The sequence below is a fragment of the Hippocampus bargibanti genome, linkage group LG18 (assembly GCF_051943395.1).
Source record: "Hippocampus bargibanti isolate YZ-2025 linkage group LG18, ASM5194339v1, whole genome shotgun sequence".
Classification (NCBI taxonomy): Eukaryota; Metazoa; Chordata; class Actinopteri; order Syngnathiformes; family Syngnathidae; genus Hippocampus; species Hippocampus bargibanti.
The window spans coordinates 10,706,196-10,953,334 of NC_142751.1; the positions used below are offsets into that span (position 1 = coordinate 10,706,196).

Below are 247,139 nucleotides of genomic sequence, written 5' to 3' on the forward strand. Positions count from 1 at the left end.
CTCGGTGGTCACAGCGTGTATTTATTGGCATGATGAGAAATTGATCGCTCGCTGTATTGATCACCGAGCCATTAAAACTGTTAACCCTGGTTAATCAGGGTGACTAAATAGATTGAGAATAAGTAGTGTCACTCTTGCATTTTGTGTCATTAGATTACGCTAGTAGCTTTAATCTTCAAAAAGTATACATTTTGTGTTTAACACACAGTAATTCCACAATTTTATTTGCAAAACAATACATATTGATTTATATAGCGCTTTAACAACAGTTGAAGCTGTAATAAAGCGCTTAACATGGACAGCTATCATATACAGGAAATAAAGCAGTCACAAAGATAGTAGAGAGCACCAGGGAGTGAACCTAAGATCAAGTCTGAATCACGGTGAGTTAAATTCTCTGAGCGTCTGTTTACTTTTCAGCACATCTAATTTTATTTATATTATATTTGCACTCGTGTCATGTCACATTTCCAGAAACTTCCAAAAATGTACATTTTGTGTTTGCCACACAGTTATTCCATGATTTTATTTGCAATACAATACAATACAATACAATACAATACAGTACAATACATATTGATTTATATAGCGCTTTAACAACAGCTGAAGCTGTAATAAATCGCTTAACATGGATAGCTATCATATACAAGAAATAAAGCAGTCACACAGATAGTAGAAAGCACCAGGGAGTAAAACTAAGATCAAGTCTGAATCATGTTGAGTCAAATTCTCTGAGCCTCTGTTTAATTTTCGGCACATCTAATTTTATTTATATTATATTTGCACTATAATGTCATTTTAATGACCGTTATTGTGGTGTACATACGACAATCTGTAATTTTGATTCGGACTTTAGCAAGCATCATGGAATTTCACAAGTTTGATTTTCTTTTGAGGGCCGAATAAAATGATGTGGAGGGCCAGATTTGGCCCCCGGGCCTTGACTTTGACACCCGAGTTCTAAAATAGCAATTCTCTTACTTGAATAAAATATTGTGTAACTAACCCAAGCACACTGCGTCTAACAAGTTTAGGCCCATAACGAAAGCCTCGCAGATCCTGACCAGCAAAGCGAAGGCGTAGTTGGTGACATAGACGTGTAATGTCAATCTAACTTCTCCTTCTCCTCCTTTTTTCCCCTTTGCCGCAGGGTTCCAAGTACAGTCCGACATCCTTGAGATCTTCCAGACAGAGTTTCAGATGCGTTTACTATGGGGCTGCCGCGGTTCCGAAGGCGGCCAGCTGGAGCGCTATGAGAAATTCGACAAGGTCCTCACCGCCCTTTCGCACAAGCTCGAGCCTCCGGTGCGCCAAAGTGAGCTATAGCGGTGATTTACGTTTTTTTTAAAAAGACACCTCGCATCTGCACTTACCACTCCAAAGTGGTTTTTGTCTTGCATGGCAAAAAAAGGGGAGACATTGAAGACCACCGCGAGTGGAGAGGCAGCTAAAAGTACAGCGAGATGTCACTTTCAACACACTCACGGCAAACTGTGGCAATGTGGACGTCCTCGCGTCCAGAAGAGGAGACAAACGGTGGTCCCCGCCCCCAAGGGTCAATCTGCAGACTTTAGCTTTGCTACGCACACGCCGATGCTTCCTTGCCGTCTCACGCTGTCACAGAAATGAGTGGTGATATTTAAATGATATCATAATGTGTAAGTCATGTGAACATTCCTTGATTTATTTATCTTTTTTTTTAGGGGCGCTCGATCCATTCAGGATATTCGGCTATGGGGAAAGAGCAGAAAAAGCTCAGTCTCATCAAATATTAATCGGACAGGTGTCAAAGTCAAGGCCCGCGGGCCAAATCTGGCCCATTATATCATTATATTTGGCCAGCGAAAGCAAATCAAACTTTTGAAATTCCATGACGCTTGCTGAAATCCGAACCAAAATTTTAAATTGTCCCATATAAACCACAATAACAATCATTATTTTTGACTTTTAATTTGAAAACTAGTTACAGTGATACCTCGGTTTAATGAACCCCTTGGCTTACGAACTTTTCGGTTTGCGAATGTGAAATTTATGAAAATTTTACCTTGGCATACAAACTTTTTTCGGGATACACACGGAGCTGCCTCAATGAGTGATGTGTCATTCGCGAACGAGCCCGTTCTCCGAACCACAAAATGGCAGCCAGCTCTTCGCTTAAAGCCTCGTGATTGGTCAAGAACGCAGCAGTGAGGGGGGATAGTTGAAGCATTAAAGAGACAGGCAGACGACAGGGAGAGAGTGATAAAATGGATAGAAAACAGTGACATTTGGACTCGTTTCAACTTTGATAGTTCAAAAGCAGAGTGTAGACTGCAAGGTTAAAATATCCCATCAATCAGGCTCCACAAATAACCCGCACAAGCCATCTGTACACTTGATGCAAAAAGCTATCAACCCAGCTAAAAAGAACACAATTGATGAGGAACTAGATAAAATTATCACAGAGAAAGCACCCACAAGGGATCATTCCTCAAGATGGTGAAAGAAGAAGGTTACGTTCCTCATTAAGTGTTAAATGCTGATGAAACCGGCCACTCTCTTCCATCAAGCCATTAACCATCATAAAGGTAAATAAAACGACTTTCTTATACAGTAAAGTTTATTTCTTTAATTATAATACCACAGCACATTTACTATACATAAAATAAGGTATATTTTGTCTAGTTGTAAGGCTTAGAAAATTAGAAAGTAGAAAATTATGTTTTATGGGGACCTGGGAACGGATTATTCTCATTTTAATGGTTTCCTAAGGGAAATTAAACTTTGGGATACACACTTTTCGTCTTACACACTCTGTCTGAGAACCAATTAAGTTCGTAAGCCAAGTTATAACTGTATTCATTAATTTGTTGTTTTATATGTGGAGGGGATTCAACATTCTAATGGGTTCCCCAAATTCATAATGGCCCCCGAGAGGAAACCGTAAGTACATGTTGCCCGCGGCAAAAAAAAAAAAAAATGAGTTTGACACCCCCTTGGATTAAAAAGTGAAAGCTTTGAAAGTTGTTCAAAACAATCGGGGTACGTTTGCTCGAGTGTGCATGTTGAATGTCGCTGAACGCAGCGTGAGGTGTGTTGCCAAAAGTGAGGCGAGGTGAGTGTATTTTTCACTGATTTCATACACATTTTGTGGAAACACGCAATGAGCGTTCGGACAGATTTGCGATCAATTAATTTATGACTTGAATGTTTTTGGTTTTTTTTTTATGTGTGAATGAGAAAAAAATCAACACTGCCAACAGGAATTTCCTCCATTTGGTGTCACTTATGCAACTAACTTGTAATCAATTGCGAATACAAAAAAAACATTTTCTCATCCTCTTAACGTAAGTAAAAGGTGTGCGAGAGCCTATCTCAGCTGTCTTCGGGCAGTAGTCGGGGTACACCCTGAACCAGTTGCCAGCGAATCACAGGGAACAGAGAGGTGAACAGCCAATGGCATTTAGAAACAATTTGTAGTGTTCAATTAACCTGCCACGCATGTTTTTTTTTTTTTTTTAATGTGGGAGCCAACTGAAGAACATGGAGAAAAATAAACCATGAGAAGGATCAAAATTAAAATTTTATAGTGTCATTTAAATACTAAATGATTTGCAAATGTTAAAGTTGAACAGGTTAAAAGGGGAAACACATTAACAATATATTTTTATTGACAACAAATTAGTAGAAAATGAATTTCCAAGTCTTTAAGATTCGTGGGGTGTCGCTGGGTGATTACGTCACCACAAAGCGTCGAGAATCAGACGACACTTTGACTGGGCGTAATGGATACACATTCATCAACAATCACTTACGCGTTTTTGACAGGATTGTCAACGTTCGCTTTAGGTCCATCCCCAACACCAGCACACGTGCGTCATACGGTAACTCATAATTTCAAGTATACAAAGAAATCCGCACAGATATCAGCGTATTCAAAAATGTACCACATGCTGTAATTTAACGACTTATAATATCCAAATGGTTTTTGTTTGACTGCTAATGTTGGATGTCACTTTTCAAGCCTGAGAGGTTTGCAGATGACTCTCAGAGCTATGCAATCAAACCCGTTTCAAAAATAGACAATTCTCCTTGTTATCTAGCTCCAAATCAAATTGAAGCATTCTATAATATACTCCAATGTACGTGTCAGGTATGGAGCAAGGGGAAATAATTCTGACATTTAATCTGATCTGTTTTATGTGGGGTGAAACACTTGAGTGGAACGTACTCAAGTGGCAATGCAAAAAAAAATAATAATAATAGTCATTTCCCATTTTGTCCCAGCAGGGGGCAACCTTAATTCAAACAAGCTCCAAAGTGTGTACAGCGTTTGCGTGTGTTCTGAAGCCGACTGATTTATTTCGGTTTGTCATCTGCTCACACTGATGATGGTAGAATGATTGTATGTGTTTTTTAATCGATTCTTGCTTTGGATAATAAGCAGTGAAAGGACAGTTTTTTTTGTCGTTTGCTTAGTTTTTTTTCTACATACATGTATTGTAAATAGTGATTCACTCTTTTTCAAATAAAATGATTGCTTGTGTCACACACATGCCTTTAATTTGAAGTCAATTGAGAATCAGGGATGCCTTTCAACATTGATGGTATTGAACATTTTGGCAGAGAAAAGCTCACACGGCCAGAAAGAAGAGCGTACAATAGCTTTTATAGAGGTTCGTTATGAAAGAAGATTTAAAGGCAAAGTTTGATCGATCAATTCAAATCTGTCGCTGTTGTCTCTTTAGAACCTTTGATATAAGTGGGACTCACGGTCTTATAATTGTCTTCCAGGAATCTAATCAGACAAACTGATGGCATTTGTCATGTAAAAAAAAAAAAAGAAACCTCAGAAACCAGCACAATGGAATGAAATGGCCCGTCGCGCCATCTGCCACAATAGGGAAAATCATCATCGGATCCGCTCTTTGTCTCCGCCGTCCATACAGTTCCGTAGGCGGAACATGTTATGGATGTCATCTCTAAGAGGATTCTCTCTGCTTGATATCTTGGAACGTGTTCATTTCAGCTCTTTTATGTTCCCTTATTGAAACAGACACGAGATCTTATACACCCGCCTGGCAGCAAGTCAGTCGGACCGCCATCCCCCAATCTCATATATGCTAACCCCGCTACGTCGACCCTCACCGGTGTTTTCTGGAACATACCCCAAAGGTAATTGACTAATATTTGTCATTTGTGTCCAGTATTCATAAACTTCATGGCAGCTTAGCAAACATGAGGTGACACCTCATGACGGGCCGCGGGGGGTCATCCTTCCTGGATAATTCAACCCCTAACCGTGAAGTCGAGTTGAATATAACACAAAATTCACCAGCATAGATACTTATAATGTCTTCATTAATACCAAAACCAACACGCCATCATCAGGCTGCTCTCAATTTCCCGCACATGTCCTTCCCCCCGGGAACCCCCCTTGGCCCCTGCCAGGCCCCTGGTCGATCTGTCTATGTGGCCCTGTGCTGACTCCTGATTAACACATGAATACAGGGGAGGAAAGAGCCTGCGAAGGCTTGGACGCCAACAGAAGGCAAGACGATTTGCAATTCAAACCTCTGACCGACCCCTTCGCGTACACACGCCCACACCAACTTTGTACCCCACTATCCCCTATAGTGGGATCAGAACTGTCACCAGTATGACTGAGCATCGATATAAAGAAGGAGAGTCAGGGAGGGACAGATGTAGATTCACACAGCCATGTCATACTTTGCTCCTGAAAAGGTTTTGACAACTTTCAACAGGATTCATAGGATTCATTTTGCATATTACAGTATGTGGCATTTTGTTTGGAAGTATAGTGTTACGTCATATTTTTTTACATTATTTGATAACAGAATTAAGATACTTTTTTTTGACTTACGATAATAGTGGAAAACGTTAGAAATTAATTTGAGAATTGTGAGATTGTATTTGCAATAAATAAACTAATAAAGAGATAAATGGCTCGATAGACATTTTGCGCATCTTATTTGAATGTTATTAATGGTGCGTGTGTTACTTCCGGTTGAGTGAACGCTGGCGTCTCTGAATGCAGCTGCTCATCCGCAGTAAAAAAAAAATTCTTCTGTGACTGTAAAGTGTCCTTGAGATTTTTGAAAAGTGCTTATTAATACAATTTATTATTTATTATCTTTTTATTTTCAATTTTAAAATGTTCATTTTCCAAAATCGCTTCTTCTAGCGGGAGCCATTCATACGTCGCTTCCGGTTACCCCACATACACCACTTCCTGCATGTGCCGACAAGATGGCTGCACCCATAGCTGTTCATTTGGAGTTTGGGTAGGTGATTTAAAACCCGTCGCAACAACTAGCTGGGTCGTTGAACGTTCATTCAGTCGGACTATGCGTCGCCACGCTACCGGTCGAGTGTTTTTGTTCACTTTATACCGTGTAATTTAAGAAGACGTAAACTCGTGGAGCAGCTAAAATTTAGCCGTGTTTGTAGCATTGTGCTCCGCCTGTCAGAACTTAATGTTAAGACATCGAATGTATGCTTAGCAGATTTTGTTTTTAGTTCCGTTTAAATATTCTCTGTTGGAATTTCGAATGCTGGCTTAAATTGACTCTTACCTGTGTTCCGGTTTTCAGTGGAGGAGCTGAGCTGCTTTTTGATGGTGTGAAGGATCATCATGTCACTCTTCCAAGCAATGCAGAACCTTGTGAGTATATAATGACACAATGAAAATATTTATTGTGTGTTGTCTTTGTGAGACAAGTCAGGGTTCTTATTGCAATTACATACAGCGCATTTTTTACATAGTGTCTGTTATTCGATGACATTTTATGTGCTCTTACTAAAGGTGGCAAGGAACGAAGACAGTGAAGTGAAGCAGGCTTACCTAATGCAAAAGTCGTGCTTTGCCACCATTTTCTTGCATGTATAGGCAGGGATTAACCCTTTTAGTGGGTTGTCAATTATTTGAGCAACTAAAAAGCATCACGGCTATATTATCTATCTTCCTTTTACGTGGCTCTCAGGCTCTTCCTCCTGTTGTCCCACAAGTGTGGTGAACGGAGGCAGTAAAAGAGACAGTAAAGGAGGCTCAAAGGGCTTACAAGAGTGCAATTAAGGTTCATCTTCCAAGTCCTTTTATTTTATAGAAATTTTCATTTCTCTGTGCTCATATCCCGAGGAAAACAAAACATGGGGAAAAAAAATCACAAGCAGGATTTTCCTCACACTAAAGAAAGTCAGGAACTCGTTCATTAGCAAGCAAGGTTAAAAAGTAGTTTCCGCAGAGGTTGAAATGAATGAGGGAGAAATAAGTGTCGTATTGGTTTTGGACCAAACAAAAGACGAGCGGCCGTGACGCTTTAGTTACCTCGGTGACGACGACACAAAAGTTGACCAGAGAAGGGAATGTTAAAGGACATATGACCTGATTGCACCACAGCACACCACATATAAGCAAGTAAGATTGATTTATATAACACTTTTCACAGGTTAAACCACAAAATGCTTACCATACTTTAAAGGTCATAATAAAAACAATACACAAAAAAAGCATGAAAAGTACTGAAAATAACACCCAATGATAAAACCTTCATAACTTTCATTGTACACGTGAACGAGAATGTACGGGAAATATCAACTACAGTGAGACCTCAACTTACGAACTTAATTGGTTGCCAGACAGAGTGTGTAAGGCCAAAAGTGTGTATCTCAAAATAAATTTACCATAGGAAACCATTAAAATGGGAATAATCCGTTCCAGAGTTTCCATAAAATATACTTTTCAACTAAATAAGCCTTAAAACTACACACAACATACCTTATTCTATGTATAATAAATGTGCTATTGTATTGTAATGAAACAAATACACTGCATTGTATCATAAAGTCACTTTATTTACATTTGTGATGGTCATTTATGGCTTGATGGAATGGGGTTGGAGGTCGAAGGTCAAAGGGAATTGCTGTTTGGAAAGAGAGGCGCATTACATGAGGACTGTAATTAAAGAAATAAACTGTGCTGTAAAATAAAGTTTTATTGACCTTTTTGATGGTCGTTGATGGCTTATGGAAGGAGAGTCACCTTCCATAAGGACTGTTGGTAACTTAACCTCTGGTGCTGTTCGGCCGTGTGCTTCCGCCAAAGATCACTCCGCCAGCCGTGGTGGGTTTGTATTATGAAAATAGTGCTTATTATAAGGTTTAATTTTCATAAATTTGACGTTTGTAAGACGAAAAGTTTGTAAGATAAGGTGTTTGTAAGTTGAGGTCTCACTGTATAACATTTGTTAGCCGCGAATGCTAAGCTACGAGGCTACAGGCGGAGCTCACTGTCGGGGAAGCAGCAGCGTACTTATGCTATCCAGATCACATCTATAAAAGTTAATAGGTTAGCGACAGTTCAGTTAAAAATCATCCTTCAGCCCCCAAAATAAAAATCTCAAAAAAATTGAATATTTGCATTATGATGTGTTGAATGAATAGGGATATGAATTTCACTTTTGAACCCATTGACTGAAATAAATTCACTTCTTGTCGAAGAAGTAATCAGGTTAGCTTCAAGTTAGCCACTGCTCCCCCCAACCTTAGAGCAGGGACATATCAGAGCAGACGTCTGGCACCGCTACCTCTGTACATTGGGGATACATATAGGGCCAGAGTTACCAGCACAACTTTAATTCGCTGACGAAGCTGTTCGGATGAGGAGCGAAACGTCCAATACCTTTAAAGAAGTACAGATGACGGCTGAAGAAACCTTTTCATTTATAATAAAAAACATTCTGAATGAACACCATTGTGACTTTGCTCATCAAAACAGGATTTCAAGACAGATTTGATGCAACGCTTGTGTTGTCTCATTGCGCAGATGCTCTTTTTCACGGCCCGTTTCCACCACATATGCATCGTTTACGCTAAATAACCATACGGCGCCGGCGTAATTTTCATAATTATCTGGTGTGTGTTTGTCAGGGGGGGGGTGGATATGTTTGGGTGTGAGGTGGCGGGGCCTCGCATGGGCCGATATAATTGCTTCTGAATCCTTCTTATTTCTCTGTGACCCCAGCTGGTGATTGATGACCCTCGACTTAAAGACCCCACCCCCGCTCTTGTCTCTCTCTACACACACACACACTAGTAAAAACCCCCAATGATTTAGGGGTATCACCAGCCAAAAGATGGATCACCCCCCACTCTGTAGTCATCAGAATCAGTCAAAGAAAGTCACCCCCCCCCCCCCCCCCCCCACCGAAAAAAAAAGGGCGGCAAAAGGGCACCCACAAAAGAAGAAGAAAAAAAACCAGAATTGGCGGTTTTGAATTACTGTCAAAATGGCGCCTTTTCCCTCCCCTCAGACAGTCACATCTTCTTTCCCGGCAGCCACGCGACGACGGCGAAATCCCAAGGTGCACCGCGAGGGCGTGACGCACGTTTCACCCTTTACTCGCCGTCGCTCCTATTCCATTTTGTTTCATCAGTAACTCATTCCCGACGACAATGACCACATCCTTGGTCTTCCCCACTGTGCTCACCTTTACTTTGTAGTACGTATGTGGTGTACATACGTACTGTATGTTATTAACTCTACATCCAGCTTCTTTTTCTTGTTCAATCTGAACTCGCAGCCTTTAGCGTGACGCCATTAAAAGACACCCCCCCCCACCATCTTCCATTGTGGACTGTTTCTATTTTCGGCCACAGTTTGAATGATGGCAGCGTCTTCCTGTTTGCTGGAGGAGGAGAGCGGCTTTTATTGGGGAGAAGGGGGGTTAAATGAAAAGCAAAATTGCGAACGGGGGCAAGGGGTAATGATGGAGAAAAGCACATACATACAGTCGATAGCGGAGGAAGCAATAGGGGGAAAAGGAGAAAGGTGGTCAGCACTGGAAAGGAGTTATGACTTTTTTGCTGATTACGTCTGTTTTTAACCCTGCAGATGTGTGTGCGTGTGTGTGTGTGCGCGTGTGTGTGTGTGTGCGCGTGTGTCGTGTTAGCAACACCTTCAATCTAGTCGCCTGTCAAAAATTTCATCTTGAAAAATAATTTCAAAAAAAAAAATGAAATACAATTTTTTGTTCGTTTGTGTGTGTGTACGTTTGTATAGTTATTCTCATGAGGACCACTTATTTTATACCAGCCCCAGTGAGAACATTTTTTGACAAGTGAGGACCTTTAGGCCGGTTCCTCACAAGTTTGTGTGTGTGTCACGAAATAATAATAATAATAAATTTCATTTGTAAGCGCCTTTCAAAGCACACCTTCAATCTAGTCGGCTGTATCAAAAAGTCCATCTTTAAAAATAATTTCCAAAAAAGAACAACATAAAATTAAATTAGTTTTTTTATTGCAGAGACAAATTATTTATTGATATATATATTTTTACATTAGTAAAAAATTGACGGCTTTGTCGTGCATCATACAGTTCTCAGGGCTGTCTCGAATATTTTGGCTATGTTGTGGTGCATCAATACAGTTGCAAAAAATATTGTGTGTATGTGCGTTTGTATGGCTATCCATGTGAGGACCACTACTATTTTATACCATACCTTGTGAGGACATTTTTGACAAGTGAGGACCTTTAGCCCGGTCCTCACAAGTTTGTGAGGCTCTATCAAAAATTCCATCTTTAAAAATAATGTAAAAAAAACGAATGAAATAAAATGAAATTGTTTTTGTTTTTTTGCAGACAAATTAGTATTTATTTTATATATATTTTTATTTTTTATATATTTGAAATTATTTTTGTAAAATTGACAGCTTTGTCGTGCATCATACGATGCTCAGGGTTGTCTTGAATATTTTGGCGATGTTGCGGCGCATCGATACAGTTGGGAAAATTGTGTGTGTGTGTGTGTGTGTGTGTGTGTGTGTGTGTGTGTGTGTGTGTGTGTGTGTGTGTGTGTGTGTGTGTGTGTGTGTGTGTGTGTGTGTGTGTGTGTGTGTGTGTGTGTGTGTGTGTGTGTGTGTGTGTGTGTGTGTGTGTGTGTGTGTGTGTGTGTGTGTGCCTGTGTGTGTGTGTATACACTTACATTTGTATGGCTATTATTCTATACCATACCTAGTGAGGACATTTTTTTTTTTTTTACAAGTGCGGACCTTTAGGCCGGTCCTCACGAGTGTATGTGTGTGTATGTGTTTCTGAGGTTTTACAGATGTCCAGACACACACATAGAATGAACCTCTGAATGATTGTCACTCTCGTGCCATACAGTAGAAGTATCACAATGTGAGTGTTGATACACGTTATAGCTCATACGCGGCACGCATGTATGTAATTTTTTTCTTGACATGTATCGCTGCAAATTACATTTCTTCCATTTTTTTGCTTCACATTTTATTTGTTTTCGGGTACCGCATATGCAATTTTTAATGGTATCATTTTTTCACCTCAAAAGGAATATTTATTGATGGTTAACTGTCACAAGAAAAAGAAGAATAAAATGTACAATGGTGGAGTTTATAGAATAATTTTTCCGTTTATTATTAATCATTTGGAATCGTTTTCCGGAGCCGTGATAGTTGCCTTTCATTGCTGCTGCGTCACAGCTTCATTCGACGTCACAGCTTCACCTCATGGTACCTTTACATCCCATCTTCTCCGCTCCTTTTCTCCCTTATTTTATTTCTTCCTCTCTGCTGTTTTTCGTGGGATGACGGTGGTGTGCATCATATGGCTCGTGGGCCACATTCCGTCTGCGAGAATGTTCAATCCGACCCATCATGCAATTCTAAACAAATATTTGCTGATGATCAACGTATTTTTTTCAATTAATCAGATTTTTTTTTCATAATGGTCGATCGACGTAATACCACTTATAGAACAAAAAAAAAGTTTTTTTTATGTGACTTTACAAATCATGCAATCACCCGTGATTTTGAGAAAAAAAAATACACACATATAACATCAGGCTAATATATTCATTGTGCGATGGTGTTTAGCGGGGAGTGGATGCACGGGGGGTCAGAGGGGTTTTATTTATCCTAAAACTGCTCATTGTCGCCCAGTCTGAGCGCGGCTTAGCCCTTTTGTCGTCGAAGGTCAACGTCGCCGCAGACGAGGTCACACTCATTTACCGCCAGGCACGGTAACGGTCAAGCTCGGACGCTTTTGACTTTTTCAGCCTATGGAAGCAATCAAGCTTTACATCGGCATCTGTAAGCTGATATGATGTGTACATCTCTGCACAGCCGTGCATAAAACTGTTGTTTTTTTCGTCATTGTATTTCGAATCGCTTGTAGTCATTGTACCGCTGTTGTTTATTTGTTCTTGTGTGATTGTAAGAAAATACTATTTATCTCATTCACTCCCAGACGATGTGCAATAATGTGTCCATTCCATTGCCAGGGTTTTGATCATTTTCATTCAAATTGCAGGACCCACAGAATCTTGAGTTTTCGGTCTACATAAAAATTCAATTCAGTGTAAGAAACCTGAAGAAAAAACCTTAAGTCAGAAAAAAAATAGTTAATTCCTAAATTATATGGGTCTGGAGTTATCTGAGCTTGAAATGCGGGGGCAGCTGTCCAAAATACAATGGAATACACACATCCCGAATTTTGTAAATATTTCAATAATATTTTAACTCATTCACTGCCAGGCGTGCCGAAAATGTGTCCGCTCCAGTGCCAGGGTTTTTGTCATTGCCACTCGAATTCCAGGACCCAAAGAATATTGACTTTTAGGACTACATAAACATTCAATGCATCGTAAGAAACCTTAAACTCTCTTCTTTCATCAGAAAAAAAGAGGTAATTCCTAAATTATACGGTTCTGGGGTTTTCTGAGCTTGAAAGGGGGGCGGCTGTACAAAATACAATATATACATATTGATTGATGTCACGCCTTAACAACAGCTGAAGCTGTAACAAAGCGCTAACATGGACAAAAGGCAAACGCTGTCCCTTTGTGGAAGGGGAAAAAAAATAGCCAGAGGTCTGACCAGCGCTTTATCAGCAAGAAAAACCAAAACCCGAACGAATTCGGGAATGGCTCTCCACGTCACAACTTTTCAATTACTGAATAAATGCGTGGATGGCAGCGAATCAGTTGAATGCCAATTGTTAATCTGTGCAGGTGTGTTCGTTTTAGAATTGCCATTCACATCTTGCATTGACCAAGTACTGTGTATGAGCAACTAAAACGGTGGAGACAGGGTGCAGAATTGCAGTTGGTGGGGGTACATAGAATGAGATGTATGGCCCTAAAAAAATCAATGTAAATCTTATTAGTACTTTTTAAAATCATTTTGGGCATTTGTTAATAAATGAATACATCATTATTTTTCTCCATCCTATGTTCTGATATCATTTCATAGAACGCAGGTGACTATTCCTGCCTCTGTTCATGTTGTGAATAGAAATTTGATAACTATTAGCTATCTATAAGCTACTCAAATATATAGAAAGCTAGCTGGCTATTATTTACAGCTTACCTTTATTATGTTGTGGGTCATCTTTACCTGTATATAAAAATCCACACAAAACAGTCAAATAATAGGTGACATCAGCAGCTAGCTAGCTAGCTAGCTATATATTAACTATCTGGCTATATAGGTACTTGTTAGCTGTCTGGCTAGCTAGCTAGCTATCTGGCTATCTAGGTAGCTGTTATCTAGCTAGCTAGCTTTCTATTTATTTGAGTTATTCCGGGTTGAGTGAACGCTGGCGCGTGTGGCTGCCGCTGCTCACCCACAGAAAATCTTATTCTGTGACTGTAAAGTGACCTTGAGAGTTTTGAAAGGCGCTTTTAAATGAAATGTATTATTATTATTGTTGTTGTTGTTGTTGTTATTATATTTGTGAATAGTCGTCCATTCACTGCGGATGGTTCATATCAATGTATTACAGTATATGTACGTATTTATACAGCTTTGTCTAGGTACGGCTACATTTACTATTGCCCTTGTTTATTTCATTTTTTTTTAAATTCCATTTGCCACGTACAATGCTTCTGACTCTCCTTTGCACTGTTCGCATTCAGTCGTATGTCTTCATCAAGTCCACTTGTTCACATACACAGCTGCTCTTCGTCCCCTTGGTCTCACCGATGCCGTAAATACGTACATTGATATTATCGTCTGCGTCATTCTTTATTATTCCTACGCGCCGCCGCTGTCCACTTAGTTACCCTCCAACAGAAATCTCCCTATTGTGGGACTCCTAAAGCCTCATCTATTCCATTCTCGTACCCCCCCCCCCCCCCAGCAAGATGATCAATGTCGCCCTTGGCCATTGACATTAGCCTCCCCCCAAAGCTCCTCAACGCCAACGCATGAACTCATACATATACATGCAGCCGCGTCCCGCCTGTCGCGTCACATCGACCAAGGGGGGCTTGGAAAGCACGCACCTTGACCTCTCACCTCTGACCTGCGTTGTCTGCCTTTTTTTTTCCAGGGGACATGAAGCAGCTGCTTATGTGGATCCGACACAACCTGCTCAACGAACGGCCCGAGCTCTTTGTCCAGGGCGATTCTGTGTGAGTGTCCATTTTGTCGCTATATTGTTTCTCGGAAGCTGGTAAGGAAAAAAAAATGCATTATTCGACGTCGCCGGCTGACTTTTACGGCTCGCCTTTGCGCATCGCTATTTATAGCATCACCTGACACCACGGAATAGCACCGCCCAACTATAAACCTTCTTCATTAGTGTGTATTGTCTCCTTTTTACGGCCACTACGACAATCCTTTTACGCTCTTTGTCGTTCTTGTTTATTTTAATAGCCAATCGAAACACAACACACACACACACACACACACATCTGATTCTATGTACCCCCACTGACCCTCATGTGTCCATCATGACCGCTCATCTCCCCCCTCCTTTTTCCTATACACTTGTTTGAAAGCCTCATGAGGAGGTGCGTGGCCGCTCCTGCCTCTCCATTAATTTCGAATGATATTTTGATTTCCTTCATCATCTCCGTATTTACTCGCCTCCATTAAATTTCATGGAAGAGAAAAAACTGAAAGTGACAGAAATTCTTAGCCAGAAAATCCACACGATTGAGAAAAAATTGAATAGTTGACCTTTAAATTCGATATAAAATGTACGGTATATAGATACAGTGATACCTCGGTTTATGAACCCCTTGGCTTACGAACTTTTCGGTTTACGAACATTACATTTATGACAATTTTACCTTGGCAGACAAACTATTTTTCGGGATACACACGGAGCTGCCACAATGAGTGGTGTGTCGTTCACGAACGAGCCCGTTCTCCACACAAGAAAATGGCAGCCGGCTTGTTTTGGTCCTCCATTCCCCGCCCCCAGTCGTCGGTTAAAGCCACGTGATTGGTCAAGAACGCAGGAGTGAGGGGAGGTGGTTTAAACATTAAAGAGGCAGGCAGATTACAGAGAGAGTGTCAAAATGGGTAGAAAACAGTGAAATTTGGACTCGTTTCAACTTTGAAAGTCTAAAGGCAGAGTGTAGACTGCAAGGTTAAAATTCCCATAAATCATACTCCACAAATAACCCGCACAAGCTATCTGTACACTTAATGCAAAAAGCTATCAACCCAGCTAAACCAAACACAATTGATGAGGAACTAGATAAAATGATCGCAGAGAAAGCACCTACAAGGGATCATTCCTCAAGATGGTGAAAGAAGACGGTTACGTTCCTCATCAAGTGTTTCATGACGATGAAACCGGCCACTCCATTCCATCAAGCCATCAACGACTATCACAAAGGTAAATTAAATTAATTAAATAAAATAAAATGACTTTATTATACATTACAGTTTATTTCTTTAATTATAATACAACAGAGCATTCATTAATACATGAATAAGAAATATTTTTTGTAGTTTTAAGGCTTAGAAAATTAGGTTTTATGGGGACCTGGGTACGGATTATTCTCATTTTAATGGTTTGCTATTGGAAATGAATGTTTGTGATACACACTTTCATTTTTTTTATGCATGTCCAGCATTTTTCCCCTCCATCTTGTATTTCACTTTCTCCTTTGCATTTTTTACAGTACAATTCTGTATGGCTTTTGCACACAATTATGTATATTATGATCCCCTTTACCTGTCTTTTTTTATGACTCCCTCTCCCCCCACCACCATGGCCATCATCTTTTTATAGGAGACCTGGGATCTTGGTGCTGATCAATGACGCTGACTGGGAGCTAATGGTGAGCACGACCATATTAGTAGCCTGGTTGTTTTCCATGGCCTTTAGCGACAATTGTCCTGCCCGCCTGCGTGCTATATTTGGTCCTACCAGAACGCTTGGCTTGTGGTGACCCTGTGTGTAAGGCAAAACCCAAATACAACTTCAAAAGAACTTAAAAAACATACTTGCCAACTACTCCGGTTTTACCGTAATGAGTACGGTTTTTATTATCCCATTCAGGCTTACGGTTTATTCATGAAAATTATGATTTCCAATCAAAACAATAAGTCAAAAGTCATCAAAATAGTAAATACCCAAAATTCATTCAAAACACGAGATCGCTATGTATCGTCTGTGTAAGCTCTCAGTAGTACAGGAGTGGTCCATCGATGAGGAGGGGAGTAAAAGAAGCTATTTTCATAAAACAGCAAAACCCTTCACTAAATCGCCATGGGGGGTGAGGTTCAATTTGGATCATTCCTACAACCGTATTCTCAGGCAACATAGGCTTAGTTATGCTGATGAGGTCATGCCAGATCAAATGGGGCAATCAGGCCAGTCGTAGACCCCATACTCAGGCAGGATAATAGAAGTAATCAGTCAGGACAATAGAAATAATCATTGTAGCCGCAGGGAGTTGTCCGCTGCTCCCCCCTGAGAGCAGAGACCAATCATAGCAGAGTCTTGGCAGTGCCACGTCTGGACAATAGGGGTATATATATATAGGGTCGAAACTACCAGCAAAAGATTTTAGTTCGCTGACGAAGTTTCTTGGATAAGAAACGAAACGTCCAATGCGTTCAAAGAAGTACAGATGACGGCTGAAGAAACGTCATCGATATGTATCGTGTCTAAATTTAGAAAAGGCGATCTTCACTTCTTATCCCTTCCACAAGAAGGGCAGCATTTCCCTTTTTTCGTGTTCGCGCTTTGTCCAGCTTCAGCTGTTGCTAAAGCGCGATGTCAAACAATATGTATGTATTGCATTGTATGTTTGACAGCCGCCCTCATTTCTAGCTCAGATAACTCCAGACCCATATCATTTAAGAATTAACTCTTTTTTTCTGATGAAAGAAGAAAATTTAAGGTTGCTTACGCTGCATTGAATGTTTATGTAGTCCTAAAACTCAACATTCTGTCGGTCCAGGAATTTGAGTGAAAATGACAAAAACCCTGGCACCGGAGTCGGCATATTTTTGCACATCTGGCAGTGATTGGGTTAACAAAAGTCATATAAGAAACATTTTTGTTTTTTTGACTATGTTACTCCCGGTTTGAGTGAACTCTGGCGCGTGTGGCTGCCGCTGCTCACCCGCAGAAAAAGTAACCTGTGACTGTAAAGTGCCTTTGAGAGTTTTGAAAAGTGCTTATGAATGAAATTTATTATTATTATTATTATTATTATTATTATTATTATTATTATTATTATTATTATAGAGTCTATTACACTTTTCCTTTGGCTTTTGCATGACACTTTAAATCAATCAATAAATATATATGACCGACCAGGGCCTGCTAGGCTTTTCTGGTTTCAAAAGTTGGCAGGTATGAAAAAAAAAATCTCAAAACACTTCAACACCAAAAATATTCTAAATACATATTTAATATGCCTGTTATTGCGGAAAGCAGGGGAGGGGTCAATAGTGTCCATTTTGTGCATGGCACGTCTCCTCACAGTATGCTCGCTTGTCACAATTAGAAGATGAGCGCAAAGGCTAATCTGTACACTGGCGGAAGGCTTTCATTGTGATCCCTGTAGGTTGACCACATTTGATGCCTGACCTTGTATGCGCGCACACACACACACACACACACACACACACACACACACACACACACACACACACACACACACACTCCTCGGATCGGCTTCAGTGTGCACAAATCCCATTGACGGAGAGTATGTTTGTATTGACACAAGGATGTTTCCTGTGTTGTGTTGTGGGGCCTCCAGGGCCAGTTGGACTACCGCCTGCAAGAGCGAGACAACGTTGTATTTATTTCCACTTTGCACGGAGGATAGAATACACACACACACACACACACACACACACACACACACACACACACAAACTCAATTAGACCTCATTCACATCCCAACAAAGCTAAACCCCATTGGATGACACGTCAGTCGGCCGAGGTGATGGATGGTCCAGCAGGAGTCAGAGGGGGTTCTCGTCGACACTTTAGCGAGCTACTCGAGAAGAATTTTCTCCAATTGAAATACTTTTTTTCCTACTCTTTTTTTGTTTTTAACCCTCATATTATGTTAAGGGGTCAATTTTGCCCGTTTCCATTTTTGTGTTGACGAAAGCACTGGATATCCTTTACTTTTTCCTTGCTTCAAAACAGTTCTAAAATATCCTAATGGGATAGAAAATATGTCATCTCACAAACAGTTATTGCTGATCTCACCGATTATTTGACTGTTTTGTGTGGGTTTTTTTTACCGATGGGAAAAAATGACCCACAGCATAATCAACGTGATATTTTTTTGCAACATAAAATGAGGGTTAAACATACATGAAGTGGACAGAAATCATGGCAATGTCAATAAGAAAATACACACACACACACACCACTATTATTAATACGTGTATTTCCCATCTTTTTATTAAGTGTGTTTATATTTCTCAAGTATACTGTACAATGTAAATTATTTTGTTGTTATTGTTTTAAAATAAAGCTTTACCAACAGGAAGAATGTTGTTTGTTTTACACTCGTCTGCCATTTATCTATTAACCCCCACCTCATTTTAAAAAAACTGACAATCGTGATATTGTGATCAATTTTCTTGTTTTGTTTTTATTTAAAAAATGTATATATTGGTCACATAATTACAGCACTTTCCATTTTAAACAATAATGCTGCAATAATAATAATAATAATAATGCTTTTGCTATTCTCACAAGGGTGCTTTCATTAATGAATTAATGGAAATCCACCTCTTTACAAAGTCATCTACATCAGATTTAAATTATTTTAGGTATGTTTTGCCCCAAACATTTGTAAAATATTGCCACATATGCAATAAAATGATACTTTTGGGAGGGCAAATCTAATTTTTATCATTTGTAGAATGCCAAAACATATTACATAAAGCATCTATATCATTACAATGTTGGGATACTCCTTTTTTTGGGGTCCCGACAGCGTCTACAATATTTTTTCTTGATTTATTGTTTATGTAAGTTTCTTTTTTAAATTGTTTTTATTTCACACTAGCCTGATCTACCAGTGAAAGGAATGCTGTGTCATGCTATTTGTTATATGTGCCATTATATTAAACTAAATGAACACAAAAGCAAAACAAACAATACATCCGCATAACAATGCTCACTTTGCTTCTTGTTTTGTTTTTATTTTCTTGAAATCAAATTTGAACTTCAACATACAACAAGGCAGCATGTGTTTATCATCCCAAGCATGTCATTTCTCACACATATGTACAGTCTCCACACAATGTGATTACACCATGATTGTAACATAGATTTGCTCTTTGACTGATTTATTTTTTACATTCTTTTTATTTCAAATTCTGTACCTTGCTTCATTGCTATTTTATTTACTGTAATCTGAATAACCACAATTTTTGTATTATTAAGACCATGAATGCCATATTAAAATCAAGGTTGCCCCTTTTTTCCATTATGTTAAAACCGTATATAATTCTTGTATTATGAAATTAAAACTCTATAAAAAATATCCCCTTACTGATTGGTCTATTAATACATTCTCTGAAGGTCTAACAAATGCTGCCTTCTAATGAGATCATGTAATTATATATATATATATATATATATATATATTTGACTGTTAATATTTTTTAAATCTTATCCACACATTATTTCTTAGAATTTTACATGCTGATGTTTTAATATCCAATTTTATGATCACCTAAGGGACATTTTAAGACTGGCAAAGGCCTGCTGCTGAGCCACCCAAGGTGTGTGTGTGTGTGTGCGCGCGTGCCTGCGTGCGTGTGTTTTCCAGGATCACTGCGGGAGGTCGAGGTGTCGCCTAAGGCTTGCCCTCTCCTACGAGCGCCCCTGGCGATCTAAAAGCACCCCCCCCCCCTCCGACGTCCCCCACCCGCATCTCGCCTGCAAAGTCCCATTTTGCAACGGGTAAGCGTCCGTGAATAAACTGGAAAGGGAATGCTAATGAGTATGCGAGGGGGCCCCCCACTGGAGACTAAAAAGAGACTTTTTTTAAAACGAGACCTTCACAAAGATGATTTGTTTGATTTTCCAAAAAGGGAGGGAGTTAATTTCCTTTTTCACTGTCGCCGCCTCGATTCTTTTAACAGTTTGGCATTGTTCAATTCGATATTTGTTTATTGGATAGCATTCAAACATGATTGGCAGGCATCACTAGTCGATCGGTCAGAAAATGCATATATATATATATATATATATACATATATGTATATATATATATATATATATATATATATATATATATATATATATATATATGTATATACAGTATATATATGTGTGTGTGTGTATATGTATATACAGTATGTATATATACATGTATGTATATATATGTGTGTGTGTATATATATGTATATATACATGTATGTATATATATATATATGTCTAGATAATTTTAATTAAGGTTGAAAAAAATCTCATGTACCTGATTTCTGAAACACACCACGCGTGCACGCGAAAAAAAGACATTTGAACTCACGTGCAGAGGTTTTACAATTATACATATAAAATTAATAAGAGTAGCCTATTTATGAGCCTTTTTTTGCAAGTGCATGGGAAAAAACCATAGGCCAGATGACAACACGTCAAAATCGTATTTGTGTGTGTGTGTGTGTGTGTGTGTGTTTGCGTGTGAACTCCATTTTAAATATGCAAAAGAAATCTTACAGGGTAACACCTTTTTATTTTTTTTTTACCCAATTGTCATGTTTTGGAATAACAAGAGTGCAATTGTAACTGTGGAGGACAAAAATGTAATCCCAGGATTTAAAAAAAAAAGGTGGAAACAACGAAAAATACTGCTAAAATCATGTCTCGTCAGGATAGACTAATAAATCTAAATACATAGTTTGTTTCAAGCAGCTTTAATAAAAATCACAATGAATTATTGTCGATAGTGTTTTAACGGCAAATATTGCATATACTTTGCTTTGTGTGTGTTTGTTTATTTTATTTGCTATGTCGTCTTTTTTGTGTGTTTTTTTTTTTGTTTTTGTAATTATGACATTGCATGATAGTCCTGATATTTGTAGGCGTCTTCATTTGGTTCTGAATGTGCGTCACTGTTGCTCGCAGGGCGGCCTGTCAGCACTCAACTTACTGCTTTTCGACTATTTGCCAAACCAAAGTCGATACATCGGCCTCACCCTCCCTCCTTGTTCGATATTTGCCATTTAAAGCAAACATCCTTTGATTAGATATTCGACAAAGTGTAAATACCAATCCGGGTGGGGAGGGGGACGACACTAACCACTCCCTCTCCTGTACATTTCACGAGATCTATGTCCTTGCAGTAAAATGTCTCCAAACTAAAAAATAAATAAATAAATAAATAAATAAACGCCCCCCCCCCCCCCCCCAATCGCCACTTCTTTTTTTCCTCTTCCTTACCTGCAGTGACACTAATGGAAAAGAGAGGCCTCGACGTGACGTGACATGATGAATATCGAGTCTCCAGCAACAGATGTCCATACACAATTCTTGGTGGTCGTACTGGAGTGGACGCAAGAATTGCGTTTGGACAATCAGCCGCTAAAAGACCCAACTTGTCCTCACAGGAAGGTAACGAAAAAAAAAACAGAAGTGCTTAAAATATCAGAATCAGCTGTTGTGTTTTGAGAAGGGTTTGCTCTCCTGCGTATCTTTTCACGAACTCCTTCTCACCCCACTGACAGGTGAGAGACATTTTTTTTGCTGTCATGATAAACGTAAAACCTTAATGACATAAAAAGCGAACAGCCCTTTTTATAATTAGTTTTTAAGTTAAGCTCAAGTCAGTCCATATTTCCTTAATCACATTTTCCCGCTTCAAAATGAAAATTCTAAAAATAAAACACATCGTTTGACGAAAAAAAAACTAAGCTAGCATTGACATAAAAATATACACATTTGACCCAAAACGGTTTCTAAAGTCCATTAAGGGGACGCCATTTGTGCACCTGTCATTGGTTCACTTCCAAACGCACAAAGGCTTTCCCATTGGAAGAGAGAGAGAGAGAGAGAGAGAGAGAGAGGGGGAAAAAATCCTTTCCCGGTTTTAAAGGAGAATACGCACTTCAGGTATCTTCGGGATCGTAACCCCAAAACGTCATGAAAAAAAAAGAAATATCACACTCTGAGCTTCCTCTTTTTAAACGGGTCCTTGCTTCACTTGCCGGATGTCTTCAGGTGCCCCGTCGTGAGTCGATACGTTCGAACGTCGACCACAAAAAGCAAAAAAAAAAAGGTCCTGCTTCGTCCTTGCAGATACCCCCCCCCCCCCCTCTTTTTGCACCATCCTTCCCTCGTGGGTGTCGAGCTGTGACTGGTGCGTGTCCGTGTGCCCCGCTGCCTTTTTCTTGCTTCGACAATGAGAGAGGGAGGGGGAGAGAGAGAGGCGGGAGAGGAGAGTGGGGGAGAGAGAAAGAGACGGGGGGAAGGAAGAGAGAGGGGAAAAAGAGATTGAGAAGTATATATATATATAGATATAGGGAGAAATAGAGAGAGAAAGAGACAGAGAGGGGAGAGTGAGGAGGAAGAGATGAGGGAAAGAGAGAGAGAGGATAAGAAAGGGAGAGAGAGTGAGAAATAGAGTAAGACAAGGAGAGAGAAAGAGAGAGAGAGGGCGAAAAAAAAGAGAAAGAAAGATGGGGAGGGAGGAGAGAGAGAGAGAGTGAAAGAGAGTGTGAGAGAGGAGGGAGAGAGAGAGAGGGAAGGAAGGAAGGAGAGAGTGAGAAATAGAGAGAGAAAGAAAAAGGGAGAGAGAAAGAGAGAGATGGCGAAAAAGAGAGAGAGAAAGAGGGAGAGAGAGGAAGAGAGAGAGAGCAAAAATGTGAGAGAGGAGGGAGAGGAAGAGAGAGAAATAGAGAGAGAGAGTGATAGAGAGAGGGAGAAAGAGAGAAAGAGAGGGAGAAAAAGACAGAAAGAAAGAGGGAGGGAGAGAGAGAGAGAGAGATGGCGAAAAAGAGAAAGAGGGAGAGAGAGGAAGAGAGAGAGAGAGCAAAAAAGTGAGAGAGGAGGGAGAGGAAGAGAGAGAAATAGAGAGAGTGAGTGATAGAGAGAGGGAGAAATAGAGAAAGAGAGGGAGAAAAAGAGACAGAAAGAAAGAGGGAATGAGGGAGAGAGGGAGAAATAGAGAGAGAGAGAAATAGAGACATACGTATCTAGAGAAAGCGTGAGAGAGGGAGCAGGAATAGAGAGAGAGGGAGAAAGAGAGGAGGGAGAGGAAGTGAGAGAGAGTGAGAAAGACAAAAAGAGAGAGGGAGACAGAGAGAGAGAAAGAGAAAGATAGGGAGAGAGAGAGAAAGAGAGAGCGAAAGAGAGGGAAAAATAGAGAGCGAGAGAGAGAGACAGAGAGAAATAGAGAGAGCGAAAGAAAGAGGGAGACGGAAAGAGAGAGAGAGAAATAGAGAGAGCGTAAAAAAAAAAAGACGCAAGTCAACCGGGAGGAGCTCGGAGAGCCTTCCTCGCTTGGTACCGAATTTGAATAACACCACGGGGTGATAAATGTCCATTGTACTGCCCAAGTCATGAATCTCTGCTGTCCTCTGTGACACGCGCGCGAGCGCATGCGCGCGCACACGCCATCCCAACAGCTGCGATGAGAAATCAGCAGCTCCTCTTAAAGACACAACCGTTTTCTCTTTTCTCTTTTGCTCATCACTTTTCTATTTATTTATTTATTTATTTTTAGTGGTGGGGGGGGGGGGGGGGGGGGCTAGGGGAGGGGTTACAATTCTGACACTGTTTACCCCCTGGCCCCTCACCGCATGACGTGTCAGCGTGTGCCTCTTGCAGCCAGGCACTTGCCACATAAAGTGGTGCCTTAGTAAGCGCCATGCGCAGCTATTCTGGAGAGAAGAGAGGAGATTTGTGTACTATTATAAGCGGGGCTCCTTGTTGCCGATGGAACAAGTGCATTATGGGAGGTGACACAAGACGTGTTGGCACAACTCTGTCTATGTGGATGATTGCGCCACGTGTGCGACTGGCAGAGAATTGGACAATGTGTTGATTATTGGGGAGTATTAATAATAATAATACATTTCATTTGTGCCTTTCAAAACTCCCAAGGTCACTTTACAGTCACATGATCAGTTTTTCAGTGGGTGAGCAGCGGCAGCCACGTGCGCCAGCGTTCACTCAACCCGGAATAACTCAAATAGATAGAAAATTAGCTACCTAGCTAATAGCTAGCTAGCTAGCTAGTTAGATAGCAAATAGATAGCAAATAGATAGCTAGCAAGGTAGCCAACTAGCTAGTTAGATAGCAAATAGATAGCAAATAACTGGCTACCTAGCTAGTTAGATAGCAAGTACACAGCTAGCTTGGTAGCCAGCTAGCTAGTTAGATAGTGAATAGATAGCAAATAGATAGCTCGCTAGGTAATCAGATGACTAGTTAGATAGTTCATAGCTAGCTAGCTTGGTAGCCATTGTGTTGTGCGTACTGTGAGGTGTTCATCATATTGTGGATTTGGCGACAAAAAAAAAGTTTGACTTGGGCTGTTGAACATTTCATTTCAGACTGGCACAATGCGAGTATTCAATTTTACACGCTAACCGATATTTCAGTTAACTCTTCCACTTCAAAAGCTGCCCATGCGCTATATAATCCAGCGCGCCTCATAAAGTGATACCTCGCTTTAGCGAACGATCTTTTCGCCTTACGCACATTAAATTCGTGAGAACATAAATTTGGCATACAAACTAGTTTTCGGGAAACACACGGAGCGCCGCAATGGCAGGCAGACTAGTTTTCGGCGGAAGAACACTAAACCACACGGTCGAACAGCGCCACAGTGGCTGGCGGACGAGTTTTCCACACCCATTTTCTTTCAGTGCAGACGTGGTTTGTTATCGAGTGGATACTTTTGCATTTTTGGGATCGAAAAAGACCCCACCACAGGCTAGTGTTAAGACGAAGACGGCACAAAACAAAATTACAATCGAGCAGAAGAAGGAGATCATCGAAAAAGACGAACAAGGTGTGCGTTTTTGTGACTTAGCATCCCAGCATCAGTACGCTAAGTCGACCATTGCTACGTGTGGCTAAGGGTGTTTCTGTGTTGTCTAAGCAACGGTGTCACATAGAAGAGGTTGAAAAACTGTTGATTTAGATTAATGAAAAGCAGCTAGCAAGGGACATTGTGAGTGAAGGTATTATTGAAGAAAAAGTACGGCAACGTCACTCAGATATGATCAAGAGGCAACTACATAAACGACAGTCACAAAGGTAAATAAAATGACTTTATTATACTGTACATTTTGTTTCTTTAATTACAATACAATAGCACATTTATTATACATAAAATAAGGTATATTTTTTGTCGTTTTAAGGCTTTTTTAGGAGAATATTATGTTTTATGCGGACCTGGGAACGGATTATTCTTATTTTAATAGTTTCCAATGGGAAATGAATGTTTGGAATACACACTTTTCACCTTACGCTTTCTGGGAACCAATTATGTTCGTGAGCTGAGGTATCACTGTACTTTACTTGGAGTAACTTGGCATGATGATATTTGCAAAGGCACTTTTTGCACTTGAATGTGGAGGTGTACTTAATAACGTGTCTCAGCATTTTTTTGCACGCTGCACTATTTGTTTGAGTACTAACCCCCCCCCCCCCCCCTCTGATTCGCTCCCCTGCATCTAACCCCTTTTTTCTTCTTCTTCTTCTTCTCTCTTGTGTCTCTAATAAATCATCCTGAGTGATCCCGCCCTGGGCGCAGGGGGTCCTCCTCTTTAAAGCTCAATCCAACCCCTCTTCCTCCTCCACTCCCACCCCCCTTTTCATCTGTGTGAAGGAACCGAGTTAACCTCTGCTGATCCACGGGGCCCGAGCCCCTCTTCAGTCTCAGCCCACCTCTTATTCATCCGCCCCCGTCGCTCATTCATTGCTCTTTTCTTGCAGGTTGCAAAAAGTGGTGAAAAGCAAAAAAAAACCTCGGGGTCCTCGCCTTCCTCGCTTTTCATGCGCCGACTCGTCGCCGACGCGGGAAAATTCAGTAAGTCAAGAGGTTTCCACTTTCACTCTCAACTCGACGCCCTCTTTGCCGAAGAGCTTTCGCCTCGTCGTTACGATAAATGTTGGCTTTTTACACACACGGTGATTCCACAGCATTTCAAGTCTTATGTTTACGCATGATTTTAAAGGACAACCGACACCATTTTTTTGTTTCCTAACTGACATCAGAAAAACGTTTTTTGGCATCCAAAATACCCAAAACACGCAGGCTAATATTTTTAGTCAAATGCAAAACACTAATAAAACTGAGTTAGTGTCCCAAAACTACTTCAAAATGACCTCGGAAATGGCGAGTGAAAGGGCTGAATTCCGTTGGGAAGAAAGTATCAGATGAAGTGCTGAAAATGCTATTCCAGGTGTCCAGAATCGCCTTTACCAAGTTTACATCGCACTGAGATACTGTCAGCCTACTAGCCGTTTAAACTAACCCGGATCTCCATTTTAAGGTCCACTTGCTTGTAGGCACATCATCTATTAGCTAGCTAGCTCGCTAGCTTTCTATCTGTTTGAGTTACTGCTCACCCAAAGATAACTTATCTAACAGTGACCTTGAGAGTTTTGAAAGGTGCTTATAGCAATCCATTCGCTAGCTATTAGCTATCTATTCGCTGGCTAGTGGCTATCTATTCGCTAGCTATTAGCTATCTATTTGCTAGCAAATAGCTAGCTAGATATTTGCTAGCAAATAGCTAGCTATTGGCCAGCTATTAGCTATCTATTCGCTTGCTAATATCTATCTATTCGCTAGCTATTAGATATCTATTCGCTAGCTATTAGCTAGCTATTCGCTAGCTAGCTAGCTTGCTATCTATTTGAGTTACTTCCGGGTTGAGTGAACGCTACCGCGTGTGGCTGCCGCCGCTGCTCACTCACAGAAATAAAAACGTATCCTGTGACTGTAAAGTGACCTTGAGGCGCTTAGAAATGAAATGGATTTTTCTTCTTCTTCTTCTTCTTCTTCTTCTTCTTCTTCTTCTTCTTTTTCTTCTTCTTCTTCTTCTTCTTCTTTGTTGTCAAAGGAAATGAACATAATAAAACTGCTCTACACTTATAAGCAAAATTGATAATGCGGTATCTTTATACAGGTGAAATTATTTCCCCTTCATGTAAAATGATGGTATTTCCCCTGCATCGCTAACAATGCTATGCTAATAACTCCTCATCTCATAGAATTGTGACTTTAATCCCTTTTAAATCTTTTTTTTTTCCTAACATTATTCTTATACAATCAACACCTTTTCCGCATAGTGTCACAACAACGGAAATGAAAAGAAAGATGTCGTTTTCATATGCAGATTTATATGATTGATATCATATTGAAAGGAGTCCGGATTTTAACGCGTCTTCGGGGCTCTTTATGGGCTCCGCTTCTGTGTAGCTGTTTTGGTTCGCAACAGAGCTCAAATGGGCTCAGCAATTAAACTATTTAAGGCCCACGTGTGAACAATCCTGTCAATGAATTGAGATGGTTACAGCTACAGAGAGGCATGTTTATTTATTTATTTATTTATTTATTTAAATAGCTGAAATACTGGGTGAGCACTTGGGTTCTATTCAAGGACAACCGACACCATTTTTTTTTTGTTTCCTAACCGACATCAGAATAAAGTTTTATAGCATCTAAAATGCCCAACACACGCAGGCTGATATTTTTAGTCAAATGAAAAAAAAAATGACTTAAAGTATCCCAACACTACTTCAAAATGATCTGAGAAAGTTTCATTTTCAGAAGGTCCCGCCCCCTTGTTCGTGACGTCACGCCAAGACGTCTTGCCTTGCTCGAGAATCAAATCAATGGCTTCAAATTTGAAGAAATTGCTTTCTTTTTACTCATCCAGTTATGAATATGATTCAAATAGTTCTGAAGAGGAAAGCATAAATGTTTGCAATCTATTAAAGGAGTCCTCCCATATCAATTCCAGCCGTCAATGACAGCAATGTAGCACCCAGAACACGCAGAAAATGGCGCCATAGCTGCGTTGGAAATGGGCTGATTTGTCTGCTGGGAATTTGTGTCAGCGAACATCAAATAGTTTTCTTGGTGCAACATACAACAATTCAGCGTCGCGTTATTGATGTTTTTCTTCTAATTTTCACCTGCACACAAAAAAATATCCCGTGACTGTAAAGTGTCCTTGAGAGTTTTGAAAGGCGCTTAGAAAGGAAATGGATTATTATTATTATTTAATTTCGCCATCAACACGAAATTTTCAGACCAAACAAAGTACCCAAAATGCATTGTGTGTCGCTTTCTCGATCAGGGGCGTTCCTTCCGTGACGTGACGCCAGGAATCGTCACCAACTCAAAAAAAAGACTTCCTGAATATTCAGCGCAAGTCTTAAAAGGTAAAATATAGCTATATGCCGTGGAATCTTTGTAAAATACGCTCAGTAGAAGTCACTTAAAGCGATTTTACAAATTATGGACACTCGGTTGTCCTTTAAATGAGTCTGCATGAAATAAAATAAAATACTGGAAAGCAAGACAGAGGCACCTGGTGTCTGCCAAATAAATCCAGGAAGAATCAGATCATGGCATAATCTTTCACATTAAAGGATTAAAAGTGACTCTTTCTCCCCCCCCCCCCCCTTCTGCAAACCCGCCCTGCCCTCTTCACGCCTCCAATCATCCACACCGCGCACAAAAACACACCTTCCTTCCCCCTCCCCATTCACATGCCATGACATTGGATGCACTGTTGCTTAGTAACCAGGGCGGATGGACAGCGTCATGAGTGGGCGTAACAGGGGTAATGTAAAACTGTTCCCTATACATCAAGTTTATATATTCATCTGCGTTTATTTATTTATGGTAATCTGTACTAGATTAATCATTTCAGGCCTTTTCGTCATGAATCATAGTCTGACTAGCTCGCTTTTGAGTATTTTCGATGCATTTTTAATTCAAAGTGACATCGCCCAGTATATGAAAAAAAAAAATTGTAGAGTACACAAAATAATGTTTCCAAACGTCTGAAAAATCAAGTTTAAAATTGGTTGTTTGTACGCGCTTTCTGTCTGAAACCCATGAAAGATGGATTTTACTTGATGAGACATTTTAGATTAGATTATATGAGCCTTTATTTGTCTAACAGTGGAGAAATGTCCATTTCACGGCTGCAAAAACAAACTACAGGAGCTGCTGTAAAGGCAGCCACTCTCGTGGCGCCATCTTGAATTTCTCCTGTCTACGCACCTCTCCGTGTTTCAACTCAAAAAGATACACGATTAAAGCCTGCGGGGACTAAAATAGTATATCCAACCGTTTGTCAGGTGGCTTTCAGAGAGATAAATCACCAGCTAGCTTCGTTACAGTTCAATTCAATCAACACATTTCACAACAAATGTCTTAATTCACTTTTACAGTGACTTTGACATGAAACATTTAATCAGTGAATGATATTTTTTTTCTGTTTACACTTTTCACTTGCTCAAATGTCTTTTGGCTTGGCGCATGGGCGCCACACTGTGACGCTCATGACAAAATTGAACCCAAAAACATGACAAAATTGGAACCGAATTTCCAACACTCATACAGTGTGTGTGTGTGTGACTTTGAATTGTTCAAACGTGACACTACCAAGATGCACCATATCCGCGATCCGTTGGGGAGTGGGTGTAGCCGTAGTAAAACAGAACAAACGCTCCGTAGCTGCTGAGTAAGAGGGTACGTGACTCGGTTCAGACACAGAGTGACAGCTATTGACCCGCCCCGGCCAAAAAGACGTCTCTGTGGGAGCGTTATTGATTATTGCCACAGCAATAAAGGTCCCGGAAGCTTGGGAGAATGTCATGGATCTCAGACACCCATACGCCGCTGATTTGAACACACACATATCAAGCAGGTGTATAGATTGCAACTGTATGGTAAGATGGTAAGGTCAGCCAAAACATACCATGAATATTACCAGTTGCGTGGAAAAGGGGAGGGGCCATTGGCCATTTTTAAATTCAATTATAGCCCAAATGTTGAAAGATCATAACTGTCAAACTTGGCTATTAGCGGACCATATAAATGATTACAATTCCCGTATAAGAGTTGTTGTACACCGTACGTTATTTGAAATAATGTAAAAAAAAAAAAAAAACACATGCGGAAATGCATACAGCTTACCGCGCATATGCACGTTTGTTGTTGTTTATTATTGATGGATTTATTAATATGTTCATGTATTCATGTATTGTTTTTTCATGTATTCATTTATTCGTGTATTTATTCATGTGCAGTATTTATCTATTTATATATTTAGTTACAGTAAAGTCTCATTATATCAATATCGGTTATATCGATAGTACTGCTTATTACGATACTATTTCTATGAACGCAAGGAGAAAATTTACATGCCCGCAGGATTGGCTATGAAGTGAGACCTCAACTTACGAACTTAATTGGTTCCCAGACAGAGTGTGTAAGGCAAAAAGAGTGTATCTCAAAAAATATTTCCCATAGGAAACCATTAAAATTTGAATAATCCGTTCCCGGGTTTCCATAAAATATACTTTTCAACTAAATAAGCCTTACAACTACACACAACATACCTTATTCTATGTATAATAAATGTGCTATTGTAATGAATGAAATACACTGCATGGTATCATAAAGTTACTTTATTTGCATTTGTGATGGTCATTGACGGCTTGATGGAATGGCATTGGAGGTCGAGGTCAAAGGGAATTGCTGTTTGGAAAGAGAGGCACATTACATGAGGACTGTAATTAAAGATATAAACTGTGCTGTAAAATCAAGTTTTATTGACCTTTTTGATGGTCGTTGATGGCTTATGGAAGGAGAGTCACCTTCCATAAGGACTGTTGGTAACTTAACCTCTGGTGCTGTTCGCTCGTGTGCTTCCGCCGAAGATCACTTCGCCAGCCGTGGTGGGTGTGTATTATGAAAATAGTGCTTATTATAAGGTTTAATTTTCAGAAATTTGAAGTTTGTAAGACGAAAAGTTTGTAAGATAAGGTGTTTGTAAGTTGAGGTCTCACTGTATCGATAGTCCGGTTATATCGATATTTTTTGCGACTCCCGAGAATATCGATATAACAAGACTTTACTGTATAAATAAATTGATAGATACATAAATCAATACACAAAAGGAATTTTGTTTTAATATATGAATATAATTATAACAAATTTGTCATATTATGAGAAAGCTTTGGGTTTCCTGGTTTCCTGGCTTCTCATTTTGTTGAAACCATCCCAAATCTGCAAATGGTGCGTTGTAATGTGTGTAATTTACCCCTTTAAACATGTCAGGTGAGGTCAAGTGAGCCTGTATACGTTTTTTCTTGCCAAACAATGACGAAAATCTTTTTGTCTTGGATCCTCTCTCAAACACTCCCCTTTTTCCTTATGCCCCGAATTCACAGACCCCCCGCGCATAAACGCCAGCGCCACCCTTGACCTCGCTGTGAAAAGTTAGTGCACCCGATGTTGAACTCTCCCAGCTCATTCGCAGTCGCCGAACGCTGGGAAAGTGGCCCCCTGACATACGTCTGTCTATGTGTGTGAGCGTGGCGACACTCACGGTGTCATGAAAGGGACAATTTTGACCCTCAACCCCTGACCTGTCCACACAAACGACCCTTTCAATGCCCAACGCTGCTATTGTCGGCCCGCCAAATCTTGTGCTTGGAGCCCGCCAAATCCAAATTCATTCAGTTTTATGAAAAAATTGTCAAGTTACAAGAATACTCAGGCTTTGATATAGGATCACTGTCATTCCCCATCTTAATGTGTATTTTATTTTATTTTTTGGGAAAATATGTAAACATGTTTTTTAAATCCCATTTGAGGTACAGTGATACCTTGGCTTACAAACTTAATCGGTTCCCAGACAGTAATTAAGGTGAAAAGTGTGTATCCCAAAAAATAATTCCCATTGGAAACCATTAAAATGAGAATAATCCGTTCCCAGGTCCCCATAAAATATAATTTTCTACTTTCTACTTCGTTCTTGTCCAATCACATGGCTTTAACCGACGACTAGGGGCGGGAAATAGAGGACCAAAACAAGCCGGCTGCCATTTTCTTTTAGGAGAACGGGCTAGTTCGCAAACGATACATCACTCATTGTGGCAGCTCTGTGTGTATCCTGAAAAATACTTCGTAGCCCAAGTTAAAATTTTCATAAATGTAACGTTCGTAAACCAAAAATTTCAGGCAAGGTATCACTATTATGACATGAGTCCACATTTTAGAGCATGAGTATTCAGTGGTGTGAATTTTGTCATGATTTGTAAGGTAGTTGTGCTAGTGGACGCCACAAATGCAGGCAGGAGGGAGCAGCAGGGTGTATTTGACAAATTGTATTAAATAAAGTCAGCAGTAACACAATCTCAAACAACAAAGTCAGCACAACAGAAAGGTCCAAAGTAGCAAACAAATCCATGAGTAAAACATGACGAGACAAAACAAACCTAACAGGGTGAAACAAACAATGACCTGACACTGAATGGTCATGCCAGGAGTCCTTTTGACTGCCACTGATTAAAACGCCCAACATCTCTTCAGCTGCAGGCGGGGCCCTACAGTGCCACCCGTTGGTCACACACTGAAATGTGACAATTTCGCTTGGAACTTCTGTTGATTAGTTGTCGTTCACCCCCCGACAGGAAGAACAAATTAGCCTCTGCGCCGTTTTCACTAATCTCACAAAATTAGGTGGGCATGCTGATTACAGTATAACAAGATACCCAATCAGATTTGTGTCTCAATATGCTGCCCTGCCAAAATGATTTTCCCAAAGAAATTTAAAAGACCAATATCTCTTGCATTATATTTTAAATAGGATTGAAAAAGTACAAGGCAATTTACATTTCTCCACTGCGAGACTAATAAAGGCAAATCCAATCCAAATCCAATTTAGAATACTCAACCATTCAAGCAAACATAGAAATAAAGATGCTAAAAATTGTATTTCCTAAATGTATGAGCATTGAAAACCGTTTACATTCAACTGGAAAAGCCTGTTGTTTTCATTCGCTGTAGGTGAAAACAATTCTTTTCCTTTCGGCTTTTCCCTTCAGGGGTCGCCACAGCGAATCAGTGTCCTCCATCTAACCCGGTTTTGTGCATCCTCTTCTCTCACACTAGCTACCTTCATGTCCTCTTTGACAACATCCATAAAACCTCCTCTTTGGTCTTCCTCTCGGTCTCCTGCCTGGCAGTTCAAGGCATCAATGCGAATAAAGCCTCTCTCTATAGTTAAAAACACTGAGTGCCGTTATTCCGTCTGCGTGACGTCACCCCCAATAGACGTGTCAGGATTGATTTAGTCGTAAATTGATTATTATGTATCTCCCTGTAATAATAATAATAATATTAATAATAATAATAATAATAATAATAATAATAATAATAATAATAATAATAATAATAAATAATAATAATAATAATAATAATAATACATTTCATTTATAGGCGCCTTTCAAAACTCTCAAGGACCATCCCGTCTACTCTCGTGTTGTCTTAAAAAATATTTTTCTAAATTTCAACGTTTTTTTAATCGAATAAATTTAATTATCGTAATAATCGTAATTAGATTCCATGTGGTTGAATACAAATATATTTGACTACAGTACAGTTTTATATTTATTACATTTGTCACACAGACCACTGCAGTCATCTGGACTTTTTCTATTGGTCAAATAGCGCCCCTTAGTGGCCAATCCCTGCAACTGCTGCCACGATTACGAACGTCACTTTAATGTACTGCAGCTTTCCGCCCCAAAGAGTCGGATTTTGTTTCCACGTTGCAACATTTCTCTTTTTTTTCAAAAACAAAACTTGGTTGACGCTAACGTTGACTTTATATGATACGACTTGTCTTTTTATATTGTCACAAGAAAACGCTTTTATAACGTGTCATTTTTTAAAAAACAAATCCCATCCATTTGTGCCCGAATCTTGTGACATGTTACATAGCCGGAAGTTGTAAAAAGAGTAGAGGGGAAATGTTCAAACTTGTACTCTGGAAAAGGCAAAGGGGGCTTGGAAACTTGGGAATGCCCTTTTTTTGTAACTTGGACTGCTGACGCGTCCGGCAGCTGCCCGTACTCCTCCTTCCTCCTTTCTTTCCAGAAGAAGACGAAGGGAGAAGCAGCATGTTCGGACTTGGTTTCGCCATGTTGCTTCGCTACCCGATATATTATGTTTTTGTGGTTATACTGTCCCCGGTCCAATGCTATTTCTCCGAAGAGAGATCTCCAGAAGAGTCGAGAATGCAGCATCCGACGGTGGTGGTGGCGATCATAGCCAGGAACGCCGCTCACTCGTTGCCTTACTACCTTGGAGCCTTGGAGAGGCTCGACTACCCAAAAGATCGAATCTCGGTGTGGTGGGTGAATCTGTTTTAGTGTTTACATGTGTGCATAAAAGACAACAAATCGCTTTCTCAGAGCAGCTACTTCTGTTCGCTCCATTTTGTCCAAATTCGGTTCTACGCCTAATGTGGGTATTTTTTTTAGGGGAGGGGGGTGCTGTTCAATCCCCCTTTTTTGTTTGTTTGTCTAAATGCCTTTCGGATTTATGTCTGTTGCAAGAACAGTGAGGTGTGGGATTTTGTGGATATAAATGAAATATAAAGAAACCGCTTCCATCATACAAAACATGACAAATGAAAGTGACTCTCTGGAACTTTTGATGTGTCACGAAATTGATTGCTTTTATTTTTCTAACCTGCCTTTTGGGTGCTTCTCAGGGCAGCCACAGATCACAATGCAGATAACACCACAGCTGTGTTGAAAGAGTGGCTCACAGTCATGCAGAAGTTCTATCACTATGTTGAGTGGAGACCTATGGAGCAACCTGTGTAAGCCTTCATTCTTAGTGCGGGTTCAATGATCTCAAACTAACTTTCTACCGCCACTTCAATTTTTGTCTGTATTTGTGTATGATTTTTTTTTGTCAACAGAAAAGTAACTCTATCTATACAATGTTGCATTGCAGGTCCTACGTAGGAGAATTTGGTCCAAAACACTGGCCGAACAGCAGATACGAGTATGTGATGAAGCTCAAGCAGGCGGCGCTCAACTTTGCAAGGAAGCGCTGGGCTGACTACATCCTGGTATGGAATACAAATACACCTTTCAAGGGGGAATACACCTCTGCCAAGAAACATGAAGACCACATTGAGGTGGTGGGGGTTGTGTTAAAGATGCAAATAAATTCATCTAAATTAATTCTTTATCGCCGCTCTCACAATTGTGGTCGACCCAAAAAAAAGAGATTTTTTTTTTTGCCTTTGTCAACATCAGCGGAGGTTTGCATTGTACCAGTTTTTAAACTTTATTTTAGTTTAGTTTACTGCAAATGTCCCCATGGTGGGACGAATAAAGGCTTTCTGATTCTGATTATATTTTATTTTATTTTGTTTTAGTTTATTTTATTCATGTATTTATTTGTTTATTTTAGTTTATTTTTATTTTACTTTATTTTAGTACAGTTTAGTTTATTGTATTTTATTATATCTTATTGTATTTTATTTTAATTTTGTTCAGTTTATTCCATTTTATTTTATTTTACTTTACTTTATTTTATTTTATTTTATTCATGTATTTATTTATTTTAGTTCATTTCAGTTTATTTTACTTTAGTTTAGTTTATTGTATCTTATTCGATTGTGTTTTATTTTACTTTATTTTAGTTTAGTCAATTGTATTTTATTTTACTTTATTTTAGTTAATTTTATTCATGTATATATTTTTGTATTTTAGTTTAGTTTATTGCATTTTATTTTATTTTACTTTATTTTATTCATGTATTTATTTATTTTAGTTCATTTCAGTTTATTTTGCTTCAGTTTAGTTTATTGTATCTTATTCTATTGTGTTTTATTTTACTTTATATTAGTTAGTTAATTTTATTCATGTATATATTTATGTATTTTAGTTTATTTTATTGTATTGTATTGTCTTTTATTTGACTTTATTATCGATTTTTATTCATTTATGTATTTATTTTAGTTGAGTTCATTTTGGTTTCTTAAAATTTATTTATTTTTATTTGTATATTTATTTATTTATTTATATTCCCAAACACAAGTTGGAATCAAACATCATTTTTGTTTTAGTATGCTGACACTGACAACATCCTCACCAACCCCGACACCCTCAAGCTGCTGATCGCTGAGAACAAATCAGTCATAGCCCCCATGTTGGATTCTCAAGGAGCGTACTCTAACTACTGGTGTGGAATTACGCCACAGGTGAAGGCGCAACGTTACGCTCATCGGAAAAAAAAAGTTTGCTTTTGTTTGATTTTGTTGTTGTTGTTTGTTTTTAGGGGTATTATAGAAGGACAGCTGAGTATTTCCCCACCCGCAACCGCCACCGCGTGGGCTGCTTCCCCGTCCCAATGGTGCACTCCACCATGTTGCTGGACCTACGAAAAGCGGGAATGAAGAAACTGGCTTTCTACCCTCCTCACAAGGAGTACTCCTGGCCCTATGATGACATCATCGTCTTTGCCTTCTCTTGCCGAGCCGCAGGTTTGCTCACGCTTTGTGAAATTCCCCAATATTTTATACCTGCTTTTATCACCGTCTCACAACGCAGGTAAATAACCGAACAATAAAAGCGACAGAGTGCAGTATTTCTTTTATGCACTGGATTCAATTCCAAGCAGTAATTACCGCTTGTGTAGCAGTTTCTTTTCCATTCTGTGATCTCACCGGGCTCGTAATGGAGAGCAATACTGCCATAGAGTAGCATCTTATTGATATTGATGGAAGTGATAACCTTGCATTTAATTAAATGTTGCTTATATTCTGAGCACCCAGACAGTGCCGCGTATCAAAATTAATTCCGTTTCCGCTTCTGTGGAAAGCACATGACATCGCATTAACTCATTTACTGCCATTCACAAATTTATTCGGGAATTGAAAATATGATGTAGAGCGCTATTCCCGAATTGATTCGGGTTTTGTTTTTTTAATGCTTGGGTGCTGATAAATCGCTGGCAATGGCCTCTGGCAATGTTTTGTCTTTTCGACAAAGGGGTTGCGTTTCCCTTTTTTCTGTGTTAGCGCTTTGTTCCAGCTTCAGCTATTTTTAAAGCGCTATATAAACCAATATGTATGTATTGCATTGCATTTTGGACAGCCGCCCTCATTTCAAGCTCTTATCACTCAAGACGCATATAATTTAGGAATTAACTATTTTTTCTGATGAAAGAAGAGAGTCTAAGGTTTCTAACGCTGTATTGCATGTTTATGTAGTCCTAAAACTCAATATTCTGTGGGTCCTGGAATTACAGTGACAATGACAAAAACCCTGGCACTGAAGTGCACATATTTTTGCATGTCTGGCAGTGAATGAGTTAAAAATCAAATAACATTGAGAAATGCCAAACATTTAACAGATTTGTTGCTGTGTGGCATGACACAATATGATGGTTCAACCTTCTCCACTATCAAAGCCGTTGACCGAAGTTCATCACACTGACTAAAAATATCATTTTTGTCAATTGATTGCAGAAATTCAGATGTACTTATGCAACAAGAAACGCTATGGCTATTTGAATATCCCGGCCAAACCTCACCATACACTGGAGGACGATCGCCTCAACTTTGTCCACGTCCACCTGGAGTCCATGAGTAAGCTCAAAAATCCAAATTCTCGCGTGCCTTTTTCTTTCTTTTTTTCGTACCGTGCGAAAACACAGAGATGTGTATTCTGTGGTGTCTTTTTTTAACAGTTGACGGACCTCCTATGAAACCTTCCCGATTCGTCCACATGTTCACCAAGCAGAGAGACCTCATGGGCTTCGATGAGGTCAATCTTCCCTCCCACACTCTAAGCTTCAAAAGTGGATAATACTTTTCAAATACTTTTCAAATACTCTTCATTTGTTAAGTTGTGTTCTATCTTAAATAAATAAACAAATAAATAAATAAATAAATAAATAAATAAATAAGCACATAAATAAACACATAAATAATACATGACTAAATAGATGGATGAAAAATAAATATAAATACATAAATACGAATAAATAAATACATAAATAAACAAACATGCATTATGTTGGAAAATAAAAACAATAAATTAAAAAAATCAATCAATAAATGGATTGATGAATAAATAAATATAAATGCGTATATACATGAATGAATAAATAAATAGACGAATAAATACATAGATAAATAAATGAACAAATAAATACATGAATAAACAAACGAATATGTAAATAAATACATAAATAAATTCATAGATAGTCAAAATAAATAAATAAGTAAATAGATACATAGGTAGATAGCTAAATAAATAAAAAATAACTAACCTAATAAATAAATACATGGATGGATGAATAAAATATAAATGCTCCATAAATGAATTAACAAACACATAAACAAATACATAAAAAATGAATAAATAAATGGACTGATGAATAAATAAATAAAAATAAATACATATGAATACATATATAAATAGATAAATAGATGAATAAATAAATAAATGAATGACGAAACAAATAAACAAACGGAGACGTAAATAAATAAATACACAAATAAATATATAGGTAGAAAGATAAATACATAATATACAAGTAAATAAATACATACGTAGATAGCTAAATAAATGAATAAATAAATACATGGATGAATAAATAAAGAATACATAAATATATTAACAAACACATAAACAAATACATACAAAAATGAATAAATAAATAGACTGATGAATAAATAAATAAATATGAATACATATATAAATAGATGAATGCATAAATAAACAAATAAACGAAGAAACAAAAAAAACAGATAAGTAAATAAATAAATACACAAATAAGTATACAGGTCGAAAGCTAAATAAATACATACTATATAAGTAGATAAATACATAGGTAGATAGCTAAATAACTAAAAACCAATGTTGAAGAAAATAAAAGGTCATTTTTGGAGGTGTGAGAGGAATAAACTTTCTTCCTGTCTTCCTTAGATTTACTTGATTAATCTTCGCCGGCGGACCGACCGAAGAGACCGGATGTTGTTCTCCCTCAATGAGCTGGAGATCGACGTCAAGGTGGTCGACGCCGTGGATGGGAAGTGAGTACGCTCTTGAAAGAAATCCACCACAGTCCCCACGATAACACATCTCGTGCCATTTGCAACGATGAAATCTTATCATCAGGAAAATATAACGTTGACATAACGTGCTCCATTTGTGTGCGCAGTGCACTGAACAGCAGCGACATCAAGATTTTGGGGGTAGACTTGCTACCAGGTTACTACGACCCTTTCTCTGGACGTACCCTCACCAAAGGGGAGGTTGGCTGCTTCCTCAGCCACTTCTACATCTGGAAGGAGGTCGGTAACATGAGAAATAACAACATTTCCACCGTCATGTAAAGATTTTAGGTCGTGTACCGGAATATGAGTGTGCTCACGTTGTTCCCGCCAGATGGTGGACATGCAGTTGGACAAGGCCCTGGTGCTGGAAGACGACGTCCGCTTCCAGGCAAACTTTAAACGGCGTGTTTTGAGGCTGATGGAGGAGGTGGAGCAAGTGGAGCTGGACTGGGACTTTATGTAAGACATCTTTTATTACCTACCTCCAAGGTGTCCGGTTTTGTTTAGCTTTGCTGTGCAGTTTTCTTAATTCAGAGGATGATGGATGACAAACATTCCCTTGTGCTAAGCATGTCTGCTTCCCAGCTGTGAGGCTTGCTCTTCCAATCTCTGCTTCGGTTTACATATCCGCACTGTGCTTTGATGTTCCGCAAACATCCGTTCGAACGGATGTTTGCGGACGGAAAGAGGAAAGGAAGAAGTAGAAAAACAAAATACAGGAGCTGCGCGAAAGGCAGCCACTCTCCCGGCGCCATTTTGAAGTCAAAAGAACAAAATAATATGACAACACAGTCATTCAATCTTAACCAATTTACGTGTATGAACAGAGATAAATTAATTAAAAAAATCTAAATATTATCAAAACAGTATTAAATAGGTTCAAACTGACTATATAATTAACAATAATATATTTATATATAATTAGCAATAATTAATGTGGCAAGAAACAACATTAATGCATTTGAAAATGAATTTATCTGTGTTCATATGAAAACGCTCGGCATAAATGGGTTAAATTAAGCACTTTTCTGCACCCTCTTTGTTTCATGAAGCAGTTCTAGATGGTGAGGATCAAAGCATCCTTTTCACCAGCGGATCAAGGATGTCATAGTGAAATGTGCACATCTGCTAGAAGCTTAATGTTGAAAGGAAACACAAAGCTGTAGTATCCATTGACGAAAGAGATCTCACATCCCCTGTCCAACGTAAATCCGCTTCAATTCCAAGCTGCGGCAATTCCACATACGCATCGTGGGCTTCTCAAGCCATGCATCCATCCAGCCGCAGACTGTCCAACAGCACCGACCTTTCCGCACAACAAAGCGGCGCTGTGAAAATGCTGCCCAATACAGGCGCAAACAAGCACAATCGCCCTAGAGCTGTCCAGTTAAATGACAGTCAAATGGCACTGACATTCCTCCCAATCAAAAACAATGCTGGCATATCCGTGCTGCCAAAAAGGCGCAACCGCTCAGCGGTCTCCTCCTTGATGAATGTTGTGGCCAAAAATTATGAAAAGCAATCCGCATCCGTTCCACATGACCCACAACGACACAAAGTGACAAAAGAAAAGACAAAAACAACATGTGAGAGACTTTCTGACAGCTGCCTACTCAGGCGCCATCTTGGACTTTAGCATGAGCATGCAAACTGCACGCAGGAAGCCCGATGTAAACCCCAAATCTTCGCAAGTGCTCGTCCAAGTGTTCATTTTTCCTTCTCGTTACTTCTCTGTACCGCAGATACTTCGGGAGGAAGCAAGTGAACCCCACAAAAGAGGAAGCGGTGGACGACGTCCAGAACCTGGTGGTGGCCGACTATTCCTACTGGACCCTTTCGTATGCAATCTCCCAACAGGGGGCCCAGAAATTGGTCAACGCAGAGCCGCTTTCCAAGATGCTACCCGTCGACGAATTCCTCCCCATCATGTATGACAAACATCCCAAGTAAGTCTTTTATTTTCTCATTATACAGACACTATCCAACTTACGAACAAGATACGACCGAATGGTCGTTCGTAAGGTGAATTAATTCGTAAGTTGCTACAGTGCTATATTTTGTATAGAATGAATGTTTCAGGCTGATATAACTATGTTTAAGGTTGATATAAGTATATGTTTAATGCTTGTATTTGTAACCTGTATTGTTTTGTACTGAAAAATCAACATTTAATAAAATATATGCTATATAAAGATATTTACATGTACAACTGGAGGGAATACTATACATGTTACTACAAAAATGTTCATATCTACCAAATATTGGTCAATAAGGAAGCGTCTCTAAGCATAAACATATGTGTGCATGGCATGTGTTTTGCATAAACTGTTGATCGTGGAACGCTGAATTCTTTTTCAATTATTTTGAGGGCAATTTGTGGCCGCACATCATCAAACAGGAATTCACCAAGAATCTGAAATGAATCATAGAGGTCAGATGATATTCACTCATATGCACATTTCAGCCTTTTTCCCATTGAGATCTGCTTTCTTTTCCTACTCTACGCTTTGTTTTCATGACCCAGTGCAAAATGTTTGCACATGTTGTCATTGTGTTCTTTATCACTCTTTTTTTTTCCTTTTCTGTATTTGCCTGCGATCCCAACACCGTTGTCGATCCCAGAAAAGCCTCTCTGACGCATAGTTGGCCTTACCGCCGCAGCGAGTGCGATACAAAAAAAACACATGGGATGCAATAGTTGAGAGGCCTGCACACCAGAAGGCTTGGCCGTGTCTCGTGTTCTCCAACATGTGTGGAAAAAATGGATTGTGGCCAGCATGACTGGGATTCTCATTCAATGCGTTTCACTTACAATGACTACACAAGACTTTGTGGTACCAAACAAAAAACTGAACCGCGACTGCCTTTAAAAAATGCAACTGGTCTCCTCCCAGACGTGCTATCATATGACAACTTTATGTTATGATTAATCGATGAAAAAGTTTCTTCAGCCATCATCTGTACTTCTTTGAAGGTGTTGGACGTTTCGCTTATCATCCGAAAAGCTTCGTCAGTTAACAAATTTTTTGCCGGAAGCTCTGGCCATTATGCCGGAGCTACCATATATATACAGGTAACATTCGAGTTACAACCGGGTTCCTTTCCGACAAAATGGTCGTAAGTTGAAATCCATTCAAAATGGCCGACATGACGTTTACATGACAGGAAAGAATACGATGTCAATCTGTTGTTTTTAAGCAATATTTTCCATTGAGTACTATTAATAATAGTAATAATACATTTCATTTATAAGTGCCTTTAAAAACCCTGAAGGTCACTTTACAGTCACATGATTTTTTTCTGTGAGCGAGCAGTGGCAGCCACACGCGCCAGAATTCATTCAAACTAGATTAAAAGCTAGCTAATAGATAGAAAGCTATTATATACCAAACTGTTTACAGTTCATTTATAAATTTTCTAACTTTTAGTGTCATTTTTATCATTTTATATTTCGTATTATTGATTTTTATTACTATATAACTGTACCTGTTATGTATACAAAACTGTTTACTGTACAGTTCATTTATAGGTGTTAGACGTACCTTTTCGTGTCGTTTTTATCATTTTATATTTCATATTATCGATTTTTATTACTGTTGAACGGCCAGAAGAGGTCGCCCAACACAAACGCTCGGACTCAGTCTCTGCACTGTACAACTACTGTATTGAGTGTAGTCATGCAGTATTTTGCTGTGCGCGTGTGTGACATGCTGGCTGGCCAAAATTGTAGTACGCGTTGTCGGCTGCTTGCGCATTGCGGTGCTAGGCGTAGTAGAATAAAAGAAAAGGTCTGGCGGTCATTGTCGTAAGTACGGGTGGTCCCTAATATTACAATTAATATTTCCATCTTTTGTCCGTCCCTCCCCTCAAGTGAGGACTACAAGTCCCACTTCCCCAACAGGAATTTACAAACCTTCAGCACACGCCCGCTCCTGGTGCAACCCTGCCACTACGCCGGAGACCCCCAATGGGTAAGCGACACTGAGACGTCGACGCTGTGGGACGACGACGCCGTGCGCACCGACTGGAGGGGCTCCCACAAGACACTGAAAGGGGGCGTCCCCCCGCCTGAGATGCTGTCGGCTTCCTACAGGGATGAGCTTTAAAAGCGAGCGAGAGAGAGAGGTGAATGCCGTCGGGGCGGTAGCGTTCTCATATTCCCAACCGGTGACAAGCGGACCAATCAAAGGTGGGCTTTCCTGCGATGTCATGTGATGTCATGGCACAGCAAGATGGTAGGTGGGGGTACGATGTTTTTGTGTTTATCAGGGACTGTTTTTATTATGACTTGCACAACAACAAAAATACATTTTATACCGAGAAAGGACATTTTTTTTAACATTCTGAATGTGCGATTGTGACAATCTATTCATTTGTTTGCTCATGAGCAAATGTACCTCATCAACTCATTTTTTTTGCCGCGGGTCACAGTGTAGTTAACGCATTCACTGCCAGACGGTGTGTGTAAAAAATGTGTCCACTCCAGTGCCAGGGTTTTTGTCATTTTCACTCAAATTGAAGGACACACAGAATATTGATTTTTAGGACTACATAAAGTCTAAGTCAGCTTTATTGTCAAATATGCTAATATGCATGACATACAGCACAGATGAAATTACTGTCCTCTCGGACCCAGCGTGCAAGGCCCTTATAATGACTTTAACAAACATAATAAACACGAAAACGGCAATTTGCCGGGAGAGAGAGGGGAGCCGCTGCGTGTTCATGCGCCGCCATCAAAAAAAAAAAAATAACAATTAATATAACAACACAAAGACACAGAGAGTCATTCATTCTTCAGGACTTGCTGTACCCTCTCTTTTGACATGAAGCAGTTCTAGATGAAAAAGGAGAGGATCAAAGCATCTCTTTCACCAGTGCATCAGGGACGTCATAATCTTCAATGCAGTGTAAGAAACCTCACACTCTCTTCTTCCAACACAATAAGAGTTAATTCCTAAATTATATGGGTCTGGAGTTATCTGAGCTTGAAATGGCTGTACAAAAGACAAATGCTGCCCCCGTCGTGGGAGAGAAAAACATTGCCAGAGGTCTGACCAGCGTTTTATTTGCACCCCACCATAAGAAAAATCAAAACGCGAACACATTTGGGAATGGTGCTCCACATTATGCTTTTCAATTCTTGAATACATTCGGGAATGTCAGTGAATGAGTTTGCTCTCGGCGGGGGGGCATTATGAATTTGGGGAAGCCGTTAGAATGTTTAATCTCTTCCACATGTTACACATAAAGAGCACAACAAATTTATAAATAACTAGTATTCAAATTTGAAGTAAAAAATAATGACTGTTATCATGGATTATTGGGAAAATTGGAATTTTTGGTTCGGACTTCAGCAAGCACTAGGGGCCGAATAAAATAATGTGGCGGGCCAGATTTGGCCCGCGGGCCTTGACTTTGACACCGGTGTCATAAGCAAACTCAGTAGACATTTCATTAGATACACCAACAAGATCTAAGCGGCAATGACAAAAAAAAAATAGATTTACCATTTTTTTTTATAGTGACAGTGCTGCGGGTGTCAAACTGGTTTCCATGACAGGCCATGTCATAGTTTGCCAAGAATCACGTTTTACTACATACATTGGGGGGCGACGTTTAGTTCATAGCCAGTTTTGTAATTCTTAAAAAATGTGCTTATCTGTCGTATATGCAGATTCAAAGACATTTTCAAAATGAATGGTCATCCGTTTATTTTTTCTTTTCAACATCACTAAATTGTGTTCTTCTCTGGACATTTTCAGATGCACATGAGAGTAACGGTGTGAATTGTTATGCCATGAAAACACATGATATGGTGCAAAACGGGCTCTCCAAATGCTTTTTTATTTTATTTTTTGCTGAGTGACTTTTTTTGTCATAGTTTATATATTCAGTATATAAACATAAATAGCCAGAAGCTGAACTGCACTGTGTTTGTTTACAGACCAAACATGTGGCTCGCGTGCACGACGGTTGCACTTCCTGTCTCTTATGTAATACGTTCCGTGTTGGAATCTCCACATGTTGCAGAATAGCACCTATATTTTGATTTTATGATTTTTAATGACGCATAAATTGGTTGCAACTGAAGTCGAGGGGAAAACTTGGGCACTCTTCTTTGTATGGTGCCATATCTTGCCCACGGGTTTCAAGTTTAATATCAGCAGCCAACCACAATTAGACATGTTTTCTGTTGTTACCCCTCTTAGCGAACTAAATACAGTGATACCTTGGCTTACGAACTTAATTGCTTCCCAGACAGAGTGTGTCAGGCGAAAAGTGTGTATCCCAAAAATTAATTTCACATAAGAAACCATTAAGATGAGAATAATCCGTTCCCCGGTCCCCATAAAACATAATATTCTACTTTCTTATTTTCGAAGCCTTAAAACTACACAAAATATACCTTATTTTATGTACGTATAATACATGTAGTATGGTATTATAATTAAAGAAATAAAATGTACTATATAATAAAGTCGTTTTATTTACCTTTATGATGGCCGTAGATGGCTTGATGGAATGGAGTGGCCGGTTTCCTCAGCATTAAACACTTGATGAGGAACGTAACCTTCTTTCACCATCTTGAGGAATGATCCCTTGTAGATGCTTTCTCTGTGATAATTTTATCTAGTTCCTCATCAATTGTGTTCTGTTTAGCTGTGTTGATAGCTTTTTGCATCAAGTGTACAGATGGCTTGTGCAGGTTGTTTGTGGAGCCTGATTGATGGCATATTTTAACCTTGCAGTCTACACTCTGTAACGTTCATAAACCGAAAAGTTGGTAAACCAAGTTGTTCGTAAACCGAGTTATCACTGTACCCCAACTCAGAACATGAGTTTTAATTTACTTCCTGTTGCACGGCTGCCTTGCTTTTCAAGTTCATCTCGACAAAGTTACGATTGAAGTAACCAATTTAATGCTCTAACAGGGATTTTAAAGACAATCACGGCAATCGCATCTCAATGCAACCGGTAGTTGCATCACTGATTCGTTTATCTCAAAATGCTCTATTAATTTATTGTCTCATGCCTTTTTTTTCACTCCAACTTGTCAGTGTTTTCTGCGCCTCATGCATTTTTTTTTTTGCAAATCCATGCTCTCAAGAAAACAACAACTGTATCATACATCATTAAAACATTCTCATTGTATAACTGCATCTTGATATTGGAGATGATGTTGTGGAACAGTAGTTTTATCAGATCATGAAAAAAGGTCATTCAAATATGAGTGAGGATGTGAGCCTGGCCTTTTTGTGGCCATTTGAGATTCTAAGTGAATCGCCAATGTCTTGTACAATGTCATGTCAGAGATCGTACCGACACAATATGACCACACGGGGGAGCGCGTGCCTCATGCTGGAATAAGTACCGTAACTGGATGAAATCAGCTGCTCTGCCATTAGCAACATTTTAATGTAATAACAGCGTGTGACTAAAAGCAACACAAATCATCTGATTTCTATTATTCAATCGTATTTATTTTGTGTTATAAGCTTACGCTATTTTTATCAAGCTACATCTCATCTATTAGCTCCGTTAAGACCTAATAGTGATTAAATGTATGGATATTACACATACTGTATTAGGAAATAAGAGTATTTTAATTTTAGATCATGATTTAATAGAATAAATATCACACCATGTTTAAAATGCCCAAAATTCTAGCTAGCTAAATTTATTTTTATTGTTTTTTTTATTGTGTGTGTTTTTTAGCTCGCTATCATTTATTTTTTGTGATTTTTTTTTTTTTTTTTTTGTATTCACAATTTGCCATTATTACTCATCCAAGTGTGCGTATTATGATATACCGGTAAAACTAACTTTTTTTATGAATAACAATACAGTGGGTTTTATTTATTCCACATTTTAGGTTACATGAAAAAAAATATTACTAAATTAGCGCAGCTTCCTTCCAAATTCCACAATGAATTGTACACTGTTATTTAAAGTGAAAAATGTTTAAGCTAGTCTTGTGTGGGTTCACATGTTGTTGACCAGTAAATTTAAAGCGTTGAAAATGTCCCGTTCTCTTTTAATGACCTAAGCTTAATGATTGAACCAACGTGCCATTTTTGGGTTCGGAAGTTTGTGATTGCATCTGATGCTATAGCTTGAGTATTTCAAGTTGGCCGCAATAACACATATATGCACTAGATGGCGCTTCCCTCCTTTTAAACTTTTTTTCACATTTGTATGGTTTTATGAACCAAATTGCATGTTGCATAATTCTAAAGGGTGTAAGCAATACAAGACATATTAATTTATATAGCAGTTAAGCAAGAGCTGAAGCTGTAACAAAGCGCTTACCATGCACAACTATCATATGAAATAAAGCAGTCCTAAAGATAGCAAGCACCATGGAGTAGAACTAAGATCAAAACGTGTATTTTTCAGTCGTCTTAAATGTAGAATTGAAGGTTACATGCTGAATCATGTCAACATTTTTTTGGGTGGGGGCTGCTTGGTTGACTGATATTTTCCTTCAACCTTGTGTAGGTTATATCCATCTGTGCCATTCTCCCCCGAGCAGCCCCCCAGCTGCACATACAGCAGCTGTTTTGTGATTTTTTTTTAATGACCTAGATTCATTTGGTACATGGTGACCGCAAACAGTTTGAACGACATACCGACGAAAATTAAACGAAATTAAATATATACATATTTTGTTTAGTAGTTTTCTGTTACAGTATTTGTAACAATGGTTCACTTCAGGGAGTGCGGATGAGTTTGTGGTCTTCTTTGAATACCTTACATTGCCACAAGGTGGCACCAAAGCTAATTAAATTACATGTAGGCGTAAATTTTACGCCTGGTATCATTTTTACACCGTAAAATGATACATTTCTACAAGAGACAGACCGTTTGTGGAAGGACCTAAATTTAGCCCTGAGTTGTTAGCAGAATAATTTACGTGAGATTCTTCGTAGTGTCTGTAAACACACACATACACACTTGTGTAACACTGTAAGTAATTTATTTTTAGAGCAATGGTGTAAGATAGCTCAGTGAATGAAAATGAAAATTTTCCATTGGAGCATTACAATCGCTAATATACCAAACTCAAATGTCCAAACTTTTTAGTTTCTTGTTGCTCATTCTGTGCACAGCTGAGATACAATAGTCCAGATTAGATACTGTTATCCAAAACCACGGCTCAGATTTGAAGAAGGTGCCGTTCAAAGGTTCCCCAGGTTAATTTTCACACGGTTCACGCGTAAACGCAAATGTAAGGAAATATTGTAACATTCCGCTGCTTCTGTCCCGTTGCCTTGCGCAAGGCTGCGTGAACGGGAAAGAGTCAATTTCTGCAGGAGGTTTCCAAAAGTAGGCTCTCAATTGGTTGCTGGGCTGGAGGTGGTGTTTCATAACGTATAAACCCTGGAGCTTTAAAGGACAACCGACATCCCCGGACAAATTGTGTCCATAATTTGTAAAATCACTTCAAATGACTTCTACTGAGCGTATTTTACAAAGATTCCACCGCATATAGCTATATTTTACATTTAAAGACTCGTGCTGAATATTCAGGAAGTCTTGTTTTTGAGTTGGTGACGAGTCCGTACGTGACGTCACGAAAGGACCACCCACTGACCGTGAAAAGAACGCATTGTCGCATTGTTCTTCCATCACGTCTATGTATTGTGCTGTACTGTTTTTTTTAAACCTTGTGTTACACCCAAAAGCCGCCAGAGGGGGTCCAAGCGCCATTTAAGAATTTGTCAGCCTGTGGAAACGGAGGTGGCCAAAATGTAATGTATTATTATTATTATTATTATTATTATTATTATTATTTATTATTATTCAAATTACCGGACTCCACAGAAAAGTAACTGCAACATTGACATTGCAAAGTTAAGGTTTGTTTAGCCTTTTCAGTTATTCTTTTATCAGGCGTGTAACATACTAAGTAGCCACTGGTCTACACATTTTATCTGGCATTTTTACGGAATACTGCAATTGGCTGGCAACTGGGACAAACTGCAGAACGCCCGTGACCATTGTAAGGCTCAGAAGATTAGAAAATGGCTGGCTATTTATTGCCTGGGGGACACTTTTCCAGCATATCAAGTGTAGTGAATTCATAAATAAATATTTTGCCAGTCAACTGCAGAGAGAAAGAGAAAGCGAGAGAGTGATATGTTTGCCGCACAACTTTTTTACTTATGAATTATTTTTTGCACATTTTCTGGGTATAGTTGAAAGTTTTTAGGATCAACTATTTATGCACTACCATTTTTATTGTACTTTATTGTTAACTAGTTTCTTTATTGTGGAAATAGAAACAATGACCATAATAGAATTTTTGGAGAGCAATTTTTTTTTTTAAAGTTTCTATTTAGGTTATTTCTTGAACAATAATGACGGAAAGCATGTTCACATAAAATTGAAAATCAACTAACCAGGAATGAGTCTTCAATACAAACTAAAGTGTGAACTATTTGAAAAGAGAACACTTATCTTATGCACCTGTTGTGGAAGTTAATGAAAAAAAATGTCCACTGAAACTTTTGAACTGAAGCTGTTGACATTGTATTTTGCATTATTCAATAGCGAAAACCATCTCTCAATAAGTATTTATTTTCGCAAAGCATGTTCTCTCTAACTATTTTAAAATAAGGGGCCGAATTTCACTCCACGTCGGGTAGGTTTTGGCACGGGGACCACACCTTTGCCACCCACAGCTCGTTTGACGAGCAGCAAAGGGGAGTGGCTAACGAGGAGCCAACTCCCCGTTGTGGACTGCTGTCCAAGTGACTTCTTCGTAAGTCTCCCAACGTTTTCTTTCTAATTTATCCACTCTGGATATTTAACTCCAAGCCTTCTCGGGACCCCCTCTTTTCCTCCTTTTTTAATTTTTTAAATCTTTCCATAATTACGGTAAGTGTTTACGAGTGTCATGGCTGCTGCAACTGTGTGCCACGTAAGACAATAGCTAACTTCAAGTGTTGCTGAATAATGATTTAAGCATGTTTCTTCTCCTCGACCGCATTTGTATGTTCGCAATGAAGAGAAATGTGACAGCCATACGCAAATTTCTTTCAAATGGGTTGTTTGTCCTGTTAAAACAGTCAGACTGTCTACTGTCATCTGAATAATGTCAAGTGATTTGCAAGGTATTGTTCGATTTTAGACATTTAGACACTGCTTGTGTTGCCCCCGTTGATCTGTGCATTGAAATTTCAAGTAAATGTCACTGCCAAATGATTATGGTGAAGCCACAAAGTGGTCTCAAAACTCTTTGAAAAGTTGAATCCCCAAACCATGATAGTACCTCTCAATTTTAGTCGAATGAAGTTGTCAAGTCACAGAATGGTGTTTCTTTTTTAACATTGGAAAAGTACAGCACGGTTTCAAATTAATTCGACTCCACCTTTCCTCACTGAAATTATCTAGCGACGGTTAGATTTTACCTGCAAATGCGTTTGGTAAATAACATGAAATTAATACATTAAAAATTAACATATTCTACCCATATCAACCGTTTCTTATATAAGAGCATTAGGAAAATACAGTCTGTGTGGGTGAATCATAATTAACTTACATGCTTCCATACTTATATTTGTGTCTGTGTCTACAGTATCTTGTCAAATAATAGCTTGCCGGGTTTTGTTTGGTTATGCAAAATGGGTTGTTTTATTAATATTGTCTTTAAGCAAATGCGAGTGCATAATACCAACCGTGGCGCCATATTTTTGGGCAGCGTTTTTCTGTACAATTATCGACATTGTCATATTTAGTGAGAGGTTTCTGTCTCTTTATTCTCCCCAGTGGCCATGACCTTTCTTGGGTGTGCGGTTCGGCGATTGGTGTCGTCAGCACGCCCCCCGCTCACCACTCCTCTGTGCCGCACGAGTTGTCGGACCTACAGCTCTGAGCCTACAAAAGAGAAGAGCGTCCCCTATGAGAAGACACTCAAACAAGATGACACAGCCGCATCTGGGCCGACTAAACCTTTACCAAGGTTAGCATAACATCGGATGAAATGGAGTGTGTTGCACTGTGACTTGACTAGTATAAGCAACCCAGTCTACAAGACAGATCTGGGTTCACTGAACTATGATGTCATACATTGAAGCGCTTGGTACAAACTACTGATTTAATCCCTCAGACATCATAATAGCTCATCGTAACGTTAGCTTCCTGACTACCTTTTGTTTTCCGGCCTCCTGCTACAGATCAGCAGATGTGGTGGTGATCGGCGGAGGCAGTCTGGGCTGTCAGACCGTCTACCACCTCGCTAAAATGGGCATGACTAATGTGGTTCTTCTGGAGAGGGACCGATTGACTGCTGGAACCACCTGGCATACAGCAGGTAAATTCAACATTGGGTGAGTTTGTGTGTGTTTTTTTTAATAGTTCTACATTCTTAATTTGTATACATGGTTAGCTGAGGTTCCAAATCTGCTGAAACCATGCGAGGTTGTCAGTCATGTTCCACTTTCGTCACAAGTGTGACAAAAGTGACTTTAACTGCCATTTATTTTTATTTTATTTTATTCTATCTTATTTTTTTTACTGTTGATTTAATGATCAGCATGTTTTCCAAAGTTTGGCCACTGGTGCATCCATGCCTAAAAATGTGTGTGTCATTTTTTTAATTCTTTTCTTCCTCAAGGCCTCCTGTGGCAGCTGCGCCCGAGTGACGTTGAAGTGGAGCTCCTGGCCCACACGCGGAACGTGATCAGCAAAGACCTAGAAGAAGAGACGGGCCTACACACCGGCTGGATCCAGAACGGAGGACTCTTCATTGCCTCCAATAAGCAGCGGCTGGACGAGTACAAGCGCCTCATGTCGGTGAGAAATAAGATGCCACCATTTTTTTTTTTGACTGCAATGAAAGCAATGGCGGCCATTATTGCCCGAAGATTAAATTGCTCAAATTTGTTGGATATTGGTGCTTTATTGCTCTCTATGTTTGGGCAGAATGTATTTGCAACGTTATGACTGTTCCTAAAGTAAAGAATTTATTTATTAATGTAATTGTTTGTTTATTTATCTATTAATCTATTTATTTATTTACTTTTCTTTTTTTCTATTTATTTATTTTATGGTTGACCATTTTCTATTTGTAATTGTTCCGAAAGTAAATAATTTATATTTATTTATATGAATGTATTTTTTTTTTTAATATGAAAAATCCCATTGCAGAAGTGCTAATTCTGGCAGGTTACTTATCGGAAGCCTTAAAATATCTCCTGTCGTTGGTGTTTGGCTCTGTACTTCACTCACACTTGTTGGTAGTCACCCGCTTTGTTTGCTTTGATTATATCATTGCTAAGAGTCTGAAGTTCATTTTCCTGGAATGTGGGATTTCCTACCATGGAGACCCTTCTTGCTTATTCGTTTCTGTGGTGCAAATGTTTTGTTTGTGTGTGCAAAATCACATTTAGAAAAAAACCTAACAGCTTCTTTTGCATTCCAGCTTGGTAAAGTGTACGGTATAGAGTCTCACGTGCTATCACCTGCTGAGACGAAGGACCTCTATCCTCTAATGAACGTTGACGACCTCTACGGGACACTTTACGTCCCCAAAGATGGGACCATGGATCCCGCGGGGACCTGCACCACCTTGAGCAGAGCGGCTTCTGCTCGGGGAACGACGGTAACATGGACTTATCACATAGGTATCAAAGTCAAGGCCCGGGGGCCAAATGTAGCCCGCCACATCATTGTATTCGGCCCGTGATGCTTGCTAAATTCCGAACCAAATTTTGAATTGTCCCATGCAAACCACAAAAACAGTCATTATTTTTAATGTCAATTTTTGAAAAGTAGTTATTCATTAATTTGTTGTGCGCTCTATTATGTAATATGTTAAGGGGATGAAACATTCTAATGGCTTCCCCAAATTCGTAACGGCCCTCGAGTGGAAACTGTAACTACAATGTGGCCCGCGGCAAAAACTGAGTTTGACATCCTCGACTTATCAGTTTATTGTCAACAATTTACAAGGATTTTAGTATTTCCACCCAAATTTATCAGACGACAGTATTTTCCGGTGTATAAGTCGCACACAGAAGCCCTCGTTTTCTTCAAACGATGGCCTTCGCCTTATACCCAGTTGCGCCAATTGGCGCAGACTCCATTGTCCTACATAGAAGTAGTGCGTAACCCCAGCCTCTACTGTAGCGCCTTATGATGTGGTGTGTATTATATTTGGAAAACTTTTATATATTTATTATATTATATATTTTTTTCATTCATTGAAGGTGCGCCTTATTGTCAGTTGGGTGTTATATATGGAAAAAACATTGAAAATACACCATTCATTGGGGGTGTGCCTTATACTCCAGTGCGCCTTATACACCAGAATATACGGTTGATAATCTGCAATATCCAATAATTTTAGACATTGTATAGGATTCCGATATCCCAGAATAATTCAAAATCCATGCCACTTTCCCTAATCAGGTGATTGAGAACTGCCCTGTCACTGGGATCAAAGTGAGGGAGGACGACCTCGCGGTAAAACGGGTGAAGGCAGTGGAGACCCCGCACGGCACCATTGAGACTCCATGCGTGGTCAACTGTGCAGGTCAGAAAATATGTTTATTTGTGTGTGTGTGTGTGTGTGTGGGGGGGGGGGGGGGGGGGGCGAGTGAGGAGTGATAAATATATAATATATATAATAATATGCGTCAAAGTAAAACTTTAGCCTTTCTTGACTTGATTTTTTTCTTCTCGAATGTGTTTTGAATAACCGTTATATTTTCCACATGTCAATCCCAGTTTGTTAACTAATTCCCTGCTACACAATGTGCAAAATGTGTCCACTCCAGTGCCAGGGTTTTTGGCATTTTCCCACAAGTTGCAAGAGTCACAGAACATTGAGTTTTCGGCCGACATCAACATTCACTGCAGCGTAGAAAACCTGAAACTCTTCTTTAATCTGAAAAAAAAAAATCCTAAGTAATATGTGTCTAGAGTTATTTGAGCTTGAAATCGGGGCAGCTGTATAAAATGCAATACAATACATACATATTGTTTTATATAGCGCTTTAGCAACAGCTGAAGCTGTAACAAAGTGCTAACATGGACAAAAGGCAAATGCTCCCCCTCGTGGAAGGGGAAAAAACATTGCCAGAGGTCTGACCAGCGCTTTATTGACCCCCTCCGCAAGAATAACCAAAACCTGAACAAATTCGGGAATGGCGCTCCACGTCACACTTTTCAATTCCTGAATAAATTCTAGAATGGCAGTAAATGAGTTAAGGTTTTCTCTCGGGGAGCTATTGTAAATTTGGGGAAGCTATTAGAATGTTTAATCCCCTTCACATATTACATATAAAGTGCACAACACATTCATGATGAACTAATTTTCAAATTTGAAGTTAGAAATAATGACTGTTATCGTGGTTTACATGGGACAATTTAAAATTTTGGTTCAGACTTTAGCAAGCGTCATGGGCCGAACAAAATGATGTGGCGGGCCAGATTTTGCCCCCGGGCCTTGACTTTGACACAGTGTTTTAAGCGAACTCAGTAGACATTTCATTAGGTACACCAACAAGATATTAGAGGCAATGAAAAAAAATGCATTTTACAAAAAAACAAAATTATGGTGAGGGAAAAACATTGACGTAAGTTTGAACTAGTAACTCCAAACCTTGCTCGCTGTATGTATTTATCTTCATACAGGTACAATAGAAAGTGATTATCTAACACTCCGCTCTTGTTCTCATGGAACAGGAGTGTGGGCCACCAAGTTGGGGGACATGGCTGGAGTCAAGGTGCCCCTCATTGCCATGCATCACGCCTACGTGGTGACTGAGAGGATTGAGGGCATTCAGGTGAATAACCCGCTTTGCAGCACAACCAACCAACCATCCATTCTACTGGTATAAAATCTGTCAATATTAATATTACCAGCAGGGGGCACTGTGGCCATTGTTATTCAACGTAAAAAGCTCAGGTGGTTTTGTGTTGGTGTGTACGTGTGTGTGTGTGTGTGTGTGTGTGTGTGTGTGTGTGTGTGTGTGTGTGTGTGTGTGTACACGTATTTTTAATGTAATTAAGTTGGCTGTGTATACACAAGTCCTATCAGAAGTGGCAGAATTTAACGCCGTCATGTGAATGGAATTAGTGAACCCGCACTGAGCCAGTGGGCACGTGTTAACAGTGCTCATCCTCCAGAGGCTGTCTTTTTTTTAAAGCCAGAATTCGTCCCTCTTATATAGTTTGAGAGGAGCTTAAGAGTATTAGAGCTCCATCATGCGCACACACGCCTGCTTCCCTGAACTGGATTTTCATCCAGTCGCTGTAAACTGGCTTCGTTCTTATAGCCTGCCAGGGGCGACTCAATCTATGACTCAGTCGCCAAAGAATAATTTGCTTCTGTCTCCCACTTGATTTATGAGGACAGGAAACGTTTTGCTCGGGAGTTGATAGTGTGAATCACAGCACATTTTTTTCACGGAATCTTGTCTTGAGCACGCCCATGATATGCTTTTGTCAAACTTCACCAAGTATCACAGATTATTTGGATTTGGATTTACCTTTATTAGTCTCGCAGTGGAGAAATGTTCATTTCACAGCAGCAAAGCTATTAAAGGAAGATGAAAGGAAAGAAAGAAGTAGAAAAACAAAATACAGGAGCTGCTGGAAAGGCAGCCAGCCACTCTTGCGGCGCCATCTTGAAGTGAAAAGAAAAAAAAACAACAACTAAATAACAAATAATATAACAAACTTCCCGGACCCGAGCTGTTGTCTTGTTGAAATTGTGACTCAAATTCTTCCACTGCCTTGAAATTAGCCTTCGCCACCGCAGTTTTTCAGTAAATAAATTTTTCAGCAGCTAATGCAGTCAGTGTATTTGACAAAATTTGATACGTCTATGCATAGTAATAATAATAATAATAATACATTTCATTTATAAGCGCTTTTCAAAACTCTCAAGGTCACTTTACGGTCACAGGATATGTTTTTCTGTGGGTGAGCAGCGGTAGCCATATGCACCAGCGTTCCCTCAACCCGGAAGTAACTCAAATAGATAGAAAGCTAGCTAGCTAATAGATAACTAATAGATGGCTAGCTAGCTAGTTAGATAGCAAATAGATAGCAAATACATAGTTAGCAAGGTAGCCAACTAGCTAGTTAGATAGCAAATAGATAGCTAGGATACCTAGTTGTGTTAACAATACGGCTGTGTAAGCTCTCAGTCGTACAGGAGTGGTCCATCGATGAGAAGGTTTCTTCAGCCGTCATCTGTACAAATTTGAAGGTTTCGGACGTTTCGCCTTCTATCCAAGAGGCTTCGTCAGCGAACTAAAGTCTGACTGGTCATATCGGTCCTATTTATATATCCCTAATGTCCAGCCATGGCGGCGCCGGACACAGCTATGTTAGGTCCCTACTCTTAGGTTGGGGGGGAGCAGAGGACCACTCCCTGTGGCCCCACTGATTGTTCGTACATTCCCGACTAACGACTGGCCCATTTGCCCCACTCCCACCGGTATCACCTCATCAGCATTATGAATCTTGCCTAACCTGTTTTTCCTAAGCAGGCTATTGTATGAACGATCCAAATTGAACCTCACCCCACCAGACCGGTTTAATGAAGGATTTTGTTGTTGTATAAGTTGTGTTAAGTTCATTCTGTCTCATTATCTGTTACAAATTAGCTATTTTAGCTAGTTGTGTTAAGTTCATTCTGTCTCATTATCTGTTACAAATTAGCTAGATAGCTACGGTATATAGCGAATAGCTAGCTAGTAGTGTAAACAAGCGCCTATGCGGAGTCCAACTGTCACTTAAAAGAAAAAACGACACTCAACAACCCGTAGAGAGCATTTTCAAAATCTACGCTCCTCTATCCCTTCAATAAATAGGAAACCCAAAAGACAGAAAGTAGTGCATTTCTTCTGTGTACATATTTCCATCCCGCCTACGCCACACTACATTCTCAACAAAACAAGTTGTAATGAAAAGAAAATGCACCTCACAAAGCAAGTTGAGATGGCACAACAGTCTTAGAATCAAACTATTCATTCTGTCTTTTGTCATCATGCTCCTTTGAGGACATAACCAGGAAACATTCACACTGTTATAGTGAAAGACTTTTACAGCCATACCCAAAGCATGCTGTGAAATGTAAATTTCTCCACTGCGAGACTAATAAAGGCAAATCCAATGTAATCCAATGTCCGGTCACTGGAGATGTCCCAACATACTGTTTTTGATCCATCTGTATAGAATATGCCAAACGTAAGGGACCATGATGCATCGGTGTATTTGCGGCTACAAGGGGACGCCCTGTCTGTGGGTGGCTACGAGGCAAACCCGATCTTTTGGGAAGAGGTAAACTGGTCACATACATCACCCTTGTCATGTCAATAAAAAAGACTACAGTAATGCAACAAAAAATCTATTTTGGGGGGGAATGTCAATGGGTCATCAAAATCTAATCTAAATTAATAAGGGAACTGTGACCCGCTTTGTCTACCAAAGTAATTACGAACCCGTGCGCCGTGGGAAATAACACATCCATCCAATTTTGCTAACAGGCCATAAAATTATTAATGTCTTTACAAGAAATCATTTTTCTTTCTTCAGCTAGCCGCTGAATGCTAGCAATTTAACGTAAAAAGATTAAACGCGCTTCCACCAGATGACAAGCGGTACATAATTAACCTGTGCATTCACTTTTTGTGACAAGTTGTGACATTTATTTTGTCTCATGTAAAATATGTACCTTGTGTCAATAAATCCATAATTTGTAAAATGGCTTCAAATGACTTCTACTGAGCGTATTTTAAAAATATTCCACCGCATATAGCTATATGTTACGTTTTAAGACTTGTGCTGAATATTCCGGAAGTCTTGTTTTTGAGCTGGTGACGAGTCCGTATGTGACGTCACTGAAGGAATGCCCCTGACTGAAAAAAAGGACACATTGTAGCAGTCCTTCCATCACGTCAATGCTTGTTTGGTCTGAAAACCTCATGTTGCACCAGAAAGAGCCAGAAGAGGGCGTCCAAGCTCCATGTAAAGAATTTATCAGCCTGTGGAAACAGGCTGATTAATTCCTCACAGGAGCTCGGTGGCCATTTTCTGCCTCTTTTTGGGTGAGACATATTATTATTATTATTATTATTATTATTATTATTATTATTATTATTATTATTATTCTAAATTAAGTTTGGTTGCAGTTTTTGTTGTCTTCTGTTATGAACATCTGATGAAAAAAACACTAACATTGTTATTCAATGTCCTTGTCAAAGCAAAGTCATGGTCTCCCTTTTTTTAAAAAACAATTTATGACTTGATCAGAACAGAATCATTTCACGACTCTGTGACTTTGTGTTTTCATGCTGGCCTTTGCGGCGACATGATTCATGCTTGCAAGTGAGCCACTTCTTGATCTTTTCTCCTCGCTCCGAGAGTCGACTGCACAGCTTTGATCGCTTTGGAGGAGAAAGAAGGAGATGGGAATTAGTGAGAGAACGAGAGTAGAATAGAGGGCGAAGTAAGAAGGATTGATGTCTTGGGAAGGATGTGGAGGACTACGCTGAATTGGACAAAAAGCAATCTTTGCTCTTGAATGACACAAAACTCCTTGGCAACATCAAAATGGTGACCGTCACCTTGGACCTTTCATTATTATTCAATTGGTATTAAAACCAAACCGCTACTTAGACAGTCTGCTGTTATTTTAATGCATTTTGACACTCAGGAACTATGAGGAAGTCAGTTGAGGAGCTTCGTGTGGTGATTTGACGATTCTATGGTGTTTATAGGCAAATCTCAGTCTGTTTTTTGTGCTTATTAGAGTACAATAAAGAGCAAAAATGTATTTTGGGAAAAAAGAAAAAAAAACTGATGGATGTTGATACCAGTGGAAAATGATTTTTTGCACCACAAAATTGATTTTGGACATTTGAGTCCCAACAAGCAAATCGATGTTGGCATGTTCATGATGATGTGTTTTTTTGTTTTGCAGGTTTCTGACAAGTTTGCCTTCAGCCTTTTTGACTTGGACTGGGATGTATTCATGCAACATATTGAGGGCGCCATCAACAGAGTGCCCGTTTTAGAGCAGACGGGAATTAAATCCACCGTTTGTGGCCCAGGTACATGCAAGCACCCCCACATGCTTAGGCGAAAATCGTAAACCCATTTTCCATATAACAGGATATCCCACGTTCAAATTTAGAGAGGAATAGTATCTGTCTGTGTTCTGATTTCTCCCTGACACCTCCATACTTACAAAGGTTGAAAAATCATATTCAATGCAAATTCGTCTCTTTTTTTTCCTGTTTAAATATCTGTCTGTTGTGTTTTCTCGCTGGTCCACAGAATCCTTCACAGCAGATCATAAACCGCTCATGGGAGAGGCTCCGGAGGTCAGAGGTTTCTTTTTGGGTTGCGGTTTCAACAGCGCCGGTACGTTTTTATGGTTTTTTTTTTGTTACATTTGACACAGTTGAGTGGTTTAAAAATGAGGAATTTGTAGTCCAATGCATCACAATGCAAGTCACGAGGGAACGGAGAAAACCAAGATGTATTACATAAGCAAATGATTGCCTTGAACTTAGTCGTGAACTTCGACCTTCCTCACTATTATATCGGGACAAAATAGTACAAATGTGCCTCGGGCATCACATGTCATTCCATTAAGTGACTTGACAGCTTTCACCCCTGACTTTTGACCACGAACAAATGTCGGGTGTCTAAGTGGCGACATACACAGTGTGGAGGTGGACTGTAAATGTCAAAAGCTATAGTATAATTTTTATTTTATTTCATTTTTCTCGGTCAGGAGTACACTGCAATGCACTACTGTCTTGAGAAATTCTTCCAAACCAAGTCGGTGACCCTTAGATATGGGTAAATAAGTGAATGTGTAAATATGTAAATAACACAAATAAATAAATGAATAAACAAATAAATAAATAAATAAATGCGGTTTTATCATTAAAATATATTTTTTCCCTGTTGTCTTGTCCCTTTCTATTAATGGTAATCTTTTAAACTGCTGCTCCGCATTGATATTATTCTTCTATTTATTTGTTCATTCATTTTTAGTGTTGCGAGCAAATGTCTGACCAACTAAACAGTCGACTGTAAATCTCATCTCATGCTAAAGTCCTGTTCTGAAATTCTTGCCCCCTTCCTTTTCCCTCTTTGAAGCGCACGACGCTAACCCCCCACTCGCCCCCTCCAATCCTCTGCCCCTTCCAACCCCCCCTTTCCCACTACGCCGCCGTCTCATCTCTCATCTCTTATCGCACAAAACACACTCACGTCACACAGCAGCTTATTCGGCTCAGTGTTTGGTTATGGGAGAAACCACAGGGCGAAAGTTCTTCGCCGGCTTCGAGTGCTGACTTTGGATAATTGGAAGTGTTGCCAGGCAACATTGAATTACCTTCCCCAATGTCACAGCATCGGTCCGAACTCTTAAAGTGTGTTCATTTGCTCTGATGATTATGGGTATGTAATTGCTTTTCATGACTGTATGGCTGATGCTGTGTCACCCTTGATTTTTTTAAATGTTCCTCTTCGTGGTAATCATTAGCACCTTCATTTCAGTGATATTCGGCCACATGACTAAAAATCAGCTTTACTTGAAGGCAGTCTACACAATAATGTTTTAAAAGTAAGTTATTATCCTCTTTGAACACTATTTCTGAACGATTCTAAACACAGCATGTGGAAAAGGGGTTGGAGAGACCCACAAAGACATGTTTGCACAGCCTGAGCTAACAATACAAAAGCGGTATGCAGATAGCGCAGTAGGGAAACAGGAAGTGGCGACGAGGAGTCCCGGCGAGATCAGATATGGAATGGATTCAAAGCAGACAGTTGCAATTTATGAGGTTGCGCTATCATTCAAAATTCCTTCAATGATCCGTTTATGTGATATCACATGCATAATGCCTTCCAGGGATGATGCTGGGAGGCGGATGTGGTCGCGAACTCGCCCATTGGATTATCCACGGCCGCCCTGAGAAGGACATGTACGGATACGACATCAGGTACAATAAAAAGAAAAGAAAATGTGGCCAATTTGATATTCCATTGTCAATTTTTTAAATGTACCACATCGGACATTGATTGCAAATGTAGTTCCACCGGTATTAGATTTAGCATAGCTACGACATATTTGACTCCTCAAATGGAATTTTTGTGACACTTTAATGCTAATAAGGTGGTTTACACTTTAATGCTGATAAGATTTAGCAAAAGAATTGCTAAATCACGAATATGATCAGATCGAATATGAATGATCATTGGAATGGATTAGCCTTTATTAGTCCACAAGTGGAGAAATTTACACCTCACAGCAGCAAAGTGATGGAGTAAGAGAAAAGGAAAGGAGGAAGTAGAAAAAAAATACAGGAGCTGTTGTAAAGGCAGCCATCTTGAAGTCAAAAGAACCAAATAAAACGAAATGGAAAATATTTATGACAACACAAAGACATTCATTCTTAAGCACTTTCTGCACCCTCTTTGTTACATGAAGCAGTTCTAGATGAAAGAGAGGATGAAAGCGTCCTTTTCACTACTGGATCTGGGACGTCATGGTGGAATGTGCACGTCTACTACAAGCTAAACTGATTGCAAAACGACGTCATATATGCGTCTCAAATTGGATTATTGTGACACTTAAAAAGAATTGCCAATAAAATGGGATTGAATGTTGAATGATCATCACAAATAGTACAACTTTCAAGCCAATAAAATGCAGCAAAAACATATTGCAACAATCTAACATCATAAATCAAGAGCAAGCAGAAATAAACCACCACTATTTTTCTTTCCTGTTTGGCTCGTTTAAGCAACTGGAGCGACATCTAAACGAGTTTACACCATCCCATCGATCCTTGGCAATAGAGAAGTCATAAAGTTTTATAGATATCATAGTTGATGAGGCGCTACTTGTAAAGATGCAAAGTAGTGTCGAGGTAAATGCGGGCCCGTTATTTCAGGACCATGTGCTCATGACAGTTCTTATTAACTCATTCACTGCCAGACGATGTGCAAAAATCCACTATAGTGCCAGGGTTTTTGTCATTTTCACTCAAATTCCAGGGCCCACAGAATATTGTGTTTTAGGACTATATGAACATTCAATGCACTGTAAGAAACATTAGACACTCTTCTTTCATCAGAAAAAAAGAGGTAATTCCTAAATTATATGGGTCTGGAGTTATCTGAGCATGAAATGAGGGCGGATGTACAAAAGGCAAATACTGCCCCCTTGTGGAAGGGAAAACATTGCCAGAGGTATGACCAGGACTTTATTGGCACCCAATAGAAACAAATTTGGGAATGTTGCTCCACATCATGCTTTTTAATTCCAGAATTAATTCGAGAATGACAGTGAATGAGTTAAATTTCTCAGAAGAAATATTCATATTATAAAAATGGGATGGTACCTGATTTTTTTTTCTGTTTTATTTGTATTTTTTGTGTAACATGAATTATCGGGCTTTCCATTAAAACAAATATGCACACAAAAAAAACAAAAAAATCTCATGGTGCAGAGTAGCATTTTTCAGTGTTCCATATAGTGCTTGATTTTGCTTATTCGTACCTAGTTGTCGGACGGTCCTTAGAATAGCATTAGAACAAAAACACGCCCAAAGAAATCCCATGGTGCAGTCATATTTTCCGATATTCCATTCATTACCTGTAAAATATTGCAGGCAAGCCAAAGATCGTTTTCAGCCATCTGTCCGATTGCGATATTTTAACAAGCGACGCTTGTTTGAATGGCTAATCCTTTCCCCTTCTCAGGCGTTTCCATAGCTCGCTGACGGACAACCAACGCTGGATCAGAGAACGCAGCCACGAGTCTTACGCCAAGAATTACTCGGTGGTGTTCCCCTTTGATGAGCCGCTGGCCAGCAGAAACATGAGGAAGGATCCATTTCATCAGGTAAATGGCGACCTTTGACCTCCGCCTCACATCTGCTTGCGTAAAGCTCAAACAATCCAAAGTGGATCTTTGTTAACTCATTCACTGCCATTCACAAATGTATTTAACAATTGAAAATATGCTTCCTATTCCCGAATTTGTTCAGGTTTTAGTTTATCTTGCTGGGGTGGCCATAAAGTGCTGGCCAGACCTCTGGCAATGTTTTCCCCTTCCATAAGGGGGCAGCATTTCCTTTTTTTCCTCATTCGTGCTTTGTTCCAGCTTCAGCTGTTGTTACAGCGCTATATAAACCAACATGTATGTATTGCATTGTATTTTGGCCAGCTACCCTCATTTCAAGCTCATATAACTCCAGAGCCATATACTTTAAGAATTAACGTTTTTTTTTTCTGATGAAAGAAGGGAGTGTAATGTTTCTAACACTGGATTGAATGTTTATGTAGTCCTAAAACTCAATATTCAGTGTGTCCTGGAATTTGAGTGAAAATGACAAAAACCCTGGCACTGGAGTGGTCACTTTTGCACATCGTCTGGCAATGAATGAGTTAAACCCGCTTTACTCATTCACGGCCATTCCCGAATTTATTCGGGAATTGAAAAGCATGAAGTGGACCGCCTTTCCGAATTTCTTTGGATTTTTTTTTTCTTGCAAAGGGGTCAAGCGCTGGTCAGATCTCTGGCAATGTTTCCCCTTTCACGTAGAGGCAGCATTTGCCTTTTGTACAGCCGCCCCTATTTCAAGCTCAGATAACTCCAGACCCATATAATTTAGGATTAACTTTTCTTCTAATGAAATCAGACTCTAAGGTTTCTTACGCTGCACTGAATGTTTATTTAGTCCTAAAACTCCTGCAATTTGAGTGAAAATGACAAAACCTTGGCACTGGAGTAGACACATTTTTGCACATCGTCTGTCAGTGAAGGTGTTAATAGTTTGTCTCGATTTTTTTTCATGGCAACTGACTGAAACTCACTGTTCCCCACCCCACCTCACCCCACCCCCTCTGCTGCCGCTTTCACGCGGTCAAAAAAACGATTGAGGCAGAGGCAGATGGCACTTTAGCTGCGTCATTTTTCTACCGGCGGCTCCATTTATTAATGTCGCCCGTGACTATAAACGATACACTTAATCTCCAGTCACTCGGTCTCGCATGTCTTTCAATTTTTCCCTGACGCTCGACACAAATTCCTAATGGACCCCTTTGCCACCATATTTAAACATTAATGATCCCACTTAGTCTTCTTTTTCCCTTTGCTGACTTTATTTAACTGCCATGGAGTGTGGCAGGGTCCGTCCTTGTAGTTGCTACACGGCGTTTTGCTGCACAATAGATTATGTGAACACTTGTGTTCAACATGGATGAGAAGGTTTCTTCAGCCGTCATCTGTACAAAAGTGAAGGTTTCGGACGTTTCGCCTCCTATCCAAGAGACTTCGTCAGCGAACTAAAGTCTGACTGGTCGTATCGGCCCCATTTATATATCCCTAATGTCCAGACCTAGTGGCGCCGGACACAGCTATGATAGGTCCCTACTCTCAGGTTGGGGGGGGGCGCGGGACCCCCCCCTGTGGCCCCACTGATTGTTCCTACATTCCTGACTAACGATTGGCCTATTACCCCCACTCCCCCCGGTATCACCTCATCAGCATAACGACCCTCATCAGCATTGCGAAAGTTGCCTAACCTGTTTTGCCTGAGCAGGCTATTGTATGAACGATCCAAATTGAACCTCACACCACCCGACCGGTTTAATGAAGGATTTTGTTGTTTTATAAGAATCGCCTCTTTTACCCCCCTTTCAAACCATCTATGTTCTTTCGCTAAGATTTTAACCTCATTGTCGTCAAATGAGTGGTTAGTAGCTTTTAGGTTTTTAGCGCTCTGTTAGAGCGCTAAAAACAGAAGTCTTTAGGAAGGCTACGCACACTGACCAATACTTACTTTTTGACTCTAACCACCCTTTACAACATAAACTAGGAGTTATCAGAACCCTCCAGCATAGGGCTAAACTAATACCAACTAGCACTGAAGGTAGAGAAAAGGAGTCAAAACATATCAGGAGAGCACTCACTAACTGTGGGTACCCTCAGTGGTCATTCAACAAATGTCAGAAAGAAAGAATAGCGAACGAAACCAATAATTCTCAAGATTCTAAAAGGAGAGGAGTAGCAGTACCGTACATTGCAGGAGTTTCTGAAAAATTACAAAGAGTCCTTTGGCAACATAAAATTCCTACTTATTTCAAACCGATAAACACGTTAAGGCAAAAATTAGTGCATCCAAAAGATAGGCTACCAAATGAAAAACAAAGTAATGTAGTTTATTCCATACATTGTAAGAATGAAAATTGTAAAGAGCAGTACATTGGGGAGACTCAACAAATTCTCAAAAAAAGACTTTATCAACATCGCAGGGATAATACTAGTGGGCCTCAATCGGCAGTACATTTGCACCTAAAAGCTACTAACCACTCATTTGACGACAATGAGGTTAAAATCTTAGCGAAAGAACATAGATGGTTTGAAAGGGGGGTAAAAGAGGCGATTCTTATAAAACAACAAAATCCTTCATTAAACCGGTCGGGTGGTGTGAGGTTCAATTTGGATCGTTCATACAATAGCCTGCTCAGGCAAAACAGGTTAGGCAACTTTCGCAATGCTGAGGAGGGTCGTTATGCTGATGAGGTGATACCGGGGGGAGTGGGGGTAATAGGCCAATCGTTAGTCAGGAATGTAGGAACAATCAGTGGGGCCACAGGGGGGGGTCCCGCGCCCCCCCCCAACCTGAGAGTAGGGACCTATCATAGCTGTGTCCGGCGCCACTAGGTCTGGACATTAGGGATATATAAATGGGGCCGATACGACCAGTCAGACTTTAGTTCGCTGACGAAGTCTCTTGGATAGGAGGCGAAACGTCCGAAACCTTCACTTTTGTACAGATGACGGCTGAAGAAACCTTCTCATCGATGGACCACTCCTGTACGACTGAGAGCTTACACAGACGTTGTGTTCAACATGGTTAAAAAATGAGCAACAGTGTCCAGAACAGCAAATTTGAATCAAAGATGGCTTCATGTGGACCAGAAGGTTATTCATTTTTCTGAGCATGTTGGGTTTAACCTTGAAAAGCTTTTTCAGCGATTGGAATTTTTACGTATGTTGTATTTTATAGTTATGACCGATGACCACCACCAGGACTTTGGGGGGGATGGAGAAATCCACCTGTTTCTGAACCTCACATTTAATTCATGACTATTATACTCAATATATTACCTTACTACATTTTATATTATTTTTACATTTTGTTTTAAATGATCATTTCAACAATAACCTTGTTAACTCATTCACTGCCAGACGTGCAAAAATGTGTCCACTCCAGTGCCAGGGTTTTTGTCATTGTCACTTAAATTGTAGGACCCACAGAATATTGAGGTTTAGGACTACATTCAATGCAACATTAGAAACCTTAGACTTTTATTTCATCAGAGCAAAAAAAGTTATTTCCTAAATTATATGGGTCTGGAGTTGCAAGAGTGAGTGAGTGAAAATGAGGGCAGCTGTCCAAAATACAATGCAATATTGGTTTCTATAGCGCAGTAGAAGCTGGAACTAACATGGAATAAGGGGAAATGCTGCTCCCTTGTGGAAAGGAAAAAAAACATTGCCAGAGGCCATGGCCAGTGCTTTATCGGCACCCAACGAGAAAAAAAACATCCCAAATTATGAGTCTGGAGTAATCTGAGCTTGAAATCGGGGCAGCTGTACAAAAGGCAAATGCTGCCTTTTTGTGGGAGGGAAAAAACATTGCCAGAGGTCTGAAAAACACTTTATCGCCGCCCCCCCCCCCCCCTCGAACCCCTGCAAGAAAAAACAAAACCCGAACAAATTCAGGAATGTTGCTCTAAGTCATATTTTCAATTCCCAAATACATTCATAACTGGGAGTGAATGAGTTAACAGAGAGTGTTGGGGGTTTATCTAAACCTCTTCCTATTCAAAACCCCCCACACCCCAAAATATGGTGCAATATTTTGATTCCGATGCAGTTGAAGGTCACATAATAAGCATGTTTTTGCATCCCTGAGAGTAACTTTCCGGGGAGACTGGACTTTTGCGACTTTCATCTCCAAACCTTTTAAGGTCCATGCTAATCACTTGCTGAAGGAGCGATCACCTAGCAACCGGCCTTCCTTCAGCTTGCAAAGCAGCGTCGACGCATTTTTAGCACCAACACCGGGATAATAAAAGTCTGTGATTTTCTAACTGATATGTATGTGTCATACCGGTCTCGCCAGGACTGAAGAAGTACTTAGTGTTCGCGTGTCCGTTTTTATTATTTAGCTTATTAGACAGTCATTTTATAAATCTTCCTTTTTTTTTGATACACTAAGTGCGGCCACTCTTGACGCGGCTGCTTACACTTTTGCCGGGTAGCAAGGATGGTAAATATAGCATGGTGTGGGAAGGTTTGGCAGGAGACGGCTAGCACAACATATACCTACGGTAGCAACTGTGGGCGACTGTCAGTTCTAACAACGAGGAGGAGAAGGAGGAGGACGATGGTGAGAGGTGAAGCATCTTATTCTGAAGTGTTCCATTATGTCACAAATAAGAAATAGTTTTCATGTCTTTTGTGTACTCGTTGAATTTTGTTGGGCGTACCAAAGGAGTAAAAATATTCCATTCGATATGGGGGGGGATGTTCTAACTTTTTTATTTTTTTATTTTTTATCCTGAATGCAAAAATCTTGACTGCAATCAGGCATATGAAGACACTATACAGTATGGATATCAACTGTTTCTGTTCAACTAAATTTGCATTCTTTTGGTTGAATTACTGTAATATTACAAAGCATGACATAAAAATCTTGAATCATCATAATGGCTCTTGACGCAGCCTGCCTATGCAAATGTGTGTTTTTACATTGAATTGGCATTAAAAAAAAGATCCAACCATGGTTCAGTTTCCCAAATTCTTATTGTTTTTTAAAAAAAATGGTGGTAATCTGCATACCAATGTTGGCATGTCCTTATGTACTGTATGTAAGTTTCTGATTTTTCAATTTATTTATTTTGTAACTCATTCACTGCCAGACATGCAAAAAATGTGTCCACTCCAGTGCCAGGGTTTTTGTCATTGTCACTCGAATTCCAGGACCCACAGAATATTGAATTTTAGGACTACATAAACATTCAATGTAGCGCAAGAAATCTGAGACTCTCTTCTTTCATCAGAAAAAAAGTGTTAATTCCTAAATTATATGGTCTGGAGTTATATGAGCTTGAAATGAGGGTGGCTGTCCAAAATACAATGCAATACATACATATTGGTTCATGTAGCGCACTAACAACAGCTGAAGCTGGAACAAAGCGCTACCCTGGAAAAAAAGGGGAAATGCTGCCCCCTTGCGGAATGAGAAAACATTGCCACATATCTGGCCAGCGCTTTATAGGCACCCAAGCAAAAAAAAAACAAAAAACAAATTCGGGAATGGCGCTCTAGGTGTACATATTTGTTGTTGTGTTTATTATACCATGCAAAGTCAGAGTTTAATGATATAACGTACACTGTCAAAATTCTAAAACACACAGGTGCAACTACGTGTCCAAAGTCAACACATTAACAATCATATTCAGAGATCTGCATGTTTTTTTTTGTCCATTGACTGACTGTTGCCTTCATTTGGTTTTGTAGGTGCTGACTGAGCAAGGCTGCATTTTCCAGGAGAGGCATGGCTGGGAGAGACCAGGCTGGTTCACGAAGGACGGACAAGCTCCCGTGAGAAACACACGCATTTCAATTTCATCAATATCCAAACTAAGCTCAACACAGAATGTCGTTGTGTACACGCATCACATTTTATTTATTTATTTATTTTATTTTATTTTATTTTTTTGGGGGGGTGACCTCATTTGCGTTGTCCTTTTGTCAGAGATGTTCAGTCGGACACTGTGAACAAAGGTTCGAACACAGGAAGATTGTCTTTTACTGCCGGCAGGGGACGAAACCATTCATGACCAACGCCCAACCTCTGCCAAGCTATTCATTGAAAGTGTATGCAAATTTAAGTGATACATTATTAAAGCATAGTCTTCTTGATTTGAATACCACGCCCCTGGACGTCCCAAGCATCAACAACTATAAAAAAAAACAGAACATAGAAATGTTTTTGGTTGTCCTTTCCATGAACTGATAGATATGTAACCTGTCTCTTCCTGTGAAGAAGTTTACCCAGTCGTAAATTAGTCCAAGGCCAGATCTCCTACATAAAGATGTCAGTTGAACAGGCTCTGTGTGTTCACCTCAGATGGACCCCAGAATTTCTGTGCTTCATTCCATTGTAGGCCTTCTCAGCATGACACTTTTAAATATAATAACTTCTGTTCTGTCTATTCTCTATCACCTTTGTTATTGGAAAGGTTAAAGACTACGATTACTACGGCGCCTATGACATCAAGAGGAATCAGCAGTACAAATACAACGAGCTACTCGGCAAAGAGTACACCTTTGACTTCCCCCCGCATCATGACATGGTAAGAGTTTAGCCTCGCTGCCGTGACATGGCATGAACGTTTTGGCTATTGAATGTTGACGGTCAATTAAAAAAAAAAAACAAATTTCTTTTTTAAAATGCAGATAAAGAGCGAGTGTCTGTCATGCAGGCACGGCGTGGCTGTGTTTGACATGTCTTATTTCGGAAAGTTCTATCTCACCGGTCCAGATGCCAAAAAAGCAGCCGATTGGCTGTTCACCGCCGATGTCAACAAGAAACCAGGTCAGTGGAACATCCGCCGAAGTCAAAAGCCGACAACAAAAACTGCACCCCGTTACTTTCGTTGACTCCCGAATTTCCGCTTTTTTGGGGAGGAGGGGCTTAAAATCACAAAAGGTAAAGAAACATGGACGCCCGTCATTCATCATTCAGAGTGGCATTTTGTTGTCACGCATATACAGAGGATGCTTTCATGTGTATCTTACCCTGTCAATCGTCTATTGCGGTGCGTAGTGGCTGAAGGACGGCCGCCATTTGCAAGTCCTCCAGCCAGGCAGGTTGACGGACGTGTTCTCGAATTACGTCTTCCCGAAATTATACGTGGATGTCATTCGACACAATGTCGTCGGCGGTCTCGCGGTCACTGTTCCTGCCCATAATGCGCTAGGTTGACATTTCCGCTTCAATGGGAGGGGGTTCCCATCCTCGCCACGGCATCTTCTGGGAAAGCAAAAAAAAGGCTTTCACTTTTTATTCGGTACATCTTCTGACAGTCCCGCCAGGCATCACACACGCGGGTTTCAAAAGTATGTCAAACCACAAAGAAGCAAATGAGGGAGATCTGGTGTGTTCCCCTTTGAGATTTGGAATGGGCCTTTGAAGAAATTACCGCCGGTTGACACATTGACGGGGGGAAAACAAAGACGATCTATGACAAGTGTTGATGTTTTGAACAAAACCTTTTCACAATGCACAAACAATCTAATGGTGAAAATGAAATAAACCTGTGTGCTCCAGGTTCCACTGTGTACACATGCATGTTGAATTCAAGAGGAGGGACGGAAGCTGACCTCACAGTAAGCAGACTGGAGTCCGAAACTGCCAACCTCCCACTGGCACCCGAGTCCAATGGTGAGTAACCGTGCCAACGGTGGTATTATTCCACCCCCAATCGCCATTATTCTCCAAAACATACTCTCGAATGTTTCCAATTGGTTCTTGGATTGGATTAGATTAGCCTTTATTAGTCTCACAGTGGAGACATTTACATTTCACAACAACGAAGTGATCAAAGTAAGAGGAAAGGAAAGGAATATGTCAAAAAACAAAATACAGAAGCTGCTGTAAAGGCAGCCACGCTCACGGCACCATCTTGAAGTTAAAACAACAACAAAAAATAAATAACAAATAATGTGACACAACACAGAAGACACAGTCATTCAATCTTCAATCTTTGTTGTATGAAGCAGTTCTTGGTGAAAAAGGAGAGGATCAAAGCCTCCTTTTCACCAGTGGATCAGGGACGTCATGGTGGAATGTGCACGTTTGCTACAAGCTAAATGTTGAAAGTAAACACGAAGCTGTAGCATCCATTGACGAAGAGAGATTGTCTCACATCTCCTGTTCCACGTCAATCCGCTTCAATTCCAAGCCGCGACAATTCCACATACTTGTCTACCCAGTTGTCCAGCAATGACAATCAAATGGAACAGACATTCCTCCCAATCAAAAACAGTGCTGGCATATCCGTGCTGCAGAGAAGGCACAACGGCTCAGCATAGTCTCTGTGGACAAACAGCTGCTTATGTTGTCTTGCACCTTCTGCACATTTTTTCTCTATCCTAGAAAGTTTTCTTTCTGTCATCGGATGTCATTCTGCCCTAATACACTTGTCAGGGCAAATTGCCGGTCACATTTTTTGAAAACTTCTCATCTGGACTTTGACATTTAAATTACAGCTTTTGTATTGTTGCGCCTGCCGTTGGTTCATGCTAGCCAGAAAATGGCAACCAAAAAAAAATGCATTTTTTTACTATTTCCCTCCAGGTGATGCGTACTACTTGGCCATTGGAGGAGGTGTTGCTGAACATAACTGGAACCACATTCGGACGGTGATCCAGGACCAGGCTTTCCGCTGCCAGTTGACTGACCACTCAGAGGACATGGGCATGATCAGTATCCAAGGACCAAAGAGGTAAAATGGGCAGAAAAAGGGATCAAGTTATACTCGGACATTTTCTCACCTGAGAATTTCAAATGTCATCTGTGTGTGGTGCTTATATTGGCATTGTGACAAATGACTAGTGCCCTGACCGACATTCTGTCAAAATATGTCCACTTCAACCTGAGTACTACATAACTAGAAATTTAAAAATCAATGTTTCCAATTTTTTTAATAATTTTGTTTGTTGTGGAGAAGAAAAAAAAAACGGCCAAAATGGTCGTACTGGTCGGCACTGGAGTGGACACCTTTTTGCACATCGTCTGGCATTTCATTTTCTCAACACTGTGCGCCTTATAATCTGATGCGTCTTCTATATGGATCAATATTCAAATTTCTTGAACGTAGTATTTGAAATGTTCTCTAAAGCACTTTGTTACAGCTGCAGCGGTTGTGAATGCTCAATATAAACAAAGCTGTATTGTATTGTATTGTAATCCCTTTGGTTTAGCTCTATCTAGTGGATACATAAGGTAACCGCAGCTACTATTGTCGCGGTTCTACAATGTGGCTTATAATGCGGTGCGCCTTATATACTCAATAATCCGAACACAGTGATTTGTTTGTCCTGTGACTGTAAAGTGTCCTTGAGTTTTGAAAGGCACCTAGAAATTAAATGTATTGTTATTATTATAAAACCGAAACATTTTCCATTAGAATCAATATAACCAATGTCTGCTTATTTTTTTAATCGCGATTGAACTATACAAACACGCCCACTAACAATGGAACGCTACACGAGGATAACGTCCGATTTGCGGAAATATCAGCCACACACATCTGCTTTTTTTTAATAAAAACTTGATTCAATAACACTAAAGCATCGGTCACAATAAGACGTGACACAAGGAAGTGACGTGACATATAAGGAAGCGGAGGGGGGCGGTCGAGTGGTGCATTCAGGTGCGCTCAGTTTGGTCGAGCACCGATTTTCGGTTGTGGACCCATTTTTGGTTGAGGACCGATTTTCCGTTGTGAACCGATTTTCCATTGTGAAACAAGGCATAAAAACACATTTTTTTGGTCGAAAAACGAATTGCTGGAGAACTGAGATGTTCGAAAATCGAGTTTAGACTGTATATGAAAATAGTTTGAAAATAAGCGGTTCATTGAAGGTGTACCCAATACTCCAAATCTCCTTATAGTGCAGAAAATCCAGTACTGTGATGAATCATCACCGACCTCTCTCAAAAATCCTTTTCACGCTACGTCGTTCTTCGCCATATAAGAGACTCCTTGGGAATTCACATTTCAGTCACATTTTGCTCAACACGTGCGTCGCATTGATGTCCTCCCTTTGAGAAGTATTTTCATTTTCTCTCCTCTTGATCTTGTTATCCATCACATTCTCCCCTTACACATCCAGAATGTTCTTTTATCCTCAACCCAGCTCTTACTTTCTACTCCCCCTCCACCCCCTGCCCATCTCTTTCCTCCCTTGCTGTGAACACTTGCGTCAAAGCCATATCGAGTGTGTCACTGGCCCAGGGAGCCCGTCGTGCTAAGTGTGTATCCCAGTTTCACGATAGATTTCTTCAACAGATTGAATGTCGACTCTGGGGATTATTCAGTGGCCCTTGACACGTCTCACCAGACGGAACTAATGAAGGCCGGTTTTAGCCGCTAAGAGCAAAACTGTATTTATGGTCATAAACATGCATGTTTTTTTCCATTGCTGTTTTGAATTAATAGTTCTGCCCTCCGTTTAATGACACCCCTTTTGGAGTTTCCCGTAAAACTTAACACATACAAAACAAATACAAGACATTCTACAAGCTATGCTCATGCTAATGCTAGCAGTCAGTGTAAAAACTGGTTGACAGACTAATAGAGAATTAGCATCGCTTTTCAGTCGTGATATTTCTTCAAATAACAATTATTCAGACCAAATGCTATTTGGTCTGAATAAGTACATACGCACAGGCAAAAAATAAATAAGTAAATAAATAAATAAATAAATAAATAAATAAATAAACGGGCAATTAAATAAATAAATAAATGGCTAATTAAATAAATAAATAATTTTGAAAAGGCTTTACTCAACGGCATATATTCTTCCCAATCCATTTTTTTAATCTTAACTCATTCACTCCCAGATGTGCAAAATGTGTCCACTCCAGTACCAGGGTTTTTGTCATTTTCACTCAAATCCCAGGACCCACAGAATATTGGGTTTTAGGACCACATCAACAATACACTCTTCTTTCATCAGAAAATAGTTAATTCCTAAATTATGTGGGTCTGGAGATATCTGATCTTGAAATGGGGGTGGTTGTAAATTCCAGGACCCACAGAATATTGAGTTTTATGACGACATGAATATTCAGTATAGCGTTAGAAACCTTAGACTCTTTTCTTTTAGCAGAAAAAGAGTTAATTCTTAAATTATATGGGTCTGGAGTTATATGAGCTTGAAATGGGGGTGAACAAAATGCAAATGCTGCCCCCTCGTAGAAGTGAAAAACATTGCCAGCGGCCTGACCAGCACTTGTTCGACACCCCCAGAAAAAAAGTTAATTCCCAAGTTAAATGGTTTTGGAGTTATCTGAGCTTGAAGTGAGGGCGGCTGTCCAAAATACAATACAAAGCAATACTAACATATTGGTTTATCTAGCGCAGGGGTGTCAGTCATTTTTTGCCGCGGGCCAAATTGTAGTTATGGTTTCCTCTCGAGGGCCGTTATGAATTTGGGGAACCCATTAGAATGTTTAAATCCCTTCAAATATTACATATAGAGCACACAGAAAATTAATGAATAACTCGTTTTCAAATCTGAAGTCAAGAATAATGACTTTTATTGTGGTTGACATCCAAAAATATGAAATTTTGGCTCAGATTTTAGCAATCATCATGGAATTTAACAAGTTTGATTTGCTTTCGCGGGCCGAAAAAAATGATGTGGTGGGCCGGATTCGGCCCGCGGGCCTTGACTTTAACAGCTGAAGCTGGAACAAAGCACTAACATGGAAAGAAGGGAAATGCTGCCCCCTTGTGGAAAAGAAAAAATGCCAGAGGCCATGACCAGCGCTTTATCGGCACCCAAGCATTAAAAAAAACAAAGCCTGAAAAAATTCGGGAGTGGCACTCTACGTCATATTTTCAATTCCCGAATAAATTTGTGAATGAGTTCAGGGGATGTGCTAAAAAAAAAGGTCATGTGCGCAAGTCCATGCAACCTCAATTGGGGAAAAAAAAATAATTACCGATAAGGGGTAGAATGAGATTAGCGGTTGCGAAACCCTCACAAACGAGTACACACAACCTTTTCACTGATTATTTCCAGCTAATTGTTCTGCCTTGTGTTCTCTCAAGTTCAGTGAACAAACGCTTTGCTTCGGGCAGGACCCAAATTCGACAACGGTGCCAAATGTACCATTTCACCCCTTTTTGCAAGCACAGAGTTGTGCCTCTTCTTTCAGCTGACAGCTACATTGATTTCTTCACTCATGGCTTCCTTGGCATTTTTTTTTTAGTCCTGTAAAAAATATCCTTCAGAGGCGGCGTTGCGTTCTATCACTGCTACCCTCGCATGTGTACACGAATCAAAGTAAGTTCAACTTAGTCCTTTTTGCCGCTGACTTTTTTTTCTCATTTTTTTATGTAATATTGATCTTGTGCGTGTGTGGGGCAGCGCGTTATCAGAATAGCACCTTTTTTTTAGATTGCTGGTGAGCGATGAGCTTTTTTTTTTTCAATCTCATTGCATGGATCATTGTAGAGCACATAAGGAATTGGCATTTTCCCAATAAACTGCACTGCATAATTATTGTTGAAAGCCTTAAACAAATAAAACATTTTTAACTGCAGAAAGATCCTCTCATACTGAAAAATTGCATTCGAGCTATAACTAAACCTCCTCTCTTGGCCATCTCAGTCCCCAGACCTCAACCCCATTGAGGGACTCAAGAATAGATTTCATGAAAAAATAGAATGTTTAATCTTTGTGTTTGATTCAGGTCCATTTTTTAAAATCATTTAAATAATCAATAGTCTTGTTCAAGTTGCTACATTAATTTTAGTTTATTTTTTCCCAGAACGTGATTGACAAAAAAAAAAATGTCATTAAATTCACTTCATGAGATAATTGGTGAATGACATAAGAAAATAAAAGCATGAGTATGAAACTTTTTTTAACTCATTCACTGCCATTCACAAATTTATTTGGGAATTCAAAATATGAAAGAGCACCATTCCCGAATTTGGTCGGGTTTTGGTTTTCTTCATCCTTGGGTGCCGATAAAGCGCTGGCCATGGCCTCTGGCAATGTTTTTTTTCCTTTCCACAAGAGGGCAGCATTTTCCTTTTTTCAAAGTTAGTGCTATATAAACCAATATGTATTGCAATGTATTTTGGACAGCCACCCTCATTTCAAGCTCATATAACTCCAGACCCATGTAATTTAGGAATTTACTCTTTTTTTCCTGATGAAAGAAGAGAGTATAAGGTTTCTAATGCTGTATTGAATTTTTATGTCACCCTAAAACCCAATATTCTGTGGGTCCTTGAATTCCAGTGACAATGACAAAAACCCTGGCACTGGAGTGGACACATTTTTGCACGTCTGGCAGTGAATGAGTTAAATGACCTTTTGCATGACTTAATTTAGTCTTTTTAATGTCGTTGTCCAGTCGGGAGGTGCTACAAGAGGTGTTGGACACAGACCTCAGCAACGACGCATTCCCTTTTTCAACACACAAAGTTGTCACCGCAGCCGGCCATCAGGTAAGAACGCTCGTGTGGAGCACACAAATACTCATTCGTGACTTTTATTTGCAAGTGATGCGTTTAATGGCTTCGCACACGCACTCACTCGCGCCGCTGCTGTCATGCACCTGCTTTTATCCGTTTTTTTTTTTTTATAACCAAAAATGTAACTTCATTTGTTGAACCGCTACTCAACTTCTACTGTGGCTGGATAATTCCTTGAATAGTTCTGCCTTCCGTTTAATGACACCCCAATAAACACATACAAAACAAATACAAGACGTTTTACGAGCATTGCTAGTGCTAATGCTAGCAGTCAATGCAAAATCCGGTTGACAGGCGAATAGAGAATTAGCATCGCTTTCCAGTCGTGACATTTCTTCAAATCAAAATTATTCAGACCAATATAGTACAGACACACATGCATAAATAAATAAAGAAAGAAATAAAAAAATAAATAAATAAGTGGATAAACAAATACATAAATACATCTTCTTCTTTTCCTTTCGGCTTTTGCCTTCAGGGGTCGCCACAGCGAATCAGTGTCCTCCATCTATCCCGGTTTTGTGCATCCTCTTCTCGCACACCAGCTGCCTTCATGTCCTCTTTGACACATAAATACATAAACTAAATTATTTTGAAAAAAGCTTTACTCAACAGCATGTATTCTTTGTAATCCATTGAGTGTTTTTAATCTTAACTCCTTCACTGCCAGACGTGCAAAAATGTGTTCATTCCAGTGCCAGGGTTTTTGTCATTTTCACTCAAATCCCATGACCCTGAGAATATTGGGTTTTAGGACCACATAAACAATACACTCTTCTTTCATCAGAAAATAGTTAATTCCTAAATTATGTGGGTCTGGAGATATCTGATCTTGAAATGGGGGTGGTTGTACAAAATACAATGCAATAAATAACGCTTTATCAACAGCTGAAGCTGGAACAATGCGCTAACATAGAAAAAAGGCAGATTCTGCCCCCTTGTTGAAGGGAAAAACATTGCCAGAGGTCATGGCCAGCATGCACCCAAGCATGAAAAACCAAAACCCGAACAAATTCGGGAATGGTGCTCTACGTCATATTTTCAATTCCTTGAATAAATTCGGGAATGGCAGTGAATGAGTTAATGATCATGATTTTAATATTTTGTTGTTTGATTCTGTTAGTAGTTAATTTTAGTTGCTGTATTTTTTCCAACTTAGGTTTAAATTAGAATTTTGGCAGTTTAATAAGTCAATAAAAAGGTTTCTTCAGCCGTCATCTGAACTTCTTTGAAAGACGTTTCGCTCCTCATCTGAAGAACTTCGTCAGAAAACTAAAGTTGTGCTGGTAACTGGCGCTATATATATATCCCTAATGGACAGAGGTGGCAGTGCCAAACCTCTGCTCTGATAAGTCTCAGGGATATGTATAGGGCCAGAGTTACCAGCAAAACTTTAGTTCGCTGATGAAGCTCTTCGGATTAGGAGCGAAATGTCTAACACCTTTAAAGAAGTACAGATAATGACTGAAGAAACCTTTTCATCGAAGGACCACTCCTGTAGGACTGAGAGCCTACACAGACGTAGTTGAATAATTATACATTCTTGAAATTGGCAAATAATAATAATACATTGCATTTTATAAGCGCCTTTCAAAACTGTCAAGGTCACTTTTCAGTCACAATCATCATTTTAATTTGTCATTTGTCAAAAATAACAGATTTTTTTTTGTCATCATAATCACTCAACTTGCTCTTTGAAATGGATATCCAGTGTGTATGTATGTGTTTGTGATTTTGTCCGTTTATGTATATGCATGTCTTATGAGAGTGACCAGCACAGTCACTGACCTGCGACCAAAGCAAGCGTGTTGTTCCGGATCACGCTGCGACGAACACATGCCCGAGCTCGCTGTCGTAGTTGCTCTAGCGTGAGTTATTCAGACTACAAGCGACTGCAGACAGCATCGCTCTCTTGACAGTGTTTGCGCCGCATACGCAAGTGTGTCGCTTGTGCAGCGTTGGTGCTGTTTACTGGTCTTTGCCCGGGCGAGAGAACACTGCGCTCTTTTGCCCGCGGTTCTTTTCCCGCGGTACCCCCTTTCCCTCCCATATCACCAGAGGACTAACTGTCGTGTACATGGGTCATTTCAATTAATCTTGATCTATTTGTGTTTATTCATGTGCGGGGTGAGTCCATGTTTGATGCGCCGAGCGTATGCATTTCATCTCTGCGGGTTTGTGAGTTTTCATTTTTTTTTTTCTTCAAACGTGTACATATGAGGCCCGTGGTGAACCTCTGCTGGCCAGATGGCCCGATCGTCACAGCGCCCACTGGGGAAACTGTTGGAGACATTTCTCCCTTGTCACTTCGCACTCCTGTTCTTTTTTTTCTTTCCTCATTTGCTTCACGGGCTGATTTTCAGTCACCAGCGGGCGTTGCTTCCTTGTCAAAGCATTATTCAAATACAGCAGGACCTCAAAGGATTAACACAATCTATTTTTGGGTGGCGGATTGGTTCGTATTTAATTTCCCATAAGGCGAAATGGAAAATTAGCTTCAGCGTCAGTTTTTTTTTTTTGGTTACCCGCACAGTGATATTAATCAATATGTGTGATTGACTATTCATCTTTAAAAAAAAAAGTGATCCAATGCGGATAAACCACATAGCTTTACCGTCTTTTTTGGAGACACAAAAATGATCAAAGAAATACAGTAAGTATTCTCTCATAACGTCTGTGTAAGCTCTCAGTCGTACAGGAGTGGTCCATCGATGAGAAGGTTTCTTCAGCCGTCATCTGTACAAAAGTTTTCACTTTTTTCGATATTCTCTCATAAGGAATTTTGTCAAACGGAAATTCCTTAATCTGCAAAAACATTCTATGTACAGTGATACCTCCGTTTACGAATGCTTTAGCTCACAAACCTTTCGCCATATGAACATTAAATTTGTGAGAATATAATCTTGGCATACAAACTAGTTTTCGGGAAACACACGGAGCGCCACAATGGCTGGTGGACTAGTTTTCAGCGGATGGACATTAAACCACATGCTCGAACAGCACCACGGTGACTGGCGGACTAGTTTTCCACACGCCTTTGACTGCAGACGTGGTTTGCTATCAAGTGGAGTACATTTGCGATTATGGGACCGAAAAAGACCCCATCACAGGCTAGTGTTAAGCCTACGAAGACATTAAAGAAAATTATGGTCGAGCAGAAGAAGATCATGGAAAAACACAAACGAGGTGTGCTTTTGTGTGACTTAGCGTCCCAGTACCAGTATGCTAAGTCGACCATTGCTACGTGTGGCTAACGGTGTTTCTGTGTTTTCTAAGCAACGTCTCAGGCAATAGAAGAGGTTGAAAAACTTCTGTTGATTTGGATTAAAGAAAAGCAGCTAGCAAGGGAGAGGAAGTGAAGGTCTTATCGCCGCGAAAGCTCGGATATCATCAAAAGGCAACGACATCAACGACCATCACAAAGGAAAATAAAACGACTACGACAGTTTATTTCTTTAATTACAATACAATAGCACATTTATTATACATAAAGTAAGGTCTATTTTGTGTAGTTTTAAGGCTTATTTAGTTGAAAATTATCTTTTATGGGGACCTGGGGACGGATTATTCTCATTTTCCATGATTTCTTATAGGAAATAAATGTTTGACAGACGAAATTTTCGCCTTACACACACTTTCTGGGAACCAATTAAGTTCGGAAGCTGAGGTATCACTGTATTCATTTTTTTACCACTAAATGATAGCATGGATTGATTCCCTACAACGGAAATTCTGATATTCGGAACATGGAATTACAATCAATACAAAATTATGTAATTTTGTCCTCGACATAGGAAAAAAAAGTTGTCCGATCCGCCCTTTTTCTTGCCGGTGACGTAGTTGCGTCTACCTGCGCAGAGGATAATTGGAACTCCCCAGGTTATCAAGATTAGCTTGCTTTCGAAATTGCGCGTAGTGTAGTGTCGCAGTCGTATTAGGTAGTTCTCGTCAGCAACTTCTGTAATCATGGCTGTGGATTTAATCATCTGACAGAGAATAGACAGAATAGAAGTTATCATATTTAAAAGTTTCATGCTTAGTTGGCCGAACCTAAGGCCCACAATGGAAACACAGAAAATATGGAGTTCAATCTGAGGTGAACAGACACCGCCTGTTAACCTGTCATTCTCATGTAGGAGATCTAGCCTTGGGCAGAATGTAGGAGTTGGTAAACTCCTTCACAGGAAGAGCTCATTAGCCAGGTTACATATCTATCAGTTCATGGAAAGACAACCCATTAAAATGTTCTTTTGGTTTATGGATGTTGGTGCTTGGGACGTCCAGTGATGTGGTATTCAAATGAAGAATACTGTGTTTTTCTAATTTATCACTGAAATTTGCATATATTCTCAATAAATAGCTTGGCAGAGGGCTGGAGAGGTTGGGCGTCGGTCATGAATGGCTGTGTCCTCTCCCCGGCTCTTTCATCTATTGTAGAGTCAACATTCAAATCCGAGTTGGTGTGAAGCCTCAAAATTAACCGTGCGCATGAGTTGAGGGATGGCGCGTGCATCCTTTTCCAATCCTCATCTTCTCTCTCCTTCCAGGTGCGAGCGATGCGTCTGTCATTTGTGGGGGAGATGGGCTGGGAGCTCCATATTCCCAAAGGTTCCTGCCTTCCCGTTTACCACGCTGTTATGGCTGCCGGCGCCAAGCACGGCATCATCAATTCAGGCTACAGGGCTATAGATTCGCTCAGTATCGAGAAAGGTGAATGGCATCAAAAGAACCTGTGAAGTAGCTATCATAGATTGTCATCCAAAAACCGGCGGATGAGTATAATTGATGGAATTACAGTTTGTGTTGTAACGAACATCCTCCACCTTTTGTTCAGGTTACCGCCACTGGCACGCCGACCTTCGCCCGGATGATACGCCCTTGGAGGCGGGGCTAGGCTTCACCTGCAAGTTGAAGGGTTCCATCCCTTTCCAGGGTCGACATTGGCTGGAGAAGCAGAAGGAGGAAGGCCTCAGGAGACGCATCATCTCCTTCACCATTGACGAGTCAGTCTAGCTCGTGCCGACACTGGCAAAAAAATGAAAGAAACTCAACCTGGATGAGTTGGAGTCACACTGTTTATGTACATACAATACAAAACATTGATTCATATAGCGCTTTAACAATAGCTGAAGCTTTAACACAGCACTTAACATGGACAATTATCATATACAGGAAAAAAAGCAGTCACAAAGATAGTAGAAAGCACCAGAGAGTCAAACTAAGATCAAGTCTGAATCATGCCGAGTCAAATGCCAGATTGTGGGACCAGCAACGAAAAAGGCTTGATCCCCTCTGAGCCTCCGTTTAGTTTTTGGCACATCTAGTAATGAATAATTTGAAAAAGATGCTATTGAAAATAATTTTAAAATGTACAGTGATACCTTGGCTTACAAACTTAATTGGTTCCCAGACAGTGTGTAAGGCGAAAAGTGTGTATCCCCAAAATTAATTTCCCATAGGAAACCATTAAAATGAGAATAATCCGTTTCCAGGTCCCCATAAAACATAATTTTCTACTTTATTTTCTAACCCTTGAAACTACACGTAAATACACTATTTTATGTATAATAAACGTACTATGGTATTATAATTAAAGGAATAAACTGTACTGTATAATAAAGGTGTTTTATTTACCTTTGTGATGGCTGTTGATGGCTTGATGGAATGGAGTGGCCGGTTTCCTCAGCATTAAATACTTGATGAGGAACGTAACCTTCTTCTTTTGCCATCTCGAGGAATGATCTCTTGTAGGTGCTGTCTCTGCGATAATTTTATCGAGTTCCTCATCAATTGTGTTCTGTTGAGCTGAGTTGATAGCTTTTTGCATCAAGTGTACAGATGGCTTGTGCGGGTTCTTTGCGGAGCCTGATCGATGGGATATTTTAACCTTGCAGTCTACACTCTGCCTTTGAACTATCAAAGTTGAAACTCTCTCACTGTCGTCTGCCTCTCTCTTTAATATTTAAACCACCTCCCCTCACTGCTGCGATCTTGACCAATCACGTGGCTTTAACCGAAGACTGCGGGCGGGGAATAGAGGACAAAAAAAAGTCGGCAGCCATTGGCTCATTCGCGAACGACACATCACTCATTGAGGCAGCTCCGTGTGTATCCCGAAAAATAGTTCGTATGCCAAGGTAAAATTTTAATAAATTTAATGTTCGTAAACCGAAACGTTCGTAAGCCAAGGGGTTCGTAAACCGAGGTATCACTGTATAGGGAGCCAGTGAAGGGATGCCAGAGTAGGAGTTTCAGCATATGCTCCCTCTCACAAGTACCAGTCAAGAGGCGAGCAGCAGCAACATTCTGGACCAGCTGGAGACGTTTCATTCAGGATTGGCTGACTCTAATGCAGTATGCGTGTAAATATTCTTGATGATTTGTGTTTTTTTTTTTTTTTAATGCAGGAAAGTACCAATGTTTGGCCTCGAGGCAATCTTCCGTAACGGCGTCCCTGTTGGTCACTTGCGGCGTGCTGACTACGGATTCTACATCGACAAGACAATCGGTTATGGATACATCCGTAATCCAGATGGAGGAGTGGTAATTGTTTTTTTTTAACAACGGCACATTCAGGGAAAAACACCATTGCTTTCAGTTTTTCATTCCTTCCCCCATATGACCTAGTGATTAAATTTCACCTCATTTCAAATTGTCCTCTTCTTCAGGTGAGCGCTGATTTCGTCAAGAGTGGCAAGTTCACCTTGGAAAGGATGGGAGTGACGTACAAGGCTAAGGCGCATCTCAGATCTCCGTTCGACCCCGAGAACAAACGTGTGAAGGGCATCTACGATTGACGTGGACTTACACTCGGAGTGAAAACCTCCCCGCCCCACTCGGGGCTAAGATGAGCTTTGCTTATTTGTTCGGCAATCGTCTCAGGAAAATACAGAACATTTATTCATGCTGTGACCGGATGGGGATTTGGTGGACTTGATTATTCACATATACGAAGAGGTTCTGGTACGAAAATGAATGAGGTATGTGGCCAAAGCTCCTTCCTGCCCTCAACAAATCGTGAGTTGACTCATTCAAGTACTGTATCTCCTGTAATTAATTCTAAATTAATCTGGCTAGAGACTTGATCTGAAAGAATGCAATTAACAGCTCGCAATTGAGATGTTTAGATACTACATAGTTAAAAATTCTGATGAAGCCAATTCATTTTTCTCTTCCTCCTCCTTCTTGTTAGCGCAAGACGTAGCAAAGCTATGCTAATCGTAAGTAGCTCTCTTCATAGCTATATACGTATATAAACTGGTAATTGTTTTTACTCAGGGCATTTGTAAATGTATCTTGACTTTCATGCACTGTGGGAAATGTTATTTTTATATTGTGATTGAATGAGATACTGAGTGCACGTGCTAAACTGTAAAAATATGACAAAAATCTATATATAGATTTGGGGGTGGGGGGTAAAACAGGGGCGTCCGCGACAATCCGCCAAGCGAATCAAATATTCCATGACGATATGTACCCTTCTCCCTATAACAAATGACATCAAAATGGCTTTGAAGCTAAACGTATGACAGCTTGTTGCTTCACATTCTCAATTTGGAGGTCACAAATTATATCTGTTCTCAGTCAAGTGTCCATTTAGGTCCGTGTGACAGGATCCTATAAAAGTACATACAGTAGAACATTGCTAACCTTGTTTCTCGGCTCATTCTATGCACTCTTTACGGTATTAGATTCTCCGGTTAGACAGCACGATCCCCGCAGGCACTTAACAGTCACATTAGAGATGACTGATATCTTTTATTAGTATCATGACCTAAGAAGAAGAAAAATATCCTTGCGCAAGATGAGCTCAATGAGATTGAGCTCAAAGACAAAATCTGATATAAAAACTTTGTTAGTTTCTGCTGACGGTGAAATGTAGTCGAAGGCTGTTTCGTAAACCATTAAAACGTGCAAAGGGAGACGTATTACTTAAAAAGCTACTTAGCAGGATAATTCCCGAATGAATGTTTTAAAAATCGGCTTTTCTAAAAGGGTAAATATTCATGTGGTCTACTTCAAAGTTAAATACAATTGAACTGCAGTCTAATCTAATGTAATGTTTACATTACTCACCCACCCACCCACCCCAACTTCAATGGTGTCTTGCATAATATTTTAGTCGAATTACTAATCATGTGTCCTCTGTATTCATTTTCTAGTTATGAGTTCATTATGCGAAGGCTAAATGTAAACACAACAACAAGACACTGGACAGGTTATTCCCAAATGCTTTATAACGACTTGGAATACATCCGTACTTTGCGCATGCTATGTGAAACACAATTATTTGTCTTCATATAAAAGAAAAAAATCAATGGTACAAGACATACTACTGCATCAAATATATCTGGTCAATAACACAAAATATTCATTTTTTTTCACAGTGTGATTTCCATTCCCCGCATCAAAACAACACTCTGAAACACAATAGTCTCTTTAATTATACAATTAAAACAAGTATTTGTCACTGTCACAGACATTCTTATTTTGTCACAGACATACCGCCACTTCCTGTCTTGGTTCAGACTAAGGTTCCATTAGGGCGACCTCTGACCTCACAGGGGTAAGGAGGATTTTTGAGCGGCGAGGTTACCATGGGTAGAGTCTGTTTCTCCCACTTTCCCTGGAGAAAGAAGCGTAGGATGAGAATATCGTAGAAATTGTATTTTAAAAAGGATTGGCCCATTTTTTTAGAGCCTCTGTACTCATTAGGACCACCATTTGCCGATGATTCACACCCACACATACCAACTGAATGACCCTCACACATATAACCAATTCATCGCATTGGAAAAACGGCACTTTTACCATTCTAACTATTGTCTTGTTTTTTTTTTCAAGATTAGAAAGACCTGCGATTAACAAGGGCTGAAATGAAATAAAGAATGGGTATTCGAGAAGCTCTCGGCAGTGATCGCCCATTCATTGATTGCGCTTTCATTATGTACTGACATTTTTACTACAAAGACTCCACATTTTCATTTTTTTAGCCACAGAAATGAATTGCAATATAAACAAATCTAGTTCAGTGTTATCGTAAAACACTAGGTAACTATGGACTGTGTGCAGACTAATTTGACCCACTGCTTCATGTTATGTAGCTTATCAAGGCCCATAAAATGATAATTTGCCATTGAAATGTTGCAAGCATTTTTGTTACTAATTGTGGTTTTGAAATTCCAAAAGCATAAAACTGTCACCTCCCTGGGGTGCAAAAATATTTATATTTTTTTTCCCTGGTGTGGCCGCTATACACTTTCTTTAAAATAACTTTCAAAAATATATTTTGTTGTGCATATGAGATAGTAGGATGATTAACTCATTCACTGCCATTCACAAATGTATTCAGGAATTGAAAATATGACGTGGAGCGCCACTCCAGAATTAGTTCGGGTTTTGTTTTTTCGTGCTTGCGTGCCAATAAAGCGCTGGTCACAACTCTGGCAATGTTTTTTATCTACCTTCCACAAGGGGGTAGCATTTCTGTTTTTTTTTTTTCCATGTTAGGATTTTGTTCCATCTTCAGCTATTGTTAAAGTGCGATATAAACCAATATGTATGTATTGCATTGTATTTTGGGCCGCCCTCATTTCAAGCTCATATAACTCTAGACCCATATAATTTAGGAGTTAACTATTTTTTTTTCTGATGAAAGAAGAGACTCTAAGGTTTCTTACGCCGCATTGAATGCATATTTTTGCACATTTCTGGCAGCGAATGAGTTAAGAGCCTTGAATAAACCTAACTTGCCTTTTTTTCTAGGAAGTGGATTGAATTCAGAGTACCCGAAAAAGCCCACATAAGCACGGGGAGGACATTAAAATCCCGCACGGGGAGGACATTAAAATCCCACACAGGAGGACATTTGCACATGTTTTTGCGACTCACAGGGAAGAGGCGTGCAGTGGACTGGTTGCAGTGCATAGAGATGGGCGCCGTATTGTAAAGGGAGTCCAGCACTTGGGTGGCGAAACCGTCCCACTGTAGGTTGGAGTACTGCTCTGTCACTCCGTCGCCACCACAAACACATTGCTCCTTTCCCTGGAACCTAACGACACCGGCAAACTTTGATGTCACAGGGAAGTACAAGAACCAGCTGATGATTGGACGCTACCTGTTAATGAAGCTGAAATATTTTTGCAGGTGATCCAGGTCCACGTGGCTCTTGCAGAGCTCCAGCTGAGTGCGAGGGTAGTAGTGGACGTAATTGACGCACATTTCCTCCATGATGCCAAAACCACCCTGAGGAAACAACGACACAAAATCTATCAAGGTTATGACCTCTTTTTTTAGTTATTTGTTTATTTTTTTTTCTTCCTCTGAACTTATCTTATTAATATAATTTCAACACAATCTGCATCAAAAGGTTACAAATCAAATTTTAAATGGATTCCATTGGAATGTGTATTACAACACAATATATATTGACTTATATAGCGATCTAGCAACAGCTGAAGCTGTAACAAAGAGATTAACATGGACACCTTTCATATACAGGAAATAAAGCAGTCACAAAGAGAGTAGTACTAAATAATTGTTAAATGTATTAACTCATTCACTGCGATATGAGTGCAAAACTGTGTCCACTCCAGTGCCAGGGTTTTTGTCATTGTCACTCGAATTCCAGGACCCACTGAATATTGAGTTTTAGGTCTACATAAACATTCAATGCTGCGTAAGAAACCTTAGACTCTCTTCTTTCATCAGAAAAAAAAGTTATGTGGGTCTGGAGTTATATGAGCTTGAAATGAGGGCAGGTGTCCAAAATACAATGTAATGCATACATATTGGTTTATGTAACGTTTAACAACAGCTGAAGCTGGAACAAAGCGTGAACATGGAAAAAAATGAAAATGCTGCCCCTTGTGGAAGAAAAAAAACATTGCCAGAGGCCATGACCAGCGCTTTATCGGCACCCAAACAAGAAAGAACAAAACTCGGGAATGCCGCTCTACGTCATATTTTCAATACCCGAATAAATTCGGGAATGGCAGTGAATGAGTTAATGGTCTTTTTTTTTGAGTGATTGTGTTGTAAATGGCAACTCACCACAGTGGGCTTGTCCCTATCTTCTGTGTTATAAGTACACTTTGTGATGAGGACATCTCCCTATCAGAAGATGCACATCATTTTATTTATTTACTTATTTGTTTATTTATTCATTCTCCAATTGTTAAATACAATGATACCTTGGCTTACGAACTTAATTGGTTCCCAGACAGTGTGTAAGGCGAAAAGTGTGTATGCCAAAAATTAATTTCCCATAGGAAACCATTAAAATTAGAGTAATCCGTTCCCAGGTCCCCTTGAAACATAATTTTCTACTTTATAATTTTCAAAGCCTTAAAACTACACAAAATATATCTTATTTTATGTATAATAAATATGCAATGGTATCAAAGTTGAAACTCTCTCACTGTCGTCTGCATGTCTCTTTAATGTTTAAACCACCTCCCCTCACTGCTGCGTTCTTGACCAATCACGTGGCTTTAACCGAATACTGGGGGCGGGGAATAGAGGACAAAAACAGTTGGCTGCCATTTTGTTGTTAGAAGAACGACACATTACCCATTGAGGCAGCTTTATGTACGAAAAAAAAAATGTATTCCAAAGTAAAGTTCGTATGGCAAGGTAAAATGTTGACAAATGTAACATTCGTAAACCGAGGTATCACTGTACACCAGAAAAGGACATATGAAAAATAAAAATCATACTCACTGGCAAAACGTTGGTCATCTTCCTCAGAACTCGGATAGTCTATAAGAGAAAAAAATCAGGACAAGGAACCTTATTTGGTGATTTTAAACTAGATTCAAAATAGATGCCGCACAATCATGTGACTTTTTTGTAAAAAAAAAAAAACAAAAAAGTCACATTTATAAGCGCCTTTCAAAAGGACATTTTACAGTAACATGATAAGAACAGTTTTTTCCCATACAAAGCTCCAATATCTTCAAAATTACAGAAACAAATTGAAATAGGCAAAAATAAAGTCAGAATCAACTACAATATTAAAATTTAAAATCGCTGTGTATTGAAATGCGGCTACTTGAACTGCTTGAGTCTTTTTTTAAACTTTCTCTTAATGTACATTTTCCTGATTAATTGGCTGAATAATTTATTTGCGTACCTAATGGTGTTCATCCATTCCAAGTGAAATGAGAGAGTACTTAAAAATGAATGAGGATTTTCGATATTTTCCCTCGAGCGTTTGTTTCAAGGCTTCCGCGCCTCTGGAAGAAGCCTTTGTGGCATGCAATATTTCCTACCCACTGACGCCGTGCGTAAGCAGCCTTCATATTTCTCACGCTGACCCGAAGAGATTTATTTTGCGTTGGAGTAGAATTTCATTCGACCATCCATCATCTCAATGAAAAAAAAGACCTTTCTAGTCTTCAAGAAATCGATGAAAAGGTTTCTTCAGCCGTCATCTACACTTTGAAGGTGTCGGACATTTCGCTCCTCATCCGAAAAGCTTCGTCAGCGAACTAAAGTTTTGCTGGTAACTCTGGCCCTATATATATATATATATATATATATATATATATATATATATATATATATATATATATATATACAGTGATACCTCGGTTTACGAACGTTAAATTTATGAAAATTTTACCTTGGCATACAAACTATTTTTCGCGGAGCTGCCGCTATGAGTGATGTGTCGTTCGCGAACGAGCCCGTTCTCCTAAAAGAAAATGGCAGCCGGCTTGTTTTGGTTCTTTATTCCCAGCCCTCAGTCTTCGGCTAAAGCCACGTGATTGGTCAATAACGCAGCAGTGAGGGGAGGTGGTTTAAACATTAAAGAGACAGGCAGACGACAGAGAGTGACAAAATGGATAGAAAACAGTGAAATTTGGACTTGTTTCAACTTTGATAGTTCAAAGGCAGAGTGTAGTCTGCAAGGTTAAAATTCCCATCAATCAGGCTCCACAAATAACCCGCACTAGCCATCAGTTCAATTTGGAATGAAAAGACGAGCAAGGGAACCAGCTATTAATGATGTTTCTAGTGTGTCTGCTTGCATCTGTTGTTGTTGCAATATCACAACTTCCAAGATGTACAACTCAGAGCTCCTTGAGACACTTTATGCAAAAAGCTATCCATTCCATCAAGCCATCAACGACCATCATAAAGGCAAATAAAATGACTTTTTTATACAGTACAGTTGATTTATTTAATTATAATACAATAGAACATTTATTATACATAAAATAAGGTATATTGTGTGTCATTTTAAGGCTTAGAAAATTAGAAAGTAGAAAATTGTTTTATGGGGACCTGGGAACGGATTATTCTCATTGTAATGGTTTCCTATGGGAAATTAAATTTTGGGATACACACTTTTCACCTTACACACTCTGTCTGGGAACCAATTAAGTTCGTAAGCCAAGGTATCACTGTATAACTAATGGACAGAGGTGGCGGTGCCGGACCTCTGCTCTGATTGGTCCCAGGGATATGTATGCAGCCAGAGTTACCAGCACAATTTTAAGTTTCTGACGAAGCTTTTCGGATGAGAAGCGAACACCTTCAAATAAGTACAGATGACGGCTGAAGAAACCTTTTCATCGATGCACCACTCCTAAGTCAAGAAATATTGTAGGATTGGCACGACCACGTGTTGTTGGAGGAGTACCACCCACGCCTTGTGATTGACGTCCTCCTCCAGTAGAGAGGAAGAACAACATTCATTATCTCCCCTGGTTTGACGCCCTCAAACGACACTTGGTAGTTGTTGACAGCCTGCACGGAGGCAACCCAGCTGGAGGTTTTCACCCTCTCATCCATGTCAACCAACATCGCACATTCATTTTCATAATCGGGACCATTTCTAAATTCACAATAAATTATTATTTTTAATACATTAGAAATTCATGCAAAAGAGTCTTCGTCGCCGCTCACCTGGTAGTGTGTGCTGAAGTGTTGGTCCTCCTGGACCACCTCCACTTCTTTACCCCCCCTCACCAAGACAGTCCGCACCCCTCGGCCCGCCAAGTGCGTGTGCAGCTGGGACGCGAAGATGAAGATGCCACCCCGAGGCAAAGCCTATTAAAGATGGCGAAATGATCACTGATTCAGGAATGGATTCTCCTCCAATAACGGTTCTCAAACTTTCACATGTATTTGAAACAATACAGTACAGTATATGGCACAGACCGTGTACATATACAGTGAGACCTCAACTTACGAACTTAATTGGTTCCCAGACAGAGTGTGTAAGGCGAAAAGTGTGTATCTAAAAAAAAAATCCCATAGGAAACCATTAAAATGGGAATAATCCGTTCCCGGGTTTCCATAAAATATACTTTTCAACTAAATAAGCCTTAAAATTACACACAGCATACCTTATTCTATGTATAATAAATGTGCTATTGTATTGTAATGAAAGAAATACACTGCATTGTATCATAATATTTACATTTGTGATGGCTTGATGGAATGGCGTTGGAGGTCGAAGGTCAAAGGGAATTGCTCTTTGGACAGAGAGGCGCATTACATGAGGACTGTAATTAAAGAAATAAACTAGCTGTAAAATAAAGTTTTATTTACCTTTTTGATGGTCGTTGCTGGCTTATGGAAGGAGAGTCACCTTCCATAAGGACTGTTGGTAACTTAACCTCTGGTGCTGTTCGGTCGTGTGCTTCCGCCGAAGATCACTCCACCAGCCGTGGTGGGTGTTTATTATGAAAATAGTGCTTATTATAAGGTTTAATTTTCAGAAATTTGACGTTTGCAAGACGAAAAGTTTGTAAGATAAGGTGTTTGTAAGTTGAGGTCTCACTGTATAAATATTATATTTAGTTGAAAAGAATATATACATGTGAACATTCTTCTATTTCATTCTTTACAAGCTACATTGTCCAATCACTGGTCAGCTATTTTTAGAACAGACCAATGGGTTCGTCATGTTGCCCTTAGGGCTAACTAGCACCCACTGGTACATTTATTTATTTATTACATCAGGTGCAAGTGGGGGCCGCTGCACAAAAGCTGCCCCCTCGTGGAAGGGCAAAACATTACCAGAGGTCTAACCAGCGCTTTATCGGCACCACAGTACGTGTCAAACGTTCTTACAGTGCGTGTACACTCGGAAGTACAATAGCCTGTGAGGTAAAAGCTGCGTTGTTTCGGCGGGACGGCCATGATGGGCGTGTAGACCAGGCCCAGCTCCATGATCCCGGCGTCGTATCGCCTCAGACTGGGCGTATAATGCAAGCGTATTCCCGATGAGTCACGTCTGCCTGCACGCAACAACGTGGCAGATCGTTAATGCGCTTTACGTGCGGTCCATTTACCTCCTGTAACGTATTCACATGCTCGCAGGGCAGAATCATTTCAACAGGATATTCATAAGTATTCATGATTGAGTATTCATGAGTATTCAAAAATGTTCGGACAGAGATGCTGTATATTAGATTTTGTATTGCACGCCTTTTTTCATCTGATCTCGCTTGCGATTGGCTGCGGGGAGGAAATCCATCCTCCCAGTTGACGCTCCAGGATGACACGACGCATAACAAAAAGTAATGTCTGCTGACACGTAACTAAGTAATTACATGCCAGTAGCTTCACTAATGGCTTACTGTAGACCCAAGCATATATGTTGTCGTACTACAGTAGGTGTGAATTGATTTGACACCTGTTAGAGCGTCTGTGTTTTATACTTCCGCATTCAGTGTTTGACTTCAACATACATTCCTTACAAAACATAGCACTGAAACAACTTACGAATTCATCTTACGAACGACCGCTCGGAACGTATCTCGTTCGTAAGGTGGGGAGCATCTGTATGTGTTTATTTGCTAGTCGTCCGGACAGCATTTCAACATGACGCTAACACTGCGACATAAAAATTGTAGATTATGCCAACAAAGGCAAGTTCTCCTGAACATGCCACTGAAGGTCATGCGAGGGGAACACACTGTGAACTCTGCCATGATTAGCGTGGCCAAGATGAAAAGCGTCATATGGAAAATTTGAAACAAATTTGGTCGGTCGGAAATTAGCCCGCAGCTTCTCAGGAACACTTTCCCGGTGTGTGTGTATGTGTGTAAGTACCAGATATAAGGAGAGGGTTGTGGTAATGGACTTCCAAGCGAAGGAACCTTGAGGAACCTGGCCCACCAATTGGGAGGCCAGCATCAGGAGGGTAGTAAAACGCCTAGAAACACACACAGTACTTTTGGTTTGAAAATAAACAAATACTTGAATACAGACGCTCCCAACTTACGAACGAGATACGTTCTGAATGGTTGTTTGTAAGGTGAATTTGTTTGTAAGTTGCTTTAGTGCTATATTTTGTATGGAATGTATGTTTAAGGCTTATATAAGTATCTTTAAGGCTTGCATAGATAACCTGCATTGGGTTGTACTGAAAAATAAACATTTAATCAAGTATATGCTCCATAAAGTTCTATACATGTACAACTGGAGAGAATATTGCATATGTTAGAGAGAAAGAGCTCTCACAGCGCCTCACGCCGGTATTAGCGGCAGAAAGAAAAAGACGCACAACAAAAAAATCTAACTTACAGCATATCTGTCCGAACATTTTTCAACATACCTGCAAAAATGTTCCTATGTACCGTTGTTCGTAACTATAATGTTCGTAAGTAGGGAGCGTTTGTCTAGCAAATATGAAAGCTAAGGGTCTATCATCACATTTTCTTGTACTAGAAGCTAAAGATTCTTTATTGATCATATGAGAGAACCTGTACATTCCCCATGCAGACGCTCCCCTACTTATGAACATTCGACTTACGAACAACGGTAGATATGAACATTTTTGTACATGCACATATCTTTACAGAGCATATATTTTATTAAATGTTTACTTTTAAGTAAAACCAATACAGGTTACTTATAAAGGCCCTAAACATACTTGTATAAAACTTAAACATACTTATATAAGCCTTAAACATACGTTCCATACAAAATATAGCACTGAAGCAACTTATGAACAAATTCAACTTACGAACATATCTCGTTCGTAAATTGGGCAGCGTCTTCATTTGTCTTCATCAACCCAAATATTGCCCAAAACTGCTTTTTAAAGTTTCCCATTTAACACATTAGCTATTTTCTACTTAAGTCCTGCCCCTGGAAATGATAACAATTTTGGGGCAAGTGGAATAGAAAATGCGATTTTTCAAAGGTATGAAACACCGAACCATATTTTGGCAGTGTGCAAGATGGCTCTGTGCAGTTGTTCAATGAAATAACTAAGCCTTTGGGGTATCCGTCTCTCTATCGTCAGGAAATCTTGATTCAATTTTAATTCATCACTTAATCTTGCGCCAGATGCAACCTCGCCGATCCAATTGAGGAGTGTTGTTATTTTTTATATATTTCATGATGTTATTCTCTTTATCGGCCATGCTATAACATCTGAGGGCTCGCCGTCTCCTCTGCATTGAACTATCTATTTATTTATTTTTTTTTTTACTAGGTCGCATTTCTTTGGTCGGTGCTGCCGGGGAGAATTGAACAACATTATTACGAGGTGATGAAAGAGGCCTGAATATTTCCCACCTAATCTCGTCTTTGGCGCTCACACAGGGCAAAGGAGGGCATCCTGCTTGTTGTTGTTTGGCTGACACGTAATCCAATCAGAGAGCACCGTGGTCAGAGAGCATAGAAAATATGGTGACAGGCTTCCCCGTTCCCTTGTCCTCTTGTTTTATGTGACACCACCTTCCCATCGCTTGCTGGCTCCTCCGTAGCTTTGGTTTATTGTGCTCAACTTTAGCATCTATCGATTTCTTAAACTAGTCTCCCGCTGCAGTTTTCAGCTATTTAGATGCCTCACACCGGTTAATGGCGTCTCTGTTAATCTTACAAAGCCTCAGCAAATCTTCACGAAATGTGAAACAAGACCTCGGTAAATCTCATGAGACTTCAACAAAGCTTCTAAGTCTTAAAGGACAACCGACGCCTCCGGACAAGTTGTGTCCATAAATTGTAAAATCACTTCAAATGACTTCTACTGAGCGTATTTTACAAAGATTCCACGGCATATAGCAAGATTTTACGTTTTAAGACTTGTTCAGAATATTCAGGAAGTCTTGTTTTTGAGTTGGTGACGATTCCTGACGTGACGTCACAAATGGAACGGCCCTGACCGAGAAAGCGACACACAATGCATTTTGGGTACTTGGTCGGAAAACTTTGTATTGATCCGGGTTGATGGCGAAATTAGAAGGAATAAACAAAAATAATGCGATGGTGAATTGTTGTGTGTTGTACCAAGACTACTATTTGATACGAGTTCACACAAATTCCCAGCAGACAAATCAAAATATTGTGAAATATTCGTTACTACGCATCTTGTAAGATCTGAGCACCCTTTGCCATAATTGAGTAAATCTTGTGATCTAAACAAGTCTCGCAGTATCTCAGCTTGTCATGTCCTATGTTTGTTTTGGTCCAGCTCTAGCTGGAGTGATGCGCATTTCCCTCCATCAGGCTCACCTGTTCATGGTTCGCAGTCAAAGCTAAATATCCGACTGTCTCAGGTTACCTTGCTCGCTGTACTGCTTCCGATGTGTATTTTCTAGCCTTTCTAGGTCATGTGTTGGGTCACTCTTGTTTAGATTTTCAAAATAAATAGCTCAATAAATTCAAATCCAAAACTATTTTTTTAATCTATTGTACAATTTTTGGTTTATTGAGCCGCAAATCCAATGGAATAGGAATTAAATGTCTTTTTTTTTTTAACAATCTGCTACTGCGCGCGTTACAGTGTGTGTGAGGCTATGCAAGCCATTGTGCGTGTGCGACGTCTTGCATGTGAATTGTCTTCCCACATACTGACTGCCTGCCAACCCTTAATAGACTTTGCGCAGACACTTCTCGGCTTTCACATTATTTGAGTAGGAGTCGGTCTCCAATGAATAGAATCGAGGATTGCACCAAAAATAAACAAGACGCTTCTTATGTAAAGATGGAACTTCTGTTATCGTAAGAATCAGTTATCGATTCTGATTGATCTTCAAGGCCCTGTTTTATCCATATCCACTATGACATAGACATTTTAATTCACCGAATGACTGTATTAATGAGAAAAATATCAACTATACCTCTGCACCCATAGCCCAGGCGGCCAGAACGTGGCGGCAGAAATTGAGATTTGCCGGCACCATCTTATTGTCGCACGAACCGCTGTACTGGGGAACGTCACCGTCATCCGGTGAGCATTCAAACACTTCAATGTGATGCACGATGGCCTCGTTTCCTGGTGTTATCGCTGACTCGTACTGATACAAAAAAAAAGAAAGAAAATGTTATGTAACATAACCTAACATAACATAGTTAGAATGTCATTAACAATCTTGCAAAGTATGTTAGCCATTGGCTATTGTTCCCATCGAAAATTAATCAAATGCATTGTGTTCATCAGTTAGCCAGTAAGAGACAAATTACCAATGTCTTGACTGTCTTACAAGTGTTAAAGGAACGTTAACTAATTTATTGGTAATATGTCAAAACAACCAAAAAATGGCATTCGATTGGAATTGGCTGGAGTACGTCCACAACCGTCATGAGCATGTTTGAATAATGGATGAAAGAGTGGATGTGTGCATGTTGTACAGATAGTTATTTGTTAGCTCGCTAAGGAGTGGCTTCTAAATAGTTATGCGAGTGAATTGTACACACAAGTTAACCTTACCAAAATATATTCATATTATAAGATACTTTTGTCAACAATTGATCATGTGTTCAGGAGCTAGCTCGCGTCAAGCTAGCTTCCAATTTATCTAACCCGCGTATAAGCAGCTAGCTAACCCCAGCTAAATTGTGCTTCTTTTAGCACCCGTAACAGCAGGACAATTGACGGCTTGCTAACTAGTACGAATAAATTACAAAATAAGTAATGATAAAAAAAACACGCCCAGTTAGCAGCTAACCGCTATCCAGCTAGCTTACGTTTCACTGCCTCGCATGTGTAAAAATAATTCAACTCTGGTCACAAAGCCAGTAAAAATATCTTGGTAAGATTGTTAATGACATATTTTCTTGAAATAAGCCATATATTCTTACGTATTTAACGAGTATTTATTACATTGATTTTAGACATTTTTGACTTTTTGAAATGTGGCAGTTTCCTGTACCTAGTTTTCTATTACATCACTGTCAAGTACGAAAAAAATGTACGACTAATAATAATGTAATGGTGTGTAGGTCAGTTGTTTGCTAGCCAGTGATTATTTCACTGTCACACAAATATATTGTTATTTTCATCAGTATTACAAATGACCTGTAACATAGCTACATTAAGATAACACAACGCGGTGCGGTTTTAACGTCTTTCGCTATTATCCAGTTTGCAGCTTGCTTATGGTTTCTATACCGCCATTACAAATTTAGACTATTATTATTCATCTTATTATTTTAAGTTTAAAAATAGGCTAACTACTGACATGACCACTTTTGATAACGTATCATTGAGTATATCTGTTAGCCGGATTGAGGAATGAAATTTGTGGAGTTATATGCATTTGCCTTGATGTATGCTCTGTTCTCCTAAGCATGACAGTCCATCTGTTGTTTGCTTCCTCCAGATGCTCCCCCCCCCCCCCAAAAAAAAAAGAGAAGCCACGGTAATTGCAGCTTCTGCACTATCCCCACCCACGACACCCCCTTTTTTTACCATCACAATGTGATTCTCAGCCATGTTTTCGGGCAGCTTGTGGATCGAGCACCAGTAGGTGGTCTCCTGAGTGGGGATGACGACGTCAGGCGCCACCACGTCCAGCGTTTGCACGTTAGGGGGTAACGCGGGGTCCGGCGTGTCGGGGCGCAGCATCAGGATGCGCTGAAGACCCGTGTGGATGCGGGTGAGGTTGAGCTGCTCCGGTGATGCAAGTGGTTGATCCAAGAGGCCATAAATGATGTGCACTGTTCCCTCCTAAGCAGAACGCATTCATCAGAATCATCTTCATTCGCCAAGTATGTAGAACACAAAATGTGTCTCCGGTAGAACACGCTGCACTAGTATCATCATAAAAAAAAAATAGCAAAGAGGCACTATACAGTTATATTTGGGTTACTGTTTAGATAGTTAATAGCTGTTTGTAAAAGCTGTTTAAAGGACAACCGACACCTCCGGACAAGTTGCGTCCATAATTTGTAAAATCACTTCAAATGACTTCTACTCATACAAAGATTCCACCGCATATAGCTATATTTTACGTTTTAAGACTCGCGTTGAATATTCATGAAGTGTTGTTTTCGAGTTGATGACGATGCCCTAAGGGACGTCACGGAGGGAACGCCCCTGACCATTTTGGGTACTTTTTTTCGCCTGAAAACACAGTGTTGATTGCGAAATTAGAAGAAAAACTACATAAATAACACAATGGTGAATTGTGCGTCGCAGCCAATTGCGGTAACACGCATAAAGAAGACACAAATTCCCAGCGGAAATTTTCAACGGAGCTTGTGTGCCATCATGTGCATTTTCTGGACGCTACATTGGAGTCCAGACGGGTCGAATTGATATGGAAGGACTTCTTTAATCGATTGCAAACATTTATGCTTTCCTCTTCAGAACTATTTGAATTATATTCATAACTGGAGAAGTAACAAGAAAGCATCTTCTCCGAATCTGAACTCTCTGGAGCCATTGTTTTCATTCTGGAGCAAGGCAGTTTGTGAAGAAGTATCCTGACATGACGTCACTAACAAGGGGGCGGGACTTTCTGAATATCCCCAGTTCCGAGCTCATTTTGTGGCAGTTTTGGGACACTTGAAGTTATTTCTATTGGTGTTTTGCATTTGACTAAAAATAGCAGACTGCATGTTTTGGGTATTTTAGATGCTATAAAACGTTTTTCTGATGTCAGTTAGGCAACAACAAAATGGTGTCGGTTGTCCTTTAAATGTCTGCTGGATTTGGTGCGCATGGATCGATTGCGCCTGCCTGAGTGGAATTGCTGGAAAAGGTGGTGCGGAGGGTCCAGTAGGATTTTCCCTCCCTTGTTTTGTTTATTTTCAATGTATATTTTTTATAATAATCCACTATGAATTTTTGTGTTAAAACAATCATAAGTGCCTGCTTCACGATACATATTGCCATTTTTTTTTCGCTCTCTTTAGGGTTGTCTGTTCCATTTGATTTTTTGAAATTATCTAGCTAATAGTCTAATTGTATTTTAACTTGAGTACTTTCACATACAATCTGGTGGAAAATCTTACCTCAATGAGGTAGTCTCTGGGGTCACATGTGCTAAATGGTCTCTTGAAGAGCAAGTAGAAGCCTCCGGACTTCCATTTGGCTTCAATCAGCTCATAGTTTTGCTGGCTGTCAAGCGTCACCTTGCCTTCGCTGTCGCTCCAAGCGTCCTCAAGGTAAAAGTGAGAAATGGCCGACATTTGGAATGAAGTCAAAACGATATCAAGTGAGTAAATTGCTGATGTTGGATTTTTTTTCTTGTATTGTTTTGCCTGGACACAAAGTATAAATGAATGTACTGCATGTGGATTTATTTAGCAGCAAATGGATCAATTCCCTTATTTTTCACACTTTTGTCTCCGCTTTTCAGTCCAGAATTAGCAACCAAGATGTATTTATTTTAAAGGTCTGTGGTCCACTTACATAACTCTTCTCCAACGTAACAGCTTGCACACATCTCACAATCCACCCATGGATTCTTTTGTGTCCACAAAGGTACAGTTGGATGTATTCATACAGTCTATATCGATTGTTCTATTTCATCAAAAAAGACAAGTGTGTATGGGGTGCAGGTCTGACAGATTTAGAAAGTTTGACTTTGGAAACATTTCCGAGTTAGTGTGAACTTTCAAGCCTTATCTGCGCTTTGGGCGCTAGGATAAAACTGTACCAATTGTAGAATCATATTATCTCCTATACACACCACATTGATGGATCAGAAGCCAGTAAATCCCGGTCAAATATAAAATCAACTTTAAAATTCTTCTTTATATATTTAAAGCTTTCCATAACCTATCTGACCGTCTTCAAATTTCTATTCCCTCTCGTTCCCACTTCTGTGTGCCCCCCGCCCGTCTCAGCACGATGGGGGAGAGAGCTTTCAGCTGCTCTGCCCCCAAACTCTGGAAGTCACTTCCTCCCAACATTCGTAACATCGATTCTATTCCCACCTTCAAGTCCCATCTCAAAACCCACCTATTTAAAATTGCATTTTCTGTGTAGCTCTCTCTTGTTTCTATTTATAATGCCAATACAAAAAAAACAATAATGAAAATACCAAATACCAAATGGTATTTGGTACCAAATTTGGTACCAAATACCAATAATGCCAATACAAAAGGTATTTTTCATTTGTTATGGATTTTTAAATATTTTTTTAAAATGTCTTATGATGAAAAAAATGGTCCATGTTTTAGATTTTGACTTTTTTCTGTGTTGGGTTGGATTTTTATGACAGAAAAAATGGCCATCCAAATGTAGTTAATTTGTACTGACTAATGTCATAATTTAAAGGGAATGTAACACATTAATGTCACTCCTCATCCATAAATTCCCATATTAAAATGATTATTTTTTTAATATGATCCATTGACTTACCCCAAAGTAACTTTTGCTTCCAGAGTTCCAAAGCAACACCAGATCAGCATCAGTCAGCTCCCCTCGGTCGGACATCCCCAACACCACGCCATGCTTCAGCTCGGCCACCTTCAGCTCCATGTAGACCTCCTGGCGGGCGTAGCTGACGTTCCACGCCAGCTGGAGTTTCCCGAGTGGGTCCAACAGTACCCGGAATGGCATCGGAAGCGCGGGCGGCGTAACATCGGAGGACTTTGAGTCAGTGCGGGCCAGCTCCACCACTGTGACGCGGGATGGAGCCTGGTAAGAGGCCACCAGGATGACCATAAGGGCGGCTAAGGCGGTCAAGTACATGACGGTGACATCCTGCAGGCGGAATTCTCTGCTTAGGATCCTCATGGCTAACACACGTGTGAGTTTATTTTGTCGAGTTTATTCTAAAGTATATGCAACTTTGAGGAAAAAAAAATCCTCAGAGGTCATGGAAGCTCAACAGCGTCTCCAACTTGCTGCGAGTATCATTCCTTGTGTCGTTTTGTGCGCTCGGACCCTATCTGTGCTTTTTAAGAGACTCCTCCCTTAGCGATTTGTCTGTTTTGTTGCAGGCTAATGCTATTATTTGTTGAGTGCAATTCAATTGTGTCCGAGAAGGCCCTCGGGTCAAACATAATGTTGCATGGCTGCCATACCCTAATTATGTCCAAACCCTATCATGGATATTATCAATGACAATCATCATTATCATTGCTCTGTCCTTTAAAAATAAAAACACATATCACATACTTCCTTTTTTTGTAGAAATCTGACCTTTGACAAAGTTATTTAGTTAGGCAGCAATCATTTGAGGCACCATTAATTCAACTTAATGTATTTGTAGCTTTCCTCAAGACGTCTCCTCGGGCTGTGAACAACCTAATTGCGGTGCCAATTACGGCCGCCACATCCAAGATGGACACTTGAAAAGGTTCCTAAAGAGGTTAGCAGGGCCCCTGAGCGAGTACGTGTGTGCATGCGACAGGTGATTGTGTCCTTTAGCTCACATTGGAGTATCAATTCCAAATCAAAATGGCTGTCAATACATTGATGTAAATTTTTATTTTAACTCTGGAGTTTTTTTTTAACTCTAATGGGACCTAATAGTTTGTGATAATCTTGTGACTGTAAAGTGACCTTGAGAGTTTTGAAAAGTGCTTATAAATGCAATGTATTATTATTATTATTATTATTATTAATATACCCTGTAAACCATGTTGAACTCTAACAGGGAAAATCATATTTATCATTCGGCCATATCATTTGTAGTTAACAAGTGGGAGAAAGTTGGTGAAGAGAACCACAATATCCATTACAGGACAGCATAGTGACAGAGTGGTGATTCAATACAATATGCGTAATATTGTACTTCTGGTTTGTTACTACATTCTGGTCAATTTCCATTGCAATTAGCATTGGTCAAAATATTCATTGTGTATACAGTTGTTGATATGATCAAGTCCAGGTTCATTTTAAATCCAGGTCACATTTTCAAATGTTCTGAATACAGACCTACCTGCACTTTTTTAATTGAATTTTCTACATGATAACATTTGATTGTCTTTTCCAGGACAAATGGGCGGAGTTTCAGTAAACGGCAAACCAAGGGCAGTGGAAATCGGTAGGATCAAGTAATATAATCAAAATGTATCATCCGGGAGGTCTGAGTGCATTTGTTTTTACATGTCCTTTGGCTGTCAGGTGACCGGCTCCATTTGTCACGTATGCATACACGTTGGTCACGTTTGTGCTGATGTGTCAAGCAAATTGGAGACATTTCACTGTCAGTATAGCGATGCCCAGACATTTGGGGTCGGGGTGCATTTGTCCACAACTTTGTTCATATGTGTGCCCATGCTTGTGTTCATATGGCAAGCCTGTCGTTTTTTAAGTTTATCCGATACATGACATCGAAAGGACAACCGACGTCTCCGGACAAGTTGTGTCCATCATTTGTAAAATGGCTTCAAATGACTTCTACTGAACGTATTTTACAAAGATTCCACGGCATATGGCTATATTTTCCGTTTTAAGACTCGCGCTGAATATTCATGAAGTCTTGTTTTTGAGTTGGTGACGAGTCCGTACGTAACGTCACTAAAGGACCGCCCCATGACCGTAAAAAAGACGCATTGTAGCAGTCCTTCCATCACGTCAATGTACTTTGCTTTTTTGTTCTGGGGACCTCGTGTTGCACCAGAAGAGGGCGTCCAAGCTCCATGGAAGGAATTTATCAGCCTGTGGAAACGGGCTGATTCATTCCTCACAACAGCTCGGTGGCCATTTTGTGCCTCTTTTTGGGTGAGACATTTCCCCCCAATGTTGCCTCAAAATGGCACAAATAAATTCTTTAATCGATTGCAAACATGTATTCTTTCCTCTTCAGAACTATTTGAATCATATTCATCACTAGATGTGGAACAAGAAAGCATATTCTCCAAATCTGAAGTCATTGTTTTGATTCACTAGCAATGCAAGACGTCTTGGCGTGATGTCGCGAACTGGGGGCGGGACTTTCTGAAAATGCCCAATTCGCAGCTCAATTTTTTGCACATTTTGGACACTTTAAGTCATTTTTATTGGTGTTTTGCATTTGAATAAAAATATCACATTGCGTGTTTTGGGTATTTTAGATGCTATAAAACGTTTTTCTGATGTCAGTTAAAAAACAAAAAAGTGACATCGGTTGTCCTTTAATGGATACATTTTATGGAACGGGAATTAATTCCCAATTAGTGTGCACCTGTGAGGTGGGGGTAATTATCCACATTTTAGCTGCACAAAAATTATATTTATTGAGTAGAAATAGTTTTTTTTTTAGCTCTTTGTGCAAAGCAACCTATTGTGAAAGGCCGAACAATTAAATATTTTCCCATTATATAACAAGGATCATATTTAACCTTAATATGCATCTATGGTGTTTTTTTTAACTCATTCACTGCCAGACATGTTCAAAACTGTGCACTCCACTGCCAGGGTTTTTGTCATTGTCACTCGAATTCCAGGACCCGCGGAATATTGAGTTTTAGGACTACATAAACATTCAATGCAGCCTAAGAAAACTTAGATTCTCTTCTTTAATCGAAAAAAAAGTTAATTCCTACATGATGTGTGTCTGGAGTTATATGAGCTTGAAATGAGGGCGGCTGTCCACAATACAATGCAATACATATATAGTATTGGTTTATATAGCGCTTTAACAACATCTGAAATTTGGAACAAAACGCTAATATGGAAAAATGGGGAATTGGAAAAGAAAAAACATTGCCAGAGGCCATGGCCAGTGCGTTATCGACACCCAAACATGACAAAAACAAAACCTGAACATATTCGGGAATGGCACTCTTTGTCATATTTTCAATGCCCAAGTAAATTTGTGAATGGCAGTGAATGAGTTAATATGAATGTTTGGTGAGAGGGAGCAGCGACATGTCCACTGAATTGAAGCTTTTCTTTTCCTTTAGTGTATGTTATAATACAAGTACATGATATATTATAGCAGTACTGTACTAATTTAAAGCAGATTAAGTTGCAAACGTTTGTTAAATTGGATGGTTGGAACAGATTGACGATGATTCAATTTATCTCAATGGGCAGAGATGATTTGAGGTACTACATATCAAAGCATACCACAAAAAAATGAGGTAGGAGATAAACGCAATATATTCTACTGGATATGCTTCAATTGTATTAAGTACATGTTCCATTAAAGGAAAGGTCTTACAAAAACATTTGAGTTCTTAATATGAATGTATTGAACTGAAGTGTTGCACTTTGATTGCATTTGCATCTGAAGATGATTACCGCAGTCTTCGTTACGTGTAAATCATTAAAAATAATATTATGCGCAGCTCCTCTGCGGAAGAAAAGGAAATACAAGCCGATTTCAACCAAATTCCACCAATCCAACCGCTATTCTTCTATTCATTCAATGTTGAATAATTCAAAAGCGTACACTCTCCAAATGCTTGAATCTTTACATCTTTGAGTGTGCATAATGGATGCAATAAAAACTCATTCGATGTGGAACACGGCTGGAGAAGGTGGACAGGAGGAAAAGTGGAGGTGGAAGCAAAGTGGCAAGACGGTTGAGTTTCGGGTAGGGCTGACAGCTTGAAGGGAGATGTTTGTCACACCTGCAGCTGAATGCCTGATCGATGTTGTCATGAGGAAGTGAACAACCCCTGGGGCTGGTTAGAATAAAAGTGTAAGGACATGACTAACTTGCATCATCCAAATGGAGTTAAAGGACAACCAACATCTTTTTTTTTTTTTGTTTCCTAACTGACATCAGAAAAACGTTTTATAGCATCTAAAATACCCATAACACGCAGGCTGATATTTTTAGTCAAGTGTAAAATACAAATAAAAATGAGTTAAAGTGTCCCAAAAGTACTTCAAAATGACCTCAGAGATGTCGAGTTTCAGAAGGTCCCGCCCCCTTGTTTGTAACGTCACGCCAAGACGTCTCTCCTTGCTCTAGAATCAAAACAATGGCTTCAGAGTCGGAGAAGATGCTTTCTTGTTACTCATCCAGTTATGAATATGATTCAAATAGTTCTGAAGAGGAAAGCATAAATGATTGCAATTTATTAAAGAAGTCCTCCCGTATCAATTCGAGCCGTCGGAACTCCAATGTAGTGTCCCAGAAAATGCACAAGATGGCGCCCAAGCTCCGTTGGAAATGGGCTGATTTGTCTGCTGGGAATTTGTGTCAACTAGTATCAAATAGTAGTCTTGGTACAACACACAACGATTCACCATCGCGTTATTTATGTTTTTTCCTTCTAATTTCGCCATCAACACGAAGTTTTCACACCAAACAAAGTACCCAAAATGCATTGTGGGTCACTTTCTCTGTCGGGGGCGTTCCTTCAGTGACGTCACGACATGTATTGGATATTGGATATTGGATATGCCTTTATTAGTCTCACAGTGGAGAAATTTACATTTCACAGCAGCAAAGTGATGAAAGTGATGTATCGTCACCAACTCAAAAACAAGACTTCCTGAATAGTCAGCGTGAGTCTTAAATCGTAAAATATAAAATATAGAAAAAAATACAGTGACTGTACAGTGACCGTGAGAGTTTTGAAATACGCTTAGAAATCATTTATTATTATTATTATTTTACTTATTTATTTATTTATTTATTTATTTACTTTCCAGGCACATCCCTCCTCTTTGTCAGCATCCAACCAGCCTGCAGGCTCAAAGACTCTAAATGGTATTGTACCCCATTTTTCTTTCTTACCCCCCACCTTCTTTGTCTCTCTCTCTCTCTCTCTCTCTCTCTCTCTCTCTCTCTCTCTCTCTCTCTCTCTCTCTCTCTCTCTCTCTCTCTCTCTCTCTCTCTCTCTCTCTCTCTCTCTCTCTGTCTCGCTCGCTCACCTCTCATATCCAATGTGAGCCTGTGACTAAAGCGCCATCCCCCAGGCTGCTCGCTCATTGAGCGTGCTCAGTGGCAGCATCGCCTCGTGTTTTCAGTCGGCTCGGCAGGAATCGCCGTGCATTCCTCTATTCTCTTGACATAACCCCCCCACCCCCACGACACAGTTTATTTTTTTCCAAAGGGGCTGCATGGAAGATAAATAGCTCTGATATGCCCGGATGTGGGCGAGCCGGAACCTAAGAAGCAAGCCGGACCTCCTCGGACTGTTTCATTATTTTTTTTTTTAATTAGCATTCAGATGATTCTTTTTTAAACATTTTGGGATGGAGCTGTGGAGTTTTGTCGTGGCGCTGTCTCCTCGTCCATCACATATGCCGCTAAGACTGAAGGGGTTATTTGCGTAGGAGGCTTTTATTTGCTCCATCAGCCTCTCCCCGTGCTCATCTATCGTCAAAAAAAAAACAACACCCGGAGCTGTGAATGGAAGTGTGTGTTGAACACTTTGTGTTTTGTTTTGAGGGTTTTTTTTTGCTCCTTGATTCAAGAGTCTTTGCAACATTCCTTTTTGCCTCATGCCAACTCTTATTTTGACTTAAATCATTCTTTTTTTTCTTTTACATTTTCATCCTATAATTTCACCACTGGGCTCGACCTGAAGTCCTTCCATCAAGATCAGGACCTGGCGTCCAATCAGCCGCCGCTAGCCTCCATGTGACCTCCTTGATTCATCTTATCTCTGAAGGTGAGGCTGAATTCTCAAGTCGTCCTCCTCTCGGGGTTGAATTTATCACAAATACTCCCTCATGGTGATTGTATCGCATAATTTTCAACCTAAAGAAAACTTCACAAGGCGGAGGCGCGTCCAATTTCAAAACCATGGACAGCAACACTGCCTCGTTCGAGCCATAATGGGCGACGTCTGCTTTTCATCTCCCCGTACACTCCTCAATTTAATGCATAATTGGTTATAGCCCATCTAGACAGCATCGGGTGCGGTGCCAGAGGTTGTTATTGCACATGGAGACGAGCACAAAAGCAGCAAAAGATTGACATGAGAGCAGGGGGAAGGCGGGGGTTGAGCGAGAGTTACCACATGCTGACAAAACAGCATGACTTGCGAGTCACAGCTCCTGCAGGCAACTGGTAGCTATAATCCCATATTTATTTTTTATTTTTAGACGTTGAACCAAAAAGAAAAAAGTCCACACTGTTAAAATGGTGGTCGATGCGACCATTTTTTTTAAATGGATGCAGCAGGGTGGCTCTGAGCACAGTTTTTTTTTTATATTGGAAGTGTGAGGGTTTAGTACCCGCTTTGATTAAGTTGGTAAATCACAAAAACTAACAATGTCGAAAAGTAAAATTTAAAAAAATATGTTTTTTTTACATTCATAAAATAAAATCTGATTGAAAATACTTAAACAATATATAATAATAATAATAACAATAATAAATAATAATAATATATAATAAAATAAAATAATATAATGATCCTTCAGAGTTTATTGTAATTTTATTTGTTTTGCTATTGTGCGGTTGTTTAAAGGACAACCGACACCATTTTTTTTGTTTCCTAACTGACATCAGAAAAACATTTTATAGCACATAAAATACCCAAAGCACGCATCTACTCTTGTCGTGGTGAAATGTGTGTCATCAATTTTCACTGCAGTGATGAAATGTAGTTTTTTTTTTGTTTGCTTCAAAGCTTTTGTTCAGTCAATTCAACCAGTACATTAATATTAGTAAATATTTAAATTACTTTGTCATATATCGATTCTACTCCCCAATCACTTTGTCATAGTTTCTTTATGATGACTCATTATAGTAATACAGTGATACCTCAGTTTACGGACGCTTTAGCTTACGAACTTTTCGCCTTACAAACATTAAATTTGCAAGAATATTTGGCATAGGAACTAGTTCTCAGGAAACACACGGAGCGCCACAATGGCTGGCGGACTAGTTTTTGGCGCAAGAACATCAAACCACATGGTCGAACAGCGCAGCGGTGTCTGGCGGACTAATTTTCCACACCCACTTTCTTTGACTGCATTCAGTGCAGACGTGGTTTGTTATCGAGTTGATACTTTTGCTTTTTTGGGACTGAAAAAGACCCCACCACAGGCTAGTGTTAAGCCAAATACGTCGCAAAAGAAAATTACGGTCCCGCAGAAGAAGGAGATCATCGAAAAACACGAACGAGGTGTGTGTTTGTGTGACTTAGCGTCCCAGTACCAGTATGCTAAGTCAGCCATTGCTACGTGTGGCTAACGGTGTTTCTGTGTTGTCTAAGCAACGGTCTCAGACAAAAGAAGAGGTTGAAAAACTTCAATTGATTTGGATTAACGAAAAGCAGCTAGCAGGGGACAGTGCGACTACATCGACCATCACAAATGTAAATAAAACGACTTTATTATAAAGTACTGTTTACAATACAATAGCACATTTATTATACATAAAATGAGGTTTCTTCTGTGTAGTTTTAAGGCTTATTTAGTAGAAAATTATGTTCTATGGGGTCCTGGAAACGGATTATTCTCATTTTAATGGTTTCCTATGGGAAATTATTTTTTGGGATACACACCTTTCACCTTACACACTGTCTGGGAACGAATTATGTTCGTAAGCCAAGGTATCACTGTATATCATTTTCTCAGAAAAGAATTCCCGACAATCTTTTTTTTAAAGCCATTGTGGCTTTTGAGATGGCCTCCGGTAATGGGAGAAAAGGCGGAGCATGGGTTCCCATGGCGACATCATGTACCAGTGACCCTCCGAATAACCTTGGCCCCTTGAGAGCTATGTCAGACACGCACACAAATATAAATCCCTCCACCCCCTTAGACCGTGACTGTGTGTTTTTACTGCTGATGTTTCAGCACGGAGAACCTTGGCCATTAGAGAGCTGGAATGGAAATGTGGAGGTGAAGGTGAAGGAGGAGGATTGGAGATATCAAAAGAGCTGGATGAAAAAAAAATGAGGAAAAGGTGCAGTAGGGGGTGGGGGATTCAACAATGTTCGAAAAGAGCCGAGGTATAAATGCAATTACATGTCCACTTGAGTGCTCATACAGCGGCCTTAATTACCATTAAAATGCACCACATGGAGTGAACATCCTGAGAATGAGAGCTTGTAAAACAGTCGCCATCCGAAACTACCCCCCCCCCCCCCCCCCCCAGGCCAGGAATCGGCTCCACCCTGCCATGTTCCCTGATGGCGAGTCCTTATGTCCTAGCCGCTGGTCAGCTGACCTCATCCCATTGAGTAATCATGGGGGGTTGGTCGGGGGCTAACAGGAAGTGGTAGGAGTGAAGCCACAGCATTTAATTAGAGCTACACTGAATAGAATATGGTTTGCATCATCATCAGCCGCCCAGATGTAGTGCAAACTGTTTTTTTTTTTTTTTTTTTTTTTGCAAACTACCAGTCACATTGAGCGTCAAAGTCAGAGCAGGTCTGGGTTCGGGTACAGGTGGTACCCCGAACCCAGACCTGCTCCGAGTTCACGACCATTTTTACAAAGTATTCCCACGCGTCCAAATGCATGTTGAGATATACAGTGATACCTTGGCTTACGGACTTAATTGGTTCCCAGACAGAGTGTGTAAGGCGAAAAGTGTCTATCCCAAAAAATAATTTCCCATAGGAAACCATGAAAATGAGAATAATCTGTTCCCAAGTCCTCATAAAACATAATTTTCTACTTTCTAATTTTCTAAGCCTTAAAATTACACAAAATATACCTTATTTTATGTATAATAAATGTGCTATGGTATTATAATTAAAGAAATATACTGTACTTTATAATAAAGTCGTTTTATTTACCTTTGTGATGGTCGTTGATGGCTTGATGGAATGGAGTGAAACACTTGATGAGGAAGGTAACCTTCTTCTTTCACCATCTTGAGGAATGATAGCTTGTAGGTGCTTTCTCTCTGATAATTTTATCTAGTTCCTCATCAATTGTGTTCTGTTTAGCTGGGTTGATAGCGTTTTGCAAGTGTACAGATGGCTTGTGCGGATTGTTTGTGGAGCCTGATTGATGGGATATTTTAACCTTACAGTCTACACTCTGCTCCGTGTACGAAAAAAGTTTATGTGCCAAGGTAAATTTTTTATAAGTGTAACGTTCGTAAACCGAAAAGTTTGTAAGCCATGGGGTTCGTAAACCGAGGTATCACTGTATATGTCTTTATTTCATCTTGAATTTTTCATGTTGTGGACAACAGGTGTCACATGTAGGGCCCCGCCGGTAGTTGCAAAAATGTTAGTTGATTTAATCAACTAACAAATTTCCCCATTGTGGGACGAATAAAGGTATTCTGATTCTGAATCAGTGGCAGTTAAAAGGACTCCCGGCACGACCATTCAGGGTCAGGTCGTTGTTTGTTTCACCCTGTCACGTTTGTTTCGTCTTGTCATGATTTATTCATGGTTTTGTTTGTTACTTTGGACCTTTTTCTTCTGATGACTTTGTTTGAGATTTTTTTTTCATACAATTTGTCAAATACACCCTGCTCATCCCTCCTGCCTGGATTTTTGGGGTCCACCACCATCACCACCTTGCACATTGTGACAGAATTCTCCATGTCCTATTTTCCAAACTTGACAAGTTGCTTCGAATATAAATCAGACTCAAACTTTTTAGTGAAAAGCGCCCACTCAAGTAAGGAGGTGATGCTAAGTCTGCCAGTAGCCATAGTAACGCAATCCCTCTTAAGGGTTTTTTTCCCCTACTTTATATTTCACCGAACCATCTATATTTGTCAAGGATGCTTGAATATCCATCCATCATTCCTCCAAAGCTTTCTGCATTTCTGTTTTGGATTGGATTGGGTTTGCCTCTATTAGTCTCGCAGTGGAGAAATGTACATTTCACAGCAGCAAAGTGATGAAAGGAATGAAAGTAGAAAAACAAAATACATGAGCTGCTGGATAGACAGCCACTGATGTGTCGTTCACCAACGAGTCGGTTCTTGGGGCTCCTAACAAGGAGCTGAAAATGGCAGGCAACTTGTTTGTCCTCTATTCCCTGCCCCCAGTCTTCGGTTAAAGCCACACATGATTGGTCAAGATCCGTGATAGAGGACCATCACAAAGGTAAATAAAACAGGTAAATAAAGGTAAATAAAACAACTTTATTATACGGTACAGTTAATTTCTTTAATTACAATACAATATCACATTTATTATACACAAATAAGGTATATTTTGTGTAGTTTTAAGGCTTATTTAGTTGAAAATTATGTTTTGTGGGGACCTGGGAACGGATTATTCTCATTTTAATTGTTTCCTATGGGAAATTAATGTTTGGAATACACACTTGTCGCCTTACACACACTTTCTGGGAACCAATTAGGTTCATAAGGCAAGGTATCACTGTACCTTGATGGTATTTTTATAGCGATATCTCAACTTTAGAGACACGCTTTGTATTTCAAACAGGAGATAAATTTAGCCTGGGTTGTTAGATTAGATTAGACGAGGCTTTATTTGTCTCACAGCAACAAAATTAAAGTACAGGTGGTGCTGTAAAGGCAGCCATTCTCGCGGCGCCATCTTGAAGTCAAAACAACAACAAAAACTAACTAACAAATAATGTGACACAACATAAATAACTTTGAATCCTAAGAACTTTTTGCACCCTATTTATCTTATGAAGCCATTCTAGTTAAAGAGGAGAGGATCAAAGCCTCATTTTCACCAGTGGATCAGGTACGTCATGTTGGAATGTGCATGTCTGCTCCAAGCTAAGTATAGAAAGCAAACACAAAGCTGTAGCATCTATTGACGAAAACAGAATGTCTCACATCTTCTGTCCATCGGAAATCCGCTTCAATTCCAAGCCGCGACAGTTCCACATATGCGTCGATAGAGTGGAACTGGTTATGACAGTCTTTCCGCTGTTTTTAAAAGCACAATTTGGGAGCGTTATTGTATATAAGCCATTTATTGTTGAATTTGAAGTGATACCAAATATTTTGGAATGTATAGTTAGCCTATAGAGTGACCTGAGGTGACTGAAGAGCTGCAATGAGACGGTGTCAAATGGGAAACAGGACACCAGGCTAGGCTAAATCAGGTGATGCCGCAGTCGTGCGGACAGGACGTTGCACCGTGTCACGGCTCAAAGGTATCTGATTTGTCTCGCTGGGCCTTCTGCCAACTCTGCACATTCAAGCACAGCAACCATGCGGATAAGTTCCCTTTTTTGTACCATTATTTACGATATTTAATTCAAATCGCTTTATTCTTTATGTGAAATTCTGCTGATTCACCTGTTTTCCATTGAGTGTGGCGGACATTGAAAATACAAATATTTTCATTAGCCTATATGAGGCTTATGGGGCCATCGAGACCTATGAACTTTGCTTTGCGTTGGTTACCATGACAACTGGCCGCAGTCGGAGCAATGGCCATGCTTGCGAGGTGTAGAGGAAGAAATAAGATAACCTTGTCACTTGAAGGGAGCCATTTTTAAGAGCTGCTCATCTGTAGTTGATGATCATCAGTGCATCCATCAGAACTCGTGGTAGCTTAGCTTTTAGCTTTGACGCCATGTTATGGCTTGATGATCCTTTTGCGTGCTAGTTTCGCTAACCCATCATGTCATGGGCGGAGAATCTCAGTACGTTGGTTTTTATTTTGTAAGGACACGGATTTGTTTAAAATTTCAAAACTTGATGGAGAAGAAAACTTCATTAATAATAATAATAATAATAATAATAATAATAATAATAATCCATTTCATTTCTAAGCCCCTTTCAAAACTCTCTTTACACTTTAATATTGAGTTAATATCAATCTGTGATACAGATATTTTTTAGGCCATCAGAGAAGGCCTCACAGGCCCTGATGGTCCACCACTGGTGTCCTTGAGAGTTTTGAAAGGCGCTTATAAATGAAATGTATTATGGTTATTATTATTATTATTATTATTATTATTATTATTATTATTATTATTATTATTATTATTCATTGCATTTCAAAAGAAAAAAAAATAGCAATAGAGCCGAAAGAATGATACCAAAATTTGGCAGAATTTTTGTCAAGCAAACACTTTTTATGTAATATAATCATTTGACGTTTGCACATGTCTGGCAGTGAATGAGTTAATGCTGTGCAAGAACTCTCGAGAGCCATAACACATCCCCGATAAACTTTCACTCATTTACCTAAGAGCCACTTTGCTATTTTATGATTCATCAAGGACATTGTTGGGATTCTGAACAGGTACTTCATTAGCATCAACTGTTTTTTTTCTGCTATTAAATAAGTAGTACTAGCGTTGAATGTTTCACGGCGCTAATTTACATTTCCCAGCAGCTTCGTTAGTAAAACCGAATGATCACTTGGAGACGAGTGAATAATCACGAACAAAAAACGGTTTTTGATTGACACTTGTCTTGAAAGGAGTCACAGATGGTAATTGCCATAAGCGTCGGACGTTATACACATACACACGCATGTGTGTGTTGACGGCCTAAACTCGTCTCATTGTTCAGCACTTCGGAAGTGTTCCTCTCGCTCTAGCTGAGAGCTTGTCAGCGTCCATTATTTCCAGCAAGACCTCCGCTGTGATCTCTGCCATGTTCCATCAAAGTGTGGCGCTTTATTCCCGTGTTGTTGTCGGAGCGCGTTAGCGGCGGCGCGGGATTGCCGCCAACCTCGTGTCACCATGGTGGACTAAACACCAGCTGAAGCGAAGCTATTACACATTGTGGAGTGAGTGTGAGTTTTGTGTATTGTTTTTGTAAGGCTTAGCAAATTAGAAAGTAGCTTAGCAAATTAGACAGTAGAACATTATTTTTTTATGGGGACCTGGGAACGGATTATTCTCATTTTAATGGTTTCCTATGGGAAATTAATTTTTGGGGTACACACTTTTCGCCTTTCACACTTTCTGGGAACCAATTAAGTTCATAAGCCAAGGTATCACTGTATATATCACAAATAAACAGACATTTATTATATTGATTATAATGGTAAATGTTTCAGTTTTCGACCAAATCGGATTACAAACAGGTTTCTGGAACGGATTATGGTCGAAAACCAACGTTTGACTGTATCTCTGTGTGTGAAGACTAGCACCACTTCCCCAAGAGGGACAGGGCTAACATTGCTACACAATACACGATGAACGTCTGACTGTAGTTGTTGTTAGAGCCTGACATCGTCTAGCTAGTCGCTAATGATGTGTTTTTTTGACTCAAGTTGGCGGAGCAGCTTCCAGCGACATATGAGTGCCTTGAATTAAATTACTCCATCCCATTATTTGATTTGAAATTGTCCCCTGTTTTCTGAATGTGCAGCTTTGGTAAGTTGGGGGAGAATCAGTTCAAAGGAGAGGAAAATACTGCACTGGGAAATTCTTCTTAACTCATTCACTGCCAGACGATGTGATAAGAGGTGTCCTCTCCAGTGCCAGGGTTGTTGTTATTTTAGCTCAAGTTGCAGGACCCGCACAATATAGACGTTTAGGACTACATATACATTCAATACTGTGTAAGAAACCGTGTAAAACAGTGTAAAAAAATAGTTAATTCCTAAATTATATGGGTCTGGAGTTATATGAGTTTGAAATGGGGGCAGCTGTACAAAATACAATACAGTACATACATATTGATTTATATAGTGCTTTCACAACAGCTGAAGCTGTAACAAAGCGCTAACATGGACAAAAGGCAAATGGTGCCCCCTCGTGGAAGGGAGAAACATTGCCAGGTCTGACCAGCGCTTTATCGGCACCCTCCGCAAGAAAAACCGAGACCTGAACACGTCACACTTTTTTTAGCAAGTGAGTTAACCACATACAATCCCATTTTGGATCTGCAACATTGCCTGTTTCTCTCTAAAACTTTCACATTTTTAATTATACATGTGTATATATATATATATATATGTTTTTAAAATTCATATGGAGGCATCCGCCGTCTGGGGTGTGTGTCCATTTCCTATGCAGTCCTGACAGCGCGGAGACTGCAGGTAGTGGCTTTTGCAGCGTTGACTCATGGCTTAGCAACAAGCTCACACTCATCCTTGAAGATCGACTTTTTTCCCCCCAGCAAATATTGATTTTTGGCAGTTCACGTGCACCGACTATGTTGGGGTGTTTTTTGCCGTTCATATTCCGTATGCTTTAGCTTTATCTTAGATAGTTGACACATCATTTTTTTTTATTGTTCCAGTTCATGGCACTGTATTAATTCTGTTTCACTTCCTCCCAGCATCTTCATCCTCGTCTGTCTGTCTGTCTGTCTGTCTGTCTGTCTGTCTGTCTGTCTGTCTGTCGATCTATCTCTCTCTGTCTATCGGCCTCCCTCTCTCTGTCTCCCTCTGTCTGTCTGTCTGTCTGTGTCTGTCTGTCTCTGTCTGTCTGTCTGTTTCTGTCTTTGTCTGTCTGTCTCTGTCTGTCTGTCTCTCTGTGTCTGTCTGTCTGCCTCTGTCTGTCTCTCTGTCTGTCTCTCTGTGTCTGTCTGTCTGTCTAACTAGATGCACTCAACTAGCTACTTAGATACACTCAACTAGCTACCTAGATACACTCACCTAGATAGCTTGCTAGCTAGCTAGGTGAGTGTATCTAGTTAGCTCGCTAGATATACTCCCCCTAGCTTCCTAGCTAGCTATCTAGGTGAGTGTATCTAGTTATCTAGCTAGCTAGATAACTAGATACACTCACCTAGATAGCTAGATAGATAGCTAGATAGCTAGCTAGGAAGCTAGGGGAGTGTATCTAGCGAGCTAGCTAGATAACTAGATACACTCACCTAGCTAGCTAGCGAACTGGATGGATAGATGTATAGCTGGATAGCTAGCGAGCTGTCTCTCTCTGTCTGTCTCTCTCCGTCTGTCTCTCTGTCTCTGTATGTCTCTCTGTCTGTTTCTCTCTCTGTCTCTCGGATTCTCTCATTTTTTTTTTTTTCCTGCATATCATCCTAATTGCTTGCAATCAAACATCCTCAAACAACTTTTATTTTTCCCTCTGCGCCCTGAAACGTTTTCAAGTCTGAACCGACACAACGGGCAGCTCTTTCCAGATGACTCCATTACATTTATTTGTAACAGCTGGATAATTCAATAATCGGTGCCGAGATGACACGCTGGTGTAATCTCCTTGACGCCGCCTCACCATTGTGAGCCTTCCGGGCGCTCGTTATTGTCATCCTGCTCTTCACCTTGCATTTTTTGGTTGTTGTTGATGTTGTTTGTCTTTGCTCCACGCAGGCGGTTGATGGAGAGCCATTCGAATGACAGCCGGGACAGTGGTCATCACCGGTGGAATTCTTGCTACGGTCATATTACTCCTTATCATTGCAGTACTGTGCTACTGCAGACTGCAGGTCAGTGTATGCAAATTATTATTTTATTTTTGGTCTGTTTTGTTAATTGCGGTGGTGAGACGTGCATTTCACCCCAAGGCCTTCTTTAGTGCTATGTCTGAATCAATCCAACAATTAATAACTATTTTATGATCATAAAACCTTGACTGGAGCTACAGCTGTGACCGCGACTCATATAAGAAATTTGGTGTGATTTACCACAAGTCCACTAGAGGGCACCATTAGCCATGAAACAAGGCCTGCGAGAAGGCCTTGGCGTCAAAATCTGATTGGTTAAAACAACAGTTTTATCGACACTTGTTTGATGCGACAGGGCCTGCAGAACTGATTGTGAAGGCGTCCAGGTGGATTTCTGACTGTGGTGACACATGACGGCTGAAATGTGATTGGTTAAATGCTTAAACACGAAAACACACATCTGGAAGCAGCGCAACGGGTGAAAAGCAATGAAAGGAAGCTGAAAGACAATTTGGAATTATTTAATAAAAATTCATGGACAAAATATAATATCAATCTGTGATGAAGATATTTTTAAGCCATCAGAGAAGGCCTTGCAGGCACTATTGGTCCACCTCTGGTTAACTCATTCACTGCCAGATGATGTGCAAAAATGTGTCTGATCCAATGCCAGGGTTTTTGTCATTGTCAGTCAAAATCCAGGACTCACAGAATATTGAGTTTTAGGACTACATAAATATTTAATGCAGCGTGAAAAACCTTAGACTCTCTTCTTTCGACAGAAATAAATAGTTACTTCCTAAATTATATGGGTCTGGAGTTATATGAGCATGAAATGAGGGTGACTGTCCAAAATACAATGCAATACATACATATTGGTTTATATAGCGCTTTAACAACAGCTGATGCTGTAACAAAGCACTAACATGTAAAAAAAATGGAAATGCTGCCCCCTTGTGGGAGGGAAGAACATTGCCAGATGTCTGGCCAGTGCTTTATTGGCACCACAGCAAGAAAAACCAAAACCTGAACAAATTCGGGAATGGCACTCTATGTCATATTTTCAATTCCTGAATACATTCGGGAATGGCATTGAATGAGTTCATTGCATTTTAAAATATATATATATAATTTTTTTAGGGAGCAACATATCTTTTTTTATCCAGAAAACACTTTTTGGACTTATGTAATAACCGCATTTTAAGTTGTATCTCGAGAGAACAGTGAAACATGTTTCCAAATGCCATTTTAGCCCAAAGTCATGACAAACCAACATCACCCAGAAGCACCAACGACATATTCTAACGACATTATAAATAGAGCTCAGATGCGGTGACCTTCCGGAATGGAAAATTAACTTGTACTTGCCAGATTATGAGTGGACCAAAACTCCTATCTGCACTCACCAAAAGTGTGTTTGCATAGTTTTCATTTCACGCTAGCCTCGCAAAGAAAGGAACATACGCCGCTGCGACTTCCATCAGCTATTCTGCCTCAGTGACTCTCCCGTCTGAATCGGCGGTAAATCATTCATGAGATCTTTTTTTTTTCGTCTAAATTCCCCTTCTCCCTCGTCATTGTACATCAGTCTCGTTTTCCAGTGAGTAAGTTTGCTCTTTTGAACAGTGTCTGATTACATATGAAGCAAACCTCAGATTGCTCTACGAGACTGGTGGGGAGGGGGAAAAAAAGTCCCCAAATCACTGTGACAGCAGTTTCCTCATTTCACCTAAATTTGACACGAAATTAGAAAACCACAAGAGCACAATTGAATGAGTGTAAAACAATATTGTCCTCTGTATTCTGGGTATTTTACAGTCGATTTAATTGCCAGAGAAATCCAAACAATTTCTTTTTATTGTGGTTTTATATGAGCTGGCGAAATGCCCGGGATTGTTTTTTTTTTTTTGTGAGTATGAAATAGCAGCTTGAAATGCTTTGCAAAGGTACAACTGCACTGAGCAGCGACTAGGTACAGTGAGACCTCAACTTACGAACTTAATTGGTTCCCAGACAGAGTGTTTAAGGCAAAAAAAAAAATCCCATAGGAAACCATTAAAATGGGAATAATCCGTTCCCGGGTTTCCATAAAATATACTTTTCAACTAAATAAGCCTTAAAACTACACACAACATACCTTATTCTATGTATAATAAATGTGATTTTGTATTGTAATGAAAGAAATACACTGCATTGTATCATAAAGTCACTTTATTTACATTTGTGATGGTCATTGATGGCTTGATGGAATGGCGTTGGAGGTCGAAGGTCAAATGGAATTGCTGTTTGGAAAGAGAGGCGTATTATATGAGGACTGTAATTAAAGAAATAAACTGTGCTGTAAAATAAAGTTTTATTGACCTTTTTGATGGTCGTTGATGGCTTATGGAAGGAGAGTCACCTTCCATAAGGACTGTCGGTAACTTAACCTCTGGTGCTGTTCGGTCGTGTGCTTCCGCCGAAGATCACTCCGCCAGCCGTGGTGGGTGTGTATTATGAAAATAGTGCTTATTATAAGGTTTAATTTTCATAAATTTGACGTTTGTAAGACGAAAAGTTTGTAAGGTGTTTGTAAGTTGAGGTCTCACTGTATATGAATGTTGACAATTGGCGTCTTTGAGATGGATACAAAAGTGTTTTTTTATTGTATATGATTTTAGGCAAAGACAATATGTGTGCTTACTTTGTGAGCGCAAGGGGGCGAGGGGCAAAAAATGGGTTACTTTGCACAGCGAGGTAGTCAATTTGGTTCCTGCAGGACAAAGGAGTCTTATTCAGTCATCTTAAGAGAAATTATATTGGCCAAGTTCACCGGATGAGGGACCAAACAAATTTGGTGAGTCAGGAGAGTAAGAAAACATATTTAATATTGATATATTTAGTCACAAAATATTTGGTCAAGGGGAAGGATACAAAGCTATTTTTGGGTTAATAATTTGCTCAAATTATTTGGAAGTGAATCATCCCCCTTATTTTTGCTTATCCTGTTAGCTTTTCGGTCATTCGATACACTGCTGACCTTTGACCTATTGTCTTATAATTTTTCATTCATTCATTATTATTATTATAATATTGGATTGTATAGGACTGAATTGGATTAGCCTTTATTAGTCTTTCAGTGGGTAAATTTACATACAAAGTGAAGAAAGAAATAGGAAAGGAAAGGAAGAAATAGATACACTAAATACAGGAGCTGCTGTAAAGGCAGCGACTGTCGCGACGCCATCTTGAAGTCAAAACAACAAAAAAAGTACATAACAAATAATGTCACACAACACAAAAGAGACAGACAGTCATTCAAACTGAAGCACTTTCTGCACCCTCTTTGTTGTATGAGGCAGTTCTAGATGAAAGAGGAGAGGATGAAAGCATCCTTTTCACCAGTGGATCAAGGACGTCCTAGTGAAATATGCACGCCCTGTATATTAGGATGAATTATTTGCTTAAATTATTTGGAAGTAAATCATCCCCCTCATTTTTGCTTCTCCTGTTAGCTTTTCGATCATTCGCTACACTGATGACCTTTGACCTATTCTGTTTAATTGGTTTTTATTAGCCTTTATGAGTCTTGCAGTGGAGAAATTTACAATTTTCTCTTCATTATTATTATTATTGTTGTTTTTTTTTAATTTTTTTTTATTTTTTTTTATTATGGTTGTTGTTGTTATTGTTACCGTTATCTGATGACTGTAGGATTACTCAAGGTGACAAAATCCCTCTCTTGTGTTCCTTTATTTCCTTCGCGGCCCCTTTTAACCCCCCTCCCCTCCTTCATACCTGTGCATACCTGCCTAGAATATTTGACGTTTATAATGTGACCTCCATCTTGTCTCTTCCTCCCATCTCCAGTATTACTGCTGTAAGAAGGAGGAGTCCGAATCGGAGGAGGAGGAGCCAGACTTCGCCGTCACCTCCCGCCTGCCGCCCGTCCACTCCAACCACAACATTGTGGCGGCCACGGCCGCCGCCTCCTCCATCCCCAATGGCCCCGCCCTTTTCCCCACGCCGCCACTAGCCCGCAAACTGACGCGCTCTCAAACCTTCTGTCCGTCCTGCACTCACTACGAGCTGCCCTTCTACCTTCAACCACCTGCACCCGCGCCGGTTCACCACCAAGCCGATGGCTTGAGGAACGGCGGTGAGCGGGTCAGCTATCGCAGCATGCCGCCACCCCCGCAGCAGCCGGAGATGGAATTACCCGTGCCGGTCAACATTTCCAACTATCGTAAGCCACACTTGGCCCGCTCGGTCACCATGAGGGAAATGTTCACTCGCAGCTGTAGCATCAGCACTGATGTTTAATTGGGCCTTTGGGTTATACAGTGATACCTCGGTTTACAAACCCCTTGGCTTACGAACTTTTAGGTTTACGAACGTTAAATTTAGGAACATTTTACCTTGGCATACAAACTATTTTTCGGGATACACACGGAGCTGCCACAATGAGTGATGTGTCGTTCGCAAACGAGCCCGTTCTTCTAACAACAAAATGGAAGCCCACTGTTTTTGTCCTCTATTCCCCGCCCCCAGTCTTCGGTTAAAGCCACATGATTGGTCAAGAACGCAGCAGTGAGGGGAGGTGGTTTAAACATTAATGAGACAGGCAGACGACAGTGAGAGCGTTTCATCTTTGATAGTTCAAAGGCAGAGTGTAGACTGCAAGGTTAAAATACACATATCCCATCAATCAGGCTACACAAACAACCCCCACAAGCCATGTGTACACTTGATGCAAAAAGCTAACAACCCAGCTAAACAGAACACAATTGATGAAGAATTAGATAAAATTATCACAGCGAAAGCACCTACAAGGGATCATTCCTCAAGATGGTGAAAGAAGGTTATGTTCTTCATCAAGTGTTTAATGCTGAGGAAACCGGACACTCCATTCCATGAAGCCATCAACAATCATCACAAAGGTAAATAAAACGACCCTATTATACTGTACAGTTGATTTCTTTAATTATAATACCATAGCACATTTATTCTACATAAAATCATGTTTTGTATATTTTGTGTAGTTTTAAGGCTTAGAAAATTAGAAAGTAGAAAATGATGTTTTATGGGGACCTGGGAACAGATTATTCTCATTTTAATGGTTTCCTATGGGAAATTAATTTTTGGGATACACACTTTTCGCCTTACACACTCTGTCTGGGAACCAATTAAATTAATAAGCCAAGGTATCACTGTATTCAATCATGGATGTGTTCAATGTTAATAATGCTCCCTATTGTCCAATTTAGTATCATCTGATGTGGTCTGCTTTGGACATCCAACTGGCTCTCAGGACTCCATTTGCTACGTTATGTTCAGGTTAAGGAACTCACTTCCACACAGCTAACACAACTATGACTTGTGATTTTAAACTGTTTAAATGTACCGGTTGCTATATCATTTCTTGGTTTGATAACACTTTTTTGGAGAATATTTCTTCCCCGGGACGACATCACGGTCAGGGATTTTCTCTCTGCCATCGCTGCTAGACAACAAAGCAAAATATGATTAGGAGCTGTGTTTCCCCTGCTATGGAAGGATCTGTCTGCTCCTCCATGCACAGATTATGGAGATTATGAAACATAATTCAGCGCCGGTAGGACGGGGGGTGCCTTGTTTTTTTTTTCCAGATAGATTTAACTTTGGCTGTGATGTCAAAATGACATAAAGGGCTCGCAGGACATAGAAATCATTCTTGATCCCCCCCCCCCCCCCCCAAAAAAAAAAAAAAACAAAACAACAACAACATATTTTCAGTGTGCTTCGTACTTGTACCTGCACATTCCCAGAAGTAGTGTGACTACATCAGTTATACGCTCATATGACAGTGAATGTCTCTCTATTTAATCCTTCAACTCGTTTTTGCAAGAATTTAGTAGGAAATGTGACAAAAGGCTGCACCCCCAAAAAAAGCTCACTCATTGGAGTATATTTTCATGTATTTTTTTTCCCTTTAAAGGACAAGCGACGCCATTTTTCTGTTCCCTAACTGACATCAGAAAAACGTTTTATAGCATCTAAAATACACAAAACACGCAGGCTGATATTTTATAATACATTTCATTCATAAGCACCTTTCAAAACTCTCAAGGTCACTTTATAGTCATAGGATATGTTTTTCTGTGGGTGAGCAGCGGCAGCAACACGTGCCAGCGTTCACTTAACCCAGAAGTAACTCAAATAGATAAAAAGCTAGCTAGCTGATAGAAAGCTAGCTAGCTAGCTAATAGATAGAAAGCTAGATAGCTATATAGCTAATAGATAGCTGCCAATGTTGCACTGATTCCTTCATTCCGAGAGCCATGTCTGCCACAGTAAAGGTTAAGGAACAATACGTGATGAATCTTGAGGGGCAAGAGACCTTATCTGGTGGCTTTTCAGAATAAAGAGTGTATATTTTTTGGGATAACAAATATTTGGCCATTTTAATTGCCATTGAGTCCTATTTGGTGATTCTGTAGGGCATGGAACTGTAACTTCAAAGAGGTAGGCACCATATTTACGACTATTTTTGGTGAGAAAGAAAAAACATTTGGTCATATATCATAAATAATCAGTTTTAGATATACAAATTAATATTTGCAAAACAAATTGTGATAGGAACCATCCTTGATGACATGCAACTCCATTTAATAACTTGATAGGGAGTGGAAGTATTTATCATACATTTTGAGGCAATATACCATATTGCTATTTTTTTGGTCACTTATGTACTTATCTGCAACAATAACGCTTTAGATGATTTAGCTAAAGCAGGGGTGTCAAAGTCATTCTTTACCGCGGGCCACATTGTAGTTATGGTTTCCTCTCGAGGGCCGTTATGAATTTGGGAAACCCATTAGAATGTTTAAATCCCTTCAAATATTACATATAGAGCACACAGCAAATTAATAAATAACTCGTTTTCAAATATGAAGTCAAGAATAATGACTTTTATTGTGGTTGACATCCAAAAATAGGAAATTTTGGCTCAGATTTTAGCAATCATCATGGAATTTAACAAGTTTGATTTGCTTTGGCGGGCCGAAAAAAATGATGTGGCGGGCCGGATTTGGCCCGCGGGCCTTGACTTTGACACCTGTGATCTAAAGAATGACGTCATGTCCTGCTTTCTGTCAAAATCAAGTACTGATGGTGTGTTTTAATGTCATTATTGATTATTCATTTTGAGAAAAAAAGATTCCATTCTAATCTGACCCTTTGCTGAAGCTTTATGGACATTTTCCGCCGTCTTTCTGTCGTTTTTAATTTGTTCATCCACGCTGAAGATGACTCAAGTTTTGAAGGCACTTGTTTCAATATTCAACAGGACATTTTCTTTCCGCTCCACACAAAAAAAAATATCGGACTAATGAGTATTCATTTCCTAACCACCTGACTGACTTTACTGGAGGATTGCCGCTCGGACTAAGACCCAGCGCCTTTTTGAATTTGGATGCTTTTAATGAATGGAATTTATAACGAAAGAAAGTGAAAACGGATGCGACTGCACTGGACAACCTTCCTTCTCTCTGACTCTCACACACTGTTTATCCTATTACAGACTACGCTCATTTATTTTTCCAGTGGATCAAACATGGAAGTGATTGACGAGCTTTCCCGTAAATGCACAACGCGATGTTTTCCTTGTTAATGATGCGACGGGGCGGTTACGTGGTGGAATTTGGTGCCATAACGAGAGGGAAAAAAAAACTCTATTCTTATTCGTATTATATAGATTATAACAGATCATGTATTCAAATGCGGTGTTGCTTTTCCGTCAAGTATTTGAATGATTTCTGTTTATTTAATGAACCAGCTGTTTTGAACAGACACATTAATGTCCTTGTTTTTAAATGGATAACTGGTTATACAGACACAATGTTGATAATAAAAGTGTTAAAATTGATGCCATGTCTTTGCATATTCCATCAAATTGGAGTTAGCATCCACCTGCTAAATGTCATTTTCTATATTTTCTCCAGATTTGAATCATTGGCCCATTTTTTTATTTTATAAACAGGTTCAATGCATGTTTACAGTGTTCCAATGGGTGATGGACCTAGCCTAAGTTGTTTGACCTTAACGCAAGCTAAAGTACACACATGCTAATAAACGGCGCTAATACGTATGTTTGTTTTCATCCCTTTCTAATCAAAAAACAGTTAAGACCAAGTTTGCTAACGTCCATCCGTTCTTTGTGCCGCTTATTTCAGGGTCGAGAGTGTACTGGAGCCAATCTGAGCTGATATTTGAGTGAGAGGTACCTCTTGGATGTCTCAACCTCAAGTAATGATAAACTGTATGGTTAGTACTCCGTTTACGTTAATCTAATTGGTAACATATCTGTGTCTAAATCATGTGAAATGTTTTTCCACGTCTGAATTTAGCATGTTGCAAAAAACAAGGCATCACAAATAGATTACAGTAATCCCCCGTTTATCGCTGTTAATGGGGCCCAGAACCCCTCGCGTTAGGTGAAAAGCGCTTATAAATTACATGCATTATTAATATTATTGTTATAAACAGTATTTATACTTAATATATTTGACACAAAGACAATAGAAGTACACACAACTGATTAAATGTTGAATTCATTCACTTGCCAGACGGGCAAAAATGTGTCCACTCCAGTGCCAGGGCTTTTGTCATTGTCACTTGAATTCGAAGACTCACAGAATATCGAATTTTAGGACTACATAAACATTCAATACAATGTTAGAAAACTTAGACTCTCATCCTTCATTGGAAAAAAAGTTAGTTCCTAAATGATATGGGTCTGGAGTTATCTGAGCTTGAAATGGGGGTGGCTGTACGAGATACATTGGAAACATACATATTGGTTTATATAGCGATTTAAGTACAGCTGAAGCTGGAACAAAGCGGTAAAATGGAAAAAGACATTATGCTCCCTTCTGGAATAGAAAAAAAAAACATTGCCAGAGGCCATGACCAGCGTTTCATCGGCACCCAAGCATGAAAAAACAAAACCCGGACTAATTTGGGAATGGCTCTCTATGTCATACAGTATTTTCTATTCCCTAATAAATTTGTGAATAGCAGTGAATTTGTTATTTTTAAAAAAGTTATACAGTCACTAATATTCTTCAGCATTGTATTTACAAAACCTCTGAGTCATTTGGCCTTTTTTTCTGAACTTTTTATTTTTACTGAAAAAAAAAAACATCTGCAATGCACTGAACCTGCCATAAGTGTACCGTGATGTAGCGGGGGATTACTGTATTCATTTCCATTCCATTCATTTTTCTCACTGTTCTCCATCTGTCCCGGTTTTCTGTGCAAGCTCTTTTTCATTAGCTATGACTCATTTGTGCTAATACATGCACGATTCCCTCACCTGTATCGTGATTCTTTATAGGCTGTATATAGTTCGGCCGCTTTCCCCTTGATAACTCAGTCACTTCATCGTTGAAATAACTTCCTCCTGCACAGGTTATCAGAATCAGAATCATCTTTATTGGTAATCATTTTCCGCACCTCGCTGTCAGGGTGCTTCATTATTACTCTCATGCATCTTAAGCAAAGTAAGTAAGCGACGGCCATCTACACTTCAAGGCTTGACTTGATCTATATGCAAACGGAAAACTCTGTTCTGTCACTCATGATCTGATCAGAGCTTTGACAGTCCATCCATGTTGAGTTTCTGGGTCTAACATTTCATTATCTGTCGTGTGTGCCGTTTGACTTGCAACACAAAACACTGGCCGGATCACTGGTTCCTTTGTTTAAATATCTCACATGGAACAAACGGCTTGTAGCAGACAGCTGTGAACCAAAGCAAAATATAGTTAGTTTCTTTCGTGAGACAAAGGGAGCAGATGGGGTTTTGTCATCAACAAACAGTGACCAGGAAGCAGAAGAGAACCATAATCAAATACTAGTATACCAAAAACAGCTGCTGGATGCAAGTTTTGGATTTTTACACGACCATATGGTTAGAAACGGTACCGTTTAACTTAAAGGACAACCAACGTCACTTTTTTGTTTCCTAACTGACATCAGAAAAACGTTTTATAGCATCTAAAATACCCAAAACATGCAGTATGATATTTTTAGTCAAATGCAAAACACCAATAAAAATGACTTAAAGTGTCCAAAATCTGCAAAAAATTGAGCTGCGAGTTGGGCATTTTCAGAAAGTCCCGCCATCAGTTCGTGACGTCACGCCAAGACGTCTTGCATTGCTGCCGAATCAAAACAATGGCTTCAGATTCTGAGAATATGCTTTCTTATTACACATCCAGTTATGAATATGATTCAAATAGTTCTGAAGAGGAAAGCATACATGTTTGCAATAGATTAAATAAGTTATTCCGTGCCATTTTGAGGCAACATGGGGGGAAATGGATCACCAAAAAAGAGGCAGAAAATAGCATCCAAACTCCTGTGAGGAGTTAATCAGCCCGTTTCCACAGGCTGATAAATTCCTTCCATGGAGCGTTTTTTTGGTGCAACACGAGGTTTTCAGACCAAACAAGTGCAGCAAAATACATTGACGTGATGGAAGGACTGCTACAATGTGCGTTCCTTCAGTGACGTCACGTACGGACCCGTCACCAACTCAAAAACAACACTTCCTGAATATTCAGCGCGAGTCTTAAAATGTAAAATATATCTATATGTGGTGGAATCTTTGTAAAATACGCTCATTAGAAGTCATTTGAAGCCATTTTACAAATTATGGACACAACTTATCGGCGACGCCGGTTGTCCTTTAATAGATTCACTGTAAATGTAATAAAGGTTTATGTTGGTGACAATTTGACCTTGTTTTACTGATTTAAAGAAGAGCAAACTGATGCACACATGGCTGCACGTGGGCTAGCTTACTCGCGTGCTATCTGTTAGCGCCGTTGTTGTGTAAATCAGCATGAACCATTTAGATGCAAATGTCTCTTTGTCGCTCATGGAAAGCTGTTTAAGAAATGCAGAGCATATAATTTTGTTATTACTTCGTTAACTACGGTTGTAAAATCCATCTTTTGTAGTTTGTCTTCATTGTGGTCACAAAAAGTCTATCCATTCTGGGTTTTTTTTTTGGGGGGGGGGGGGCAAGAGCCACACATTGGACTGGTTCTCCGTCATGAAAAATACTCACATAGAATGCATATCCTACGTTGGAAAAACAAAAACACTAGCAATATTCAGCTAGCATTAGCACACTGTTAGCCATGGCTGTTACATTGGTAGCATGAGTATCATTGTAACGTAGCATTATTAGAATCCATACCAGCAATGTTGTAAATTCCATTGCGCTTCTGAACCCTTTGAGCTCTCTCGGGTTTTGTTGCTCTGAGTTTGTCTTATTACTCAGTTTCCGACAAATGAGCGCTAAATGGGGATTTTGTATTGTGTGTTAGCATTAAGCTAGTAGGTAAAATGGGGGTTGGATAAATACTATACACATGTCGTTATAGTTGTCTTTTTCAATTTTGGAGTACACTTCATCATCAAATGGTGAGTGGTTTTACTTTATTTGAATGTTATTGTGCCGATGCACCTTTTATATTTGAGTTACTTCCGGGTTGAGTGAACGCTGGCGTGTCTGGATACCACTGCTCACCCGCAGGAAAAAAAAAAAAACATCTTATCCTGTGAATGTAAAGTGTCCTTAACAGTTTTGAAAGGCGCTTAGAAATGAAATGTATCACCGACGTGAACCGAAAGTAAACGTGCAGGCGACCCTTACATTTTTCTGTTTGAATATATTAGCATTGTACCCATTGTTAGTTCAGTTCACCATATCTTCAACCATGAAATTTAGATGCTGCAAAGCAGAGTTGCTGGGGATGCCCATGAATTATGGATATGATACTGTAGATATGAGGCTTTTCCAAAACATGCTTCTCACCATCGTCTTATTCCAATGACTGACCTTGTTCAAATGGAGATTTGGCCGAAAATGCTTATTATTGTGATGTTAGCTACTTGTCGTCGGACTGTACAGCAACAGTTGTGTCGAGTTAACATACAGTTGAATGTTAACAAAGACAGCTGCTCCATATTTTTTTTTTTTTTTTTTTTTTTTTTTTTGAATGTTAAGGGGCACAACCCCGGTTCTGGCTCAGTGCTGCTGTATCAGATGGGGGGGGGGGGGGGTGGAATCTCAGTCTTCCATCTCTTTCTCATATACACACACACACCCAAATACACACAAGGCCATGCATGAGCTATTAGCAGCCAGTGTGTGTGATCTTTCTAAAAGGATAGAAAGGCCATTTCTCCTGTCTGAATTTTTCATTCCTACCCTCTCGGTCTTTGTACAAACTGATAAATAAGCAATGAATCCGTAGGACATAAAACTGAACGGACTCGATTTTTATGTCCACCATGTTTTTTCTTGCTATGGAAAGTCTTTCTTTTTTCCATTTAAAAAGCGAAATCATTCAGTGTTCTCCTCTTCCTCCACTTATCCAGTGAACCGTGGTGAACATCACCAGACTCCTGCAATGCGTTGCATCGAGTGCTTGACCTTTTGCTTAATCCACCACCAGTGATTTACTTTATAGATTGAAAGCAATGGTGGCTGTGAATTAGTCTGCGACGCAGCCTACGAGCATGAGATCGCCAGAAAAGGCCTGGATATGTATTAACACGTGGATATGACAAAGTGTCCCTCCCTGACAATGAATGCCACATTCTTTTTATGGAAGACATGGCGATGAAGCAGGCAAGGAGATGGATTCGAGGAACAGGGCGATAAGGGATAAGTGGTGATTTATTGCCACCTGCTGGTTATATAAAAACATTTTCTTTCAACGTTCGTGGCCGGTTCTCTGGTACGTATTGCTTTTTTTCAGTTTTATTCTATTGCCTCATCACATCCATACATTTCCAACACCTCTTTGCAGAACGGCATAGTTATCGCCAATCCCAACTAAGTTCGGGCGAACCCTGAACTGGTCGCCGGTCAGTCGCACGGCAAATAGAGACGAATAATATTCATCTATATCCACAATATCACCAAGTGTGCTCCCAAAAAACCGTTGCTCGCTCACAAGTCAGGTGAGTGTATAAAAAAATACCAGCGACTAATTCTCAATGTCGGTTTAACTTTATTTTTACTGTTATCGGCCGCCGTAGTTTGTCACCAAAGCCCCGCCTATTACTTTTAACAACCAATCACGTGCGATGCGACAACAACTTCCCGGAAGTATCATTTTTATCGTCACCAAACAAACTAACTTAACGTCAGTTCAAATATGAATTTACAGAAACCGACTGAAGATATTCTAGAACAAAATAAAACAGAAAGCCTAAATTCAACACCAGAAGGGAATGAACTAAATAGAGCACCGTTCAAAAGGTCCGTTTTATTGATTTTCGCTCGATGTTTGAATCCCTACATTTCAAATACTGACTTTTTATTTTTTAAACTGAGTCATTGACACGTGTTTATCAGTTGTATTTTATGAGATAATATGTAATAGTCGCTAAAACTTGTTTTCTCCTAAGTTCAGTTCCACATATTTGAGACCCAAAGGCAAGCACTATAGAAAATGAACGAATGCTTGGAAACGCATTTATTATTTTTCCAAGACCATTACTTGTCATTTATTTTCACTGTATTTTAATCACCAGTCATAATTATACCCTCCTTAAAAATCAATGTCCTTTGTAGAACTCCTCTATCAAAGATGAAGAAAGTAAACTCCAATTTCAAATCACCGGTAAGTACCCACTTCAAATACAAACACGTACAGTACTGTATCTCCAATATGATTTTTTTCTTTGCCTCACAGGGTCAAATAAACAAGCCTTCCAAAGTGTGTCCTGAAGAAGATGTGGCGGAGCTGGAGAGGAGGAGAATGCAGCTGGATGCTGAGATTGCACAGCTGGAGTTCCAGTGAGTACAGCTGTTTTTCATTCCTTGAAAAATTGAGTGATCATTCAATGCAGGCAGCTTATGTCAGTATTTATTTAAAAAAAAATAAGCCCATGAAATCCATTTTCAAGTTTACATTATGAATAAAATAAAGCTGTGTTTGTCCAGGGGATACAAAGTAGAAGAACTGGACTGTCATATTGATATGCTTCATGAGTACAATGACATCAAGGACATCGGACAGTCTCTTCTGGGCAGAATAGGTATGAAAAATGATCATGTACAGTCAAGTTTGGATGAATCACAACAAGTGTGTATCATAATGGGAGACTTTTTAGCCACTTTTGCGCATATACACACGTCAAGGTGACTGCTCTGCTTGTTCTATTTGTAATTTCACATGTTTATTTTCTATGTCTATCATGACACATTGCTGGATTTTGTTTTTCAAAAGCTTGCCTCTCCCACAGCACAGTACAATCTAGTCACGTCAATAATGACTCCTTTGTAAACAAAGATATCACTTCCCCTCCGGCACAACAGCCGTCATTTACAACACACGGGCACAATCGCCATCTCTGTCCATCATTTACACACAAACATACAGAAACTTCCTCTTCAATCTGACCTCACTCGCTCATTTTAAACACACACTTTCACAAAGAACCCACGCTTGGCCGCAATGCTCTGTCGTACTCGCCGGAGACAACTGTCACTTTGTCTCATGCCGTGTTCATCTGTCAGCAACTACTTTGTACATCTCTTCGACCCTTAAATCTGCTCCCTGGGATTGAATAAAAAAAACACTGTGCTAGTGAATTAATATCCACAGCAGAAAGAGGTAGTAGCAAAAACGTATACCCGTTTGAGATAGCTACAATTGGATTCTGATTCGTCTCAATTCACAGTTGGGAGTCTGAAGGGACATGGAGGTATTTTGAATTCCGTAGAAGTCATAATCAAATTGTCGACATCTCAAACTGGATTTAGAAATCTATACCAATTCATTTGACTTTTTATTGGAGATTAGCCTAATGATTAATATTGTTCATAATAACAGAAAATCTTGTGGCCCAAATTATGTTCTGTTTGAAATGGATGAATGGAATTGATAATGTGTCCATCACTTTAACCCTCATATTATGTTAAAGGACAACAAACACCATTTTTTCGTTTCCTAACTGACATCAGAGAAACGTTTTACAGCATCTAAAATACCCAAAACACGCAGGCTGATATTTTTAGTCAAATGCAAAACACCAATAAAAATGACTTAAAGTGTCCCAAAAGTACTTCAAAATGACCTCGGAGATGCCGAGTTTCAGAAGGTCCCGCCCCCTTGTTCGTGATGTCACGCCAAGACGTCTTGCCTTGCTCGAGAATCAAAACAATGGCTTCAGATTCGGAGAAGATGCTTTCTTGTTACTAATATGATTCAAATAGTTCTGCAGAGCAAAGCATACATGTTTGCAATCAATTCCAAAGTCCTTCTGTATCATTTTGAGGCGCCTGGACTCGAATGTAGCGTCCCGGAAAATGCACAAGATGGCGCCCAAGCTCCGTTGGAAATGGGCTGATTTGTCTGCTGGGAATTTGTGTCAGCTTGGATCAAATAGTAGTCTTGGTGCAACACGAAACGATTCACCATCGCGTTATTTATGTGTTTTCCTTCTAATTTCGCCATCAACACGGAAGTCTTCAGACCAAACAAAGTACCCAAAATGCATTGTGTGTCGCTTTTTCGCTCAGGGGCGTTCCTGACGTGACGTCACGGTAGGCATCGTCACTAACTCAAAAACAAGACTTCCTGAATATTCAGCGCAAGTCTTAAAAGGTAAAATATAACTATATGTGGTGTAATCTTATTAAAATACGCTCAGTAGAAGTCATTTGAAGCGATTTTACAAATTATGGACACAACTTGTCCGGAGGCGTTGGTTGTCATTTAAGGGATCAATTTTACCCGTTTCCATTTTCGTGTTGACTAAAGCACTGGATATCCTTTGCTTTTCCTTTCTTCAAAACAGTTCTAAAATATCCCAATTGGATAGATAATAATGTATTTTGTCTCTCTTTTTAAGTATAACATCTCAGAAACAGTTGTTGCTGATGTCACCTATTATTTGACTGTTTTGTGTGGATTATATATTTTATATTTGGCTAAAAAATGACCCACAACATAAGCAGTGTGATTGTTTTTACAACATAATATGAGGGTAAATTTGATTGCCTGAATGTAGTCAAATAATCGAGGAATGTGTTGAAAGTGATCTAAATAAAGCATACATGGTGTATGTTGCTTCATTCACTTTCAATTGAAAAAAAATAAATTAGACATGGACAAGTTTTCAGTAGCATTATGGAGCCAAATAGTTGTTCAAAGCCATCGGCCTGCTTCGTGTTTTGTAGTTGGTTTTAAAAAGAAGACAAGATCTCTTGAGGGCAGCCTCAAGAGGTGGGGGGGCAATTTTACACATTTCACAATTCCTCCTTCGCTGTTTCCTGCAGCTGCTCTCCGCGGGACCACCACACAAGACCTCTACAGCCACTTTGGTCTGGAACTGGAGGACTGACAGTAAAAAAAAAAAAACTCTTTTGACAATGTTTGAACAGTTAACTCTCTGACATGTTTATTGTTTGAAAGAAATATCATTTGAAATGTGTTATGGTAGTTGGTCTTTCACGTTTTACTATGACTGACCATTTGTTGGAATATTCAATTAACAGCATCCCACAATTCTGCCGCTTTTGTTTGACGGGACTTCTAAAAAGTAAGAAGGATAAGTGAATTATTTACTTTGTTCCAATTAATTCCTGGCTGTGTGGACAGTAAAATTGTACAAATATCTACTTTGCTTTTCGGTACCAAGAAAATGGAACAACACAGATATTAATTATAGTTTCAATTCAGCATTTTTCACAGTAACAAAAACATGTGTGCGTGGGCGCCAGTCGCCTTTGCGATGCTGTCAATGTCAGCCGGCTGGGATTTTAAATCGAGTGCCATTAGCAACACTTCATTATGCCATATTGAAGTTATGGAAATGTTCTAATAATAAATGTAATTTTAAAGTGCTTTTCGTCACACTCAAGACCTTAAAATGCAAAATAAAATGTACACCTAACGACAAGCATAAATAATTGATGTTAAGAGATATTCAACTGTTTGTTGATAAGTGGCCATAATAATAACGAATTTTGAAATTGTTCCCTTGTTGGTCAATAACCATCAAGAAGAATTTTAAGGACGATAACCGGCTCAGGGAAGGTAATTTTCTTTTAAATTCGCAGTCGACACATGCGCATTGGTGAGCACAAGGATTAGAACGCGCATGCGCCGTGGATAGAACTCGACACATTTCCGCATCGAGACCTTTTTCACTTCCGGGTTCACGAACGTTGTGTGTGGATGAACTGAAGCAGCAGCAACAGCGGGCGGCGACAGGCCGGTCAGGCCGCGCCGCATTTCCCTTCCCGTCAATCTATCCCCCTCCCAGTCCGTGACGTTTATATAAACGCAAAGCCTCGATTGGCCCTCTTCCCTGGCAATCACCGCACATTTCCACTGCGCTGGTGCAAACAGCTAGTGGTGGGCGGGCGCTCGCTAGGAAAAAAACGATAAGGTCATTTGAATTACGGCTTCATCAGTCACAATGAGACTAGAACTCATATCCCGAATCGGCATAATGGACGGATGATGCTTGCCGGTTCAAAATCGAAACGCTACGCCAGACCAGACGCAGTGGTCGTGCTCTGCTATTAACGACAAGAGGGAAAGCGAAAACCCGTTACGCGTATCCGTCTCCGTGCGTATCTTAGCGCCGCGACCAAGCCCGACCGAAACGGTGGAGAGGAGGCGACCAGCAGGCTGGTCCGTAAGCCGATCAAGGATATTCACGTTTGGGATTTCTTCTTTTGCACATTATATCCTGTGAGCGGGCCAGGTGAGATGCGTGTGTGTACGCGTGCGTCTAACAAAAGGCTGACGCTGATGATGAATGCTTGTCCTCATGTCAACCTTGTGAGCGATCGGGTGCGCTAAATCCATCTGACTGTGACGTCATTCGGCCGTTCCACGCAGTTCGGATAACAAACGGCACATCCGCCGTATCTTATCGTGATAAAAAAGCATCCACCCACCGTACCCGTTGCCTTTAAATTGCGCATGGCACCACCTTCAGGCTCGACCTCCCCGTTCACTCGGTCTCCAGAGGCTCCGTGTCACAGCGCACATGGCACAACCGCAATACGATGCTACTCGACTTTGAAATTTCCAGCCAGTCGGAGACTCTACTTCGCCCATCGAACGCTTCATGTGTTTTCATACGTGTCAACCGGCCGTATTTTGCTGTATTCTGTACGATTTTTGCACATTTCAGATGTGTACGGCATACAACAAAGATTGTACGGCAAACGCAAAAATTATTAAATATAATTTTGAGGTATTCTCGATTCCCTTTTCGTCATTAAATATTAGCAGTGATGTTAATTATAACAAATATCGCTACTCATAAAAAGCAAAGTCGACCACCGAGAAAACAAGTCCGTGCGAAAAGTCTCGAGAAGAAACAAAAGTTCTGAGAAGACAAGCTCCGGTCAAGTGGAATTTTATTTTGAAATCAGTTAAATTAAACATGTTACCGTGTTTTTTTCGCCGTGAGACCATTCATATATTTTTAATAAGCATACATCGTCAGATTCAATTCAATTTGTCCACAGCAAAAAAACAACACAGAAAAACATACAAAGAACATACTTGATTATGATGCTAGCAATATGTTGTAACTTGTTAAAAGTATTACTGTTTATATGTGAATGTTGTTAATACAATTGCGCAATGGAATATTACACACGTGTATGGTTATTTCTCAGTAAGTATGGAAACATTGAGCCGTTAGTAAGGTGTCTCGCAGTTTGACATGTCTGTGTTTTATAAGGAAGTGTACTTTTTTGTGCAGTCTCGCACTCTGACTCTGACTAAGATCATAAGAACGCACCCCTTCCACTAAGCACGATAACGCACCGGCTGTTTTTTGCCTATTTTCCATTGTTACATGAATGCATCATGAACTCTTAACTTCATCCTGACGTGTCATTGGACACCTTAGCAGCTGTCACGACACACTTGTGACCTCCAAGAAGGGGCATAGATAGTTTTGCTACCATCCCTACCTAAAAAATGGGGACTCCAGTAGCATGTCTTACAAAACTGGAAGTTGGAACATTTGCAAAGGGGTGTCGACCGATTGGGAAACTTGGGAAAATATGATATCTTATTGATATCTTCTATATGATATCTTATTGTGAAAATGGACCATCCAAAAAGAGGAACTGGTTTTGGAGTTGTGGTCACAGCAACCTTTTCTCTACTCATCTCATGGCAGGGTGGGATTAATTTTTTTTGTTGGTCGGCTATGATCTTTGTCATACTTGTAGCGTGGCCAAGAATGAATTGATGATGACATCATAGCTGGTCATCTGACATAGTGACAGTCATGAACGCGGAAAAAATGGGGAGTTTGACCTTTGGTCAAATTCATCATATGAGAAGAACTGCTCTGTAATATGTCATACTAAAATTTGCGGTGCTATCTTGTCGATATCTCAAATTTTCCCGCTTCTGTAGCAGCTCCACTAATTAACTCATTCACTGCCAAATGTGCAAAAATGTGTCGACTCCAGTGCCAGGGTTTTTGTCATTGTCACCAGACCCGTTACCGGAACTACAGAATATTGATTTTTAGGACTACATAAATATTCAATACAGCGTAAGAAACCTTAGATTCTCTAGTTTCATCAGAAAAAAAGAGTTAATCCCTAAATTACATGCATCTGGAGTTATATGAGCTTGAAATGAGGGCGGCTGTCCAAAATACAATGCACTGCATCCATATTGGTTTATATAGCGCTTTAACAACAGCTAACGCTGTAACAAAGCGCTAACATGGGAAAAAAAAGGAAATGCTGCCAACTTGTGGAAAAGAAAAAACATTGCCAGAGGCCATGGCCACGCTATATCGGCACCCAAGCATGAAAAAAAAAAATCGGCAATGGCGCTTTGTGTCATATTTTCAATTCCCGAATACATTTTTGGCAGTGAATGAGTTAAGGGGTCAAATTTCAAACCAGCCTTTGCTGAGTTTTTTGTTTCCGAATATGTGTGTGTGTATGTGTGTGTTTGCAGAACAATAAAGAGTCTTATCTCTTGTACAACCTTTCTTCTCTCAGGCTGTTTGCTTCCGAGATCCTTGTCATAGAGACTTGACGTGTTGTTGCAGGATGCTGCGTTTGGCGTGCTGCACGGCGCTGCTCTTGGTCTTGAGACCGTTGATGGGCCTGCCCTGGTTCCAGGTCCTGCCAGCCATTTTGATCTTCTACCTGGGTAGCGGCGGATGGCGCTTTGTACGGATTTTCGTCAAAACGATCGGCAGAGATTTGCAGTAAGTATTTGAGAAGTCCCATGATGTGTTTTCATTGAAGTGCATATGATAAATGCAATTCAATATTTTGTAATGTACTTTTACTTATATTTATATTATATACTTACTTATATACTTATACGTCTGTGTAAGCTCTCAGTCGTACAGGAGTGGTCCATCGATGAGAAGGTTTCTTCAGCCGTCATCTGTACAAAAGTGAAGGTTTCGGACGTTTCGCCTCCTATCCAAGAGGCTTCGAAGGATATATAGAACATAAAATTCCTACTTATTTCAAACCGATAAACACGTTAAGGCAAAAATTAGTGCATCCAAAAGATAGGCTACCAAATGAAAAACAAAGTAATGTAGTTTATTCCATACATTGTAAGAATGAAAATTGTAAAGAGCAGTACATTGGGGAGACTCAACAAATTCTCAAAAAAAAGACTTTATCAACATCGCAGGGATAATACTAGTGGGCCTCAATCGGCAGTACATTTGCACCTAAAAGCTAGCAACCACTCATTTGACGACAATGAGGTTAAAATCTTAGCGAAAGAACATAGATGGTTTGAAAGGGGGGTAAAAGAGGCGATTCTTATAAAACAACAAAATCCTTCATTAAACCGGTCTGGTGGTGTGAGGTTCAATTTGGATCGTTCATACAATAGCCTGCTCAGGCAAAACAGGTTAGGCAACTTTCGCAATGCTGATGAGGGTCGTTATGCTGATGAGGTGATACCGGGGGGAGTGGGTGTAATAGGCCAATCGTTAGTCAGGAATGTAGGAACAATCAGTGGGGCCACAGGGGGGGGTCCCGCGCCCCCCCCCCCCCCAACCTGAGAGTAGGGACCTATCATAGCTGTGTCCGGCGCCACCAGGTCTGGACATTAGGGATATATAAATGGGGCCGATATGACCAGTCAGACTTTAGTTCGCTGACGAAGCCTCTTGGATAGGAGGCGAAACGTCCGAAACCTTCACTTTTGTACAGATGACGGCTGAAGAAACCTTCTCATCGTTATATACTTATATTATTTCTAATGTTATAATTTACATTTATAATTTACTAAGAATATGTAAAATAACTCATTTACAAATGTATTCGGGAATTGAAAATATGACATGGAGCGCCATTCCTGAATGTATTATTATTATTATTATTGTTGTTGTTGTTGTTATTATTGTTATTGTTATTATTGTTATTATTCCCGAATGTGTTCGGGTTTTGTTTTTTCATGCTTGGGTGCCGATATAGGACTGGACATAGCCCCTGGCATGGCCTCTGGCATGGCCTCTGGCAATGTTTTTTCCAAAGCTTACATGAAATACATAAATAAAATAAAGTGTTAGCATGAATATAAAATAAAATAATTAAAAAAAACTACAGTACAATACAATAAAGTACAATACACTAAACTAAAATGAACTAAAATAAACTAAAATAAACTAAAATAAATAAATAAATAAATAAACTAAAAAAAGGGAAATAAAATACAATAAACTAAGATAATATAAAGTTTGTAATGTTAGCGCTTTGTTCCAGCTTCAGCTGCTGTCAAAGCGCTATATAAACCAATATGTATGTATTGAATTGTATTTTGTGCATCTGCCCCTATTTCAAGCTGATATATCTCCAGACCCATATAATTCAGGAAATAACCTTTTTTTCTGATGAAAGAAGAGAGTCTAAGGTTTCTTACCCTGCATTGAATGTTTATGTAGTCCTAAAAGTCAATATTCTGTGGGTCCTGCAATTCGAGTGACAATGACAAAAACCCTGGCACTGGAGTTGACACATTTTTGCACGTCTGGCAGTGAATGAGTTAAGTGGAAGCAAATGTACATATTTGTTTTTTTTTAACCCAGCAGTTAATGCAGTGGTCATTTATTTGTCATGTTATCCGATTACAGAAAGGGTTAAAGCCGTTTTCAAATATTACAGAGAATATGTCAGGATCCAAGAAAAAAGTAGTGTCAAAGCCACATCAAGTCTTGACTGATACTGCCCTGGAGGTACTTATCATGGTACTCGCAGAAAGCAAGGGTGTACATAAGATAAGATATGATTATCCTTTATTGATCCACAGAGTCAAATTTCAAGTGTGAAAACTGGGCAGGGTAAAAGACAGTTAAAAAAAAGGCGTTGAGGGTCTCTTATAGCATAAAAATAGAACATTAAAATGACTGGGGGCCATATTGTCACTTTTAGGCAGTGTAAATATGAATACATAGAACTACTCCTTCATGTTAAATAATTATGAATGTATTATTAATTAAAGTAGCAGATATGACACACATAGTACAGCTAACTATTTTTTTTTTTGCGGATGTCACATTAAATAAGCGGCACTCTGTCCATTATCAGACTTTTTGCACCTTTGCTCTGGATGTGAAATATCGAATGTAATTTTGCTCCTCGGACCGCGTCCCCTTATTTTGTTCCTCCGCTGTCGCCTTTTATGGCAGGTGTCATTATCGTCACTATCATTGGAAACGGATGACCTTTACTTTTCTGTTGTCGGGATGATACATCCCCTCCAAAAGTGGTGAAATAACAGCAGTGTGGCGTTAACTCATTCGCTGCCATTCACAAATTTATTCGGGAATTAAAAATATGACGTAGAGCACCATTTCCAATTTTTTTCGGGTTTTGTTTTTTTTTTCATGCCTGAGTGCTGATAAAGCACTGGCCATGCACTTTGGCAATGGTTTTTCCTTTCCACAAGGGGCAGCATTTCCCTTTTTTCCATGTTAGTGCTTTTTTTCCAGCTTCAGCTGCTGTTAAAGCGCTACATAAACAAATATGTAGTATGTATTGCATTGTATTCTGGACAGCCACCCTCATTTCAAGCTCATATAACTCGCTTATAAATCAAATTTATTATTATTATTATTATTATTATTATTATTATTATTATTATTATTATTATTAGTAGTAGTAGTATTAGTATTAGTAGTAGTATTAGTATTTGTATTAGTATTAGTATTAGTATTAGTATTAGTATTAGTATTATTATATCATTATTATATCGATATTTTTTTTCTTGTTAAAGAACAGAGTCAAAGTTTTTTAACACCTTATTGACTATTTATGTAGTCCCAAAACTCAATATTCTGTGGGTTCTGGGATTCAAGTGACAATGACAAAAACCCTGGCACTGGAGTGGATACATTTTACGACACGCCTGGCAAGGAATGACTTAATAAGAAAATGAATAAGAATTTGTCCTGGATTCTTGTTTCAAATATGTTATTAATTTTTATTAATCCTAGTCGGGACTAATGAAATCTTTTTGTCTTTTTTTATTCTATTCAGAAGTACAGTGCCTCGGTGCCCACCCCAATCTCTACTCAGTTGGGTTTGGTTACGATAAAACTAAATACTCAAGCATATATCAAGTCAATCCAAAATAAAAAGGGAACTACGGTGATACCTCAGCTTCCGAATTTAATTGGTTCCCAGAAAGTGTGTGTAAGGCGAAAGGTTCATCTGCCAAACATTTATTTCCCATAAGAAACCATTAAAAATGACAATAATCCATTCCCGGGTCCCCATAAAACATAATTTTCTCCGAAATTAGCCTTAAAACTACACAAAATATACATTATTATGTTTAATAAATGTGCTATTGTGTTGTAATTAAAGAAATAAACTGTACTGTATAATAAAGTCGTTTTATTTACCTTTATGATGGTAGTTGTCAATGGATGACGAACTTCCAGGTTGCCTCTTTATGATAACAGAGTGAAGTCGCCGTGCTATGGCGCTCTATGTCATGATTTCAATTTCCGAATAAATTCGTGAATGGCAGGGAATGGGTTAAAGCAGTACTACCAGATGCCAATGAGTCTTTGCTGTTTATGTTGTTGTTTTTTCAGCGCAGCAGCAGTGCTGTTACGGGTCAAGATGAACGTCAAACGTCACCTACGGGAACGCAACACCATCCCCGCCATCTTTGCCGAGACGGTGCGACGTCACCCGGACAAAACGGCGCTGATCTTCGAAGGCACCGGCGAGACGTTGACTTTCCGGCAGTTGGACGAGTATTCCAACCAAGTGGGCAACTTGCTGCTCCAACGTGGCTTCAAGGTCAGCCAAACGTCAAACCGTCTCGGCATTCTCCCGGCGGGGTTTTGATTCTCGTTCTGCTTTGTGGTGTCATCACCCTACAGGAAGGTGACGTGGTGGCCATTTTTATGGAGAACAGGTCCCAGTATGTGGGACTCTGGCTTGGCATGGCTAAGGTTGGCGTGGAGGCGGCCCTCATCAACTTCAATTTGAGACTGGAGGCCTTGGTGCACTGTGTCAACATTTCCAATGCCAAAGCGGTGGTCTTTGGATCCGAGTTGACTGATGGTAAGAATCAATCGCTGTCTATTATTGAACGCAGGGGGTGAAAAACTGCAGAGCAGCATTGCACTTGCGTGCTCGTGAATTAGTCTTTTACTGCCTCCCGGTGCTTTTTGGGTGACTGCCCAACGTTAAAATGTAGAAGGTGCCGATGTCAGCACGAATCCTCAATGTATTTTTTGAACTCATTCACTGCAGTTCACAAGTTGATTCGGGAATTGAAAATATGACGTAGAGCGCCATTCTTGATTTTGTTCGGGTTTCGTATTTTCATGCTTGGGTGACGATAAAGCGCTGGGAATGCCCAATGGCAATATTTGTTTTTTTCCACTAGGGGGTAGCATTGCCGTTTGTTCCATGTTAGCGCTTTGTTCCAGTTTGAGCTGTCGTTTAAGTATTAATGTACTGCATTGTATTTTGCACTGTTGCCCTCATTTCCAGCTTATATAACTCCAGACCCATATAACTTAGAAATTAACTTTTATTTTCCGATGAAAGAAGAAAGTCTAAGGTTTCTTACGCTGCATTGAATGTTTATGTTGTGCTAAAGCTCAATATTCTGTGGATCCTGGAATTTGAGTGACAATGACAAAAACCCTGTCACACATTTTTGCACATCATCTAGTAGTTGAAGGGAACATTCAAGCCAGTTGAGGGCAACCTGTTTTCAAAATCATAATCAATTATCGATTACTTTTTCGTTCTAAAAAAAAAATCGAATAATTGTGCGTTGTTTCCTCCAGCTGTCTCCGAGGTACACTTTTCAATGGGGAAAACGGTGCAGATGTTTTGCTTGGGAAAATGGGAACCCAAACTGGTACCGCAGGGTACGGAGTGCCTCGAGCCGTTGCTCGCCGCTGCCCCTTCGCATCTGCCCAGTCGACCACAACGCTGCTTCACTGGTAAGAAGGCTACACCGCAGGAAATCTTCTACAACATTTGCAATTCCAAAATGTGAGTGAAAATACAGACGCTCCCCAACTTACGAACAATGTTCATAAGGTGAATTTGTTCGTAAGTTGCTTCAGTGCTATATTTTGTACGTAATGTATGTTTAATGCTTATACAAGTATCTTTAATGCTTATATAATTATGTTTAAGCTTTATATAAGTGTGTTTAAATCTGATATACACGAAGTAACTTGTATTGGTTTGTACTGAAAAATAAACATTTAATAAAATATATGCTCTATAAAGATATGTACATGTACAACTGGAGAGAATACTACATACAGTATGTTAGAGAGAGAGAGAGAGAGAGAGAGAGAGAGAGAGAGAGAGAGAGAGAGAGAGAGAGAGAGAGAGAGAGAGAGAGAGAGAGAGAGAGAGAGAGAGAGAGAGAGAGAGAGAGAGAGAGAGAGAGAGAGAGAGAGAGAGAGAGAGAGAGACAATATGTACATGTACGTAATAAGATAAATAAAATGAAGTTTAACTTCACAAGACAAAATGTAACTTACAGCACCGTTGTTCGTAACTTGAATGTTTGTAAGTAGAGGAGCATCCGTATACACGAGCCTACGTGAAATATACTGTATATTTAACGGGATAAAAAACAGGAGCCGCTACATTGAACAATTAACATAGATGTATCACCAAGTGCAAAAAGATAATAATTCCCAATTTAATAATAATAATAATAATAATAATAATAATAATAATAATAATAATAATGCAATGTCCTTGTTATCTACACTCCGTCTGCTCACGTAATCTTTGCGCGTGCAATCGGTGATGACGACGGTGCAGTTACACCGGCAATAAAACGACTGACCTTCGCTCTTGGTCATACCTGGTAAATAAAAGTTGTTTTAACAGATTTAAAAGCAAGCATCATTTGGATCACATTTTAGTTGCAAAATAATGGAAAATGATTTTTTTTTTATTAATACTTTCAATGGGAAAGGTCAAGACGACAGTAGTACTTTGTTTTCCAGATCGCCTCTTCTACATCTACACATCAGGAACCACCGGGATGCCTAAAGCGGCCATTGTCGTGCACAGCAGGTAGGAAGCTAGCATGCTAGCAAACACAGCTATCTCCAAAGCAATTGATTCGTGTGGCCTGTCATGCATGGGATCATGCGAGAAACACAATTTTTGACTTGATTCTTACATTCTTCTGGGAAAAAAAGGTATTACCGCATGGCCGCTCTGGTGTATTATGGCTTCAGGATGACACCAGATGACGTCTTGTATGACTGCCTTCCACTGTACCACTCTGCAGGTAAACGTGATTCTGAACCTCAACCAACCCTTGCAATCAATCTATGTTGTTTAAAGCAATCAGAGGATGGACAAATGCCAACGTTACTTGTTAGGTGAAATCTGTTTTTCTCCTGGTTCAGTTCTTCATTTGTATAGTCTAAATATTCAATCAGCAGGAAGCAAGGTGATATACAAAAAAGAATGTTTATTTATCAGGCATCTAGAGAATGTTCTTCAGGGGAGAGGGAAGAAAGCCAAAGAGAGAGAGAGAGCAAAAGCGGGAGGGAGAGCGCGTATCAAGCAGATATAGGCAACGGGAGTGATGTCACTTTGAAAAGGACCTATCATCTGCTAGATACAATCATGAATATTTATATTAGACTGAAACATGATAGCTTAAAGGACAACCGATGTCTCCGGTCAAGTTGTGTCCATAATTTGTAAAATGGCTTCAAATGACTTCTACTGGGCGTATTTTAATAAGATTCCACCGCATATAGCTACATTTTACGTTTTAAGACTCGCGCTGAACATTCAGGAAGTCTTGTTTTTGAGTTGGTGACGAGTCCTCACGTGACGTCAGAAAAGGACCGCCTCCTGACCATAAAAAAGACGCATTGTAGCGTCTTTCCATCACATCAATTTATTTTGCTGTACTGTTTTTTTGAAACCCTTGTGTTACATCCAAAAGCCGCCAGCAGAGGGAGTCCAAGCTCCATGCAAGGAATGTATCAGCCTGTGGAAACGGGCTGATTCATTCCTCACTGGAGCTGGTCGCCATTTTTCTGCCTCTTTTGTGGGACGCTACATTGCAGTTCAGATGCCTCAAAATGACACGGAAGGACTTCTTTAATCGATGGCAAACATGTATGCTTTCCTCTTCAGAACTATTTGAATCATATTCATAACTGGATGTGTAACACGAAAGCATATTCTCCGAATCTGAAGCCATTGTTTTTATTCTCCAGCAATGCAAGACGTCTTGGCGTGACGTCACGAACTGGGGGTGGGACTTTCTGAAAATGCCCAATTCGCAGCTCAATTTTTTGCAGATTTTGGACACTTTAAGTCATTTCTATTGGTGTTTTGCATTTGACTAAAATATCATACTGCGTGTTTTGGGTATTTTAGATGCTATAAAACGTTTTTCTGAGGTCAGTTAAAAAACAAAAAAGTGACGTTGGTTGCCCTTTAAGGTTTTAGGCCAATGCAGAGTAAAAAATAGACTGAAGTTGAGCATCAAGTGTGATTCATTTTACTTTTAATTTCAAACACCATCAACATAATTGCCTAATAATGCAACGTTGTTGACAGGTAACATTGTGGGTGTGGGCCAGTGTATCATCCACGGCATGAGTGTCGTCATCAGAAAGAAATTCTCTGCCTCCCGTTTCTGGGATGACTGCGCCAAGTACAACTGCACCGTAAGCAAGCACACAAGTGATTTTTGTCACCGGCACGTTTACGTCATGGCAGTAAATTGTTTTCATCTCCAGATTGTACAGTACATCGGTGAGATATGCCGTTACCTGCTCAACCAGCCCGTTCGGGACATGGAAAAACGACATTGCGTGCGCATGGCGCTCGGTAACGGCCTGCGTCAATCCATATGGGAGGAATTCATGACGCGCTACAACATTCCACAGATCGCCGAATTCTATGGCGCGACTGAATGCAACTGCAGTTTAGGAAACTTTGACAACAAGGTAGCCATCAAATTTATTTAGGTACATTAATCGGTGTAACGACACGCAGCGTAAACCTATTTTTTTGTCCTTGACGGCGCACCGTATTATAGAGAGCCTTGGTGTGTTTTGTTTATTTCATCTACCTAGCTATCTAGCTATCAAGCTACCTAGCTACCTTGCTACCTAGCTACCTACCTATCTATATTTATTGAGCTAGCTATCGAGCGAGCTAGCCTACTATCGCTATCTATCTATCTATCTATCTATCTATCTATCTATCTATCTATCTATCTATCTATCTATCTATCTATCTATCTATCTATCTATCTATCTATCTATCTATCTATCTATCTATCTATCTATCTATCTATCTATCTATCTATCTATCTATCTATCGAGTTAGCTATCTATCTATTGAGATAGCTAGCTATCTATTGAGATATATCTATCGAGCTATCGAGTGAACTATCTATCGAGCTAGCTAGCTATTTAGCTAACTATTTTTTTTTGAGCTAGCTCGCTTTCAAGCAAGCTCAGGATCTATTGCGCCAGCTACCTATTGTGCTAGCTAGCTATCGAGCTAGCAAGCTCTCTATCTCTGTCGTTTTTTGTTTTATCATTTTAATAATAATAATATACTTCTAAGTGCTAGCTAGCTAGCTCTCGCTCTCTCTTTCATTTATTGGTTTATTTAATTATCTGTATATTTAATGCTTTTTTCATTGGTATTCATTGTTATTTGTTCGTTTGGGTATTAATTTGTGTGTTTATTTATTTGTTTTATTTGTTCCGTTTATTTATTTATTTGTTGGTTTGTTTGTGTATTTCTTTGTGTGTTTATTAATTTGTTTTACTTGTTCCATTTATGTATATATGAATGAATGTATTTGTTTGTTTGTTTAATCTTAAGAAGGAGCCACGTTTTTATACCTTTGGCTCAGCCTAAATGTCTTTCCTCACCATTTGGTATTGCAATATCCTCCAGGTGGGAGCATGCGGCTTCAACAGTCAAATTCTACCCTTCATTTACCCCATCCGACTCGTCAGGGTCGACGAAGAGACAATGGAGCTCATCCGAGGGCCCGACGGCGTTTGCATTCCTTGTAAACCCGGTGAGTGGCTTTATTGTTTCTCAATTTTCAAAACCAGACTGGTGTCCACGAGGATCTCACTTTACAATTGTGCATCTGTATAGGAGAGCCTGGTCAGCTCGTGGGCAGAATCATTCAGAATGACCCCCTACGCAGATTTGATGGTTACGTCAATCAATCCGCGACTAGCAAGAAGATTGCGCATAGTGTTTTTAAGAAGGGAGACAGTGCTTATCTATCTGGTAAGTGCGTACTCTAATATACAAAATATTGACGGCATACTCTAACGGACATTTCCTCCTCTCCCCAGGTGATGTGTTGATCATGGATGAGTGCGGCCACATGTACTTCAAAGACAGGACGGGAGACACGTTCCGATGGAAAGGAGAAAACGTCTCCACCACTGAGGTGGAAGGCACCCTCAGCAGGTTACTGGACATGAAGGACGTTGTGGTCTACGGGGTGGAAGTTCCTGGTAAATATGTGAAACTCAAAATGCATTTCGCAGCGGATAAAGTTGTAGCACGTGTCTGGGCATGAAATAAGAGTAATAGTGTAAACAAAATGATGTTGTCTCCATTTTAACCATAATTGATTCCAGTTGATTCCAGTGGTTCTGTGCTTCTCTGTGTGTAGGTGCAGAAGGGAAGGCCGGAATGGCCGCCATCGCCGATCCGAATCACTCCTGTGACCTGGAGAAGTTTGTGAAGGATCTTGATAAGGTTCTTCCTCCATATGCCAGGCCCGTCTTTCTCCGCTTTCTTCCGGAAGTCAACAAGACTGGTAAAAAAAAGAAATTTATCCATTCATTTATTTGCCCATATATAGCATTTATCCATATATTTTTTTATAATAATAACAACAACAATAATAATAATAATAATAATAATAATAATAATAATACATTTAATTTCTAAGCGCCTTTCAAAACTCTCAAGGACACTACAGTCACGGGATTTTTTTGTGTGCGCGTGAGCAGTGGTTGCCATTCGCGCTAGCGTGCACTCTACCCGTGTTAAAGCGCTATATTAACCAATAATTGCATTGTATTTTGGACAGCCGCCCTCATTTGAAGCTCATATAACTCCAGACCCATATAATTTAGGAAATAACTTTTGAGTAGGTTAATCTGCAAATTTGCATGTGAGTGTAATGAAGTGATTTTAACTCATTCACTGCCATTCATGAATTTATTCTGGAATTGAAAATATGACGTAGAGCTCCATTCCCGAATGTATTTGGGTTTTATTTTTCATGCTTGCATGCCGATAAAGTGCTGGCCATTGCCTCTGGCATTGTTTCTTTTTTCCACAAGGGGGCAGAATTTCCCTTTTTTTCCATGTGAGCACTTGGTTCCAGCTTCAAAAGTGCTATATAAACCAATATGTATGTATTGCATTGTATTTTGGACAGCCGCCCTCATTTCAAGCTCATATAACTCCAGACCCATATAATCTAGGAAATAACTTTTTTTCTGATGAAAGAAGAGAGTCAGGTTTCTAACGCTGTATTGAATGTTTATGTAGTCTAAAACTCAATATTGTGTGGGTCCTGGAATTCGAGTGACAATGACAAAAACCCTGGCACTGGAGTGGACACATTTTTGCACATCTGACAATGAATGAGTTAATTAAAATTATTTTAATTTAATGTATTTTTTTTGTTTATTTTTATTGTTAATTTTGTAATTGTTAATGTATTTTTTGTTTTTATTTCTTAAATATTTATTTATAATAATAATAATCAGAATCAGAAAACCTTTATTCGTCCCACAATGGGGAAATTTGCAATAATATATTTCATTTATAAGCACAAATATATTTTTTTAGGTATTTATTCATTTATTTTTTATTTGTTTATTTGTAGCTTCTGATTTGTTTGAATTATTTTTTCACATGTTTTCCCTTCAGGAACGTTTAAGTTCCAGAAGACAGATCTTCGACGAGACGGCTTTGATCCCCGAATGATGTCAGACAAACTGTACTTCCTGGATTCCAGCAGAGGGCGCTACGTTCGACTCGACGAGGAGTTGTACCTCTCCGTACTTTCAGGGAAACATAAATTGTGATCATGGAGCTTCCCTTGACATCAGCACGTGTATGTATTCACACGCTCACACAGTAACAGATACACAAAAAGAGTTGCGTGATTGAGATGGAAAATTGCAAAAAAAAATGAAATGGCCACACACATATTCCCACATCCCCTACAGCCCTTTTTTTTGGATTGCTCCGGAACACACGCAGCAGCACTCCCTTGATCCCAGCTGAAGTCTCCTTGGCACCACCTCAGGCTACCTCAGTTAACACACATCATAAAAACACACACATGCAGCAGCAGCAGCAGAAACCCAGTAACCAGATCTCACTGGTAGCTTGAAACCAACCATCAGAAGCACTGGATCATGAAAACCTGTTTTTGCTGGAAGCTGCTCGGGACCGCCCAAAAAGTACAAAGAACCACACAAGTTTTGAATGATGCTGAGAAGGATTACGACCCAGAGGATTTCGTATTTTTTGTCTTTGGATTTTTGTCTGGCAAAAAGGCTCCGAGGGCACTGTAAGCCAACTGTGGCAAAGCACTCCCTTCTGCAACCTCACCGCCATTGCATTTCAACCTTGGCCGACACGTGGAAACTAATTCATGCGTCGAAGGCCCGCTGGAGCGGGAGCGCAGTTTCTCGGAAAACACCCCTCAGGAGCTGATGTGAATCAAAAGCTTTCTATTCAAAAATATGTTGCACCAAATGTTAAGTTTGTTTACATATTCAAGGGAAATTGAATTTATTTATATTTGCCATAGTTGTGAAATTTGATTATTTTCTTTGACGTCTCTCAAGCTTTAGTTTGACGCAGAATTGAGCTGAAGAAAGTACATTCGCGTGATTTGTTGCGTCACATGGATTTTTATAATTTTTTTTTTCATGAGCACGTTCAAGTGAGCCGAAAAAAGATCCAAAGAAGGCCGGTTCGAGTAAGGAGACCTGTGAAACTTCAAAGGTCCTCTATTGTTTGTTTTAATATTTGTTTTCAAATATCAAAGTTTGTAAAGGCATCAATGAGTAATGTCAAACATTAGCAGGGCACTGTGCCTTACTGTGATTCACAGGCCTTGGACCACTCACCTCCATTACAAAACAGCACATATATGAAGTGTGGTTCTCAAGGTCGCTTTTGTTGTTCAGTTTTCGTCCATTTCTCTTCAAATGTACTTGTGGCACGTGTGCCGGCAGTTAATGTTAAATGAGTTTTCTGCAGACAAAGCTTCTAAAATTTGTTTCAACTTCGTCCCTTATTTGCCTTCAATCAAAATTACAATTTTTGTTTTGAACTCAACAATACCAATCCAATCGGCAAACTGAACAAATCCTCAATTTTATGGCGTCAGCGCTGTACCACTCACTACTCCGTCCAGCTAACCTTCCTTCTGTTTACATTCTTGCAATCGTAAAAAGTGAAGAGAGCAATCTCGTGTTTGGTTGTGGTACATTTTGTGGCGTATCACAAAAGATCCAACTGAGTGAAACACAAAGTTGATTCTTCAGCTGAGTGCAACTAAAAGTTGCAAAAACACCCTTAAAAGGGAAGTCAATCCTACCTTTCTATCGATCAATATGTTTTTTTTTTTCACCTTGACTTTTCTAAACACCGAATTCTGATTAACGTTTTTATTCGTGAGACCAGTTTTTAGCGATATAATGATACTTGCTGTCAACTGAAAATGACATCACCGAACGCTCGGTAACGTAATAGCCAATCACGACGCACCTGTATGAAGAAGCTGAGCAATGATTGGTTGTTACCTGAGGCTATCGTTACTGGCGTGTCATTTTCAGCCGACGGCAAGTGACAAAATGGCTGCCCCCTGAGATGAACGTAAACAAGCTGAGTTTGATTCTTAGTTTATATTCCACACGCATAATATTAATCACAATCATGTATTTAGATGATTGCGACCATAAATAACACATTGGAAATAATTTTGTGGAGAGGTTGACGTGTTTTGGCGAGTTTCACATCCCCCTTGTAAAACCATAACATGAGATCATGACCCGAGCAGCCATTAAGACAGCCAGGGGCAAATTTATCAATGTTCTTTCATTATAGGCTCCAGCACTCCTCATGGTTCTTGTGAGTATAAGCGAATCGGAAAATTAATAAATATTTATCTCATGGGAAACATCTGAGGCCTGTTAATGATGCTTCCAAAAGTCATTTGATCACTGAGGGGGCGAATGACTCAACAGCCTCACACGAGTTGCATCGTAAATGGGTGGTTGCCATTTTCACTTTTTTCTTTTCAATAAATATTAAATTATTTTTTCGGTGCAACTATTAATTATATCTTGATTGTTCCATCCATGTTTATGTATTTTTCATGTTGCGTGTAAAAATGTTGAAATGTCAGATTTTTTTAATTTTATTTTAATGAGTTTAAGGTGGGAGGAGTTAATGCCTGAATGGAAGACAATCCGCTGCAATTTGTTTCTGATTTCTGAAGGAGTATCATGTTAAAATATCCGTAATACACTTTTAAAAGAGTCTACGGCGACCTGATGTGTGTCCATGTTTAAAACTAGCTGATGCCTGTGCTGAAAGGGAATGAGTGTGTTTACATATCGAGACTTACTGGCCAAAAGGGGTGTTGTTTTCACACTAGTAAAATATTGAGAAGAATAATATTATATATAATAATAAGCATTTGAGATGTCAAAATCACGAATTACACTGCAGTTGATCACCACCTGTCACCTTCTGGTTGAAATTGCACTGTTAGGAAGGTGACTGTGGGTGGTTCTGTCTTTCCTCATTCAAATCTTGAATATAGATTTGTTTTGTTCCAATCAATTGACTGTAAAAGGGATTTTTCAGACCTCCAATGCCCAATTCAATCGTATACATGCACAAATAGTATTTCATTTAACATTAGATAGGGGTTGGAAACACTCCAGAGACCAAAATATTTGCACAAAAGCATTGCGTTTTTTTTCCAGAATGTGTTTCATTGTGATGCCATGAGTGAATATGAATACAGCTATCTATCTATCTATCAATAATACTTTATACAAAATATCCCTCCACTGTCTTTCTATCGGCCTCAGACGTTATTGTAATCATCTGTAATATATTCCCCCATTATGTTTTACCTTGTTATCACATTGTGACATATAAATTGACATTTTTCAAACATAATTAATACAATTTGCAAGATTACCAATGAAATTCACAATCTAAATTCTGAAGAACTACTGTACTGTATATCGTAATGTTTTTACGTAGCACCATTATGTCTCCCTGGGCTTTTGTGACTCTAATCAACACGTCCTGACCTGATTCTTGCACTCGCTTTCATTCCCCGATGATATGAACGACGCGAAAAAAATGTACGCGAGTGCTTTAAAGATCAGTTTTGTTTTGTTTTGATTTGTAGTATCACGTCCTGGTGCAGGTGGCATCCCTTGGCTCACGCAGATTTTGCGGAGTATATAAGAGAAAGGGAGGTGTGTGAGGTGTGCTGTGTGTCTGACATACACACTGATATCCTCTGATCCACCATAATGTTGCATATGTGGATTTCAAGCAAACGAGAAAAGCTGTGCTGAAAAATTAATAAACTATTTAAATTGTTGACATGGGTGATAGTTTGTGAATTGTGCCAGATGATGCAGTGATATTCATTTCTCCCATTTCAACAGCATCACGCTTATGTCTATCCCGGCCTTTGATTATTCTTCTTCTTATTATTATATATAAAATGTCTGCACACCCCTGTTCAAATTCTATTCTTTTGTGAGATGCAAAAATGGGCCTTGCGATTGGATGGCAACTAGTTCAGAGCTTCACCCGCCTACTCTTCTGGCATGAAAATCTGCAATTGGCACTGCCCCTGAAAGTTTCTAATTGGCTCCAGATCCCAAATGGCCACTAAGCTCCCGAAGCTCCTCAACTAATTTAAACGTAGCAGCAAAACACCACAAGAAGGAAAGGATACGCCATTCAATCCTGCCATTCACGAATTTATTCAGGAATTGAAAACATGACAGAGCGCCATTGCCGAATATGTTTGGGTTTTGTGTTTTTCATGCTTGAGTGCCGATAAAGTGCTGGCCATGGCCTCTGTCAATGTTTCTTCTTTTCCACAAGGGGGCAGCATTCCCCTTTGTTCTATGTTAGTGCTTTGTTCCAGCTTCAGCTGTTGTGAAAGTGCTACATGAACCAGTATGTATGTATTGCATTGTATTTTGGACAGCTGCCCTCATTTCAAGCTCATATAATTCCAGACCCATATAATTTAGGAATTAACTCTTTTCGGATGAAAGAAGAGAGTCTGAGATTTCTAACGCTGCATTGAATGTTTATCTAGTCCTAAAACTCAATATTCAGTGGGTCCAGGGTTGGAAACGGGTTGATTAATTCCTCACAGGAGCTCGGTCGCCATTTTCTGCCTCTTTTTTGGTGATCCATTTCCCCCCAATGTTGCCTCAAAATGGCACGGAATAAATTATTTAATCGATTGCAAACATGTATGCTTTCCTCTTCAGAACTATTTGAATCATATTCATAACTGGATGTGTAACAAGAAAGCATATTCTCTGAATCTGAAGCCATTGTTTTGATTCTCCACCAATGCAAGACGTCTTGGCGTGACGTCACGAAATGGGGGCGGGACTTTCTGAAAATGCCCAGCTCAATTTTCTTGCAGATTTTGGACACTTTGAGTCATTTTTATTGGTGTTTTGCATTTGAATAAAAATACCATACTGCGTGTTTTGGGTATTTTAGATATATAACCGTTTAGATATAAAACGTTTTTCTGATGTCAGTTAGGAAACAAAAACGTGATGTCGGTTGTCCTTTATGTATAGTGTGAAACATATCTGAAAGTTTTCTTTTTCACTGACATGTTTTAATGGAAGTATTTCCAATAACGCCATTGCTTCATTGTTTGAGTATGAACGAATAGAAACCAACTGGGGAAAAAGAAGTTAGCTGCGTGACCCAAAATCTCATGAAACCGAAGCGTCTGTTCTTGTGAGGTCCCCACATGCACCTCAGCTGATGCTCCAAACCACAAAACTATGATTATACGCCCCCACGCACACACACACACACACACACACACACACACACACACACACACACGCACGCACACACACACACACACACACACACACACACTGAATTTATCAGAGTCAGACGCTTGTTTTGGCTCCTTCAACGCTTGCCACCCCCCACCCCCGTTTCCTGCTTTCTGCAGCTGCTTGGTCGTGATTGGCCGACCCACTCGGTGGGTGGATCGTCTGGAATAAACAAATATCGCTGCAGGCAGTCTTTTAAGTCCACTCGGAGAACAATTCGCTCGTTTGACTCTTTGCACTTCAATTGTTTATGTCGGCCCCAGTCCACGCCGCCATGAGGACTGCCGAGGTGGCTGTTGTCATGGTGATGTTGTGTACGTCGATGGCGCACAGTGATGTGAAGCCGCAGAGGGATTTCAATTTACAGAGGGTACGTTCAGCTGTTTTTTTTTTGTTCGTTTATCTTTCGTCCTTTCACCATTTTATTGCCTGTACACGCGTTACTTCTATTTCCCAAAATCAAACGTTAAGCATTGACGTTAACATTATAATAGTTATTGCTCAACATGGACAAACTAACTTGTACAGAACTATGTTGCTAATGTGCTAATCGAAAACAAATTTAGCAAAAGTGTTTTAAAAGCATTTAAATTTGTGTTTTCTAAAGTTTAAATGTATTTTAAAGTACTGCGTGTTTAACAAGAAAAAATTGAGCATCCAATTGCTAATACAGTCACGAGTAATTACCGGCTTTAACGCGCGATTAGTTTAAGTATTTAATATGTTGATTATTCAATGAACTGCAAAAATTACACGTTTTAATCTCAATCCTTTTTTTTTTTTAAAGAACGGGACATTCTTTCATAATTACAGTGAAGAAAATGTACTCATTTACTTTGGTTACTGGTTTGGTCATGTTGAAAAGCAGCAAAATGTTCATTATTAGTTTCCCAAAATAAAGCAGATTAAGCACGAGGATCAATATTTATTTTGGGAAACGGAAATTCAGGGCATTTGGACACTTATAAATGTACATAATGTTTCCAAACCATTCGATGATTGTCAAACATGTCGATTTTTACATTTCTTTTAATTCAATAATCATCATCCTGCCTAAGGTTTGGACTTGTGCAGGTTAAAATAGCTAATTTATGCGAACTAATTTGAGTAGAGATGGCTTGCAAACCTGATATTTTTAAAATAATTTAAGGCCTTTTTGCATCAAATTATTGCTAGTTACTTATTTAGTTACTTATAAAATAAGTAACTAAATAAAAATCAATACAAAAAAATAAAAATTATACAATAATTTAATACATATTGATTTATATGCCGCTTTAACAACAGCTGAAGCTGGAACAAGATCAAAACTAGAGCTATAAAATGCTTAAACAGTTATAACGTATTCGTACTGTACTGCATGCAATGTTGGGACAGAATAATTTTCCTTTGTTTTTAAAATTTTAATGACATTCTTACTTTTTGCACACTAGCTAAGGGATGGCCACGACAAACTGAGTAAAACGCAGAAAAAAATAAATACATAAAAACTGAGAAATGGAGATAGTTTCTCCTGCTAAGAATAAGTATCAATATACATTTTGGTCAAGACCTTTGGCAAAGAGCCCACTAACTTGGGGAAATGCTAATTAACAAATTAACTCAGCTTCAAAATCGCTAGCTAGCTAGCATGCTAATTAATTTTAGTAGCATATGTTTAGCTTGTTATGTTGTTTGGTTATTTTTGCTTCGCATGTGAATGACATTTAATTATGTTTGTTTAGAAGTTGACTAAAGCCTAAAGCAGTTTGATGATTTTGTCCGGTGTTTTGCCCATGTTTTTATTTTCATGTTAATGCGGTTTGCTGACATTTGTTTAGTGCATTGCTAATTTTAGCTAGTAAATGACGCTGACGAAAACTCTGCTGATACTTTCAATGACCTTGAGTGTTATCTTAAAAGATTTGAGAACTATTTGGTGTCGTCAACAAATGACCTTTTTCGGGACTTTTACTTCACCGTTTGGTGTTCTATTACCAGCAACAAATTACCCCTTGGTGTATGCGTGTGTTTAGTTTGCAGGTCGGTGGTACCGCGTGGGCCTGGCATATGACTCAGCGAGCTTTGTTCAGTACAGAGACAAACTGAGGGTCTCTCTGGGTGTCGTCACGGCGCAGTCAAACGGCAATGTTAACCTGACAATGTGGGATGCCACGTGAGTGTCTGTCGTCTATATTAAAAAAAATGGCGGAAAACATGAGATGCTTTTTTTTTTAGTGGAGATCAATCATTTGACAACATGCTTTTGATACAGTGAATATGTGCGTGTGTACTAGACCTGCAGGGTGTCGCAGTAAAATGTACTACTATGAGAAGACAAACGTTCCTGGGCAATTCACCTACTTCAGCACACGTAAGTCACTTGATTAATCACTTTTATAAGGGCCAATATTTAGCATTTTCTGCACTTATACAGCTCAATAACGTCATTGGTTAGCTTCGTGAGATGCAACATTTCAACTCCAAATACAATGATTCCTCAGCTTACAAACTTAATTGGTTCCCAGAAAGTGTGTGTAAGGCGAAATATGTGTCTTCCAAACATTAATATCCCATAGGAAACCCTTAAAAATGAGAATAATCCGTTTCCAGGTCCCCATAAAACATAATTTTATACTTTAAGCCTTAAAACCCCACAAAATATACTTAATTTAATGTATAATAAATGTGCTATTTTATTGTAATTAAAGAAATAAACTGTACTGTACCGTCTCTCTTGATAACTTCCTCCCAACATCGATTCTCTTCCCATCCCATCTTGAAACCCACCTCTTTAAAATGGCATTTTCTGTGTAGCTCTCTCTCTTGTTTCTATTTATAATTGTATTTTATTTATTGTATTCTGTTTGTGATTGTATTTATTTATTATAGTACCTATGCTTGTATGTGACTGTAAAGTGTCCTTGAGAGCTTTGAAAGGCGCTTAAAATGAAATTTATTATTATTATTATTATTATTATTATTATTATTATTATTATTATACCGGCTTATACACAGGTGCTCTTTATGTATGTACATTTTTTCTTTTAAAAATGTACTGCGTGAGGTTTATAATCAGGCGCACTCTAGCCTGGAAATTACGGTGCATACAAAATAATAAATAATAATAATAATAATAATACATTACATTTTAAGCGCCTTTCAAAGCTCTCAAGGACACTTTACAGTCACAGACAAGCATAGGTGAAATGACTGAAGTCAATCTTAGTCGTATCTCTTGGTGCGCAGACCTTGTGTTGCACTTTTTTTTCCCTGATTATTTTCCGGTCCGCCTCCCTACGCTCAGGTCACAACATGGTGAAGGACATCACCGTCGTCGAAACAAACTACAATGAATATGCATTGGTGCTCAAACACAAAGTGTTTCACAGAGAATACACCCAAGTGGCCTTATATGGTAAGGCTGACCGACGCACACGTGGACAAGCAAAAAAATAAAAAAAATAATAAGCACACGTTGTGAGGACATTTTGTCCCTTTACATCGCAATGAGATGTGCGTTTGCCTACAGGTCGCAGTCCGAGGGTGAGGGCGGAAGTCATTCAGAAGTTCAAAGCCTTTGCTTTGTCTCGAGGGTTTCCAAGAGAAGCTATTCTCACACCACCGCCAGCAGGTACCAAACGAAATTAGTCATGCCGTAGATTCTTCAAATAGAATAGTTTATTGTTATTTTATTTTTTCCTCTCTTCACTTCTTTTTATTTATCCGGCTATGCAGCTGTCTATCTATCTAGCTAGCTATCTGGCTAGTTAGCTAGCTACCTATCTGACTATATAGCTAGCTATTTGCTATCTAGCTAGCTATCGAGCTAGCTATCTGGCTAGTTAGCCAGCTATCTAGCTAGGTAGCTAGCTATGTAGCTAACTATCTGGCTATCTAGCTAGCTATTTGGTATCTAGCTTGCTACCTAGATAGATAGCTATTTGCTATCTCTTAGCTGTCTACCTGGCTTTCTAGCTGGCTATATGTTAGCTATCTAGCTAGCTATTAGCTGTCTATCTGGCTATGAAGCTGGCTAGCTATTAGCTATATATTAGCTTGCTTTCTAGCTATTTGAGTTACTTCCGGGTTGAGTGAACGCTGGCGCGTGTGGCTGCCGCTGCTCACCCACAGAAAAACTTATCCTGTGACTGTAAAGTGACCTTGAGAGTTTTGAAAGGCGCATATAAATGAAATGTATTATTATTATATAATTGGTTTTTTCTGTGCCTTTGATGCATTTTTGGAATAGGCAAACATGGATTACAGTTATTGCATTTATCATTGTGTTCGTTTCTACCTAGCTAGCTAGCTATCTCGCTAGCTATTTGCTATCTCTTAGCTGTCCAGGTGGCTATCTCGCTGGCTATATGTTAGCAGCTATCTAGCTGCTAGCTATCTAGCTGGCTAGCTATTAGCTATATATTAGCTAGTTTTCTATCTATTTGAGTTACTTCCGGGCTGGCGCGTGTGGCTACCGATGTTCACCCACAGAAAAACGTATCCTGTCACTGTAAAGTGACCTTGAGAGTTTTGAAAGGCGCTTATAAATGAAATGTATGATTATGATGATGATGATGATGATTATTATTATTGGCTTTTTCTTTGGCTTTGATGCATTTTTTGGAACATGCAAACATGGATTACGGTTATTGCATTTATCATTGCGTTCTTTTCTGACCAACAGAAAACTGCCCGCCGTCGCCATCTGGTTAAGTGAGTTCAATCATAAAATCAAATACAGTAATCCCCCGTTTATCACGGTTAACGGAGACCAGCACCCTCCATGATATGTGAAAATCAGCGAAGTGGGGATGCAACCCCACAAGACAAGCACTTGATTAGACAAATCAAACGTCAGCGCTTGGAACCAATCAAGCTACAGCATTGTACAAAACCTTTGAGTTATTTGGCATTTTTTTCCTGAAAAAAAATCTGTGATAAAAAGTGAACCGCGGGGATCACTGTATTTAAACCCGTGATGATCAATAGTGTATCCAGCACCTCTTCACTCTCTTGTTTTTTATTCTGCAGGTCCCCCCTGTCGCTTCTTCAACGTATTCGTTGGTATAAGTTGGTCTTTTTTACATCCCATCATTAATTCCCATTTCTCCCGTTTCTCATTACTACAAATAAATAATTTACAAGTAACAATATCCTCCAAACCGTGTGTCATCCTTGTTTTCCTGTTTTTTTGAAGGACCACTTTGTTTTTTTAAACCTCACCAAAATTCACTTTTTGAACAGATTTACAGTCAATAAGTATAATGATCAGCATTTTTTTTCACAACAAAATAATAAGTCAAACAGAAGATGCTGTCCTGTGACCCTCACACCAAGTAAGTAGAAGAAAATTGATGTTTTGTTTTGTGTTTAACTCATTCACTGCCAGACGTTCACTCCAGTGCCAGGGTTTTTGTCATTGTCACTTGAATTCCCACAGAATATAGAGTTTTAGGACTACATAAATATTCAATAAACCGTTAAAATACGTAGACTCACTTCTTTCATCGTTAATTCCTAAATTATATGGATCTGGAGTTATATGAGCTTGAAATGAGGGCGGCTGTCCAAAATACAATGCAATATTGCTTTATATAGCGCTTTAACAGCTGAAGATGGAGCAAAGCGCTAACATGGTAAAAAGGGAAATGCTGCACCATTGGGGAAATAAAAAAAAAAAACATTGCCAGAGGCCATGGCCAGCGCTATTATTATCTATTAGCTAGCTAGCCAGCTTTCTATCTATTTGAGTTATTCCAAGTTTAGCTGGCGCGTGTGGCTGCCGCTGCTCACCCGCAAAAAATCTTATCCTGTGACTGTAAAGTGATCTTGAGAGTTTTGAAAGGTGCTTATAAATGAAATGTATTAATTATTATGATTATTATGATTATTATTATATTAGCTTTTTATGGTTATTCTAGCATTCTAATGTTTTTGTAGAACAGGTGTCTATTTTTTATGTGCTTTGATTTAGGATCAAACACTGTTTCACTTTTGCGGTGATACTCGTCAAAGGTTTGACAAGTTAGACATTAATCTGTCAACTACTCAAGTATTGATTTAGCATCTTTGCCAAAATTCCGAAGTCCATCAGAAGATGGGTGATAGAACTTTGCTCCTTTCACTTGTTTGTTTAGGTCTCTCGAGGTACACATATAAGGCGGGTTGATGCCCTGCTGGTTTTTATGCTGAGCATCGGTCCTCACAGACGACGAACGCGTGGAAAGATTGCGAGCATGCGGAAAGTTGTGTTTCTAGTTTCTGTGCTTATCCTGGCACTCACCTGGATCAGCCAGGCTCTTGTTCTCCCAGAACCTTCATACCCTACGCAGGAGAATTTTGACCTAAGCAGGGTGAGTGTTACTTCTTTCCCCAGGGTTCTTAATTTTACTCAAAAGTGAATAATTCCAACAATCAATGTGGGTGGGCTTTTTTAGTGTTATTGTTCAGAAGGATCCAGCTACTTTCGAGACTATTTATCTCCTTATTTACAATACAATAAAGTCTCGTTATATCGATATGGGTTATATCGATAGTACTGCTTATTACGATACTATTTCTATGAACGCAAGGAGAACATTTACATGCCGCAGGATCGGATATATCGATAGTCCGGTTATATCGATATTTTTTCAGACTCCCGAGAATATTGATATAACGAGACTTTACTGTATTAGGATCACATTTTGCTGTAAAAAAGGGTGATGATTACCCTTCTTTAAGTACCCGTATTTAAAGGACAACCGACACCATTTTTTTGTTTCCTAACTGACATCAGAAAAACGTTTTATAGCATCTAAAATACCCAAAACATGCAAGCTGATATTTTTAGCACCAATAAAAATGAGTTAAAGTTGTCATGATCAGATTGGCGACTAACGGGTAGCGACGTCAGCCCTGCCTGCAGCCTCGCAGGTGCTGGTCGTTTTAATCACTGACACTTAAAAGGACACCCGGCACGACCATCTGGTGTCGGTTCATTGTTTGCTGCTTGTTTGTTGCATGCTGTGCATGTGTTTGTTTAACCTTGGCGGACTTTTACTTTTGGTCTTCTTTTGATACTTTGTATTTTTCCTGTTCAGATGATTTTGATGTTTTACATTTTGTTCCTGCTGACCTTTATTTTAATACAATTTGTCAAACAACCTTCTGCTCCCTCCTGCCTGCTTTTTGGGATCCGCATCCGCCATCACCACCTCGCAAAACGTGACAAAAGTGTGCCAAAACTACTACAAAATGACCTAGGAGATGGCGAGTCATTCCAGAAAATGCACAAGATGGCACCCAAGCTGTGTTGGAAATGGGCTGATTTGTCTGCTGGGAATTTGTGTCAACTAGTATCAAATAGTAGTCTTGGTGCAACACACAACAATTCACCATCGCGTTATTCATGTGTTTTCCTTCTAATTTCGCCATCAACACAAAGTTTTCAGACCAAACAAAGTACCCAAAATGCATTGTGTGTCACTTGCTCGGTCAGGGGCGTTCCTGACGTGACGTCAGGAATCATCACCAACTCGAAACCAAGACTTCCTGAATATTCAGCCCGAGTCTTAAAACGTAAAATCTAGCTATATGCGGTGGAATCTTTGTAAAATAAGCTGCGTAGAAGTCATTTGAAGTGATTTTACAAATTATGGACACAACTTGTCCAGAGGCGTTGGTTGTCCTTTAATTCAGTATTATATGAAACTCAAAACAACTGAAATATTTCCATTGCAGTTTTTAGGGACTTGGCATGATGTCGCTGTGGCAAAGACATGCCCAAATATCGCCCAACACAGAAAGGACTCGGCAATTGGCAAGCTGGTGGTGCAAAGAGGATCCACTAACTATAAACTGGAGATGACCAGAACTGTTCTCAAGTCAGTACACATTGCATAAACAGTAACTGAGATTCATCTTTGTGCACAATATCGTTCAATGTCTTACAGACACTTTTTACAACAGCCACCATTCTTCACAATGTATGAAGCAGAACCTTTGTGTCATTAATACAATACACATTCGACACACACACACGACAACTTGTGCCACATAGTTGCGTGTTTGTTTGATTAGACTTATGATATAGAAAATACTTTGGATACTTTATTTATATCAGGTTTACAACCAGACAACAAAACACAAATGCTCATTATAAAGAAAATAAAAATGTGTATACATTAAGTGAGAGCGCTTACTAACTAGCTAGCTAGTTAGTCTAGCTTGCTCGAGCGCTTACTGACTATCTAGCGCTTACTAACTATATAACTATATATATATATATATATATATATATATATATATATATATATATATATATATATATACAGTAAAGTCTCGTTATATCGATATCGGATATATCGATAGTCCCGGTTATATCGATATTTTTTCGGACTCCCTTGAATATCGATATAACGAGACTTTACTGTGTATATATATATACACAACATTTCATTTATAAGCGCCTTTCAAAACTCTCAAGGTCACTTTTCAGTCACAGGATCAGTTTTTCTGTGGGTGAGCAGGGGCACCCACACGCGCCTGGAAGATAGAAAAAGCTATCAAGCTAATAGATAAATAGTTATGTAGCCGTATAACTAATAGATAGCTAGCCAGATAGCCAATAGATAGCTAATAGACAACTAGCTAGGTAGCCATATAACTAATAGATAGCTAGCTAGCCAGCCAGATGGCAAATAGATAGCAAGCTAGGTAGCTAGCTAGATAGCCAGCTAGATAGCTAATAGATAGCAAATAGCCAGGTTGTAATCATAATAATCATAATAACCATAATAATACAGTAAAGTCTCGTTATATCGATATTCAAGGGAGTCCGAAAAAATATCGATATAACCGGGACTATCGATATATCCGATATCGATATAACGAGACTTTACTGTAATATAATAATAACCATAATAATGTGTGTGTGTGTGTGCGTGTGCGTGTGCGTGTGCGTGTGTGTGTGTGTGTGTGTGTGTGTGTGTGTGTGTGTGTGTGTGCGCGCTTTGTATGATTTGTGCACATTTTCAGAAATGGCACCTGTCACCAAAAAAGTGGAAACTATGAACTGACGACAACACCAGGACGTTTTCATTTTACGCGTAGGTTCTTTTCTAGTCATTCAAAGCAAAGTGAGAAGTAGACTGGGGAAACTCCTTTTTTTTAAGTTATTTTGCACGAGGGTGATTGAAAATTTCACGTTTGCAATACAACGTGAAACATTTATATATTTATATATATATTATAAGTCAGTCTTCATTGAAAACTTTATTCTTAATCTGAACAACAACGCACACAAATGGAGCTCGCCCGCTCTTGTTCTTATTCCCCTGAATGAAAAACACACCCCGATGTCTATTTGTGTGACTCTCTCCATTTCATCAACAGATTTGGACACCGAAGTAGACACCTACGTGGTGCACACTAACTACGAGGAATACGCCCTCATGATAACGGTCAAAGAAAGATCACCGGGCCAGAGCAGCATCTCCGTGAAGCTTTACAGTGTGTGAACGCTCATTATGAAACATCACCTTGTTTGCTTCTCCTCAAGTCGGGTTGTTGCAAACCTCCCGCAGGTAGGACCATGGACGTGAGGGACACAGTTCTGGATGACTTTAAACGTCTGGTCAGAGAGCAAGGGATGAGCGATGACACCATTATCATTAAACAGAACAAAGGTACAGCACACGGCAATGCTTCTTTGCAAATAGCAAATTCTCCAGCGTACGTTTGTTTGAACAATTATGTACGATTACAATTATGTAACCGAATACATTTACATACATTGTATTTTGCCATACAAGACTTTGAATAATGTAAAACAGGGGTGTCAAAGTCATTTTTTGCCGCGGGCCACATTGTACTTATGGTTTCCTCTCGAGGGCCGTTATGAATTTGGGGAACCCATTAGAATGTTTAAATCCCTTCAAATATTACATTTGGAGCACACAGCAAATTAATGAATAACTCATTTTCAAATCTGAAGTCAAGAATAATGACTTTTATTGTGGTTGACATCCAAAAATATGACATTTTGGCTCAGATTTTAGCAATCATCACGGAATTTAACAAGTTTGATTTGCTTTCGCGGGCCGAAAAAAATGATGTGGCGGGCCGGATTTGGCCCACGGGCCTTGACTTTGACACCTGTGATGTAAAGCATATGAACAAATGAAGGTCTACTACAGATTATTTAGAGCATTACTAGACTGCCATTCACCACTCCATATTTTAATCTTTTTTGTTTTGTAACTTAACCATTTCATGCACCACAAATGATAACCTGTAAGTTTAATTTATTGTTTATTTTTTTTGCAGGTATCTGTGAACCCGAAGAGCAGGTGGAAGAACCGGCAACTGTGTTTGAAGTAAGCAAAGTGCTAACTCGAAATATGTCCTCTGGTCAACACTGTTCGTCTTGCTAATGGTGGTCTAATTTGTGCTACGAATAGCAATAAAAGCATGAAAAATGAGCTCATATTGTATATACCTGTGACACAGAGGATGAAGAGGGACGTACTACCAACTGCTCTGATAGAAATGGAATTGGACGGTTCTGGTGATACCATGCCCATGTTCAACGGATCACGTAAGGACTGACAAAAAATATATATAAATAAGAGTCTTCAGAGGGTCAAAATCTCTCCCCCTCCCCTCAGAGTCGTGCAATCTTGGACCAGAACCGGGACCGTGTTTCGGCCTACACCTGCATTACTTCTATAACTCCAGCGCCATGACCTGCCAGAGGTTCAGATACGGAGGCTGTCTGGGTAACAAAAACAATTTCAAGACTGAGAGGGAGTGTCTGCAGAGGTGTCGCACTGAGGGTGAGCATATAACGGAGATATGTAATTCACTCAAAGCGAATGGAATTTACAACATTTTATACACGGAATACTGCGGGAAACGTTATAACAAATAAACTGTACTGATTTACACATGGTTATATTTCAAGACCAGAAATAATAATAAAAAAAAAAGTATTTAAAGTAGAGTGATACCGCGGTTTACGAACCCCTTGGCTTACGAATTTTTCGGTTTACGAACGTTACATTTATGAAAATTTTACCTTGGCATACGAACTATACCTTGGCATACAAACTTTTTTTCGTACATAAAGCTGCCTCAATGAGTAATGTGTCGTTCTTCTAACAACAAAATGGCAGCCGACTGTTTTTGTTCTCTATTCCCCGCCTCCAGTCTTCGGTTAAAGCCACGTGATTGGTCAAGAACGCAGCAGTGAGGGGGGTGGTTTAAACATTAAAGAGACAGACAGACGACAGTGAGAGTTTCAACTGTGATAGTTCAAAAGCAGAGTGTAGACTGCAAGGTTAAAATATCCCATCAATCAGACTCCACCAACAACCCGCACAAGCCATCTGTACACTTGATGCAAAAAGCTATCAACTCAGCTAAACAGAACACAATTGATGAGGAACTAGATACAATTACTACAGAGAAAGCACCCACAAGGGATCATTCCTCAAGATGGTGCAAGAAGAACGTTACGTTCCTCATCAACTGTTAAATAAAATGACTTTATTATATAGTACAGTTTATTTATTTAATTATAATACCATTGCATATATAAACAAATTCCTTGTGTGTTCTACATACTTGGCAATAAAGATGATTCTAATTCTGATTCTGATATTTTTTATACATAAAATAAGGTATATTTTGTGTAGTTTTAAGGTTTAGAAAGTAGAAAATTGTGTTTTATGGGGATCTGTGAACGGATTATTCCCATTTTAATGGTTTCCTATGGGAAATTATTTTTTGAAATACACACTTTTCACCTTACACACTGTCTGGGAACCACTGTATTTACATGATGCTGTTTATTTCTTCCTATACAGCGGTGTGTCGTCTCCCCGTGTCCCTGGTGCCGTGCACGGCCACCCTCGAGTGGTCCTTCTCTTCCACCCTTGGCGAATGCGTACTTAACCAAGCGGGCTTCTGCCAGACCAACGGCAACAAGTTCTACACTAAAGCTGAGTGCGACGAGTACTGCGGCGTAAAAGGTGAGTCGCGTGGTATTAAAAAGACACCTTGTTGTATGTTTCATTTGATACTCTTTTTTTTTTTCCTCCCAATTTCTTCAACAGTTCCAAAAATCTTGGAGGAATGAGGAAACATCCCAGCGATCATGGTTAAAATGCCAATGACTGAAAATACCAATGGATGACTGGATGTTTATTGTCAAAACATTTATCCAATAAAATGTTGAATCTGTGTAGGCAGTTTCTTTTCCCATTTGAACCTAACTTCACCATAAAGTTTTATTTTTAAAGGGCATCGCCAGTACTTCCGCATTTAAACGCCCTTCAATGATTGTGCCTGACCACAAGAGGGCAGCGTCGCACAGTTTACAATTTGCTTGTCATAAAGGTTTGACAAGCTCACCATGTATTAAAAACTTTATTGACCCAGAGAATAAATATAACATTGATAAAATCTCCCCCCCCCCACGCTCAAAACTAGATATCTTGATTATCGTCTGTTTTTCTTCACTCCGTGTGAAAATTGATCGGTTTAACATAACGCATGTCATTGTGCTGTGTGGATGTCATGTACACACAATTTTGAGCAATTTTCACCGTTTGCATTTGAGCCGTCACACTTGGAAGTTAGTTTTGTTAATTCTTTTTCTGAATGTGGGTTTGTTTCAAAATAAATTAAAAAAAAATCTTTTGGAAGGAGCCAGGCTTCCTGCTCTTAGTTCCCGGAATTGCCGGTTTGTATTGGCAGAATGCTGGGAATATCCGGAGAGGATGAGGAAGTGACGTAACAACGTTGACCTTCCGCACTGGCTCGTATCACCTGGCGCTCCCTCGACTGCAGCTATGGTAAACGTGTACACACACAAACACAAACTCTCAGGGTGAGGGTGACAACTTATTGTGTGCAAAGTTCCCACCGAGAGTAACAGGGAGTGATATCTTGAATTGGTTGCTTGGAAACCTTTCAGTACCTTCGAACTGGCTAATCACAACACACGATTTGACATGATAAGACAATATTTGATTCCCGTATTTCATTAGAATGTAATTTAAATCAAAACAATGCAAGTGCAGTACTATCATCAGCCAGGTAGCCTTATTGTATTTATGTGTTCCACACAGATGGACGACAACACATGTCGAGGGAGGGAGGCTTGGAACGGGGTGTTTTTTTTTTTAATAGAATGTGGGCAGGGTCCCAAAGGTTGCATATTTGAGCAGCAGAAGCGACAGAGGGGATGAGGAAGATGACGCTGAAGTTGTTGCATGATGATGATGATGATGAAGAAGGGTAAGGGGAGGAAGGGGCGGGTGTATGGTGGACATGTCATTATACAGAATGACAAAAGAAGAAGAGATCTTTTGGTCAGCTGCTGTCCATTGTTATTGAAACAGGCCTATCAACTCACACATACACGCACAGAGATTGACACTGGCTGGGCAATTTTTCAAGGACATCGCATGGACAAGTATTGGGGGCATTCAACACAAACAGGATGTGATTTAATAACACATTTCATTTATAAGCGCCTTTCAAAACTCTCAAGGTCACTCTACAGTCACAGGAGAAGTTTTTCTGTCGGTGAGATGCGGCAGCTACACGCGCCAGCGTGCACTCGACCCATAAGTATCTCAAATAGATAGAAAGCTAGCTAGATAGCTAATAAATAGCTAACGCATAGCTACCTAGATAGCCAGCAAGCTAGATAGCTAATATATAGTGAATATATAGCCAGCTAGATAGCTAATAGACAGCAAATAGATATCTAGCTAGGTAGCTAGCTAAATAGCCGGATAGCTAGCTAGCTAGATAAACACATGGATAGCTAAAAAATAATAATAAAAAAAAAAAAATCATTTATAAGCGCCTTTCAAAACTCTCAAGGTCACTTTACAGTCACATGCTAAGTTTTTCTGTGGGTGAGCGGTGGCTGCCACATACGCGAGCGTTCACTCTACCCGGAAGTTACTCAAATACATAGAAAACTAGCTAATATATAGCCAATAGCTAGCCAGCTCGATAGCTAGCCAGATTGATAGCTAATAGCTAGCTAGATAACTAATATATAACAAGCGAGATAGCCAGCTAATATATAGCAAATAGCTAGAAAGCCAGATAGCTAGCTAGCTAGACAGCTGGATAGCTAGATAAACAAAAAGAAGTCAAGAGAGGAAAAAAGAAACAATAAAGTCATTGGGTGGTAAAAAAAAATATTTCCCCTCAATCCTGTCCAATCAAAATCAAGAATGGCGTGATTATGTATCATATGTCTACAATAACAATTTAGAATGAGTGGTGTGCCATTTGATCGATTGATGGTGAAGATAAGTTTCTTAATTTAGTGAGAAATCAGAATCAGAAAACCTTTATTCGTCCCACAATGGGGAAATTCACTGTCAATTAGTTGATTTTGTTTAACAACTTGAATTGTGATTACCATGCGTATAAATAACGATGTGAAATATTACATGTGCTTTATTACAGCAATTGACGCAAAGTGCAAATAAATTCAGGTGTAAATGAAGCAGTTGAGCAACAAAATGTCTGCAAAAGCAGAGAAGGCTTTGAATGAGTCCGTTTTCACCCCCCCCCCCCCCTTGCAGCCATGGAAAAGTCGCATCACTCGTGATGCTTTGAGAAGAAGAGTTTGGCGAATAGAAGCGGCTAATGAATGAAGCTCCTTTTCTTTCCTTTGTGCGCCATCCACGTACGTATGCGACTCACGTACTGGCTCAACATGCTGAGCTCTGCACTTTGTCGTCTCCCATCGCCTGTTTTATTAGCAATCTTTGTGTCGTTATTGACGTCATCTTGTCAATAAATACTCCCATAAGGCTACGTGTATTTGGATTGGATTTACCTTTACAGTGATACCTCGGTTCACGAACCCCTTGGCTTATGAAGTTTTTGGTTTACGAAATTTTACCTTGGCATACGAACTTTTTTCATACACGGAGCAGCCTCAGTGAGTGATGTGTCGTTCGCGAATGAGCCCGTTCTTTTGACAACAAAATGGTAGCCACTGTTTTTGTTCTCTATTCCCCACCCCCAGTCTTCGGTTAAAGCCACGTGATTAGTCAAGAACGCAGCAGTGAGGGGGCGTGGTTTAAACATTAAAGAGACAGGCAAACGACAGTGAGAGAGTTTCAACGTTGATAGTTCAACGTTGCCTGCAAGGTTAAAATATCCCATCAATCAGGCTTCACAAACAACCCGCACAAGCAATCTGTACACTTGATGAAAAAAGCTATCAACGCAGCTAAACAGAACACAATTGATGAGGAACTAGGTAAAATTATCACAGAGAAAGCACCTACAAGGGATCATTCCTCAAGATGGAGAAAGAAGAAGGTTACGTTCCTCATCAAGTACTTAATGCTGATGAAACCGGCCACTCCATTCCATCAAGCCATCAACGACCATCACAAAGGTAAATAAAACGACTTTATTATACGGTACAGTTTATTATTTAATTATTGTACCATAGAACATTTATTATACATAAAATAAGGTATATTTTGTGTAGTTTTAAGCATTAGAAAATTAGAAAGTAGAAAATTATGTTTTATGGGGACCTGGGAATGGATTATTCTTATTTTAATGGTTTCCTATGGGAAATTAATTTTTGGGATACACACTTTTCGCCTTACACACTCTGTCTGGGAACCAATTCAGTTCGTAAGCCAAGCTATCATTGTATTAGTCTTGCAATGGAGAAATTTACATTTCACAGCAGCAAAGTTATGAAATGAAAGGAAGAAGTAGAAAATCAAATGTTAACAACCAAAATCCACTTGCTTTTATCCATCTCCAGGAGCGGCCATTTTGACACTTCCAGGTGACGGAGAATGACATCACGCTGTCAAGAGCCTCAATCGGCGAACGTCAGAAGACAAAAACAGAAAACAGGTGAGCTCTGATCTTTACGTAAAGTGTCCTTGAGAGTTTTGAAAAGCGCTTATAAGTTAACTGTATTTGTCTTATTTACCCGAACTGCACCGTGATGTCATTTTTCAGCCTACAGCAAAAGGCAACGGAAGGCAAAATGGCCTCCGTTGCTTCATCTATAAGTTAGCAACAATTTCCATGTACGCCAAGAATTCTGACTGACCGCAGATGTGAAATACTCACTTTTCGTACCTTATTTTGCTAATTGAAATGCATCAATGGTGAGTAGGTCTTGTCAAATTCCTTTCTCCAGGTGGCAAAGAGGACCAATGGCCTAATGTCCGACGATCGATGACCACCCGGCCTCCGCATCAACAAGCCTGAAGGAGTGTGACGCCATGACAGACTATTTTGTGTGTATGTGTGTCTATGTAAATCGGGTTAACTGTCAATATGTTTTTTTATTGATTTGGATGCAAAATATTATCACATATAGGAATGGACCATCTCTTGGACCTGAACCATTGACCACAAGGGACTCGCACTAAGGTAAAATAAGATCATCTATGATAAAATAGAATCATCTGAAACCATTTCCAGTCAATCCAAATTACCACATCTCTACTTTACGCATTAATGTTCAACCACACCCATTGTGTGCGTGTGTGCGCGGGCCAGATTCTGGTGGAAGGACAATAGGTCGTAAGGGGGGTGGCTGAATAGCACCATTGAGTGTGCTCAGCCAAACAGAAAAGCATCTTCCATCTCACTTCAAACCCCTCAGTTTCAGTCTGTACAAGTAGGCCTTTATTCTCTCTGATTACTCCCTGGCACACATGCGCGCGTACACACGTACAGTAGATATTGTACTTTTTTTTAAAACTAATTCAATGCCAGAGGATGTGCAAATATGTGTCCGATCCAGTGCCAGGGTTTTTGTCATTGTCACTTGAATTCCAGGATGCAAAAAATAGTGAGTTTTAGGACTACAAAAATATTCAATGCAGGATAAGAAATCTGAGAAACATGTCTTTCACCCCCCCAAAAAAAGTTAATTCCTAAATTATATGGCTCTGGAGTTATATGAGCTTGAAATGAGGGTGGCTGTCCAAAATAGAACGCAATATAATATGTTACTTTTCATTTTTTTTTTACTCTTTTCCTCCAAATTTTCAAATGCGAGATTACTCTAAAGTTGGTTAAATACAAGTGGAGACAATAAAGGGTTTTATGATGGCGACAGAACCAAAACAGAGGTAATCACTGCAGTAAGCCGATAAATGTGAGCATTTCCATGCAAAGCCCCGTGGGCCGCGTTGTCTTTGCCACCCGATGGGCACAACAGATGTGCTTCAACGTGGTAACAACCTAATTCACGGTAAGCCTCTTTGGGCAAAAATGTATTATGCTAAGTAGGGTGGCAGATGATGGCAGCGCGAGACGCGGCGTCACCGACACGTTTGTCATCATCACGATGAGCCATTTCAAGTCGTTAGCCTACATCGAGCGCCATTGTGCTAACGCGCACACTGAATCATTGTGCCATGGAGTAATCAAACTGAGGGGTGGGAGCTGTTGCCCCTGATGTGACATGCGAGGATGCTAAGGTGTTGCAGCAACTGGGACGAATGATAAATTAGTTACAAAAAGTTCATTTCAATTCAGGAACTAACAAAATAGTTGAACTCATTCACTGTCATTCACAAATTTATTCGGGAATTGAAAATAGGACGTATAGCACCATTCCCAAATGTGTTTGGTTTTCTTTATGCTTGGGTGTCGATAAAGCACTGGCCATGGCCTCTGGCAATGTTTGTGTTCCTTTCCACAAGGGGGGTAGCATTTATATTGTTAATTATAACAACAACAACAACAATAATAATAATAATAATAATAATACATTTAATTTATAAGCACCTTTCAAAACACTCAAGGTCACTTTACAGTTACAGGATACGTTTTCCTGTGGGCGAGCAGTGGCAGCCAAGCGCGCCAGCGTTCACTCAACCTGGAATAACTCAAATAGATAAAAAGTTAGCTAGCTAGCTAAATAGCTAATAGATAGCAAATAGCTAGCTAAATAGCTAATAGATTGTAACATGAGCCAACGTTCACTCAACCCGGAATAACTCAAATAGATAGAAAGTTAGCAAGCTAGCTAAACTGTAACTAATAGCTCGCTAGCTAGATCGCTAATAGATAGTAACATGAGCCAACGTTCACTCAACCCGGAATAACTCAAATAGAAAGTTAGCTAGCTAATAGATAACTAAAAGCGAGCTTTCTCAGTAGCTAATAGATAGCAAATAGCTAGCTAAGTCGCTAATAGATAGTAACATGAGCCACCATTCACTCAACCCGGAATAACTCAAATATAAAGTAGCTAGCTAATAGATAACTAATAGCCAGATAGTTAATAGATAGCAACTAGCTAGCTAGATCGCTAATAGATAGTAACATGAGCCAACGTTCATTCAACCCGGAATAACTCAAATAGATAGAAACTTAGCTAGCTAGCTAAAAGATAACTAATAGCTAGCATGTTAGTGATTTTTTACACCTTCAGCTGTTGTCAAAGCTCTATATACTGTAAAACAATATGCATTGATTTGTACTGCCACCCTCATTTCAGGCTCATATAACTCCAGACCCATATAATTTAGGAATTAACCCTTTTTTCTCATTAATAAAAGACAGTCTACAATTTCTTACGCTACATTGAATATTTATGTACACCTAAAACTAAATATTCTGTGGGTCTTGGAATTCCAGTGACAGTGACAAAAACCCTGGCACTGGACACATTTTTGCACATCATCTGGCAGCGAATGAGTTAATCCATTGAATTGTAGCGCATGATGCTTGCATGAATGTCTATCCCCCCCATCCAGAAAACGCTTTTTAGGTTGACCGAAAACTCTTAAATCTGAGTGTGAATGTTTGCTTATCGACCTCCGCCCTAAATTTGGCAGGTGACCCCGTCCAGGGTGCGAACCGCCTCTTCCCCAAAATCAACTGGGATAGACTGCAGCTCACCATGACCCCAATGGTTGCCACCATACAGTAAATCCATCTACCTGTATGACCCTGACTCCAAATCTTTCTCCTTGCCCATTTCAAGCATCCCACCCCTGCATGCATGCATTGGGGCTGTGTGCTGGAATGGCATAACATGCAACGACAAAGAGAGCAAGCAGCAGGCGGTGAGTGAGTGTATGTGTACGTGCATGTCAGACTTGGGGTAAGAGGGGTTGAAGTTCCATATGGGCAACCCCGCAACCCCACCCTCCCTTCCCAAACAAACAGGCAGATGTCAAATGGGACGTGGCTCCCCCGATGGGGCAAAGGGTCACACTACACAGGATAAAAAACAGAAAAGACGAGCGAGAGGAATGCCGTCCTGCCAACAACCCCGCCTCTAACTGCCCCCCCCCTCTCCAGCTCTCTTTAAAGCTCTCGAAAAGAGATGTAGAAACATGGCTGACATAACATGCCAACACACACTGTGACGTGATCCAAGTTGAGCTTCTTTGAATTGAAAACAAACAATGCGATACTGTCACGTTTTATTTTCGGGATTCACAGAACTCATCGATGAGCGATACATCGGCGTAGGGTTAATAGCTATTATGTGTACTAACTAATGATATGTTGCTTTAATTTGAAATAAGAGCCCTCCCTCCCAAAAAAACAACCATGGATATACAAATGCAATTTTAGTCGGGAAAAAAAGGACCTAATAAATACTCAAATGTTTCAAGCCAAAGAAAAAACAAAAAAAAAAGAATGACGATGTATGTATCGGAAGGACTTATTTTAGAGGAAAAAATCTACCATGGTGTTTGTAGTTAGAACACCCCACCCAAAAAAACATGATTATAGGAGGCCCTTTTTTGACCAAAAATAAGGACTAAGACATTTTTAGCCGGAAAAAAAACCCAAACATGTATAGTAAGGCGTTTTTAGCCGGAAAAAAACACCATGTATAGTATGCCGTTTTTAGCACCAAAAAAACAATTATATATAGTAAGGCATTTTTAACCTAAAAAAATACCAAGTATAGTAAGGCGATTTTAGCTAAAAAAAAAGACCATGTATAGTAACGCATTTTTAGCCGAAAAAAACAACCATGTATAGTAACGCATTTTTAACCCAAAAAAATACCAAGTATAGTAAGGCGTTTTTAGCCCGAAAAAAACGACAATTTTTAGCCCCAAAAAAGTCCATGTATAGTAAGGCATTTTTAGCCGAAAAAAAACCGACCATGTATAGTAAGGCGTTTTTAGCCCGAAAAAACAACAATTTTTAGCCCCAAAAAAGTCCATGTATAGTAAGGCATTTTTAGCCCGAAAAAACGACCATGTATAGTAAGGCGTGTTTAACCCAAAAAAAGACCACTTATAGTAAGGCATTTTTAGCCCAAAAAAAGACCACTTATAGTAAGGCATTTTTAGCCCAAAAAAACGACCATGTATAGTAAGGCGTGTTTAACCCAAAAAAAAGACCACTTATAGTAAGGCATTTTTAGCCCAAAAAAAGACCATGTATAGTAAGGCGTTTTTAGTCCAAAAAACGACCATGTATAGTAAGGCGTTTTTAGTCCAAAAAAACGACCATGTATAGCAAGGCGTTTTTAGCTCAAAAAAAGACCAAGTATAGTAAGGCGTTTTTAGCCTAAAAAAAACGACAATTTTTAGCCCCAAAAAAGTCCATGTATAGTAAGGCATTTTTAGCCGAAAAAAACGACCATGTATATTAAGGCATTTTTAACCCAAAAAATACCAAGTATAGTAAGGCGTTTTTAGCCCGAAAAAACAACAATTTTTAGCCCCAAAAAAGTCCATGTATAGTAAGGCATTTTTAGCCCGAAAAAACGACCATGTATAGGAAGGCGTTTTTAACCCAAAAAAGACCACTTATACGAAGGCATTTTCAGCTCAAAAAAAGACCATGTATAGTAAGGCGTTTTTAACCCAAAAAACACCACTTATAGTAAGGCGTTTTTAGCTCAAAAAAGACCATGTATAGTAAGGCGTTTTTAGCTCAAAAAAAGACCATGTATAGTCAGGTGTTTTTAATCCAAAAAGAGACCACTTATAGTAAGGCGTTTTTAGCTCAAAAAAAGACCATGTATAGTAAGCGTTTTTAGTCCAAAAAAACCCACCATGTATAGTAAGGCGTTTTTAATCCAAAAAGAGACCACTTATAGTAAGGCGTTTTTAGCCCGAAAAAATCACCATGTATAGTAAGGCATTTTTAGTCCAAAAAATGACCATGTATAGTAAGGCGTTTTTAACCCAAAAAAGACCACTTATAGTAAGGCGTTTTTTAGCTCAAAAAAAGACCATGTATAGTAAGGCGTTTTTAGTCCGAAAAATGACCGTGTATAGTAAGGCGTTTTTAACCCAAAAAAAAGTCCATGTATAGTAAGGCATTTTTAGCCCGAAAAAAACGACCATGTATAGTAAGGCGTGTTTAGCCCCAAAAAAAGACCACTTATAGTAAGGCGTTTTTAACCCAAAAAAATACCAAGTATAGTAAGGCGTTTTTAGCCCGAAAAAAACGACAATTTTTAGCCCCAAAAAAGTCCATGTATAGTATGGCATTTTTAGCCCGAAAAAAGGACCATGTATAGCAAGGCGTTTTTAGCTCCACAAAACGACCATGTATAGTAAGGCATTTTTAGCCCCCCAAAAAAACAACCATGTTTTTATGCTCGCCTCTGTGTGAGTGTGAAGAGGATCAACAAAAGGTGGGTAGTGCATGATTTTGAAAGAAGACAAGATTGCCGGAGCTGGATTCGAACTGTGTACCTCTTCGCGGTGACACTGATGCACTAACCATTCAACCACCAGACTGGGCATGAATGCTTTGTAAATAATAGTATAGGAAGGCGTCTTCACAGGCCTCCTCCTCAAAATAAATGAATACATATATGTAAAATAAGGCTTTTTATGAATTATTCCTTGGTGTGAATGTGAGTCCCAGGTGGATCAGAAAATTTTGGGTAATACAATGGAAGACCAGGTCTGGAATCAAACCCTGCAACTCTTAGCTGCACCACATCCGCACTAACCATTCAACGACAAGGAAGCTCATGACAGTTTGTCATTGTCCCTCAATAAGTTGTTTTTAAAATACAAGATATAAATAAGGCGTTTTTATCTCAAAAAAAGACCATGTATAGTAAGGCGTTTGTAGTCCAAAAACGACCATGTATAGTAAGGCGTTTTTAATCCAAAAAGAGACCACTTATAGTAAGGCATTTTTAACCCGAAAAAACGACCATGTATAGTAAGGCGTTTTTAACCCAAAAAAAGACCATGTATAGTAAGGCGTTTTTAACCCAAAAAAAGACCATGTATAGTAAGGCGTTTTTAATCCAAAAAGAGACCATTTATAGTAAGGCATTTTTAACCCGAAAAAACGACCATGTATAGTAAGGCGTTTTTAACCCAAAAAACGACCATGTATAGTAAGGCGTTTTTAATCCAAAAAGAGACCACTTATAGTAAGGCGTTTTTAGCACGAAAAAAATCACCATATATAGTAAGGCATTTTTAGTCCAAAAAATGACCATGTATAGTAAGGCGTTTTTAGCCCGAAAAAAATCACCATGTATAGTAAGGCGTTTTTAGTCCAAAAAACGACCATGTATACTAAGGCGTTTTTAATCCAAAAAGAGACCACTTATAGTAAGGCATTTTTAATCCAAAAAGAGACCACTTATAGTAAGGCGTTTTTAATCCAAAAAAGACCATGGTTAGTAAGGCGTTTTTAGCTGAAAAAAAACGACCATGTATAGTAAGGCGTTCTTAGCTGAAAAAAACACCCATGTATAGTAAGGCGTTTTTAGCTGATAAAAACCACCATGTATAGTAAGGCTTTTTGAGCTGAAAAAAACGACCATGTATAGTAAGGCGTTTTGAGCTGAAAAAAAACGACCATGTATAGTAAGGTGTTTTTAGCTGATAAAAACGACCATGTATAGTAAGGCGTTCTTAGCTGAAAAAAACAACCATGTATAGTAAGGCGTTTTTAGCTGATAAAAACCACCATGTATAGTAAGGCTTTTTGAGCTGAAAAAAACGACCATGTATAGTAAGGCGTTTTGAGCTGAAAAAAACGACCATGTATAGTAAGGTGTTTTTAGCTGATAAAAACGACCATGTATAGTAAGGCGTTTTTAGCTGAAAAAAACACCATGTATAGTAAGGCGTTTTAGCACCAAAAAAAGACCACGGTTAGTAAGGCGTTTTTAGCTGAAAAAAACGACCATGTATAGTAAGGCGTTCTTAGCTGAAAAAAACAACCATGTATAGTAAGGCGTTTTGAGCTGATAAGAACGACCATGTATAGTAAGGCGTTTTAGCACCAAAAAAAGACCATGGTTAGTAAGGCGTTTTTAGCTGAAAAAAACGACCATGTATAGTAAGGTGTTTTTAGCTGAAAAACACACCATGTATAGTAAGGCGTTTTGAGCTGAAAAAAATGACCATGTATAGTAAGGCGTTTTAAGCTGAAAAAAACAACCATGTATAGTAAGGCGTTTTTAGCTGAAAAAAACGACCATGTATAGTAAGGCGTTTTGAGCTGAAAAAAACAACCATGTATAGTAAGGTGTTTTGAGCTGATAAAAACGACCATGTGTAGTAAGGTGTTTTGAGCTGATAAAAACCACCATGAATAGTAAGGCGTTTTTAGCTGAAAAAAACACCATGTATAGTAAGGCGTTTTGAGCTGAAAAAACGACCATGTATAGTAAGGCGTTTTAGCACCAAAAAAGACCATGGTTAGTAAGGCGTTTTTAGCTGAAAAAAACCACCATGTATAGTAAGGCGTTTTGAGCTGATAAGAACGACCATGTATAGTAAGGCGTTTTAGCACCAAAAAAGACCATGGTTAGTAAGGCGTTTTTAGCTGAAAAAAACGACCATGTATAGTAAGGCGTTCTTAGCTGAAAAAAACAACCATGTATAGTAAGGCGTTTTTAGCTGATAAAAACCACCATGTATAGTAACGGTTTTTGAGCTGAAAAAAACGACCATGTATAGTAAGGCGTTTTGAGCTGAAAAAAACGACCATGTATAGTAAGGTGTTTTTAGCTGATAAAAACGACCATGTATAGTAAGGCGTTCTTAGCTGAAAAAAACAACCATGTATAGTAAGGCGTTTTTAGCTGATAAAAACCACCATGTATGGTAAGGCTTTTTGAGCTGAAAAAAACGACCATGTATAGTAAGGCGTTTTGAGCTGAAAAAAACGACCATGTATAGTAAGGTGTTTTTAGCTGATAAAAACGACCATGTATAGTAAGGCGTTTTTAGCTGAAAAACACACCATGTATAGTAAGGCGTTTTGAGCTGAAAAAAAATGACCATGTATAGTAAGGCGTTTTAAGCTGAAAAAAACGACCATGTATATATAGTAAGGCGTTTTGAGCTGAAAAAAACGACCATGTATAGTAAGGCGTTTTGAGCTGATAAGAACAACCATGTATAGTAAGGTGTTTTGAGCTGATAAAAACGACCATGTGTAGTAAGGCGTTTTTAATCCAAAAAGAGACCACTTATAGTAAGCCGTTTTTAGCACGAAAAAAATCACCATGTATAGTAAGGCATTTTCAGTCCAAAAAATGACCATGTATAGTAAGGCATTTTTAATCCAAAAAGAGACCACTTATAGTAAGGCGTTTTTAATCCAAAAAGAGACCATGTATAGTAAGGCGTTTTGAGCTGATAAGAACGACCATGTATAGTAAGGCGTTTTAGCACCAAAAAAAGACCATGGTTAGTAAGGCGTTTTTAGCTGAAAAAAACGACCATGTATAGTAAGGCGTTTTGAGCTGATAAGAACGACCATGTATAGTAAGGCGTTTTAGCACCAAAAAAAGACCATGGTTAGTAAGGCGTTTTTAGCTGAAAAAAACGACCATGTATAGTAAGGCGTTTTTAGCTGAAAAACACACCATGTATAGTAAGGCGTTTTGAGCTGAAAAAAAATGACCATGTATAGTAAGGCGTTTTAAGCTGAAAAAAACAACCATGTATAGTAAGGCGTTTTTAGCTCCAAAAAATGACCATGTATAGTAAGGCGTTTTTAAGCCAAAAAAACGACCATGTATAGTAAGGCGTTTTTAGCTCCAAAAAGACGACCATGTATAGTAAGGCGTTTTGAGCTGATAAAAACGACCATGTATAGTAAGGCGTTTTTAGCTGAAAAAAAAGACCATGTATAGTAAGGCGTTTTTAGCTGAAAAAAACGACCATGTATAGTAAGGCGTTTTGAGCTGAAAAAAACAACCATGTATAGTAAGGCGTTTTGAGCTGATAAAAACGACCATGTATAGTAAGGCGTTTTTAGCTGAAAAAAAAGACCATGTATAGTAAGGCGTTTTGAGCTGAAAAAAACGACCATGTATAGTAAGGCGTTTTTAGCTGAAAAAAACGACCATGTATAGTAAGGCGTTTTGAGCTGAAAAAAAACAACCATGTATAGTAAGGTGTTTTGAGCTGATAAAAACGACCATGTGTAGTAAGGTGTTTTGAGCTGATAAAAACCACCATGTATAGTAAGGCGTTTTTAGCTGAAAAAAACCCCATGTATAGTAAGGCGTTTTGAGCTGAAAAAAACGACCATGTATAGTAAGGCGTTTTAGCACCAAAAAAGACCATGGTTAGTAAGGCGTTTTTAGCTGAAAAAAACCACCATGTATAGTAAGGCGTTTTGAGCTGATAAGAACGACCATGTATAGTAAGGCGTTTTAGCACCAAAAAAGACCATGGTTAGTAAGGCGTTTTTAGCTGAAAAAAACGACCATGTATAGTAAGGCGTTCTTAGCTGAAAAAAAACAACCATGTATAGTAAGGCGTTTTCAGCTGATAAAAACCACCATGTATAGTAAGGCTTTTTGAGCTGAAAAAAACGACCATGTATAGTAAGGCGTTTTGAGCTGAAAAAAACGACCGTGTATAGTAAGGTGTTTTTAGCTGATAAAAACGACCATGTATAGTAAGGCGTTCTTAGCTGAAAAAAACAACCATGTATAGTAAGGCGATTTTAGCTGATAAAAACCACCATGTATAGTAAGGCTTTTTGAGTTGAAAAAAACGACCATGTATAGTAAGGCGTTTTGAGCTGAAAAAAAATTACCATGTATAGTAAGGCGTTTTAAGCTGAAAAAAACGACCATGTATAGTAAGGCGTTTTGAGCTGAAAAAAACCGACCATGTATCGTAAGGTGTTTTTAGCTGAAAAAAAAACGACCATGTATACCAAGGCGTTTTGAGCTGAAAAAAAACGACCATGTATAGTAAGGCGTTTTCAATTGAAAAAAACGACCATGTATAGTAAGGTGTTTTGAGCTGATAAAAACGACCATGTATAGTAAGGCGTTTTGAGCTGAAAAAAACGACCATGTATAGTAAGGCTTTTTGAGCTGAAAAAAACGACCATGTATAGTAAGGCATTTTTAGCTGATAAAAATGACCATGTATAGTAAGGCTTTTTGAGCTGAAAAAAAAACGACCAAAGTAGTAGTGCAGCGTTTTTAGCTGATAAAAATGACCATGTATAGTAAGGCTTTTTGAGCTGAAAAAAACGACCATGTATAGTAAGGTGTTTTGAGCTGATAAAAACGACCATGTATAGTAAGGCGTTTTCAGCTGAAAAAAAAACAACCATGTATAGTAAGGCGTTTTGAGCTGAAAAAAACGACCATGTATAGTAAGCCGTTTTAGCACCAAAAAAGACCATGGTTAGTAAGGCGTTTTTAGCTGAAAAAAACCACCATGTATAGTAAGGCGTTTTGAGCTGATAAGAACGACCATGTATAGTAAGGCGTTTTTGCACCAAAAAAGACCATGGTTAGTAAGGCGTTTTTAGCTGAAAAAAACGACCATGTATAGTAAGGCGTTCTTAGCTGAAAAAAACGACCATGTATACTAAGGCGTTTTGAGCTGAAAAAAACGACCATGTATAGTAAGGCGTTTTCAGTTGAAAAAAACGACCATGTATTGTAAGGCGTTTTTAGCTGAAAAAAAAAACACCATGTATAGTAAGGCATTTTGAGCTGATAAGAACGACCATGTATAGTAAGGCGTTTTATCACCAAAAAAGACCATGGTTAGTAAGGCGTTTTTAGCTGAAAAAAACGACCATGTATAGTAAGGCGTTCTTAGCTGAAAAAAAACGACCATGTATACTAAGGAGTTTTCAGTTGAAAAAAACGACCATGTATAGTAAGGCGTTTTGAGCTGATAAAAACGACCATGTATAGTAAGGCGTTTTGAGCTGAAAAAAAAACGACCATGTATAGTAAGGCGTTTTTAGCTGAAAAAAACGACCATGTATACTAAGGCGTTTTCAGTTAAAAAAAACGACCATGTATAGTAAGGCGTTTTGAGCTGATAAAAACGACCATGTATAGTAAGGCGTTTTGAGCTGAAAAAAACGACCATGTATAGTAAGGCTTTTTGAGTTGAAAAAAAACGACCATAGTAGTAGTGCGGCGTTTTTACCTGATAAAAATGACCATGTATAGTAAGGCTTTTTGAGCTGAAAAAAACGACCATGTATAGTAAGGTGTTTTGAGCTGATAAAAACAACCATGTATAGTAAGGCGTTTTCAGCTGAAAAAAACGACCATGTATAGTAAGGCGTTTTGAGCTGAAAAAAACGACCATGTATAGTAAGGCGTTTTAGCACCAAAAAAGACCATGGTTAGTAAGGCGTTTTGAGCTGAAAAAAAACCACCATGTATAGTAAGGCGTTTTTAACCCAAAAAAAAGACCACTTATAGTAAGGCATTTTTAGCTCAAAAACAGACCATGTATAGTAAGGCGTTTTTAACCCAAAAAATACCACTTATAGTAAGGCGTTTTTAGCTCAAAAAAAGTCCATGTGTGGTAAGGCATTTTTAGCCCGAAAAAAACGACCATGTATAGTAAGGCATTTTTAGCCCCAAAAAAGTCCACGTATATATAGTAAGGCATTTTTAGCCGAAAAAAACGACCATGTATAGTAAGGCATTTTAACCCAAAAAAATACCAAGTGGTAAACGCCTTACTATTATTTTTTGAGCTAGAAACGCCTTACTATACATGGTCGTTTTTTGGATGAAAAATGCCTTACTATACATGGTCTTTTTTTTGGGTTAAAAACGCCTTACTATACATGGTCGTTTTTTCGGGCTAAAAATGCCTTACTATCTGGTCTTTTTTTGGGGTTAAAAACGCCTTACTATACATGGTTTTTTTTTTCCGGGCTAAAAATGCCTTACTATAAGTGGTCGTTTTTTTAACTAAAAACACCTTACTATACATGGTCATTTTTGGGGGCTAAAAACGCCTTACCATACATGGTCATTTTTTCGGGCTAAAAACGCCTTATTATAAGTTGTCTTTTTTTGGGTTAAAAACACCTTACTATACATGGTCGTTTTTGAACTAAAAACGCCTTACTTTACATGGTCTTTTTTTGGGTTAAAAACGCCTTACTATACATGGTCGTTTTTTCGGGCTAAAAATGCCTTACTATAAGTGGTCTCTTTTTGGATTAAAAACGCCTTACTATACATGGTCGTTTTTTTGGACTAAAACCGCCTTACTATAAGTGGTCTTTTTTTGGGTTAAAAACGCCTCACTATACATGGACTTTTTTTTTAGCAAAAACCGCCTTACTATAAGTGGTCTTTTTTGGGTTAAAAACGCCTTACTATACATGGTCGTTTTTTGGACTAAAAACGCCTTACTATAAGTGGTCTTTTTTTGGGTTAAAAACGCCTTACTATACATGGTCGTTTTTTGGATTAAAAATGCCTTACTATAAGTGGTCTCTTTTTGGATTAAAAACGCCTTACTATACATGGTCATTTCTTGGACTAAAAACGCCTTACTATAAGTTTTTTTAGCTAAAAAAAGACCATGGTCTTTTTTGAGCTAAAAGCGCCTTACTATAAGTGGTCTTTTTTTTAGTTAAAAACACCTTACCTTACTATATATACATGGTCGTTTTTTCGGCTTAAAAAGCTTTACTACACATGATCGTTTTTTTTTCGGCTAAAAACGCCTTACTATGGCCTTTTTTGGGTTAAAACGCCTTACTATACATGGTCGTTTTTTTTTTGACTAAAATGCATTATTATACATGGTCTTTTTTGGGGCTAAAAACGGCTTACTATACATGGTCATTTTTTTGGGCTAAAAACGCCTTACCACACATGGTCATTTTTTTTGTTGTTGCTAAAAACGCCTTACTATACATGGTCGTTTTTGGACTAAAAACGCCTTACTATAAGTGGTCTGTTTTTTGGGTTAAAAACGCCTTACTATACATTGACTTTTTTTTAGCTAAAACCGCCTTACTATAAGTGGTCTTTTTTTTGGGTTAAAAACGCCTTACTATACATGGTCGTTTTTTCGGGCTAAAAACGCCTTACTATACATGGTCTTTTTTTCAGCTCAAAACGCCTTACTATACATGGTCTTTTTTTCAGCTCAAAACGCCTTACTATACATGGTCGTTTTTTTCAGCTCAAAACGCCTTACTATACATGGTCTTTTTTTGGGTTAAAAACGCCTTACTATACATGGTCGTTTTTTCGGGCTAAAAATGCCTTACTATCAGTGGTCTTTTTTTGGCGTTAAAAACGCCTTACTATACATGGGTTTTTTTTCGGGCTAAAAATGCCTTACTATACATGGTCGTTTTTTCGGGCTAAAAACGCGTTACTATAAGTGGTCTCTTTTTGGACTAAAAACGCCTTACTATACATGGTCTTTTTTTGAGCTAGAAACGCCTTACTATACATGGTCGTTTTTTGGATTAAAAATGCCTTACTATAAGTGGTCTCTTTTTGGATTAAAAACGCCTTACTATACATGGTCGTTTCTTGGACTAAAAACGCCTTACTATAAGTTTTTTTTAGCTCAAAAAAGACCATGGTCTTTTTTGAGCTAAAAACGCCTTACTATAAGTGGTCTTTTTTGGGTTAAAAACACCTTACCTTACTATATATACATGGTCGTTTTTTCGGCTTAAAAAGCTTTACTACACATGATCGGTTTTTTTTCGGCTAAAAACGCCTTACTATGGCCTTTTTTGGGCTAAAACGCCTTACTATACATGGTCGCTTTTTTTGGACTAAAATGCATTATTATACATGGTGTTTTTTGGGGCTAAAAACGCCTTACTATACATGGTCATTTTTTTGGGCTAAAAACGCCTTACCACACATGGTCATTTTTTTTTTGTTGCTAAAAACGCCTTACTATACATGGTGGTCTTTTTCGGCTAAAAAGGCCTTACTATCCATGATCGTTTTTTTTTCGGCTAAAAAGTCTACAACACATGGTCTTTTATTTTTGGTTAAAAACGCCTTAGTATACATGGTCAATATTTTGGGCTAAAAAAGCCTGACTACGAGGTCGTTTTTTTTCGGCTAAAAACACCTTACTATACATGGACATTTTTGGGGCTAAAAATGCCTTACTATACATGGTCCTTTTTTTCGGCTAAAGAAGCTTTACTATACACTGTATATACATGGTCGTTTTTTTTCGGCAAAAAATGCCTTACTATACATGGTCGTTTTTTCGGGCTAAAAATGCCTTACTATACATGGACAGTTTTGGGGCTAAAAATGCCTTACTATACATGGTCCTTTTTTTCGGCTAAAGAAGCTTTACTATACATGTTCGTTTTTTTCCGGATAAAAACGCCTTACTATATACATGGTCGTTTTTTTTCGGCAAAAAATGCCTTACTATATATGGTCCTTTTTTGGGTTAAAATGCATTATTATACATGGTCTTTTTTGGGGCTAAAACGCCTTACTATACATGGTCATTTTTTCGGCTAAAAACGCCTGACCACACATGGTTGTTTTTTTTTTTTTGTTAAAAACGCCTTACTATACATGGTGTTTTTTTGTGGTGCTAAAAACGCCATACTATACATGGTCCTTTTTTTGACTAAAAACGCCTTATTATACAAAAAAAACAACAACAACAACAAAAAACTATCATGTATAGTAAGGCAATTTAGCCAAACAAAAATGACCATGTATAGGAAGCCGTTTTTAGCCTGAAAGAAAATTACCATGTATAGTAAGGCGATTTTTGCACCAAAAAAAACGACCCTCTATTAAAGGCATTTTAGACCGAAAAAGCCAACCATGTATAATAAGGATTTTTTATCCCAAAAAAACACCAAGTATATATAGTAAGGCGTTTTTTAGCCTTATTTTAGCGCGGAATAAACAACAGTGCATCATAAGGCGTATTTAGCTTAAAACAACAATCATTGATAGTTACGTTCATGTACTTTTGCAGTCAAGTTTTTGTCTGTTACAAACTGACCCCAGTTTTTGGGTACCACACCTGTAAACATATTCACTCCACGTTAAACAGAACAATCGAGAAAAAATATATATAAAACCTATATTTCTCATCGGATACGCTATCTCATCTGCTTCGTCACTAATCATCCTACCAGAATCACAATCATTTTTATCTCTCTGATATTCCCAATTTTATTGTCATTGACTCGGATTTGTCCTCAGTCATTTCCTTTCAGTGCTTCCCAACTCCTGCTTGGCATGTGGCCTTTCCAAATACCTGCACATCCAAGCGTGTTATGTTCTTTGTCCACGCAGGGAGATGCAAATGAACCGGAGGACAGGTGTGTGCTTGTGGAGGTATGGGGCACAGTCCAAGACAAAGCGTGTGCGCACCCACACACACACGCACGCACTGCTTCTTGAATGGCTGTGCCCGCGGGACAGGAGTGGGGGTACTTTACATACTGCACTTACAGCTGCCTTTACCACTGGGGTATAAAATGGATTTGAATGAGAAAGGGGGGGAACAGAGGAGGCCAGGGGAGGGGGTAAGGCAGGGGGGGTCCCTTTGTGTAACAGGAGGTCTACTGCTGCTCTGGCATGGCTATGGAGATGGAGGGAGAGAGGTCACTCTCTGCCCCCCCCCCCCCTCCCCCCAGGTCCGCCCTTTTACTATAGGCCGGCTACCCTTACACAACCCCTTGCACACCACACCGCTTCCTCCAGCCTGGGTATTAGCATAGCAGCTGCCTGATGCAAGCTTGCAGGGTGGGTCCTCGCCAGGTTGCTGTGTGCATATGTGTGTGAAGGGGGGTGAGGGTGGGGACGGAGGGGGGGTCTGGATGGTGGCGGGAGGGGTGTCCAGTCAATGGCAGTCCGTCTGGTTGGTGAATAGCAACTAAAGCAGGCCCCCACGAGCGAGACAATGGAGCTACCAGAGAGGGGCGGGGGTGCAATGGGTGGGGGAGATGGGGCTCTGGGAGAAAGGGGGTGGGGGGGTGTAAGAAAGAGGCCGTGAATGGAGCGCCTTGTCACCAACGTCGTGGAGAGAATCACAGAATGAAGTGCGAGAATGAAAGAGGAGTTCAAAAAAGGAGCGAAAGGGGCGAGAGAGAGACCATTCCTGACCACCTGTCTCTCTCTCTCTCTCTCTCGATGTTTTTTAACTACCAGTCTTACACCCGAGCAGACTGTGGCAGGGATGCCCGTATTTGGTTGGGGGAGGGGGATCACAGACGTGTTTTAGCACCATCAGCAAGTTCATGACGAGGCAGCGGTCGACATCGATCTCAGTGATCAAAATAAACCAATGAGGATTAGTGGATTTAATCAGCGGTCCACTGACCGGATCTGGACCACGGACCATGGGCCACACGGTCCATTGGGTAATGGGGAACAGGGATGACAGTCCTGTAACTGCCTTTCCAGCAGCTCCTGTATTTTGTTTTCTACTTCTTTCTTTCCTTTCATAACTTTGCTGCTGTGAAATGTAAATTTCTCCACTGCGAGACGAATAAAGGTCAATCCAATCCAACCTGTTAGTATATTTATTCCATCGGACATAGCGGAAATATACTTGACCTGCCAGTTTGGCCCCACCTTTTTTGTTTTATTTGGTTTAAGACGTTAAATAAACCGAAAGTTAAAAAAAAAGGACAACTTGATCAAACATCCAGCGAAACTCGCAACCGATGGAGAGCCGTGATTTACGAAAATCAAATTATTTTGACAGGAGAAGTTCATCTTATTGAGGTTTCTCGAGGAAGAACTCGTTGCGCACATTATGTCATCAAAAACAAAAAAACTAGACAATACAAGAAACCTGTTGAACTCCTCAAACAAATGGAAAGTGTGAAAATGTGTTTGCATCGCCCTTCTCCATTCTTTGGGTCATTCTCTGTATTATATGCTTTTATTCTACATTTGCTGCAATACGTCCTTGACTCATTAGAATAAACGGACTAGAAAGTAGGAGGTACCCTTCATTGAATGCAATGGTCCGGGTACCCGTTTCCATGGTAATGAAGGTCATTCTCACTATTGCCCCTACAATAGCGTACATTAAATTATAACCATTATAACAACATCCAATATAATAATAATCTTGATCCTTGATTTAGCATACATATTACAAAAATATATTTTAACTGCTTTTTAATCATTCAATGCCCACAGAATATTGAGTTTTAGGACTAGATAAACATTCAAATCAGCGTAAGAAACCCTAGACTATCTTCTTCCATCTAAAAAAAGAGCCGTACTCATCGATGTAGAGTACAATAAACACTATCATCAATGGTGCTGTTTCTTTAACAAATCGGATTTCATACATGTATTTGCCTTGCGGGACTAGCCATTTTTTTATCTTCTGACTAGCTGATTAGCGTAAGCGAGCTTGCAAACACATTCAACTATTCAGATATCTGTTGTTTTATTGACGTTGAAGTGTTTTTGTGCACCATTGATTATTTTGTGTACTCTAGACGTTTATTGCATAGATGTGGTGGTATGAAAAGAAAAGCCGAACATGAATTTACATTTACACTTTACGGCGCTGGGCTCACCACTGTTGATGTGTTTATCGACTTTCACATGCTTCTTCTCTCCAGAGATGCTTTGCGTTGTCTGTCTGGCTCACGCAGGATGCATATGAAGAAGCTATTATGAGGAGGAGGTGTGAGTGGGGGGCGGCTATAGGAACTAGCAGCCAGCAGTAGCAAGTAGCTGTCGTGGGAGGCCAGCCAGCCAAGTTGCTATGTGAACAATGAAATCCCAGTTCAACAAAAAACATCCTGCAGAAATGAGAAAGAAGAGACCAGCAAGCAAAACAAAACAACGTTCCTGCATTGGTGTACCTGAAGTGCAACAAGAAGCACGACAGTCGCATTTTTAAGGTTCAACTGCAGGTCAAGCAGCTTAAAAATAGCTCAGAATGTCCTCCACTGTCCCCTGTCACACTTTTCTTTCGAGCCATTCCACTTCCTCTGTGTGTACAGGGGGACCAGGGGCGTCCTGAAATTCAAACGATTATTGAGAAAGGAGCACCGTTTAAATCCAAGCTCAGGCCTTGGCGTTTTTTGTTTTCTCCCACGTTGCACAAGTTTGTGTGTTTGTTTTGATGATGACTCAAAATTGTCCTCAGGTGTAAATATGAGGATGGTTGATATATGTTTGGCGGTCCGGATCAAACACTAACCTGCTTTACTGTAAACAATATCAAACACAAAGCTTTCAGGATCATAACATAACTTTTTTTTAACCGTCAGCCAATGCCTGCACAGGTTTTACACTAGTAATGGGTTCAACGTCTCTAGACGGGTGCTTTGTCATGTTGTCTTGTTTATCCCACTGCCTCCACATTACTGAATTTTTCATATCATTGTGAAAAACTACTACTACTACTACTACTACTACTACTACTACTAATAATAATAATGTTGGCAAATGCGTCATGTCTCGTGCTAGCTTAAAAACGACAACCGTTTAGCATTCCAATACAAGATAGCATTCACCTCTGCGTTATATCTACGCAGGGGAGTAAACATGCGCTAAAACTTCAACAAAACGAAAAAGAAAGTTTGCTAAATTGGTCACCGGACATGAGAAGTGAACTAGCTTAGCAAATGTTGCCGTTTTTTTCGCTTTGCTGTAATGTTATTTAAATGTTGTGTAAACTCTAAAAAACAGTCAAATATACCATCCAAAGTAAACATATTTACAATTGAAAACATTGAGGGGGCTAAAATGTTTTTAAAATATACTTTTAACGAAGAAAAGAACATTTATCTCCCCATACGTACGTTTTAACGACTCAGTGAAAAATCAAGAACATTTCATCTCTCATAACAAGAAGCAAGTAATAATCATTCAATGACGTGGACGTGCACAAGGTACGGGTAATATAAAACCATCGCTCCCAAAGCACACGCAAGGGAGGGGAGGCTTACCCAAAATGTACCAGGCCCTTTTATGCGAGCAGTGAAAGGATGAAGGCAGATGAATGACAAAAGGGGGAGAATGGCGAACTGGGCTGGTCCTGCTTGGTTTGAAGACAAGGAGGGATACCAACGAAAGGAGTGTTTGTTGGTGTGTGTGTGTGTGTGTGTGTTTGGGGGGGGGGGGGGGGGTTGCTTTCTGTAGGAAATGCATTGGTGTACCTGAAGTGCAGCAAGAAGCGTGACAGTCGCATGTTTAAGGTTCAACTGCAGGTTCAACATTTGTACATTCACGACAATAAAAAATGCACAGACTGAAAGTTTGGGAGTTTAATGTTTTCTTTACTGGCTTGTACACAAACGTACAAAAATAATACAGCACTCCTGTCCACGTGACATCACGTCATCATCACAGTGTTACAAACATTCAAAATAAAATTCTGTATATCCGATATATATAAATATCGGAAACACAACTTGCTTGGAAAAAAAAAACAAACAAAAATAAAACTTATTTTTTTCTTCACAAAAACAGAACAACACACTTCTCATGTACAACACTCTGGCGGCTGGCTCCTTACATCATAAATGTTATGACTGAAAAGCCTGACAACCACACAATGGTGCAATTTTTAATGACGTTACAATGATCTTACCATCAAATGTATTATTCCCCTTTCATCAAAAAAACAGGAAAACAGCACTTCAAAAAAGAAAGTGCCCCACGTTTTATCATCATCAGAGGTGACACACACACACATGTACACACAATCGCATATATTTGCTAGAAAATCAGGTTTTCTGCAAAGTAACATGCATATTTATCACCTGGAACATATATTTATACAATAATATTTTGCTGTTCATTTTTTTTCTGTTCAGAAAAAAAATAATAAATGTCGGCACATAAAAAGCCAACCTCGACAGCAGTCATCAGTGCAATATTGAAACAGAAAAAAATTAAAACAAAAGAAACATCAAGTTTAAGACAAGCGATACATATTTCATGTGTTGCCTAATACCAATCCAATCGCTTTAGTTTACTGCCGTTTGTGTATTTTGTGTTTTTTTTCTGGGGGGGTTCATGAGAAGCATACACTTTCAAAGGACACGCATTCTTCCCGCGAAGCTGCTGTGTGAAGCCTTTGAAAAAAAAAAAAAGAATAATCATGACAAAAAACAAGCAGCATTGATTCAAATGTTAGGGTGCCAGGACTTTTTTTTTAATGCAACGGGCAACTTTTTAAAGGATTTTCTTTGTAAGTCCTTCAATTGCCACATGTTGCCATTTTGTGTGTGTGTGTTTCTGTGTGTGTGTGTGTGTGTTCAAAAAGTCAGTAGTAGTAACTCTTCCATCCAAAGCCAAAAGGCTCCGTGTATTTGTGCAATTCAAACTCCCTGCATTTAGAAGTCATTCCACATGTTGCCTTGACTGAAAAAAAAAAAAAAAAACCACGCAGCCTGCCACCACAAAAAAAAAAGAGATTGCAGAAAGGCACACGGATGCTTAGCTTGTCTGTACTGGTTTGGTTGTAGTGTGAAACAAACTGTCCCAACTGGGGGTGCAGGGTCGTTTTTTAGGGGGGACACACACTCAAAAAAAAAAAACACACACAACATACTGGCATAAGCACAACATGAGAATACTTTAAAAGTCGAGGTAGCTGGCAAAAAAAGGCAACCGATCCTGATAGTAGGAGGGCTATGAATAGGGGGGGGGGGGGGCACTAAGGGATACCTCCACATTGGACAGTTATTTTATTTTTTTAACCGAAGCAGCTTGAGTCATCCTCTAACATTTAAAGATCATTTTCTCTTCTTTTTTTCAATCAAAATGTACCTTCATAAATATAACAAAAAAAAACAGCCTGCTTTCACAGTGAGGGTGTTAACAGAATACTGAAATGAGTTTCTAAAGTGATTCCAATTTGTCATTGTATTTTTGTTTTCAAAATAAAAGAGAGTGTTTTTTTTCCTTTCAAAAAACAGCACAGTGATGGTTGGCAAAGTGGCTTGAAAAATTTGGAATGATGGCGAGTTGAATGGTTTTGCGTCTTTCTTTTCAAACAATGATGGAAATAAAAGTAAAGCTATCGTGTACAGTACTTGACAAACACAAGGAAGTTATTTGTTGTTACAGCATGACGGTTAAACAGCAACAACAATAACAAAACATATCGGGATAGCCGTAATTGCCCCTCTTTTGTGTTTCAAAAAAAACAATACATCAACCTCTTCTTGTTTTGTTTTCTCTTCCCTTTCAAATATTCCAGTATCAAGTGCACTAATTCATGTTAACTCATTCACTGCCAATCACAAATGTATTCAGGAATTAAATATATCACGTAGAACACCATTCCCGAACTAGTTCGTTTTTTTCCTTGCTTGGGTGCCAATAAAGCACTGGCCAGACCTCTGGCAATGTTTTTCCCTTCCACAAGGGGGCATCATTTCCCTTTTTTCCCATGTTAGCGCTTTGTTCCAGCTTCAGGTGTTGTTAAAGCGCTATATAAACCAATGTGAATGTATTGCATTGTATTTTGTGCATCCACCCTCATTTCAAGCTCGGATAACTCCAAACCCATATAATTGAGGAATTAACTCTTTTTTCTGATGAAAGCTAAGAGTCCAAGTTTTTTTTAACGCTGAATTGAATGTTTATGTAGTACTAAAAGTCAATATTCTGTGGGTCCCGGAATTTGAGTGACAATGACAAAAAGCCTGGCACTGGAGTTGACACATTTTTTGCACATTGTCTGGCAGTGAATGAGTTAAATAAGTTTAAAATGGCAGTTTTAGCGGACATCATTGTAGATGGGAGGGAGATGGGGGTGCTTATAAACAATGAAGGGAATGCATCGTCTACAGTCGACACATTCAACAAGAAAGCTTTTAGGACAGGGGTGGTCAATCTAAGGCGTGCCAGCTGAGAGCATCTAAAAATAATTGTGAAATTTTGCATGACCCCACCCCACCCCTGTTTTAGTACCAATAAACTAAATGTAATGTGATGGTAAGATTCCAACGCAGCCCGACTGATGTTTGGCACACGAACGAGACAATGAAGTGGAGAGTTTTGTTGCCATTGCATTTTTTTCTTTTACCTGACACACAGCAGAGAGAAGGGAAGGAAGAAGTGACGGAAGCCGGAAACGAGCGATCACCGAGCCCCAGAGGAGTACTTGGCCTTGGTGATGAGGTATAGCACAATGTCCTGGTGACCCCCGAAAGCGGCGATGTGCAGTGCGCTCCAGCCTTCCCGGTTGGCGAGTCGGATGTCGGCGCCGAATTTGACCAGCAGTTTGACCAGCTCCAGATTACCGTCGATGACGGATTGATGCAGCGCCGTCTGGCCCTCAGGTCCGAACGAGTTGACGTTGAACTCGCAGTTTGTCATGTTCTGTAGCAGCGAGTGCAGCTCCTTGGTGTTACCCCTCTTCACCGCCTCCTGGAAGACCCTCTGTGGGGCTGAACATGTGGACACGTCCGCCTGGCTCATGGCTGCGTTGGAGGACAGGAGGGGAAGGGGGTGGGCCCAGTAATCCCGTCGAGTAAGGCACTCGCGCCTGGCCACACTTGTTTGTATATCCCCCAAAAATGAGTGAAAACACACAGATCCTCAAGGTAAGATGATCCCCTTGCGCTGCGACGGCGGTCCCTGGTTTCCGAGCAGCAGCGGATGAGGACCTATCGGGACACCCCGGACCTCTCTCTCCCTCTTTGGTTCCCCACACGTCCACGTTAGACGTTGATACGAGAGTCTGTCTGTAAACGTAGGACAAACACACACGCACACAAAGTCCAACTTAGACCGCATTCCACCACATCCAAACGCGTGCAACAAGGCTTTTACGCACTGAAACTTTTGCTTCGGAATGAATTTTACGGGCCTACCTGAGGGACGGACGGTTGTTGAACGCCGAATAAAAGAGAAAAAGAACTAAACTAAAACAAAGAAACAAAAAAAAAGATAGAAATCCACTAGCGTGGTGTCCGCTCGGCTGCGTCCTCAATGCGCTCTGGCCGGCTGGTTGCAGAGCACTGGAGGAATATTTTACGCGTCCTTTATTTGCATGACAATACGGGGGAGCCGGTGGGGGTGGGAGAAACAAATGTGGAGGAATGGGTGGAAACCCGGCAAGGTTATAGGCTGATGCCGGCTCTCGAAGTGGCGAGGCGGGCGGGAGGGGCGTGGTCTTCCCTGTCTGAGACTCCCCCCGACCGCATCAGCGCCATCTATCTATCTATCTATCTATCTATCTATCTATCTATCTATCTATCTATCTATCTATCTATCTATCTATCTATCTATCTATCTATCTATCTATCTATCTATCTATCTATCTATCTATCTATCTATCTATCTATCTATATATATAATAATGTAACTATAATAATAATGTAACTAACAGATGTATTTGATAATAATAAATAATAATAATAATCATCATCATCATAATGTAATCTAATCTCAATAAGAAAGTGGTCGCAATGATTACTTTTTGCCGAACTCCATAGCGAGAAACAATGCTTAATTTATAATGAAACAATCATATTGTATCAGTGATTTATTTTCATCGAAGCCAATGTCAGCAATACCGAAAAAAAACATCACGTCGTGTCATAAATATTAATAAAACTATTTAACCAAAGGTGGATAAAATATGAAGCAATTTTTGGGTGCTACTGTACTGGTATTTCCCCCATAATAGTGATGCATTTAGGGCTGTTGTATTCAATAAAATTTCCTATTTTATAACACATGAAGTTACAAGCAAAGGTAGAATTTCTTCACTTTTCAATCACGTATTTACACAATAAAGTTTAAGGTCGTTAAATGTTCGTGGGGGTATAATCCAGTGAGCAAGAACCCGCGTGTGATGAAAGAAGGAAAAAAAGAGGAAGCAAATGGCACAACAAATACCCCCACCGACCCATAACGCAACCCGGAAGTCTGTCCCCTCATTTAGAACAACTGTCGCGCAAGAGATTAGAGTCGGCTTCTTAAATCATAAACTGCGCATATATTGCAGTTGTTTTGAAACGACTAGACTGTGTGGGACTTGACATAACAAAAGGGACCGCTCTACTTCCTCCTTTTTTTTGCAGCGAGTGAAAAGAGGTGACGCTTTGCGCGGATTGACACGCCGCTCGGTCACCCCCACCAACCGTGGGAACCGAAGCCTTGTGTGTGTGCGTGCGTGCGTGACTGACACCTCGCGTAAGAGGTGGTGAGAGAATATTGCTGAAGTGTAACAAACGTATGGATGGAGGAAATGAGTGCAAACCGCACAAAAGGTGTATGTGGGCCGTTTGCTCTGTTGTGTGTTCTTTCCCACACTCTCAACTGTACATTTGGTGCACATTTTGCGGCTGCAGATTTCCACCGACTTTGCTGTTTCAAAAAAACAAAAACAACATAAAAATAAAAGCCTGCAATATATACAGATGTAGAATTATATTACTTTAACACCATCTACTTAGTCATACCTTGGTTTTTAAACAGCTCTATTCTCAACGAATTCATTTTAAATGAGAAACTTTGTGATTCTTACTCTTCAGATCAAACTAAGCCAACCCCAAAAATGCCACTTGACTCCTCTCAGCTTCCTGACACCGTACCGTACATTGAGAGCAGACATGTTTTTCTTGTGATTTACGCATTTTTTTTCCAGCATAGTGTATTCGCCTTTTATAATTGGCTAATAAAATAGCTTGGGATTTCAAACCACTCACTTTTTGAACAGCCTTCTGGAACAGATGGTTGAAAACCACATTATGATTGTATATCAATATATATATATATCTATATATATCCTGATTTATATAGTACTTTCACAATAGCTGCAGGTGAAACAAAACAGTTTATATCAGACTTAACAAAGTTAATTAAAAAAGTACATTATCCAGTGTGTAAGGCGCACCCAAAAGCCTTGATTTTCTACAAAAGATAACCCTGCGCCTTATACGCCAGTGCGCTTGATATGTGAAGTAATTTTGAGCCAAAACAGGTCTCACAACTCCTGTCAGCAGCCACAGACTCCATTTTCTCGTGTAGAAGTAATAAATAAATAAATAATAATAATAATAATAATAATAATACATTTAATTGGCAAGCACCTTTCAAAACTCAAAAGGACACTTTACAGTCACGGGATAAGAAGTGGGTAAAACGAGCCTCTACTGTAGCACCTTTTAATCTGGTGTGCCTTATATTTGGAGAACTTGTATATATTGACATATTATATACGGAAACAATTTATTTCATTCATTTAAGGTGCACCTTATAGTCCGATGTGCCTTATATATGGAAAAAGTTCAGAAAAAAATATGTATTGGGGGTGCACCTTATACATGGGAAAATATGGTATACGTATGTTAAAAAATATATATATAAGGCATAGTGGCCTTGTATATGGAAAAAGTTTGAAAATACACCATTCATTATGGGTGCGCCTTATACTGTTATACACCGGAAAATACGGTAATTAAAAAAACTGTATATGGACGGCACCAAAGGTTATTCTGAATGTGTGAAAATCAGTGAGGTATGGCCAATGTGCTAAAATGAAGGTGAAAATTTGCAGGAGTTTCAAACCTGAATGTGATTCAGCAAAGCATTTTTGAATGGGTGCGTCTACAGGTGTCGGTGAGCCTCTTTGTTGTTTGTTCCCACAGCTGCAAACGTTCAAATACAAAGCACTGACTCATTCCAATTAATGTGGTGAGAATTTGACTGCGATCTTTTTTAGGCCGTATTCAGAAACAGATGTGTAGTCCTTTTTGTCGCCGTCACTGACTCGTATTGTACTTCAAAAGTGGAACAAAGCGTATGTTTTTTTTTTCTTGTGTGAATGGGATTTGGATCTACACGTGTTTTGCTTATGTTTACGTGTGCATTTTTCTACTTCTTTCTTTGACTTGGTGAATGAAGGAGAACTTACGGAAAATCGGGAACATCTGTCCACCATCTCAACTTGGCTTCAGTGCGTGCGGACACTTGGAAAACATTTGCGCAAACCGCAGCAGCAACATGTTTCAGCGTTTGTTTCGTTGAATTCTTCGGAATAATTCAATGGGAAGTGGCCAAAAACCAGATAAACAATACTTTGGGAAGTAACAAAAGGATGCTTGGATTCAAAACATTATTGTTGTATTATTGGGACTACTCAATCATCCGTGGTGGAATGAACTTTTAGAATGATCACAGAAGTGAGTTGCGGTTCTATTATTGGAAGTCGATCTCCATTGGATTAAAATGCCTTGATAAACAAAGCGTGGGGGAGAGCAAGAGAAAGAGGGCAAAAGAGAGAAGGGGGAGAGGGGGGAGGGAGAGAGACAGAGGGGAGAGAGACAGAGAGAGGGAGACAGACAGAGTTGGCAGAGAGAGGGGGAGAGAGAGAGAAGTCTGAGAGAGAGAGAGAAAGGGATCAAAGGGGGAGAGAGAGAGGGAGAAAGAGGGGAGAGAGTCAGAGAGGGGGGGGGAGAGGTTGAGAGAGAGACAGAGAGAAAGACAGAGACTGAGAGAGAGAGATAAAGGGAGAGGGAGAGAGAGAATGAGGGGGAGAGACAGAGAGAGAGAGGGTGAGACAGAGAGAGACAGCGAGAGAGACAGAGAAGGAGAGATAGACAGAAAGAGAGACAGAGAAAGAGGGTGTGTGTGACAGAGAAAGAGAGACAGACAGAGAAAGAGAGAGAGAGACAGAGAAAGAGAGATAGACAGAAAGAGAGAGAGAGAGAGAGAGAGAGAGAGAGAGAGAGAGAGAGAGAGAGAGAGGGTGTGTGAGACAGAGAGAGAGACAGACAGAGAAAGAGAGATAGACAGAAAGAGAGAGAGAGAGAGAGAGAGAGAGAGAGAGGGTGTGTGAGACAGAGAGAGAGACAGACAGAGAAAGAGAGATAGACAGAAAGGGAGAGAGACAGAAAGAGAGAGAGAGACAGAGAAAGAGCGTGTGTGAGACAGAGAGAGACAGACAGAGAAAGAGACAGAGAGAGAGAGACAGAAAGAGAGAGCCAGAGGGTGTGTGAGACAGAGAGAGACAGATAGAGACAGAGAAAGACAGAGACAAAGACAGAGAGAGAGAGAGAGAGAGAGAGAGAGAGAGAGAGAGAGAGAGAGAGAGAGAGAGAGAGAGAGAGAGAGCGAGAGAGAGCTGGGGAGAGAGCGGGCGAGTGAGAGAAAGGAGGTGACGTGGTACCGTTGGAGGGAGGGCCTTGTGCATCCAATTCATTCCGGGCACCACGTGTCCTCAGAGCGTGGGAAAGTGGCGAGCTTTTCTTCCCAGCAAAAGAAAGAGCAAGGATCAAATAACATGGCGCTGCAGCAGAGATGGCGCTCGCTCTTCACTCTCATGGCAGAACTTCTGCCTGGAGAGAAAGTGGCAAATTCGCTTTAGAGTGTCCAAGGCGACACCAGAACGGGCTGCGTGTTGTGGTTTCAAAGACAGAGACTTCAGCATAAAAAACTGGACGGGAGCGCACGCTGTGAATCAGTCAGTCAGCATGTTTATATTTGAAGCACCCGGGAGCACCTATTAAAGGACAACCGACGTCTCCGCACAAGTTGTGTCCATAATTTGTAAAATGGCTTCAAATGACTTCTACTGAGCGTATTTTACAAAGATTCCACCCCATATAGCTACATTTTACGTTTTAAGACTCGCGCTGAATATTCAGGAAGTCTCGTTTTTGAGTTGGTGACGAGTCCGTACGTGACGTCACTAAAGGAACGCCCCCTGACCGAAAAAAAGACACATTGTAGCAGTCCTTCCATCACGTCAATGTATTTTGCTTTACTTGTTTGGTCTGAAAACCTTGTGTTGCACCCAAAAGCCGCCAGAAGAGGGTGTCCAAGCTCCATATAAGGAATTTATCAGCCTGTGGAAACGAAGGTGGCCACAGGTGGTCGCCATTTTGTGTCTCTTTTCTGGTGATCGTTTCTCCCCAATGTTGCCTCAAAATGGCATGGAATAAATTCTTTAATCGTTTGCAAACATGTATGCTTTCCTCATCAGAACTATTTGAATCATATTCATAAGTGGATGTGTAACAAGAAAGCATATTCTCCGAATCTGAAGCCATTGTTTTGATTATCCAGTTATGCAAGACATCTTGGCGTGACGTCACGAACTGGGGGTGGGACTTTCTGAAAATTCGCAGCTCAATTTTTTTGCAGATTTTGGACACTTTAAGTCATTTTTATTGGTGTTTTGCATTTGACAAAAAATATCATACTGCGTGTTTTGGGTATTTTAGATACTATAAAAGTTTTTCTGATGTCAGTTAAGAAACAAAAAAAAGTGACGTTGGTTGTCCTTTAAGATATCAAAGACAGATCAGAAGACAGAAGCAACATTTCAGTTTTGGAACGTCATCGTGTCGACACAATTGCCCCTTTGTGCGCAATGGTTTCTTGTTAAACTCCATGTTCAAACCCCCCCCCCCCCGCAATGAACAGATCCCCCCGTGTATTATCCTTGAAAAGACACGACGTCCTAACAAAGTCCAGACAGACAACCTGGATTGTACACGGTGTCATTTTTTTACACTGAGCGACAAAGCCTCACTTTGCGGAGAGCGATTAGATTCCCTTGAAGTGACGCAATTAGCAAGTTGACATTCAAAAAGTTCCTCAACTGTCAGTTGCGCAAACTGAATGGAATGTGGGATGCGTCAGAAACAATCAGTCGTGTATGATTGACAAACATTTCTTTTCCAATGAGTCCCAGCACAACATGCCGCAGGAAATTTCAGATTTTTTTTTGAATGCCATGAATCAATCAAGGAAAGTGTATAACTTGCCAAGTGTGAAAGATAGTTAGTACAGACGTTTCCCACCTTATGAACAAGATTACATTCCCAGCGGTTGTTCGTAAGGTGAATTTGTTCATAAGTTGCTTCAATGCGATATTTTGTATGGAATGTATGTTTAAAGGACAACCGACACCATTTTTTTTGTTTCCTAACTGACATCAGAAAAACATTTTATAGCATCTAAAATACCCAAAATACGCAGGCGGATATTTTTTATTCAACTGAAAAACACCAATAAAAATGACTTAGTGTCACAAAAGTACTTAAAAATAACGGCGGAAATGGCGCGTTTCAGACAGTCCCGCCCCCTTGTTCGTGACGTCACGCCAGGACGTCTTGCCTTGCTCTAGAATCAAAACAATGTTTCAGATTCAGAGAAGATGCTTTCTTGTTACTCATCCAGTTATGAATGTGATTCAAATAGTTCTGAAGAGGAAAGCATACATGTTTGCAATCGATTAAAGAATTTATTCCGTGTCATTTTGAGGCATCTGGGGGGGAAATGTAGCACTAAAAAAGGCAGAAGATGGCAAGAAAGCTCTGTGGAAATGGGCTTATTTGTCTCTTGGGATTTTTTTTGTCAGCAAACATCAAATCATTGCTGGGTGCAACACACAACGATTCACCATTGCGTTATTTATGTGTTTTCCTTCTAATTTTGCCATCAACACGAAGTTTTCAGACCAAACAAAGTCCCGCAAAATGCATTGACGTAATGAAAGGACTGCTACAGTGTGTCCTTTCTCGGTCAGGGGCGTTCCTTCCGTGACGTCACCGACTCAAAACCAAGACTTCCGGAATATTCAGCGCGAGTCTTAAAACGTAAAATATAGCTATATGCGGTGGAATCTTTGTAAAATACGCTCAGTAGCAGTCATTTGAAGCCATTTTACAAATTATGGATACAACTTGTGGCGTCGGTTGTACTTTAAGCTGAATCGAGATTTGCTTAAGGATTTCAATATAATACCACCATTAGCAAAATCTGCATCTGTTACACCGTTGGTCACGTGACCAGCTTTCGTGTCTTGCACTGTGTAGCAGAGCTGCAATAGCATCTGAAACATACTGTAGTCTTCGTTGTACTAAGTTCATTCTGTCTACTTGATATCTAATGTCAGGTATTTGAACACCTACACTGTCTGTAAGTAAAGAATCTGCTTTAAATTAGATACTGTAGTCTTCAACACCAATTTCAACCATGGGGAAACGTAAGAATTGTGACCTCGGAACGAAGTACAAGGCAATAGTGGCTGAGTTCGACGTACCGCAGAATACTTTATCAACGTAAGTAATGTAAACGTTGCATTTTTTGTTTTCCATACATTTATTTAATTGTGTTGTATTGAGATACCTTTACCGCTTACAATAATCGAAATTTTTCATACAGTATCCACATATGCACATGCTGGCATTTGTGGTTTCTCTCGTGGGGATAGAACAATGTCGAGTGCAACTCGGTCACTATTGATAGAGTGCGTTATGAAAATAATAAATGACATTTTTATTTAATGCACAAGTTTATTTTTCACTTCACTACAGTACAAAAGCATGCTAGATACGCAGTCCATGAACTCAAAGAGAAAATTACATGCCATATCAAAGATCCCCCATTTATTGCCCACTTTTATTTTATATCAATATTTTTTCCGACTCCCGGGAATATCGATATAATGAGACTTTACTGTATGTATGTATCGATGACAAGGTTTCTTCAGCTGTCATATGTACAAATTTGAAATTCAAATTTGTACAGATGACGGCTGAAGAAACCTTCTCATCGATGGACCACTCCTGTACGACTGAGAGCTTACACAGATGTATGTATGTACGTATGTATGGCATTGTATTTTGTGCATCTGCCCCCATTTCAAGCTCAGATAACTCCAGACCCAAAAAATTAGGAATTAACTATTTTTTTCTGATGAGAGAACAGAGTCTAAGGTTTCTTACGCTGCATTGAATGTTTATGTAGTCCTAAAACTCAATCTTCTGTGTGTCCTGGAATTTGAGCAACGATGACAAAAACACTGGAACTGGAGTGGACACATTTTTGCATGTCTGGCAGTGAATGAGTTACAAAAAAAAGACCTCCTTTTGCGGAGCTTCTTAAAAAAAATAATGACAGAAACAATTGGACTTAAAAGTGAAAGCAAACTTCAATGTCATCGTTAACATGTTTGTTTTCAAGGTTTGCATTTTAGTTACATCACTTTTTAAGTAACATCTAACACATCAAATTGTATAAAAAACGCTTGGTTCACTTCAATGTAAAGACTCAACTTAGGTAAGATTAAAAACAACAAAAATAAAAAAAACAAGAAAAATCAGCTTTTCTTGTGTTTTACTATTTTTTTTTAAATGTTTAATTGTGTATCATCATCATCTGTGATGTGTATGACCGCCTTAAACATCGAAAGAACCCGTTCAAAGTGAGAACCCTCCCAGAACACCTTCCCACACCGGGTACAGACAAAGTAATGTGGTACCTTGGGTATCAGGGTTGGCGGGACAGTGTGTAGCTGTATGGGCGCCCCCCCGGGAAAGCTCCAGGTCACGGGGTTCAGATCTGACAGGGAGGCCCATTTACATTGAGGACTATACCTGGGGAGTTCAAGATAAGGCGGCTCTTCTTCGGGTGCTGTCGGTGACGTATAGTTCGGTTGGAGGAATCCTTTGAAAACAAAGTGAGAAGCAAAAAAAAATAAATGAAAACATGCGCTATGTTTGGACACGGTAGCACACAGGTGTCAAAGTCAAGGCCCGCGGGCCAAATCTGGCCCATCACATCATTTTATTTGGCCCGCGAAAGCAAATCACTTGTGAAATTTCATGAAGCTTGCTAAAGTTCAAAGCAAAATTGTAAATTGTCGTATGCAAACCACAATAATAATCATTATTCTTGATTTCAGATTTGTAAACAAGTTTTTCATGAATTTGTGGTGCGCTTTATTATGTAATTTATGGAGGGGATTAAACATTCTAATGGCTTCCCAAAATATTCCCCATAATGGCCCCTCGAGAAGAAACAGTAAATACAATGTGGCCCGCGGCAAAAAAAATGAGTTTGCCACCCTTGCATTAGCATAATGCTATGCTAGCTTTGCATGTCATTTTGCGGTGGTTGACTTACCTTTTTGTTTCAGCATCCTGATCATGTCTTGTCTGGGCAGTGCCACATACTGATCGCTGTTACATGCCTGTATTTAAAAAAAGAAAGGAGAGAAATACACACTAATTAGGTTAAACACCTGTTTCAATGTTCGCAAGGTGTTGCCATCTTTGAAGTTTACCTCATTCACCGCCATGAATGAATTCATTCGAGAATTACAAATATGACAGAGCGCCATTCCCGAATTTGTTCAGGATTTGTTTTCTTCATGCTTGGGTGCCGAAAAAGCGCTGACCAAAGCCTCTGAAAATGGTTTTTGTTTCCACAATGGGGAAGGATTTATCTTTTTTTCTATTTTAGCGCTTTGTTCCAGCATCCGCTGTTGTTAAAGCGCTATATAAACCAACATGTATGTATTGCATTGTATTTCGGACAGCTGCCCTCATTTCAAGCGCATATAACTCCAGACCCATATAATTTAGGAATTAACTTTTTTTCTGACGAAAGAAGAGATTCTAAGGTTTCTAATGCTGTATTGAATGGTTACGTAGTCCTAAAACTCAATATTCTGTGGATCTTCAAATTCAAGTGACAATGACAAAAACCCAGGCACTGGAGTGGATACATTTTTCCATATCGTCTGGCAGTGAATGAGTTAATAAGACCGCATTACACGGAATAATGCTTTCAATACACATGCCAAAAGATCATCTTTGCTTTTGTTTTCGGCGAAACCGACAAGTAAATTGTCTAACAACTTGTATTGGCGAGCGTCCACGAAGCAGACATTTTTCCCACCTTGTTGCTCTGGCGTGAAAGGAGCAACACGGAACCCGATCGATGGGAGTGCGTGTACGCGGGAAGAGCGTTGACGCCTCGGGAACGTTCGCACGTCCCTGCCATCGCTATCCTCGATAGTAGAGGACACCCATCCTCCGTGGCGGGACATTAGTGCCCTCTTGTTTGCCGGCCCCCGACCAACATTCACACACTCATAGACACACACTTGTCTGTTGGCCATCCTGACAGCATGCGAGTGCTAAAAGCCTTGTCAACACACCTGAGCTCCACCCAGCAAACAAAATTCCACTTAAGTACAGGGGAGTGGGGGCTTTAAATCAAACCCTGCTCAACACTTTTCATTCACGTTAAAAGTATTAGCCAAGGCTAGAGGGGCGAGGTCAGGGGTGTCCAACATTTTTGGAAAGGGGGGAGGGGGCAAGATTTGGTGTGTTAAAAATGTAAAGGGGGGGGGGGGGGCAAACGTTCTTTACATATAACAGTAACTATCGTATTTTCCGGTGTATAAGGTTCACCCACAACAAATGGTGTATTTTCAAACTTTTTCCATGTATGTTACTGCCAAATGTATCAACGCATTCACTACCATTCCCGAATGTATTCAGGAATTGAAAATATGACGTAGAGCGCCATTCCCGAATGTATTCCGGTTTTGGTTTTTCTTGCTGGGGGTGCTGATAAAGCACTGGCTAGAAATCTGGCAATGTTTTTTTTTTTTCATTTCCACAAAGGGGCATCATTTTCCTTTTTACCATGTTCGCGCTTTGTTACAGATTCAGCTGTTATTAAAGCGCTATATAAACCAATTTGTAAGTATTGTATTTTGTACAGCCACCCCCATTTCAAACTCAGATAACTCTAGCCCAGGGGTGTCAAAGTCATTTTTTTGCCGCGGGCCACATTGTAGTTATGGTTTCCTCTCGAGGGCCGTTATGAATTTGTGGAACCCATTAGAATGTTTAAATCCCTTCAAATTTTACATATAGAGCACACAGAAAATTAATGAATAACTCGTTTTCAAATCTGAAGTCAAGAATAATGACTTTTATTGTGGTTTACATCCAAAAATATGACATTTTGACTCAGATTTTAGAAATCATCATGGAATTTAACAAGTTTGATTTGCTTTCGCGGGCCGAAAAAAATGATGTGGCGGGCCGGATTTGGCCCGCGGGCCTTGACTTTGACACCTGTGCTCTAGACCCATATAACTTAGGAATTAACTCTTTTTATTCTGATGAAAGAAGAGAGTCTAAGGTTTCTTACGCTGAATTGAAGGTTTATGTAGTCCTAAAAGTCAATATTCTGTGGGTCCTGCAATTTCAGTGAAAATGACAAAAACCCTGGCACTGGAGTGGACACATTTTTTTGCACATCGTCTGGGAGTGAATGAGTTAATTAATTCGACATGTGAGCCAGACGTTATTGATTTTCTGACATGGGCTCCGGGCCGGATAAAAACTGACCATAGGCCGCATTTGGGCGAGAAGCGAAGTCATGAAAACATGCCTCCCGGAAGACCGAGCTTAGCAGTCTATCTCTATGAGATGCTGATTTTCCATTTTACACTCACACTGGCAACTAAATGGCCAACAGGCTGTAGCTTTGCCGCCCCTGGCTTAAAGGCAAGCCGCGTTTGCCTCTGCGGTGACTGAGGTCAAGACACGAGGCGAGCGGCTAGACAGCGGAGGTGTGGGAAGAGGCTGAGGTGTTAGCAGCTTCTGTCTTGTCTGTGGGAATGAGACTCATCCCTCCCTTTATAGCACCTTCACGCTCACATACACGGAAAACACGCATTCGCAGAAAAAAGGAAAATTCCACCGGTACAGACAAAACACTGGTGGTGCGTGCAAAAAAAAAAAAAAAAAACATGCGCATTTGAACTCCCGCAGCTCACACATTCGAGCGAGGAGGCAGCCAGAAAAACAGAAGGGCTATTTGCTCAGCTCAAAAGTTTCCCAGAGCGGAGCAAGCCAGAACCTGCAATGAACTCTCAAGGCTAAGCCACGCACAAGGGAGGCACACACGCAACATGCATTGGAAAATCTTCATTCAAACGCAGCGAATGAGCGCAGGTATGCGGCGAAAGCGGACGACGAGGCACACGCAGGGTGATTCGTCGCGCAGACAGATTTGTGGATGGCTCTCAATGAATTTGGGGTTGAGATGGAAATAAAAATGCAACATGAAAGGAGTCAAAGTGGGTGGTTTGTGTTTAAATTAATACAGATGGCAATGCTTCCATCTTACTGCCCGAGACTGGATGATTTTTTTCTTCTTTTTGCTGCTTTTGGCTGGCCGAAACACACAAAGCTAAACTTTCCACATCAATATATTTAACTGCTTCACTTTTTTATGTCTTTTTTTTTTTAGAAAGAAGGGGAATTAATGCCAAACATGTGCATAGGTGATTCTAAAAAAGATCCAAAGGTGACTTCACATTCTCTTCTTCTTTTCCTTTCGGCTTTTCTCTTCAAGCCACAGGCAATCAGTGTCCTCCATCTTTAGAGGTTTGATCCGCATGCTTGTTTTGGCCAAGCTTTTACGTCGGATGCCCTTCCTGACACAAGCCTCTGTATTTATCCCGGCTTGGGACCGGCACAAGAAGACATATGTCCCTTTGTGGCTACAGAACAAGCAACTCGCTCAGTAAAAGGCTCCCAAACACAAAATGGTCATCGGCACAGCAACAATCAAAAAAAGCAAAAACCAAAGGTGACTTCATATTAGTATATTAAAAAAAATCCATTCGGGAAGTACTGTATTTTCCGGTGTATAAAGTGCACCCCTAGTGAATGGTGTATTTTCAAACTATTTGCATATATAAGGCGCACCAGACTATAAGGCACAACAATGAATGAAAATATTTTTTTAAATATAAAAACATTTTTTGATAGGCATCCGTTCAGGAAGTACTGTGTTGTCCGGTGCATAAGGTGCAGCCCTAATGAATGGCGTATTTTCAAAAATGTCCCATATATAAGGCGGACGGCGCACCAATGAATGAAGAGTTAGCCAAATATGACATTTTTAAATAGCTATCCATTCAAGAAGTACCACGTTTTCCAGAGTATAAGGCGCACCTATAATGAATGGCGTATTTTCAAACTTTTACCATATAGGAGGCGCACCGGACTATAAGGCGCACCAATGAATGAAACGTTTTCTAAATATAATAACATTTTTTTTGATAGCTATCCATTCAGGACGTACCATATTTTCCAGTGTAAAAGGCCCACCGGAGTATAAGGTGCACCCCTAATGAATGGTGTATTTTCAAACTTTTTCCATATATAAGGCGCACCGGACTACAAGGCGCAACTTCAATGAATGAAAATAGTTTATCAAATATAACACAAATATATCAATGTATTCCAAATATAAGGCACACCATACTATAAGGCGCTATGCACTATTTTTACAGTGGGAAAATGGAGTCGTGGCCGCTGACAGGAGTTGCGAGACCTGCTGAGGCTCAATATGACTTCACATAAAGGGCATACATGCATATAAGGCGCGGGATCCCCCTTTGAAGAAAATGAAGGATTTTGGGTGCGCCTTATACACCGGTAAATACGTTAATGTAATAATCGCAACTGCACACAGTGGATTAACGACCTAGAGAAATAATTTCACAAATCCAAAATCTTCTTTTTATATAAGAAGCTATGAAGGGCCCACAAAGGCCGACGGTAAAGAGCGGATTTCACATTAAGTTGCGACCATCAGTCATTCCGTATCGTATAGGCAATTCAATCTTTCACTTTGACGACCCGTCGCTTGTGATTTACTCGCAATTTAAAACTAACACAAAAAAAAGCCCACTGGCTGCCTGTCTATTTCGGCTTTTGACCACAATGCTTCACCTCATTTCAATTAGCAAGCCTCAAAATGAAAGAGTGAACGAGATCAAAAGGCCGGCTAAGATTCAAAAAGCACTTTACTTTTAATTGCACTTTTTTTTCTTCTAATATTGGACACTTGCGACACGTCGTCTCTTTCTTTTGTTCCTTCGGTGTTTTCCAGGGAACCTCGGGCATTCTCACACTCCGTGTGGCTGTGCCAGAGAAAGAATGCTTCTTGCTGTGACAACAAAGGCCATCTAAAGTGTGATACTGTGTTTCAAAGGATGGGAGGTGGTGGAGAGGAAAAAAAAGGGGGGGGAGAAAGGGGGATATTGGAGAGTAGGTGGCGGGGAAGGGGGGGGGGGGTGTCCCTCGCACTTGCCTCCCACCACTCCGACGCACTCACACAACCAGCGCTTACTCCGCAGGCAGCTCCCATGGGAAAATCCTACAGCAATCTAAAAAGGCGGCACTTTTTCTTGGAGGGCCGATGTAGGTCACATGATCCGCGCAGCCAATTGCGCATCAGTGATTGGATTCAAACTGTAACACGTCAGGTAAAAAGAGGCAGCGTGGGAACTGGGAAAGAAGACGACGAGTAAAGTAGTGAGCAAGTGCGCGAGTTTGCAATTGAAAGTGTCATTCTGATGACTTTGGAATCTAGAGGAAGTTTAAGAACACCAATTTGGGCTGTTCGGGAATTCTGTGGTCTAACGCATGTGTACAATATGTTATGATATACAGTAAAGTCTCGTTATATCGATATCGGTTATATCGATAGTACCGCTGATTACGATACTATTTCTATGAACGCAAGGAGAAAATTACATGCGCGCAGGGTCGGATATATCGATAGTCCCGGTTATATCGATATTTTTCGGACTCCCGAGAATATTGATATAACGAGACTTTACTGTAATATATTATGAAAAAGTACATAACCATACAAAAAAAATCATTCAACGATAAACCATCCGTTATAGTTGTCCGTGGGAGACCCAGAGTGCATTATATGAGATTTTGTTATCGGATATAAGCTATTCCAAGAAAAATTGCAAATGAGTCTTGGACATTGATTAAAAAAACAAACAAAAAACAAAACAACTGAGCTTCAGTGAGTCCTCCTAAATGCAATTATATGGCAGAGTGCAAAAAAAAAATCATCACATTTCAAAACTCCCTAAAAAAGGCTGACCTAATTTTAGCATTCATCGTTAAAATACAGCTTGTCTGGGAGATGGGACAAAAACTGTCCAGGTAGGACGGAAAGACTTTGTGGGAATTCCAGGACCATGGAACACTAGTTCGGATCCATACTGGAGTTTGGATCCATAGGAACAAACAGTCAATGATAAAGAGCGAAAGGGTAAGAGTGACGAGGGTTTCACCTCTGGACTGACATTATTATGTTTGTTTACATACGAAAAGAAGATTCAAGCACCATTTTAATTGCAAGAAGAAGTGAAAAAAGCAGCCATGAAACTTCACTGAACTCCGTTGACTGAAATGTATTGGCCTGTTCTAAAGTCAAGTCACATCTCTTTACAACTCACACTTGTCTTTTGAGGCATTTAAAGAGCAACTTGAAGACCACATGTTGAAGTGACCCACATCCGATCTGGAAAAGCTCAGATAACGTGCGGTTTTTGGGCTTCTGACATTGCCAAGAAAAAGTCACAAATGAAGAGGGGAAAAGGGTGCAGAGGGGTTAAAGGGGGGAGACCTGGGACTCATTTTAACTGCGGTGTGAAGGTAGCGCCAATAACATGATAGAGGATGCCAGAATCTTAGACTGTGTTTCTGGAAAAAAATGGCACTTTAAAAGTTGTTTGAACTAGGAAAATAAATCCTGCGGTTTTGGAAGTGACCATAATCAACACCAGACGTAAACTGGAACCAAACATGTCTGTAAAGCAGTAAACAGAAATAGTTTTGTTTTTTTATTGTATCACACTGTGCAAACCAAACAATCACATTGGCCTCAAAGTTGGTTTTTTTATTATTATTTGCAGGCTGTAACAATTTATTTTGTTTCCGTCTTCATGTTACTTGCAACATTTCATGCCCTTCAAAAATACAGACGCTCCCCAACTTAAGAACGAAATACATTCCGAACGGTCTTTTCTGAGGTGAATTTGTTTGTAAGGTGAATTGCTTCGTAAGTTGAGTCAGGGCTATATGTATGGTATATGTATGTATATGTATATGTATGTATGCTATGTGTATGGAATGCATGTTTAAAGCTTATATAAGTATGCTTAAGGTTTATATAAGTATGTTTAAAGCTTGGATAAGTAACCTGTATTAGTTTGTACTGAAAACTAAAAATTGAATAAAACATATGCTCTATAAAGACATGTACAACTGGAGAGAACACTATATATGTTACAACACAAATGTTCGTATGTACAGTTGTTCGTAACTTGAATGTTCGTAAGTAGGGGAACGTCTGTAAATAAACTAAAACAATTTAAACCTTTCAGGGGGGTTACTCCTATGTTATGAGGTTACGAATGAGATACATTTCGAACGGTCTTTTGTAAGGTGAATTTGTTCGTAAGGCGAATTTGTTCATAAGGTGAATTTGTTCATAAGGTGAATTGCTTTGTAAGTTGATTCAGTGCTATATTTTGTATGGGATGTATGTTTAAAGCTTATATAAGTACTGTATGCTTAAGGTTTATATAAGTATGTTTAAGGCTTGTATAAGTAACCCGTATTAGTTTGTACTGAAAAATAAACATTGAATAAAATATATGCTCTATAAAGACATGTAGATGTACAACTGCAGAGAACACTATATATGTCACTACAAAAATGTTCGTATGTACAGTTGTTCGTAACTCGAATGTTCGTAAGTAGCGGAGCATCTGTAAATAAAAGAAAATAATGTAACCCTTTTAGGGGGGTTACTACTATGTTATTCGGTTATAATCAGCATGAAAGTGTTATTGACCAATTTTTAGCAACGTGATCTTAACATACCGATGCGGAAGCTAGTCAAATTCAGCATAAGCGCTGAACTTAAATTCCCTGCATTAAAATATTAAGTCGTCCTCACTTCGCTAAAGCTAGTTGGAAACTGCGGGAAAACATCTTATTGGTCAAGTTTCCCACAAGATCCAGAGGGGATCTGGGCAGTGTCTCAGATGGCCATGTCTGTTGTAATTAGCAGCTCTGGTAACTAACCACGACCACCTGACGGCACCCTGAACTTGGACCGTTGTAGAGCTTGTCTGGACTTGACGTCACACACTCCTTTCTTATGACTCAACTCCCTTGAACACATTCACTCGGCAGCCAAAAAAAAGGTCACACACAGGTCACTGCATACACTGGACAGATTTAAAGATAACAACCATAAAAGTCATTCTGAATATTCCCAGTGATGTAGATGTTTAGGCTCTTAAATACTTTTTTAAATAGCTATCTGTTCAGGAAATACTGTATTTTCCAGTATATAAGGCGCCCCGGAGTATAAGGCGCAGCCCCAGTGAATGGTGTATTGTCAAACTTTTTCCATATACAAGTCGCACCGGACTATAAAGAGCACCTTCAATGAATGAAAAAAAGTTTTCCAAATATAATACAGTAAATTCTCGTTATATCGATATTCTCGGGAGTCGGAAAAAATATCAATATAACCGGACTATCGATATATCCGATCCTGCGGCATGTAAATTTTCTCATTGAGTTCATAGAAATAGTATCGTAATAAGCAGTACTATCGATATAACCGATATCGATATAACGAGACTTTACTGTATATGAATATATAAACGTTTTCCAAATGTAAGGCAACACCACATTATAAGGTGCGACAGTAGAGGCTGGGCTTACCCACTATTTCTTCTACATGGATAAATGGAGTCAGTCGGTGCTGCTGACAGTGGTTGCAAGACTTGTTGTGGCTCAGTATTACTTCACATATAAGGCGCACCGGCGTATAAGGCGCAGGGTCATCTTTTGAAGAAAATCAAGGCTTTTGGGTGCACCTTATACACCGGAAAATATGGTAGTCACTTTTTTTAGGCCAATTCGTTTTCTTACTTATACAGGTAACATCCGACTTATGACCGAGTTCCGTTCCGACCAAATGACCGTAAGTCAAAATGGTCGTAAGTTGAAATCCATTCAAAATGTAGAATAGAGACTCGGAGGCTGACTCGCAAACTCCCCCCTCTGTTGCCATCACGCGGTCGATTGCTGTGCCAGAATGAGATGCCGGCTGGCCAAAATTGCTGTACGCATTGCCGGCCTGCTAAGGCATTGCGGTGCCAGGCGTAGAATTACAATTTTTAAAATAGGGTCTGGAGGTCGTGGTCGTGAGTACGTGTGGCCGTAAGTCGGGCCGGTAAGTCGGATGTTACCTGTATATGAGATCAGTTCCATTTCACAGTCCGTCATTTAAGATGGATATTACTCATCATTATTTCTGGGTCAACATTGATTTAAGCTTCAATTGCTGCTGAGCACATAAACACAGTTGAGAAAAAAAAAAATCTATAAAAACTGGAATTTGGACAAATAACAGCTCATCCTTGTCTTCCGTCTCCCCCGACCGTTTTTTATTGGAGCTAAAAATGTGTACAAGAGATGATTCCAGTTTGTCCAAGAAATGATACCAATCTGACTAACACACAAATACTACCGATGCTTTTCCCTTCAGCTTGGCATAGTCAGTTAATTCTGTTTTCTCTCCACTCAACCTTCAACCCCAACCTCTTTTCCTTCTCGCTCTCTCTCACTCCAATTGGAACCCAAGTTGTCTCTCTTGCTCTATGTCTTGCTTAAAGCTTCATCTACCCTTCCAGCCCCCCCTCCCCCCTTCAATCTCCCTGGCCACTTCTCTCTGGTTGTCTCTCACCTCTAACCTCCTCCTTTCTCTGCTTCTCTGAGCACTCTTTCTTCCCTCTTCAGATGCCAGATAGCCGAGGCAAGTCTCGAAGACAAGCAGCTCAAGAAATAAAATAAAAACAGGGTGCTGAAAAGGTCCATTGACAATGCCGTTTGCTCGGCAATGTGTTTTGAGGAGGGATAAAAAAATGCATACAAAGCTGGATTAGACAACCGGTCTTCCTCTATTGATGGGGTTAGCTTTTGGCATGATAGGTGAAAATGGAAATTGAAGACTGGCATCGCAACGGGTAGCAGATGACATGCGATAGTTGGTATGTTAGTGTTTGACAAGTGGAGCCTACTCATTCATGAGCCTACTCATTCCTGAGCTAAATGTTAACCCCTCCAAAATCCCCCGACATGTGCGGACGACTCTGAAACAGTCACGACCAAACAGCGTGAATATCACATACGCGTACGTAGACAAAAAAAAAAAAAAACAAGAAGGTTCGTCTTGGGAGAGCCATTGGCAGAATCCCGTATATCAGTGATCCCGAACCTCCGTGGGTCGTTTGGTACCAGGCCGCAGAAAGAATACATAACTTTTCATTGCTTCCGTTGTATTTATTTTGGAATCTGAAACATTTTATTTTGAAAAATTACCGGATTGTCTGTCTACAAATGTCATTTTGACGCAAGGCAAGGAGCATTTCTAGGTCATGTTATTGATAGGTTACCACCCCTCCACACCTTCCCAATGCCTCAGGTCTGCCGACCAGACATTATTAGATGTGCCAAAAACTAAACAGAGGATCAGAGGGGATTGAGCATTTTCCGTTGCTGGTCCCCCTCTCTGGAATGACCTGCCACTGAATATTCGGCAAGCCCCCCTCGCTGCCCATTTTTAAAGCCTGTCTCAAAACTCACTTGTACTCTTTAGCATTTGACAGCATGATTCCAACTTGATCTTGGTTTCACTTCTTGGTGCTTTCTACTATCTTTGTGACCGATTTATTTCCTATATACGATAGCTGTCCATGTTAAGGGCTTTGTTCCAGCTTCAGCAGTTGTTAAAGAGCTATATAAATCAATATGTATTGTATTGTAATACTTAAAATGATCTGCATCATATGCGGCGATGTTGAATTGTATTTGCTGCGTATCTTATTTTGAAGGTACGTTTAAATGTTACCATGGATAATCTAAAACGCGTGTTGCGGTCTAGATTGGATTGAATTAAGGTACATCCTATCCAATCCAGTTAGGGTTGATTAATCTCGGCGTGGAGAGATTGAGATTTCACAGCAGCAAAGTGATGAAAGGAAGAGGAAAGGAAAGAAAGAAGTCGAAGAACGAAATACAGGGGCTGCTGTAAAGGCAGCCACTCGTGCGGCGCCATCTTGAAGTCAAAACAACAAAAAAACTAAATAACAAATAATATGACAACACAAACACACGTCACACAGTCATTCAATCTTAAACACTTTCTGAACCCTCGTTGTTGCATGAAGCAGTTCTGAATGATGATGAAAGAGGAGAGAATCAGAGCATCCTTTTCACCGGTGGATCAGGGACATCATGGTGAAATGTGCACGTCTGCTACAAGCTAAATGTTGAAAGCAAACACCAAGCTGTAGCATCCATTGACGAAAAGAGATTGTCTCAAATCTCCTGTCCCGCGACAGTTCCACAAACGCATCGGCGCTCTGCACTGACGCTTTTTTCTTCTCATCGAGGCTCCTCAAGCAGTTTTCATGCATCATATTATTTTTTTGTATTTATCTGTCACATCTTATGGCCGGTGCCTGAAAATATTATCTGACATTGAACCAATCCGTGGGGGGAAAAAGGTCAGGAGGCCACCGCTGTATATAACCGCTGCCCGCCTGGCTCACCCCGTAAGCGCCTGTGACTGTTACATTGTTCTCATCGGTTCCCGATGCTGAGGCACGCAGGGAATGTTATTGTAATGTGGAGTGACTCATCCAAGACTGTAAATATTGACAATAGCGGCTACCGCAAGCAGAGCCGCACCGTCTTGAGGACATGGAAGGTCATCATAAGACGAAACGGGACCTATGTACAGTATGTGGAATTGTCGCAGCTTGGAATTGAAGCGGATTTACGTGGGACAGGAGATGTGAGACAATCACTTTTTGTCAATGGATGTTAACACTTTGTGTTTGCTTTCAACATTTAGCTTGTGGCAGACGTGCACATTTCACTGATCCACTGGCAAAAAGAACGCTTTGATCCTCTCCTCTTCCATCTAGAACTGCTTCATGCAACAAATAGGGTACAGTACAAGTGCTTAAGAATGAATGACTCTCTGTGTCTTTGTGTTTTCATATTATTATTTTTTTTTTCTTTTGACTTCAAGATAGCGCTGCGAGAGTGGCTGCCTTTCCAGCAGCTCCTGTATTTTGTTTTTCTACTTCTTTCATTCCTGTCATAACTTTTCTGCTGTGAAATATACATTTCACCATTGCGAGACTAATAGAGGTAAATCCAATCCGTCGTTTGACAATATTTGTAAATGTGAAAAATATCAATAAAAGCCATCCAGGTAGGCAGTTTCGATATTCTTCATCTTCCCGGCTGAATTATTTAGCTAAAATCATAACTCTTGATTCATATCAGAACAGGGCTATTTTCAAAGCGGGACCTCCCCACGCCGGCCGTTTATCTTGTTGACATCAACTATCAGGATGAAAGCAAAGGTGCAGTGACTATGGAAAGGCGAGATAAAGGCACATAAAAGTGGGGATGAGGGGGAGGCGCGGGGTTAAGTGGCAATAATCAAGCAAGATGGGACATCAGTGAGTTTGTGTGTGCACGCGAGTTCAAACTCACATCAAAGTGTTGAAGGGCAACTTGCCCGTGTCAACAAGAGACACAGGAGGGCGGACGGGGAGGTTGAAAAGGGAGGACGTAGGGGGGTTTTGAAGACGGGTGACGGTACGCCATCATGAAAAAAGATTGCAGGCGAAAGACAAAATGGAAATGGAAGAACGAAAGGAGGGTTAGGGAGTCATTTGGGTAAAAAAAAAATGAGTGGGTAGGATGGAGAGATTTGCATCCACTTTAATCCCGACTAGTCCCGATTTCCCTGCAACGCTTCTGCCTCTCCGCAAGCGGCCCCGGCGAATTCCCTCGGGCCAAGGGGCAGTCCCCTTTCAGTCTCCAGTGACACAGTAATTAGAAGTGTGGGAACTGAATCCAAACCCTCTTTTCTGAGCCCCACAGTCCTCAACCCCCACCCCCCAGCCGCCTTTCCCTCCCCCGATCCGGGGGAGGGAAATGGCCTGCTCCCATCCTTTCACTCGTCCTTGCCCTGGAGGTTGCTTCAGGCAACCTAAGCTTTTTCTCGCCACTTCCTGTGCCACCTTCCTCACCTCATCGTAATGCGCAAAGGGCCGAACTTGTTTTTACACAACAGATCAAGCCCATAACCACTTCACATGTTACCTTTATACACATAAAAGTGACACATACAGTGACTTTTGATCCACCAAATAAGCAGTGGTCAAACTAATGTTTTAATTTCTGGTTGTCTATCCTTTTTGCATGTCAAGTTAAGTCAAGTTTATTTATATAGCCCTCAATTACAAGAGGCTCAAAGGCCTTCAACTGCCCACAGTTTACAGAGATTGACAACATCCCCTGGTCTAACCCCCAACCCCCTTCCTGCCCTTCCATCCGGGCAAGGGAAGAAAAAAAGTCCGGAAAATCCATTTGGGAAAACGGAAGAAACCTTGAAAAGGGATCACAGATGGAGGATCCCTCTTTCCGGATGACACGAGCGCAGTGGATAACGAGTGCGAAAGCAAGAAGTTATGGAAAGAGGTCGCAAAATGTTTTTCAATGTCTAAGTACTGTGTTTTCCGGTGTATAAGGCGCATCCAAACTCTTAATTTTCTTGAAAAGATGACTTTGCGCCTTATACGCCGGTGCGGTTTACACAGTATGTGAACTAATACTGAGCCATAACAGGGTTTGCAACTGTCAGACGCAACAGACTCAATTTCCCCCTTGTAGACGACTTAGTGCGTAACCCCAGCTTCTACTGTAGTGCCTTAAATGTGGTGTGCCTTATATTTGGGAAGAATTTTATATATTTATGAATTATATTTGGAAAACTTATCGTTTCATTCATTCATTGAAGGTATGCCTTAATAGTTTGGTGTGCCTTATATATGGAAAAAAGTTTAAAAATACACAATTGATTGGGGGTGCGCCTTATACTCCGGTGCGCCTCATGCACCGGAAAATACGGTATACTTTTTGTCATGGCTGGTAGATGGAATTGTATTTCCAAATTTGGTCAATTTGGATTGGATTGCATGTACTTTTATTCGTCTCACAGTGGAGAAATTTACATTTCACAGCAGCAACGTTATGACAGGAAGAGAAAAGGAAAGGAAAGAAGTAGAAAAACAAAATACGCCATCTTGAAGTAAAAAAAAAACAGAAAAAAACTAAATAATAATGTCCGACTTTTAAGTCATTTGACAGTCGAAAGTATTAAATATGGCGTACCAGTTTTAGTTTGTGTGTGTGATTTACTCAAAAATAAATATTTTTGGCAGTCGAGGAATCTACGCAACACTAACGTGATGCAATATTCTGCAAGTGTAGTCAGCGCGATGAATTTCAGAATCAAAGAGTGACGTGTAAGGACACAGGCTTGTGTAAACCCGGTCAAGAAAATTAATAACCATTCATCACAATTTTAGAATTTGTTCAAACAGACTGCAACATTTTCAACTACCGCGTTTTCCGGTGTATAAGGCGCAATGGCGTACAAGGCGCAACCCCAATGGTCGTATTTTCAACCTTTTTACGAATATAAGGCACCCCGGATTATAAGGCGCATCTTCAATGAATTAAAAAGAAAATCCAAATATTATATAAACATACAGAGGTTTTATAAATATAAGGCCTTCCATATAATAAGGCACTACAGTAGAGGCTGCGGTTGTGCACCACTTCTACAGGGGTGTCACTGGCTGCAGACAGTAGTTGCGAGACCTGTTGTGGCTCAATATCGCTTCAGATATAAGGCGCGGGGTCATCTTTTGATGAAAATCAAGGCTTTTGGGTGTGTCTTATACACTGGAAAATGCAGCACATGGAATATGTTTACACAATGCAAAAATAAAAAGAAATAAAAGTCTTCGAAAAATGAGATTGCGCCAGTGTCAACAATGGGTAAAATGAATTTTGACCTCATACGGTAATCTAATTACAAGACAGACTGCGTCGTCCGTACCGAATATGATGGATGCCAATTTCACGTGTGGTGCTTGCAAAACGCGCCAACGACTGGTATTCAATTACAAAAAAAATGGTATCACGGAGATCCCGAATACTCGTGGACCACCTGTGAAGTCCATGGGAGCTACGTATCACACACGTTCACACACACATACACACACGCTGAACCCCTTACCCTCCATTCACCCCCACCATCCTCACCCCAACCCCGACTCCCCCCTCTCCAGCCACAGAGTCCCCGCGATCCCTTGGAACAGAGCAACGCTGTCCTTACCGCTCTCCATCAAGCCCGACGCCGCTGCCCCAATCACCCCCCACCGCCAACCCCAACCACCTCCTCTACCCCACCCCTTCGCTATCTCCGCGGCGATAACCATGGGAACAGCAGCACTGTGGGAACGGGCCACCAGTTGACCAAAATAGACAGTAGGAAAATGAAGGGAATGAAAGATAGAAATGGCGAGCAGAATCCATGTAACACGTCCGAAGCGGCATCACGACAAAAAAGGGACTCAGGCAACTGTAGTCCCCTCTGGTTGAGGTGACTGAATCGCACCTCAACTATTTTGGGATGTGCCGTCATCACTCACATTTCTTATTGTTAAAATAGTAGCAACTTAGCACACTACGCCACAGAGACCCCCGACCAAAGCAGACACTGATGCTGGAGAAACCGCACCGCCACAAAAACCACACAAGTGAAGTCTGAAAGATGACCGAAGTTCAGAATAGACACAAGCGCAATAGTACGGTGGCGGCGATGTGCAAATTGTGTCCTTAAAGCACAATCTTTCTTTTTTTAGGGGGGGTGAAAATGGAGCCATGTTGGTGTTTATTTGTGTTGAAGTTCCATAGGCAATGCTACCAGTTCTCTAGAGAGCATATACAAAAATAGTCGCGTGCAAACAACACTTTGATGACGCAAGATAAAATACCGGAATTAAGTTCCGATGAGAAACACGGACACTGGACTTCCTTGGTCTTAAAGGGGAGGAGATGGAAATGGGGTGGGGTATGCAAATGCATATCATCGTCACGCTTTCATTCTGTATACAGTATATCCTTTTCCATTCCATTTATTTTATATTCCATTTTAATTTCCAATATACACGTTTAAGAAATCTACTCTTGCTTGGGTATCATCCGCATTACTCTTATTCCGATGCATGTAGATTTCAATTTGACTTTCATGACTTTTATACTTGATCGCATTCATGGATATCACGCCATCCTATATGGGATTGAGCATTAACTCATTCAGTGCCATGCAAAGCATGACATGGAGCGCCAGTCCCGAATTTGTTCGGGCTTTAGTTTTTCGTGCCGATGAAGCGCTGGTTAGACCTCTGGCAATGTTTTCCCCTTCAACGAGGGGGCATCATTTGCCTTTTATCCATGGTAGCGCTTTGTTAGAGCTTCAGCTGTTGTTAAAATCAATATATGTGTCTTGCATTTTGTATAGCCACACCCATTTCAAGCTCAGATAACTCCAGACCCATATAACTTAGGAATTAACTATTTTTTCTGATGAAAGAAGAGAGTCTAAGATTTCTTACGCTGCATTGAACGTTTATGTAGTCCTAAAACTCAATATTATGTGGGTCCTGGAATTTGAGTGACAATGACTAAAACTCTTGCACTGGAATGGGCAGATTTTTGCACATCTCTTGGCAGTGAATGAGTTAAATTCCATTTTATCATGTTTTATCTTTCATTTAACGCACCATCTCTGCCTTTTTAGCATACTTATCCTCTCCATCAATCGCACAAAGCCCCCACCCCCACTTGTGCTCGTCCAGGCCTTTCCCAGGCCAAGCAAGGCTGACCTCCCGAGACTTCTACCTCTCAGATCCCTTGGGGGTGAACAGAGGGAACGGGGGAGGGGTGGGGGGTATCCGCCTGTGGCTATTCCCACCCGCCAAGCGCATTCACTTTAATCCGACTGTGTAACAGAGGAGGAAACGAGAAAGGGGGAAAAAAATTAAAAGGTGCCCGAGAAGGCCGTGCAAAAATCTGTGTCAACCATGTCACCCTAACGCAAAGGTTATATTTTCACACCCTTCCTCATATGTCATCGTTATTTTCACAATAGGTCGAGACTGCTAATCCGAATGGTCACTGGAGGCCATGCCTTTTTTTTAGTCATAGAAAACTGATCTGTTCCTGACTAAAGGCCAAAAATTTGAAACAATCATAATTCACTGGATCAACAAGCAGTAAGTGACCTGTTTCCCCCAAAACTAACCATCAAAATATTAATTACAAAAAAAATCAAATTCACACAACATCTGAGGGGGTGTCATTACAAGATTAGCAAAACAACCCAAAAAGAAATCTAAGGTGAAAAGCTCAGTCATTCGGTAGGGGATCACAGTGGAGCCGTTTCTCCTCCACATAGAGAGGAGCCAGATGAGTTGGCTCGGGCATCTGATTAGGATGGACGCCTCCCTGGTGAAGTGTCCCGGGGATGCCCCATGGGCAGATGACCCCGGGTGATGACCCAGGATACGCTGGGTAGACTATGTTCCCCTTCGCTGGCCTGGGGACGCTTTGGGATATGCCAAGAAGAGCTGGAAGAAGTGGCTGGGGAGATGGATGTCTGGGCTTCCCTACTGAAGCTGTGTCCAGACCTCGGATAAGCAGCAAGAAATGGATGGATGGGGAAAAAAACATCACGCTGGCGAGTTTTATGCCACATTGCTGGCTTGACAAGCAGAATATTATAAACAGTACAAACACTCCCTAACTTACGAACATTCAAGTTACAAATAACGGTACATACAAACATTTCTGCGGGTATAGTATTTCGAAAAATGTTCAGACAGAGAGGCTGTAAATTAGATTTCATATTGCATGCCTTTTTCCGGCCCGAGCTCAATTGAGGTTGGCTACGTAAAGGATGTGGGCGGGGAGGAAATCCCTCTTCCCAGTTGATGCTCCAGGAGGAAGCAATGCATAACGAAAAGTAATGGCTGCTGGCATGTCATTCATTAATGACGTGCCAGCAGCTTCAGTAATGGCTCACTGAAGTATGTCATCATACTACAGTAGGTGTGAATTTATTTTACGACTGTTGGAGCGTCTGTGTGTTATACTTCCCCGTTCATTGTTTGATTTAAACATACATTCATACATACATTATAAGTGCCTTGCATGCTGGGTCCGAGAGGACAGTAATTTCATCTGTGCTGTATGTCATGCATATTAGCATATTTGACAATAAAGCTGACTTTGACTTTTTTGACTTGACATTCCATACAAAATAAAGCAATGAAGCAACTTACGAACAAATTCACCTTACGAACGACCGCTCGAAACGTATCTCGTTCATAAGGTGGGGAGCGTATGTAACCACGATATCAATGTTGTGAAAAAATATTCATAATATGATGTGAGGAATCAACTTGTTGAAGAAATTAGACCATTTCTTTTCCGTTCGGCTTTTCCCTTCAAGGGGTCGCCACAGCGAATCAGTGTCCGCCATTCTCAGAGGTTTGTAAAAAAAAGTCCAGACAGATGATATCTCATGCACCTTGTTGGTGAATGGGAAAAATAGTTTTTTAAAAGGCAAAGAAAAAAAAAAGTACATTTGGCCAAGACAGCGGTCTTGACTCTTTTAGAAGTCACATTAACAACACAACAAACAGGCCCGAAAAAAATGCGCTTCTGACAACATTTTGTCAAATCAAAGCAAGAACAAACGCGACATCAAACGCATGATTACATATAGAGGAGGCACGCCGGAGTGCCACAGAAGCAAGATAATAATAAACTAAACAACCAAGTTCCCCGCTGAGAAGGGCGGAAAGAGAATTCACATGGTGCGAGCCGTGTTGCGGCGCAGGCAGAAATGAGCTGCAACAAAAAAAAAGAAGAGCTTTGCTATGCTGCGCTGCCACTTGAGTGTGGGAGAATGCGTTCTGCTTCACTAAGCTGCAAAGGGCCTAAGATCACATTTCACGATCGCAAGGGAAACCATTACACCATGACCACAGACACAGCAGCAGTATCAAGGGAGGGAAATACATGGCTGCTGGGATTCATCCTTTTTTCTTTTTTTTCACTTAGATTTCATGAGAGAGAATTTGAGACAACATTTTAAGAGTTGAATTTGTAAAAAAAAATGTATTTCACGGTTGTTTAACGACATTGAGACGCTTGTGATTTTTTTTTCCAACCGAGACCAATAAAGATCTTTTGAAAAGGAAGTCGTTGGCTCTGTGGTGCGTTTCATGGCGGTTTCCATGCCAATGAGTATTTTGGAGCGTGAACGCATCCTCGTGTTACACCGATTTGCTTTCATGACAACGAGGGATGACGACAGTACTAAATTTCAACAGTAGAAAAAAATAACACTACTGGATTTTCCGGTGTATAAGGCACACCGGCGTATAAGGTGCATCCCGATAGAATGTTGTATTTTCAAACTTTTACCATATATAAAGCGAACCGGAGTATACGGTGCATCTTCAAGGAATGAAATATATGAATGAATAAATATATAAATATGTATACCTATCATTTCAGGAAGTATCATATTTTCCGGTATATAAGGTGTACCTCCGTATAAGGCACACCCCCAATGAATGGTGTATATTCAAATCTTTTCCGTATATAAGGCGCACCTTCAATGAATGAAATATATGAATGAATAAATATATAAATATATATACCTATCCGTTCAGGAAGTATCATATTTCTCGGTGTATAAGGTGCACCGGCCTATAATGCGCACAGCCAATGAATGGTGTATTTTCAAACTGTTTCCATATATAAGGCGAACCTTCATTGAATGACATAAATGATTGAATAAATATATATACCTATCCATTCAGGAAGTATCATATTTTCCGGTGTATAAGGTGCACCAGAGTATAAGGCGCACTCCCAATGAATGGTGTATTTTCTAACTTGTTTCCATATATAAGGCGCACCGGAGTATAAGGCGCACCTTTAATAAATGCAATATATGAATGAATGAATAAATACATTTAGTTATATAGCTATCCGTTGAGGAAGTATCATAATTTCAGGTGTATAAGGCACACTGGAGTATAAGGTGCACACCTATGAATAGTGTATTTTCAATTTGTTTCCATATATATATATGGCGCACCGGACTATAAGGCGCACCTTCAATGAATGAAAAACGTTTTCCAAATATAATATGTACAGTAAATACATACGTTTTTCAAATATAGGGCACACCACATTATACGGCGCTACATTAGATGCTGGGGTTACGGAGTACTTCTTTAAAAGGGGGAAATGGAGTCTTTGGCCGCTGACAGGCTTTGTGAGACCAGTTGTGGCTCACTATTACTTCACATATAAGGCACACGGTCATCTTTTGAAGAAAATCAAGGCTTTTTGGTGCGCCTTATACACCGGAAAATATGCTTCTACAAATGTGACCAACTACTGTACTCAGTGATTTGATGCTTTTGAGGCAACCTGCTATACTCGAACAAAGAGCGGAAGAAGTAAATTCATAATAGGTGTTTGACCTTTGACCTTTTTTTAAAAATCTTTTTTTTTTTAATTAAGGCTTTTGGGTGCGCCTTATACATACTGTAAATACTGTAAATTGATTGTGAGCTAACTATTTGGGAGGGATGTGGGAATCATGTTCGGAATTTAGAATCCATTGAGCAGTAAAGTATAAAAGAAAACATTTTGTCTATTTTGGTGTGTGATATTGTTTGCATTACTTTGTTATTATATAGCATAGATGTAACCTCCCCCCCACCCCCCAAATGCCCCCCTCAGGAGACCTAGAGGCCAATCACTCACAGCAAGCAGTCAAGCCATGCAGCTACTGTGAAACTTCCTCTTTCTCTGAGGACATTTCGAGGAGGAAAGCATCACTAAGTGGTTCCCTTTTCCAGAGCTGCGGGGGAAAGTAGACCCTCTCGAATGCCTCTCGGCTTCCCCCTGCACCTCCCCCTGTGAGCCAACAGTGTGGTCGGTCACACACACACACACACACACACACACACACACACACACACACACACACACACACACACACACACACACACACACACACACACACACACACGCACACGCACACGCACGCACACACGCACACGCACATACACACACAGTGTGGTTTCTCCTCAGGAGGGGGAACATAAACAGGGCTGTCTGTCTGCAAGTGCACAGCTAGTTCTCATGACATCACCCGCCCGTCAGGAATGCAGCGCTCTACCCCTGTCGAAACCCCCGCCATCGGCCAGGAACTGGCACGCACCAACACACACATGCACAAAAAAAAGCACATGTCGAATGATTAATGTACCGCCACTGGCATTTTTTTAAGGGAAATGTATAGTGTACATAACACGCACGCAAATGGCATTTGAGTTATTTTTCTCAATGGTGGTTTTTAATTCATGCTGTGTGTCATTCCTCACCACTTATATACATGTGCCAAGTCCCCCCAAAAATAAAAAAAAACATCAAAAATGGCACCGGCGTAGACCTCCACCTCCATCTTAGTCACCTAATCTTTTTTTTTCTTTCCTTCATCTGAGTGAGCACTTGAATTGGTAAACAGGCAAACCGGAGTATAAGGTGCACCCCCAATGAATGGAGTATTATCAAAATTTTCCATATATAAGGCGCACCAGACTATAAGGAGCACCTTCAATGAATGAAAACAAGTTTACCAAATATAATATAAATATATGTATACATATATTTCTTCCAAATATAAGGCGCACCACATTAGAAGGCCTAAAGTGGAGATTGGGGTTACGCACCATTTCTACAGGGGGAAATGGAGTCAGTGGCTGCTGACAGTACAGTCAAACCTCGGTTTTCGAACGTCTCGGTTTTCAACCAAAAATGTCAAATTTTTTATGCCCGGGTATACAATTGAGTGCACCTGAATGCATCACTCGACTACCCTGTGCTTCCTTATACGTCACTTCCTTATATGTCACATCTTCCTCATTGTCTCATTGTGAACAACGCATTAATATTGTTGTTTTTGCGAAAATTGTGACATATTTGGTTAAGATCTCCTGAATAGTATGATTTTAAAGCAAGCAGAGGATGAAAAGTTAGTGTTCCCTGTGTTTGCCCAGAGACAGCTGGGATAGGTGCTAACACGCCCCGTGGCAGAAAGATAGATTTTTATGGACAGATGTTAATGTTGATGTTAAAAATTGGTGAAAATAAAAGTTTGTTTTTATAGAAGTTTACACATTACCTGCTCTATTATTAAGTTTTTATCCGGTTTATGCGATGAAATAGTTAAAAAGTTGTTTTCTAGACTTTGAACGGATTAAGATTTCTTACATTGATGTTAATGGAAAGAACTGTTTCGGTTTTGGAACAAATTGGTTTTCGAACAGGTTTCTGAAACGGATTATGGTCGAAAACCGAGGTATCACTGTAGTTGCGAGACCTGTTGTAGGCACACCTTTATATAAGGCGCAGGGTTCTATTTTGAAGAAAAGCAATGCTTTTGGGTGCGCATTATACACCGGAAAATACAGTATGTAAAAATTGAGGTGCAAAAGGGACTTTTGTGTTCATCAGTAAGCATGTGTGGAAAACAAGGGAAATTACGCATGACTTCCTAGTATTGCCGTCGAGAGGAAAGGCCTTGTTGAAGCTCTCTCCTCCCTTCTCACCTCTCTTCCTCCCTATCCAACTCCCCCCTCCCCCCTCCATTTTCTGTCCCTTCCATCACCATCCTGCTCCATCTTTCTTCTCTCACTCAGCTCCAATTATCTCCCAGCGGTAATCCTCCCCCCCTTTCATATTCCATCATACATGCCAACCTCCAGCTCACCTTGTCATTGTCATGGACACTGGCTTCCTTCTCACACTCTCTCCCTCCCCGCCTCTTTATATCCACTCCGATTCTCACAGGCTCGGTGACAGGAAGCAGCTTGGCTCTCAGACAATGGAACACATCAAAACCCCGCCACCAGCTTCGCCAACTTCACGCGCACACACATGTACACAAACAGAGCAAGACAAACAGGACATTCCTGCTGCCGGCTGCACCGGATTCCTCGCCTTTGCTATATTGAAACGGAGAGTGAGACTCAGGGTGGGAGTAGAGCAGTAAGGCAGGGGCAAGGAGCAGATGGGGAGATGGGGGTCAGACAGCGAGAAATAAAGGTAATCTCAGGCACTGAAGGAGATGAGTAGATGCGATGACAGGGAGCAAGCGATAGGGTCTAATTTTGTACTATGAGTCATTGGCGGAGAGGATTTTGACATCAATTCGCAACAGTGAAGTGGAATAAAATAGCGTGGGCTGAAGAGAGAAATACAAACCAAAATGGATGATAAATACCGTATTTTTCGGTGTATCAGGCGCACGTAAAAGCCTTGATTTTCTTCAAAAGATGACCCAGCGTCTTATACGCAGGTGCGCCTTATATGAGAAGTAATATTGAACCGTAACAGGTCTCGCAACGACTGTCAGCAGCCGCCAACTCCAGCTCCACCCTTTGAAGAAGTAGTGCGCAACCATCGCCTTTAATGGTACGCCTTATAATATGGTACGCCTAATATGGAAAACCTTTATGTATATATTATTTATTTCATATTTAACTCCTTCACTACCATACATGTGCAAAAATGTGTACACTCCAATGCCAGGGTTTTTGTCATTTTCACTCAAATTGCAGGACCCACAGAATATTGAGTTTGAAGACTACATAAACATTCAATGGATCGTAAGAAACTTTAGACTATCTTCTTTCATTCCAAAAAATGTTAATTCCTAAGTTATATGGATCTGGGGTTATATGACCTTGAAATGAAGGCGGCTGTGCAAAATACAATGCAATCCATACATATTGATTTATATAGCACTTTAACAACAGCTGAAACTGGAACAAGGCACTAACATGGAAAAAAAGGAAATGCTGCCCCCTTATGAAAAAAAAACATTGCCAGAGGCCATGGCCAGCGCTTTATCGGCACCCAAAAAAAGAAAAAAAAACTAACAAATTCGGAAATGGCACTCTACATCTTATTTTCAATGTCGGAATACATTTGTGAATGGCAGTGAATGAGTTCAGTACTCGTCCTGAGATTTTTTTTCAACGGTAAAGTCATGAATTTAAAATGTTAATATCAAGACACAAGTAATTCCAGCAACTTAATTCTTTAAGTAGGAAAGCTATTATCAAAAAAATAACAGCCTTAGACTCATTTTCAAACTTATTATTGAATGTGTCATATGCTGTTCCACTTAATAAATCATTTCCACATCACATGACAGATCCTGGACAGCAAAGTGAAAGCTACATATTAGTGGTCCATTCATGGTTTGCACAGTGGGATTTCATCCTGGTTTGGCTCCAGGCAGACATACAGACACAGCAGGTTTCCCTCCACACACACACACAACACATAAAAGTCAAATATGTTGGTTCTTCATTTGAATGACAGCATCATGGACAGCATCAGTTCGACGTAAAAAAAAAATGACCACCCTGGTGCATGTGTTAAGTACTTTCTCAAGTGTGTGTGTGTGTGTGTGTGTGTGTGTGTGTGTGTGTGTGTGTGCGCGTGTGTTTGTAACAGGAGACACGAAGGACTCACCACACACAGTGGGAAATATTTGGGATGGTTTCCCTCGGAATGTTTTGGCATGTCTATGGAATGTCGTTGTCTACCCCCGCCCCTCCCCCAACCCATTTTTTAAACCATCTCTGACCTTTTTCTTGCTTTTGCTCCCTGTCATCTCCTAAGAGCAAGCCCAGTGAGAAACGCATCAATATAACCTTGCAAATCGTTGGCATTAGGGCGGAATCCTCAAAATCTCCAAACTCAGCACTTTTTAGGAGACCGCAAAAATGGGATGTTTGCTCCACGGTGCATCATCAGAGACCGCGTGCAATTTTCGACATTTGAAACTGATAAAAAAAAAGTAGAAATAAATTAATAAAATGATAAAACACATACATATTGATTCATCAACTGTGATGTACAATTTTGGGCATTAATAGGCATTCATTCTATATTAATAATAAATAATACATTTTATGTATGAGCGCCTTTCAAAACTTTTCAGTCACAGGATAAGAACAATAAAACCACAGATAAAGTTGCAAAAGATATGTACAATTACAATTATTATTATTAATAACACAATAATAAAATAATAATAAAAATTAAAATATTCTCCACAATATGCCAAAATGCAAGCTCTGCTGTTTTTTTGGCAAATTAACTAATTCACAAATTTATTCAGGAATTGAAAATATGATGTAAAGCGCCATTCCCAAATTATTTCAGGTTTTGTTTTTTCATGCTTGGGTGTCAATGGAGCGCTGGCCCATGTTTTATCCCTTCCACAAGGGGGCAACATTTCCCCTTTTTCCCCAAGTTAGCGCTTTGTTCCAGCTTCAGTTGTTAAAGCACTGCATAAACCAATATGTATGTATACAATGCAATACATACGTTTTGGACAGCTGCCCTCATTTCAAGCTCATATAACTACAGACCCATATAATTTAGTAATTAACTGTTTTTGTCTGATGAAAGAAGAGAGTAAGATTTCTAACGCTGTATTGGATGCCTATGTAGTCCTAAAAGTCTATATTCTGTGGGTCCTGGAATTCAAGTGACAACGACAAAAACCCTGGCACTGGAGTGGACATTTTTGCACGTCTGGCAGTGAATGAGTTAATGTGAGTGGCAACAATTTCTTTATCCATTTCTATGCGGACTGCACAAAATGTGTGGTTCCATCACATTGTCACACTGTTATTTTGAAAGAAATGTTTTTGAATGATGCAGCAAAAAAGGCATATACTGTACTGTTTTACTTTTTGATGATTAACAAATAATGCAATTGGCAGGCGTCCCAGTTGAGACATATCAAGTAACAAAAAAAGAATATTTTGGGTCCCGAGATTGTCAATTTGGAACCGTGAGTTGTCATTGTCACCAAAACACCCGTTCTCATTTCCACAAAGATTACATCATGGCGTCCTTTGTTTCATCCTTTTCAAATCTTTTCCAAGGGTTTGGTTCCTGGGTGGAGCTGGCAGTACTTTACACTTCATTACGCTCCACTTATTCAGCTATATCCTATTCTTACCACTAATGTGCCACATGTGCACTAATATACTTTCCTGCCACACACACGCTGGGACATAAACTTCCTCTCGGATGCTCGGTGCCATGAGATGTCCCTCGCTTGCCTTTTATAGACATGTTGAGATTGCACAGATTGCTTGTGAGTCAGACGTTGATCGAGCAAACACATCTCGCATCTAGCGTGAGATCCACACAGACAAAATCCCCAAACTCCCCTTCCAAACATTTCCTGGCACTCTCACGCACACACACACACCTGAGTACCTTTCACACGCACATGCATGCATGCATACAGAAACGCAGGCAGGAATTGAGAGTCAGTCATAGACAGCGCTGCTGCAGCAGTAGCAGCAGCGACGTCGGTTCCCACGCACCAGACTGTCGGGGAAGCGAAAACAAGAGCAACAGGAACCGCCACACCACATGAGGGAGGGGTCAGCCCGATGGTGGGGTTAGCGAGAGGAAAAGCAGAGGTTAGGGTGAGAAGTGAGAACAGAGGTGATGACAAGGAGGGGGGGGGGGGGGGTTGGGCAAAAATGAACCAGTGAAAGTTAATGAGAATTAAGGGATAAAGTAAGACTAAAATAGCAACGATTAGTTAGGATAAAGATTGCGCGGAGGCTATGAGCGAGATACCACTTAGGCCGGAAGGTGGGGATAATAATAATAATAATAATTTCATTTATACATAAAATATATTATTTATTTTTAACTCATTCAAAGGTCAAAAAAAAGGTCAAAGTCAGCTTTATTGTCAAATATGCTAATATGCATGACATCCAGCACAGATGAAATTACTGTCCTCTCGGACCCAGCATGCAAGGCACTTATAATTACTTTAACAAACATAAACATGAAAACGCCAATTTGCAATTCACTGCCAGATGTGCATAAATGTGTCCAATCCAGTGCCAGGGTTTTTGTCATTGCCACTTGAATTCCAGGACCCACAGAATATTGAGTTTTAGGACAACATAAACATTCAATACAGCATTAGAAACCTGAGACTCTCTTCTTTAATCGGAAAAAAATAGTTAATTCCTAAATTAGATGGGTCTGGAGTTATACGAGCTTGAATTGAGGGCGGCTGTCCAAATTACAATGTAATACATAGTGTACATATTGGTTTATATAGCGCATGCACAGCTGAAGCTGGAACAAAGCACTAATGTGGAAAAAAAATGGAAATACTGCCCCCTTGCGGAAAAGAAAAAAACTGAGGCCATGGCCAGCGCTTTATCGGCACCTAAGCATGAAAAATCAAAAGCCGAACGCATTCAGGAATGGCGCTATACGTCATATTTTCAATTCCCAAATAAATTCACCAATGGCAGTGAATGAGTTAATAATAGATATTTCCATACTCATTCTCGTGTGAAGGTCTCCCCCACTCTCGCCACCAAAATCGCAAATAGAAGGTACATTGATAGTCTGTAAGCATTGTATCGTCTTTCTAACGTCTTTGTATACACGCAGGGTCCTTCTTAAGCTCTCGCTCCTTTTTAGGATCTGGACAGCGAACACAAATTCCAACGCCTTCAAATTTGTGTGGTCTATTGATGCACACAAATAAACACCAACCCTTTTCCTAGGCACAGAATCTTAAATCTCCTTTTCTGTCTTTTCTCCTTCCACATGACATACATTCAAGCGACGACGTGTGTTCACCACTGGAGAAGCCCAGAGAAACAAAAGTCTAAGGAAGAAAAACCAATTCTGATGCTTTTCAATCAGATAAGGGAGCTAAGTTTGCCTGGGTGGGCTGTAGCGAAGCCCCAAAGCTCTGATCTCTCTATTAAACTGTGATTATGTTAGCATCGTATTTACTATTCCCAGTTGAGCTTTAACAATCTGAGCACATTGCCGTTGGTGTTTTTTTTTTTTTACGGATTGTATAAATAAAGGGAATTTCTGACGTATTCTAGTCGTCATATATCTTAAATTACACTAGCCAGAGGGGGATGCATTGTGAGTTTGCAATATATATACAGGTGGTTATAAAATGCTACATTTTGTGGCCATGATATATCAAAGTGGCATTCTTTTGTGGAAGACCATATGGTCACTGGTTGTTAAGGTCTTTTTTTGCTGTATTCTCCTAACCTCGAGACAGAAGGGTGGTCTAGGTTTGTCTTCATATTTGGGGGGAGCTGACAAAACAGCACCAAGTGGTGTATCTTGACACTTTTGGGGAAGGTGCGGAGGAGGGGCAGTCAAGGTAGGAGATGAGAACACCCAAGTTTGGGAAAAACTTTGGAAACATATGCCCTCCCAGTCATCAGCACACATGGCAAACACAGCACAAATAGTTCTCGAAAAACAACCACCCACAGAGATAGACGGGTCACGTGCCATACATCAAGTCGCAATGCATGGCGCCCAACGACCACAAAGTATACACCCCGCACCCCTGTAATTGCTCAATTCCGTGACTAGAGGCAATATTTGCATCCTAAAACTCGATCAAACCAATAATTCTAAATAAACTGTTGTCAAGGAGAGGAAAAATGAGTTTAAATGATTTTTAGATGTTACACTGAGCTGCCTGGCTGGCTGATAATTAGCATTGTAGCCCCATTTTAATTTTTAATTGTTTGTTTAATTTGTAATTTGTTTGTTTAATTGTTTATTTTTATTTATATTGAAATTTGATTTATATTTAAAACATAACTCAAAACTCAGTTGTGCTCTTTGGCATTTGACTCAGCATGATTCAGATTTGATCTTAGTTTTACTCCCTGGTGCTTTATACTATCTTTGTGACCGCTTTATTTCCTGTATATCAGCGGTCGGGAATCTATGGCTTCAGATTCGGAGAAGATGCTTTCTTGTTACTCATCTAGTTCAGAATCAGAATCATCTTTATTGCCAAGTAGGTAGAACACAGAAGGAATTTGTTTCCGGTCAAACACGCTGCACTAGTATCATCATCAATATGATGATATGATATGAATATGATTCAAATAGTTCTGAAGAGGAAAGCATAAATGTTTGCAATCGATTAAAGAAGTCCTTCCGGATCATTTTGAGGCGTCGGGGATGCCAATGTAGCTTCCCAGAAAATGCACAAGATGGCACCCATGCTCCGTTGGAAATGGGCTGATTTGTCTGCTGAGAATTTGTGTCAACTAGTATCAAATAGTAGTCTTGGTGCAACACACAACGATTCACCATCATGTTATTTGTGTGTTTTCCTTCTAATTTCGCCATCAACACGGATCAACATGAAGTTTTCAGACCAAACAAAGTACCCAAAATGCTTTGTGTGTCGCTTTCTCGGTCAGGGGCGTTTCTGACGTGACGTCACGTCAGGAATCGTCACCAACTCAAAAGGAGGTGTCGGTTGTCCTTTAAAGCGCTATATAAATCCATATGTATTGTATTTTTTTTTTTTTTTTGATCGGCCATTGTCTTTCATTCAATTTTTGCTCTATGATGTCACTGAACCTCCAAAATATAAAAGTGTTGACCGGAAGTGGAAAGATTGAGAAAACACTGTGATACCTTCACTTTCAACATTCTTCCTACCTGGCAGCGACTGAATATATCACAAGGAGTTGGCCGGACGTTGAAGTGTTGAAGCACTTGGATAGCTTGGTCTCGGGCCTTTTTCGAGCAGTCCAGGTACAAACAGCGGCCTTCGCCCACCTGAGACCTCAACTGTGATGATGCAAAGATAAGACACCAATGAATCCGAGTTAAGAAAATATTTGCAAATAGAATTTAGAATGCGTGCCTTACAGTCTGGTATGGTTGTCCGCATGTGAGTATGACACGGTATTCGGCTTGTGCGACCTGAAAAATATAGATATATATATATATATTCAATGAACAGAAATGGCTTTTTAAAAATAATTATTGTCACGCCACTGATTTAAGTATTTGATTGTGGTTTTTAATTTGTGTCTCTTAAATGAGGGTTGGGGCGATTTCAAGAATCAATTCTGCGGGAGATGACTCACGTTACCATCACGTTATTTATGTGTTTTCCTTCTAATTTCGCCATCAACGCGAAGTTTTCAGACCAAACAAAGTACCCAAAATGCATTGTGTGTCGCTTTCTCGTTCAGGCAGGGGTGTTCCAGACGTGACGTCACGAGGAATCGTCACCAACTCGAAAACAAGACTTCCTGAATATTCACCTTGAGTCTTGAAACGTAAAATATAGCTATATGCGGTGGAATCTTTGTAAAATACGCTCAGTAGAAGTCATTTGAAGTGATTTTACAAATTATGGACACAACTTGTCCGGTTGCGTCGGTTGTCCTTTAATAATTGAGCCTAAATGTGAAATCGCTACACCTTTTCGACTAACGTACCGTTGCGGCGACTCTGTGGTCATCATTATTCTCCAAAATGACCACATCGACCCCCAAACAGCGCAAGTACCTCCCAAGGCCTTGCAGCATGTTGTCACACACCACCCTCAACTGCTGGGGGGCCAGCGGAGCTGGAGGGGAGTCTTCAGTGGGCTCCTTGCCACACAGGAGGCCTTTCTCAGTGTCAGAGCAAGGGGGACTGACCCACTGAGCCCCCTGACATTCCTAAATGGGCAGAGACAATAATGCGATACTTAAGTGAGCCCCACGGGGGGATTTTCTTTTCACTTGTAGAAGAGAGCTGGGAGGTCAAAGCACAGGGTGAGCTATACAACCACCACCCCCGGCGATGCTGGAGTGTCTTGGTCAAACACGCATTGTTCCCACCCGCAGGTTTGATGCATCAACCCAGATTCTTTACTTGGGATCTTTCCATTTTGTGTCACTCACGAGCTCAAAGAAGTATTAGTAGTACAAGTACTGGTACATTATTTATTAGCTCTGCCATGCTAAGTGGATTGTTTTATTTTGGGTCTCAATTATTGGGTGGATTTTTTTTTCTTCCCCAATTCAAACCTGGCTTGAGATTAACTCATTCACTGTAATTTTTGAATTTATTCGGGAATTGAAAATATGTCGAGAAAAATGAACCAATTTTAGCTGATTTTGGTTGAGAGGTTAGGGTACACCCCCACACTGACTGCTCGTCAATCTAAAGTATCCTTGAGAGTTTTGAAAGGCGCTTATAAATGAAATGTATCATTATTATTATTATGATTATGAAAAAAATGCGTTTTAAGAAAAATGAATTCATTCACTGCCTTTCTGTAATTTATTCGGGAATTGAAAATACAGTGTATGTCGTAGAGCACCATTCCCAAATTGTTTTTTTTTGTTTTGTCATGCTTGGGTGCCAATAAAGCGCTGGCCGTGGCCTCTGGCAAATCTATACTAATACAATAATAACAAGGGGGCAGCATTTCCCTTTTTCCATGTTAGCGCATTGTTCCAGCTTCAGCTGTTGTTAAAGCGCTATATAAACCAATATGTACATATGTATGTGTTGCATTGTATTTTGGACAGTCACCCTCATTTCAGGCTGAAATAACACCAGACCTATATAATTTAGACATTAACTTTTTGTTATGATGAAATAACAGAGTCTACCGTTTCTAATGCTGTCCTGAATGTTTATGTAGTCCTAAACCCCAATATTCGAGTGACAATGACAAAAACCCTGGCACTGGAGAGGACCCATTTTTTTGCACATCGTCTGGCAGTGAATGAGTTAAATTGTAATGGAACTTATTTCGGAGTTGAGCGCTGACCTTTTTGCCGCTGGTGTGATTCATCTTCTTGTTTTTTTTATCCTTTTGCTTGGCATCTCTATTCTTCTCCGTTTGTGAAACGGAGCGCCAATCGCTCAGAAGCCCAAAATTGTAGGGGTTACCAGAAAGCACAGAATACACATCCAACAAGCAATAGGCATCCGTCACTGAAATGAAATGAGTGAGAGAAGAGATAATTTCAATTACAAGCAGTTATTTCACGAATATGCTGAAAATCAGTCATTGAGTGTGAGAGAGAATTGGGTGTGATAGAGAGACTCGCCCGCATATCTGATTTGGCTGGTGCGCAACGGCCGTTTTTTCCAGTTGGACATTTGCTCAGTTTTGTCGAGGGCCTTTCCCAGGACCTGTTGCACGAGTAGACTGAGGCCTTTTTCAGCAGAGTCCTTTCTCACCTCCTTAGGGCCACGGTGAGCGCTGTTAAACTTTCCACACCGGATCTATTCAAAGCATTGTTTCAGTGTAATTAAAATTCGATGATTGTACTACAGTTTGAATTTACGGTGTGTAACTCTCTTCAGTTTAGGTGGGACAAAAATATGACCTTTCGGTGTACGTTCAGAAGATCAAGTAGCCCCTCTGTTTTCAATGGCTCCTCGACAAATTGAGGCCAAGTGGACTTGAGATACTTGAGATCTCCGGTCATGCCGTAACCTGAAGAGGACACATGGTTGCAGGAACAGGTCTTCATAGAGGGGTTAATATATAAGTTTGTTGCTTACCAAGTTTAAGCACATTTTGTTCAGAAAAAAAACTTCTAATGAACGCTGCGGTTTCTGGATGATGACAAAATCCATTTGCACACAGGTCCAATAAGAAAACGGTGTCAAAAGTAGCGAGCTGGATCAGGGCAACTTGCTGAGATGAGCTACAGCCAAATGAGGGCTGCCATTCCATATCTATTCCGACCACATTGCCTCGCTGAAAATTAAAAAAGATAAATCATTTAATCACAAGTATTATTTGTTCTGACGATGTCAAATTATTATGTTCTTTCTTCACCTTGAGGAGGACATCACAACAACTTTGAAGGGCTTCCACGGTATCCACGTACTGAACCTTGTCTTTGGAGAGCGGTACTTGATAGAATTTCTGGCAATGAGCTTCAGACAGCGTCCACTCATCGCTCTGAGCGTGGTTGGTTGCATGTCTGAGCAGATGAGACAGATGTGCATCCTGATGTGTGTGTTAACTCATTCACTGCCAGATGATGTGCAAAAATGTGTCCACACCAGTGCAACTGATTGTTGTCATTGTCACTCAAATTCCGTGACCCACAGGATATTGCATTTTAGGACTACATAAACATTCAATGCAGCGTAAGAACCCTTAGGCTCTCTTCTTTCATCAAATAAAAAAGTTATTTCCTAAATTATATGGGTCTGGAGTTATATGAGCTTGAAATGAGGGCAGCTCTCCAAAATACAATGCAATACATACATAATGGCTCATAGATAGCACATAGATAGCAAGAAAGGTAACTAGCGAGACAGACAAATAACTAGCTAGGTAGATAGACAGCTGAATAGCTAGATAACTAAGAAGTAAAGAGAGGAAAAAAGAAATAACAATAAAGTCATTGGTGTGCTAAAAAAAGATTTCCCCTCAATCCTGTCCAATCAAAATCAAGAACAGCGTGATTATGTAGCATGTCTACAATAACAATATAGACTGAGTATCCTGTGGTGTGTGATTTGATCGATTGATGGTGAAAATAAGTTTCTAATTTGGTCAGAAATTAACTGTCGATCAGTTGATTCAGTTTAAGAACATGAATTGTGATTACAATATATTTGCTATCTATTAGCTATGTAGCTGGCTATCTAGCTGGCTATACAGTATATTAGCTATCTAGCTATTTTTCGATCTCTATTATTTTTTCAATTCCCGAATAAATTCGGGAATGGCGGTAAATGAGTTAATTCGGGATATCATATAGACCTGTCATTGCATTTTTCTAACCCCAAAATGGTCACGTGCTGGAAATAAATAAAAAAATACAAGCATCATTTTGCAAATCTGGTTAGACCATCTGAAAAAAGACCTTTTGTAAATACTGTTAAGATGGATGTCTCGATACATTTCTCCATGATGTGTCATTCATCTAAAAGAACGTTGAATCATTCGGATTGTGAGAAAATAGGGATGTGGTCAAACAAACTGAGAGTGAAACTATTCTTTTTTTGTAAAATCGGTTCCATATGTGCTCGCTGTAATTTGCATCTCGGATGAAGGAAGAAAAAAAAAGGTAAAACAACATTTCCAGTTCAAATTAGCATATTTTGAATTATTTCTTCCAAAGAGCTGAACTAGCTTTAAGGGCAATGTTTTCAAGGTCATAAAAAAGTGTATAAGTTCCAATTCAAGGTCATTGGTTCACAAAAGATGATCAGCACCTGGTCGAAATTAAATTCAGGCGATCATTATTTTTCAAATTTTCCAGTTGACTTTGGCGGTTCCACGTCAATTCCAAATTGACTCACTGTTGCTCGGGTGATAAACTCTGTTGGGTGTTCCAAACCACAAAAGGGAGTCTGTTCCTGGGGAGGTTATATCTCAGCGACCACCGAGCGGCTTTTTCAAATTGGCAGTACTTCAGCAACATCTCCACCAACTGGATGTGGAGCTCAAGGTCATCTGCCACTACCGTCTGGATGTTTATGATACACACAAAGAAATAAAAAAAATAACAAAATCAGATGCGGAAATAAGGCTGATCCGCGTTTGTTTCTTTTCGCATGTATCTAAAGATGGCTCCTACCTCCACGTGGTCACTCCAATTTTCCTCTGTCATACTTTTCTAAAACAAGGCAAAGCTGTTTTTGAGTGACAGGTTGCAAGAATACAGACGCTCCCCCCAACGATACGAGATGAGTTTCTGAGCAGTCGAGGAAAAGGTTTCTTGAAGAAACCTTTTCATCGATGGACCACTCCTGTACGACTGAGAGCTTACACAGACGTATTCCGAGGCGTTCGTAAGGTGAATTTGGTCGTAAGTTTTACGTCAGTGTTATATTTTGTATAGAATGTATGTCTAGGTCAAACACTGAATCAGGGAAGTATAAAACACAGAGGCTCAAACAGTCGTAAAATAAATTCACACCTACTGTAGTACGACAACATATATCCTTGGGTCTTCAGTAAGCCATTATTCATCATTACTGAATGACATTCCAGCAGCCATTATTTTTTGCTATGCATCACGTCCTCGTGGAGCGTCAACTGGGAAAAGTGATTTCCTCCCCGCCCACATACTCTATGCAGCCAATCGTAAGCGTGCTCGGCGGTTCGGGGCCTGAACTCGTTGGCAACACTTCAGCATTGGTCAGCCTTGGTGTCCGTGGCGTAAACATCCAGCCCTTGAAACCTCTTCTAATGTGTCTGTGTGCATGTGCGTGAAGCACAGTACGCAGCCAATCGCAAGCTAGCTTGGACGGAAAAAGGCGCGCAGTGAAAAATCTAACTTACAGCATCTCTGTCCAAACATTTTTTAACATACTGCACAAATGTGCAGTATATGTACTATTATTCGTAACTCGAATGATCGTAAGTTGGGGAGCATCTGTAAAATGACATGATTCCCGTACAAATTAGTCTTTTTTCACCCTCAAGAAAAAGTATTAGCAAATTTAAATCAAACTGGACTCTTCTAAAAACAGAGTACGATGGTTAATTCGGAATACAAAGCAAGTTTGACTTACAGTTGCAAATCTCTTGAACATGAGGAACCGAAGTGTATCCTCTCTCCTCTTGTGCAGGGCATTAGGACACTTCTCTGCGTCAAACAAAAACAATCATGTCTGGTGATTAACGGCTGAGTTAGCGTGATCGATACAAGCACAGTGCGTCACTCACCTTGATCAATCTGAAATTTTTCCGCAAGTCGAAAGACATGCTTGGTCACCATTTTGGGCTTGAGCTGAGCAAGGCTGCGTTTGGATATGAAGAGGTGAGGAAACCGCCTAAGGAAACACACACATGCTGAAGTTTAGTCCACTTTTTGTCTTTTTCGACTTTCAAACGTGCACCGTACTTGGTGATCATGTCTGTTACTGAGAAGTTGGGGTGGCACCACGAGTCGAGCAGAGAGACGAGCTCCTGTTCTAAATGAACGTGACCTTTCACAAAGGCCTCCGCTAAGGACAACTTGTCCTGACAGATGAGTGGCACGCATACCTGTAGAGGACATTTTGAAAACACTTGGTAAGGTATGACATCAAATATGAACGAAATACACTCACAATTTGTTTGACCTTCAAATGACCAATTAGGTTGTGTGTGTGTGTCCAAATGACAGCGTACACATGCCGAGATGATGTGACAATGGCGTTGTCCTGAATTGTCATGGCAATGAAAGCATGACTTGCCATTGGCTGAGCAACATATAATGCGCAGTTCACATCACATGAAAAATAAGGCCAACAACTAAAAGCTGATTGATTTCAGCAAGAAAAAAAGTGGACTGTGTCTAGTCCACGAGGTACCGTATTTTCCGCTGTATAAGGCGCACCTTCAATGAACGAAAAAAAAAAGTTTTGCAAATACGTATCTAAAGAAGTACAGTAAAGTCTCGTTATATCGATATTCAAGGGAGTCCGAAAAAATATCGATATAACCGGGACTATCGATACTATTTCTATGTTTGCATGTAATTTTTACGTGCGTGCATAGAAATAGTATCGATATAACCGGGACTATCGATATATCCGATATCGATATAACGAGACTTTACTGTATATAAAAAATTCCCAAATTTCTATTTTCATGGGGAAAAAACATCAAGCCCATCAATTAAAATAGATATCCTGTATTTTCCGCATTATAAGGCGTACCTAAAAGCCTTCATTTTTTTCAAATAATAATAATACATTTCATATGGAAATGTTTTTAAAATACTGTATGTCATTTGTTGAATGTGTGCCTTATAATGCGGTGCATCTTATAAAGGGAAAAGTTTCCAAATACTGTGTTATCTGGTGCATAAGGTGCATCAGAGTGTAAGGCGCACCCCAAAGAATAGTGCATTTTCAAACTGTTTTCCATATATAAGGCACACCGGATTATAAAGCGCACCTTCAATGAATGAAAAAGGTTTTCTATATATATAAATATAAACAAATTCCCAAATATAAAGAACGCCACTTTATAAGGTGCTATAGTAGAGGCTGGGGTTACGTACCACTTCTATAGGGGGAAATGGTGTCGATAGCTGCTGAATTTTTTTGCGAGACTTGTGACTCAATCTAACTTCACATAAAAGGCACAACTGCGTATAAGGCACACGGTCATCCTTTGAAGAAAAAAAAATCAAGTCTTTTGGGTGCGCCTTATCCACTGGAAAATATGGGAGTTTGACAAAAGCGCTTCATGGAAAAAAAACGCTCCTTTTTAAGGCATCCGCGATTAAATACAAGTATGTGATATGCGACTCACCTCCTCCAAATGTAGTTCATTCTGCAATTTCAGCTTCATACCAAGAACTGCTGTCTGTTAGGAAAAGGAAGATGCTAATTTGGTGTACGGCAAACACACCTTTTTTTATTTTTTAAAGATATGCCGAAAAGCTTCATACAAATGATAATATGCAACACTCACCTCTTTGTAACATTTGAGAGCCAGCAGTTTCATAACATGCAGCCGCAAGGTAGCTGGATCCAGAGTGTGCAGCTTGTAGATATCAATGAGACCATCAACAAAGCTAGTGTGGTTGTCAGTAAGAAGGGCAAGAGCCCGATGCTTGAGGACTGTCGCTTGTTTCTTTGGAAATGAGGTCAAACTAATCTGCGGTGATGATGCACAATAAAAAGCAATAAACAGATTAAATGAAATTAATGAGGGAGTAAATTTAGGTGGTAGAAACAGGCTTGCTAACTATTACTTGAAGTAGAAAAGAACAATCCTTCAAAATGTACTTAACTCATTCACTGTCAGATGATGTGCAAAAGTGTGTCCACTCCAGTGCCAGGGTTTTTGTCATTTTCACTCAAATTCCGGCACCCACAGAATATTGAGTTTTAGGACTACATAAATATTCAGTACAACGTTAGAAACATTAGTCTATTTTATTTAATCATAAATTACAGTTAATTCCTAAATTATATGGGTCTGGAGTTATTTGAGCCTGAAATGAGGGTGGTTGTCCAAAATACAATGCAATCCATATTGGTTTATATAGTGCTTTAACTACAGCTGAAGCTGGAACAAAGCGCTAACATGGAAAAAAGGGAAATGCTGGTCCCTTGTGGAAGGGAGAAACATTGACAGAAGTCTGGCCAGTGCTTTATCGGCACCCAAGCAGGAAAATTGTCATTTTTACTCAAATTGCAGGACCCACAGAATATTGACTTTAAGGACTGCATAAACATTCAAGACAGTGTTAGAAACCTTATTCTCTCTTCTTTCATTAGAAAAAAAGTTCCTAAATTCCTAAATTATATGGGTCTGGAGTTATCTGAGCTTGAAATTGGGGCGACTGTACAATGCATACATATTGATTTATATAGCGCTTTAACAACAGCTGAAGCTGGAACAAAGCGCTAACATGGAAAAAAATACAAATGCTGCCACCTTCTGGAAATGAAAAAAAACCTTGCCAGAGGCCATAACCAGCACTTTATCAGCACCAAAGCATGGAAAGCAAAATCCAAACAAATTTGGGAATGGCACTCTCCGTCATATTTTCAATTCCCGTATAAATTTGTGAATGGCAGTGAATGAGTAAAGTAGAAAAGAACAATCTACAAAAACTTAGTGGAGCCTTCAAAATGTACTATAAATGCATTATTTTTAAAAGCAAAAACAAAAACTAAATTAGTAAAAGGAGCGATTGTAATAAGAATCTCGTCAACCTTTGGATGTTCCTTGAGCCAGGTCTGAAATTCCTTGAGCATGTGGACCTCAAAGGCATGGGCCCGAGCCTTCTGTTTGGACGGAGTGCACTCTAGGATTGTTAGGAAAGCCTCCAGGGGATCATTCAGCTCTGAAAATACCTCCTGAGCTGCCAAATGGAGCTGAGGGAGAAAAACACAGATGCAAGGTAGAGGTGGGTGGGGGGGGGGGGAGTCAGATTGAAGAGACAAGCAAAAGTGGAGGAGACATTTCTCATTTAAAGACTGGAGTCAATATGTACAATATTTAAAGGACAACCGACATCTCCGGACAAGTTTTGTCCATAATTTGTAAAATGGCTTCAAATGACTTATACTGAGCGTATTTTACAAAGATTCCACCACATATAGCTATATTTTACGTTTTAAGACTCGCGCTGAATATTCCGGAAGTCTTGTTTTTGAGTTGGTGACTGGTGGCTCAATTTTTTTTCTTACTTACTGGAAAAAAACACGCGTGTGTAATATTTGATTGCACAATTTTATGAACCAGATTTCCCATGTGAACATGATTACTAAATAATAATAATAAATAATAATAATAATAATAATAATACATAATAAAATAATAATACTAATGATAATAAACTAATGATAATAACAATAATAATAATAATAATAATAATAATAATAATATCAACATATTTGCTGTGGCGACCCCTTGAAGGGAGGAGCCGAAAGGAAAATAATAATAATAATAATAATAATGATACATTTAATTTCTAAGTGCCTTTCAAAACTATCAAGGACACTTTACAGTCACGGTATAAGAACTTTTTTTTTTAAGTTACAACATATTTCTACCAACAATCAAGTATGTTATTTTTTGTAGAGCATCATTGCTTTTTTTATAATAATTTACATTTGTGTTTTTATGATGTATAATGTTTATAAAAAAATATGAAATTACAGCAAAAAAAAACCCACGGTAAAATGTTTAATTTAACCGATTTCAAAATAAAATTCCTTCTTTGAACCTTTTGTTTCTTCTCGAGACTTTTAGCACGGACTTGTTTTCTTGGCGGTCAACTTCGGTTTTTACGAGTAGCGATATTTGTTTTAATTCACATTACTGCTAATATTTAATGATGAAAAGGGTATCGAAAATACCTCAAAATTATATTTAACAGTTTTTCCCATACAGACTTTCTCGTACGCCGTACACATCTAAAAATGTGCCAAATTCATCCAGAATACAGCCAGTTGACAGGTATACATACATAGACGGGGACGTTACTTAAGAATACAAACTTTGGCTTTAGAAACTTCCTTCGGGAGAAAATAATATCTGTGCGAGAACGTCTGGCGCTACCTCCTAATTTGTCCAACAGATGTCATTCACTCAATATCCTCCTCACAGAGATCTCAAGTTCATTCAGTGCAAATTCCTTCCTTCCTACCGACGGGCCACTCTGGTTTCCTCATTAACGTGCGCGCACACATACGGGCGCACGCGCACAAAAGCACACATGGGTCACAGGTGAGTTTCATTGAGGTTTGAGTTCCAAGATTTGTCTATTTATTGTTTCTTCCACTTCAATTGGTGTGTGTAGGTAAAAAAAAAATCCATATTTTCATGTCCTTGAGAGTTTTGAAAGGTGCTTATAAATGAAATGTATGACTATTAATAGTTCACATGCAGGGCTAATATCCAGCCAACTCTCACCCTCTGCAGGTTGTTGCTACGCCATACTATGAAGAGGTGCTCTCTCAGCACGTCCGGGTCATAACCTGCGGGGAAAGCAAACGTGAGGTGGGGTTTCATTCTGAACCTTGACCTCCCTCAACCTGTCAAAGAGTAAAAACAAACCAAGCCATAGACTTCTAATTCAAGTATGTTTTTGATTTAAAAAAAAATCTTGAACCATCATCGTTTGTGATAGTAGGTCATAATTTCCAGTGGCATAAAAATGGCTGTTCAGTACAATTAATCATTTATCATTTAGATTCCCAGAGACCATGTTAACTCATTCACTGCTAGATGATGTGCAAAAATGTGTACACTCCATTGCCAGGGTTTTTGTCATTTTCACTCAAATTGTAGGAAATACAGTTTATTGAGTTTAAGGACTACATAAACATTCAATTAAGCATAAGAAACTTTATACTCTTCTTTCATCAGAAAAAAACAGTGAATTCCTAAGTTATATGGGTCTGGAGTTATCTGAGCATGAAATGGGGGTGGCTGTACAAAAAAATACAATACAAATATATTGATTTATATAGCGATTTAAAAACAGCTGGAGTTGTAACAAAGCGCTAACATGGACAAAAGGGAAAAGATGCTCCCACGTGGAAGGGAAAAACATTGCCAGAGGACTGACCAGTGCTTTTTCGGCCCCCCCCCCCCCCCCACAAGACAAAAAAAAAAACGAACAAATTCGGGAATGGCGCTCTACGTCATATTGCCAATTCCTGAATACATTTGTGGATGGCAGTGAATGAGTTAATGTTTGTTTTGTTAAGCATTTGCCTTTTGTAAAGCCGCCAACACTTGCACCTCATATTACTTCAGACCCATATGACTTAGGAATTAACTTTTTTTTCTGATGAAACAAGTCTAAGGTTCCTTACGCTCTATTGAATGTTTATGTAGTCTTAAAACTCAATATTCTGTGAGTCCTGCATTTTGAGTAAAAATGACAAGAAAATTAAACATAAAAACTTTTTTTGTGGGGCATAAACAAAAATAAAAACAGGGAAGATTTGTCTGTGCAATTACATACTGAATGATTTTTATTTGGTCTCTCAGCTAGCGCTCTTTTTCTGTCACTTCACCATGCACCATACCTGCTCCCCCTACCTCCCTTCCTCCTTCCCAGGGTTCGTTTTCCTGTCCTACGCACCCGCCCCGCAGAAGCCTCTCGATTTTGTCTCGGATTTCCCCAGGAAAGGGCTATGTACTAGTCATAGTGTAAAAAATAAAAGCCTTCCTGATGCGCAGCCTGGGAACGTAGACTCTAGGAGACCTCTCCCTCCTTTTCCATTCTTACCCCTTTCTTCGCTCAACGTGCCCACGCCGTGACAAGAAACTGTTTAATTTATCAGAGTTACTTGCCTGTATTTCTATTTTGATATCAAATCTAATTAATCATAATGAATGTGCATCCTTTGTTTACCTTCTTGTACTGCTAATATTTAACCAACTGCAAAATTCAAACCTCCAAGGTTTAATCAAAAAGAAATCTACACTCAAATTGGCAATTTTTAAAGGACAACCGACATCACATTTTTATTTCCTAACTGACATCAGAAAAATGTTTTATAGCATCTAAACACGCAGTATGATATTTTTATTCAAATGCAAAACACCAATAAAAATGACTTAAAGTGTCCAAAATCTGCAAAAAAATTGAGCAGCAAATTGGGCATTTTCAGAAAGTCCCGCCCCCAGTTCGTGACGTGAAGCCAAGACGTATTGCATAACTGGAGAATCAAAACAATTGCTTCAGATTCGGAGAATATGCTTTCTTGTTACACACCCAGTTATGAATATGATTCAAATAGTTCTGAAGAGGAAAGCATACATATTTGCAATCGATTAAAGAAGGTTTTCTGGGTCGTTTTGAGGCAACATTGGGGGGAAATGGATCACCCAAAAAGAGGCAGAAAATGGCGACCGAGCTCCTGTGAGGAATTAATCAGCCCGTTTCCGCAGGCTGATAAATTCCTTATATGGAGCTTGGTCGCCCTCTTCTGGCTCTTCTTGATGCAACATGACGTTTTCAGACCAAACAAGCACAGCAAAATGCATTGACGTGATGGAAGGACTGGTACAATGTGTCCTTTTTTTCGGTCAGGGGCGTTTCTTCAGTGACGACACGTACGGACTCGTCAACAACTCAAAAACAAGACTTCCGGAATATTCAGCGCAAGTCTTAAAATTTAAAATATAGCTATATGCGGTGGAATCTTTGTAAAATACGCTCAGTATAAGTCATTTGAAGCCATTTTACAAATTATGGACACAACTCGTCCGGAGACGTCGGTTGTCCTTTAAGGTTATATTCAAAGGAGTTGAGCAGTGTCGAAGGTGATTATACAGCATGTATACTAGAAAAGTTCACTAGGGCCACATATGGACCGCAAACAATAGGTCAGTGTTCAAATGTGCTTGGGCCAACCCAAATAGGACTTTTTTTTTTAGTTTTGATGACCAAAATGAATAAATAAAAGTCACACTTCCACATCTATGAAATTCAATACACGAGCTGCTCTGCCTCCCTGTTGCCAGGGAGCTGCCAAAATAAAGGCAAGACAAAGATTAAGTATACAAATGAGGCGCTTGGTGTCACTTCAGCCACCAGAACAGCTTCAGTGTGTGACTTGGCAGAGAGCTTTCGGCGAGTGGTTGAGCCCGGCTGGAAAGATGCCATGACATTCCTAAACTAGCACATTTGTATTTGTTGATGTGCTGGATAAAACTTTCAACAGGTGCCATTGTAAAGCATCAAGGAGAAGATTAAGAGCACTTGCTCAATCTACACCCTTATAAAGCAATGTTTGCATATGAATTACTCTGGTTTTGAGCCTCAAGAGCATGCTTTTTAAGCCTATGTATAAATAATGAACATACATGCGTACTTCCGGCCCTACAAGATGGATAACTGACACTGAAGTAACGCTTAGTGTATCGTAAATGTGTAAGAAAAAGCCTGACTAATTTAGAATCATAAAATAATCAAACTAGCAAATATGGCATTACACGCCATTTGTAAACCTTGAAATGGCTTATGTACAAAACCATAATACTAACCCTTTGAATCCAGAGTCGAAAGGTTCATTTTCTTCGAGTGACTCATGAGTTTCCGTCAATCTGGGGAGAAGACAAAAGAAAATGCGCTCATTGGACAAAGATGACTCTATGAATGGTAGTCACATGTATGGGAGAAGTGGCTCAAACAATGATCTGCAATTAGCATGTTAATGATCGTCAAGAGAGGGTTGAGAAATTTATTTGAGGGTGTTTTGAGGCCCCTTAAGCATTGACTCATACTCACAGTGCAGTTCTAAAGAACTAAAGATGTTTCATTTAATGGTTATTCAGAGATGCATCAACCGTTTTACATTCTGAGGAGAAAAAAGAAAATCATAAACTTCGCATTTTACGGCTGCAACACACCCCCAAAAAAGTTGGGACAGTTGGCTTCTCTGAGCCCAAGCTCATTTAAATGGCAAAGGACTGCCATGAATGCACATTTCAAAAGACCTCATCTGTGGTGGTATGAGGCTGTTTTCGTGTAATTTACACGTCTGTGAATGCACCATTAATTACATTTTCAATTTAATTAGAAAAAAAATACGTTGGTTTGGTGTTTGTCACATCATACGGAATAAATATATAGACTTCAATCATACGATGAAAAAAGTTTTCTACCCGTATTAATGGCTGTACATTATCTTTAGGATTAGATGAATGTTTTGCCACATCAAACATGGCGGACCCGATAGCTGGACAGCAACTGGCCAAAACGAGAAATCTATATATCGCTTTCGGTTAGCATGCCACCTCCAATTTTAACTGAGCATATACCGCCACCTAGTTTTAAAGCTATGTTACCCCTTTAAACGGCGAATCCTACACCCACAAATACATGAAAAACATCACATGAAACGTTGATTCGTAAGGTAGTAGTAATACTCGGATAATTTCAAGTTAGTTCAAATATGAACGTTTTGAAACTAACAATAACTTAATGGGTTGTACCACATCTGTAGTGTCCAATTTTGCCCAGCTCAAATCGTGTTTTATGATAGCCCGCTTACAACAGTGGAATACGGGAGTACGATCGTCAATTACAAGTAACATTCATTGGTTTTGTGGTGTTACGACAGCACAACTCACCACAAGAGCACTTAGCGCTGACCAGTTTCGGCTACTTCTACCTTTGCTAGCACAAGGTGGTAAAATTTTGCCCTCAATTACGATTGATGAAACACGTCGTCTTAAATTCATGCTATATTTATGAGATTTTAAAGTATTTAAACATATAACCGACACATATAATGTAAATAATATAGCCATTCACGATCTGTGAAAGAAAGATGCTCCATTAATCGGAGAATGTTACCTGCAAACCCAGGGGAGGGCAAATTTATTCTTGTATACGTCCTGGATTTGAAATCGTAGAACGAATGGTCAACTCGCTATTGGGTCACGTGAGAAATAGTTCGCCAAAATTCTCATTTTATTTTTTCTTTCGATACAAACAAAATTATGGTTAGCAATTGCTGTAAAGGATTAGTTTGTTGCTAGGGATATTTTTAATGACTTTTATTCAGTGCAAATTGGTTTTAGAATTTGATAGTATTTTTTTAATACCGGGTGGGGTGTTTAGGTAGGGCGTTTTCTTTTTGGTGGCACCACCGATGTTAATTCTCACAGAGGTTTCCCAACTAACAATGTTCATACCGTTTGTTGATTGCATCCATCTCTCCTCCTTGGTCTGCCCAGTTGGCTTCCTCCTCTGGGCTTCCTCAATTGGGCTCCCGGTGAGCCCAATGGAACTTTTCACCCAGGCCAAGTGGCCAAGGAGAACTGTGTGTAGAAGTACCCCGACTGACATTTATCTATTGGAGTAATTTGAGTTACAAGCTTGGTCACAGACTGAGTTAAACATGTCTGTCAAGGTACCACTCTGTTGCACAATGTAAACCGATATCCCCTCCAAATGTGCAATGCGAGTGCAACCAATTTCATTTTCCACATTGTGATGTTGTGTGAAGAACTAAAACAGAATGTTAAATGACAGCAGTGAACAAACTAGCTCAGTGCACTCACTGACCAATTTCACTTTAAAGTTAAAGTACCTTTATTTTGTACTAATGTGTGTAATTGTCTGTATGTAGCACCTAATTAAACCCACCAAAAAACGAAATGTAAATTAGAAATGGATTTCCAGTGTTTATTTTTCTCTGAACACTGAAACAGAAAAAAAACAACACATTCCACAAAATGAGAAAAACATGCCAACACATCCTCATAATCATCATCTTAATCATGATTACCAGTTGGGCCAGGACGCGAAAAACCATCGATCGCCAAGTCAATCGCTAACGTCTGCTACAGTTTGGACGAGGCCAAAAAAAAAAAAAAAAGGTTGAAATGACCTCGATGGCTATGCTTCCACTCACACAATTTTTCATACCTTTTTTCGGGCTGATTCAGGATGTTTTTATGCACAGGTCCAAACAAACAAATGCTTCATATTTAAATATTTTCATCAAGTGAAACTTAGCACTTGGTGCTATGTGAAAACAAAAACAACATACTTTGTCATACTCCCCCATTAACTGAAAGGCAAGAGAAAAGCTTAAACTTGACACAACTTTACAATCATTCCAACAACACTTTTTTTAACCAAAGGAGAGAAAAGCGCCAAGTTGCCCCTTAGATGTGAACTCATCTTGAGAAAGTGCACGTCTCGTACAAAAAATGTAATAGCAATAAATACAAAAATAATAATAATAATGTGCTGAAAGGGAGGGATATAGTTCTCATCTTTGAGAGAATAAAGGCACTTAAGCTTACTCTCAATGAAGATGCCATTAATTAAGATGTATAACAGTGAAAAAAAACTAACTGTCTCACTTGAGGTCTTTCTCAGCGAATGGTAATGTCATTACAGTGCCCTTTGCCTTATTTGTCGATTTCTTTTTATCCGTTTCAATGCTCCTTTTGAAATGCCACAAGATGGGATCAAATCACCATAATTGTATGGTGAATTAAGTATTTTACCACCGTGTGCCATCGAGACGTAAATAAGTTTTTATTAAGTGGACCAAAGCCAAAAGCAAAGTTGTCCTTTGTCGCCCTCTGTTGGTATATGTCGGAAACTACACGCCAATGTTTACGATTTGAGTTGATAGCACATCTGATAGTTGAAAGTGACCAATCCTTAATGTAGATTTTCTCACACTCTATCAGATGAGTCTGTAGCTTATATACTGACCAT

The 247,139-nt window shown here is 39.8% G+C and overlaps 12 protein-coding genes and 1 long non-coding RNA gene across 34 annotated transcripts in view; 10 read left to right on the forward strand and 3 right to left on the reverse strand.

Moving 5' to 3' along the window:
• The window catches only part of sh2d3ca (SH2 domain containing 3Ca), a 31,932-nt gene extending 30,606 nt beyond the window's left edge, over positions 1-1,326 (forward strand). For all 3 annotated transcript variants that reach the window (XM_089019847.1, XM_089019849.1, XM_089019848.1), the window contains one exon: positions 1,151-1,326. In XM_089019847.1, coding sequence (XP_088875973.1) covers positions 1,151-1,326 — 176 coding nt within the window. The remainder of the gene's footprint in view (positions 1-1,150) is intronic.
• Positions 1,327-3,785: 2,459 nt separating this feature from the next.
• On the forward strand, positions 3,786-20,452 carry urm1 (ubiquitin related modifier 1). 3 transcript variants are annotated; one of them, XM_089019853.1, is made up of 7 exons: positions 3,786-3,863; positions 5,036-5,154; positions 6,185-6,284; positions 6,594-6,664; positions 14,354-14,435; positions 16,052-16,100; positions 20,076-20,452. In XM_089019853.1, exons 2-7 carry the CDS (start codon positions 5,100-5,102, stop codon positions 20,211-20,213), a joined length of 495 nt encoding a protein of 164 aa, XP_088875979.1. In that variant the 5' UTR covers positions 3,786-3,863; positions 5,036-5,099; the 3' UTR covers positions 20,214-20,452. The 3 variants fall into 3 exon arrangements, with proteins under 3 accessions (XP_088875979.1, XP_088875982.1, XP_088875980.1); XM_089019856.1 differs by lacking the exon at positions 20,076-20,452 and adding an exon at positions 18,036-18,738; XM_089019854.1 differs by lacking the exon at positions 20,076-20,452 and having other exon boundaries at positions 16,052-18,738.
• Positions 20,076-47,069, forward strand: cercam (cerebral endothelial cell adhesion molecule). 4 transcript variants are annotated; one of them, XM_089019852.1, is made up of 14 exons: positions 20,076-20,209; positions 21,698-21,862; positions 26,196-26,289; positions 35,015-35,125; positions 35,263-35,380; positions 36,386-36,520; positions 36,598-36,802; positions 37,790-37,909; positions 38,011-38,087; positions 39,255-39,361; positions 39,490-39,622; positions 39,717-39,844; positions 41,128-41,331; positions 43,257-47,069. In XM_089019852.1, exons 4-14 carry the CDS (start codon positions 35,076-35,078, stop codon positions 43,489-43,491), a joined length of 1,512 nt encoding a protein of 503 aa, XP_088875978.1. In that variant the 5' UTR covers positions 20,076-20,209; positions 21,698-21,862; positions 26,196-26,289; positions 35,015-35,075; the 3' UTR covers positions 43,492-47,069. The 4 variants fall into 4 exon arrangements, 3 of the variants coding, with proteins under 3 accessions (XP_088875978.1, XP_088875977.1, XP_088875976.1); XM_089019851.1 differs by lacking the exons at positions 20,076-20,209; positions 21,698-21,862; positions 26,196-26,289 and adding an exon at positions 33,752-34,651 and having other exon boundaries at positions 43,257-43,356; positions 43,479-47,069; XR_016118208.1 differs by lacking the exons at positions 20,076-20,209; positions 21,698-21,862; positions 26,196-26,289 and adding an exon at positions 33,753-34,651 and having other exon boundaries at positions 43,257-43,620; positions 44,218-47,069.
• A 3,037-nt stretch (positions 47,070-50,106) lies between these two features.
• On the forward strand, positions 50,107-86,767 carry sardh (sarcosine dehydrogenase). Of its 4 annotated transcripts, none has more exons than XR_016118219.1 (23): positions 50,107-50,269; positions 51,161-51,353; positions 51,568-51,704; positions 52,008-52,186; positions 52,815-52,994; positions 53,804-53,927; positions 55,082-55,182; positions 57,584-57,688; positions 59,331-59,460; positions 59,687-59,773; positions 61,278-61,368; positions 63,134-63,275; positions 68,970-69,053; positions 69,695-69,808; positions 69,912-70,050; positions 70,786-70,899; positions 71,815-71,962; positions 76,618-76,711; positions 81,286-81,448; positions 81,573-81,741; positions 83,146-83,281; positions 83,407-83,718; positions 86,632-86,767. XR_016118219.1 is itself a non-coding variant. In XM_089019980.1 (22 exons), the coding sequence occupies exons 2-22, from the start codon at positions 51,166-51,168 to the stop codon at positions 83,533-83,535; spliced, it is 2,754 nt and encodes a 917-aa protein (XP_088876106.1). In that variant the 5' UTR covers positions 50,107-50,269; positions 51,161-51,165; the 3' UTR covers positions 83,536-83,898. The 4 variants fall into 4 exon arrangements, 2 of the variants coding, with proteins under 2 accessions (XP_088876106.1, XP_088876107.1); XR_016118218.1 differs by lacking the exon at positions 86,632-86,767 and adding an exon at positions 86,504-86,601; XM_089019980.1 differs by lacking the exon at positions 86,632-86,767 and having other exon boundaries at positions 83,407-83,898.
• dbh (dopamine beta-hydroxylase (dopamine beta-monooxygenase)) lies at positions 85,131-100,692 on the reverse strand. 2 transcript variants are annotated; one of them, XM_089019982.1, is made up of 12 exons: positions 100,302-100,692; positions 98,948-99,094; positions 97,401-97,658; positions 95,830-96,006; positions 92,810-92,912; positions 91,826-91,992; positions 90,653-90,796; positions 88,460-88,498; positions 87,791-87,850; positions 86,856-86,983; positions 86,630-86,789; positions 85,131-85,364 (listed from the first exon to the last, which is right to left on the reverse strand). In XM_089019982.1, the coding sequence occupies exons 1-12, from the start codon at positions 100,677-100,679 to the stop codon at positions 85,263-85,265; spliced, it is 1,863 nt and encodes a 620-aa protein (XP_088876108.1). In that variant the 5' UTR covers positions 100,680-100,692; the 3' UTR covers positions 85,131-85,262. The 2 variants fall into 2 exon arrangements, with proteins under 2 accessions (XP_088876108.1, XP_088876109.1); XM_089019983.1 differs by lacking the exon at positions 87,791-87,850.
• fam163ba (family with sequence similarity 163 member B, genome duplicate a) lies at positions 100,471-126,261 on the forward strand. Of its 6 annotated transcripts, none has more exons than XM_089019985.1 (8): positions 100,567-100,692; positions 101,158-101,298; positions 101,884-101,934; positions 105,483-105,540; positions 106,364-106,447; positions 115,934-116,049; positions 119,857-120,232; positions 121,254-121,714. In XM_089019985.1, the coding sequence occupies exons 6-8, from the start codon at positions 115,957-115,959 to the stop codon at positions 121,349-121,351; spliced, it is 567 nt and encodes a 188-aa protein (XP_088876111.1). In that variant the 5' UTR covers positions 100,567-100,692; positions 101,158-101,298; positions 101,884-101,934; positions 105,483-105,540; positions 106,364-106,447; positions 115,934-115,956; the 3' UTR covers positions 121,352-121,714. The 6 variants fall into 6 exon arrangements, with proteins under 6 accessions (XP_088876113.1, XP_088876115.1, XP_088876110.1 ...); XM_089019986.1 differs by having other exon boundaries at positions 101,158-101,256; XM_089019987.1 differs by lacking the exon at positions 101,158-101,298 and having other exon boundaries at positions 100,471-100,583.
• A 2,839-nt stretch (positions 126,262-129,100) lies between these two features.
• On the forward strand, positions 129,101-132,905 carry swi5 (SWI5 homologous recombination repair protein). Its single transcript, XM_089021233.1, has 5 exons — positions 129,101-129,310; positions 129,626-129,674; positions 129,747-129,850; positions 129,998-130,092; positions 132,338-132,905. The coding sequence occupies exons 1-5, from the start codon at positions 129,207-129,209 to the stop codon at positions 132,400-132,402; spliced, it is 417 nt and encodes a 138-aa protein (XP_088877359.1). The 5' UTR covers positions 129,101-129,206; the 3' UTR covers positions 132,403-132,905.
• Positions 132,906-133,351: 446 nt separating this feature from the next.
• Positions 133,352-151,214, forward strand: slc27a4 (solute carrier family 27 member 4). Of its 2 annotated transcripts, XM_089021230.1 has the most exons (15): positions 133,352-133,773; positions 136,108-136,269; positions 140,131-140,341; positions 140,425-140,608; positions 141,346-141,504; positions 142,537-142,606; positions 142,735-142,826; positions 144,122-144,231; positions 144,304-144,513; positions 145,481-145,607; positions 145,691-145,828; positions 145,897-146,061; positions 146,223-146,369; positions 147,497-147,683; positions 147,799-151,214. In XM_089021230.1, exons 2-14 carry the CDS (start codon positions 136,109-136,111, stop codon positions 147,652-147,654), a joined length of 1,932 nt encoding a protein of 643 aa, XP_088877356.1. In that variant the 5' UTR covers positions 133,352-133,773; position 136,108; the 3' UTR covers positions 147,655-147,683; positions 147,799-151,214. The 2 variants fall into 2 exon arrangements, with proteins under 2 accessions (XP_088877356.1, XP_088877355.1); XM_089021229.1 differs by having other exon boundaries at positions 133,355-133,773; positions 147,497-151,214.
• A 1,668-nt stretch (positions 151,215-152,882) lies between these two features.
• Positions 152,883-157,857, forward strand: ptgdsa (prostaglandin D2 synthase a). The gene is made up of 7 exons (XM_089021232.1): positions 152,883-153,094; positions 154,740-154,879; positions 155,001-155,077; positions 156,011-156,121; positions 156,236-156,337; positions 157,391-157,419; positions 157,738-157,857. Exons 1-6 carry the CDS (start codon positions 152,975-152,977, stop codon positions 157,417-157,419), a joined length of 579 nt encoding a protein of 192 aa, XP_088877358.1. The 5' UTR covers positions 152,883-152,974; the 3' UTR covers positions 157,738-157,857.
• Positions 157,858-158,887: 1,030 nt separating this feature from the next.
• ambp (alpha-1-microglobulin/bikunin precursor) lies at positions 158,888-164,931 on the forward strand. Its single transcript, XM_089021231.1, has 10 exons — positions 158,888-159,059; positions 160,429-160,571; positions 161,725-161,795; positions 162,082-162,198; positions 162,273-162,374; positions 163,015-163,064; positions 163,198-163,285; positions 163,356-163,523; positions 164,556-164,720; positions 164,805-164,931. The coding sequence occupies exons 1-10, from the start codon at positions 158,892-158,894 to the stop codon at positions 164,825-164,827; spliced, it is 1,095 nt and encodes a 364-aa protein (XP_088877357.1). The 5' UTR covers positions 158,888-158,891; the 3' UTR covers positions 164,828-164,931.
• Positions 164,932-165,484: 553 nt separating this feature from the next.
• Positions 165,485-184,751, forward strand: LOC148884585 (uncharacterized). Of its 3 annotated transcripts, none has more exons than XR_016118351.1 (7): positions 165,489-165,545; positions 167,304-167,407; positions 168,515-168,609; positions 168,902-169,005; positions 169,085-169,137; positions 171,561-171,791; positions 184,244-184,751. It is a non-coding gene; the product is annotated as an uncharacterized LOC148884585 (long non-coding RNA). The 3 variants fall into 3 exon arrangements; XR_016118352.1 differs by lacking the exon at positions 184,244-184,751 and adding an exon at positions 171,895-172,122; XR_016118353.1 differs by lacking the exon at positions 167,304-167,407 and having other exon boundaries at positions 165,485-165,545; positions 184,244-184,749.
• A 4,187-nt stretch (positions 184,752-188,938) lies between these two features.
• Positions 188,939-192,165, reverse strand: nrarpa (NOTCH regulated ankyrin repeat protein a). The gene is made up of 2 exons (XM_089021005.1): positions 191,758-192,165; positions 188,939-191,628 (listed from the first exon to the last, which is right to left on the reverse strand). Exon 2 carries the CDS (start codon positions 191,360-191,362, stop codon positions 191,024-191,026), a length of 339 nt encoding a protein of 112 aa, XP_088877131.1. The 5' UTR covers positions 191,363-191,628; positions 191,758-192,165; the 3' UTR covers positions 188,939-191,023.
• A 6,856-nt stretch (positions 192,166-199,021) lies between these two features.
• On the reverse strand, positions 199,022-245,114 carry exd3 (exonuclease 3'-5' domain containing 3). 3 transcript variants are annotated; one of them, XM_089021045.1, is made up of 22 exons: positions 245,030-245,076; positions 244,185-244,254; positions 243,941-244,000; positions 240,851-240,915; positions 239,146-239,307; positions 237,893-238,078; positions 237,731-237,784; positions 236,331-236,473; positions 236,153-236,259; positions 235,999-236,072; positions 235,059-235,097; positions 234,781-234,947; positions 233,300-233,447; positions 233,020-233,218; positions 232,842-232,951; positions 232,560-232,737; positions 232,277-232,443; positions 230,949-231,173; positions 230,371-230,424; positions 230,158-230,289; positions 200,810-200,876; positions 199,022-200,350 (listed from the first exon to the last, which is right to left on the reverse strand). In XM_089021045.1, exons 3-22 carry the CDS (start codon positions 243,984-243,986, stop codon positions 200,034-200,036), a joined length of 2,640 nt encoding a protein of 879 aa, XP_088877171.1. In that variant the 5' UTR covers positions 243,987-244,000; positions 244,185-244,254; positions 245,030-245,076; the 3' UTR covers positions 199,022-200,033. The 3 variants fall into 3 exon arrangements, with proteins under 3 accessions (XP_088877171.1, XP_088877172.1, XP_088877173.1); XM_089021046.1 differs by lacking the exon at positions 245,030-245,076 and adding an exon at positions 244,892-244,908; XM_089021047.1 differs by lacking the exon at positions 244,185-244,254 and having other exon boundaries at positions 245,030-245,114.
• Between the last annotated feature and the right edge of the window lie 2,025 nt (positions 245,115-247,139).

Excerpts from the sequence above, each read along its gene's own strand:
- urm1 (XM_089019853.1), top strand. The coding sequence starts at position 5,100 with ATGCTAACCCCGCTACGTCGACCCTCACCGGTGTTTTCTGGAACATAC. Across the intron at positions 5,155-6,184 it reads TTCTGGAACATACCCCAAAG|CGGGAGCCATTCATACGTCG; the intron begins GTAATTGACTAA and ends CGCTTCTTCTAG. Across the intron at positions 6,665-14,353 it reads TCCAAGCAATGCAGAACCTT|GGGACATGAAGCAGCTGCTT; the intron begins GTGAGTATATAA and ends TTTTTTTTCCAG.
- cercam (XM_089019850.1), top strand. The coding sequence starts at position 34,419 with ATGTTCGGACTTGGTTTCGCCATGTTGCTTCGCTACCCGATATATTAT. Across the intron at positions 34,652-35,014 it reads AAAGATCGAATCTCGGTGTG|GGCAGCCACAGATCACAATG; the intron begins GTGGGTGAATCT and ends GGTGCTTCTCAG. Across the intron at positions 41,332-43,256 it reads ATGTATGACAAACATCCCAA|TGAGGACTACAAGTCCCACT; the intron begins GTAAGTCTTTTA and ends CCTCCCCTCAAG.
- sardh (XM_089019980.1), top strand. The coding sequence starts at position 51,166 with ATGACCTTTCTTGGGTGTGCGGTTCGGCGATTGGTGTCGTCAGCACGC. Across the intron at positions 52,995-53,803 it reads CTTCTGCTCGGGGAACGACG|GTGATTGAGAACTGCCCTGT; the intron begins GTAACATGGACT and ends TTCCCTAATCAG. Across the intron at positions 69,809-69,911 it reads TCCCCCCGCATCATGACATG|ATAAAGAGCGAGTGTCTGTC; the intron begins GTAAGAGTTTAG and ends TTTAAAATGCAG.
- dbh (XM_089019982.1), bottom strand. The coding sequence starts at position 100,679 with ATGAGGATCCTAAGCAGAGAATTCCGCCTGCAGGATGTCACCGTCATG. Across the intron at positions 99,095-100,301 it reads GAAGCAAAAGTTACTTTGGG|GACGCTTGGAGCGACAGCGA; the intron begins GTAAGTCAATGG and ends TTTTACCTTGAG. Across the intron at positions 97,659-98,947 it reads CCAGAGACTACCTCATTGAG|GAGGGAACAGTGCACATCAT; the intron begins GTAAGATTTTCC and ends CGTTCTGCTTAG.
- fam163ba (XM_089019987.1), top strand. The coding sequence starts at position 115,957 with ATGACAGCCGGGACAGTGGTCATCACCGGTGGAATTCTTGCTACGGTC. Across the intron at positions 116,050-119,856 it reads TGTGCTACTGCAGACTGCAG|TATTACTGCTGTAAGAAGGA; the intron begins GTCAGTGTATGC and ends TCCCATCTCCAG. Across the intron at positions 120,233-121,253 it reads GGTCAACATTTCCAACTATC|TATCATCTGATGTGGTCTGC; the intron begins GTAAGCCACACT and ends TGTCCAATTTAG.
- swi5 (XM_089021233.1), top strand. The coding sequence starts at position 129,207 with ATGAATTTACAGAAACCGACTGAAGATATTCTAGAACAAAATAAAACA. Across the intron at positions 129,311-129,625 it reads AATAGAGCACCGTTCAAAAG|AACTCCTCTATCAAAGATGA; the intron begins GTCCGTTTTATT and ends TGTCCTTTGTAG. Across the intron at positions 129,851-129,997 it reads ATTGCACAGCTGGAGTTCCA|GGGATACAAAGTAGAAGAAC; the intron begins GTGAGTACAGCT and ends GTGTTTGTCCAG.
- slc27a4 (XM_089021230.1), top strand. The coding sequence starts at position 136,109 with ATGCTGCGTTTGGCGTGCTGCACGGCGCTGCTCTTGGTCTTGAGACCG. Across the intron at positions 140,609-141,345 it reads TGGATCCGAGTTGACTGATG|CTGTCTCCGAGGTACACTTT; the intron begins GTAAGAATCAAT and ends TGTTTCCTCCAG. Across the intron at positions 146,062-146,222 it reads CTACGGGGTGGAAGTTCCTG|GTGCAGAAGGGAAGGCCGGA; the intron begins GTAAATATGTGA and ends CTCTGTGTGTAG.
- ptgdsa (XM_089021232.1), top strand. The coding sequence starts at position 152,975 with ATGTCGGCCCCAGTCCACGCCGCCATGAGGACTGCCGAGGTGGCTGTT. Across the intron at positions 153,095-154,739 it reads GGGATTTCAATTTACAGAGG|TTTGCAGGTCGGTGGTACCG; the intron begins GTACGTTCAGCT and ends GCGTGTGTTTAG. Across the intron at positions 154,880-155,000 it reads CTGACAATGTGGGATGCCAC|ACCTGCAGGGTGTCGCAGTA; the intron begins GTGAGTGTCTGT and ends CGTGTGTACTAG.
- ambp (XM_089021231.1), top strand. The coding sequence starts at position 158,892 with ATGCTGAGCATCGGTCCTCACAGACGACGAACGCGTGGAAAGATTGCG. Across the intron at positions 163,286-163,355 it reads GCCCATGTTCAACGGATCAC|AGTCGTGCAATCTTGGACCA; the intron begins GTAAGGACTGAC and ends CCCTCCCCTCAG. Across the intron at positions 164,721-164,804 it reads CGAGTACTGCGGCGTAAAAG|TTCCAAAAATCTTGGAGGAA; the intron begins GTGAGTCGCGTG and ends TTTCTTCAACAG.
- nrarpa (XM_089021005.1), bottom strand. The coding sequence starts at position 191,362 with ATGAGCCAGGCGGACGTGTCCACATGTTCAGCCCCACAGAGGGTCTTC.
- exd3 (XM_089021047.1), bottom strand. The coding sequence starts at position 243,986 with ATGAGTCACTCGAAGAAAATGAACCTTTCGACTCTGGATTCAAAGG. Across the intron at positions 238,079-239,145 it reads GGCTCAAGGAACATCCAAAG|ATTAGTTTGACCTCATTTCC; the intron begins GTTGACGAGATT and ends TCATCACCGCAG. Across the intron at positions 231,174-232,276 it reads ATCACACCAGCGGCAAAAAG|GAATGTCAGGGGGCTCAGTG; the intron begins GTCAGCGCTCAA and ends CTGCCCATTTAG.